Consider the following 213,233-nt stretch of genomic DNA (forward strand, 5'->3'; position numbering starts at 1 on the left):
TCTCATGGCTGGAACGTTTGTTTTACAGCTGGGAGTAGTTTGTGTTTTAAGGGCCTTGTTTGTAATAAATATTGCAGTAGGCCTGAAGATGTGTAAGGCACTACACTCTCTAGGGGCTTCATATATGGTTACACAGCATTAAGTTCTGCCATTCTGTTTTTCATGTGGTTATGCTCTCTAGCTGCTGACTTTGTGTTTACATGACTACCATTATAAAAACAACATTTCTCTCTAGGGGGTGTTCTGAGCATTACAGTCAAGATACTACAATATTCGCTGCACTCGGAAACTCACCCCATAATGCTTTGCGGGGCAGTCCTTTTACAAAACATTTTAACCCATAACTCACTGCACGTTGTGCTCTTCCTGTCTAGCAATACAAAAGGATGATGGACGAAGAGATGAGATTTTTCACTCACCCCCAGTCACAGATCTGGGTTTAATCCATTGTTCTTTTGCCCACAATGCCACCCCAGTTTGGACCCAGACATATGCAAATCAGTCTTGACCCTGTTCCCCATGGGAACAGTCCAGCCTGAACTGCCAGGCCAGGTCCTCCCTTGACTGGTAACAAGCATCCTAGGGACCTGTTTCAGGGTATCACCATTCATCAGCCCGGCTAGCTTAAATCCAGTGGCACAGAGTCCTGTCTAGGTTATCTCTTGGACCCCACTCTAGGTTGGGGTGGACCTCAAAATAATAATATTAAAAAAACATAATAAATAATGGCAATATTTTCATTTTTTGCTGCAGATGGAGGAAGTAGGTACATGGAAGTGATTTAGTTATATGATGGCAGCGAGGACCAAATTATGTGGCAGGGTTGACCAATTATTGTGGCAAGAAAAGTCCAGTTATGCATTTATAATGCCAATAGCTGTAACTCAAGGAAATATGAGACCTATTGTATTGCAAATGCCTATTTGTTTTGTTGTTTATCCCAGCATTTTTGCAAACAGGGTTGCAAGACTATTTTTGATGGGTCCAGAAAGTAAAAGCAACAAATAAAGATGCCTTTAAATGCTGTGTCTATCTTGTCACATTTGCTGATGGTTCAAAGGCAGAGGTCAAATGCCAGGCTAAGTCTTCTGACCAATTGCTGCATATTATTGTAATAGATATATTGGTGTTTAGTTTTCTTTCTCTGACTGCAAAAAGTGAAAGGCATTTTTAAAGAGAATTATGTTACCATCTTGCTGAAATAGAAAAGAAAGGCTGTAGGGATTCGTTTTTTGCAACACACTACAAAATGTTAGTGTCCGTAAATGCACTGTATGCATTCAGGAAATCAAAAATGAGGCACATTTTTGTGTATTTCTGATGTGTGGTGGAAACAGAGATTTTAATAAGATCCAAAGAAATCAAGACTGTTTCCTTGGTGGTGCACAGAAATCTGATTTCCACGCATTATCATTTGTGTTCTATATAGTTTTATTACTGAAACTGCGTCTGTTCAAATTTAGTGGCAATGTCCCATCTGTAAATGACAATGCGGTACCACACGATGTGCTGATTTCCAATGTCTTCTTCCACTGTTGCCCGGCCTCATGTCCATTAAAGGTAGGTAGGTCGCAAATGTTTGTCGTTCTAAAAATTTTCCAGGTTCTAAAAAGTTTGGGAAGCACTGGTTTAGCCCATTAATGTTCCAAGGTAGTACTTTGTTTGTAGAAGACTATGTATGTCGGACCGTAGCATGGTCAGCCGTGTGTTATTGCCACAGACACATAAGAGTAAAACAAATTCTAAATTCAAACAGCCACCTGCCCAGCTCCCCCACTGCGCAACAGTTATGCCCCAGAACTGTCTGTCACCCAAGTTGAGGGCCAATAACAAGAAAGAAAGAACCATGAACCTTTGATTAGTAGTGAGTGTCACTTAAAGTACTAGTTATGGGAAACAGGTCACATTGTCAGTCCCATTCAAGGGAATAGGTTATTGCACTTGTAGCTGGCGTTTCTGCAATGCTGTTATCACCTTTTCATTCTTCATTCGCCTTGGCTACTTTTATGCAAGCTTATGTTCGGTATGATTACTGATCTAGGAGGTGCCGGGTTTCCCCCTTTTGATATGTTTTTTAGGGTACTGAGCAAGAACAGGCCTCAGTTCAGCTGGACTATGTTTGAATTGCAGTATTGGGTCTTATTTCCCTGCTGTGTCGTCTTCCACTGTCAAGGGAAACCCATTGCTGGTGTTTTCTCTTCGGCTATGTCTCTTATTCAACTTCTCATTCCCGACGTCTGAGGGAGTCATCTTTTGAAGTTTGGTTCCATTTGAGCTCTCTTCAACCCAGTCCCCGGCACTTCCTGGGGTGCTGAAGACTATTTCCCACCATGAAACATTTTTAATCAAGCAGAGAAGAATAACCTATAACTTACATTGCTTTCAGTTTTTCCTTCACCTGTATGAAGGATCTGCACTGTCGCTTTTTTGTGTGAGCCTTTAAATAGGATGCCTTCCTCTGTGCTGTTTGTAGGATCACATCGCGGGTCATTTACTTGAAGATATGTATTATGAGGGTCTGGGTAGAGTAGATTCTCCCCCACCCCTTTTACTTTGCCCCGAAGGGTGTGGATCATGTTTATGCCAAGGATATCCTGCCCTCCATCACCAATCTGTGACTCCGGGCAGAGGAGGGATAAGTCCAGACTAACCTCTTAAATGTGTCCCTCTAACGATGAGCGCATGTCTTGTACGGTGTTTCTTGGATGGTTGCTATGGTGAACTCAGGGATTGTGGCTGGAGGGGCAGGACCGAATTCAGCTACCAATGGAGACTTGGTTAAGGGTCCCCTGCCCACTCAGTCTTTGCCCATGCTCAATGTCCCAGGGTGGGAGATTATGTGGGAGGGACTCTACCTCCTCGTCTCCCATCCATAGCCACCTCAGTAGAATCACCATAGATCTGAGAATGCCGTTCAAATTCAAAGACAGATGACAATCGGAGTCAAGATTTAATTTATTTGGATGCCACGCTATGTAATACTTGTGTAGGGCCTGGACTGTTTACATTTGTATAAACCTCTAATACAGTGGCTTCTCTTCCTCTGCAGAGCGGCTCTATTAATGGGTCACAGACAAGGCAAATGGAGGGGCAACAGCCAAAGGTACGGGGGTGTCCCAAACGCCTCCACATATCAAAGTAGATTGTATCTCATCCAGATTCCCTCGGTGGCACAACCCCATAGAAACCAGTTTGCTTGCAGGGATACACTCCTAGATGTCCAGTGTCTTGGTTGCTATCAAGAGGATGGGGGTGAGGGGGCAAGGGGTAGAAAATTCACCACTTGGTGTATTCAGCCACTCCTCAGCATATCGTTCAACAGATGTTTCAGTGGTGAAGGAGTCTTCTGTTGGGCTCAGGGTCAGCTGCAACTCCTTGCTCCGCTTGAGATTGATGCCTTCATTTACCAGCACCTCAAAAGTGCCTTCACCCGTCTAAGCCGGCTACTGTATGGTGGACTAGTCCAACATCAACAAATCACTGTGGCAGAAGATCTTTGCAGGGATTCCAGCTGGGCACTCTGATGCACACCCAGACACTGTAGCCCTGGGAGCGGATAGCTGTCTTCTTGGCAGCCAACATCCTACCAGAGCCCATCCTAGGCTCTCGCACTAGTCAAGAAGAAGGGCATGAGCATCTCCAGCTGTAGTCCCCCTGCTGATTGTCAGATCACTGGAGATGCAGCAGTGGGTCAGTCGGCATTACTGGGGCATGACCATACCTTTTGTTGTGCATTTTGTGTGCACAGATGTTGGCAACTTAGAGACGCCAGCGTAGAGCACAAAAGTAAGCACCAGTCCTGTCCAATGGCTAAGCCACATCCATAAGTCATGATGTCTTGGTTTATAGCTGTCTACAAAGTAATGTTAGCTCAGTTTGGCTTAGCAGCATAAACATGTTCTTTTCCTTGTATAAAGTGTAAGGAGTTTATCAGCAGCACAATCAGAAATGCGCACACCGTGCCCTATCAGAAACATGAAGTCATCCAACATACTGTCAAACACATATTACGGTATACGTAATTGAATATCCTTACAGTTAGCGATACATAATGAGCACCATACCCCTGGTAAAATATTGAATACTAGAACATAACAGAGCAGTCATAACCAAGATTTCACATATCCTGTGTGAAGACAGATTGACAAGAAGTATGACAGCAATGTTGAACAACCTATCTATCTTGGAATGGATACGGTACATGTACAAAGTAGTCTGAGGAGGGAACAGAATGGTAATGCTTCATCAGTTTTTAATCACAATATATAGTATTGTTAGAAACAAAATGGGCATTAGACTTGATTTTGATGAGGAACTTTGTGCATTTAGATGATTGAAGAACTGTGAACTTTTTTGAAGCGCACAGACACATCTCTCTCTAGAACCAACTCAAATGAGTTTAAGTTGCATTTCTTCTTTAGTGTGTTTTTTTATTAGCTGCCTTCATCTCTTTTCCATATGGTGTTGGTTGACTTGCCTACTGTCATTTTAGGGTTTTCGCTTTGCTCCAGTAAGTCCTCCGCTCCCATGATACAGGCAGGTGGTTGAAAGACAGAGTCTGATATTTGTTTGCAAATACGTAACAAGCCAATAGATCTCACCTATGTGATACCTATTGGCTTTAGTCACTGTATTTTTATAGCCATGTTGTCCTCAGCAGGGAGCAGGTCCTTGTGCCAGCTTCCGCTTGCAACAGTTAAGCAGGTCTCCTGAGCTGCCTGTTTAGTTAGCACACACTGCTGTTTCTGGTCAGTCTAGCCTTGTTTTTTCCTGTCTAGTTAGCCCGCATCACTACTGTAGCTGTTACCATCGTTGCCGTTGTTTTGGCTTTGTAGCCACCATCATTACTGTTGTTTTATTTCCTGTTTTCCTTCCCCTGCTTCCCTGCCGTCTCTAACCCCACCACCACTCCCACTCCCTCTAGGACCTACTGAATGGAGGCTGCAGTGCGTGAGTGCCAAAGGGAAGCCAGTCTGCATCCATCCCTGCCTGGACCACACCCAGTTCCAGGAACCCTGGCCCTCCTGCCATCCATCAGTACACCACCAAAGACAAATACATCAGGACCATTCACCTGCAACTCCGGACCTCCTACCCCCACATAAACCTTTGCCACACTCGCCCCACCTTCCAGGGACACAGCAGAACTACATTCTGCTCAACACCCGATCCCTCTGCAAACATGCCACCGAAATCTGAGACACATTCACCACCTTCACCCGATGTGATCTTCATCACCACGACCTGGCTCAACCTCTCCTCCTCCCCTGACATCATCACCCCCAGTGCCCAATGGCTCCAAGATGATTTACCGCGACCACACCAACAAACAAGGGGAGGCATCTCCACCATCCACAAAGGGACACTCCGCTGCACCACCACCGAAGACGACATCACAGCCTTCAACTCCAGCTCCAAACTGACAACAGAATGACCTTCAGAGGCACCCTCGCCAACAGGCCCCCAGGACCACGTCCCAGATTCAGAACACCTCGCAGTCAGGTTTCTACACCAACCACAGCACGGAGACCGCCCTGATTGTCGCCACTGATGGTATTAGAACCCCCGCGACCGGGGTGAGGTACACCAGCACTGATCCCCTTCAAACTCTCTGCGGCGTTCGATGCAGTATCTTACCCCACCCTCATCAAGCAGCTCCACCACATCGGAATCCAGGAATATGCCTTCAAATGACTCACATCCTCCCTCACAGGACACACCCAGAAAATCCAACTACCACCCTTCACCTCGGAGGCTAAGAACATCATCTGCGGCATCCCTCAGCCCAACCCTTTCCAACACCTACATGGCACCCCTGGCCGACATCATGAGAACCCATGGCCTAAACATCATATCCTACACAGAGGACACCTATCTCATCCTCTTGCTGATCGAAGACACCTCCACCACGAGAACCAACTTTCACAATGCCATGAAGAATGTCGCCGACTGGATGAAGACCAACTGCCTGAAACTCAACACAGACAAGAAAAAAGTGCTGATCTTTGGTAACAAAACCTCCCCCTGGGAAGAAACCTGGTGGCCAGCTGAACTCGGACCAACACCCTCCCCAACAGACCACACCAGCAACCTCAGCATCATCCTAGACAGCAAACTCACCATGAAACACCAGATCAATCTGTCTCTTCCGCCTACTTACACACACCCTGCGTGCTTCATAAGATATTCAGATGGATCCCCGTCAGCACCAGAAAAAACGTCACTCAAGTTGTCACCAGCACCCTGGACTATGGAAACACCCTCTATGTTGGAATCACCACCCAACGCCTGAAGAGAACTCAGCGGCCAGACTCATCCTTGACCTCCCAAAGCATACCTACATTACCGACCCTCCATAGGAAGCTCCACTCGCGCCCTGTCCAGAAGAGATGTCCATTTGAGATACTTACACATCTCTACAAATCCCTACATGACCAAGGACCAGCATTCATCAACCACCACCTGAAATTCCACCAACCATCAAGACATACATTCTGCCTCCCTCACCCACACCACCTGTATCTGCAGATGCCACAATGGAGGCCGTTCCTTCTCCCAGCTTGCTGCCAAACATGGAACGACCTTTCCTTCCACCTCCGAAAATCCCCATCTCTCTGAGTTTAGAAAGGTGTTGGGTAACTTCATTCAAATGACTGGATCCCTGTATTATTCAGAAAAAAACATTTAAGAACTCCCTCTGGGTTCATTTAACCACGAGGTTGAGTCCACCCAGGTGACCTGGTAGGTGGCCAAAATATGAAGCATGACACTATTATGTGTGTGTGAGACCACCTATTCCGTAAGGAAGAACCCCTAAGTTAGGTCCTGAATACATGGTTTTCACAACCACATCTGATTAGACTGGTTCACGTCAATAGTGATACCACCAAAAGTTGGTCTGGTCTCAATCCCCCCCGCCCACTCTTTGTGTTCACGGTCTTGATTTTGGGAGGTAATATGGGGGTTATAACCTTCCTTGTCTCTCTTTATGTGTAAAAACAGCATATATGGTATGACCTGTCACTGCGTTGTATGTATGATCTATCAGAGTGTAGTGTAGTATGGCATGGTCTACCATTGTATAGTATGGTATGGTCGGTCATTTTATAGTATGATATGTCATATGGTATAGTATGGTCTGGCCTGCGTTCGGATCGTATAGTATGCTTATAGCCTCTCATTGTATAGTATGCAAGCATGTGAAAGCAAAAGCACATGCCCTCTTAGTCAATGCTGCAATATGTAACTTCCATTAGATTTTAGAAACTGGGTTATTATGCAGTTCTAAAAAGAACATCTGGAGAAAATGAGCAAACAAAAAAGGGAGGGGAGCAGGTGAAAGCATAAGCACATAACAAACCAAAAATAAGAGGTACAAACATACACACTCTTAGTGAATGCTGCAAGTACAAGAAAAGAAAAAAGTAGAACAGGATAAAAAGCGCATACAGTGGAAGAACACTCAGAAACAAAGGAAGAAATACTTGGTCGTGCTTCAGGGGAAGGAGAAGCACATATAGAAAGTAAAGCCAGTGCTCATAGACTAAACAGGGGCCAACAAACAGGAGTGGCAATGAAGCCAACCATTAGTAAACAATGGGTGGGCTCTAAGCTCCCTTCAAGCTAAAATGTCTTGCGAAAGCACATGTGCTGTCTCAGCAAGACCTAAAAACTATAAAGTGAAATATGCAGTAATTACAAGCATACTGAAGCTGTCACTTAATGTAACTATTTACAATACACAATCTGTTGACAAATGTAATGCACATTCACCGAGATGAGACATTTAATTAATGTTAAGGAAAGAAACCTGATTTAAGCAGTACATCCTTGCATTAACATTACAACGTTAATCAGAGATTTTGTACTATTTTAACTTGCCAAATCCAAGCATATATATATATATATATATATATACATACATTTACCAGAGGGACAAATATGGATGATTAACATAGAAGCTCATAATATTGTATACCTTATGTTTAACTGCAAGTAGTATGTCTTTAATAATGTACAGGTAATATAACAATTGCTTTAAGCTAAGATAAAATGTAATGCCTTCCTAAACAACACGATTTGTGAGACATTGTAAGTGCTATGAGCGTTGTCTCCCAATACCAACACGAGAGCCTGAGTGTTTCTTCTGTGTTCATGGTTAACACTTGGAGTCGGTTTCGTATTTTTATCTCACAAACATAGGGACTTACATTGGTCGGGAAAAGGGCCCATTGGGACTTTAATGCATCACCTTATTTGGGGCTGCATTCTGATTGCATGATGGAATAAACATGAATTGGAATGATCAGCTGTTTCCCACATGCTGACTAATTTTAGGTTGCTAACCACAGTTTATGTTGCAAGAAACATTAGTTCGTGGCTATTTATAAAGGTTTTTAAGAACACCACAATTCTTCCACACGATTTAACACTGATCATTGGGGATGCCCCCCTTGCATACATTGTGTACAGGCGTAATGCAGCGCAAGGGTTTACAAAGTGGCGTAATGCATACAAAGTGCCACTTTGTATATGTGGCGCAGCATTTTTGCCACACTATTGCCACATTAACGTAAAAAAAAATTACACCAATGTGGCGTTAGTGATCGCAAGGCCCTTCTTAAATCTAGGCCATCATTTTTACCTGATCTCGTTAGTTACCTGTCCATAAAGTCCTTTCAAGTTATAGCGCTGACTAGGCACTTGGTATTTGTATTATTTATTTACTTTTATGTTAGACACTGACATTCTCTACTTAACTGACCAGTAGAGTAAGCTTACAATGACTACAAATACTTGATATAACTTTGTTATGCAGTAGTACACTATTACAGGTGGCTGCCAATTACCAGTAGTAAATGGCTTTAATCTTCACAGACTCTAATAAACACCTATTATCCCGGTGTTCCAAAATACTGTTTTACACCCAGTCTGTCTGTAACCCCTCCCCTTTTTAGTCCTTACTCACCTCTGTCCCTTTGCAAGCTGTCCAGTGGGGATGGATGTACTGTGCCCTGTGCAGACTTTTTGCCATTAGTGAAAGTCCATATAAATCTCCCAGTTGCTTTTCTTGGATTTTCCATTGACATGCTTGAGGATCCTATGAACAAGCTCACGCTGTTTTCTGTGCTTGTTAAGGTCTGTTTCGACTTCACAACTAAGATTTTGCAGAAGAAATTAAAAACTTGTGAGGGAATTCTATTGCATCTCTAACCAACTAGTTGCTTGTTAACCAATCGGAAATGTTTTTTAGCAACTCCTCCTGATACATCTTTTTAGAAAAAAGGTGGCAAGTGTTGGGTTTAGCATCGTGTAGCTCAGCATTGGTGCGGTCATGTCCAGCCTGCTAAATCAGACACACACCTGTGCCCCCGAGTGACCCAACTGCATGTGATTTCTGGTATTATGACTTTTGCATTTTTAGGGCTCGGCTATCCTTTGACTCTGAGGTCAAGAGCCTGGATCTAACACCTCGAATGGTGCTTCAAGAGTTCTTTCTAGCCCCTTACCTGCGGAGGATTTTCCATTCCCACTGCCAAACCTTTTTTTGAGATCTTTGATAAAAAGCCTTTTTAACTTTCTTTCAACAAAATGTATCCGCTCCAAATCCGCACATACTGTGGATTGTAAGGGTACCCAGAGTTTGTAGATTTCCCCGGAGAGAACTGAGGAAAAAAAAGCATAGATATAGGTACATTTTTGTTGTTTTTTTCCAAAGTACTGTGGAAAAATGTGTATGTTTTCTAAAATGCGATCAATGGAAGGTTTGCAGTGCTACTTTCACTAACATCCCAGCTGTCAGGGACAAGCAGAGTTGTAAACAAGCATTTGCAATGCAACGGGTCTCGCGTTTGCTCGTGTTAGAGCTGATAGCGTTGTAAACTCCTACCCTGACTTTTCACTGGTAATGAAACCTATCGGCAAAATTGCATTTATTTAGTAACCGGAAAAAGTGCAATTAACTGTGAAACAGGGTCGATATTATGTAAAGCGCTCGACTTCTGCCGAGTGAGATCGTGCTGGGAAAAGAGAGAAAAAGTAGTCCACGAGCCGGACAGAAAACAGCGAGCCTCACATGTTTTATGTACTTGGTCGATGCGCTCGAGGAGGGCTATCCACCGGAAAAGGCATGACGTATGCATGCCTTCCACTAATGAAATCAAGCAGATTCTAACAGGCAAGCCCACAAGATAAACACAAACACTGACGTGACGTGGACAGGGCTCAGAGCCCTTTTTAATTACAAAAGCGTCTTGCTTAGCGAAACGCATGCGCAAGCGACGCAGGCTAGACCCTAAACACAAAGGCAGAGTTTTTTTTTACCACAGTTTTCACGTTTCTCTAAATGTTAGCCCATTTTTCTATTTTTTGAGGTTTCAATCCACTTGCAGTTTGTGACAAACGGTGGTCAAGTCAGAAAGGTATATATTTTGAGAACTAGACAAAATTCTAAGTTCAGCAAGGGGTGATTTTTGTATCTAGCTCAGGGTTTCCCTAAGAAAACAAGTTGTTAAAATAAAAAAAAAATGAAAAAATAGAAATAGCTGACATTTCGTCTGTCATTTTCTGCCCTGATGGTTGATTTACAACAGTAATACACAGTTACATTAATCGGGTCCTTTTGGTCGCTGGTATGTATTGTGTTTGTTAGTTGTCCCAAAACATGTGATATACAGAGTCTTTTTAATTATTACGTTTATTAATCAATTAAAATCATAAACCATTATATAGTGTATATAAGTGTTCCACTAATAGAACCTAATTATAAATATACAACCGACAATTTAAAACATAACACTTTGTAAAATTACCTGTGTCTTTGTCCCCAGTCCCTGATACCTCCATTAGAATGAATCTCAAATTTGGGATGGGCGACTGATTGACCAACTGACTTTGACAAATTGTCTCCAGCTTGTAAGTGACACTCCAGCACTTCATGATTATATAGATTTTTTTGAATAGGAGAAGTAGTTTTCTGGGTCCTGACGAAGCATCACAGGATCATTTTTTGACCAAAAAAAGACGCGAAACATGTTGACCATAAATAGACAGGATTAGGCGTACTACCCTTCCTTCTTTATAGAGTACAGCGGGACATTATTCCCGCCGAGACTCTGAATGTTTTTAATCTTGGCCTGAACCTTTCCTCTGATTCATTAAAATTATGTTTTAGGCTCAGAGCCAATTTTATTTTATCCTCACTCTCCTTCACTCACACATTTTTCTCTATCTTTTTAGTCAGTTTTCATTCCAGACCTCCACCTGGCAAATTGCCTTCGGTTGAGTACTATCCCAATCTGTGGGTGGTCCGCCAGACATTGCAGCACTGGTCTGACGAGGAGATAGCCCAATGATGAAACTTGTCACCCCAGTGGGTGCTTGAGGGCTCTCCGGTTACCTTTTGTATCTCTGACTTCACTCGCCCTTGCTTTCCTATACATTAAATAGGTTTATCGTCTTTTGGAACAGTGTACCTTTCTATATATATGGTTACATGACCATGTTTCTTGTGGTGCCCTCTAGGGGCTGTTCTGAGCATTACAGTCTAATGCCAAGTGTATGAAGAAATGCATAAACACAAAGTTTTTCTTAGAATTTTTTTTATTGGGTTTACATAATTATTGTATTTGTTGTATTGAGCTCTCCTTATTGCAGTTATGACCACGATTCATGCTAACATAACACCCTTATTACACCATGACTGTTTGAACACTCCTGATATCTTTGGGTGACCCTTCCAGGGCGTCACCAGTGGTTGCACAATGTCAGCTATGGTATGTTCCATCTGCCAATGTAATGTACTGCTTTGTTAAATACTTATTGTATTTATATAGCGCTTACTACCCCTAATGAGGCGTATAATGTGCCAAACGCAAGACCTATTGGCTATGCCAACGCTTGTGGTAAACTAAACACCCAGAGGAGTCTAGAGTGGTGTGCCTTGCGTTAAACAAAATGTATTTTCCACAATGTCAGAACAACTCAAACTTTGTAAAGTAATCAGACATTTTCTTCACATTTCTATAACAAAATTTCAGGAATCTGCAGGGATCCAAATATTCGTAACACCATCCCCTCCCCCAGCATTTCCACACTTCTCCAGATAAAAAGTGTTTCCCCACTTCTGTGGCCCAGCCTTGGACCCGAAACCAATAAAGGCCCTAAAACGCGACATGGAGACATCAACATTTGCTATTAAAAAATTATCTGTTTTGGCAATGAGAGTAGCTGAGGTATTTGGCCCAGGCTCTGCCACCACCCAGGGAAACCTACTAAATCTAGACATTAAAAAAAAATAAAAAAACAGCAACCAGGGGAGCGAAGGGTAGTGTGCCTTGTGTGGGTGCCACACTGTTTTCTTACCAACAATGCTCTGCAAACCTCGCCTAAAATCACACATTTACCTCACATTTGATGGCAACATCTGGAATTTGTGGGAATCCACAAAATTCCTACCACTCAGCAGTCCCACACTTCTCCAGATAAAAACTGTACTCCACTTGTGCAGCTGGTCTTGGCACCCATAACATAAATGGATAAAGCCTGGGGATGTAAGAAAAGGCTACACATCTTGATGTAAGAGAATTTGGAGTTAAAAAAACATTGGCAATGCCAAATTTAGACTGTGAACTTCACTTCAGGTTAATATAGGATCCATTCTTCAACCATAACCTTGCCTAAAGAGAACATGCAGTAAAGGAAGTATGGATAGACTCATTAGTTACAGAAATCAGGGAAGAGGCTCATCTGCACCCATGGTGAGCCAGCATCTGCTCTTTAATTTATTCTGGTAATTTCTTTGTAGGCTACACCCATAGCACATAACCTTGAGGTGATTAACACACTGTGTGCATGCTATCCCAAGTTGGTGTACTTGTTTTTTTACTAGCATAAAACATTGCAGGACAATATATTTTGTGTACCTGCTATTTGACTGTTTGAATTTGCAGTCCCCATCCCCTTACTCTCTAGGAGCCTCACTACCATCATATTCAAGTGCAAAAAGGCCCGGTTTGTAGAACTGTAGCAGAACGGACCCTAGAAAAACCATACAAACTATTACAATTGTGTCCAGTTAGCCCACTCTTGCCCCGTGGCCCTCTAAACAGTATCTGGCACCCCCAGTCCAACGTTGTGTAGTCAATACAGTCATAACTGAGGTTCAATGGGCCCCAGTGCCACAGCACACACTGCATGTCAGCCTTTCTTTGGTTTGATGTCTTTCACTTTTCCTTGTGCTGTTTAGTTTTCCTCTATGATCTGAATGTTGGCTTGACTTGAGTCCTCTACACTCCCAGGTTCCTTCTGGGTTGCTACCCTGTAGATGTAGTGCTATGCTTTGGTGTTCTTTGCACAGAGAATGTGCCTGGAGTGTCATCCTGCAGTACCTAGGGTGCGTGGCTTCTTGGCATTATTAGCAGGCAATGGTTTTCCATGCAGACCAGTGTTGCTGCTTTGCTCGCTGAACCATGGTTTCTCTTGGTTTTTTTTCATGTTTCAGGTCGCCTCTCACCTCTATGGGACTTGGTTTCCTGCATGCCAAGTGTGTTGTATTCAGACCCTGTGGATCAGTTCACTGAACCTGCAAATATGGCCTCAGGGACTTTTCGATATTTTCTGGTCATGTCCACACATCTGATCACTTGCTGGTGATGGTCTTACTTTGACGCCTCAAAGCACAGGGACAACTAAAAGGAGCCCAGTTCTGAGTTTCTGTCTAGAGCACTTCTGGTTACCAGGCTATTTTTTGGCTTTCTATTGTCTTTAACCAACATCATGGAAGAAACACTCCTCCTCAAGAAGATAATGAGTTAGTTACTCATGCTTCCTGGGGTTTGGGGGAAGGTTCCCTCAGTTCTGCTGCAGTATTGCCTGACTCAACTAGGGCTCTTCCTGCCTAGTGCTGAGATCCCAGGGCACTTCCTTTTGGGGGTCCCCATGTGAACCTTTAGAGGTTGTCCTGTGTTCGCTCCTTGATTCATTTGGCACTAGCCGGTTCGTTCACGTGCTTTTCTGTAGTTTGCGATTTGTTCTTTTCCAGCTATATGATAAACTAATTTGGAACCCATTTCCTCATGGACTTCTCTGGCAGGCAGTAAAACAAATGTCTCGGAGTTCAAGAACGTTTGTAGTTGACAATTGCCCTTGATTTTTCTCTGGATTTGGGCATCCTTGTTCTCCTCTGAATGCAGTGCCCTGCACTGCTCCAGTTGTTTTTTTACTATCCTCTGATGGAAGTCTTTACATCACCAGCTTTGCTTTGAGTCTGTTGCTCAATAATGCTTTTAGGGATGACTGCTTTCGTTGGGTGACTGACAATTTGTTGCCAGGATTTTTGGATGTTATCTCTTACTTACTCACTAACTAACGCCACAGGATGCCTTCACCGAGCCGCTGCCTGCACCATGACCTGGTGACACCGCACGTCACATCGTCCCACTTTGCACCACATCCCCGACACCATCCACGCCAGTGCCCCTGACTTCTTCAGCCCGGAGTTTGATCTGCAACACGTGTGACTTCAAGGGCCTGACGACACCAACACCAGCAATGCCGCTCTCTGGCTCTCATCCCGAGGATCACCACGCCCTGCAATTCCAAAGGTACTGTTTACGGGTCTTCCCGACACCGTAGATGGCCTGCGATGCCACGGCCAGCCTGAACTGTTGGATTTGTTATTCACGACACCGTGATAGCCCCAGATGGAGCTACTGACTTCAAGGAACTGTATTTTTAAGTAATTCTTGCTAAATTCCTATATTTATTTCTGGGTGTTGGATTTCGATCGTATTTGGTCTTGTTTTATATAGCTAAATATTGGCTATTTTTCTAAAACCAGTGTGGTGTCCTTTTGTAGTGTTACACTTATTACTATGTCTTATGTGCAAATGCTTTACACATTGCTTCTGAGATAAGCCTGAATGCTAGTGCCAAGCTATCAAGGGAGAGAGCAGGGGTTATCTGAGCAGGTATCTCCCTTATCCCGACTAGAGTGAGGGTCCCTACTTGGACAGGGTGCAAACCGACTGCCAACTAAAGACCTAATTTCTAACAGTTAAGTTTTTTCAAAAGGAACATAGTGCAGAGAAGGGACAATAATATTGCTCCAACTCGCAGGTTTCGTTTTGCTAATTAACTAAGAAACAAACAAGTAACTTGCCCAACATCATAAAGGGCGAAACATCATCTAAAACCAATGACTTTGGAGACTTTTTCTTTTACCAATGCACTTTATTTAATGTTTGCCTCGAAACAAATCAACGCAATCGTACATTGCAAGATTTAAACAAAAACAAAAATGTTTTAAATGACAGGTATTACAGATATCATCGATACCAACACTCAGTAAACCAATAGATATTTTGTGTATTCTGGAACACTGCAGGATGTTCTAGACAGCAAATGAGAATTTGGTAAATGGATTGGCAAATTTCTCCATCAATGCTCGAATTACAAAATAGATTCTGGTCACATATATTTAATGCAATATCGCAGTGTGAAACCCCAAAAAAGAAATCAAGTTTCTTTGCCGCAGGATCCTCTCAAATGTTCGAATAATTCCTTGTTGTGTATGTGGACCCGGAACACTTTATCATTCATATATTTTACATATGTCCATATATCAGAAGAAAGGGTGAAGAGTCGCACATATACCCATGTTGCGGATTAGCCAAGGTTTTCCAGACTGACAGACATTTTGTTATACCATAAAAAGCCCTCTCTCAAAATTACAGTGCAGCATCTATGATATAAACTGTTGCTGACATGTCTAAGTAAAGACGAAAAGCACAGCCTGAGAGACTTCCATTACAAGACTTAAAAAATAAAATAAAAAAAAAAAGGCCTTGTCTTCCTTTAAGGTACCAGAAACGTCCACTGTCCATGGCGCCTTATATTGGCAAGTGCCTCAGATTTTGCTCCTCTTTTCTGGTTTGTGAGTGTTGGATCCTCGGAAGACCCAAGGTGTTTTCACATCTTCTCAGAAAATGTTCTTTCATAACTAAAGGGGCCAATTTAAAGAGAGTGGCACTGCACCTATTACAGCACCACTTTCATTGCGCCTCTTAGTACCCCCTTACCTGTAAATATGACCACAGCTGAAAAGGCTACTTTAGAGCCGCCTTAGTATCAAAAAAAGTAAGCTATGGTGGAAAGAGGGGTTCTTGAATCTGCCCCTAAGTTATTGTGCTTTCGCCTTACATTTTGTTTCACAACTAGCTAGTGTTAATCCTTTTTTTCTGGCCTGAGGCTCCACGTCTGCTTTGTCCTGCTGTGGAACTCACACTGGAGCTGCACTACATGGCATCTTGGCTCACTGACGTCACAATTCTTTGTTGACTGTTCTCCATGCCATCTGACATGGAGCTTACTAACTGATCAGATGTGACAGAGTTCAGATCTCTAAACTGGGATCTTTTTATGGTTGGTGAAAAAATGTATCCAACAGAACATAGAGAAGGAAGTGTGGAGAGATTCCACTGAAAGGAGGGTCAACTTATTCTTCTGATGGATAAGTCCAACCAGAGACACCCCACCTTGTGTAGAGATACTAAAGCAGTACTTCCTCAAGGGGCAGGTCAGTGGAACGGTTCAAAGTAGAAAATCCTGTTGAGCTGAAAAGGCAAAGTGTCATTTTCACCGGACCTGGCAATCAAAGCAGTAGTCCTTTGTGAATGTATGGAGTGACACCCGTGTGGTGGCTTGGTAGATGGCAGATGTGTGTGCCTGTGCAGGCTTGGCTCTGGTAGAATGAGTATTCAGACCTGCCACGGGCAGATTCTTAGCCAATGCATAGCAGATTATACAGATGACTGTCCTCCTTGATGTGGTCCTTTTCTGCACCGCCTTGCCCTTATTCACCCCCCAGTAAACTCCCCCCTCTCCCCCCCCCCCCGCCCAAAGAGTGGATTGTCCACCCAAAATTCCTTAGTGTGAATGATGTTAAAACACAAAGCTCCTTTTGGGGTCCCAGTGGTGCAGCCTTTCCTCCTCTTTCGAGGGGTGAGGTGGAGCAAAGAATGTGAGAAGGACTGACAGAAATGAAAGGCTGTCACAACTTTAAGCAGAAATTACTCCCTAGTCTGCCACCCCAGTTTGTCAGTGAAAAAAGTGGTACATAATGGATGAACCGTCAGAGCTTGTAGCTCAGTCATGCTGGTATTGCCATAAACAAGTCTGTTTTGAGAGCCAGTAGACACAAAGGAAAGCTGTGCATTGGCTCAAATAGAGTGGACATCAGGAAAGTGAGAACCAAATTAGGTTTCGACTGTGGCATCACAAAAGGTTTGGATGGGAACATTGACCAGACCATAAGGATAGCATATCTCAAGAGGTGGTGTAAATAAGGACATCTGGTTCTGTAAACTCAAAAGGGGTGACCGATAGCCTTTAATGGTGCCCACAGCAATTACTTGCTGGAATAAAGTCAGCACAAAATGGAAATCATCTGCCGTTGCCAATAACAAGCCTGAATGGCAGGAATTACATCAGGCCACTAACATTATTAGAGCATACAGGGTAATGTTTTTGTAGATGGATGCCTGACAGCAAGAATAACATCCACCACTTCAGAAGGGAGATCGAAGACAATTAACAGTTGCCACATAACCTTGACGTGCAGGCTCTGGTGCAGGACTCTGGTCTGCTGCTGAGACAAAAGATCCTCTCAAAAGGACAGCCTGATCAGTGGACAGTTGTTCATGCCCAGAAATTTCAAATACCACACAAACCCTGGCCTACTCAGGGGCCACTACGATGACAAGGGCCATTTTCATGTACTTCCTGAAAATTCAGGAAAGGGTAGAGGTGGTGGGAAGGCATACAAGGGTCTACAGCTCCACTCTAGGAGATATGATTCCCAGAGAATCTTCTTGGGAACTCCAGCATACAAAATTAATGATATTGTGCGTTCTCAGCAGTAGCGAACAGATGGAATAAGGGTTTTGCGCATTGTTGGAAACACTCTGTGCCACCTCAGAGTGTTGCTGCCATTCGCGAGTCACAAGTAAAGAAGTAACAAGGGAAACAGAAAGGATTTTATGTAGTAAAAACACAGCTGTCACCAAGAAGGCAATACATATATTTCAAAAATTGATAATTTAATTACAGCAAAGGTACAATAAAGCAAAACAACTACGCAATGGATGCCTGTGACAGAAGCGCTGGGTGCTCTCTTATAGGCAATATACAATTAGGATAAAAGTGACTGTGTATCACATTAATAAGAACAGCATGGTTTGGCATCATTCCTGGTAGGGACTAAGATAAATCTTAGCCACATGACGCTGGAGAGCTGGAGCAATACTGAAAAAAATCTCTAGCTCCATTCTGGTGCCTGAGAGCATTCAAAGGTGAGGGACTTGTGGTTAGAACTATCCAGCTGAAAAAGAGAGGTTGAAAGTATCACCTACCACAGAACTATCTTTTGAGCACTCACTTTGTGGACCCTCTATGGACATTTCTGCCTCTTAATTTTTGAAGCTCTCCTAGAATAGTGTCAGGTTCAACATAAAGGTCACCTTTGCGTAGACCTCCTCAAGTGCCTCATTCTCCTAAGGAAGACCTGGTTTCCTACAGACTCCTAAGAGGTACAGATCACCGGCAATGCCATCTACTTTCTTCCATTGGTCCTGGGTTTACTAGAGCTGGCAGAGGAGAAATTCTTAACACTGGCACCCATGAAGAAGCTACTAAATGACTACGGCTGCTTACAAAACAAAACAAAAAAATCCCAACAACATCCACACTTCCTCAACTCTGATCCCAAATGAACTTTATTACTGTATCATCTGTTAGGAGTAATGCACCTCCCCTGAAACTTCAGCACCACCGGATAAAGAAAGCAAGCGGATGGGCAAGGAGCCGTGAGGAGGTATGGCAGCTAGGGACCTGGATACTGCCACAGGCTACGGAAGCTGCTATGGCAGAAAGATAAGGGACAGCCTAAAGTCTTACATTGAAGACCTAGCTTGCCAGCAGAGACATGAGTTTGAGTTTTGTGGAAAAAGATCTTTAAGTCCCAGCATAAAGATAGGACTCTACGATACTTGGGAGGATTCAGTTCCCTTGATAATCTAATCAGCAGTCACAGGGTCAAAGCTACCCCTATCACTGGAGGGGATCTAAGAATTAAAAGCCTTCCACACAACAGGTCACCAGCTCTCCAACAACCACCAATGACATTCCAATGCCACCTCCTACCCTTTTTGACACAGTTACTCTTTACATTTCTGTGGATTCTGACAAAGCTGACTTCAAAGTTTCAATAAGTAGCCCTGTAAAAGGATACCTCTATACTACAAAAGAAGCAGTTCCTCACCCTTTTACCCAGAGTAAAGGATCTATTCCTGATATTTTCTGATTCAGAAAGAGGGCACAGAAAGAAATATCAGGCCTTTATTAGATGGACAAAAGAGCACAAGATCTACAGGGAAAAGTTCTGTATGTTGGCCTTCCATCAAATTTTCCCACACTTCAGACAAGCTTTTTGGATGTGCACCATAGATCTGCAAGGTACCTATACAACTTGTACAACAAAAATCATATTATCAGTATGTTGTCCTTTTCTCGGACACTAGCTCCTCAAATGTTTTAAAAATGTAGTAGTGGAAGTTCACCTATGTCGCCAGGGCAGTATTAATTTATCCGTGCCCTGGTGATTGTCTCATAGAAGCAGAGTGCGTAAAAAGTGGAGCATGACTTCAAGATAACACAAGTCTCTATTGCTCTGTCTAGGTCTAAATATGGCTGTTGAAGTTCAGTCCAACCACTGCAATCTGTAGTACCTGGAGTAGATCCTTTTCTCTGGGTAGAAAGGGTGAGGAACTGCTGCTTTTTAATATCGGGGTATCCTTTCTCAGGGTGGCTTATTGAAACTTTGAAGTCTGCTTTGCCAGAATCTGATAAAATGTAAAGAGTTCTATCCAATCTGGGAGCAACACCAGACACAGTACAAGGAAAACTGTTCCCTTGGTGAAGAGTATGTCATCTATTTCAGAGATATGCATCTACTAAAAACTATCAATCTAACAGCGCAAGTCTCCTCCCATCTGGGTTCCACTGCCCCAAATGAAAAGACTGTATATGAGACGTCTCCAGCAGTGTCTAGAAGAACAACTGGGGAGACAAACTGCAAATCTCATTATTAGCAAGACAATCCCTCTTTTTGTGGTGCCAGGGAAAAAAGATGGCTTCAAGGGATCCCTTTAACAATAGGCATCACACAACTCAAACTATTGTGACAGATGCCTCTGTCCGGATGGGCTCCACATTTAGGAACATTAAACGTTCACGGCTGATGATCAGAAAAAAGGCACACCAATTATCTAGAGCCAAGAGATTTCCATCTAGCTCTGTAGGTCTTCCTAACTTCTTTGACAACGAATAGATTTTGTATTCAAACGGACATGCCCAACCTAAATAAACAAGCGAGCACCAGACTGAGACCTCTCTTGGAGTCTCGGAAGATCTGGTTGTTGGCCTTTGCAGGGGATTATTAATAAAAGCAGTAGATTTACTAGGAACCATCAACCGGATTTCTGAAGCAAATTCTGTGGAAAAATGTTTAAAAAGCAAATGGTTTGTGGACAACATTCTTCATCAAATCTTCACTGAAGATAGACTGGGGATATCCAAAGATCTCTCTGAAACACCATAAAACGCCACGATTTTGCGTCAAGAGTACTAGAAACCAGTTCACTGGACATTGCTATTTTAATGCACTGGCCAAAGACATTTCCACCAATTTCGTTGCTACCTGCCATCATTCTGGAGCTCCAAAACAGTCAAGCACCATTGATACTCATTGCTGTGGAGTGGCAAAAAGAGTGGTGTTCTCTAGATCTGTTAAAGATGACGGTCGAAATAAGCAAGAGGTTGCCATATAAACTGAACTGGTTACCTGGGTCTCAGGACCTATTCCATCTGAACACAGCAGCCCTTAGTTTGACAGTGGGCTCATGAAATCGGGCAAAACAGGTACTTGAACCTCTCTCAATCACGCAAGGTAATCATGCTAAAAGAAGCAAAACTTCATAGAACGAGCACATACTACTGCTTCAAATTGAAAAGATTTAACTTGTCAGGCCAGCAAAAAAGGTTATGAAATCCTATCGCCAGCTAGGAGGATGCCATTCTTCAATCTTATTAGATCTAGCAGGGTCAAAAGTGCAATTTTCGCCCATTAAAGTCCATCCGACAGCGACCATAGCTTACAGGTAAGGCCCAGGCCAGACAACCCTTTTCACAACTCCTGCTATTCACATTTTTAAAAGGGCAAAAAAAAAAAAATGATCTCCGCCCGTCAGTACTCCACCTTCTTCTCAGTCCTGCCTACACTAATGACCCCACCATCTGAACAAATTCACAATGCTTCATTTCATTGCAGATTCACTAAAGGAAGACTGCCTTTCTAGTAGCAATCATATCATCCTGTAAAGGTAGCAAGATTCAAACCTTATTGACTGTAGAGAATTATAAAAGGTTTCACTCTAAGCGGATAATGAGAACACACCATTCTTTTCTCCCAAAACTGATATTACAATTTTACATTAATCCTGCCAATACTGCCTCGCCAATCATTCCCCACCAGCAGATTATTCCTTATACTCTGGGTGGGAGGAAAGTCCTATGTTTCTACTAACAAAAAGCTAAGTTTGAATGCTCTTTATTGATTGCTTCCAACAAAGTCTGTCCCAACTCCAAGCAATCCATCTTTCAGTGGATTTTAACTTGCAAATGCCAGAATCATCCACCGGCCAACAAACCTCTTTCAAGGATTCCCAGAGTCCACTCAACTAGAGGGAATACAGCCACCACACCCTGGCTGAGAAATATTCCTCTTTTCGACATTTGTAAGGCAGCTTCTTGGAAGCCAGACCACATATTCATGAGGCACCATAGCCTTGATTTTGATAGGAAAGCTGATTCCAACAAGGCATCATAGGCAGTAGAAGCTGCAATGGTTAAAGGGAGCAGAGGCCTTCTTTTATTTTTTAAAACACAAGTCTTGTATGTGTACCAGGCAGTGCTTTCCCTCATTGCTTAACTGTAGGCAGCACGGTGTGACATAAGCACTACAAAGTAACTTTGAGAACGGATTTTTGTGATTATTAAAAAGCTTGTAATTGAGAAAACTTTGCCTACTATCACCTTTTAGAGGGAATTCTGCTAAATATGAACATGTTGGACTCTTTACCCTTTTCTACTGATATATGTTAGTATATATTTAAGATGGAGTATTTCAGGGTCCCCAGTTGCAGTGGGAAATTATTCTAATGTTTACGACTGCAAAGAAGACTTCAAAAATTAGTCCTATGATGTTTAACCAAGACTAAAATTAAGTAACCATTTCTTGGGAATCGGCAATGGAATCTGAAACGGTGACAAATAATTTACCATATAACATAAACATCGAAAATATAATCCCATATTGCACGTATAATTAAAACGGCCTAATCAATCACTGCAGAAGCAGCCTTTAGTTGGGAAATGTTTCCAGGACATAACACAGCAGGTCACGAATGTTAAGATTTTCAGTCAAATCTTACCAGCTGCACCTTTATACTATGCACAGATCCTGGACGCGCTCAATTCTTCAATTGCAGATGTGCACTACATTTTATTACGTAATATTAAGGAAGATGTATTGCCCTGACAAACACTGCTGAAACCACATACGCTAGTCCGATATTTGCAGGTCCTGTCTATCATTAAAGACAAGAGAGCAATCTGAGTGGTACTAATAATTTGGCACTTACACAGCTTTTGTTACTGCAAATTTAGAATTTCATGGATCTGTTTTTAGCTCAAATTGACCTGTAAACTGCATCTCTGGGACACACACATGCTGTCATACACTAATCTCCCCTGTAGTAGGTCCAATATCATACTAATGTACCACCACCTTTGTAGTACTTAGGGTTCACTTGTGCATAGTAACATACCCATGAAAAAATAATTATCCTTGACCAGTCCTGCTAGTGACGTGTCAATACGAGAGGCGATTGCAGACAAGCTGCCAATTTCTTGTATATCATTGTTTAATTTTCATATGAACCCTCTGGGAGAAGTGGGGCGCAGACTTTTACTATCAACACATCCAAGCCAGAGTTCTTCTAATGTTCTGACTTCACTAGTTAGGTTTTGTGGAGGTTGTTCGCAGTTAAAGGGATTCCTTATTCCACCTATCATTTTCCAAATAACCAACATGGGCAACAATGATCTACAGTTACACACTTCCACTTTCAACTGATGTGTTTTATAAAAACATCGGAAACCCCTGCCTTTGTCAGCACAGATTCCATTTCTTGGTCACTAAGTGGCCCGGCTCGCATCCTGCATCCGCCTAACCAGGTTTAGTCCACCTGAAACCAGGTGCAGATGTGATGGTGCGAAATGGCCACTGCTCTGATCAGGATGATGTCGGTCATCCTTCCCAGGAAACATTTTAAAACTGGAATGCGGACATAATTCTTGGGCTTATTTTGTTCCTCATCTGGCTGTTTTAGGTATGGTGCTTCATGTAATAGATTTTAAAGGTTACAAGAGATGGAAAGCACTCTAGTTTGCTGTATTATTTTTTCCATGAGTACAATTGTTTTGGGAGTGTACAACGCTTAAGTTTATTTTTGTCTCGTTGTTACATTAAACATAAAAACGAAAGACATCGTGTAGTCCCCTAGAACAACTGACATTCACTCCTGATTGGAGGCGGTGGCGGACAGAATAAAAAATTAAACCATAGAACTGATTCTTGAGAAATTCTGATCCCTCTTAAGTGAGTGGACATGGGCTCAGATTACCCCCCACTTGTCCACCATAATGAATTTGAATATAAAGAACATTACACTGAAATGTAATGTTTCAGGGTGTAGAGCGGTCTTCAAACATCCGCTTGAAACTCGTTTGTTAATAATTCGATGTAGTGGCAATGACCTTACACTTGTGTCGGTACGAGATAATGGATGGCAACAAACTGAATCACACAAACAGCACGCTTCCTATCGCCTGGAAATAATGGTCAGTTCTAGGTCCTGTTCAGGGTGCATCTGGGCACACATGCAACTTTAAGGGCAGCAGAAAACAGTACAATAGGAGGAGAAAAAGTACTTCATAATTCACTGACAAGTGATGACAGACACATCCTGCTGCAATATTGGAATTTGACCAATCACTGGGGATGTTTATTTTTTATTTTTTATTTTATTCTTTGCAAGTGCATTTCCACTTCAGAGTAACAAATTGAACTACAAAATAAGGGCAAGAAAGCCTAAAGTACTCAGTTCTTATGAATCCAAGGCATAGTGATTTAAGAATCCAAGACGGACTAAAGTTTCTGGCTTTTCTTGGCAGGTTATCACCAATATCCCATAGTAAGACATTGAAACTTTGCCATTGGGAGTTCCATCATACGGTGCTCCCTAAAGAGGCTGGATTTAAAACAGCCGCTAATAACGTCTACCGACTAACATAGTACATTGTATCAACCCCACTTCTGCTAGAGTACAGGGCAACGGCAAACACAATCTCTGCAAGGACCAGGGAGAGCAGAGCACTCGATGTTCTTCAGGGGGTGTTTTCCCCAAGTCACACTGCGCTGATCCACAGATTTGCCTCCGTTACAACAGATAGTTGGGAGTTCACCACCTGTACGCATGAATGGTGCCTCCTTTACTAGGGGGCATTAAAGCAGTGCTTTTTTCCACTTGATAGTCTATGCATTAATGTTCCTCCTTAGTGCTGCAGTGCCCCCTACAGGTGAATGTGTCATCTTAGTTTTCAGTAATACATACAATCAGAAGCTAATAATCACCAAGCCCCCTCTATCAGAGCAGCGAAGGATCCTCAAAGGACACCAAAGTAGGCGAGAAGCCCCACACCATGAAGCAGGGAACACTAAGGGATGTTCATTGCAGCCACCACTTCAGTCTCAGCTCAAACGTCAAGCTTGGCCCACGCTGACTTGGCCTCCACCGGGGTCGATCGAATAGTACTTGAAGATAACCAGCTTAATTTAAATCCCGGTTGGTCTTTGCCGTCACATACGTGCACTGACAATTTACAGAATAAAGCATTCATTGGCAAAAGCGCATTTGTAGCCATTCCTGCACACATCATATACGACAAAAAAGGCTTAGAGCACGTTTATGGGGAGATGCTAATGAGTTTTTCTGGAAAAGGGTACACAATGGCTATGCAACATCGGCAAACCTCTTGGTCAAACAGGAGCAGTTCTTGAGAAACACAGAAGAATACAGGGCGCATATTAGCAGGAAACATTGTGAGCATTCTGAAATGAAATAACCCCTTTGGCACTGCGGTGTGTCTTTTTAATATTGCTAAAGGAAATTTACAGGCAGACTTAAAAACTAAGAAGTAAGCGCAACGAGTTTTGCAAAGTTCTAGGAGTGATTTGAAAACAACTTGTTAAGCAACTGGTGATGGGAGGCATCGAGGAAGGGCATAAGTGTGTGCTTGTTGCCAGGAAAAAGGGCTGCAGTCAACAACTTGCAAATGAACTCACAAAAACTTTCAAAGAATAGCCATGAACTCCGAAGAGAAGCCAGAAACTGGCAGACCAAGTTAACAACAGTGGTTATTGTCGAACTCCATGGCACACGGTGGTAGGTATAGGCGGAAATGGCACGCAGTGAGAGTGCTCACGTATAGCAGAGATCCTGGGGACAGCTGTTGATGGCCTCAGGGTGATGTTTAAGCCTAGCTATAAGCCAGGGGTGCACAGAGTGGTATGGCACAGATCCAAAAGCAGCACTCTACAGCCACAGCAGAGGGCTGCAGAGGTCCAAGGGGCAGTGCTGGGGAGGGCCTGGTGGACAGCTGTGTATTGCAAAGCTCCAGGGCATGGTACTGTGGAGCACAGAGAAACCGCTCTTTACTGCAAGGGCCTAGGAGGTGCATATGTTGAATGGAGAGAACAAAATCTATGCAAAGCACAGACTCACAAGAGCTTCAGAGGCCAAATAACCACATCTGGGACCGCTGGGATTCAGGGAAGATAGAGAGCGCACACAGCTTGGATACTTTCAGGCCACATGGGAGGAACATCAGTCGCAAGTCTTGCATAAGCCCTGGCGAGCAGCACGAAAAGGTGCCCAATCATACAACCTCTAACATAGAGAAGTCCCCCATGTGTAACAAATGCTAACTCGGTGCAGACCATCACAGTGGCAGCAATGCTTGGAAGAACAAAGGTCGTCACTTGAAAATAGCATTGAAAATACACACAGGGTTTCACTTTGTTGCCTCATTTTGGTAACAATAGCTGTACACACACAAAAAACAAAGACATCAGTACGAATCCATCTCCAAAAAGGGCACGCCCAAAAATACAGGAATATGTTTTACAAATACACATATATATAGATCTGCATATAAAAAGTGTTAATGTCAGACAAATCGGTACAGATAACCAACACGAAACATCACGACTGAGGAAGGTATTATCCAACATCATTACTATCAGGTACGGGTGGACGACAGCAACCCTGTGTCTACTGCAGCGGATTTAGAACCGGTGAGAATCTAAAAACATCCCTCCACCAAAAATAACTGATATTTATTCAGGTAATGCTATAAATACGTAAAAAAGGAATTTCTTCAAAGGCAATCTCGCTCCACAACCAATAACACTATTGATACGCTCTTCAGAACCAGGAAAGACGAAACCGACAAATGAAGTTTAAAAAAGGATAAATTGCTTTAACGATTTAAATTAATTATGCAGTATAAGTTAATAACTTAAATTCTGGTACCAGACCAGACAGTTTTAGGCACGTTTTCATTAAAAAAATAAGTATACTGTTTCTTGTTAAAAATGCCGTTGGATATTTGGGGGTTTTGGAATGGAAGCAGTTATATGTGAGCTAATTAAAAAGGAGAAAAAAACAGCTCAATATTTCATGGACGAACAGTTTTACCCATTCTGAACCTCCTAAAATCGAGGACAGACCACAGCAGCCCGCTGCACCAGCACCCGGGTTTCATTGTGCTTTAATGTCCAAAACCCAACCTGAAAGAACAAAAAAAAAAAAAGAAAAAAAACTTAAAATAAGTTCAACTTTTTGAAAGCCATTAGAGTGTGGCACTCCAAGCCAATATGTCCCACCCATCCCACCATGCCTGCTACAGGCAGAAGGCGTGGGGGGCTTTGAGGCGAGTTAATATGCACGGATTCACCAGCCTGTAGTCAGGGCCCATTAACAGATCTGCCGTGGACCGCACTAGACCATTTTAGGACTGCTGTGTGAGACGCCGGAAGTGAGGTAACACTTGGTTTTCAGGAAGGTAGAGAGCCATCTCCAATCCCACGAGGACGGTGAACTCAAACGCAGTCAGGTCTCGTTTGTTAAATCTGAACCTTTCCTCCAGCTTCTGCAAGACAATAAAAAAAAAAATACCAAGGCATTAATTAGCCAGTGTGGACCGATGCGAGGTCGGTTTAATAGCATATTAAAGAAACACTGTTCCAATTAATGTTGTTCATCCATGTTTGCTATTGAGGTGCAAATTTCAATGAACTTGTTTCTCCGTTTTTCCAACTGATTTTCTCAGCTGTAATGCGTTACTGCCCTCATACTCTATATAATCGTGTTTAACCACTGAAAATTCAACTGAAACATTGCTCTTTGCTTTCCTAAACCACGTTCACTCTACTTCAGCTGGTGGACTGATCCACCAAGTGCTGAATTTGAGCCAGTTTTTTCCAGTGCGCGACACCGGCACTTATTTTTGAGGGCCAGAACTTATTTTTCTGCCTCAGGCATTTACTGCGAGCAAGAGACACATATGGGAAAGATGGCGAAAGAGAAAAATGAAAAAGCGTCACAAAGGGAGAAAGCTGCAAGGGTGAGCTGAAGGGGGAGGGAATGGCTGTAAATGTATAAAAAAAGAGTCTGGAAATGGCTTCAGGATTACGCTACCTCAGAATTCTGTACTCGCACATTTAATTATAGCTGCCGCACCTTTCAGATGAGAGCTTTGGGTACTGGCTTCTTTTTATTACCAAATTAAGCGCTGAATCCACCCCCCTCTGGTGTGTGAAATAACGTGGAAGGTGGAAATACTGTAGTACAAAGCAAGTCCCCAAAAGTTTTCCCACAATGTCTCAATTATTTATGGGTCATTGGGAATAACCCCCAGGTGCCAGGCCTTTTTTTGGCTATTTGGGGCAGTTCGCGCTGAGCCCTCAGAACTTTTTGTGCACATAAGTTAACCACGCCAAATTTGCGTCTTTTTTTCCAACATCCTGGGGATTCTAGAGGTACCCAGAGTTTGTGGGTTCCCCTGGAGGAGACCAAGAAATTAGCCAAATTATAGCAATTAAAAAAAAAAGGGAAAAAAGGGCTGCAGAAGAAGGCTTGTGTTTTTTCCCCCTGAAAATGGCATTAACAAAGGGGTTGAGGTGCTAAAATCACCATCTTCCCAGCTTTCAGGAACTGGCAGACTTGAATCAGAAAACCACATCTTTCCTTTCCTTTGATGCCTCTCCCGCCCCCAGTCTGTGATCGAAAGAGAAATACTTTTGCTGTGGGGGCGGCCTCTGATGAGGTCAGCGTGTCATCAGACGTCACTGGAGGGGTTGTGGGGGGGGAGGGGTTGGAAGGGGGAAGCAATTCCTCTTCCGGCCCTGCCCATGGGTAGGGGGGGAAGGGGGGGAAGGGGTGGGTGGGGGGAATGAGTGCTAGCATTTCCCCTGAGGGCCCATACCAGGACGAGGTGGGTACCTGAGGGGTTAAACACAACATTCCTTCTGGAAACACCAGGTATACAGTAGATCACTCTATCCTCCTCTTCATTCAGGTTTATTTTTCTGTTTTTAGCACTGTTGCCTTCTGATTGCTGTTTACTGTAATTGACTTGGAGCCCACCCGTTGCTTACCATTCGTTTGCTTCGTTGTCACTCTTATTTGCTGCCTCCTAATTGGTCATTGCTCGCCAATATCACTTACGGTTCAGCAGTTCGGAGTAAGGATTGATTTACTTTTATTAGTGTCCATCAGCTGCTCATCCGTTGCTTGCTTTGCTTCAGGTCCTGCCTTATTTTTTCTTGCCCTTTTGTTTCTTTCCCTTTCACCCCCTTGCCCATGTTGCTCCGTCCCTTCCAGCTGCACCCACCTGTTGTCTGTTTGTTCCCGCCCACCTGCCATAACCAAGGAAAAAAAAAATAAATAAATAAAAAAAAAAAAAAGTCTCCTTCTTACACTTATTTCACCCAGTCTCAAATACTGCTCTACTTTACTCATTGCACTTCCTGCCTGCTCAGCTAATTCAGTCCGTGTTCACCTCTGCCAATCTTCAACTTTCCCACCACTGCGTGGCTGTATCTCATTGTAATCCTAATAGCTGGCTCCTTTTTTTTTTTTTTAATTCAATTGATTGTGTATAGTTTTCAAGTACGTCAACGACATATTCCTTCCCTCCCACCCAAACTCTTTCACTCTTTCATGTTTCGGATTAACAAAATTAATTAAATTCTAATTGTAGCACGGTACCCTTACCACCTATGCCCTCAGTTGAAATGCACCAAGTCAGATCCAGCAGGTCATCTGTGGCATTGCCCATGCTGAACGCAGGTGAAGTGCAATTTGAATCAGTGACTCTGGTAACAAGTCGCACGAAAATCATGAAAATGGATTTTCAGACATCCTCTATAGAGAACCCGCTGCTGCTTGCTAATAAACATTGGTGTCTCAGAAAGCTAGTCACTGAAGTTTCTCCCAGTGATAGCCTGCAGACACTAGATACTTACAGAACCATTGTATTTTTTTTTGGCAGTGATAGGGATTAATTCTATATTTGGGAACAGCTCAACTTTTACTGTTTGGTTTCCAACTGAATTCCCCTCGGCCGCCACCAAGCCCCTTAGATGGGTGCCCTGTGCTCAGCGATCTACTGAAAACCCTGAGCAAGGGAGGTGCCAGGCATTGATGTGTTCATCTTTGTGACAAACCAAGTCCTAATTCTGTGGGATATTTGGTTTGGTTCCTTCTGCGCTCTTACCCCACATCTTCCTGGTTATATCTTGATTCTGGGGTGCTGTTCCCATGAATAAGGGAGGCAGAAGGCGATGTGATGTGCAGATAATCGTATATAATGGTTTATTATGTGAGCTACACTGGAAATGCCTTTACTGTTCACTTTCCTTGACTTTGAGATTGTTTGTGACCGTGTTCTTCGAAAGCTCATATTTTTCAAAATACTGCAGTATTTGGTTATACTATAGACACCTACTCTCACAGCCATTTGTTAGGACATGCTTCGCTCCAACCCTAAGGCTTGCTTCCTCCTGTAGACCAACCTTTCACTAGTCATTAAGTTGACAGAGGCATCCAGCAGGCCCATTCCCATCAGTGCCCTGTTATGACCCTGGTTAACAGCTTGAGAAATGAGGATGAAGTAATACAGTCACCACTCACCACTGAATCTGTACTTATGAAAGAGAAAACAGATGTGTCTAGAGTAGGGTGTGGATGCTGTAAAGTCACTGGTATTTTGGCATATCCAATAGTAAGAAGATATTAACCGATATGGTGAGAAATAGTTATTTACTTCAACCTACTCCTTCATATTCTCAACATGCTGGGGACAAATTATATATAGGGCTTCATGTCTTCTGGGATTTATTTTTCTGACATTTCTATCAGTATTTATCCATGTTTCTTATTTTATTTTTTTTGCTTATTTTATTTGTATTTATCTATAGTTATTTTGTGCTTGGTGTAAAAAAAAAAAAGAAAAAAAAAAGCTACCACAGGTATATTTCCACATTCATTTAACCAACAAATGCTTAGTCATGGTTTGAGCGGTCAGTGGGTTTTACCCATTTACATTTCAATACAGAAATATGAAACCATTTGTATAGTAGAACAGCACAAACAGCTGGCACTACTGCAGTTATATAAAAGTTACATTAGGAAATATTCTATCTGTTTAACTCCTCCATCTGTGAATATGCACAGCTATTTGCCTATCAGTCATGACTGAGTAGTAGTAGTAGTGCAAATCGTCTAAAACACCACCTGTGTTCCATATTTATCTATATTTAAAAATAAACACAGACAGGAAAATAGATGGGTTTCGGTCTGTGTTTAGCAGTAAAAACGGAAAACTGGGAGCCTTAATTATAAGGTAGAAATAACTTGGAAGGTGGACATGCTGTAGAACAAAGCAAGGCATTATGTGTCATAAAAAACCAACTGCTCTATGGCTGGCACCACATGGTTTCCACAATGTGTCTTTACTGCTTATGGGTCATTGGGAACAACCAATGACGCGTGAGCCTTGTGCGAACACGTAACATTCCTTCTAAAAAAGCCAGGTATGGCTTCAGAAAGAAATGTGTGATGCAAGAGTCTGCTGTCTGATTGGATAGAACAAATGAAAAGCAATGACTTACTAAAGAGAAAGCATATGTTCTACACCAAGCTCCAAATATACTGTATGGTTACATTTGCATCGTGCTTAAGTCTGGACTGTGGTTTGTCTTTCAGCAGAGGGGAAGCTCAGCTGAGAAACCATTCCCAGGGTTTTGTGGGTCTAAGTGCACGTAGTCGCTCAACAGGCCCCAAAGCTCTCAGAAGCTTTTGGGCCAGTAGCACACTCGCAGATTGTGGTAAGGCAAGCCTGGGAAAGCAGAGGCAGGTGGCAGCCTGTAAAACCCACAGCATAGAGCCGGCGACACATTCGTAACATACGTGCAGTGGAAGACTTACAGCGATGTTCATTCACTCAGTCGATGGTATCCTCTCATAGCGTCGCGTACTTACGTCAAAGAGCTGGCTGACTTCGTGCTTCTTGAGGTCGCTGCTAATCTTGGCTGCAAGCAACACACAAGCTCCTGCGCACAGTTTGCGGTTTTGCTTGTTAAGCTTGCCTTGTAACACCAACTTTTCAAAGTAGACGTAACTCATCGCCACAGTGACTGGTTCCAGCCCACACTCCTCGGCAATATTCTGCATTTCACGCTTCAAGCTGTGGGAAGAAACTGGTTATTATTAAGACGTCATAACAGAACCCTCTTCAATACAAGATTAATGTTGTGATTTTCAAAATAGGGCATTTATCCCCCAAGAAGATACAGCCATTTGCATAATGTGCTTGCTTTATGAAGGAATATAGCAATATCCTAATATCTAGCGATGTTTTCCAATAAAAAAAAAATATATATATATATATATATATATATATATATAATAAAAGTGAATAACTTATTTCTAGGGCGACCAGAATACACACAACATATTTGTGCCAACTGAAGGGAGTTACACGCCCGGCAAAGGTTAGGCAGCATGTCTTGTTAAATCATGATGATTTAAATGTTAACACAGAGGACATGATCACTGAAGGATAGTGGTCCACTATATGTGCGGCTACCCATCCTTGACCCATCTCAAGCAGTTAGCAAACTGCAAACAATCCTTTTCTAGGGGAATCAAAGCACCCATCTCCTAGCCAGACAATTTGCCCTTCTATCTCGTGCTTTCCTGTTTTGGTGGCAAAGCCCAGACGACCCAATGTATTGGGTAAAGCTTCAAAGGCAGCAGACCGGTCCTTCAGTTTGAAGCAGAAGGTTAAACTAGGCACCCACCTAACCTAAAGCCATGTTGCCCAGCTTTACCAGCTGGAACAATGTAATTAATTCCTGCAGCCAACTGGTATTCACCTCCTACCACAGCACATCTACATGTACAGTTCATTCACCTCAGTTACTTAAGGTCCCACATGACTGCTCCTCAGGTGTTTAGTAACCTTTCCCAAACCATTCTGCATTGCAATAATCCAATCTGTTCGCAGCTTAAAATTACAACAAGAATCCATATATCTAAACTAACCTTCCCATTCACCAGGCTCTGCCTGAAATGGCCATGCTTCCAGAGCTCTCTTGCTACAGTCTAGCAACTATCCCTGTTAGAAGTCTTTTTACAGCAAACCTTTACAGTGCCTCTCCTACCATCCCTTGTAACAGAGGTCTATTCCGGCAAACCCTGATGTTACCATTTTATGACCCAATGAATTATTTAATTTCCGCTGCTCATAAATCTAAAGAACCAAAAAAGCTTGAAGCAAGGTCTCTCACCTACAGAACTTGTGAGCCTTGTAAAGAGTCCAACTTGCATCCAATATAAAAGTGCCATATCCAGTTGTATGTGATTTTTTATAGAAACCAATTAAGTGCAATACAATTACTGAGAAACCATTTCACCTAAACAGCTTAAAGGAAATTTGTAAGAAGAACGGCATTTGCCATTTTATAGAAAGCAATTCACAGAATGGCTTGCTTCCAAAATTGACTTTTGTATGCCTACTTTCCAAGGCAAAGGTTTTGATGGAAACATGCTTTTTATTTGAGGTGAATGGATGTGAGAGGGACAACAAAACCCATTATACATTTATATATACGCATAATGGCAGATTGCTGGCATACACCTGAACCTTCTGGGCACCTGGCCAAGTGGAGCACAGCCTGCCTCTTTTTCGTATTTCAGTCCTCTTTCATATCTCTCACCAAAAAGAAGAACGCAAAAGGGGGTATTGTTACTTGCAGTTTATTTAATTACACAGAAGAGGATGACACGTTTTGCTACATACGTGTTATTGAAAGTGACAAGGAACATTGTTATCCTATGAAAGTACCAAGTCACCTTAACTGCCTCATACTAGACAAAATAAATATATAGATTATACCGGAGAATGATGATTTCTTTCTCTACTATTAAAAAGTTAAAGCAATCAGCATAACAGTATGTTTTTCTTAGGTGTAGTAATGCACTTAAATTGACTGGATACTTAAATGGAATTCAAAATGGCATTCGCTGAAGCCTAAACAGATAAGCCCGACTGTGATTACATACGTTAAATGCATTAGCAACCCTTTTGAGTGCCACTGCCTCTTTTGGTGAACTATGAGAGAGAATTAAATTAAATGTATGAGATTGCATATGGGCTACTCTAAAGTTTTCCATTGTTAAAACATACTCCATTTCAGATTTTATGTACTTTTCTAATTTCTAAGTACAATAAAGTAATAATGTTTAGTTACTCCAATATTACAATCAATATTTTTGATTTAACAGTAAATTATTTTTATCTTAAGGTTTCCTTTAATTTTAGATTTTTATTTCCTGAAAACTGTATTTGCTTCTAACTGTTTTTCCATGATTGGTTTCCTCCCAATTTTTTTTTCCAGCGTCTGTTTTTCCATGAATTCACACACATCACTCATATCCTGTTACATTACTGCAGAAGGCAGCTGCAGCACAGGTACAAAAAAAAACTAGACATTCACAAACTTTTTTTAAACCTTAAAGATGAATTCCATCCTGGTAGAAATGACAGATGCTGGGGGTTAATGCAATTACCAGTTGTCCCAGGCAGTCCATCGGTGTCCATGGCAGCCACTATTAATGCAAACCTTTCACTGGACCGATCAGCTGCACTGGGACAGTCGACACCTGCCTCACTCATTAGACTTTCATAATAAACTGGTGCTTTTTTGTGCCTTATCGCTATGTTTGGCTTTCATTTTTTTTTGTTTGTTCTGTTATGGAGCCAGAATATTGTTGAAGTCTAAAGGAGATCAAGAAGTTGGATCACATTGCACCTATTACAGATCATCTGTCTGCAGCATATCTCATTATTTGAAGCTGGATGGAAACAAAGGGGTATATACCAATGGAAGGAGCACAAGAGCCCTCCATTTGGCCTTTGACTCGGGACACTACCAAAAAATAAAAAAATAAAATACATACCAGTAGAATAAATTTGTTTTACATCGACTATCCCTACTCCCAAATCTGGTTGCATTAAATGGCTAGGATTTACTTCTGTCCTCTGCATATGTTCTGTATGATTCCCACCTTCTTTCACAAGTCCCGAGAGTGAACCATCACTGCTGTCACATCATCAGCAAGATCTGACTTCTGAAATAGTTTGCTACCCCTGATACCTGCCTGCAGATTGGCTACTGGTGGGTAGCTAAGTCAGGTTCAAGCATTATGTGGGACTGTAATGGGGACAAGCTTTTCTGAACGAGAACTGCTTCTAATACAGCCCACCTAAAGACACTTGGAACCTCCACAGGGCTGCAGTTCATCATGGAAAGATTCTGACAGTGTCCTTTAAAAAAAAAAAAGTCTAAGCACTCCACTGCCCTAGAATGTTCAGCTGTGCCAGGCAGCTCAATTTGGGAGGGACAATGGTTCAGGCAGGGATCAAATCAAACCAATTTCAAACCGTGCTCCTTGTTTTACAGGAAGGAGAGTGGTAGGAAAGTTCCATCTTTCTAGCATAGTTACCCACCACTGTTTGTCTGATGCCAGTGTATTTAGATTGTAGCTCACTGGAATCCTGCTGACCAGGACCCCTGTGACTGCTCTCTCCTCTAAATTTAGTTGCTCGTAAACGGTTTACACCCACAATTGGCATACTGGTGCACCCACTTAAGCCCCTAGTATATGATGCTCGGGTACCCAGGGCACTGGTATGCCAGGGCCCCTCCTCCCCTCCCCCCCCATGGGCTGCAGCATGTATTGTGCCTGTGTCTGCCATTGCACCCTTTCACCACCTCACCTGGTCACTCACTTAGACACTATAGGTTTTACTCCCTCTTGTAGGTCCTTCAGCCCAAGGGCAGGGTGCATGTCTCTAACTGTGAGAGTATCCCTGCATGAGCCGGGTGCCCCTACAGACCCCAGGCCAATTCCTGGACTCTATAAGTGCAGGGAAGCCATCTTAAGGTATGTATTGGACACTGGTCAACAAGAGTAGTAAAACTATATGATGGCTTCTCCGAACCTAGGCATGTTTGGTATCAAACATGGTGGAATCATGCAACTACACAGATTCCAGTGTGAGTTGCATGATACCGTGTACTCTGGGGGTTCCTTTGAGGATTCCCCCAGTTCTGCCTGTGCGGCCTTAGGGGGTCTAGCTGCCAGCTCATGCTGCTGCTGACAGCAGACATTGTTCTGCCCTCCTGCTGGTGAGCCAGGCTAAGGCCGGAGAGGCAGAACAAAGGATTTCCTGCATGGGAGAGGTGTGACCACCTCCCCCTGTGTATTAGGTCTCTAAGGGTTGGGGTGGCCTCTGAGCACCACCAGACTACTTTGAAGGGCACATTTGGTGTCCTTCTTGCATAATCCGGTTTGCACCAGTTTAGGAACCCACAGATCCCGCTCTGGCACTAAACTACACAAAGGACAGGGGAGTGACCACCCTTTGTTCAGCTCCTCCCCTAGAGAGGCGTATAGAGCTCTGAAAGGTGGCCACCTGATTCTGCCATCTTAGAAATAAGATGTGCAGAGGCCCCTGGCAGCCTTGGACTGGTTAGGCCAGGTAGATGACGTTCCTGACCCCCTCTTACAGGTGGGACACTTTAGAGAGTGACCAACCCCCTTATAGTGTTACTTAAAGGGCTCCCTTGCAGGTGGGTCCTCCGATTCATTGAGAAAGGCTCTCCAAGGAACTCTCTGCAAGACATCTTCCACTCCTGGCCTCTGGAACCACTACTGGTCTGGTTTGGAACCCAAACACGTCTGCTTCTGGTGGGAAGGCTCCCATTGCAACATTGTTTCGCTGAATCCTGTAAGAATTCTGCAACATCCAAGGCTATGCATCCTCCAGGGTCACAAGGACTCTGCTTGCGCCTGGAAGCACGAAAGAATCTCCCTTGGAGTGAAGGAGGCTCTCACCTGCATCCGCAGGTACCTCAAGACAACGTCGTCCAACGGGTCTACAGTCCCACGGACATCTGAAGATCCTGCTTCACAGATAGTGAGAGTCTGTGGCCTCCTCTGGGTCCTGTTTGTCTTCTAACCAACTTGGGAATCTGTGGACCCTGGCTCCTGTCACTGGACTGGAACACCTTTGCACAGCAACTGTTGCACTTGCCAGGGCTTGTTGATTCTTCCTCCAGGAGATCTTAAGGTGCCAAGATGCCCTGGCCTTCAGCACTCTGCATCTCAAAGATCAGCCCCGGTCCTGCAACTCCTGTGACATGGGACTTCTGTTTTGTTGTGCTGGTTAGGCCTCCTTGTGACTCCCTGTGTCCTTCGCATGTGGGTCACTCATGGGGTTTCCATAGACTGCTGCTGGCCTTCCTGCGTGCCGAGGGCCAGCCCGGACTCCCCCTCAAGGGTAGAGTCTCCTGGACCTTGCTGGTCCTCAAAACTTTACAAATCCTTCTTCAGCTCCTGCTTGCATTTGCCAGTGCTTGGCTGGTCACTGACCCTCCTGCAATCCAGGGACTTTCAAGGGACAATTCTTAGGCAACTCCTGGGATTTTCTGAAGCTCCTGGACCCCGCAGCTGGACTTCTTCTTCCACTGACTTGTAGGAACTTCACCTCCCGGAGGGTGGGCATTGCCACCTGCACCACCTGGGCACCTCCAAGGGTACTGGACACTGTCCCCTTCCTTTGCAGGTCCTCCACAACCAGAATCATTCCCTGGGTTTCACCGGCCTGGTCTACGGGTCATGACAGCAGCTGGACAATCCAAGGAATCCACCGACTTCAGAGAGAGTCCCTTCTCCATCTGGGTCCCTTGTGTAGGTACTTTTGTCTTCTGGGTATCATGGGGTGGGGCACTCTCCAATTTTTCTCTTGTCTGCTGGTGTCCTCGGGGTTCAATGGGAAGGGTCCTGAATCCCACAAACTCCAACCACTACTCTATGTGTTAGCCTATGGGAGTATTGAGTGGATAACTACCTTGCACCTAGTTGCTGGGTACACTTACTGTACTTACCTCTTGTGTTTCTATCTACCACAACCCCTAGCCAACAAACACACTTACTTTGGTTTGGTTCACTATTTCACATTCCACTTTTTTAGTATATGGCTTGGCCCTTCCATTGGGCCCTGTTTATTTTTATGCTATGTCTGTTTGTTATTTTGTTTATATATGATGTGTGGATATTATCTCCAAGGGGAGATATACCAATGATAGTCTAGCAGTAGTGCTGTAACAAAGTGTTATTTATTCTTGCACACTTGTGTGGTTCTTTCTTGTGAGGGAATTACTGTCTGACTACTGTGGTAGTGCACTTGCTTTACATTCCTCCTAGATATGCCTCAGCTGCTCACCTCAGCCCCCCCCCCCCTAGAGAGCTTTTGCTATCTAGACACTTATTCACTATCACTAAGTGTTGCCTGGACTCAGTATAGGGAGCCACACCATAGGTGCTCGCCATACACTGAGCCAGCCCCCTGCAACAGTGGATTGTTTAATTATTCAAGGAAGATACTCACCACGTGGCCATGGGCAATCAGGATTCGAATATTATCAAAACAATACAATGGGGCTCATTTAACATTGAGATATGTAGGGGCAACGCTGATAGAGGTGAAACATGGATATTGTGAGGGCAACAAAAGGGTCAGAGTAATGTGAAAGGGTGATAAAAGGTGAGATCTTAAGGACATTTTGTGGGAAAATATAGAGTAATGCTGATGAGCACTTGTACCATGATTCTCACTCTTCTGGCTGATGTAAAAGCCACAAGAAATGCAACTTTACATGATTTATTGTTAGGGTCTGCCTTATGTGTCGTTCATGGGGTGGGGGCATAAGTACGGACACAATATTGAAATATCATGGAGTGGCAGGTTTTTTAACAGAAGAAATAACTTCCTACGTCCCACCAAGAACTACTGAACCACTGGTATGGTGTAAAAGAGATAAGCAACAGCAGGGGCAAATAGAGGACCAGATTTAGCAAAATACAGACGATGAGTGTATATTCATTTTTGGACAGGTCCTGTATGACTCCGCTTTTCTAGACATAAATTAAGTGTCCACAAAGGCAAGGCCTTGTCGTCTGCAAAGCACATGCTATGCTCATGGAACGGTAGGTAGTTTGCTTGCTTTGGAATGTTCATATGCTCAGAGGAAAGATTTAGATGTTTGTATTGGGTTTATTCAGGAAACATACAGCACCCTAATTCCTGCCTCTAGGCCCATTAGAAGGTTGTAGTCACTGGAATAGGCCAGCTGTGAGCATGGTGGATCATCTTTATATTGCACTGGTTAATGTTTTCAGTCACCTCTGGGAGGAGCCTGTATGGTGTGAAAGTGTACCAATATAAGCCAGAACAGTCAATGCTCTGGGCATTCTCCCTGGAATTCGACAATGGAAACCCCATTGGAATATCTAATCATTGTGCATCACTGCAGTGACAAAAATGTCATAGTCCAGTATCCCCCATTCAGAGACGACATGCTAAAGCAATGATGGTCAGCAGCAACTGAGCTGCATTCTTACCTTTTGAAGGCTCAAAAAGGTGAAGTGCTCGTATTTGTCAGTTTTGGAAGTGAAACAAATTTCAAATAGTCAGCACTTCCTTTCGGTGTTTTGGATTTTGCCCCTGTAGGAAGCTGGCTTGGTACCTGCACCTTATACCAGGTCCAGGTGTCCCATCTTAGTGAAGTGTAGGCAGTGTCTAGAAGCCAGGCTCTCTAGAGGTAGCTGTGGATGAGCAGCCAAGGCTTATCTAGGAGACATGCAAAGCTCATGCAATACCACTGTAGTCACACAGCACTTACACACATGAAAGAAAAAACTCCGTTGTACAAAAATAAAAAGGTGCTTTATTTTTGGCACAAGTCACCACAAAATAATAGACATGTGACTCACCCTTAGGAGGTAAGTAATACACTAAATATATACACAAGCAATCAGAAATAGGCATAGAAAAGGTTAGAAAACAGTGCAAATAGTGATAACTAATAGTGACCCTGTGGGGAGCATAAACCATATACTAAGAAAATGGAATGCAAATAAGGTACCCCCACCTAGGTAAGTAAAATGTGTAGAGGGGAGCTAGGAGTACTAGAGAACCACAAAGGTAAGTAACGGTACCCCACCCAGCGACCAGGAATGCAGGAGTAAAACACTGAATTTTCCCCAAACCACCCAAAAGGAGGAAAAGAAGAAAAAGAGGACACCCAGAGAAAACTGCAAGAAAACCAGCAGTGGATTTCTGAAGAAAAAAAGACCCGTGGAGAGAGGGGAACAAGTCCAAGTGTCGCAGTGCAGTCCAGAAGGAGAAGGAGAAGGAGATACTACTCATCCAGCTGTGGCTGCAGGAGTTGTTCGACGGTTCAGAAGAACAGGTCAGCACTGCAGCCCAGGAGCCGGAGAAGAGTTCCAGATGGATGCAGAAGGTGACCCACGCCAGAAGGAAGATTGCAGGCGAGTGTCGGTGCGGGATTTCCACCAACAAGCCTTGGCAAAGGCAAACTCACAGTTAGTAGAAAAGAGGTGCTGCCGGGGACCACCAAGGCCCAGTAGGACTCAACTTAGTAGGGGGAGTCACAGGGGACCATCAGCGTCGCAGAGAGTCCACAGGAGCAGAGGCAGCACCCACAGGAGGCCCACACAGGAGTCAGGAGGACACAGGAGTCATAGAAGGAGCCCACAGGACACAGCAGTTTCAGAAGGAGCCCATGCAGCACTACAGACGTGGATCCCACGCCACAGGACAACCAAGCAGGTGGCTATGCTTTGTAGGATAGAGTGCTGGAGCTACACGTCACCTGAAGATCCCTTGGAGGAGATGCAAACAAGCTTTGGCAGCTGCAAGAGACGCGGTGCACAGGGGTCCCTGTCCTGCGTGGGAAAGCAAAGGCTTACTTCCACCAAAGTTGGACTGCTGGCAGAGAGGACTAAGCCGGACCACCACCCGTGATGCAGGACCCACGCAGTTCTGCAGGAGAGGGGGAATCAATGCAGCTGGTTGTCGCTCATTGTAGGTGCCTGCGATTGCGGGGAAGTGACTCCTTCACTCCAAGGGAGATTCTTTCTTCTACTTGTGCAGGCTGGAGAGCTGCAGTCTTCTGAGGATGCACAGCGAGAAAATTGTTGCAAAATTGACAAGAGCCGTCGAAACAGTGTTGCTGAAGAGTCCTTTCTTCTTGGAAGCAGCTTGTCGGGTCCTGGAAGTTCCAGTTGCAGTTCTGGAGGCCAGAAGTCAAAGTAAGGGTTGAGGAGGGATCCTGCTGGAATCTTGCAAGCTGAATCTCAGGACCAACCCAAGAAAGAGAGAGACCCTAAATAGTGCTGAAAGCGGGATTGGTCACCTAACCCGGTAAGCACCTATCAGGAGGGGGCTCTGATGTCACCTGCCTGGCCTGGCCACTCAGATGGTCCCTGACAACCATAGAATCAAGATGGCAGAACCCAGGGACCCTCTGGAGGAGCTCTGGGCACCACCACTGAGGTGGTGATGGACAGGGGAGTGGCCACTCCCCTTTCCATTGTCCAGTTTTGCACCAGCACAGGGCCTGTGGGTCCCTGAAATGGTGTGTACTGGTTTATGCATGAAGCAAATCAGTGGCTTAGGGAGGCTACCTCTCCCAAGCCAGTCACACCTATTTCCAAAGGGAGAGGGTGTTACCTCACTCTCCCAAAGGAAATCCTTTGTTTTGCCTTCCTGGGCTTGATCAGATCAAGCAGGAGGAGGGCAGAAACCTGTCTGAAGGATGGCAGCAGCTGGGCTTCCCGGAAAACCCTGTATGGTGGTAGCAATGCTGGAAGTCCTCTAAGGAGCCCCCAGAGTGCATGGAATCATACTTCCATACTTGCAACAGAATTGGGGTATGATTTCGACATGTTTGATACCAAACATGCCCAGATTTGGGATTACCACTATGTAGCTGGACATAGGTAGTGACCTTTATCCAGTACACATATAAAATAGCAACCTGCACTCACAAAGTCCAGTAAAATGGGGCTAGAGTTTGTGGGGCACCTCTGCTAGTGCAGGGGTGCCCTTACACACAAGTACCTGCACCCTGCCCGTTGGAAGGGCTACCATAGGGGTGACTTACAATGACCTGTAGGGAAAATGGGTGCATGCACCCGTTTCACACAGGCTGCAATGGCAGGCCTGCAAAACCCTTTACATGGGGCTCCCTATAGGTGGCAGAATAACTGTTGCAGCCCATAGGGATCCCCTGGAACCCCAATGCCCTGGGTACCTAGGTACCTTATAATGTGGAGGAGGGAGAGTTGTTTATGACTTCGGTGAGGATACCTATAATGCAGAACTAGGAATACAAGTAATTAACTTTTCATTCGGCGTTGTAGGATCCTCACTGATAGTCATAAACATTGAATAGAGTAGCACGTATATCCCTAACTCGCAGTTGTCAATACAAAACCACAAATGTTAGACATTTTTTTTTATTAGTGTAGACTAAACGAGCATGAGACAACTAATAGTAACTCTAATTAGATAAGACTCTTTAAAGTTGCTTGGCCAAACAAAGAATCAGCTCTTGAATCTTCATCTAAGCAGTAATGTTTAGTGAAAGTAAGAACAGATTTCCATGTAGTTGCTTTACAAATTTCTGTAATTGGGACATTTTTAATCCAGGTGACAGATGCAGATTTACTATGTGTAGAATGGGCTCTAGGTTACCTTGTAGAGGCTTGTAACCTAACTGGTAGCAAAGGGTAATTAACACAGGAAACTATTCACTTAGCTATAGTTTGTTTAAATAAAGCTGTGCTAGTTCTTAAAGGGCCATAATTTATGAATAACTGGTTTATTTTGCAAACTTCTTTAGTCCTATGTAAACAGAACTTAAGAACTCTTCGAACATCTAAAGAGTGAAGAATTCATTCCGTGGGTGAGAAAGGGTTATTGAAAAATACCAGAAATTACTTTTTTGATTAATGTGAAAATCTGAAACAACCTTAAACAATAAGGAAGGATGTGTTCTTAACACTACTCTATTTCTGTGTAGCTTGCAGCTCGCTAACTCTCCTTGCTGATGTAATACCTACCAGGAAGGCTATTTTCCAAGTGAGGTACTGCATTGAGACTTTCTTTATAAGATAAAACGGAGGTGCCATTCATTTGGTCAAATCCAGAGTCAATTCCCAAGGAGGATCAGGCTGTCTAATAGGAGGCAATGTATTTTTCAATCCTCTAGGAAATCTTTAACTGATATTGTAAAGAAGGATCTTTGATTTGGTCCTTTCCTACATGCAGTGAAGACAGTTAAATGTACCTTTATTGTGCTGAATTGCATTTTAGATCGTGACAAATGAAGTAGATATGCTAAAATGACATCTTCCTGATATTTAATTGGATCATTATTTTGAAGGCACCAGATAAATCTCTTCAACTTGAAAGTGTAAGATGCTCTTGTACTTGGACATTTTGCTTCCCTGAGAATGGACGTACAATCCAGGAGATTTAAGTGTCTGCAATGGAAGATTTCAGAAGCCATGCGCTAAAATTCAAAGAATTGTACGTTGGGGTGAAATGTTTTCCCTAGCATCCTCGGCAGGAGGTTGCGTTTGCATGGCAACGTCTTGTGGAGTTTGATGGAGAGGTGAAGTAGCTGTGGATACCATCACTGGCATTTTGCATTTTCTCTTATGGTGAATAGGTCTAGGCCGTTAAACTCCCAGCCTTGTAAAATACTTAGAGCGATGTTGTCTAATTCCAATTTGTGGTGGTCTATGAAGTATCTGCTTAATAGATCTGACTGACAATTTTGGATGCCTGGTAAATTAATTGATAAGATCGAAAGATTCCTTGTTAGTAACCAATGCCACTTTTTTTAATTTTTTTTTTTTTAGCTTAGATAGAATCCTTGATCTGGTACGCACTTGCTTGTTTAGATAGTGCATCATTATGGTATTTTCTTTTTGAATCTGAATCCTGCTGGTCATTGGAGATGGTGCAAAAGCCTTCAAGGCCAGATGGACTGCCTTCATCTCCAAAACATTTAAGTGGTACAATTGTTCTTTTTGTGACCTTTGACCTTGCACTGTGAGATTTTGTAAATATTCTTCCCATCCTGTCTGAAAATTATCTGTGATATTTGTCAGTTTAGGCAGATCCAGGAAAAAGGGGATTCTCGTGCATCAGCACATCAGAGATTGTTGGACTTGTGTGGTGAGAAAGTTGATCTTCCCAGTTGTTCGAGTCACTGTTGTAAGGGTCTAATTTTGAGACTTGCATTCTGAACTAGATAAATGTTAGAAGCCATGGACCCTTGTAGAGGTGAGATTTGTCGAGCTGTTGGATTCGACATTTAAAGCAGTTGGTGGCATTTATGAAAAATGGCAGAGGCTCTCCTCTGAAGGTTACACTTCCCCTTTTATGGTATCCAGAGTGGATCCTAGGTAATCAAAAAATCGCTGATGTGAAGAGATTGAATTCTCTTGACTGTTATGCAAGCTCAGCTTTGTTAAAAGTTTGGTCATTTTGTTGAAATCCAACTGCACTTGATGATAAGAACGAGCCTTTATCAGCCAATCGTCTACATAAGGGTAAATATAAATGTCCTTTCTGCGGAGGTGAGCTGTAACCACTGCCATACATATAAACAATGTTCAGGGTGCAGACTTTAGACTGAATGGAAGGACTATGTATTGATAATGATCCTTTCTCACAACTAATCTTAAGAATTTTCTGTGTTTTTTCACTATGGGTATGGGAAAACATGCCCTTGAAGCTCTACAGAACACACCCAGTCTCTTTTAATAAATTGTGGATAAATCAGCTGCAGGGCTCGCATTCTGAATTTTTGTTCTTTGTATATTTGCTTGTCGCACAGAGTATAGGCCTGAACTAGGTTTGCTTTTCTTGGGTACCAAAAAATATCTTGAATAGATACCTTTTTCTTTTTTGAGATAAAGGAACTGGTTCTATTGCCTGTTTTTGTAGTTGAGATTGTACCTTCTATTTTAGTTGCTGCAACTGGTGTTTTGGTGCTGACTCTGGAGGTATTGAAGATGGAGGATGTTTGAACTGAATGGTGTAGCTGTTCTAGGTAATCTGATCTGCAAGATCAATTTGTTGGTGGTCATTAATTTACACTCTGTAAAAGTGATGTAAAGCACTCCCCCCCCCACTGGAGCACAACACAGACCAAAGGGAGAGAGATTCTCATTGTTTTGATGTTGTGAGTGATTTTGAAGAGTATTGACGGTGTGTCTACTGTTGTTGCTGCTGGCCTCTTCCTTTATTGTTCCTAGAATAGAATTGTTGTTGTTGCTGTTGATTACTTTGAGACTGAGAACAGAAAGACCATTGAGGGGATAGAACCCCATGTCCGGACTGAAATCTATAATCCCTCCAATGCTATTAGGAACAGTGGAATTGTTTTTCTTTCCTCTAAACCCACTGCTCTGCGGGTTTCTGCTTCTTTTTTAATTACTCCCATCTCTTTGTTCATGTGGGGAACAGACTGGGCCGGTAAAAGGAAGGTTCATAATGTTTAGCTGAGCGTCAGGCTTAGGGAAGTCAGTCTAAGCCAAGACAACCTGCATAGAGATGGGACTTTGCAGGATGGTGTAATTGCCAAACATGCCTCATCTATGGCTGCACTCAGACTGGTTTGAGGTAGTCTGAACTTCTTGCACAATTTCCATAAAATCTTGTCTCCTATCTTTAGGCAAATTGTCTGCAAATGCAGGTAGAGATTCCTGCGATTAATTATATCATGCCATTAGGGCGGATGTAATGGTGGTTTTAAATGTAACAGCTGCAGAGCTGCACATTTTATTTCCTCCTGCATATAGTCTCTTACTCCCTTTTTCGGGAAGGACTGAAGTTTCTGAAGCCAAAGGATGTTTCTTTCTAACTGCAGAAACTATGACTGTCGGGTTTGGAATCTTGTCTTAGGTACACAGGGTCTTGTTCTGAGGCCCTGTATTTATTGTAAAGTTGAGGAGCTGCCACCTTAATAGTGGATGGAGTAAGGCACCTTTCTTCTACAAGCTCTACAAGTCGCAGTAGGAATGGCAAGGTAAGTCATGGTGAAGCTCTTGATTGGAGAGTCTCCATAAACGACAGAAACTGAAGTCTGTGTTGTTTGCAATTGGTTATTTAGTTTAATGGCACCTCTGACTAAGACATCTTGTAAAGTCATAAAGTCGTCTACAAGAGACGACCTAAGAGGTGATGCTTCCGGAGAAGTAGGAGTCAGTAGAATAAGTCCTAGCAGGTGATGGAGACTGAGGAGGTGTTCTTCCTTTCCGTATTCTTGGGGTGGAATGTCTTGTAGAATGTTGCAGAGGACTTTCAGTGTCAGATGTAACTATTGGTACAGGCCTTGACTGATTACAATGGATGTACTATTGGACTTAATAGGCCTTGGAGACAAATTTAGAGGAAGAATGTTTTCTTGAACAGGATCATCCTGTGAAAGTATTAAAAACGATCTAGCCCAACTGTCATCATCTGTTGGTGGGTGTCAGAAACTGAAAAAATAGACCTGACAGTCTCAAGGTCAATCTTCAACAGTTATCTCGACCTCTACATTAAAGAAACCGATCTTCTACGTCAAACAAAAATGCATCAGTGCTGGGTATTCCACGTATGCAGTGTCAGAACGGGAATTGACGCCATAGGTAATCCTAACAATATCTGAGGTGTTGATGTCGGAGGTGCGGTCATACTGTACCTTGAAGACGAGCAAGTCTGTTCTGAGTCCTGCCTTGATGTCGAACTGTGTTCGAGTGCAGAGAGATTGACCAGAATGGTGTTGATGGTGTTTTTAGGTCTTCTCTCTAGAACTTCCTCGATGGGAGTAGTTTGTGTGAGAGGGTCTGGAGTCAGAAAAAGAAGCCCCTTCTCGGTCCTTTTTTCCCTGGTTTTTATTCTGGCAATGGTTTTACAGTTTGCCTTGCAAAAGAATGCCCTCATAGCTTGGATGAAATGGGCCCTCAACCATTCTGGAGGATGCATCTTGGCTATTGTGTAACACATCTTAATGTAGAGGGCTATCCATCTGGACAAAGTATATTTTTACACTGCTTTGCAATTATGTGCCCTGGAGAATCTCACAAGGAGCTTATCGTCCATCTACGGGCTTTGTTGCTATCAATGTAAAAGCTAAGTGCTCTTTAGGGGCCCTTTCGATTAGTAAGGTGGGGCAAAGAACCACTGTAGAATGTTGGACTGTCTGGCATGAAAGGCAGTCACTGTTTTTGGTAGAAAGGCTACTCTAGTTCTCCACACCAGTTTGTCCAGAAAGGTGTTGTGGGAAGGCTAGACAGAAAGTTTTAAGCTCACTCATGTGAGAAGCTGAGGTTTTGATCACAAAGACAACCTTCCTTGCCATATTGCTGTGCAATGGCTCTAAATGGGTGCACATAAGAAAGAACTAACTTAAGGTAGCATCACAAAGGGTTTCGGGCAAAACATATGGACCAAACCTTTTGAGACACGCATCACAGTAAATGATTTAAATACAGACAGTTGATCCAGTAAATTCAAAAATGCCAAAAGGGCCAACATGTAATCTTTAACAGGGCCGACAGCAAGCCCTTACCGGTCAAAAGACAGAAGAAACAGTAACACATTCAGCAGTTTAACTTGCAACGGTCCCTGTTAAGGGAGACACACCAAGCCAAAAACATGTCACAGCTTCCTTCCTAAACAGACTTTGTAGAAGGACGCCTGGCAGCTAGGATGTATCCACTTCTCCGGCAGACAACTGCCGCTCAATCGCCGCGCATAGAGGTATAAACAGTGCAACCCCAGGTGCAAGACCCTGCCAGAAGATGCTCCTCACGCAGTAGCCTGATTGGAGGACAGATGCTCATGCCTAGAAGTTCCAGGTTACCACACTCGCCTAGAACTTCCAATTAAAAGCCACTAGGATGACCTGGCCTTGGTCGTTTCTCATCTTCTTCAGAACTCGTGGCAAGAGATATTAGCAGGAAGGCATTCAGGAGTACCATGCTTTACTCTAGGTGCAATGTCTCCGAGAAAGAATTGTCTTGGGAACTCAAGTGTGCAAACGTTCTGACAGTGCACCTGCTCAGCAGTGGCAAACAGATCGAGCCAGACTTCCCCCCTTGCTGGAAGACACTCTGCACTACCTCCGGATGTTTCTGACTTTAGCAATCTGCCAATCGTCAGCAGCTGAGTTTGCTGTTCTGGTGTTTAAAGATCCTGCCAAGTGTTGCACAAGCAAGGAAATGCCCTGACTATTGAGCCAGGTCCAGAGGCAAAGGGACTCCTGGCATAGAACCCAGGACCCTATAAATCCGTGCTTGTTGCTGTATCACACAGCAGTGGTGTTGTCTGTGAGAACTGGAACAAGCCTCTCCCTGATGGATGACGGGACGGCCTTGGCCACCAAGGCAATGGCCTGCAACTCCACTAGGTTCACATAGAGGTGGCCTCCACTAGAGACCAGAGTCTTTTGATCTCCAGCTCTCCTCTATGACCTAACAAAACCGAGTAGTAATGCATTAAACACCACTGTGTGCTCTGGTAGGGAAGGGAGATGGGTCTGTCCCTGGTTAAATTCTAGTCAAGCAGCCACCACAGAAGAAATTTAGCAGTCTCCTCCTAACCCTGGATATAGTCTGATAGGTTTCCTTGGTGCTGGCCCACTGAGTCTTCAGATCCTACTGCTGAACCCGCATGTGCAACCTGGGATGGTTGACAACTAGGGTGCAGGAGGCCAGTAGGTCAAATAGACTCACTCATCCCCCCCTTAAAGCCAGGCCTGAGGCTGAAACATTGGGATCATAGCCCATATGTCCTAGACTTCTTGTTTCGAAGGGAAGGCCCAAAAGAGCAATGTATCCAGGGTTGTCCAGATGAAAGGGAGACTTCATGAAGGAGTCAGGTGTGACTTCAGGAAGGTGGCAGTGAACCCCAGCAATGTTAGGAAGTTCAGCGTCGCCTGGAGGTGGTCTATGAGTGACTCTGGCAGGCTGCCATTATTAGCTAGTCATAAAAGCAGAAAAAGACTGGTACCCCTGAATGTAGGCTGCAACCACCGCCATCATCTTTGTCAACATAGGAGTGCACTGGTGAGTCCAAAAGGGAGTACATCAACAAGAAAATCCTTGTGGTCCACCTTGCACTGCAGATAGCCCCAGCACAATGGAGATAGGGAAATAGCCATCCTGCAGGTCAGAGTGCAGGCGGGCAGTCACAAAGGTACCGAGCTTGAGCTAGTCTTTGCCACAGGATGAGCTGGAGTCACTTCAGACTCAGATAGAGCTATGAGCCTGACAAATGCTGGTGTCAGCAGTATCAGTGCTTGGGTCAACGCGGCTTGGTCCAGCAGAGATCATGGCATTGGTGGACAAGGCTAAAATCTAAATTGAACCCGAAGAAGGTTAGGAGGGCACACATCGCACTAAAGGCAGACCCGCTGGCTATAACACGACTGGAGGTCTATGGATTTGTGGCGTCCAAAGGGGTGGGGAGACCCAGAGCGAACCAGTAGGGTGCCCACAAATCATGTCTTCAGTTGGGGACCTGGAGCGAGACAGAACATCTTAACATCCTTGCAACTTCTCTGGTGGGTTATGGTGTAGCTGGAACAAGGCCTGCTTGGACGCCTTGTATTTGTCAAAGCTGACTTGTTGCAGGATCGCCCCCAAGAACTAGACCAGCTCGGTTTCCTTTACTTCAAGGGGAACAGCCTTTACGTGACTTTCAATGATGCTTAGCGACTTAGTGCTTGGTTTCGCATTCCCCAATCACCTTTAAGTGCATCAGCGCACACTCAACTCATGCCTTGGAGTCATGGTCTGACCCCAACTACCAGACACACATATCATGGAGATCTGTCAAGGACATTAGTTTGTGACAAAACCTCCCCCGTTTAAATTCTGTAATTTTAGGAAGGCACATGCTCCCTTGCACAATGGAAAGATATGTAAAAAACAGGGTTGGCCAAGGAGAAGAAAAATGTAGGAACTAGGTCCGGATCTGGGTACAAAGTCTCAGAAAGAAAGGAAGGGACAATGGGGTGGCATCTAGATGTGGCTCCAGCTGTCACCTTCAGGTGGAGCGGTAGACACAAAGCCAGACGAAGCCACGTTCTGCCTTGCAGGGGCTGTGTTGAAAATATCCTTAGCGGATTCTAAAGGTGACTAATTTGTGGTTAGAAGAATCCATCAGAAATATTAGACAAATTAAATTAGGATTAATGTTTATTTGTGATTATTTATGTGGAGGCCGATTACTTAGTATTATGCAAGCATCGATAAGCAAGTCATCCAGATATGAACAGACAAAACCACAGACTCAGAAAGGCTGGCATCAAAACCATGCACTAGTGAAGGGCTTGGGGCAAATTAATTTTAAAGACCAAACTTACAACCAGTAGTGCCTATTGATACTAAAGTGAAAAACTGACTTGTGCTTCCAGACAATTGTGAAACAGAGGTAGACATCTTGATATCTGCAACACCAATCAAATTCCTTCCACTATAAATGGTGGACATGCGATGCAGAACCAGCATCTTGCATTGCTCCTATTTTTTTCTACTTGCTTGCAGTCTTTGGGTATAATACGGGCCAAGAGCTCTGCCTTGGACCTTTTCTTTTAACCACAAACAGGACTATACTCCTGTTCTGTAGTTTTAGAAACTTGAATCCACCCTTTATGGTTTTGAAAGATTTAACTTTTGCAACCCTGGGCAGGAAAGGTCCCCTTCACTAGGTCATATTTAGCCAAACAGAACAGTAATCAGCAACCATGTGTCTTTTGTTAACAGTGAATTGCAGGACGGTGGTTAGGATTCTTCTCCATGTGCACCAAATAGTTGAGGCATCATCTGGTGGTTGCTGGGGCCTTTCAATGCCCCAGTCATTTGCACTGCCGCTCAGTGTTTCTACCTTCGTTGGTCGAAGGCTGGCCTCCTGTGTTTGTTGATGATGTTGGCACTGTTGCTAGCAGGGTTTTTAAAACTTCTTGAATAAAAAACATCTCACAGCTTCAATCAAGCCTGTGGGAAATTCTCTTTTCACTTCTTTATTACACTTAATTTTCCTTCCTAGATTTCAGAATCTGCATTAGACATAAAATGCAAGTTTCATGAAAATGAAATATGCTGAATTACGTAACGGGGACACTCCATAAGGTAACAACCCTGTCAAGTCTTTTACAGAGATCATTGCATGACTTGAGGCGACCTTTCATCTGTTATGGATCACTGAAATATCCTCCCTACAATCCCTAGGAAAAATGTCCGTAAAATGGAATGACAGACCTCATAGTTGCTGCAACAAAGCAGGTCTTCAGAATTTGTCGCTTGAAGGGAATATTTGGCAAATAATTTTGCTAGAGAGGCCATCCAACGGCTCTTTCTCAGGATGAGCTGTCAGTTATGAGGAGATTATCTTTTTAAGAATGACTGAAACCAGGCAAGAATCTCACTCAAAAACTATGATCTCAGCTATAAATACGTTTATTTGTTCTGTTTTGGAACATAAAACTTATATACGCATCATTGGCTCTGTCAAAAGGATGCAGGTGCCCCAGAACATACAGAAAACAAGACAAGGTGGGATTGAGTGTGTTGTTCATTTTACTATTAGGTCTTCTTCTGTCCAGTCTTGTGGAGCTGCATAAGTTGAGTTCCTTTGGCCAGGTTGCTCTCCTTATGCTTTCCACAGAGACCAACATTCAGAAACAATGTTCTCCTGCCATTGGCGGAAGACAATTCTAGTTTTGGTGTCCCAAAAGAACGAGTTACTTACCTTCGGTAACGACTTTTCTGGTGGATACATTAGCTACCTGTGGATTCCTCACCTGATGAATACTCCCATGGCGCCAGCATTTGACGGAAATCTTCTTACTAGTCTCTGCACGTCGACGAGGACGTCACTCTAGCCCACGCGACGCCGTCTGACGTCATACAGGCAATAAGAAGTCCTCGCCGACGTGCCGATGACAGTACCAACATTTTTTACGTGCATGAGAATAATAATAATAACCCAATGCAATGAAAGAGCAAAGCAACATCTCTTAATATTGTAAATCACACAACATTGCAATAAAATAGCTGTAGATTTAATATAACCTTTTTTTTTTTTTTTTTAAACAAATAAATATATTTATACATACGAATCATGTATATACCCAATATATATATAGATTTATATATACATATACACATATATACAAATATCATACATGCAAAATGTATTGCAACTTTGAAGACCAAAAGGAGCACACTCAAGGATTGCTTGGAGAGACCAAAAAGGCAACGGGGAGGCGGGTGGGACCGTGAGGAATCCACAGGTAGCTAATGTATCCACCAGAAAAGTCGTTACCGAAGGTAAGTAACTCGTTCTTCTGATGGATACAACTACCTGTGGATTCCTCACCTGATGAATAGAGTCCCAAAGCAGTACCACGCCCGGCGGTGGGTGCCTAAATGGTCAAACCAAGAAATCCTGCAGCACTGACCGTGCAAAATGACCGTCCCTTCTGACCTCAGAGTCCAAACAGTAATGTTTCACAAAAGTGTGAAGGGACGACCAAGTTGCGGCCTTGCAGATGTCAACCACAGGAACACCCCTGGCCAAGGCCGAAGAGGCCGACTTAGCTCTGGTGGAGTGAGCTCTAATGCCCTCAGGCGGATCCTTCTTTGCCAAAGAGTAACAGATTTTAATGCAAAGAACAACCCACCTGGAGAGTGTTCTCTTGTGGACTGCCTTTCCTCTCCTCTTGCCCACGTATCCGACAAACAGCTGATCCTCCAGCCTGATATCCTTCATTCTGTCGATATAGAAGCTCAACGCCCTTTTTGGGTCCAGGCGATGTAGTCTTTCTTCCTCCTTTGAAGGATGAGGCGGAGGATAAAACGTGGACAAAGTGATTGTCTGAGCCAAATGGAAGGGTGAAACAACCTTCGGAAGGAAAGCAGCCTTGGTCCTCAACACCACCTTATCCCCATAAAACGTTATATAAGGGGGTTTAACCGATAAGGCCTGCAACTCACTCACTCTCCTTGCAGATGTTATAGCTACCAGGAATACTGTTTTAATAACCAAATACCTTAAGGGGCAAGAATGCATAGGCTCAAAAGGGGACCCCATAAGGAAAGTCAGGACCAAGGACAAATCCCATTGAGGCATAACGAATGGTTTTGGAGGATATTGATTCAGAAGACCTTTCAAGAATCTGAGAACAATAGGGGATTTAAATAACGATGGTTGGTCTGGAAGACAAATGAAGGCTGACAAGGCCGACAAATAACCCTTAATGGTAGCTACTGCACAACCTTTCTGCGCTAGAGACAGTGCAAAAGACAAAACATGTGACAGATGAGCATGTAAGGGATCAATCTGTCTCTCTCCACACCACATAACAAATTTAGACCACCTATTAGCGTAGATAGATTTAGTGGAGTGTCGCCTGGCCGCTAAGATAACATCCACTACATCAGGCGGGAGAGAGAAGGAACTCAGGTTGCCCCGTTCAATCTCCAAGCATGTAGGTGCAGACTCTGGAGGTTGGGGTGTAAAACCTGCCCCTGCGACTGCGAGAGGAGGTCTGCCCTGAGAGGGAGACGGAGCGGAGGGCACAGTGAGAGTTGGAGAAGGTCGGAGTACCATACCCTCCTTGGCCAATCCGGAGCTATTAAGATGACTTGGGCCCGGTCTTGGCGAATTTTCCTCAACACTCGAGGAATCAAGGGTATGGGGGGAAACGCGTAAAGCAACTGGTCGCACCAGGTTATCTGAAACGCGTCCCCCAACGCTCCCTGCATCGGATACTGGAGGCTGCAGAATAACGGGCAATGCGCGTTCTCCCGAGTGGCAAACAGATCTATCCGAGGAAACCCCCACATCTGGAAGATTAAACAGACTTGATCTGGATGGAGACGCCACTCGTGGTCTGCCGAGAATTGGCGACTGAGACTGTCCGCACGTACATTCAAGACCCCGGCCAGATGATTTGCCACCAAGCAAATCTGATGGTCCTTTGCCCAGGACCATAGCCGAAGAGCTTCTCTGCAGAGAAGGTACGACCCTACTCCTCCCTGTTTGTTTATGTACCACATTGTGGTAGTATTGTCCGTCAGGACCTGTACCGACTGACCACGAAGGGATGGGAGGAAGGCCTTGAGAGCCAAACGTACAGCCCGTAACTCCAACAGATTGATATGAAACACCTGTTCCTCTGGAGACCAAAGCCCTTTGATCTCCAGATCCCCCAGATGAGCTCCCCATCCTAGGGTGGAGGCATCCGTTATTACCGTGGCCACTGGTGGCGACTGCGCGAACGGCTTCCCCTGTGAAAGATTGTTGCCCGCAATCCACCACTTCAATTCCACAGCAGCATCTCTGGAGATCTTGACAGTACCTTCTAAATCTCCCTTGTGTTGAGACCACTGCCTTCGGAGGCACCACTGAAGAGCCCTCATGTGCCAGCGAGCATGCGTGACCAACAGAATGCAGGAGGCGAACAGACCGAGCAGACGAAGGACCTTGAGGACTGGAACTACCGCTCCATTTCGAAACATTGGAACCAATTCCTGAATATCTTGAATCCGCTGAGGCGGAGGAAAGGCTCGACTCAATGTTGTATCCAGTACTGCCCCTATGAACAGGAGGCGCTGAGAGGGCTCCAGGTGAGATTTGGGCACGTTCACCGAAAAGCCCAGGTCGAACAACAACTGGGTTGTTGACTGCAGATGATGCGACACAAGCTCCGGGGACTTGGCTTTGATCAACCAGTCGTCCAAGTAAGGGAATACTGCTATCCCCTTCCTTCTGAGCTCCGCCGCAACCACTGACATCACCTTTGTGAAGACTCGAGGTGCTGAAGTAAGACCAAACGGGAGGACCGCAAACTGATAGTGCTGCGACCCTACCACAAACCGGAGATACTTCCTGTGCGACTTGAGTATCGGGATATGAAAGTAAGCATCCTGCAAGTCGACAGACACCATCCAATCTTCCTTGTTCAACGCCAAAAGCACCTGTGCTAGGGTCAGCATCTTGAACTTTTCCTGTTTGAGGAACCAATTCAAGATCCTCAGATCCAGGATTGGTCTCAACTGACCATCCTTTTTGGGAATCAGGAAGTATCTTGAGTAACAACCTCGACCCTTTTCCTGCTCTGGGACCAACTCTACCGCGCCCTTTGAAAGGAGGACTTGAACCTCCTGTTCTAGCAACAGGAGGTGTTCTTCTGAACAATAAGATGGGTGGGGCGGGATGAGGGGCGGGACTCCCGAAAGGGAAGGGCGTAGCCTTTTCCCACAATGCCGAGAACCCAAGTGTCCGTTGTGATAGACCTCCACTTGTGGAGAAAACGCTGTAATCTTCCCCCTACAGGAGAGGAGTGAGTGGGAAACGGTGGAAGCCTAAGGCTGCTTCCCCTGCTGCACCCCTCCAGAGGACGAGGAAGAGGCAGAGTGCTGTTGAGAGGCTCCTCTGGTACGGACCCCACCCCTCCCCCTCCCTCTAAATGACCTATAGGGGAGGGAAGAGGCGGGTTGCTGGAACCTCCCCCGAAAGGAAGAGGAATAAGAGCCACGCCCAAATCCCCGAAACCTCCTGAAAATTCTAGAAGAGGCAGAGGAAGAAGGAGCTTGCAGTCCTAACGATTTGGCTGTGGCTCTGCTCTCCTTAAATCGTTCCAAGGCCGAATCTGCCTTGGCTCCAAACAGTCTGTCCCCATCAAACGGGAGGTCCAGCAGGGTCGACTGCACATCCGCAGAGAACCCTGAGTTTCGGAGCCAGGCCTGTCTTCTTGCCACCACAGCCGTGCCCATCGCCCTGGCCACCGAGTCGGTCGTGTCCAGCCCAGACTGGATAATCTGGGTCGCGGCAGCCTGGGCGTCCGAGACCACATCCAAAAGACCCTGGGGAAGCTCCGTGAATGAAGACGAAATATCATCCATCAGCGCATGGATGTACCTCCCCAGAATGCACGTGGCGTTGGTGGCCTTCAACGCCAAACTGCATGACGAAAATATTTTCTTGGACTGCGCATCCAGTTTCTTGGAGTCTCTGTCTCCAGGCACCGTCGGGAAGGAACCAGGCGCTGACTTTGAGGAACAGGAGGCTTGCACCACCAAGCTCTCCGGCGTAGGGTGTCTAGAGAGAAAGCCAGGGTCAGATGGTGCAGCTCGATACCTCCTGGCCACAGCCCTATGAACGGCCGAGGAAGACACCGGCTTCTTCCACACCTCCAACACCGGATCCAGCAAAGCCTCATTAAATGGCAAGAGAGGCTCAGCTGCAGCAGAGGCCGGATGCAATACCTCTGTCAGCAAATTCTGCTTTGCCTCTGCCACCGGCAAAGGCAGGTCCAAAAAGCTCGCTGCCTTCCTCACCACAGCATGAAAGGAAGCAGCCTCCTCCGTATATTCCCCTGGAGATGAAAGGTCCCACTCAGGGGAAGTGTCCAGCCCACTGGCTGTATCCAGACCATGCAGTCCGTCTCCAGAGTCCTCAATCTCTCCCTCCTCTAGGACTCGCTGGTACTCTTGCTCTTCTAAAAGACGGAGAGCACGCCTCCTCGAATGAAGTCTCTCCTCGATACGCGGAGTCGACATGGCCTCCGCCGACGTCGAAGAACGGCGCCGATCTCCAGAAGCATCTGACGCCGCGTCCGGCGCCACAGGCAGCTTCGGCGCCGAGGCAGGAGCCGGAGGACGAGGTCTTGGAGCCGATGGACCAACCGGAGTCACAGGGCAAAATCCTGACTTCGACGGAGGGGCAACCTCCGGGGCCGAAACATCCGAAGCCACCGGAGCGGCCACCGGCGCCGAGCCCACATTCCCAAAAGGGAGAAAGGGCATAAAGGGTGCCGGCCGAAGAGGCGCAGGATCACCCAACGAAAAGGCCAAGGGCCCCGAAGGACCAGCCGGAGCAGCTCCTGGAGCCATCTGCTGAAAGATGGTATACATCGCATTAAGAAACGCGGTACTATCGGCTCCAGGAGTGGGAAAAGCCGGATACTGGGGTGCCTGGATCGAAGGCGACCCCGACGCCGGCCTCGACGTCTGCGACGCCGGAGAAAACACAAGAGGCTGCACCACCTCAATCACTGACGCCTGACCAGGTGAAGTCGGTGACGCCGGAGAGGGCAACGGCGTCGATGGATGCGGCGTGACCGTGGGGCTGACCTCCCAAGTCCTCCGACGCCGAGCTGAAGGTGACCTCGAATGAGACTCCTTGCTGGAGTGACGTCGTGAGTCTCTACGGCGCCGGGAGTCTCGATGACGCCGGTGAGACCTTGGCGAAGAAGACTTCTTATGATGTTTCTCCTTCTTCTTTGACTTTGCCATGAATAACTTGGCCTCGCGCTCTTTGAGGGCCTTCGGATTCATGTGTTGACATGAATCGCAAGTCGAGACGTCGTGGTCGGAGCTCAAACACCATAGACAGTCGGAGTGAGGATCTGTAACTGACATCTTGCCCCCACACTCTCGACAGGGCTTGAAACCCGACTTCCTCTGAGACATTGTTACCGCAGAGAAGACTACGCAGCAGACAATACACTGTAACCACGAAGGTAACAGTAACTCCCTCGAAGATAACCGTTTCGAATGCACGGAAAAAAGGGAACTGTCATCGGCACGTCGGCGAGGACTTCTTATTGCCTGTATGACGTCAGACGGCGTCGCGTGGGCTAGAGTGACGTCCTCGTCGACGTGCAGAGACTAGTAAGAAGATTTCCGTCAAATGCTGGCGCCATGGGAGTATTCATCAGGTGAGGAATCCACAGGTAGTTGTATCCATCAGAACGTGGAGTTCTGCACAGGAATTCAACTAAAGGCACTCCCCAGAAAGGACTAAAAACAAATTGGAGTACATAAATCCTTTTGTTCCTCTGACACAAGTTTAGTCTTTAGGGCGTACTACACAAACTACTCAATCAGCACCATATACAGACAGCATGCAAACTGGTTAGACAATCTGCAAATGTTTAAATCGTGTGCAAGGCAAACTCACAGGTGAACAGACAGAATGTGTGTTTGGGTACACTTGGCACATACCTTCTAATTTTGCTGAGGGTCAGCTTAATATGAGGGAACTTCTCCTTGAAGGTCTCATTCATGTTCTTTTTCAGCTCAGACGGCTTCACATATTCTATTATAGTTGTCTAATAGAAAAAAAAACATTTTAATTAACCAAAGGATTACAGACAACACACTTATTTTCGAATCTTTGAATGTGTGATGCCAAGCACATCCTTTTCATGGATATGAAAGTCAACACTGAGTCCCCCAACTGATCATCAATATTTCCACCAATATTTCAAAGTGGTTGCAACAATACTACTTACTTGTAACATTTTTACTAGTGCTCAGTTCACCTCAAGTCCCACCCACCATACTTAGGGATACATTTGAAAGTATGTTTTTACCATGTAAGAAGCAAAGATGAGAACACGTTTATGCTTTCCAAAGGGCCACTGGGGATCGTCCAGGAGGTTGGGATCATATTCAGCCACCTCTCCAGCATCGTTTCCTAGCATGACAAATACAGAAGAGATCACAAAGGAGTAAAGTGAACTTTGACTTACAGCTGTAATAATTTTCAAAATACATGTATAATTAGGTCCCGTTACCTTGAAAATGAAAATGTCACTTACCCAGTGTACATCTGTTCGTGGCATCAGTCGCTGTAGATTCACATGTTTTGCATAGCTCGCCATCTGGTGTTGGGTCGGAGTGTTACAAGTTGTTTTTCTTCGAAGAAGTCTTTCGAGTCACGGGACCGAGTGACTCCTCCTTTTGTCTCCATTGCGCATGGGCGTCGACTCCATCTTCGATTGTTTTCCCCGCAGAGGGTGAGGTAGGAGTTGTAGTAATAGTGCCCATGCAATGGAGTGACTAAGTATGTACCTATTTAAGGTTAAAATAATATATATACAAATAGTTGAAGGTAACTTCCGAACTGCTACAGGCTCCCGGGGAGGCGGGTGGGCACATGTGAATCTACAGCGACTGATGCCACGAACAGATGTACACTGGGTAAGTGACATTTTCAGTTCGATGGCATCTGTCGCTGTAGATACACATGTTTTGCATAGACTAGTAAGCAGTTATCTCCCCAAAAGCGGTGGCTCAGCCTGTAGGAGTGGAAGTAGTCTGAAACAAGGTTCTTAACACGGCTTGACCTACTGTGGCTTGTTGTGCGGATAACACGTCTACACAGTAGTGCTTGGTGAACGTGTGAGGCGTAGACCATGTGGCTGCCTTACATATTTCTTGCATTGGGATGTTTCCTAGAAAGGCCATGGTAGCACCTTTCTTTCTGGTTGAGTGTGCCCTTGGTGTAATGGGCAGCTGTCGTTTAGCTTTAAGGTAGCAGATTTGGATGCATTTAACTATCCATCTTGCTATACCCTGTTTTGATATTGGGTTTCCTGCATGAGGTTTTTGGAATGCAATAAATAGTTGTTTAGTCTTTCTGATGTTTTTTGTTCTGTCAATGTAGTACATTAATGCTCTTTTGACATCTAATGTATGTAGCACCCTCTCAGCTACGGAATCTGGCTGTGGGAAGAACACTGGTAGTTCCACTGTTTGATTTAGGTGGAACGGTGAAATAACCTTTGGTAAAAATTTAGGATTAGTCCTTAGGACGACCTTATTTTTGTGTAGTTGTATAAAAGGTTCTTGTATTGTAAACGCCTGAATTTCGCTTACTCTTCTTAGAGATGTAATGGCGATGAGAAATGCAACCTTCCAGGTTAGGAACTGTATTTCGCAAGAGTGCATGGGTTCAAAAGGTGGACCCATGAGTCTTGTTAAGACAACATTTAGGTTCCATGAAGGAACAGGTGGTGTTCTTGGTGGTATAATTCTTTTAAGGCCTTCCATGAATGCTTTAATGACTGGTATCCTATATAGGGAAGTTGAATAGGTAGTCTGCAGGTATGCGGATATTGCTGCAAGGTGTATTTTAATGGAAGAGAAAGCTAGGTTAGATTTTTGTAAGTGAAGCAAGTAACCCACTACATCCTTTGGAGTTGCGTGTAGTGGTTGGATCTGATTATGATGGCAGTAGCAAACAAACCTCTTCCATTTACTTGCATAGCAGTGCCTAGTGGATGGCCTTCTGGCTTGCTTTATGACTTCCATACATTCTTGGGTAAGTTGTAAGTGTCCGAATTCTAGGATTTCAGGAGCCAGATTGCTAGATTCAGCGATGCTGGATCTGGATGTCTGATCTGTTGGTTGTGTTGTGTTAACAGATCCGGCCTGTTGGGCAATTTGATGTGGGGTACTACTGATAGGTCTAGCAGTGTTGTGTACCAGGGTTGCCTTGCCCAAGTTGGTGCTATTAATATGAGTTTGAGTTTGTTTTGACTCAATTTGTTTACCAGATAAGGAAGGAGAGGGAGAGGAGGAAAAGCGTAAGCAAATATCCCTGACCAGTTCATCCATAGGGCATTGCCTTGGGACTGCCTGTGTGGGTATCTGGATGCAAAGTTTTGGCATTTTGCGTTCTCTTTTGTTGCAAACAAGTCTATTTGAGGTGTTCCCCAGAGTCTGAAGTAAGTGTTCAGAATTTGGGGGTGAATTTCCCATTCGTGGACCTGTTGGTGATCTCGAGAGAGATTGTCTGCAAGTTGATTCTGGATCCCTGGAATAAACTGTGCTATTAGGTGAATTTGGTTGTGAATTGCCCATCGCCATATCTTTTGTGCCAACAGGCTTAACTGCGTTGAGTGTGTCCCCCCTTGTTTGTTTAGATAATACATTGTTGTCATGTTGTCTGTTTTGACAAGAATGTATTTGTGAGTTATAATTGGTTGGAAAGCCTTTAGTGCTTGAAAAACTGCTAGCAGTTCTAGGTGATTTATATGCAGTTTTGTTTGATGTACGTTCCATTGTCCCTGTATGCTGTGTTGTTTGAGGTGTGCTCCCCACCCTGTCATGGAAGCATCTGTTATTACGTATTGTGGCACTGGGTCTTGGAAAGGCCGCCCTTTGTTTAAATTTATATTGTTCCACCATAGAAGCGAGAGGTAAGTTTGGTGGTCCATCAACACCAGATCTAGAAGGTGACCCTGTGCCTGTGACCATTGTGATGCTAGGCACTGTTGTAAGGGCCTCATGTGCAGTCTTGCGTTCGGGACAATGGCTATGCATGAGGACATCATGCCTAGGAGTTGTAATATTATCTTTGCTTGTATTGTTTGTGTTGGATACATGCGTTGTATGATGTTGTTGAAATTTTGAATTCTTTGTGGACTTGGAGTGGCTACTCCCTTTGTTGTGTCTATTATGGCTCCCAGGTATTATTGTACTTTGCACGGCAAAATGTTGGATTTTGCAAAGTTGACGGTGAACCCCAGTTTGTAGAGGGTTTGTATGATTTGATTTGTGTGGTGTGAGCACTTTGTCAGCGAATTGGTTTTGATTAGCCAGTCGTCTAGATACGGGAATACATGTATTTGCTGCCTTCTGATGTGTGCAGCGACTACTGCTAGACATTTTGTTAAGACTCTTGGTGCGGTTGTTAAACCAAAAGGCAATACTTTGAATTGGTAATGTATTCCTTTGAATACAAACCTTAGGTATTTCCTGTGCGATGGATGTATTGGTATATGGAAATACGCGTCTTTGAGGTCTAAGGTTGTCATGTAGTCGTGTAGTTTTAGCAATGGTAACACTTCTTGTAGTGTGACCATGTGAAAGTGGTCTGATTTGATGTATGTGTTTAGTATTCTGAGGTCTAGGATTGGTCTTAGTGTTTTTTGTCCTTTTTTGGTATTAAGAAGTACAGTGAATAAACTCCTGTGTTTATTTGTGTGTTTGGTACTAATTGGATTGCATTCTTTTGCAATAGTGCTTGAACTTCTATCTCCAGAAGCTCGGAATGATGTTTTGATAAATTCTGTGCTTTTGGTGGTATGTTTGGAGGGAATTGTAGAAATTCTATGCAATAACCATGTTGGATAATTGCTAAGACCCAAGTGTCTGTAGTTATTTCCTCCCATGCTTTGTAATAATGACCTATTCTTCCCCCCACTGGTGTTGTGTGGAGGGGGTGAGTGACATGTGAGTCACTGCTTGGTTGTAGGGGTTTTGGGGCTTTGAAATTTTCCTCTATTCATAGGGAATTGCCCTCCTCTGTATTGGCCCCGAAAGCCTCCCCTGTACTGTCCCTGGTAACTGGACGGTGTTGCTTGCGAGGTGCTGGCTTGTGTGGCCTGACCCCGAAACCCCCCTCTAAAGGGTGTCTTGCGGAAGGTGCTGTAAGTTCCTCTGCTCTGCTGGGAGTAGAGTGCGCCCATGGCTTTAGCAGTGTCAGTGTCTTTTTTTTAGTTTCTCAATCGCCGTGTCCACTTCTGGACCGAACAGTTGTTTTTCGTTGAATGGCATATTGAGAACTGCCTGCTGTATCTCTGGCTTAAACCCAGACGTTCGCAGCCAGGCGTGCCTTCTGATGGTCACAGATGTATTGATTGTTCTTGCAGCTGTGTCCGCTGCGTCCATAGAGGAGCGTATCTGGTTATTTGATATGTTCTGCCCTTCCTCCACCACCTGCTTTGCCCTTTTTTGTAGTTCCTTGGGTAGGTGCTCAATGAGGTGTTGCATCTCATCCCAATGGGCTCTGTCATAGCGCGCAAGTAGTGCTTGAGAGTTAGCGATGCGCCACTGGTTTGCAGCTTGTGCTGAGACTCTCTTTCCAGCTGCATCGAACTTGCGGCTTTCTTTATCTGGGGGTGGTGCATCCCCAGATGTGTGGGAGTTGGCTCTTTTCCTAGCTGCTCCTACAACGACGGAATCTGGTGGCAGCTGTGTGGTGATGAAAACAGGGTCTGTAGGAGGTGCCTTATATTTCTTTTCCACCCTTGGTGTTATTGCCCTACTTTTGACGGCTCCTTAAAGATTTCTTTTGCGTGCCGAAGCATATCAGGGAGCATAGGCAGGCTTTGGTAGGAGCTGTGGGTGTTGAATAAAAAGTCATCCTCGACTTGTTCTGAGTGGAGGTTTACGTTGTGGAATTGTGCTGCTCTAGCCACCACCTGAGAATATGCTGTGCTGTCTTCTGGTGGTGATGGCTTTGTAGGATATGCCTCCGGACTGTTATCTGACACCGGGGCGTCATATAAGTCCCAAGCGTCCTGATCCTGGTCTCCTTGGCTCATGGTGGTGTGAGCCGGGGAATGTGATGGGGTTTGTGCTGGTGAGACGTTAATTACAGGTGGAGGAGAGGGTGGCGGAGTCACCTTTTTCACCATTTTTGTTTGTGGTGCTTCGTCTGTTTGAAACTCCAGTCTTCTTTTTCTCCTAATAGGGGGAAGGGTGCTTATTTTTCCGGTCCCTTGCTGTATGAAAATACGTTTCTGCGTATGGTCCACTTCGGTGGATTGCAGCTCTTCCTCAAACCTATGCTTTCGCATCTGAGAGGATAGTGATTGCTCCTCTGTATAGGAGCCTGAAACTGGGTCGGTTGCGGGTTGTTTCGGCACCGAAACCCTGTCTGCATCTCTTTTCGGCTCCGAGGTGACTTTTTTTCTTTTTTGGAGTCGAAACCTCTCGGCGTCGATCTTCGTCGGTGCCGCTGTCTCGGCGTCGAGCCGTGTCTACACCGCTATCTCGGTGTCGATGTTTTTCTCCAGCACTTTCTCGATCCCGAGAAGGCTGCGTGCCGGTGTCTCGACCGGAGTCGGACGGCCTCGGCACTGTTTGGGCCTTTTTCGGTGCCGATGGTCGGTCACCGAATTTATGGGTCGAGCCATGGCCTGGTGGCAGTGGCGTCCCCTGGGCCTCGTCACTTTTCTTATGAGTTGTTTTCGACGTCTTACTCGCAGTTCTTTGATCGTCGAATTCCTCGGAGTCCGATTCGTGGATCGAAAAGGTTTCTTCTTCCTCTTGTTCCTCGAACTCTCGGTGGGCTGTCGGCGTGGACGCCATCTGAAGTCTTCTGGCTCGACGGTCACGGAGTGTCTTTCGGGACCGGAACGCACGACAGGCCTCGCAAGTCTCTTCACTGTGCTCAGGTGACAGGCACAGGTTACAGACCAAATGTTGGTCTGTATAGGGGTATTTGTTGTGGCATTTGGGACAGAAACGGAACGGGGTCCGTTCCATCGGCGTTGTTCTACACGCGGTCGGGCCGACCAGGCCCCGACGGGGGATCGAAAACTACCCCGAAGGGCACCGGAGCGCTTCGATCTTCGATGCGGTGTTGAATCTAACTACGGCGATCCCGAACGCAACAATACCGACGAAAATCTTCCGAAATTTAGCTAACTTTCTGTTCCGAAACTCGGAGCGACAGGAACACGTCCGAACCCGATGGCGGAAAAAAAACAATCGAAGATGGAGTCGACGCCCATGCGCAATGGAGACAAAAGGAGGAGTCACTCGGTCCCGTGACTCGAAAGACTTCTTCGAAGAAAAACTTGTAACACTCCGACCCAACACCAGATGGCGAGCTATGCAAAACATGTGTATTTACAGCGACAGATGCCATCGAACATGTGTTTTCACACAAAGAAATGTTTATTTAAAAACAGCAAGTGAAGAACAAGTTACTTACCTTTGGTAATGCTCTATCCAGTGGATGCTCTAACTGCAAACTCTTCAATTTTACTCCAATGCTCCTGGCTCTCAACAAGTGCTGCTGCGTGCCTCTTTTGTGACTGGCTCGTCCCAAAAGTGATGGAGAGGGGCTGCATATAAGTGCCAAAGCTTTGTGCTGATGTCAGTTTCCTAATCTTTCTCCATATGAGATCTCAGAAGCAGAGCACCTCAAATAAACTGCAGGTCACAGGAGGCCGAAATGTAACTAGAACCATTATTCGCGATCTTCAGGAGTTCACTCCACAGAACGTGGTGGGTGGGGGGCAGGGAGAGATCTGTTGTTAGAGTTTCTGCTTACATTTTGCCCTTCTGACTTCATCATCAACCTTTATATCCGAGTAGAGAGCTGCCAGGGGAAACAGAGGAAAGAGCACTCACCCTAGTAGAACCATGTAATTCGAGTACAGACTTTGGATCTTCTTTCACACTGTGGAGAGAAAATCAGGAAGAGAACCATTATTCAGGAAGGTAAACTGCATCTTAATCTAGTGGCCTGTATTCTTTTCTACTCCTTGCTTACAATGCTTTAAAGAGAGGCAGGAGCCAGAAATGCGTCAGTGAGGGTTCTCGTAGGCAGGATCTAATGAAACATTTAGCCACTGAAGATACTGGCTGTGCAGATTCTCACGGATTACCACTTCCTGTAGTTGAATGCCGGGGTTTGCACCGGCTCAGAGGTCTGGAAAGGAATTAGGGTCATTATTCCAGAAGGTTTTTGAATTAACCTTTATAGGCTTTTGGAGGTTAGGTATCCGAAGCAGGAATTTAGGTTTGCACTCTGGACACTTGGCAGAGAAGGCGTACAACAAGATACTGACATAGGCAACACAATTGTCCTCAATGTGGCTCAAAGGGGACATCTTGCCAGTATCTTAGGCCAGTGGTTCCCAACCTGTGGGCTGGGGACCACTGGGGGTCCGCGAAGCCTCCTCAGGGGGTCCGCGACTGCTTAAAAAATTTATTAATATTAGGTTCCAGCTATCAGCAATGACTCAGTGGGGGTCCCCGTGTTCCAATAATGATTCAGTGGGGGTCCCCGGGCTCTAGTATTGATAAAATGTGGGTCCACAGAAAACAGAAGGTTGGGAACCACTGTCTTAGGCCATAAAATACTTTTTTGCTCGGCTCAAGCATCATGAGGCACAGGTCTAGGGCCAGCTAGGATCTTCAGTATCAGAGTTTGGAAACTCATTCATTACTCAACAGGGAGGGAGGGGGCAACATTTTTATTTGGTTTTCTACAGGGAGAACACGACTCAAGGGGGACAGAAGAAGTTACAAATAAACATATTAGATTAAAATGAATGGAGATTGCTTTTCATAATCACAATCCAGATTTCAGGAGGACAAAAGTAACATAGCGGGAATTGATTGCAAGATTTGGGGAAGATTGGTTATTTGAGTGTGAAGTGGTGTTCAAACATAAGGTCATTTAGTTTGCGGTTAAATAGTTCAAAGGAGGAAGTTGTTTTCATCTTTGGAGGAGGAATGGAGAGCTGCAGCTGAGGGGTTGAGAAGGATTGTATGGACGTTTTATATTTCTTCAACTCTGGCATTTTGAGGAGGGCATTCATGCTCCTCAGTGGTCTTTGTCTGCCTGAGAAGTGTAGTGTCCTAGCCAGATGTGCTGGGCTGTGCTCGATACATCTGTGTGAGTAATGCAGGCTAGCCTGAAACTGGATCGTGCTTTGGTTGGTAGACAGTTCAGCAAGATTTGCATTTGAGTGGGGGTGAGGATGAAGGGGACTATATGAATTCTTCTTCTTGCTCCAGAGACCAGTCTAGCAACAATGAGCAGTGCTACGTTGCTAGGGCCATGTATATTTTAGGAATTACTAATAGGAATAATTCCCGTGGTCCAGACTAGAGAACTATAATGGGTTTCAAGTCTTGGTTTGGAGTTATTTAGTCTTGAGGCATGCCTTGGCACAGAGTTGTTTTGTTAGAGAAACGGTTATACATCTTGATCTGTTGAAATGCATTTTCCAAAAATGAAGTAAACCACTCAAGCTCTACGAGTGAATGCCCATCCTATACCTGGGGACTGTCGCGAGGGAATCAGTTCAATATGTTGTATGATAATCAATCAATCAGGGAATTTGTAAAGCGCACTACTCACCCGTGAGGGTCTCAAGGCGCTGGGGGATGGGCTGCTACTGCTCGAACAGCCAAGTCTTGAGATGTCTCCTGAAGTTAAGGGGGTCCTTGGTCTGACGCAGGTGGGTGGGAAGAGTGTTCCACGTGCGGTCATATGCTGTCAATGCTACTGACATATCTAGGAGGATCAGGAAGCATGATCTTTCACCCTCATCGCCAAAATGTGAACGAGGTCAATGATTAAATTAAGGTCCGCTGTTTTTGTGCTGAACTGGCCTCTGGAGGCCCGGCCCAGAAGGTTGTTTTCCTTTAGGGAGTTCATACGATACCATGATATAGCCTTCTAACAACTTAGCTAGGAAAGGTAGGCTTGTATTGTGCTGAAGTTATTTAGGTTTGAAGTTTCTTTGGCAACAGAACAACTTTTGAATGAATCGGGGACGATTCTTTAGGTTAGCAAAAAGATGATGATATGCCTCCAAATGCAGCTGTGATCCTTTGATTGCATTCAGAATAGAGGAGGAAATTAATTTGTGGATTTTTCACTACGGGACAAACACCAACTAACTCTAGACTTTGGTGTTTGCCCTGCAGTGATTTTTATTTTTGTTAAGTATCCCCACTCCCCATCACACTCTGCCAATAGACATTTTTCCCCCATATCTGTTGGCAAGTTAGATGCCGCACAAAGTCTGCATACCATTTTCAGAAAGTGGTATGATGGCCTGGTTTAGTTGACGATTTTTAACAATTCTATCGCTTGAAAAGAATTCCATACTCGTTCCAACTTCCTGGATACTTTAAAGGGGTTATGAGCATTGGGTGGGTTTTTGATGACATCTTCTGTATTTTTGTCCTTTTTTACCCGGAAATTCTGGCAACATTTTTACATTTTTCTACTGAAGCATTGGCGATTGTCGTCTTTGGCAGCATAAAGGCATTTCTTACTATCTTTTTTACTGGAAGTTTTTTTTTTTTTTTTTAACTGAATTTCTTACTTTCTTGAAGAGGTTTTTGGGTTGGTTCTTTGCTCAGTCAAGGGCTTTTTGATAAATTTGAATTCAGCTGAGAAGAGTTGTTGTTTACACTTTCTTTTCATTATCCTCAACACAGCCAGATTATTGGTTAATGGGTTTTGGCTCTATTATTTTTCAATGTGCCAAAGTGTTCTCCCTTTCTTCATTCAGTTTTGTCGATATTCAAACTGCTGAGGTTTTGGTGTTTTGTCCTCTCAGGATTTTGGGAACTGGTACTGCAGCTACCACTGCAGATGAGTCTGCATATCAACTGGAAAGCTCATTGGTCACAGAAGGTGCGAGGAAGGTTTGAAACTCTTGTTCAGGCTCTGAGGTGAAGAGATGTTTGTCAAGGTTTCGCAAGTCTCTCGCCCAAACATTCGGCCTTGTGGGCATGTCCTTGGTTTCAAAGTTACGGCGTTAGTCGATACTAACCATGCATGATCCCTCAAAATCAAAATTCACTACAGACATCCAAGAAGAATCCCCTGCCGCTTCTAATTCTCTAAAATGGCACCTTCTGACAAACTTAAAAGTCTCCTACAGTTTGACTGTTCAGTAAAGAATGTACATTTAGGCTCTTTTGCAGCGACGACACACAGCTCATTCGCTACCTCACAGACAAGACGCTCAGTACCCGGATCAAGTTCAACGCCGACACGACTGAAATCACCCACTGGAAGAAGACCAATTGCCTAAAGCTGAACACTGAGAAGCAACGGCGGCTGGTGACAATTGAAAGTGGTGCGGCGTAAAAGTTTGGTACACGTGTTACTTCTCAAGGGTGCGAAGTGCACAAACTCTACCAACAGAAAGGGTGTTTGAGAGGTTCTTCTATACAAACAAACATTGGTTGGTCCAACAGAAGTGGCGTGTACACGGGGAGCAGCCTGTGACCAGGATCCACGTTGCAAGCTTTGCCATGTTATCATACCTGAGTGAACAAAACAGTTTCTTGTATGTATACTGTATGCAAACTTGGGGACTTTTCAGAGTGCTAAAGCTCTCTAATTAGACTTAAAAATGTACTTTCTACCTCTCATGAGGACTCTCAGGTATAAACCACCAACTGCTAGCTCATGCTGGTGCCGGGTGGCTGGCTGTTAGAAACTCACTCTTGTATGTCAAAGCTGCATTTAAACTTCCTGCGAAAGCAGGGGCAGCTGCATTCCTCAAGAGAAGTCCCCTCTCACTGCACGTGGCATACTGCTATTTTCGAATCATCTACAGGGAGCGCGAGGGTGTGCGTGGCACCGGCAACAGGGAGCGCGAGGGTGTGCGTGGCACCGGCAACAGGGAGCGCGAGGGTGTGCGTGGCACCGGCAACAGGGAGCGCAAGGGTGTGCGTGGCACCGGCAACAGGGAGCGCAAGGGTGTGCGTGGCACCGGCAACAGGGAGCGCAAGGGTGTGCGTGGCACCGGCAACAGGGAGCGCAAGGGTGTGCGTGGCACCGGCAACAGGGAGCGCAAGGGTGTGCGTGGCACCGGCAACAGGGAGCGCAAGGGTGTGCGTGGCACCGGCAACAGGGAGCGCGTGGGTGTGCGTGGCACCGGCAACAGGGAGCGCGTGGGTGTGCGTGGCACCGGCAACAGGGAGCGCGTGGGTGTGCGTGGCACCGGCAACAGGGAGCGCGTGGGTGTGCGTGGCACCGGCAACAGGGAGCGCGTGGGTGTGCGTGGCACCGGCAACAGGGAGCGCGTGGGTGTGCGTGGCACCGGCAACAGGGAGCGCGTGGGTGTGCGTGGCACCAGCAACAGGGAGCGCGTGGATGTGCGTGGCACCAGCAACAGGGAGCGCGTGGATGTGCGTGGCACCAGCAACAGGGAGCGCGTGGATGTGCGTGGCACCAGCAACAGGGAGCGCGTGGATGTGCGTGGCACCAGCAACAGGGAGCGCGTGGATGTGCGTGGCACCAGCAACAGGGAGCGCGTGGAGCGCATGGATGTGCGTGGCACCAGCAACAGGGAGCGCGTGGAGCGCATGGATGTGCGTGGCACCAGCAACAGGGAGCGCGTGGAGCGCATGGATGTGCGTGGCACCAGCAACAGGGAGCGCGTGGAGCGCATGGATGTGCGTGGCACCAGCAACAGGGAGCGCATGGATGTGCGTGGCACCAGCAACAGGGAGCGCATGGATGTGCGTGGCATCAGCAATTCCGAAGGCCTTAGAAGTTGTACCACAGGTGAGTCTCTGTGTGCCAGCTTTGCTGGTGTCCATCATAAGGCAGAATCTTTGCCCCGTTTCTTCACTGTCGTAGGAGGGGAGAGGCCCGCAGTGGTGCGGGGGAAAGACAGACTTAGGGTCTACTATAGACCACAGAGAACAGCGCGCTGCGCTGCAGCCATGTTTATGCGGGCCCTTTGGGGACTCAGTGGCCTGCAGTAGACAACTGAGGTCAAGTGGCCAAAGTCTTTCTTCCTCAACTGTATAAAGTTTAAAACTTCCCAATATTCAAACACGTCAGAACGCAAGTAAAAACGTTTCTAACACTACTGCTTGCAGAATTAACAGCACACAAATAGGTTGTTGCAGACAGCTTCCAGATAAACATGTTTTTAATATAGAAAACGTCTGAGGCAAGCAAACTGTACAAAGTTACATAAATGTGCCTATTGGTCCTTGCCAACCTCACCCAACTTTCACTGGTTAAGTTTAACACTCTGCCCAAACGCCAAACTATGTAGTGTCTAGGTAAGGGCTGATCTGTAGGAAGCACGTGATGGCTCAGGCCGCAGGAACTCTGCTGATGAGGCTCTGCTGGCAGCGTAGCGCCCAGCAACAGGTCCTGGAAAGGAGGTGCTTTATCTGACCTGGCCAGTCCGAGGCTGTTTGTCCAGAACATGGCAACTCTGAGAAGCCATTCAATAGCTCATCCGTAATATTTGTCATTTAGGGCAAATTGCTAAGCCTCCTCGTGCCCAAAAACATCTGAGCTTGTGCAATGCAGCCAAGGCGTAATGTGCGCCAATGCCTTTGGGTGGAGGTTGCAAACTACTGTGTCTTCAGTGTGAACACCACGAGGCTGCTCAACTGCACAGAAATAATCCACAGAAAGTACAATAATTGCAGCTTGAAGGGAAAATCGGTACCGACCAACCTGTATTCTTTGGGCCTGTGCTGCAACAAACGCGGGCTCAAGCTCGCCTTTAGCTACATAACGCTTTCAAAAGTGAAAGCACACACCACAAGAGGAACAGAATGAAGAGAGCAGACAGCTGCACCCCTCCTGCAGCCCACCCTCTCTTGTGATGACTGATTGTTGCCACCCACTTCCTCACTCTCCCCATCAACCGCCCCCACCCACTGCCAATGATATGAATCGAGTTCTGTGAATTCCTCCCAGGCCATTGTGTAAAGTGCCGGACAAGCAACCTTATCCATGGCACTATAACTTTACAAGACCTCTGCCATGATGTCACTGCTGTAGCTTGTGCCTGCAGGCCGAAGAAGCCCTCGCCCACCTGGTACATGCACAGCAGGACATCATAAGTTTATCAATGCTGCCCCTTTAAAAGTAACAGAGCAGCCAGCAAGTAGAAATTTCTTATCAGCTGCATGGCATTTTTTAATTCACTTCTTGCCTCTCCTCTCAGGCTGGTAGGGCAACACCCCTTTTGCCCATTGATGCCAGCCGCCCCGCCAGACTGATCGGAATCTTCAGGGAGAGCACATCACCGTGGGACTCCACCTGGTGGCCAACTGAGCTAGGAGCTACCCCCAGTCCAAGAACTTGAAGATCATCATCGACTGCAAATTTAACATGATTGCCCAAGTCAATGCTGCCTTTACCTCATGCACCCATACCCTGAAGATGCTGAGGAAGATTGTCAAATGCACCCCCACCCCCATAAGCAACAGTCACACACACAGTGGTCCCAAGCAAGCTGGAATACGGGAACACCCTCTATCACAGGATCAAGCAAACAAAGAAACTCATCAGATTGCTGCAGACCATTCAGAACCTGGAGGCCAGAATCACTCTCAACCCCCCAAGCCGCACTCACATCACACCATTACTGAAGGAGTTCCACTGACTCCCCATTCACAAACTAACACAATTCCAACCCCTCATCCACACTTTCAAAGAGCTAGATAACACTGGCCCTCAACAAACTCATCTGCTTTCACAAACCTTCCAGAAACCTCTGCTTGTCCAGAAAACCTTGTCTGGTAGTCAAGCCTTCTCCTACATTGCTCCTAACATGTGTAATGACCCGCGGCTAAACTTAAGAGCCTCCTCCTCATTTCTTCAATTTCGCAAGAAGCTGAAGACCCGAGGTTTCGAATAGTCCCACTAGACCCGAGGTGTAACTAGACAGACCTGCTCAGGGCCAGGATACCCTCCCGAGAGATGGTGCGATACACAAATCTGTATAACATTACTGCATATCATTTCTGGATCAAGTTTCTAGGGTGTTTTCCACCTATGTAGGAGATTCACTTGTCATGAAACTGATGGCCATCAAAAAGCAAACCAGTGAAAGTGATGAAAGGAAATAAATAGAGGGACTCAATAATAACAGAAGAACAGTAGCACATTGTAGGAAAGTACCCTCTTTCTTGGCATGATTACCCCCGTTTTCTGCCTGTTGTCAGTGTGTTTGACTGTTTTCACGGGGATCCTGCTAACCTGGATCCCAGTGATTATGCGCTCTCCCTTTTAACTTGATAACTTTGTTACTTACACCCCTCACTTGGCATACTGGTGCCCCATCTAAGTCCCTAGTATATGGTACCCAGTGCATTGGGGTACCAGCATTTATTATGCCACCCATGGTTGGCCCATGCAAAGTGTTCTGCAGGCCTGCCATTGCAGCCCGAGTACAAGGGTGCATACAACCTTTTTCACTACAAGTCACCCCTATGGTAGGCCCCCCTACCCCAAAGGGCAGGGTGTGCGTACCTTTGTGTGAGGGGAACCTCTGCACTAGCAGAGGTGCCTCCACAAACTCCAGTTCCATTTATCTGGACTTCATGAGGGCGGAGATGCCATTTTATGCGGGTACTGGACAAAGTTCACTACCTATGTCCAGCAACATAATGGTAACTCCGAACCTAGGCATGTTTGGTATCAAACATGTTGGAAATACTACCCCAATACTGTTACCAGTATTGGAATTATTATTTCATGCACTCTAGGGGCTTCTTAGAGGACCCCCACCATTGCCCCTACCATCCTTCTGGGGTTTTCCAGGCAGCCCAAGCTGCTGCCACCCCTCCTCAGACAGGTTTCTGTCCTCCTGCTGCTTGAACAGCTCAAGCCCAGGAAGGCAGAACAAAAGAGGAGGGGGGGGGGGCAGGGCAGGGTAACACCTTCTCCCTTTGGAAATAGGTGTTACATGGCTTGGGAGGGGTAGCCACTGATATGCTTTGAAGGGCACATTTGGTGCCCTCCAGGCATAAACCAGTCTACCCTTGTTCAGGGACCTCAAGTCCATGCTCTGGTGAGAAACTGGACAGTGGTAAGGGGAGTGACCACTCCCCTGTCCATCACCACCCCAGGGGTGGTGCTTAGAGCTCCTCCAGAGGGTCCCTGGGCTCTGCCATCTTGAATCCAAGGTTGGCAGGGACCTCAGGGAGCATCTGAGTGGCCAGGTCAGTCAGGTGATGTCAAGCCCCCTCCTGATAGGTGGTCACCTGGTAGGTGACCAGTCCCCCATTCAGGGCTATTTATGGTCTCTCTCTTGGGTGGGTCCTTAGATTCGGCTTGCAGGATTCCAGCAGGTCTCCTCAGCAACCTGACTTCGGCTTATATCCACTGGAACCGCGACTGGACCCTCCAGGAACCGACAATCTACATCCATGAGGAAGACTCTGCTTGCAACATTGTTTCCACGGCTCCTTCCAGCTTCTGCAACATTTCCCAGGCTGTGCATCCTCGGAGGGCGGCAAGTCTTCAGTCTGCATCAGAAGGAAGAAGGAATCTCCCTTGGAGTGAGGGAGTCACTCCCCTGCGACCGGCTAGGAGGATCTCCTCATCCTGAGCTGCATGGATCCTTCATCATGGGTTGTACTCCAGAGTAGTCTTCTTAGTTCTCTCTGCCAGCTGCCCAAGTTTGGTTTCCCTTGCCTTCCCATGCAGGACAGTACCACTGTGTCTCTTGCAGCTGCCAAGGCTTGTTTGCATCTTCTCCAAGGGATCTTCAGGCGTTGTGTAGTCCTAGCACTCTTTCCTGCGACGCACCGCCCTGTGTGTGGTTCTCCTGCTGCGTGGGACCCTTCTCCAGTTGTGCTGTCAGCTCTTCTGCGACTCCTGTGTCCCCATCCTATGGGATTCCTGTGGGTGTTGCCTCTGCTCCTGTGGGCTCTCTGTGTCACTGAGGGTCCCCTCTGACTCCCCCTCCTGGGTTGAGTCCTCCGGGGCCTTGCTGGTCCCCGGCAGCTCCACAATTTCTGCCAACCATGACATTTGCCTTTGCCAAGGCTTGTTGGTGGAATCCTTGCACCAGAACCGGACTGCAATTCTTCTTCCAGCAAGGGACCTCATCTGCATCCCTCAGGAACTCTTCACCGACTCCAGGGCTGTAGTGCTGACCTTCTTCACATCACCGACAACCAACTCCTGCAATCCTAGACTGGTGGGTAGGGGCTCCTGCCCCCACTGGACTCTTCTGTGACTTCTGGACTTGGTCCCCTTCTTCCACAGGTCTTCTTCAGGAATCCACAGCTGGTTTCTTGTAGTCATGTCTGGGTGTTGCATATTCTTCTTCTCCTTCCTGTTGGGTGGTTTGGGGGGAAATCCAGTAACTTACTCCTTTCTTCCTTATTGCTAGGGGGCACTGTGGTACTTACCTTTGGGGTTTCCTTGTACCCCCAGCTCCCCTCTACACATTCCACTTACATTCCATTTGTTTTGTATATGGTTTGGGCTCCCTCTAGGGTCACTATTGTCTGATTTCATTTGCACTGTTTCTATTAATTTCTATGCCTATTGCCGATTACCAGCGTATGCATTTAGTGTGTGTTACCTTCTATTAAAGGGTTGCCTCTCTAGTAATTTTTGGTATTGTGTCACTAAAATAAAGTACCTTTATTTTTGTACCACTGAATGTTTTCTTTCATGTGTGTGAGTGCTGTGTGACTACAGTGGTACTGCATGAGCTTTGCATGTCTCCTAGATAAGCCTTGGCTGCTCATCGCCAGCTACCTCTAGAGAGCCTGGCTTCTAGACACTGCCTACACTACACAAATAGGGGAAACCTGGACCTTAGGTACCCACCACACACCAGGCCAGCTTCCTACACACATTTATCTTTTTTAAGAAATATGTTTCTATTTGAACGAAAGGTGAAGTCTTAAGTAATTGCTATTTAAGATTTCTGAAAAAGATTTCCTCTGTTAAGTCTTTATATTGACAAACTACCTCTGTATGTGGGATGTCCGACTATTAATGAGGGTATTATAATGGCAAATTTATAAAGCTACTTAGGGCAGAGGTACAGAGCAATAGCCAAATTATAGAGTTTGTATCCGAAATATCCATGCACACACCATCACTTATGTAGGAGGTGTGCAGCCACTGCAGAGTTGTGAACTTAGTGCCAAATTTGTCCCAGTTCAGTGAAAAAGGTATAAATCTACAGCTTAGTGGTAGAGTCTGTATGCCACATGTTTGTGTAACAAAGTAGGGTTAGAGGAGCGTAGCACACAATGGTTATATGTGTTGCTTGTCATCAGGAGATGTGTATATAATCTGATATATGAATCAAATGATGCAAGCAATGTGTATTATGGTTGAAGAGTCAGTCTTGAGGTCGAGAGGAACTGGGCAGTGTTAGAAATGGGTTCTCTAGTTGGCAGTCAGTTTGCACCCTGTCCAATTAGGGACCCTCCCTCTAGTCAGGATAAGGAAGATACCGAGCTCAGATAACCCCTGATCAACTCCTTGGTCGCTTGGCACTAGCAGTCAGGTTTATCTCGGAAGCAATGTGTAAAGCATTTGCACATAACACACAGTAATACAGTGAAAACACTATAAAAGGGCACCACACAAGTTTTAGAAAAAAAGCCAATATTTATCTGTGTAAAATAAGACCAAAACGAGAAAAATCCAGCATACAGTAATAAAGATATGAATTTTGCAAAAATGTACAAAAAAATACAGTTACTTTAAGTTGATAGCTCCGTCTGGGGCTATCACCGTGTTGTGAACAACAAATCCAACACTTCAGGCCGTTCGTGGCATCACAGGTCAGCTACGGTGTTGGGAAGATCTGCGAACAGTACCTTGGAAATGTACGACATCATGATCCTCGTGGTGAGATCCGGAGTGCAGCATCGCAGGCGTCTGTTCCCGAGGTCGGTGCAAAAGTCGTCAAGCCCTTGAAGTCACATGCATTGCAGATCGAACTCCGGGCTGATGAAGCAGCCAGGAGCTCTGGCATGGATGACGTCTGGGCTACGTTGTGAAACAGGACAATGCGACGTGTGTTGCCCACAGGTCACAATGCAGGCAGTGTCTCGGTGACAGCGTCCTGCAGGGTCAATGAGACCAGGACTGCGATGTGAAGCAGGGAGTTGCAACATATGGTCTCTCCAAGTCACTGTGCAGGCAGCGGCATCGGAGTTGTTAAAGCGCTGTCGTCGGTAGGCCCAGGGCAGAAGCATGGGGCGGGCTCCATACAGTGCCCAAGGGGTGCGGTACAGACAGGGGCGTCTGTTGACACTGGAGTAGGTGGCGCTGCGATGGTGGACCAGGACTGGGGTGCAGGACGGGACGGAGTGCCATGTACCTCATGAGCGGTTTCCTCAGACCACAGTGCAGGCATCGGTGTCAGTGTGGAGCAGTGTTGGCAGGGATTCCCAAGGCCGCGGTGTGAACAAGGCGAAGGCGAGTGCAGGGCCCACGGGTCACGGTGCAAGCAGCAGCTCGGTGACGGCGTCAAATGGTGGCATCGCTGAGACCAGAGTTGCGGGCAACGTGGGGTGCGGCTTTGTGTGGCGTCATCAGGTTACGGTGCAGTCAGCGCCGTCCTTTACGGCGTTGCAGTGGTTTTCCTTCTGTTGCAGCACAAAACACACATTTCCGAGTGCTGTAGGCAGCTGAAGTCTTTGATATCCCTGAGACTTCCAACAGGAGGCAAGCTCTTTTCCAAGCCCTTGGAGAAGCTTCACAAGCAGGATACACAGCAAAGTTCAGTCTTTGCCCTCTCTAAGGCAGAAGCAGCAACTGCAGGCCAACCCAGCAAAGCACACAAAGCAAAGGGGCAGTAACTTCTCCTCCAGCACTCCTCCTTGGCAGTGGTCCCTCTTGATCCAGAAGTGTTCTAACAGTCTGGAATTTGGGTCCCCTACTTATAACAGTCTGGCCTTTGAAATAGGCAAACTTCAAAGGAAAGTCCGAATGAAAACTGAATTTGGCAGTATTTTACGGTCAGGACATGAAAAACCCATCACTACATGTCCTACCTTTAACATACATTGCATCCTGCCCATGGGGCTACCTAGGGACTACCTTAGGGGTGCCTTTACATGTACAAAAAGGAAAGGTTTAGGCCTGGCAAGCTGGTACACTTGCCAGGTCGAATTGGCAGTTTAAAACTGCACAAACAGACATGCAGTGGCAGATCTGAGCCATATTTACAGGGCTACTCTTGTAGGTGGCACAATCAGTGCAGCAGGCCCACTAGTAGCATTTGATTTACAGGCCCTGGGCACACATAGTGAACTTTACTAGGTGCTCTTAAGTAAATGAAATATGCCAATCATGGATAAACCAATCACCAATACAATTTGCATAGGGAGCACTTGCACTTTAGCACTGATCTGCAGTGGTAAAGTGCGCAGAGAAAATAAACCAGCAAAAACAAATCAGAAATATATAAGAGGAAGACGGCAAAACGTTTGGGGATAGCCCTGCAAAAAGAGCCATTTCCAACAGACAGCATGCCAGCTGAGGAGCTTAATCAAAATGAACATCAGGCATGAGGGGCAAGAGTAACACCCACTAAAAGTGAGAGAACTCCCCAACATTAAGGACTGGAAAGTTTGACAGAGGACAAGTCTGGTGGGGCTCAACCAATACACATCAAGCAAGAAGTCTTCAACATCTACCAATATATAAAACAGTCACCTAGTAGCTTTTAAGTTGATCCAAGATACACAGTTGGCTTTCAAGACTGTGGATCAACCTCTCCACTAGAGTGTGTGGCTCTTCAATATTACCCAATATTCGCATGCACTGGAGCGTTTTTTTATTATGTTTATTTTAGGATGCTTTACTGAGAAACACAACTTGAGAGTCAAGGACGCATGAATTTTCCTCAAAATATGATTTGGTTAATCATATTTAATAATGCAATTATTTTACGTTAAGGAAACCGTGAGATGGTGGCATGGTTGTGTGTGACACAGTTAACAAGCGGAGTGGGTTATACATCAGTAAAACACAAGAATAAAAAGCATTAACAGAAAAGCACACAGCGGGCATGTCTGTCCAACACACATCTCTACCTTTCAAAAGCCCCGTTTTTGAGAGTTGTATCTTACCAAGCTCGGCTCCTGGAGAGACGGGATTACATCTCGGAGTGCTAAAGCTGCGTTTTGAAGGCTCCACCGCACTCCCCCGGTTATGGTTCACTGCTGTCGAAGGTTCACTCTTCTGACTGACTAGGGCATTTGTTGGATGCAAGAACCGAGCATAGGAAACCACCTGAGGGAAAAGAGGAAAATAATTCAATATATTGGCTGACATATCATGAATAGAAGGCTTTCCAATTGAACACCAAACATTGAAAGATTTTAAGAAAATGGAGTCCCATTAAAAATTCAGAGTGTGCCAGAAGCGATCACCTCTTGTTGCCATCTCCCAGTCGGACTTTCTTTGTTTCCTTGTGTTTTATGCTTCATCAATCTGGCTGCAGGGAGGGGAGCAAACCAGGAGGCGGTCCCATCCAAAAACCCATCACAGGTAAAGCTCGTTCTCTTCCTCATCCTAACTAGTTCACCATGCACGACACTTTCTTTGGCAGGCTTTACATCCGGGGAGAGGGGAAAGGAAAGTGGCCACCACCACTTTAAGGAAGCCAGCAGCTCCACTTTAAACCCGCTGTGCACATTACAACAGCACTGTGGTTTGTTTCTTATTTTTGTCCAGTACCGTAGTATCCACGGAGGGGTTGGGGAGGAGCCTGCCGGGGGCCATGAACTCAATGAAGACTTCCATGATAGGAAAAGATTACAAGTAAAATTTCCTTTACATGAAAGTAATCGTAACAACAAGCAGAAGTAAGCTTAGTGTGAGGCAAATCTCTATAAACCGAAGAAAGCGTAAGGGGAAATATAACCAAAAAGATGCCAGGATAGTTGGCCCACTTGGGTGCCTTCGAGGAAAAGGCAGAGTTACTCTGATCCACGGGCAATTACCAACTGGATTGCATCCCAATGTAAGCAGCTTGGTCTAGATCTCCTACAGAAAGGACAGTCCAACCACGCCTACAATGCCACATGCAACGTCTGCAATGGGGCAAGGACTGCTTTGCTTCTAAATGTACACAGTGAGCAAACAAATAGACTAGACTGTTGCCCTATGTAATCAACAGCAACAAATTACAGTTCCAATTCCATGCATTGTTTTTGCACGTGTGTGCTAGAAAACAGACAAAGTCTGGCAAGTATAGAATATCCCTTAGTAGGTCAATAATAGCTGCACTTACTACTGTGGAATGGGTATTAGCCCTACCATAAAATCTTTTGATAGCAAATGCTAATACCTAGCCATGGGATACTGTATCCCCATACTGAGCATCATGTCACCAAGGATATCACTGGGAGCACTAAAGACGTTGTAGATGGGCACTATGTCTGATGTGGTGGATTTTGGGGTTTGAGCCTTTGGCTTGAAAAGGGCTGTACTAAAACTTCTTCCTGACTATCCTTGCTTATATCTAGTCAATCACTATGATATTTTCCAAAGGTCCTTGAGGCTTATGAGGCGTACTGAAGCATTTCTCATTGAACAACAAAGGCCATTGTGTTTGTTGCTAAACACAAATCTAGTGCCTACATCGAGGGTGCCCAAGTTGTGCAATGCCTTTCCTGCTCCATGTTGAGGAAGATGGGGATAGTGGTGTTAGGGGCTCTCCCAAACCCATGGGGCTAAAATGTGTTCGAGTGGTTGAGCTACCCAAAACTGAGATGTATGGTCCTATAGAATTCTGTAAGTTAAGCATGAGTCGGACCGGCTCCAGGAAGGCCAGGAAGTGTGGAGCTGACCCTGGTTGGGGCTCCACAAAAGGTGAGAAGCCTGAAGTGTCGATGTTCCCTTGTCTTGTCCAAGGATTCGGACAGACAAAGACCTCTTCGACTGCTTAGATTTCTTCTATTTGTGCGACTTACCCGATGCGGACTTTAGCCGGGACGACGACTGTCTGGTACGGCTGCGCAAGCGGTCCAGAGACCTTCCACCAACCAGGATCTTAATGGTCACTGGGTCATCCGACACCTGGCAGCGAGGAGCTTGAGGGAGCGCTCCCTCATTGCCTTCAGGTGCATAGCAAGGCAATCTTTGCAGGCCTTTGAGTCATGGTCTTTCTCAAGGCACCAAAGACTGGCCACATGTGGGTCCTTCACATACATCTGCCTGTGACAGGCACCACATGGTTTTAAACCAGTTGTTTCTTTGCGGACATCCTGTCACACCAGGAGAAAATAACTTCTCAAAAAAGTGGTCAAATAAGTTGAAAAGCCACTCAAAAAAGTGACTGAGGGGTAGTTCTTCACTGATCTGCACTATCTGGCATGGAAAGGAAAAAACTGACGCTGGTTCAACGAAGTGGCACTTGTATAGGTACTGCATACGTCACTACTGGCCCAGACGATGCCGATGCGGAGCCAAACAAAGCTACCTACCGGCACGCAGTGGTGCTGCTCGAAAGTTTCCAAATCCAGTCTGCTGCCTGGAGATAATTCTATGGTATGCAAATCTGCAGCTAGAAGTCTCTATCAGACAAAGAGGACTGACTGGTTGCTTTTTCCAATAATGTCCTTGAACGCTAAAGGTCTACATAACTCAGAGCTCTCCAGGAAAAGATCTCTGGTTTTCAGAGCCCCAGCTCAAAAGAAAACCTATGCACTACACTTGGGGGGGGGGGGGGGGGGGGGAGGGGGTCACCAAAGACAAGGAGTTGGCAAAAATCAGAGGAAACATCTATGTGCTGTACACTGCTGGAACAGGGCATGGTGAAACATCATACTACACAGACAAAAAAGTCCAGAAAGCATTTAGCAAAGATGTATTGTAAGTGTGCACTGTTATTGCGGGGAGCAATGATGTCCATGGCGTGACTCCGTATTGTAAACCTACCTGCTCTAAGCAGGGAACAAACTGGGATCCGGCCATCTATGTGCACAAACATATACCACTATTCTAGCCCAGTCCCCTCAGAGTTGATATATACTACTTAAGAACATTTTAATCTACACTCAATGCATTTTAGCAGACCAGCTGGCTATTAAGTCGAAGATGTCAAGCAAAGCATATATTGCACAGAAGAACAGGAGGTTATATACCAACTTTCCACTAACTGGAGAAAAAGCACTTTGGATAACTTCAATTGGTCAGATAATTACACAACTACAAGGCAGGGGTATGCGGTTTACTTTCCAGGCAATTACAGATTTCAAAATATGCTTCACTCAGTACCTTTCCATCAGCTCCAAGTTCAACACCTTCCAATCCAAGGACCATGTCTGTACCGCTGGAATTGCCCCCTGAAGAATGACGCTGCTTCTGTCCTTCCGCCTTCGACTCGCTGTGAATATACAAGAGGCAAGTCAGGGATGCCTAATAAGCAGGCCAAAAGTATCTCACGCAGGCTTGATTCCCTGACCAACTATGCAGTAAGGTGCTTTAAGGTGCTCCTATCTAGGTTCAAAACGCTTTCTCCTCAGTATCCTTTACTTTGGGATCCTCCGGGAGTACCTATGCATTCCTGTTACCATTCTGAGTCGCTGCGGGGAACAATATTTATGGATGAAACATAATACTAATGGGGGGTTGTAAATTTTCATCTGTGGAAAGATCAGACAATTTTTTAAATAGTTTTTTTTGGTGGGGGAAAGGGATACTATCCTGGTGATTTGTGTAAAAAAAAAAAAAAAAAAAAAGCTTGGTAACCACCTCCATTTTTGATACTGGGTGGAAAATAAAATGCTCTTCGTCCTACAAGCAAATACAAGTTCAAGAGACGTGTTATGCGAACAAGGGGCTTGATTTTTATATTCAGAGGGTGGAGCTCTGTGGAGACTCACTTTTACCAACTATGGACTTTCTGCATTCAGTTAATTAGTTGTGGGATACCTTGTACACTGACCTTCATGAGTTTCCCTCCCCTCTAGCTTGCAGCACTGAAAGCTGATTGTTCTGAAAAGACACCAGGTGATTAAAAAGAGGAATGCTATCACCCAACACTCCCCGTCGCAGAAGACAACATTAAAGCCCTGTGAAAGCTCATGGGAGGAACCGCCTCAAGGCGCGATAAATGCACGCTGCCAAGGGAATTGCACCGAAAAACAATTTAAAGAGTCTGATCGTGTTACAAGTACTGCTCTGTAAATATGAGATAATGTAAAAAATAAGATGAATGAATAAATGGAACGAGAAGACCCAACACACCTGCTGAAAGAAATGGCCAGATTGTGTTAACATGAGCTGTAGAACAAAAGGCTCCACTTTTATCAAGGAAGGCGCATAAATGTCCTGCGGTCTAACCGATGCACAGCAGAAACACTGCTAAAAATAACTTCACTGCTTAGCCAATTAACGCCGTATAACAAAGAGTACATCAGATGAACCTACAATTCTTACTTCGCCATCCAAGGCCTGAAAGAGCGAACAACAAACACCCGGATGACCAGGGCCGTGGTTTGGCCAGTAAGACTGGGCTAGTGTGAGTGAGCGTCAGATTTTCTAACAATCACTCTGGCATACGGCGTTAAACAGCTTTTACGACAAGCCGGGCGCTAGACATATGCTGGGGCTGGGGGTGGGGGTGTGGGGGGGAGGGGGGGGGGGTAAAGGAGAGGAATGCAGACTGGTAGGGGTTCTGTGCAAAAGAAAAACAATATTTTGTAAAATAACCATCATTTTCGAAGACTTTCATAGCAGAGAGGGAGCGAGTGTGTGTATGCGTTTGTGTGTGCGTATGTAAAAATTCCTGGTGAAATCCGACAGACACCCTACCATATATTATAGTGTGTAACACCCAAATCACCACCCCTGAAGCTATGCCCCAGCCGATAACTATTTCGAGAATAATAATTATATCCTGTGGGACGCTTTGAAAACTAAACACGTGATCTTGCCCACAAGAGAATACACGGAGCTTTATCTTCTAATGTGCACTGCTGTGAGAGCGGAGGGTGTATCATTCCCCTCGCCAGCCCGAAGCACGGCTTGCTTTGAACGCACGCAGGAAAGACCTGTTGTACTTTCCTATCATCATCATCAGGATGGAACGTGACCAACAACAATAAGACCACGAGTTCCCATCGAACAAGCACGTTCAGCTATTTTGGCACATCAGACCTAGGCTGAAACCCCCAAAATAGCACAACCGGTACCGGGAAGAGCAATGAAAATCAAGGTCTACGGGCTGTTTGACCTACAAGTGTCCAACATAAAAAAAAGACGGTCGCGTCAAGGCGCTTTAGAAAGGAAGTATTGGAGAATGGGGATCCCGCCCTCTTCCCGCCATTCATTCCTGCTTAAGTGCGCGCGCACTCAAGACAAGGCTTCCCCAATCACCGACCTCCTTTATACGTGCTGAGCAGGAAGGCACGTCCCTGCGGCCCTGCTTTTGTACCCTGGGCTGCCCTCGTGCCCTTCCTTCCGGAGCGTGAGCAGGACGATCCTCCTCACCTTCCCTGCATCAAGGCTTCCAGAGTGCGCGTGCACGGTGACTCCTTTCTACCTTCTGCCCCCTTCTCCCCAAAAAGGCGTGCAGGAGGGACTGCTTACTTCATAACGTCCATTCTTCCAGGTTGTGTTTCCTTACAACCGCATCACCGTCAACTGGATTGTCTCTTACCACCCTTCCTAAAAACGTGCCTTCAAAATCTCTCTCAAAGAGCAAAAGTATTTCTTCTGAAAACAAGTATGCGCACACATCACAACTTCTACCGCAAAATACCTGTTGCCCCTCTAGCCACCTGAATATTATAGTTAAAGCACAGTGAACAAAAACAGTCATCTACAAAGTGCCAAAAGAATAATGGTAGCTTAGAAAGCCCTAATCATGGAGTTTCATTCACAGCAGTGACACATGGACCAGTGCGCTAAATGCCTTCCAAGAACTGTTAGAGCCATTAGGGGTCAGTGGGCAGCGAATGTGACATTCCAAGCCTTATACCAATGGTGTCCTGGAGCTTAACCTTACAGTTGCGCCCAAATCTAAGCAACAAGTACACGTACTTAGTACCGCCAGGAAGTGAAGTCAAGCAGTCCAAAGCTTACTCAGGGGTCCGGAGGTGAGACACTCACATCTGATAACTAACAAATGATCGTCAAGTGAGTACTATCACAATCTCTATCCATCAGATACTACAGTTAATACATCACGGTATACCCCGTACCTCTTTTTGCCCATCATCAAATGCTGCATTTAGAGCATTAAAGTTAGACCCTCACACTCCCTCAGCTCTGACTGACCCACCCACGTTCAATAAACAGAAAACAAATCCATATTTTACTGCCTGTACAAACTATGCATCACCTTCCCAACACAAGTAGACCAAATTTCAATGGAATACCAAATTATGTCATCAGCCAACTCCTCACACATAGACCCGACCCTCTGAGACCAAGTTTAATGTGGCCGAAGACTTCCACCATCTTGAGAATGCATAAAATGGGTGGGGTTAGCCCAGTGAAATCTTACCCTATTGGTAATGGTACGCTCCGGCCAGGCGTGTGTGTGGAACCTCCATGCATCCACTTCAGGACACTCCTGGAGCGGAGGAAGAACAAATGAGGATTGGACCTGCTGTCTGTGAACCGAGAGGAACCCTGAACAACAGGGCCTGCTCTCTTGTACCCAGGACAAAGAAACAGACTCCATGTGTCATAAGGCTGGCCTCCTATTCAAGCTACAGGGATACAGCAAGCTACAAATAGGCCTTTTCTGCAAACGGTCCGTTGACCGTGGCACCTAGACTGGACCCTGCTGTTGATCTCTGCCTCACTCCCTGCAAGTCTGGACATTATTAAAGCAATTTTCCTTATTCTGTGCAGGATTATAGAACTGTGAAGCACCTGTTGATGCTTATTTGGAGGACATATTTATGAACAGTCTATTGATAAAAAAAAAAAACAATAAAGCTACACAACAACCTAGCTCATGAGACTGCAGATGCTGTTACGGAAATATATTACAGGAAGGACACTCAAGGAAGACTGTTTCCCTTTAGAATTTTATAAAGCAACTAATACACTAATTGGCTCCTTGATAGGAAAGGTATACAGAAAAACAACAAAGGAGAGGAATTAGTGACCGTAAAGTTTACATTTCACCAGTACCCACACCTGACAAAATCGTATGCCAATTATGGGCTCATTTTTCCTTTTCAACTGGGACATGAAGATCTTGACGAAAGTGCTGGCCATGAGGATTGGCAAAGTTTTTTTTTTTTTTTTTGAAAGTAATAAAACACCTCACAAAAACCAGGTGGGATATGTATCCAACCGCACATTGCACGCATTGTGGAACGCCAAGAAATAAACTGAAAATGGACCTCTCCACTGACACTGAGAATGTGGTGACCTAGACTGAGCCTTTTGAACAGTGGCACCAAGCTTCTACCAAACCCTCTCCGCCTGATAAACTGATTTCTCACTAGGGACACTGTAATTGGAACAGGTACCAGTCAACGACATCCCTTTTCACAACTACTTTCCTAATAGCTTTAGAACCGTTAGCAATAGCAACTACAATACCAGATGCAATGCAAGGTCTGAACACCCCAGCAGGAGATCTCAACCTTATGCCATATGCTGTTGATATAATGACGCTACAGAGAAAACAACGATTTTCACTATGATCAATCTAAACTCTGCATTATGTATCTTCCCAGAGTTATAATATTAACTGGGCCAAGAGTAAAGCTATGCCCAAGGTTTCCCAACACATCAGAAACAGCCCTGAAAGACCTACCACTCAAATGGATCCCCCAAAACATGAATTACTTGGTCATCCCAATCAACAGGAATATCCTATCTATGTACTATGATAATATATTGGGCGTGTTTGACCAAATGAGGACCAACTATGTCAAATGGGAAAGGCTCCGGCTCTCCTTGTGGGTTAAAACAATTAAAACTGTGATGGCCCCTAGGTTCAGTAATGTTTCTGCATACTTCCTTCTAGAGTCCCTACTCGAATCTTCACAACAACAGACAGGGAGATAAGGATCCATGTATGGAGCCACATATTACCACACCTTGCAATGTCACAATTATACAGCTCTACGGACACAGGTGGCTACGCTTACCTCATGAAATCCTACTGCAAAGCCCCTCAATTATCAGAGATAGCCGGTCATCTGATCTTGAATCTGGATACATCGGACTGGGTGACACGGGAAACATTTGCAAATAGATATGACTGGACCCAGAGTCCTCCATGAGGGAAGGAAATACACTAGAGACACTAACAATTCGATGACCGAAAAGCTAGCAATCTTTGAAGGACAGAGACTTAAAAAAAGGCAGGTCTCCTTCATCTGACTGCCCTTAAGTGGAGTAATTCGAATTTCTGCATATTAAACAGCCCTTTATCTAGAATGACTGGATTGACCACGTAAACCACTCTAGAGAAAAGTCTCTGAGGGAACAACCTGAAATCCTTCTTAGAAGAGGCTGAAGAATTTATTTGACATAAAAGCCAATTCTAGGTATACCTAGAGCTGAGGCAGTGCAATTATATTAGGAATGACAGGCGTCTCCCTTGCAATATCATCTTGCGAAATGAGGTCATTATAAAAACTAAACTAAAGGACTGCATGAAACATTGATTGAAGTACTATATTCCAAACCAACGAAAGATACCCAGCACGCCAAACGACAAACTAGCTTACAAAAACAACATACTGAGGTGCACTAGTCATAATTATTGTGTACGCATAACAAAAGCTTCAGAGTGGCAAGTTTTAAATTCAGATTCTTTATTATCTTGCACGACTATCACTGAGCAACCCTTACTAACTATACAGAGACCAACTAGAAGTCTCATCATACTGGTGCTGCAAAGATACTGAGAGAGACAACGTCATATCTTATGAACTGCACAATCCTACTGACAGCAGATCAGGCACAAAGAAGCAAACTTTCACCCCCTGCTGAACTGGCAACTATGCATTATGCTCGAGAAGTCACCGGAATTAATCATCACATGAAGCGGTAGACTGATTTGGTGTCAGCTGGGACTATAACATGTACCCTGAGGAAATGGAAAACTATGACAATGCCTATGCATAAAGACTGGCTGGACTCCCTCATGCAAATGGCTGCCCAAGAATGACTGGTATAAACGATTAATGACAAATTACACATATTTAACAATATTCGGGGTCTATCTCTACCCTGATGAATAGAGGGGGATGTAACCAGCATGGCTCACATTCATGTTCCTGACCCTTATAATATCCAGATAGGTTTTATGATTCAGTAAACTGAGATAGCGTCTTAAATCGAGTAAGATTGCTGGATTATATATTAAAGGACTTTATCTTCACATTTTTTATTGTGGTAATAGTTTCATACTGTAGCGGTTTATGGTGTCAATTTAGGAACTAGACTATGCAAAACACAAGGACAGACTTTAATTTTAACATCAGTCGTATAGTATTATTCTAAATCTTCTCGAATTTTTACTTAGTTAGATTATGTATGAAATTGATATATATCTTAAGGAAGGAATGATTACTACAAATTTCCAATAAAAATGTTCAGAGTAGTGCTTGTGCAGCCCCACACACATCTGCTAGGATTCTTAAGTCTCATGTTCACAAAGGCCCACATAAGAGAGCCAGGCATCCGCAGAACAAAGAATCTCTCGAAGCTCTGGAGGAGTGGACTGATGGATTTTCAGGAAAGAGGAAGCTTTCCTGCAAGTCAAGAGCGTAATATCTGGGAAGCAACTGAGGCGCTGTCATTCCTGTCCTTGTATTCGGTCAACACCTCAGGGAAGAGGTAACATGGTCTCAGTCATACATAGATTTTAAATAAGAAACTGCAAGGGATGATTTTGACAGCACAGAAAAACGACTTGCAGGGGAAAGTATAGAACGGGAACAGCACACACCTGCCAAAACATTGGTTTGAAAAAATCACAGGGCGGCAATTTTAAACGCAGCCTCGTCCGACTCTCATTACTTAGGGACAAGGACATTAGATACATCCTCCATCAGCATTCTAACAAAAGGAGCACAGAAAAAAAGGCGTAGTTGGGGAAAACACACACAGTATTGCAAACCGGTCAGAAAATCTAACATATCCTGAGTACATATATTGCTTAACATAGTAGCACACAGAACCCCAGGGCCGGAGCAAGTTCCCAAGAACCATAAACATTAGGCTAAAGGGGCTTTCTTGCAACCAAAGTACTCTTCTCAATCATACAGAGGTGGAGAAGTGTTCAAGAGGCACAGTTTGTGCCATTGCAAGAGTCTTAGTTCTTTAATTATGGGTGGGCTCAAAGAAAGCCCAAAGATAAACATTTAGATTTTCAAATAAAATGGGTAGAGAACATCTTAAAAAAAGAACACATTTAATTGATAGAGAGACAAAGGGCAAGTGAGTGCTAAAGTTATCCCCACAACGATGTGGACAACCACAGTGGCGGACTGGCATGCGTGGCCCAACACTGGCAACCTCAAAGAAAGAGCAGAACGATGCTTGTGCCTGAAACAAAACACAACAGAAGAACTGAAAGTAAGACACTATAGGCGAGTTGGGGTCGTTCCTCTCAGATCAACGGAAAAATAGCAGAGTTGAAAGGAAACAGACAACAGTTACCGAGCCCCTCTTCCAAAATCTCGATTTTTAAGGTACTAAGGGAGGAGACTTCAGTAGAGCAGAGACAGAGAGAGAATATATCTACACTCACAAGTGGAGGAAGTGAAACCTATTATCTCCTGGACTCCTAAGGAGCAGGCACTGGCATATCCCCAGGGTACACATATAGGAATGTTATACTCATTCGTTCAGGGAATCTTCCATGTTTGGGTCAAAAATACTTAATGCTGGGGAATATGTGGACAATGTGACCAAAGGTAGCAAAATGAGGAAATCAACCTCCGAGACACTATGGCTTCTTCAACCATAAGTACCACATCAATCCCCAAGGATCAGCCTAACAGGGTCCACTCATTTGTGGGTTTTGAATCTCTATACCTGTTCTTACAATTATCTAAATAAGACTTAACAGGCGAACCACTATTAGCATTACTTAAGCATAAAGGCTCACCACCAAGAGCAGAAAAGAAAAATTGAGAAGGGATACACCACAGACCTGTCCCCCCCTTATAAGACATTTTTTTCAGCCTACAGCCCTAAGGGCGATCAAAAAGCCAAGAGGAGAGTAGAAAATCTCATTACCATTCTAGTGGCAATGCCTTCGCAAGGTCACTACAAGAACAGGGTACTGGTGGGACCCTCCCAAGTCCAAGCACTTGAAAGTAGGCTCCCGGTACAGCAAAACATATGGCACAAAGTCCTGCACCAGGGCTCGCGTAGCTGCAGAACGTATCTGTCAAACTGAACCCAACCAGCAGCCGCCTGAAAGCAGTCAGCTGCCCGAAGGAAGTTCCAGTGCTTAAGAGACAGCAAGTCAAGGCACCAGGATGAGGAACTCTAAGTGGGAGGATAAAGAAGCGGATGACAGGCATGTGACGAAGAATGTGTGCAGGATGTAAATGTAAAAATGTAAATTAGCACTTGTATAGCGCACTACTCACCCGCTAGGGTCTCGAGGCGCTGTACTCATACCGCTATGGAACCCCTCCTGGCTTTTCCCTGTGAGGTGCCCACTCCTGAGCACCCCCAGGGTGAAGCCAGGCATCCAAGCGCTGTTGGGGCCGTTGTGGAGATTAAGTAAGCTATTGCCCAGAGTTGCAGAGTGGGACCCATGAATTAGATTAGGCACCGAGGCGAGAATGATCTGGTCAAGGGGAATTGAGCCCAAGACCTGCCGAAGCGGGACTTGAAACCTGGTCTTGAGCCAGATCTCTGCTTCAGGGTCTGCCGCTCTAACCATTGAGCCACACTTCTCCACTCATGATGATGCACTTTGCAACCCACCATCAAGGCAGAAAGAAAACAATACGTTGCAGAATAGCCGCAGGCCAGACGAAAAAAACATGAGGCACGGGCTTGCAGGTGGATGAGAACCAAGTGCAATCAGGTGGAACATACTTGGAATCAGACATTGCAAGGTTTTACCTGCTTCACAGAATACTGGAAAAGTTAGAATTTGGAACTAAACGGGGTCAAATGGACGAGTGAGCATCAGTATTCTGGTTGATACACTTAGACCACTAAATGACCAACATTTTAATAACAGCTTGGCTAAGATTAAAGCAAAGAAACACGCGTCGACAGTACTTAAATCTAGAAACAGTTCCCTCTGCCCATTCAATGAGTGTAGCCCGCTCTTCCAGTACACAGTACTTCATAAGCAGGGCTTTAAGTGGGCCGGGTCCTGCTGGTGCTCAGCACCGGCAGTTCTAAAAAAGCAGATGCCGAGACAGATTCCTACCGGGCTCTCCACTTTGGCCCTCACCTTCAGGGTGAAAAAGAAATCCCAATTGTAAAACAGTACCAGCATGCGCTGCCTCTGATGTAACTTCAAAGAGACTTGTTATTGGCTACTTCACAGTCTCATAGTTTTAAAACCGATGCATTTTCAATATTTCATACAACGAAGCCATTGTTGTGGCTTATTTAGTTTATGCAACTAGTGACCACTGACAAAGCCAAAACTCCTGGCTTTGTAGGTGTAATGTTACTTGCTATATTATATATCTGGAAGCAATGACGGAAAGCAGCAGCAAAATACCAGTTGGCAGGTACACTATGCTAAGCACAGATTTGTATTTTATGTGTTTTTATGCCAAGCCCTTAATTACATCGGCCACGCCCCCTTGATAGACCACCCCAGTTTTTTCATCCGAATTAAAGGGCTGTCCATAAGATTCCATGACTCCCTGAATCCACTTTTTTGCTCTAAGTTGTTTACTGCTGCATCAATAGACTGACTGCATTATCCCCTTATGTCCTCCCACTGACAGCTACTTGGCCATTTTGGGTCACCTCTGCCTACGAGTGCTTCCTGCCCTAAGGGAGACCCTGTATCCACATCATGGCTGCCCAGTAGCATTATAACGTTTCACTGGGCTGCAATGAAACAGAGCATTACAATAATGTTAAAAACCACTGTGGCATGGTTTGGTTTACTAAAATAAATAAATAAAAAACAAACAAACATATTACTCACACGATGCGCACAGTTTCCCCATAGGGCAGGATAGAAAACGCTGCACATAACGACCTTTTGGCACAAATAAGAACAATCCTGCAAGACACAATGGGAAAAAGAATCAAAGCAGGCGCATCGAAGGCTAAAGGCATAAAACATGAGTAGCTAGCTTGGCAATATCTATGGGGAGTCCAGGATTCTTCAGACTAAAGTACAAAATCCACATTATATAGAGAATTATTATTAGTTTTAGTCTTCCATTCCTTGATAAGAAGGTAGACACATTTTCAATCCTACACGCAGAGGAGATTTACCTGCAATGCCTGGATGCAGTCTGTGTGATACGGGCTGGTTTGGAATGAGTGCCAATAGGCTACCTCACACTACTCAATGGTAGTCCCACCACCACAGAAGGCTGCAGGCCACTCTACACACAGTGCCTTAGGCCACTCGCCCCAACAACGCATCTGCCCAACTCTGACCAGAGGGCTGCTGGCCCTCCCTGCGCACGGTATTCCAGAATAACTCAGCCAGAGTGGCCTAGGACCACCACCTCACTGTCCCTGGGAATCTCTGAACAACCTTCACATCCCAGACCACCACTCTAGAATTCAGAGGATCAGTAAGCACCCCGCGCCAGTGCTTAAATTGTGGCAGTGGTTGCAGGTGATGGGCTTTGGCACTCATTTCTTCGCACCAGGACGTATTTGTCTTCGGAGTTCGACAGGGAGCAAGTGAAAGAGGAAGAACAAAAGAGGAACATAAATATATAAAACAACGACTGAGAAAGGAGTGATGGCAAAGAACCTGCAAAGGTGAGGGAAACATGAAGTGCAAGGTGGTGGAAGAAAGGCATGAGGTGGAATCAAGACTGGGCATCCTTGGTACTGAGGACACAAGTATTAGGAGAACACAGAAGTCAGCATAGCTGGCAGCGGGTTCATAAGAAAAACTTTGTCCCCAGCACTTACGTTTTCACAGTCTAAGTGCTGCCTGCGCACGCCCACTACTCTATGGTGGCTACAAAACAAGAGTCCTAGACTATCATGCGACCCACAACAATTCCCTGTGGGGAAGGGAGATTGGGGAGTTAGGGGGTTGGAGATGCCAGTTACATATATATATATGCCAGAAGTTATCCATTCTTCAACTCCATCCTTCCTCTGGTCATGCAAGCACTAAATGCAGTACCAATGAATGTCTCCCGCCAACCCCCCCCCCTTGAAAGCAGTGGCTAATTGGCTAGGTAGAGTAATTGTGCACCTTTTTTGTGGTAGTCTATACATGTGGGAGGCATACTGTGGAAGCAACAGTGGGATCTCTCCAAGTGTGAGACACTTTGTTTGCCCAGTCCTATTTTCTGACCCCTAAACCTTTATGGAAATTGTGATATGGGAGACTGCTGAGCTGAGGTCATAGGGCAACAAGCAAGAGGAAGAAGCAGGAATTGCTGACAAGTAGAACAACCTTGCTGGTAACAAGTTCAAAATCATCTCTGTGTAAAGCCAACTCACCCTCATTCTCCTAAAGTTATCACCACAGTTTCCAAACAATTAATGTTTTGCTCTGTCTACCAATCATCTGGAGTCCTATGCGCAAGGCTGTGGGATCATCATGGTTCCCAAACAAATTATATTTTGGTCTACCAATCATCTGAAGTCCTATGCGCAAAGCGGTGGGGACTTTGCAAGGCCAGCTCAAATCCAACCTGTTCATCCATCGACTTGTACTACTGGCAAAACAAATCTTATAGGCAGCAGAAAACATGTTATTACACTGTAACAAATGATGTCCAAATACTGCGGAGTTTGACATGTGACATGTTTTGGGATATAACTCGACCAGTGCTGGGCTCACTCGCCTTGTCTATCCGTGTGAAGGCTTTACAATAATGAACACAGAGCCTGTAGTTATTCCTGGATAAGCTGGATCAGCCAGCGAAACATCTAACTTGATTAGAGAACTGTAGGTCGCTGAGAAGGAGTGCATATTGAACTCCATAAAAACATTAACATCACTCACAATAGGTTGATCAGAATAGTGCATCATGGTTAAAGGGGTAGCAAAGAACTCCTATCAAAAGGTAAAATGTCAAAGGTACATTGTCAGCCAAGTACATGTAGAAAGGAGGTAGAAGGGTCAAGTCCAATGAAGGTATGAGGCTGATGCTTTCCAGAGCCTGCAGTCTACAAAACATTGCGATCCAGGACTGGGTGGATGTGAAGAGGCCCGCATGCACTGAGGAGATACAGGAAGATCAGAGCAAGGAGTGCAGGGGGATGGGGGAGGATGTGCAAGAGTAGCAGGAGATCAGGGACACACAGAGGTTCGGGGAAACTACAGGCTGCAGGAGGGAGGATAAGCGAGGGTGCCACAGGCAGACTGTGTGAACCGTGGAGCAGAGGGGACTGAAGACACAGTATCAGTGGGGAGAAGCCAGGTAGCAACAAAAGCACTAACTGATGAACACCATGAGTGAGAACCAAGGGCTGTGGTAGAAGATCAGAGTGCAGACAAGACGTGTACATTCTTTTCACAAGATATTACCTGCTGCTCCTCGTGTCGTACTGCCTCATGTTCTTGATGAAGTGAACTTTCTTCAAACCTTTGTGTCGCGGTGAACCAGACAAATGCTTCGACCTAAAATGTCAACAAAATTGGTTTTGAGCTTCAGGAATACCACAAAACATATTTAACTTCAACATCACGTTTTGCTAGAAAATGCGGTAACAGTTCAAGGGTGCATGGCCCCCAAATCGAATCTTCTAGTCCAGTGGTTCCCAACCTGTGGTCCGGGGACCCCTGGGGGTCCGCAAAGCCTCTTCAGGGGGTCCGAGACGGCTTAGAAAATTAAATAATATTAGCATATTAGGCCCCCAGCTTTCAGTTATGACTGAGTGGGGGTCCTCGGGTTCCAAAAATGATTCAGTGGGGGTCCCCGAGTTCTAGTTATGCTAAAATGGGGGTCCACAGAAGTGAAAAGGTTGGGAACCACTGTAGTCCACTCTGACAAAAAGGCGCAGTGCAATGAACACCCCTACCCAGCTCACTCAGTACTATTGTTTCTCTTTTCCTTAAATACTTCTAATCATTTACATCTGCTAAAATTCAATAGGTGCAATAAATATCCTTTATTTGAAAATATATTTTTCAATGCTACACCTGAGCCCTACTTTTGTCTTGTGCAATCTCCAGACCTGGGCTATTATCAGTAGAAACAGCAATGTTTGCCACCATTGCAACCTCTCCTTTTGAGGTTTGGGTGTTGCCAGCACAGCTGCTGCGCAGACCTACTGCTAACAATATTCACACAGTGGGCCCCTTTGAACCACCAGCTTGCTCTGACTAGCTTCTTTCAGTCTTTGGCTTGAGACTTCGTCAATCACCCATTGGTTCAGCCCAGCGCAATATTAACCTCTCACCAAACTGTGTGGATGTATTCTTCCACCTCTTGAGTGCCTTCATTGAACTGGATGCGGGACTGCTGAACAGCGGCAGTCGTGCTTCCTTTCCATTATAAACAGATTGCAATGCTCGGCCCGCCTTTAATAGAACCACTGCCATCCCACCTTCAGATTTCAGAAGTTGTGGCTGCCAGAATCAGATACCAGTGATTTTCAAAAACAGAAAACAACTTGCTTTTTCAGCCAGGTTTGCCCTTCACGTGACAGGAATCCTTTGCATAGATGTATGTAGAGGTACTGGTACAGTGCAAACCTATTTCCGAAACAACAAAGTGCTTGAAACACTACCTTGTCCCATAGGTCCTCCTCATTCATTGTATCTGCACCAACAGGGCTCTACTATCAGTTTGTTCAAAGCATCAGAAAAGCAGCTTGATAGTAAGTGCAATCTAGTATCAAGGTTATCAGAAAAACCTTTATATAGGGCTATGGCTAGTATTAATATAATTAATCATTTAAAACGAATGTCATTAAAATTAATTTAATGTTACAATAATGTTATTAGTTTAATATTTCACTTTAAGTCAGTAATATTCAGGGTTAAAGTTAGCACTGGTAATTAAACAAACGGGCTTGATTCAGATAGAAGATACATGTATTAAATAAAATATATGGTTAGTGTTGGCAAAAAGGTAGGGTAAGGTTATCAAATATGTAAATTTAAGTAAATGTATGGCACCGTGAGAATCTATTTTAAGTCAATTTGATATGAATGTATTTAAATTGAGTTGAGCATATTGCAGGAACTGGCCAGGGTCATGCTGATTTTGACCTGTTAGGAACTTTTCTCTCCCCGTGAGACACTGGTTGAAGGGAAGATATTCCTAGTACAGAACCATATATGAGTGTCTGATTTTTTAAAACTCTATGCCCTGGAAGGCTCCACAGGTAATAAGTCAATCAATGTTAAATTACTGCAGTGGGAGTTGGGGATCTCCAACGCAACAGTGCCTCTTAGAAAGTGTCTTGAACAACGTAAGTAAATTATTGGTATTCAGATAAGTCCACCCATGCTTCCCACGTTCATCTGGGATGTTACAGCCGGCATAAAAATCTCCTTCCTCAAACAAAGAGGCTCTTCTGAATGTGCTCAGTGTCTGGACCACATGGTAGAAAGGTGTCAAGCAAAGAGACTTGGGATTTGGCTACTGAAAGACTGACTGATCTACCTCCGGCAAGCGCCTACCTTCCGTAGTGGCGGTAGTTTTCGAATCACTGCATCAAATTTAAGGGACTATGAATGAGAGTTAACTTTAGGATTTCAGTCTGACAAATGCGGTCTTTTGGTGGCAGACTCTGGAATAAGAACTATTTTATCTGCTGAGTGCAGCAGTGCATCATCTTCAGACCTCTGAGCCAAAAGCCATGGACTAATGACAGAAGACTACGGACGGCACAAAATCGACAGGGATTTCTCAGAGGGAAGGTGTAGGAGGCCATTTCATGAGGATATTTCTAGTTTCATATTAACCATGATAAAACAGTGCAGTGATGTTCATTCTCATAATAGGAACATTCCTTAGTTCTCCAAAGTTGATTGTGTCAAAGTCAATATAGATAACCAGGACAAGATTCTAGAAGCAGGAGCAGATCGCCTACAATTTTGAGCACAGAGGTCTTTGAACAACTGAATGCTGAATTTATATCAGTCAATGCCAAGACAGTGGTTAGGAATTCATCTGCATTACTCTTGGGAAGCAGTGTTTTTATTTAGTAGGTTAGTAACGTATTGTTGGTTGGTTGGTACAAGGCCAAAGGTGGCATGCTGCACAGGTAGGTGTCAGAAACGAGTTGGTCATTACAAAAACACCCTGAGGTCGACCAAGAAATGATACGGTGCCTGGATCAGCACACAAGATTACTGACCCTGCGTAGCCAACAGTTTGTGAAATGGTTAACATTGCAAAATGCTTTGAACGATTTTGTCAGATGCTGGGCAGCAATCTGTTGCCAACATTACTCTGGGACATTATTACAAGCAGGTGATGCTTAATGGTGCATAAAAAGGCGAGGGTTGATCCTGGGGCATTAATGGCATTCTTGGGGTGTAATATGGGCTGATTTGCATGTAATGTGGATTTGAAGATGACCTATTACCACCTAAGGGTGCCTACCCTGGCTGATAATCAATATCGCACATGGACCAACCTACAATGCCCAGGTGCTACCCTACAGATATGTAATTTATGACATTCAATGTGTACTGTGGTCACCTAACACATCCTCCTTACTTATTAAATTAGTTTGGCCTTTTGCGTAAGGGGCACCTAGGAAAGAAGGTTAGAGACCTGGGTACGAGTGCAACTTTACTGTGTATACATCACACTGTTGGCAGCAGCCGTACATGAATTTACCAGCTGCACATTAATTCAATGTTGTCAGTTCATGTAGAAATATGTAGAACTATACGACTCCACCTGAAAGTGCTTTTACACTTTTTTGCCATTCACAAAACAGGTGTAATGGAAGTAATGCCAGGCGCAGGTTTCTATTACATCTTTCATGACTTTCCTAAAGCTGCCTAGTCCCCTAGTGCGGAATTGTACATAACGTGGACTATTGTGGCGAAAGCCATTCACTATATTCCCATTAAATATGGGGATAAGCCCTTCTCATCTTGGAACGAGATTTACTCCAGGTCCCACCACAGTAACGATTGACCATTTCCATAGTAACAAAGGGTCAGCTTTCAGTTTGTGAATGTCCACAAATGAGTGCGTTTATGGCCTTTCACTAACTACAAGGTGACACACACCTTGTACGCCCCTTCTAACCCACTCCATGGAGTATACTGTTGCAAACAGGCGGCAGTGAAATCTACAAACAGCAGTAAATCAATTTATATCCGACAGGAATCCTTTTGTGAATTCCTGGCAAGGGTGAGGTGTTTTCAGCAGTACACAAACATTTATAGCTGAAAAAACATTTGCAAATTGTCTCCCATTTGTTTCACCTGCAGGATTTGCCAATATTCCGGTCTGTTCCTTTGCACTCCTGACCGACTCATTCTCTTCGATTTATTCAAATATCCTCCTGTTCCCCCCTTCTGGTGTGATTACTTTCAAGGCCAAACCAACAGGGAGTTTGCTGGGGGTTATGGCACTTTTCTAATCTGTGAGGAAACTTTTTTTGCGGTTCACCTATTTGTATTTTGCTCATAAATATTTTCTTTACCTCCGAAGTAGCTAACTTTCAAATTATCTTGCCCCAATTACATGTGACTCATGATAACTTTAAATATCACAGTGAGCTCAGCTGAAGTGTTTTACAAGAGGCTATTCACGTTTCTGCCTTACCCAATGCCAGAGGAGAAAGATGGGCAGTGGAGAACAACACATTGGCATTTTTTGGGGCCTGTATGAAAGGGATGTGGGTTAGATTCTATCTGAACTCATATCCCTAAAACAGGAACTGAATCACACTGTTGCACAACAGGAAAGTGAAAACAGGGGCATTTTAGACAGACTCACTTGGAGATCGTCACAGATTCATGAGTAGTTTTACCCTTTAGTATGTCCCACTTGTGTCACTGACAAGAGACAGCTGATAAGGACAGAAGAGGAGAATACATCCCTTAATGCAGCACTAAAGGGTTGTTTGCCTGACAGAGAACTGCAGGGTTTTGCCTCCAGCCTTTTCTTGAATATCTGGGTTTAAAGAGCTGCTCCAAGCCTAGTGAGACTTACCTCTTGCTAAAACCCCAAGGATACAGATGTTGATTTCTTGCCAGTAAATCCTACTTGTTAGGCTGTGTGAGACAATACCCAATCATGGCAAAACTGAGGCTCCTGAAACAGACTTCACCTTGGAGAGTGCACTAGGATTACCTTCAGCGATCTCTAGACCTCAAATGCTCACCTGCTTTCTGGAGGTACACTGCTTCTTTGGCGAAAAAGCTGATATAATGTTGAACCCCATATGCATTCACTTCCACCCTTAACCAGAACCCAAATGCACTCACAACGGTCGGTTTTGATGGGAGCTGGATGGGTAACAATGGATAGTGGACACTTTCATTTAAAATGACAGAAAATAGATAAAATAATAAACTTGTCAAACAAGCACACAACTCCAGCAAAGTGGAAAACAGTAAAAACTTTATTATGAAATAGGGAGAAACAAAAGAGAATGTACAGACCAATGACAACTGAAGTCTTGTAAGCAGAGGTTACTCTTAGCTCATAAATGGACGCAGGCCAGAGCCCGCGATGGACATGAACAGTATCAATGACCACACTCGCCACGATCTGCTCAGGAAAGTCGATAAGTAATATAAAGTGACTCGATAATCAGCACCACCCCATGACATGCAGAACCTGGACTGAATCCCAGGGAGAGTGAAGGTGGAAAGAGGACCACAGGTAGAGGACAGCCTGGGGAGAGACTGCAGGCGGAAGGACTCATGCAAGAAGTGGAGAAGAGTGAAGGCGGTGATGTAAAGTACCTCCGGACTCCGGCGCTTTCCACTACGTTGTCTAGAAATTCTAGAGAGCAGCGCTGGGATGCAAGCCGCCTTCTGTAAAAGTGGACAAAAAAGCCTGAGTGCTAGAAACAAGCAACATCCACAAACGAGACTTAACGAGTGGAATTACTGTTTAAAAAGCAGCTGTGCAACCTAAAAAATGTTCTGTTAGGTTAACAGAAGAATACAAACCAAGGAGACTTGTTATCATATTTCTGGAGAATTTTGTGAATTGGATTAAACGTGGGAGATAATGGATTCCACCTTTTCATAAAATCCACCTATCAATACTTAACCTTGCTGATTTAACTGCAGGGTCAGTCAGAAAGATCATAGGAAAACATCTATCAAGAGGAAATAAAAGGTTGGCTCCTCTTATTTCGCAGAATACACACATTTAGTGAAAAATTATATTAAGTGGCAACGATGGAAATGGTGAATCACAACAGAAAAGGGATCACACAAGCAAAATAAATCGGATTTGAACATTTTGGATTAAGCAGCTGATTTTCTGCAACAAAATGAGGTTTTATAAATCAGAAATTAAATCTATTCGATTTTCATTTTGACCAGAACAGAACCCCTGGCTCTATAATCTCCATCCCAATCCAAAATGATCTGTGAAGGAAACCAGAGGAAAGGTTCCCCCCCCCCACCCAAAAAATGTTCCTAGGTCCATGGAAACCAGCTGAAATACACTCCCAGGCTCTGGAGGCATGCGGCAGGAAAAACTGGGCTTCTTTAAAAAAGGATATTCCAGGCCGGGAATTCAAACCAACCAGTTGATAAGAAAGCGCGCAAGTCTCGACATATAACGTTTTTCCACGTCAGTCAATTCTTCTGAACCACAACCAAAGGAAACAGTCACAAAAACACTACAGCAAATCTCTAAAGGCGCACAATTAAGCAATTCCAAATAGCCTCAGAAATCTAAGGACCATCTGAAGACAACGTTTTTCCATCATCCTGGGTATTTAAAGATGTAATGAAGAACTAGTTAGTCTTTCTCGAAAATTATTTTGAGCTCTGCTAAACACCAGCTTAAAATGATGTTAAAGAACTGCAGGTTTAACTAACTCCTTAAGTTACGCGCATTGTACGCCTGTAGTAAAGAAGTCTCCAGGCCATAGCGCCTAAGGACTCCTCTCTACAGTGAAAAAGCACTATGTGCTTACACCCCTCACTAAGAGCGAGTCTATCCCTCTAGATTGTGGAGGAAAAGTACTGTTTGTTGTCTACGTACCACCGACAACTGTTAGTTCACAACTATTGGTACAGCCTCCCTCCGTCAGATTACCTAGTGACCATTCCCTCTTACGTGCCTCTTTTGGGGGACTTATCCCCAAGTTATTCACACTGTTCATGGAGGATTGTTCCTTCATGGAGTCGTTATCTGTGCCTCCTCGAAAGTACAACGCTTTGGAGGATATAGTTTTTCTACATCCTGCTTTGCCCTTATGGCATATTCCCCCTCATACTTTTGTAGCATTACTCCAGCTGGGCTCAATCTACACTGCAATCCCTTCCCTTAAATGACAGCATAAATCCTGTGTCTTGTTAAAAAGATAGAAGCCGGAACACGTGCCAATAGTATTAGACCCTGAGGCACAGTTAACAGCTAAGTGCATCTGCCTTGCACATTTACCTAGGACATAAAAAAAGCACACGGACCAACTTGGGGCAACTTTTAGAAAACTGAAACACAAATGAGGGCCTGCTGTAGCCTTCAGGACAAAGGTATCCACAAACTAACACGTGCTGATCTCAAAGCCTCATTTTTGGACCTTGGTGGACTGCTGTTAAAATGAAGGAAATCTTTGACTTGAATATGTACTTCTGTAAAATCTATATAATAAGAGCACTGAATTTCAATCTATTAAGGTATTGAATAATAGTTTTATGTGCCTTTTATGGTTATGAATTTTCAACGAAATAAAGGATTTCAATTGATTGATTGATTAGTTGACTGACTGTAATAGTGTAAGCCATCCTATGGGAGAGCCAGACTTGCCACAGTAGAAAGCCACTTTGGCGGTTTTCACTGCTAGGACATGTAAAACTTTAAATATACCGCATGAATACCATGCACCCAGCCCTTTGGGCTTTTAAGAGCAACATTATCAGTGACCTATAGCTATTAAAAAGGAAGTTTTAGTTCTGGAAAAAGGAGTTATTTTCAAAAGGTTTAAAGTGCTAATTCAGTGGGTAGCATTCGGTGTGCTGTAGCCCACTAGCAGCATATAATTTATCGGCCGTGGGTACAGGTCGTACCATATTCTAGGGACTTGTGAGCAAACTAAATATGTCACTTAAGTGTACACCAATTATACCATGTTTGAAAGGGAATGTGCACATGTACTTTACCACTGTTAGTAAGTGTAAAGTGCACAGGGACTTCGAGCCACCAAAAGAACAGGCTCAGCAACAGAAGGTAAACAAGCATTGGCAAAGACAATACGTTTAGCAATTGTTTTTTCTTCCCATCTAACTAGATTTTAAAATATTGGAAACATGTTATTATAATGTTTGTTTTAAATTTGATAAACTATTAGCTGTTTATGTTGTGATGTATGTTGATTTAATAAATAAACTAATAATGGTTTATCAAATTTAAAACAAACATTATTGTAACATTTTCTAATATTTGTAATCCAGTTTGATAGAAAGAACAAACAAAGGCAAAACCTACTGGCATGAGGCAAAGAAGAAAAGACGGCAGTGAAGAAAGACGGCATGCAGTGAAGAATAAAGGAGACAGCAGTGAAGAAAGAAGACAGAAGACTACATGCAGTAAAAAAAGACTGCAGTGACGACAGAAGACGGCGTGCAGTAAAGAAGAAAGAAGACGGCAGTGAAGAAAGAAGACCGAAGACTACATGCAGTAAAGAAGACTGCAGTGACGACAGAAGACGGCGTGCAGTAAAGCAGAAAGAAGACGGCAGTGAAGAAAGAAGACCGAAGACTACATGCAGTAAAGAAGACAGCAGTGAAGACAGAAGACGGCATGCAGTAAAGAAGAAAAAAAGACAGCAGTGACGAAAAAACAGAAGACTGCATGTGGTAAAGAAGAAAGAAGACAGCAGTGAAGAAAAACAGAAGACTGCATGCGGTGAAGAAGAAAGATAACAGCAGTGTAGAAAGAATAAGACGGCATGCTATCAATAAGAAAGAAGCCTGCAGTGAAGAAAGACAGCATGCAGTGAAGAAAGACACCATGTAGTGAAGAAAAAAGAAGATGTCAACGAAGAAAGAAGACAGAGAAGACGCAGGAAAGAAAGAAGACAGAGGACGGCAGTAAGGAGAGAAGACAGAGGACGGCAGTGAGGAGAGAAGACAGCAACGAAGAAAGAAGACGGCTTGCAGACAGAAAAAAATAAGTATCTTCAGTGTCGTACCCAGAGGAAGGACTCTGGTCAGTGTCCAATGGCAAGTGACCGGAAGGAGTACTTGGTCCAGATGCAATCCGATGGCATGAACGGCGAAGAAGACAACAGGAAGTGAAGACAACGTGCTGACCAATTAGAAGCACGATAATCAGAGTGATGTGGGACTAAGCCAATGGTAAGTTTAAATAAGTAAGAGGCTGGTTCTAAGCCCCTTATAAGTTTTTTTTTTAATTAACAATAGATTTCGCAAGCAGCGCACAAGCAGATTAAACCTAAAAACTGGGGTTACTGTGCAGAAAGGGAAACTTTCCAATGAGACAAAAATCTGTGCAATGGGTGAGATAAAATGTTGAATGTATGAGTTATTCTCCCAATAAGGCACCGAACAAAGGTGTTGTTAGGGGCGCCATAAACCCCTCCCAAGTCTTGCTCTGCATTGTTTCTTGCCCCTCTAATTTTACTGCCTGCAGCAATATCTGCTGCTTGCACCTGCCCTGCTTGCATTATTGCTTGTCCTGTGCCTCCCATTTTGCTGCTTGTCCCACCCTCCCACGTGTTTGCTTGCCTACGTCGCTAAGCATTATCTTGGATTAGAACCTCTCCATCACCCATCTGGTTTTCATCTCTCAACCACTAGCTTTGCCATTTTTAAAATGCTATGGAAGCCCTTCCAGATCGTCCATTGACTTCCCATCACCATTGGTTTCCCATCAGTATTCACAAAACAGTGATCCAGGCACTTATTACCTTTCGGCATGATTATGGGATCACCCTTTACATAGGTTTTCCATCCCATCGACAGGCTTCAGATTATTCAAAATCTGCTGACTATCCGGTATTTAACTGGTCCCCTCGCTCCCTTTAGCTCTATGCATCTAAGAATCTAACATTCGCTCCCCATGACTGTGAAAGACCTTTTCAAGACATTGTTTTCTCCAGGAGGCACTTCACAACATCGATCCCTTTCATCAAAACCAAAAAAACACTCCTTTTAACATCCTATGCATGCTTTTTATTTAGCCAATCTTAATCTCACTGTCACTCCTCACATCGAAACAGACAGACTTTCATTTTCGTACTTGTTTGCAAAGAATTGGAACACAGCCTCCATCCTTGTGCCACGTTTCTAGCTACCCCCTCTATAAGAAGCAAATCAAAACGTAGCTTTTACCAGTCTAGTCTCTCACCTGATCTGGAAATTCTCTGCTTTTTAGCATTAGGGCATCCCTCGAGAGTAGCTGCTGCGCTTAACAAATCTAAAAAAACACTTGCAGTCTCAAGAGGGAGTGACGTAGACAAGTTTCCTAGAGTAAAACACTCTGACTACACTCTCCCTCTATATATGGTTGAATAAACAAGATCATCTTTTTTAATCTTTATCTAAGTTGTTTCAAAACGTTTAGGGCTAAGGTTTTGCCCGCTTCCCTTAGTAAAGTTTAGAAATAAAATAAGATGTTGACTGTGCTGATACAAAAAAAATATGTTTAAATATATTCTTGGCATGTGCCCATCACAGCTGGAGCATAGAAAGTTGCATTTGCAGCCACTTTTATTTTTAACGCATGGTACAAGACACATAACTGATGCTGTTCACTCTTGAAATATATTTTTTCCAAATGTTTAATGTAAAACTAGTAGAATTTTGTAAGCAGTTAGTAATAAACTAAGTTTTTTGTAATTTTTTACACCAACTAATTAAATGGTTAGATTTATAATCTAATTTTTAGAAACCATATATTGTTGGCTGTAGGCAAGACTGGACTATGATTATTTTAAGTGTTTCAGATTGGTTTTAAGTGATCAATAAATAAATTATCAATACCGGAAAGCACTACAAATAGTTAATTTAAAAAAAATCTATAAATGCAAACAACTTTCCCTTTACATTTCTCTTCCCTATTTTCTTTTAATATCCAAAGAGTCACACTGTAAAACTGCAATCGACATATTTTGCGGTTACAGAAACCACTTTCTTTAGGTTGAGAAATGGTGCCTGTGAGTCGTACTCTGGATAATCCAATTACTCTATTCCTGGTGTCCGTTAATTCCAAAAATAAATTGACTGAAAACGATAAACAGCATAACTTATCCATGACATACTGATCTCTTACTAATTCTGGTTCTAAATATCACTTTTCAATATAATGTTTAAGTTAATACACCCTGGTGTCAGCCGGGTGCCAGTTTAACTGTAATCACCTATTGCACATCCATCAAACTATCATAATCTCTGACAGCGCTAATTATTTGGAAAGCACTTTCGTGCAGTATTATTCTGGTGTCCCCTCCCACGATGATAAAGCATTTTCCCGGCTCACTACCTGTGAATGACTGGGATACTTTGAAGCACACAGCAGTTGTGTTACTGTAAGACCTTATGAATAAAAAATAAAAATAAAAATAAAAATAAAAGATTATGTTACGAGAAAAGTTTATTGTGCAATTATTGATTACATAATTCGCTGTATGTATTGTAATTAAATCACTGAGGCACTCCCTGTTTGCTCTAAGGTGCAGGGACATATTGAGGAGTTTGGGGGGCCCTAGGGCTAAACGTATTTTAAGGGCCCCTGTACAGAGCAGCTTTGAATTTATGATCCAATTTCATATATTTTTTTTTTCATGTCCTCTTTGGCTAGGTCACTGACACTGCACAGGCACACTAGCCGAAATTCTAAATTCTTTCCAACTAAAATTCAGGGATAGTGACGTGCGTTTTCAATAATGTAATAGAACTGCAGCTCACCAATGTTATCGCAAATAGTATCTGTTAACCACTGCCATTTCTCATATGCGAGGTCCTGTTTCGATTTACAAGGATTTTTTTTTTTTTATAGTTGTTGGATGCTGCTGAAAAACATAAATACAACATTTCCCTGCATATGTGTAAAAGACTCCCACAAATCAAAAGAAAGTGGTATTTAAAACAATCTGTATAAAAGTAATTTAGGGTCATCAGACCGACCTGCGTGAATAACAGAGCCGCTCTATCAGGGGGGCCCTAAAAGGCTGGGGCCCTGGGCCAGAGCCTACCTTGCCCACACCTTACAACATCTCTGCTAAGGTTTTGGGAAAGTAGTAGCACTAGTGAGGTAGCTGATGCCATTAAGCGCGCTCCCACTACAGAGCTCTGGACCACTGGTGTCCATGGTAGGGAGACAATATTTTCTGCACCAAAAACCGGGAGGGCCACAGACATAGATGTAGGACTAACTGTTTATATACCCCATGGACAATGAAGGTGCACAGTACAGCACCCACCAACACAGGACTACAAAATCGCACGTGACAACCTATCTGAAAAGACTACACATACCAAAGACCAGCACTTTAGGTGCTGTACACTTTTCTTATAACAGAGGAGAGAGAAGATTTCAAGATGTTTGATGACACATATAAACCACTGCCCACTCTGCTTGGCATTCTGGGACGGGAGGGTCCTGTATTTATAATGGTACCAGGCTACCAGAAGACAAAACATGAAAAGGGGAATGTATAAGCCTTAATGTGTATTTCTACTAAGACTACAAAATAAATACACTCATGGCCCCTTTGTGCCAGCCTCTGAAACGTATATGAAAACAGTCTCTCTCCCAAGCGCTCTGATGAGACTTCGGGCCTCCTGGGCCTTGGCTGATCGGTTCCTGGGGCACTGAATGCCCCCATCCCCTTTAAAACCTGTTGTGCTGCGTCAGCGACGTGAGGCACCACGGCGGGGGGCTATGTAAAGAATTCAGCTTCCAGTTCCTAAGGAGAAGTGGGGTGGTAAAAGTGGGACCATGCACTAAACATATAGTAATGTGCGCTCGCATTCGGGCACTCTATATAATAATAAATAAAATAAAAAATACGGGGACTTGTATTTATTTAATGTAAAAGTACCGGGTCAGACTACTAAAACTCGGGGCTGTCCGGGGAAATCCGGGACGTCTGGTCACACTGATCCATGGTTATCCTCGATCTTTATCGTACGAAAATAAATGTGAAAGAAAGGCGGACCTCGGCATGCAGTGAGATGGCATGTGACCACTCACATGATGTATGTTCGAGGGGGAAAGTCCAGCATTGCTTCACTTTAAGTTAAGGAATGTGAAACATGTTCTGGGATTTTCATGTTGTGCCCTTAAAAGGCACTGCTGCGTTCCGCCTTTAGGGAGCAGATTTTCAGAGGCCCCGCCGACTCCACCCATGTCCGACAGCGCATGCTGGTGTTTCTCCAGAAAAGCCTTTAAAAGGGATATCACCCAGGAGGGCTCCAGAAACCACCCCAAGCACTGCTTAGTTTGTGTCAGTCGCTGCAGGCTGTGACACCGGCATTCTACTTAGGTCGAGCGAATGACGTTTTGTGGGCTTGTCAAGCAGTGGCGTAACGAAACGTGAGCCCTCCCCTCCGCTTGTGGCTCCGTAGACCCTGTCAGGGGCCCTGCCGCCTGTGCAGTGGTCTGTGCTGAGGGGCCCCTTGAAGCTCGGCCAAAAGCACCGCGGGGGGCTTTGGTAGGCCACTGATGTCAAGAACATGGTGGAGGCTGCAGCCCACCCATTGCTTACCGCTGGGTGGCTTTACTGGGACTCGTTTACCTGCTTCCTATTTGTGACGGCTTGCCTTGCCCACTCTGTCTCTTCCTTTCCCCCGGAGCAGATCCTCTTTACTTGGTGTCGTTCCACTGCTCACCTTTAGCGAACTACTTTTTTTGTTCTTTTTAGTTAAGCAATTACTGTTAGTGCCTGTTTTCCAACTCTTCGTCAACTGTGCTGCTTTCCCGAGCAAATATCCACCCCTGTGTAAATAGCCCTCACAACCCCCCTCCCAGGTCCTGGATTTCCCCACTTTGTTCGGTGTAGTGCAGTGTCAGGAGCCCACTTCACCAAAACAAAAACAAAAATTAACAAACAAAACTTCTTATAATGCCTTACTGACACCGTACTGGACGGGGCGAGACGCGTAGGGGATTTTGCACCAACGGGTGCTTTTGGCTTTCGTCATCGTGTAGCTCTCCGTTTCTTTATGGATGCCAAAATGCAAATCTTTTGGCTTCTGCTTGGACTGCTATTTCACGTGGCCTGCACTGCTCGCATGCCTGCTTCATAAGCAGTGCAACTCCCCCCAATCACCCCTACAAGATCTCCTCCTGCAGTCCTTTTCATGGCTCCATGTTACGAGGTGTTCGGCTGGAAAACGAGCATCTTATAGTCCAGAAACGTAAATTTGCTGCCCCCTTCGAGGGAATTGTATTTGTATTTAACTGTAAAATAATGTCCTTGCCCTAAGCCTTTCTTACATTCACAGTTTTCAATATCTTAATTTTATGACAAGACCGGAGGCTCTATTATGCGTTCTTTTCTTACTTTAATTTAAACAGCAGCAGTCAAGAAACTACAACTCCCAAGAGGGTTAGAAGAAAACTAACCAATGGGAGCAAAACAAGACCAAAATTGGACCAATAACAACGAGCCACCAACCATAGAGTGTACCCTTGACTGCAAGCAGCCCTCTTTTCTTGCTGCTCGCAGTCAAGATAAGTACACTTTTTTCGTCTTCTATGTTCTAATTGTTTTCAGAGTATATCTTTGGGTTTTGTTTACTTTCAGATTCCAGTTCGGGGAATACCCTAGTGTTTCTATTCCTTTGCCGCGCCGCGGCGGTCTTATATAAGCTCTGTTTGTCTAATTTTATTTCTTTTTTCCGTTCCTCTTCGACGGCCTCGCCCGTTACAGCCGCGCGCTCCCCCGAACGTTCTAAGCCGAACTCAAGTCTACGAACCCGTCAGCGCGCGTCTCAGTCGACGCGCTTCTGACAGGGGAAATCCATTCCGGCTCAGCTGTTCGCCGCGCTTCTTGTAGAGCGCTTCTACGCGTCTCCCTCTCACGACGCTGTTCTTTCAGGAAAGCGCTAACATTACAGCGTGTTTTTCTCTTACCGCTGTCTCCAGCACCGCCTTGCTCCTCGTCTGGCTGTCTTACCGAATCCCCGCCCCAGGGAGGAGCATAGCTTCTTCACACGGAGCGTCCTGCTCCTGTTAACCCTTTGCTGCCTCTTCACTGTGAGTTTCTGGACTTCGTTTTCTCTGGGTTTTTTCTGCCCTATCTGCTTCTGCAGCTATGGAATCAGGGAGTTCTCCCTCAAGGTCTGCCTCTGAGGAGGAAGAAGAATCCTTTCAACAGGATTTGAATAAATTAATCCAGTCCTCTGTTAAACATGCCATGAAAGCATCCATGGAAAAAATGTCTAAAAATATCGAAAATTCTGTCATGTCCATGGTGTCCAAAACTATGGCCCATTCTGCGGGGGAAAGCAGAAAACGGAAATTATCTGTTAAATCACGTAAAGGCGCTCAAACAGAGAGTGAGCTTGCTTCACACAAGGATGAGGACTTGATTCCTCCCAGGCCTCCTTCTAAGGAGGGGATTTCCATCAAAAACACGATCACTCAATCAAAATGTAAATCAAAATTAAAACACGTCTCTGCGCCTAAAAAGATCGTGATTTCAAAAATTTTGGACACGGACGATGAGGACATGGATGATCTATCTCAGTCTGACAACCCGGATGATACGTTTTCCTCTCCCAAACGTATTAAACTTACAACAGATGGTCCCTCTACCAGCGTGGTTGACGCAGAGGGCGTCCCTATGTTTGACCCGTCACTCATTCACCACCCCAATTCTACTGAATGGCTCCCGCTAGACCATGTTGGTGATTATATCACTTCCCGCTTACGCCTCCCCTTAGATAAGCAAACCAGATCCAAGTTAAAATCAGAATGTCCCAGACCTTCGTTGGATTCCAATATTACGGCAACCCCAATTATTGATGACTCACTTATCACCTTTTTCACCAAATTCGGCAAGGATCCCAGAAAGGGAGTCGACAAGGCTTGGACCACTTGCCAGGACAAACTCCTGGATGTGGTAGGCCCACTGGCAAGGATCTTTGACATAGCGGAATCTGCTAGGTTGGAGGAATCGCCTATTGATCCTTTAGATCTTTCTCTCTGGACCCAGAGAGCTTTTTGTCTTTTGGGTAACGCCAACTCTGCTATCATACATGAAAGGCGTAAGGGCCTTCTCCTCAAAATGGACCCCAAGCTAGCGAACCTAGCTACTCGAGACCCCGGGATCCAGGCCAACGGAAAACTCTTTGGGGATAACTTTATAAAAGATGTAAGCCGTTTTGTCTCAACGTTCTCATCCTTGGACAAAGCACAACAAAATCTCAAGAAGGTTTTCAACCAACGTGTTTTTTCCCGGGCCGGTAGAGGTAGGAGCCGCTTTACCGGCCGCACATACAGAAACCAAGGCTCAAGAGGATATTCCAACCCCTCCTCCTCCTATCCCCAAGAGTTCAAACCCCACTTTTACCCACAAAGAAATAGAGGTTTCCGCAGCCGTGGCCAGCGTTTCTCCAGACCGCCCTCTAATCAAGGTAAGCCAACTTTCTGGCCCTCCTGTAGGAGGTCGCCTTCGCTTCTTCCTCCAGAAGTGGAAGTCAATCTCTGCAGATCCGTGGGTCCTCTCCACGGTTCAGGGATACCAGATCGAATTTCTTTCTTCCCCCTTCCAGCTATGTCTTCCTCCTCCCCCAAAGTTTTCTCTAGAAATGTCTTCTTTAATCTCTTCAGAGATTCAATCTCTCTTAAGAAAGGAGGCCATTCAACTTTGCACTCCAGACCCTTCCGGGTTCATCAGCTCTATATTCCTCGTTCACAAAAAGAACAAAAAGCTCAGACCGGTAATCAATCTCAAATCTTTCAACCAGTTCGTCATCTATCGACACTTCAAGATGGAAACTATTATCCATCTCAGGGACATTTTACTCCAGTCCGATTGGCTAGTCAGACTAGATTTACAGGATGCATACTTGACCATCCCTATTCACCATTCTCACAGAAAGTTTTTGCAATTTCATTGGAATTCAAAAACTTATCATTTTTCCTCTCTTCCTTTCGGCCTCTCCTCCGCCCCTTGGTGCTTCACAAAACTGTTGAAGCCGGTCATAACCTTCCTACGCTCCTTGGGTATCAGACTGATTATTTATCTCGACGATATTTTGATCATGCACCAAAACAAAGCCTCGTTACTCTCTCACCTCCAGCTAACCTCCTCTCTCCTCTCGGACCTCGGTTTCTTGATAAACCTCGAAAAGTCAGTTCTGTTACCTTGCCAACAAATAGAGTTTCTAGGCTTCCAAATAGATTCCGTTTCGGCCGCTCTGTCACTTCCCCATTCCAAAGTGTCCGCAATAAAAAAAGAACTAATCTTAACCCTTCAAAAAGAGTCTATCTCCCTCAGATCCCTCGCAAGGATTGTCGGTCTTCTCTCATCCTCTATTCAGGCCATCTTTCCAGGTCCCCTTCACTACCGCGCCCTCCAGCGCCTCAAAATCCTCCATCTTCGTCGAGGACTGGCCTATTCCGACCTTGTCTCTTTGGACCCAGAATCCCAGATGGAAATCCAATGGTGGATATCCCATTTAGAGGCTTGGAACGGCAGGTCCATCTTCCCCTCTGTGCCCGATCTTGTGTTAGAATCAGATGCAAGTCTCACGGGTTGGGGCGCCCGCTGTGGTTCGATATCGACTGGCGGTATATGGTCCGCAGGGGAGTCCAGATTGCACATAAACTGTTTAGAGCTTCTTGCAGGCTCCTTTGCGATCAAGAGCTTCACAAAAAACAGAGCACGATGCTCCATTCTACTCCGGATGGACAATATTTCAGCGGTACGCTACATCAACCGCTTAGGGGGCACCAGGTCCAGACCACTAGCCCTATTAGCCAAAAGCCTCTGGGACTTTTGCCTGTCACACAAAATTTCCCTCTTGGCGGAGTATCTACCAGGTTCATTGAATTCAAATGCGGACTGGCATTCCCGCCACCTCACCGACTCCAGCGACTGGAAACTTCACCAGTCAGTCTTTCATCAGATAGAAAGGAAATGGGGTCCTTTCCAAATAGATCTCTTTGCGTCCAGACTCAACTCCCAACTTCCCCATTTTTTCAGCTGGCGCCCGGATCCTCTTGCTTTGGCCACAGACGCTTTCTTACAAGATTGGTCCGGTTCCCTCAACTATGCCTTTCCTCCTTTCATCTTGATCAACAGAGTGCTGAATCAGGTCAGACGTCAGCAGGCATCCCTCGTTCTGCTAACTCCCTTTTGGCAGTCTCAGGTTTGGTTCCCTCCCCTTCTCGAGTTGGCTGTGGATTTTCCTATTCTTCTCCCAACATTTCCATCTCTCATTCTAGATCCTTTCGATCGTCCTCACGATCTAATATTAGACCAATCTCTGACTCTCTCAGCCTGGTTCATTTCCGGTCTACCCAACAGACCCATACTATTTCGGCAGAAGCTTCAGAGTTCATCAATAACGCATGGGCACCCGGCACGAGACGAGCCTATAAGTCAGCTTGGGCTCTTTGGTCAAGCTGGTGTATGGGAAAGTGTGCCAATCCCTTTTCAACGGATCTAAATCTTATTATTAATTTTCTAGCTGCCCAGGCGGGCTCGGGCAAGGCGTACCGCACAATAAACCTTTACAGATCAGCTATTTCTATGAACCATTCAAATATTGACGGAAACCCTGTTGGGTCTCATCCTTTAATTTGTCGTCTCCTAAAAGGGGTCAAACTCTCTAAACCTCCTTCTGCCAGGTACTCTCATATCTGGGACGTCTCTCTAGTTTTGAACCTCTTTCTCTCTTGGCCAGATAACCCTTGTCTTTCGCTTAAAATGCTTTCTGCTAAACTTACCATGTTACTATGTCTAATTTCTATTAAAAGGACTTCGGACATTAAGTCCCTAGACGTCTCGGCCCGTCAATTCTTACCCTCAGGGGTCCTATTTCACATTTCTAAACGTACCAAAACTAACTTACATTCTGTTTTCTACCCTTTCTTCCCGAATAAACCTAAGCTATGTGTGGGTCTTTGTCTAAAAGAATATGAAAAAAGGACCGTTAACCTGAGAACGTCCTCTTCCAATCAATTGTTAATTTCTTTTCGAAAACCCCACAATCCAGTGACTTCGGCAACTTTAGCCCGCTGGATTAAGTTGATTATGTCCCTAGCGGGAATAGATATCTCCGTTTTCGGAGCACACTCCTCCAGGGGGGCTATGGCCTCAAAAGCTTTCGCTATTGGGTCCAGTTTAGAGGACATTCTCAGGTCGGCAGACTGGTCAAACGATAATGTTTTTAAAACTTTTTACTGTAAACCTGTTAGGACTGCTTCGTCCTTAGTTGTTGACCAGCTTTAAACGCGCATAATAGAGCCTCCGGTCTTGTCATAAAATGTAGATTTTCCTAGTAATTTATGACGGAAAGTCTTAATTTTATTAAAGACACGGAGGCGAATATTATCCCACCTCAGTACGATTATTAATATGTACTTTTTCTTTCCCTCCCAGCGATTCCGGCACTGCCTCCAGCTTCCGGGTAACGCCGCTAGTTCCATCACGTCTTTCTTCATGAACAGAACTCTGGAGTTGCCAGCACTTACCATGCAGGACCAGCTTCCTCATCCATCGCCCTCTCGGCTCATCGCGGTGCTTCAGGACTTGTGTTCCGTTTCCTTATCCTTGGCAATTGTTGGACTTATTTTTCCTTTGTTCCATGACCCTATTTGACTGGCTCGTTCAAGAAAAGAGGGCTGCTTGCAGTCAAGGGTACACTCTATGGTTGGTGGCTCGTTGTTATTGGTCCAATTTTGGTCTTGTTTTGCTCCCATTGGTTAGTTTTCTTCTAACCCTCTTGGGAGTTGTAGTTTCTTGACTGCTGCTGTTTAAATTAAAGTAAGAAAAGAACGCATAATATTCGCCTCCGTGTCTTTAATAAAATTAAGACTTTCCGTCATAAATTACTAGGAAAATCTACATTTTAAATAGAGATGGGTAAAGAAGGTTAGACTTGCTATGCCTTTTTACTTACGTTGTTTTTCTCCAGAGGAAATTTTCATGCTCACTGTTGGAAATGGCCCTTTTTGCAAGGTTTTCCCCAAACTTTTCACCTTCTTCCTCCTATTTTTTCAGGTCTGTTTTTGCCGGTTTATTGTCTCTGCGCACTTTACCACAGCTAATAAGTGCTAAAGTGCAAGTGCTCCCCACATAAATTGTACTGTGGATTGGTTTATCCAGGATTACTTGCTTTACTAATAAGTCCCTAGTAAAGTGCACTGGAGGTGACCAGGGCCTGTAAATCAAATGCTACCGGTGGGCCTGCAGCACTGGTTGTGCCACCCAAGTAATAGCAGCCCTGTAAACATGGCTCAGAACTGCCACTGCAGTGTCTGTGGGTGCAGTTTTAAACTGCCAATTCGACTTGGAAAGTGTACCCACTTGCCAGGCCTAAACCTTCTCTTTTACTACATATAAAGGCACCACTGAGGTAGGCCGTGGGTAGCCCCATGGGCAGGGTGCAGTGTATGTTTAACGTAGGACATATGTGTTTTTATATTCTAACAGGGACGTACTGCCAAATTCGGTTTTCACTCTGCAAGGCCTATCCCTCTTACAGGTTAACATGGGGGCTGCCTTTTAATATCCTGAAGCGCAAACCCCCCTTGAGAGCAGATAAAAATGTGGAGTTTAGGGGCCTCTGTACTCACAATTTAAAAATACATCTTTTAGTGAAGTTGTTTTTTCAATTGTCAAAAAATGCCACTTTTATAAAGTAGACATTTTCTTGCTTAAACCAGCCCTCATACAATGCAGTCTCCGATCCCCTGGTGTGCGTCTGGGGCCTGGCTTGGACAAGGAAGGATCTTGCAAACACTTGAGGCTTTGCTTTGAAGTTGTCCAACTTCAAAGGCAGAACAGGTTATAAGAAGAAGACCCAAAACCTCAGACTTTTAGAATCTTTCTGGAATCAAGAGGAACCTCTGCCCAGGAGAAGTGCTGAAGAGTTGGGGGAGAAGTACTGCCCCTTTTCTGGACTGGCCTGCAGTTGCCGCTTCTGCCTGAAAAGATTGCAAAGGGTGAACTTTGCTGTGTGTCCTGCTTGAGAAAGTTCTGCAAGGGCTTGGAGTCGAGCTTCCCTTCTGTTGGAAGTCTCAGGGATATCAAAGTCTTCAGTTTCCTCTTCCTACAGCACTGGGAACTGTGTGTTTTGTGCTTTTCAAGGAGAAAAACCACTGAGACACTGTCAACAACGCCGCTGGCCTGCACCTGTGACCTGCTGACACCGCACAGAGCCGCACTGCCCTGCTTTGCACTGCGACATGGTCTCACCAACGTACTCATCAGATGACTTCACTGAGCTGCTGCTCGCACCACGACCAGTGGGCCCCGCACTCCGGCATTGCCCGCTCACACAGCAGCCTGCGCATCCCAGATGACGACGCTCCTGCGGACACCGGCACCGCTGCCTGCACCGTGGCCTGTGGACAGCCCTCATGAGGAACACAAAGCACCGTCCCGCACCGCAGCCCTGGTCCACTGACGCAAGCACCATCAACTCCAGTGTTGTCACCAGGCATCCCTGCCTGCACCAGGGCCTGTGGACACCGCTTGTAAGGGTCACGAAGCAACGTCCCGCCCGCAACACTGGCTTGTGCCTACCGACGACCGTGCTTCCGCAGCGACACTGCCGCTGCCTGCCCTGTGACCAGTGGACACCGCACGTTGCACCGCCCGCTGCACTTTGCAGGCCTGGTCTCATAGATGCCGCTGGACGCCGTCACTGAGACCTGTGGGCATTGCACGTTGCATCGTCCCACTTCGCACCGCAGCCCTGATGCCATCAACTCCGGCGCATCTGACTTCATCAACCCAGAGTTCGATCTGCAAGGCGTGCGACTTCCAGGGCCAGGCGACTCCTGCACGACTCTGGAACTGACAATGCGACGTCAGTGACGCTGCCCTCCATAGCTCACCACGAGGATCACGACACCATACAAATCCAAGGTAATGTTTGCGGGTCTTCTAGACACTGTAGCTGGCCTGAACTGTTAGTTTGGTTGCTCACGACGCCGTGATAGCCCCAGGTGGAGCTTTTGACCTCAAGGAACTGTATTTTGGAGTAAATCTTGCAGAATTCATATTTTTATGATTGCATGTTTGATTTTTATTGTATTTGGTCTTGGTTTAAATAGATAAATATTGGTTATTTTTCTAAAACTGGTTTGGTGTCCTTTTGTAGTGTTTTCACTGTGTTACTGTGTGTTATCTGCAAATGCTTTACACATTGCTTCTGAGATAACCTTGACTGCTCGTGCCAAGCTACCAAGGGAATAAGCAGGGGTGGGCATCTCCCTTATCCTGACCAGAGTGAGGGTCCCTACTTGGACAGGGTTCAAACCGACTGCCAACTAGAGAGCCCATTTCTAACACCCACAAATATTCAACAGTAGGAAGAGAAAAACAAGCATTGGTAAATAGGTTTTGCCCATATAAGAGCTATCAGCTTTGGCAATGTGTTTTGCCATGTTGTACACCAGAGTGGCTGCTGTTCAGCATGGCCAAAAGTTAACGGCGTGTCTTGTCAGAGTGAAGTGAGGAAATAGAGTGTTGTAGAATGGATTTGATGGAATGTCTAGTGGAGCAGAAGGAGCAGAGTGTTGTGGAGTTCAGTGGTTCCATGGCAGAGTGTCAGAGTACAGTGGGGTGGAGTTCATTGGAGTGGATTGAGGTAGTGGGGTGGATTGGGGTAGAACGGGGTGGATTGAAATGGGGTGAGGTGGATGGGAATGGAGTGGGTGGTTTGGACAGGAGTGATAGGAAAGGGGTGGATTGGACTGAGGTAGATTAGATGGGACTGGAATGGATTAGGGTAGGGTGGGTTAGACTGGATGCGAATAGGGTGGGTGGACTGGATGGATTGGAGTGAGGTGGATTGGACTGAGAGTGGGTGGATTGGACTGAAATAGAGTGGGTGGATTGGAATAGTGTGTGGTGCATTGGAGTGAATGGGGTGGATTGGTGTAGGGTGGGATGGATTGAAATGTGGTGGATTGGAAAGTGGTGTGGTGCACTGCAGTAGGAGGGATTGGAGTGGGGTAAGGTGGATTGGATAGGAGTAAACTGGATTTGGGTGGACTGAATTGAGGTTTGGTGGACTGGAGTGCTGCTGGGTGGGTGGATTGGATTGCAGTGAGGTGGGCTGATCTGGGATCAGGTGGATTGTAGTGAGGTGGAGTGGACTGAGTGGGGTGGATTGGAGTGGTGTGGAAGAAACAGATGTGTTTGGGGTAGGGTGGATTAAACTGAGGTGTGGTGAACTGGATTGCTGTGGGGTGAATTTGACTGGAGTGGGTTGGACTGGGGTGGGGTGGACTGGAGTGGGGTGGAGAGGATCGATTGTGCTGGATTGGGGTGGACTGGATTGAGTCTGGTGGATTGGATTGTGGTACATTGGATAGGAGTGGATTGGGTGTACTGGATTGGAATGGGGTGGAGTGGACTGATTGGAGGGGTGGACCGGATTGAAGTGGGTAGATTAAGGGGGTTTGGAGTGGGGTGGATTCGACTGGAGTAGCGTGGATTAATGTGGACTGGAGTGGATTAAAGTTGATTGTATTGGAGTGGGGTGGACTGGACTGGACTTGACTTGACTGGGGTGGGCTGAACTGAGTGGGGTGGGTTTGATTGGAGTGGGGTGGTGTAGATCGGACTGAGTGTGGTGGATTTAAATGGGGTGCGATGGATGGGAATAGGTGGATTAGATTGGACTGGGTGGGTGGTTTGAATTGGAGTGATAAGGCTAGTGTAGGGTTGACAGGCGTGGATTGGAGCTGGTTGGACTGGAAGGATTTGGATGGGGTGGGCTGGATGGACTGGAGGGTGGATTGGGATGGGATAGAGTGGGTGGATTGGGATAGAGTGGGTGGATTTAAATACAGTGTGGTGAGTTGGAGTGAGTGGGGTGGATTGGACTGGGGTGTGGTGGGGTGCACTGAAGTTGGATGCACTGGAGTGGGGTGAGGTGAATTGGATTGGAGGGGATTGGAGTGGGGTAGACTGAATTGAGGTGGGGTGGATTGGAGTGCTGCGGGTGGATGGTGTGGAGTGGGGTAGACTGAAGTGGGGTGTAGTGTAGTGAGGTGGATTTGACTCAGTGGGTGGTTTGGAGGGCACTGTACTGAACTGGGATGGGGTGGATTGGAGTGGGTAGATTGGACTGGGAGGAGGTGAACTGGATTGCCGTGGAGTGAACTGGACTGGAGTGTATCAGATTGGGGTGTTTCAAATTGGAGTGGGGTGGAGAGGATTGAGTGGCGAGGAGAGGATTTAGTGCGGTGGATCAAGGTTGACTGGGGAGGAGAGGATTGAGTGGGGTGGATTAAGGTTGAGTGTGGTGAATTATCTTGGGGTGGATTGGATTATGGTGAGTTAGATTGGATTGAGTGTGGAGGATTTATTGTAGAGGAGTGGAGAGGATAGGGCAGATTGGAATGGGGTGGAGTGGAGTGGATTGATTGGAGAGGGGTGTACTGGATTGAAGTGGGTAGATTAAGGTGGTTTGGAGTGGGGTGGATTGGGTAGGGTAGATTAATGTGGACTGGACTGAATTAAAGTGGATTGTATTGGAGTGGGTGGGTTGGAGTGAGGTGGATTGTGTAGCAATGGACTTGACTGGAATTAACTTGATTGAAGTGGGTTGGGTTGAACTGGAGTAGGGTAGGATGGATTGGATTGAGTAGGGTGGGTTGGAGTGGGGTGAGGTGGATTGGATTGGGGCAGACTGTTTTGGATCAGAGTGTGTTGTTTGGGATTGGACTGGGGCAGGTTTTTTCAGAATAAAGTAGGGCAGATTGGAGTGGGCCAGACTGAAATGGATTGGAGTGTGGCAGGTTGTTTTGGATTGGAGTGGGGAAGATTATTTTGGACTCGAGTGGGGAGACTCGAATGAGGCGGCCTAAGTAGGGCAGATCGTTTGGGTCTTGAGTGGTGCAGATTGTTTTAGATTGCAGTGTGGCAGACAGGAGTGGGGCAGATTGTTTTGAATTGAGTGCAGCAGATTGCAGTGGGTCAGACTGTTTTGGATTGGGGCAGATTGTACTGCAAAATGGGCACATAGGAGTGCAGCAGATTGTTTTAGATTGGAGTGGGACACATTGGAGTGGGGCATATTGTTTTGGATTGGAGTGAGGCAGACTGGAGCGAGGTGGATTAGAGTCGGACAGTTTGTTTTGGATTGAAGATGGATAGGTGGGAGTGGGGTTGACTGGAGTGGGGAAGATTGTTTTGGATTGCAGTAAGGCAGCTTGGAGTGGGGTAGATTGTTCTGGATTGGAGTGTAGCAGATTGCAATGGGTTGGGGTAGATTGGAGTGGAATACATTGTATTGGAGTGGAGCAGATGGGAGTGGGGCATATTGTTTTGGATTGGAGTGTAGCAGGTTGAAGTGGGGTAGATGTGAGTGGGGCAGATTATTTTGGTTTAGAGTCGGGCAGAGTGTTTTGGATTAGAGTTGGAAAGATTGTTTTAGATTAGAGTTGGGCAGATAAGATTGGGTGGGTTGGGAGGATTGGATTGGGGTGAGTAGTTTGGATTGGAGTGGGGTGGATTAGTGTGAGTTAAACTGGGGTGGATTGTAGTGGGGCAGAGCAGGATAGGGTGGATTGGGGAGTAATCCACGATTATGTGTTAAAGCAACATTTCAGAAATTACACATAGTAAAGAAACAATGTTCCTTTGCAATATTTCAAACAAGTTAATAGTCATCTTTTGAGAAGAGCACCCTCAAGCAAAAACAAAAGAAAATAAACGTGTGAAAAGTGAGAAAACACGACTTGGCAAAACAAAAGAAAATTAGCTTAAAATTTTTTTTTTGCAATTTTGTTTGTCCAGCTGGGGACATTTTCGCCAGTCAGAAACCTTCTGTTTGCTGGGCACTAGAAGTTAAAAAGAACAAACTAATACCTTGATCACGTCAGGAGCTGCGGATGGGCCCTGATTAAATTGAATCAATCAGTGCTTGGTCCCTGCTCCACACAGAAGAACAGAAATGATGCCAGGCCTGCCTTGATGAATTAAGAGGTGTAAAGAAAAGTGTATTTCAAACCAACAAATGGTGAGCGACGGGCGAACTTTAAGCACTTTACTGTACACAGAGTCTCACAAGCGAGACGCTTGCGGCAGCCCATGCACTCGCAGGCTCAATCCTAAAAAGTGGCTGCTCACATTAACATGAAATACGGTGCCAAGAGCGTTGTGTTTTCCAGGCAGTTGAATTCCTAGAGTTGCTGCTCCTGTTTTGGTCTGCTGTCACTGCTATTTCGTGTTTGCTGGTTACTGGTATCCCAGTTTCTTTTTTTACCCTTTTATTTTGTAGTTACTTTCCTCGCTCTTCTCAATGGGCTGCACATTGACGGAGAGAAGTGATCATGACATTGTGCTTGAAAAACAGCATTCACTGTAGTGTAACTGGGACCTGAGTAGCTACTTGGGGTATCTGCCCAATGCATCAGACTGAAAAAAATATCATGTCTATTTTTCTTGATTCTTTGTTATTGTGAGCCAGTTATGCCCATTTAATCGGCGTCGAGGAGGAAGGCTGCTGCGTGGTATTTGTTAGGTTAACTTCTTTTCTTTCACAATCTTTTCAATTTTCTACCATTATATCTGACTGAACTTCATTAATTTTCCTTAGTGATGCTATTTGGTGCTGGTTTGTTGTAGGCCATAAAAGCTCATTAAAGGGGTTACAATTGAGGCAATGCAAATACCCAGATGTCATTTGTGTCACTTTTAACTGCTCAGGTACACAGATGCCAGGTCAACTCTAGATATATCTGGTCCTGCAGGGTGCCTGCAGTTTCCTGTTTTACTACCCTCCGTCAGCATTAACCCTGCACCACCCACACGTGAAGGTGAATAGCCACAAATTGTGGGTTTTTTTAGGTCTCCCCTACTAGACAGCACAAATCGTATGGTTGCGAAACACCTATTGTGGGCTTACCATGAACTTGGTGGGCTTAAAGCCCACCCATTACTTACTAAATAAAGGTTGGCTTTATTGTGACTCATTGTCTTGCTACTTACTCAATAGCTTTCCTTTCCCATCTTCCCATCCCACATTTACTGCAGCTTAATACATTCACCATCTTGAAAATGTCCAAAGAGGGTAGGGTTAGCCCCAAGAATATTTATACCATTAAGTATGGCATAACCAGGTGTCATGCCCACCCACTAGCTAGTGGCAGGCATAAATGGGAGAATAAATGGGGGAAGCATCAGATGCCCAATTCAGAACACTTCCTGGCCCAGCTGTGTGTTACCTGAGAGAAGCCCTGAAGGACAGGACTTGCTCCCTCTTGTACCCAGGATAAAAAAAAGTGGACCCCAATAGTCAAAATGCGGACCTCCTGTTCAAGTGACAGGGATACAACAGGATACAAGGGCCCTTTTCCAGAAAGTACACAGCTGACCAAAGGCAACTGGACCAGGACTGGACCCTGCTGTTGAACTTTTCCTGACACACTGTGAGCCTAAAAAAAGCCTCAGGTTCTATGTGGCTTGCGAAGTGTACTCCTGGGGTGGATTGGGACTTAAAGGACTAAGTCAGAAGGTAAAATCTTTGAGCTGGGTGAACTTGGTTGGGGTATCCGACCAGCGGTCAGCCTCAAATTGCATCTAGGCCCTGGTCTAACGCAACCAGTGACCACCACTGGCATTGTGTGCTATTTCTACTTACAACTTTAAAAAGAATCTCTCTGGTTTCACTTCTATAATTTTGGTGTAATTTTGTTTACGGTTTATTCTGTTATTCAAATTTGGTTTGGGATTTTTATTGTTTAACATTTTGACTTTATTACTGATTTTAGGGTTGAGCGCAAAGCGCTCTGTCCCTGGTGTAGTCTCTCAGTGGGCTTTTAATCACACCCATCAGTTTGGCTGGTTCATAGGCTTAACTTCTAAAATTCGCTTGACTAAATTAGTGAAAGGCATGCATACGTCATGTTTTTTTTTTCTGTGTTTAGCCCGCCTCGAGTGCACCGGCCAACTACTGAAAAAATACGAGGCTCCATGTTTCCAGTATGGTTTCTGGACTACTTTTTCGCTTTATTTCATAGGCAGTGCAATCTCGCTGGGCAGTAGTTGAGCGCCTTGCATGACATCAACCCTGTTATATGGATATTTGCACTTTTGCTGCTTACATGGATAATTCCACTTTTGCCGGTTACATGGATAATTGCACTTTTGCCCATGCGTTTCACTGCAAGAGAACTTCTGTTTCCTTTTGTGTGTCTGCTTTGCGCTCACAGCAGCCGTCAGATCGCTTATGTGAAACTGTTTTACTTTTTATTTTCGATATATGTGGCAAGAAAAGTCCGGTTAGGAGTTTACAATGCTAATAGCTATAACTGTAGCAAATGCAAGAACCATTGCATTGCAAATGCTTGTTGTACTGTGCGATCACTTTACACAATGCCCTAAGTCAGCAAGACTCAAACTATGACCCGGGGGGGACTTGCAGCCCATCTGACCTTTACATGCGACTGGACCCCTGATCAACAGCAGCACTTGGCTGCTATTTTCTCAACTGCGCATCAACAGTGCAAAAGATGTTAAGGAAACGGGCAAGCGTTTATTTACAGGTTAACGGAAATTAAAGAAAGGAAGTAACTATGGTGTCGTGCACACCTTCATTTTTAAAGGCATCATGCAACAAACATGGTAAACATGATAGATTCTTCAAGATTCAAAAAGTGTGTTTAACATCCAGAAGCTTTTCACCTTAGTATGTCAGATTAGATCAGTGCACTGAGAAGTATTTTGTTCAAGTGAAACAAACACGCTTCCCTCAACCCTCGCAACAATCCAAACGGTGAATTAGGAGGCAAGTCAGTTGTCCTCTGACTGGGGCCTGTTGCGATCATAGATGGACAACATTGTAGTTTGTTAAATAAAACACAAGAAAAGGTTTCATACAGTCCACATCCTACAGTCATGTATTTCAAGGTCTTCTTGCATGTGAGACTGAAGAAAAAGAAGGGAAAGTGAAATAAAACAATTGCCTATGATCATGGGATTTGGTCAAGTGAAAAAGGCGGGATAGATCCCAGGGGTTCTGGTTTCACAATGTGCAATTCAGCCTTAAGATGTACATGCTTCCCTTCCTCCACGCCCACCTTACACCCCCTCGCCTCCTCTGACTGCCACCCTGCTGGCATCAACGATGCCCTTGGTCACACAACAGACAAAACTTTTTGGCTCCCTGGAAAATGCTTGTGTGTACCCATGCCCTAAATCAAGTCTGTCTGCTCTGTGCCGTTGATAGCAGAGAGATGAGGGTAATTTAGTGAGTTTGAGGTTTCACCCTGACAAAGGTTGCGACTGCTCCTTGAGGTGGTTAGTCAACCTCACCAAATATTAATCCAATTTCTTACACACTGCAGGAGTGTGAATGTGTTTTCCGACTCTTCTCTCCCTCATCTTCTTCGCTAAAATGCCCACCCCACTGCACTCCATGATTCTCTTGCGTGTTTTTATCACTGCTGCGCTCTTTATCATTCTCTCCCTAATGTGCTTCGCTCTACACTATGAGCGCCTGTCGCCCTTCCTTGCTGTTTCCACATGCGCTTTTCCTTCTGTCCTCATGTATAATGTTCTTCACTTCATGTGTTTCTTTTCCGCCGTCTGTACTTTCTCCATTGTGTGCTGCTTTTCACTTTCTCACCTACTAGCTCCTCAAACCTGCTCTCCTTTGCCTCCAATCCATGAGTTTTTTTTTTTTTTTTTTTAAAATTCTGCCACTTTCGCACTAAAAATCCTTACTTTTTAAAAATGTATTTATTTGGATCCAAGTGGCATCCACTATATGGGACCAGCAAGTAAACACCAGTTCAACTGGTGCTGCGTCATTCCAGCAGCTGTGCCGCCACTGCTCTTTCTTCCTGACACAGTACAGCATTGTGTAAGTGTTAGAAATGGGGTTTCTGGTTGGCTAGGGTATGCACCTCAGCCAGGCAGAACTTACCCACTTTAGTCAGGGAAAGGGAGTTACACATCCAAGATAACCCCTGCTCGCCCCCTTGGTAGCTTGGCATGAGCAGTCAGGCTTAACCCAGAGGCAATGTGTAAAGCGTTTGCACAACACACGTGACACAATATCCCCACCACACAGGAAACACAACACCAGATTATATGAAAATATACTGTATTGTACACAAGGCAATTATCAGACTAAACATCACATATCAGTACAATCCTGCAACCTTAGCAGTTGTCAGAACGTTACACATTAGTTACTCTGCAACCTAGCAGTAGTCACACATAACACACAGGTTACTCAGTATTCTGCAACATAAGCAGTAGTCAGGAAAACACGTTATTGCATCACAGCACTTGTCATAAGAATATCATAAAATGCCCATAATAGGAACATTAGAAAACATATGGCAAGTTAGAAAAACATATTAGCAAGCATGTCCATAAAAGGAACATTTGCATACACATATGTAAAAACATCAAACGCAGGTAGGTAATATGTGAATCAAACAAAAGTCTGTAGAAAGAACTTTGGATTGCAACTATATTGGTCCTTTAAACAGTACCTGGTTGGATGAAGGCACCTCCAGTGCCTAGAAGGCGAACAATGGGGCCCCTGGGGCTCCTATGCGCAAAACGGGGGCCTCCCTTATACTCTTGGGTCAGAGGAGGGCGACATGCACCTCCTCTCTCTTATAGGCAGGCCCCTCCGGGGACCGTGATAACTGGGGGGCCCCCCAGGGCCTCAACCGGCCCTCACGAGGGGGGCCAAAGCCAGCAAAAACAGCTTAGGGCAGGAGGGGGGCACCACGCACCCCCTCTGGTTTACTGACAGGCCCCTCCCGGGACCCACGATCTCTGGGGCCCCCCGGGCCTCCACTGGCCCTTCCACCAAGGTGGGGGGGGCCCCACAATAATGCCCGTTTTACCTAACAGCAGAAAAGGAGCATCCTGCTCCTAACGCAGAGGCCAGGGGGAAGGGGGCACTCCCCGCGCCTTCCCCTGGTCCTGCCGTGAAGCCACAAGAAGATCGGACCCCTCCTGGGGCCCGAGCAGACACTCGCCTGCACCCGATGCGGTGCAAGAGTGTTCTTCCAGCTTCCCGGGCCGCTGCGGTGATCTTATTTAAAGGGGCACCATGCAGCAAGGAGCCTACGAGCTCCCAAGGCTCCATAAGCGCGCTGCAATCAGCGCTATGGCATCCGCAACCACGGAGAAGCACCCCTCGTGAAGAAATGGATGCAGGGGTCAGGGGCCACAGCACCCTGCCCCTGGGGAGCAGAATCTTAAGACTAGGTCCTCAGGTGGAGGGCCCAGCTACAGGCCAGCACAAGGGAAAGGCAGCAAGTGGCAAGTCCTTCACAGTGACCAGGCAGGTCACAGGTCAGCACAGCTGCAGCAGTCCATGGCGGTTCCTAGTGAGTCCTGTGGTGTCCAGTTCCAAGATGATTCCAAGAGTCTCCAAATTGTGGGGAAAATTCCCCTGTACTTATAGTCAGTTCTTACAGTGTTTTACAATTGTAGGGAGAGGAGGTTCCAGCCAGTTACAACTGGTTCTGGGAGTGACCCCCCTCTCTTTTTTCAGCACAGGCTCCAAACATCAGTGGGGGGTTAACGACCCTATTGTGTGAGGCCAGGGCACAGTCTTTACAAATGCAGGTGTGCCCCGCCTCTCCCTTCTCTCAGCCCAGGAAGACTATTCAGTATGTAGATGCACCTCAGTGACACCTCCACCCTCCCTGTGTACAGGCTGTCTGAAAAGTATGCACAAAGCCCCAACTGTCAGTCTGCCCAGACGTGGAATGGAGTCAAGCTGCAAAACACCAGAGTCATAAGCACAGATAAATGCGCACTTTCTAGAAGTGGCATTTCTGTGATAGTAATAAAAAATACACCCACACCAGTAAGCAGCATTTATTATCACCATCACAACCATACCAAACATGCCTACGCTACCCCTCATAAATCAGACAATACCCCTTACACATAAGGCAGGGCATTTCTAATGCAATCCTATGAGAAGGCAGCACTCACAGCAGTGAGACACCAAGTTAGGCTGTTTGTCACTACTAGGACAGGAAATGCAATATGGCACATGTCCTGCCTTTCTACATACATGGCACCCTGCCCATAGGGCTAGCTAGGGCGTACCTTAGGGGTGACTTACATGTAGTAAAAGGGGAGTTATGGGCCTGGCAAGTAAGTTTAGATGCCAGGTACATGTGGCAGAAAACTGCACACACAGGCCCTGCGCTAGCAGGCCTGAGACAGGTTTTGAAAGTCTACTTCAGTGGGTGGCGCAGCAGCGCTGCAGGCCCACTAGTATTATTTAATTTACAGGCCCTGGGTATAGAGATACCACTGTACAAGAGACTTATAGGTAAATTAAATATGCCAATTAGGTATAGCCAATCATACCAACTTTAGATGGGAGAGCACCTGCACTTTAGCACTGGTCAGCAGTGATAAAGTGCTCAGAGTTCTAGAGCCAACAGCGAGAGGTCAGAAAAACCAGGAGGAAGGAGGCAAAAAGACTGGGAATGACCCTGCGTAAGGCAAAAAGTCCAACAGTAAGCAATAGCAAGACTCAATAGTTTTTTTTAAGACTGCCACTTACTTTTTAATGTGATGGCGGGAGATAGAAATGGAGAACATGCATTAAAAAGAGAATAGATCAGGGTGTAATGTGCCAGTGCACGTGGACACAGGAAAGCGCTTATTCACTTAGGATGTGTTACTTATAACATTGAAACCCACCACAGTGGCTCCACCAATGCTGGGGAAAAGGTAGGATATGAATATAGCAGAAAAACAACTGAATGCAACCAACAGCTTGATGATTTAGCATCATTTTCAGTTGCAAATTAGTCACTTGATGGTTCTAACAGAAACCTGGAAGATGGAATGATACAACAAACAGCCAATACCAGGAGGCGATAGAATATTATACTGCTCAAGGTAGTGCACAATATGTACATTTTCACCAATTGGTAGTAATAGTTTAATCCAACCATGTTGCCCAAAAGCTGCACTACATGGCTAAAAATACATTTGACAAAGCCAATAGTTCTTGCATAGGTGATACCTGTTGGGTTTGTCAATCCTTGTTCTAAGACAAAGAGGTAGTCTTGTTGCAAGGTGGGCAAGCTGACGTTATGCAGCCCAGTTTCAGCACTTCAGATAACGACGACACGAGAGAAGAATAAATTAGATAACAAGGTCCAACCACAATGTTGTGAAGAGTTGTGAGCAGAAAAGCCTCTTGGGTCTCCCCATTCCTGGAAGAGGTAGGGATATCCAAAGGAAGTAGTTTTTCAAGACAATTAAAAGCCCACAAGGGATAAAGGAAAGCTCCTTAGTCCAGCTGTTGGCCAGAGGCTCTTCTGGAAAATAGTGGATGACCCAGACGTCACAATGAACAAACATTTTAAATAAGTCACTTATGGAAAGCTTAAGTATAAGCAGATGACTGCCCTCCTCCCATCTGTGCTGTTGCCAGAGAAGCAACATGAATTACCTAGTTATCCAAGACACTAGTAGCTTTCCATTGTCAACCGTGTGCCACCAAAAGTTCAAAATTAGGAAGATGAATACAATACAAAATGAGCATCTTTGTGAACAGCAAGCACTTTTTTTGGAAGCGCACATTTTTCCCCAATTAAAACATGCACTGCTGGCTCCCAAAACGTGGGTGGAGGCGAAACCCCTCTCTAGTGTTGCTCACTTTGTCTGGTGACAGATGCGCTGTCAAGCCAGACCATAAAAAAACGAATAGGTTACATAGTCAGGCAACTTTTCTGGTAATCTTAGCACTGTTCTGCTTCCGCTGGAAGCAAAATGATCTTCACTACATGATGTGCTCAGTCAGTCGCTCAATGACAATTGTGTTTCTTGGACAAATCAGTTAATCTCGCTGTGACCAAAAAAAATAATGATTATGATCTTGTATAATGTAATGGTGCTCTTGTGAAGCGCTCCAATATCTTCACGTTGGGTTCAGTTTGCTTTAAAAATAAAATGCCCAAAAAGGAAGAAATAATACCTCAATCACAGCACGAAGAGCAGATGCACGCTAATTAAGATAAATCAATCTGTACTTTGTCCATGCACCACAGGCAGAAAAGGAAGTGACGCAGGAAGTGATTCCTCATGCGCTGCCGAGTTGGAGGGCCACAAAGAAGAATGATAATGATGCTAACAAAGAGTAAATAATGAGCGGCTAAAAGCCCCTTTTAGAGGGTTGTTTTTTTTTTGCAGAGAGACAGGTTTCCAAGGGACAGTGCGTGGCTTGCTGCCTGCAGGGTCGACCTACTACTGTAAAGCTGTTTACGTATGTGGCATGAACAAATACAGTTTTTCACATCTGGCCTACTGGCTTTGCCAATGCTTGTGGGGGAAAAAAAAAAGTAGCAAGCAAGGATTGCTTTCTGTTTAGCATGCATTCCGGAAACAAATAATTGACAGAGTATACAGTCACTCCTGCATTCCAAATGGAAGCCCGAGGAAGGCGAAATGATAAGCCAAACAGCTTGAAGTGAGAAGGAAATAACTCCCAGGCTAGTAGGTTAATCAGGCAATACCCGGATGGGTGATCGGTGTGTGGGCCAGTTTATTTTGGGCTGTTTGTGGGCCTGTTGTATGCCCTCAGGAAGTGCTTATTTTGAGTACAGGGTTTACGGCGCAGGGTACCAGTACTTATTTTTTAGGGCTGGCACTATTTTTCTGCCTCAACCATTTACTGAGAGCAAAAGACATATAGGGGAAAGGAGGAGGAAAATAAAAATGAAAAAAGTGTCACAAAAGGAGAAATCTGCAAGAGTGAGCTGAAGGGGCAGGGAGTGGCTGTAAATGGATTGACTTCAGGATTACACTGCCTCAGTATTCGTGCTCTCACATTTAATTCCAGTAGCCACTGGTTCAGATGAAAGCTTTGGACACCGGCACGTTTTTATTTACAAATTAAGCACTGCCCTCGGGCGGTTTTTACTGTTTATTTTTTCAATTTACCGCAAACATTACCTCCAGCAAGCTCAAATGCATTCACTGTCCGATACCTAGCAAACCACTTACTCGGCGTGTCCTTACAAGTTCAGAATTGCTCTGGTTTGCAAACGTTGGCCCACTTTTTGTAGCTATTCGATTCATTAACTTCTGTTTTGGTGCCTGGGCCTATTTTCTGTTAGAGTCCGACCCCGAATACTCCTCTAGGTGGTGCTAAATGCCATTCTTAATATTTGGTAACAATGCGTGAAGTTAAACCTAAAAACAAAGGTATGAAGGCAGGGGCGTGGCCGCACCAGACAAGTAGGACGTGGCGGGGAGAGACAGTGTGTGGGCGGCCTCAAGGAAAAGCTAAACGAGGACAGGGTTATTTTCTGCAGTTTGTCAGCAGCAACCCTGGTCCTCTGAACAGAGCTATTTATTGGGCAACAAGCAGCGCCACAGTAAACAGCAGGAGAGCGCGTGGCCAGCATCCTTCCCACTGATGACGCTTTTGCATGTAATACTGTGACATTATATAATACCTACATTCCTGGACAACGGCTAGGATATTCGTTTCGTGCGAGCAGTAACAAAATGATACACCGGTGCTGCTAGGGTATCAGTGAAGGTTAATAGCCGCCGCCAGGAAGACAGCCTTTTGTTTCTTCATTTTACTTAGTGCTTTGAAACACCAGAACTGGTAGAATGCTTCCGACTTCAGGGTTTGTTTTTAACTTCTCTGGCGAATGCCTTTGAAAGGACATGTATACACTTGGTTGACGCCAAGGGCTGCAGATCAACAAGACGTTTAGCTCAAGACCTGACCAGGCTTGTCAGAAAGGTTAATCAGAAACTGGTCCTTTAGAATAGATGACAGCCAACTTCAAACTCGACCTAGTTGCGAAAGCAGACATTCGTCAAAACTCTAAATCGGGCCGGGTTACGGCATGACAAAGAGTCAATTCAAGTTGCATGGAAATCTATCAAAATTACCGAAGGGTCATTCTCTCACAACACTTGACTCTTTCTGTAGAAAAATATTCTGACGTATTCTTGGACTGTCACATGGAAGACAACACGCTTTAATGGTACAAAAGAACAAACGCTCTGTAAGCACAAGAAAGCCTAAACTAACACAAGGATCTTTTAATAGGACAAAGTAGGGCTGTATGGCGGATCATTGCCACAGAAATTAAATCTCCTGCAGAATGAAACCAATCTACCATTTTCCCAGATTTCGCCATGAACTGAAAACACTAACCCCTCGACATCTGCCATGACCTGCAGCTCGTAAGCACAAATCCCAACAAGGTCCTCTCAGTCTCATTTTTCCAAGGTTTGTAAACTTACGATCCAATAATTGCCTACGGAGATCATAATATGGCAGACAGGATATCTGTCACGATTCTGATGGAGTAACCCATCTGGCAAACTGTAAATCAGCCATAAATTTTATGCATGACTCTTTCCAAGACTGTGGTCTGTCCAATAATTACTGCTTTAAGTCCCAAATTCAAGATTGAGTTTTCCTGTGATTACAGCTACTGTTTTAAGGCAATCAATAGTGACAGGTAAATAACAGCACATTTAACAGGACATCTGTCATTATGTTTCACACTCACTTCCTGCTGTTTCTGCCAACTTGGATTTCTTCTGGAAGATCTTGCACTGCACTCTATTCCTACATCAGAAAGAGTTAGGTTCTTTGCTTATCTACTTTGCACAAGTAATTTTCTTCAAAGACTACAAGAGTACGACAGGTTATTTATTTCAGCCACAGGCTTCCTATGTAGGAGGCTCTTAAGGAGGCACTTGACACCGGTCACGTGCAGTATAAAGTGCCGGGTGGCACTGTGGTTACTGGGACGAGTCGCCCTTTCATCAGACAATCAATAAGCATACTTGACAAACCCCATAGCTTTCAGTCCTTCACAATCTGTCCTTCAAAGCAGCATATTAAGAAAACTATGCATGCAATGCAGAAGACGCCATTCACAAATGTGCATGTGGGCTTGTCAAATGCAGATGAGGGGAGTACATCAAACGCAATGAATACAGATCCAGCAATGGTTCCGCAAGATGAGGGACACCCTACAAACTGGAAACACCTGGAACAACGACTCCGAAACCACTAAGTCGTGAAAAACGAAAGTGAAACAACGGTTTCGTTTTCCACGAGATCCTGGTTTTGGTACTTTAACCACGCATGTCTGAACCACGTACATGCGTGGTTAAAGTTCAGAAGAAGGGAGTTGGAGTTGACGCAGTGAAGGAGGAGGTAAGTTGAGCTGGGACTGGGGCTGTTTTTTTGGAGGGGGTGGGGGGCTCGGGTGATTAGGGTTTGGGGGGATCAGGGTTTAGGTTTAAGGGGTGGGGACTCTGGGTATTTTTAGTTTGTGGGGTGGGTCGATTAGGGTTTAGGGGGGGGATCAGGGTTTAGGTTTTAGTGGAGGGGGTTGGGGTAGTTGTGGGGATGGGGGGGGGGTGTCACGGTAATTTTTGGGGGTTGGGGGGCAGGGGAGGGGAAGCATGCTGGAGCCGTGCATGCTGATCACTAATGCCTTTACCAGGAATGCGCTTACAACGGAAAATCGTTGTAAACACATTCATGGTAAAGGCATTAGTGATAAGAACAAGGTTGTTGTTCGAACCTCATTGTTGAGCCGTGGCTGCTTTAAGCACTCGTGGTTCTGACATATAATCCCCACAAACAACTGGAGCAGCCACCTGACTATTTTCCTCATGCACAATAAACATCCAGACATGAATTATGACATGCAACGGTTTCTCCAGGTTTGCCAAACCTAATCCTGCCCAAGATCGATATGAAACCTGCAGAGTGCCAGATTTCAGACCATCAACACTTAAAGCTTTTAACAGCCCGAAGTACAAATAACACCACTTACTCTGCATTTCCAGAGTAATTTACCCTTGAATAGAAAGTAATTGCAAATTGAATACAATCTTAATAGTGTCTGGCGCGTTGACTGGTCAGAATACATAAAGAAAAAACATTGCTGAAGTAAGGCGGCACACTGGCCAATTAACTAAAAATCTCCGCCATGGTAATGGCTTATTCAATAATCATCAGGTGACCTGGACTTGTAAATCATCGAACAGGGTGAGTATTTAATCTCTCCAACACTCTACTAACATGCCTGTGACAAACAGTTCAATGTCATTGTAGAGAATTGTAGACTGCTCACGTTTAAGGTACAAGTGAGGTTTGTGTTTTCAACCTCAAATTAAGCCAGAGGTTGAGCAATGTTTATTAGGAAAACCTTTCTTCCAACAAAAAGCTTGCCCAGGAGGTTACTCTCACAACAGTGATGCAATTTACCTGGTTACACCCATTTTACAATAAAAGAAAACCTCAGAAGCTCAAGATAAATTATGAAAAATCATCAGGCAAGGTATGGTATGGGCTAGGATGCAAATGTGCCAGGTGGCCAATGGTTCAACAGCTCGGGAAGAACTAATTGGTTTAGAACAATAACCAAATAAAGCAGAGTCTTCTATGTCTGATACACATGGCTGTCAGTAGCACTGGTCCCAGTTGCATAACTCAACCTACCGTGGGTTTCAACATTTAACAATCTAATTTGCCTGGGCCATCTAACATATCTCACTGAGATATGATGGAAAACGATAACCTGTCATGTGGTTCTACAACCTGCAATTCTCTTCCTAGGGACCTTGAAAGCATTATTTGGCAGAAGATTCACTCAACCTGCCTGGCGATGAATCATGCGTTTTAGACATGTGCCACTTATATTGTCCATTTACTGCGAGTTTTATTGTGTCAAAGGTTTTCTTTTATTTTCTGGTTCCTATGACTGACATGCACTCTGGTTTAATAGTTCAACAAAAAAAAAAAGTTTCACAACTTCTGTCCTCTTGCTAATAATTGACAGTTAAGGATGTCTTGAACCTAATCAGAGCTTGATGAAATGGACGATTAGCATCAATTTATTTCATACAAATGCTTAGAAACAAATCAATTGTTAAAACGAAAATCATTTAACTGGTTCTAACATTAGCCACAAAAACAGTTCTTTGTAAAATAAAATAAGCCTGTCAGTAGGTAGACATTTACATGTGGAGGTCTCCCCTGTAAAACACGATTACTTTCGAGAGGGGGACATAAAAGATAATATTTCAAAACTTAAGAGCTATTTTATACTACTTCAAAAATTTTGCTATACAAAAAAAAAAAAACAAAAAAAACAAACACAATCAAGCATGCTAGTAAGTGGAAAACAACACATGGTAGTGGAATACATGGTCTACCCACACAAGGTGGATACGTTTATAAGTACGATGGTTTTAAGGTTTTTTTGAACTACTTGCATTAATAAAGTGGGCCCAAATGTTAAGCGTGTCTACTTTTAGTTCTAGTATTAAAAATTGAGACCAACATTTTCCCCCAAAAGCTTGATTAGTGAAATTGAAAACGAATACGGGTTGAAATATAACTGCAATCTTAAACGGTTTCACCCTTTCCTAAACCATGTGCCATTCCACTAGATTTTTTTGGGAATTCAACTTACTTTTCCATTATAAACAAGATTCCAATTCTACAAAAGATCCAGAATCTAACAAGGAGACCACGTTGTATTCTTCATAAAATGGATAGTGCTTCCTCCTTTCTCAGCCACCTCCACTGGCTACTGATCGACAACATATTGAATTTAACATAAGTGCATTGAAGTTTTAAGTCTTTTACTGCACCTATTCTCTTAGCTGGAGGATACCAAAACGTGCCACACTGAGCTCTTCGGTCACATTCCCATGGTTTGCTCTACGCTTCAAATAGAAGTTAGGAGGAAAATCCTAGAGGCATTGTGGCCCAACTCCCAATCTCACCCCAGACTGAGTACTCTTTAAGGAATTTCTTTAAAAAGCTAAAAACGTGCCTTTTTTTCCAGTAATTCTCTGTCTACTACTGAATTATGCTAATTTATCCCATGCTAGTTTTCGTTTGAATGTTCGAAAGCGCCAAGAGACCCTCAAGGTGTACGCTGCACTTTATGTCTGAATAATAATTCAATATTTTAGATGAAGCTTTCCCTTAAAAACTTACCAGACAAAGTTTAGTGCTCGTTTTGATGAATTAGCATAGAATAACTAATTCACAAATAGAAAGTGAGGTAGATGAAATGTATGCAGTGAAATCAAACACTGCCTATTCAATACGCAAAAACTGACGGTAACTCCGGCCCAAGCGACCTGAAAAGCCTAGCCTGCTACATGTGCCCTCCAGGCTGGGGGTACATTTCTCTGGGATCCAGTCAACACTAGCTCATGACAACTGATTTCGAAGTCTAGTGAGAACCTTCTCTTATCATGGACTCTCTCCTCCAAGACCCTGCAACCGCGAGAAACATGAGGTACAAACAAACAACTTTTCATGCTGTTTGCCACATTACAAACTCTAACTACATGGTGAAAAAAGAAAAGCTCTAGATAGCTTTAAAATTGAATTCTGATGGTGTTAAAGTGTTTTGGTCTTCCAAAACAATCAGATACCCACTGGATGTTTACTGCAAAATGGATGTTTACTGCAAAAATAAATAAAGAAACACACACACACACACACACACACACACACACACACACACACACACACACACACACACACACACACTCCAGGTACCTGATGCTAATCCAAGTGTTACCAGGTACAAAACACTATGCAAATGTTGCAGTGGAATACAATACTGATTTGTCTAGTTTCTGTTGCATAGCAATACACCTTTCCTGGGTTTCTAATGTATCCAATGGTGGTGCACAATGCACTCTCGGGGGATCAATAGTGTTTACTGCAGCTAAGTACATTGGGCCATTGGTCCAAAGACCGTGTTAGGGACATACTAAAGACCTTAAAGGCTGATCATGAAAGCCTTATCTCATGCGTTGCAAAGCGGGGCAGATTGCATTTCACAAGTAGAGCACAAGACACCACATAATAAACACACACCAGGAGGAGTACAAGGTAAATGAATAACCCTTCTGGTCCAAACGAGAGATACGCGGAGACCGTGCGAGATCTGCTTCCTTCATACAAAGGTTGCTCTACAGCCCTAATTGTATAAGGGATAAAGTTCCCCTTGCTGTACATTTTAAGGATATTGCACATCACCGAGGAGTTCCATAACCATATAGATGAACAAGGCTGAAGGCTGACTTCCTTTAAAAGGTTATGGAACTCCGTGGTGACTTGCAATAGCCTTATCAAGCAGACCACGGAGTACATTACTTGAGAATACATGGTCATCATTTCCCACAAACCACTTAAAACCTTTCTGCGTAGCTCTTTCATATGAAAGAGTGAGCACGTCTGCAAACATGAAGAATAAAAATAAAACATCTAGTGCAAAATTAAACTCATTAAAAACATGTTAAATATTTTTTTCAAACAGATTTAAGAAGCAGTTCAATACAACTCATTTTTTGAAAAAAAAAGAAAAACTACAGTAGCTGAAAATGTAGAAACATGCAGAAAGATTCTACCTTATCTCTAAGGAGAGCAAAAAACGAATAAACATTCTATCTGCTTGTCATTGAAAGCGATTAAAGTAGAGCAGAAGAAAGAAAAGCAACATTCTGACATCAGAACTAGACTGTAATAGCTTATAGTAGTCGATTACTGGTGTCTTTTCTTTATATTCGGCGACTGGGTACGTCACAAGTCGCCGATTATAAATAAATTAGTGACTGCTGTATATAAAGGGATTACAGAGTCTTAAGCATTATAAGATGTTAACGTGCACTTCAATAATCCAGTGATCACGTTCAGAACACTAGGTTGAGAGCTATCTGCGCTCAAGCTACAGTGTCCTTGCAATCACCTGTTCGGAGTAACTTTAAAAAAGCAGTTTATTCAGTACACCCACTGTCCTATTCAGGTCATTAGCTATCGCAGGCATACAGAGCGTTCATGAAAATCTATACACCATAACTGACCATTAGCAAAAGACTTCGTCCCAGGAGTAATGCTGGAGCAGAAGTTTGTACCTTCAGTCTAGGTTTACAGGCCACTGAGAACGTTTCCATTTAAATGAACTTCACAGTAGACATGTTTTATCTGTTTTTAGGGTCGAGCCTGCAAATGCATGCGAGACACTGTTGTGTTCAGTAAAGGGCTTGGAGCCTGCCTGTCGCTCACCGTTAGTTGGTTTGTGTGGCACTCTTCTTTACAGCCTCGTAATTTGACCAGACACGTCTGGCATCATTTCCGTTCCTCTGTGTGGAGCAGGGACCAAGCACAAATCGATTTCAGCTTGATTAGTGCCAGTCTGCTGCTCCTGACCTGATCGAGGTGCTATTTTGTTCTACGTTCCAGTTCCCCGCAAACAGAAGTTTTGTGACTGACAAAAACGTGCCCAGCAGGACAAACAAATTGCAAAGTTTTATTTTTTAAAGCTAACTTTTTTTTTTTGTTGTTAAGTCGTCTTTTCTCAGTTTCCACTCATGTTTTTTTTTTGTTTTTGCTTGTGGGCGCTGTTGACAAAAGATGACAATTAACTTGTTTGAAATATGCAAGACCTGTTGCATTGCAAATGCGTGTTATGTCTTGGTGTAGTGGTGGAAAGTAGCGAGGCTCCTCTTTCTTTAAATGGGCTGCTCTGCAGGAAGTAGCTGATGGATTAATGACAAATACTTTACACTCCATCCTGTATTCTCGTATGGTCAATGATGTACTTTCAATACAATGTACTGACAATGAATCAGCAATTGGTTTAATTGAGAGCTCTCTGAACCATTTTATGAAAATCGCTTTTACCATCATGCACGGCTCGCTGGACCACAGCCCATCAATGAAATGTGGGACTTGCTCTGGCATCAAATAGACATTGTGCATAGTGTACATATGGCTGGAGCTTCCTGATGCCTAGTCTTCCTCCTTGCTGTCATGCGACGTGTTCAATACCCCAACTGCTCAGTGCCTGCCCTGTATTCACTTGCAGACCATGCTGGCCCCTAAGTTTATATCCAGCACCTTGGTGATCACTTTTCATGTTAACCCCACACCGATCGTCATATGGTACCCCTGGGGTGCTGCATGTATCCCGACAATGGCAGCTGACCGCCTGTCTCCGTTCTCTCTCGCTGACTTCTTTGAACAATCTCAACACCCATCAATTCTGATGGCAAGAAAGAGACTGGGACAGTTTGATCAGCAGTCCTTTGGCCAGCTCCGCACACTGTTCAAACGACCTGGCCAAAAGTGTCAGCGAGGAACTATTATTTGTTTGAAGGTTATTGTGACAGAGGAGCTACCGTACACAATGTGTAATGTGCAACACAGTTTCAGAAAGAAGTTTACCTTTACTGGCACGAATTCAGAAAGGGACTGGCACCGATGCCTTTAAAGCAGCAGACCAATCTAGCTTTAGTTCTGTCTGATTCCTCTTACCTCAAAGGTAAGTCCTTACGCTTAACAAAGTTACTGTAGTGCAAAGCCAGCGCACTGAATTATGCGCTGTGTATACCAAAGGCTGGCTGATGTGTATGTCCAAAGGCATAGCTCAATTTTCAACAACTTTGAATGCTCATGAATCGTTTGGTCTTAATACACGAGTACCTGCACAACACTGCACAATGTGCTTCCATGATCACATAAAAGTCAAGGTAGGGAGATGGTGGTTCAAGCTGGTTAGTGCCGAGTATTTCAACTACAGAAGCACAGAAGAAGCCAAGATGAAGCCCTATGTAGTAAAAGCTGAGGAAGAACAGTTAATTATCAACAGTGATCTGATAAGATAATGCAGAGATAAAAACTCAAATAGCCAACAAGCAAACCTATGCTTTGAATTCCCACTGGAAGGTCTGAGGAAGAAAATGAGATAAAAACCTACCCAAAATCCCATTGTAGGGTTATCAAGAAGAAGGCCAAAGACCAAATGAGTGAAAAAGAAATATCCTGAACAAGCAATATCATGGATATAATACCAAAGAGAGGTATCATTTTTGACTGTCGCAATGGTAGTAGTTTTTATGACCCCCACCCCACCAAAAAGTGGTGACTTCATGATGAAGACAAAGGTAAAAGGCGCATGCCTACTTTCATTCCTATGAGAGAAGCTAGATAGACCAAGGACCATGGGAGCCGAGACATTCCAATTCTAAGAAATTAGAATTAGTAAGCAGCTGGGAGAAAGACAGATTTGAATCAACAGACCATGATCTCAACCAACAGGACTTCGAGAATCCAGGGAGATGAATAAATCACAAATATGCAGCCTTCCAAGCAAAGGGTTCAATACTCCGGGCAGTAGATCCCACCCTCCAGACAGACATCTATTATCTAAGAAGAAATGGCTAGGAGCTATGGGTCATTACCTAGCCAAAAGTTGGTGTCGGCAAGATCTACGCCAACATCTCTAACAATATACTTAATGCAAATTCTTACTGTCAGCCTCTAAACTAAGCAACCATATCACACAGAGCAGATTAATAAGTGTTAAAACATTAGGCTAACTTCAAAAGCATGACATTGAGAATACCATCCGCAAGTACAATTCCAGAAATGTAGGAAGCAGTAAGGAACGAGAAACAGCAAGAAAAGAAGCCCTTATGGCATCATCTAGCTAGCATCAGAGTGTGTGTAATACATGAAGCAGCCACACATACAGAGAACAAAAAGGCATGTCACAAGCCTCACAATCTTTTCTCCGAATCAACAAAAAAATAAAGACACAAGAGCAGCCTTTACTCATCCTCATTATTTAAAAAGGAAGAAACTTCCTGGTTTATCACAGAGCCGCAAAGATTAAAATGTTTCTGGCAGACACTGATCAAGCTCTCAGTTTATTTACTTGGTAGTCATTTTCAGGGGAAAACAGGACTTGTTAACATACGTTCAAGGCAGGTGTTTTAAGAAGAAATTAGAGAGCGAGTGAAAACCGACACCACACCTTACATTGGAAAGCTTGGTGCAGAGATTCCAGGAAGCTGACTACTAGACGCTGGTTGTCTTGATGTGGAGTGGGCAGCAATAAGTCCATCCCTATCTGGCGTGAACTGCCTCTGCTCTGGCAACCGCTGGTGCAGACCCAGCTCTGTAAGGAAGTAGGGCTGAAGTGGGTAGAGCTGGGAAAGAAGGGGGTGGGGGGTGGGGGGGGGGGGGGGGGGGGGAAACTGGCCATATTCCAGATCCACCAGCTATTCAAGAGTGAAAACCAGGGTCCACATTAACCAATGTGAATTGTCGTGATAGCGTCATTTTTGGTGTGTCTGCTCCAGGACATATACACTAGCACACACATACCTTCTGGCTATGCATCTTAGAAGTGTGCAGAGACCAGGGCACAGAAAACTTTACTTTACAGCTTGCAGATTTCAATTCCCAGGCAGGCAGAAATGATTTATGTAATGTTATCAGAAGATATGAGGCCAGGTTAACCAAGGGGAGAGAAAAACTTCATTTAGATTATAGCAGATGACCATTGTGAACGTTTAGCTCACTAAGCCATCTTTCCTACTCAATCAGTTAACCTGACATTTGGGAAGTGCTTTATGCCACTGTAAGGTTTCCTTAAATCCCTGGAGCAGCACAAGAGATATGAAAAGGAGGAACCAGGAGACAGCAGGAGATGTGGGACAATATAGGAAGAATGAGGCTGGAGATTTGCCATAGTACATTAATATCTCAATGGCGGGGGTTTTGGGGTGAAACATTGCATTAGCACTTAGAGGCAAGGTAGGGAGGAATGAAGCAGCAGAAGAGATGATGGGATACAATGAGGGAAGATACTCCAGGCTCTGATGGAAGCTGAAATCCTGGAATAGAGAGAGGCACTGGATCAAGCCAGAGAGTGCTCTTAAGAGGCGGGGGAATGTTTACTAGCTCCAAACTGCCACCTCCCTTCCTAAAATCTATTGTCAGTTCTCTCATGCAGCCTCACCTTCAGCCTGCAGCTATTGCACAGTGCAACTAATTTCCCTATGAGCTCAGATTTCAGGGAGGGAAGAGCAGTCAGGTAAGTAAAGGAATTCTCCACAGGGTGCAAAAGGCTTAGCCCTAGCAAGTGTCTAATTGGAAGTGGTCTAAACTATGTGTTACACATATTCACTGTAGGCGATCTGACTAGTTGCTCTGATGGGGTCACTGTGCTCTTAGGTTAGCAGAGAACAGAGGTCACATTTACGCGTATTAGCATGCATGTAGGATTTGGGTGCATTAGTGGACCTGCTCCACTCTGAGTTCTTGGGGGTTAAAGCCAATAGGCAAGTTCTAATTGATAGATTCTTAACAGAGGCTGGTCTTGGGTCAAATGTATCTTGCACGTGAAGCATTTTTTTCGAAAGAATATGGCGACACCCAGGGACTCCCAGCATCACAAACCCACTATCTATCCTCTCCATTATCCAACTACTAACCCTCTCACTACACTCACTCCGTCCATATAACTACACTGTATTCTAACCAACAAATTGTAAACCTGGGCATAAACTGACCTACGCACTCATCAACCTGTGCACACCTTTGGCATGTGCAGCGGAAGGAAGGGCAAGAGAGTCTTTCATGCACCTACAATGCATTACAGGAGATAGCACTGCAGCTTTCCATTCTATACCTGTGCTATTTGTGTTCATGTAGACTGTTAAAACCCAAGGCAAACCTACTGGATTAGCAAAGTTGGTTTTGGTGGCTGCAGACATCCTTTCTACTGTGACATCTCAAGGAATAATAAGATGGGGAAAGGGTGAACATGCTGGAGAACTATACATCTTTCTCTAAGCTGCCATGCTGCAACACCACTGATCTCCAGGTTAGAAGAGGCAAGACATCAAGGTAGGACATAACAGTACAGGGCTACACACAACGCCTCCTCCAGTATCATCACATTGGTGTCTCTATCCCAAACATTCACCCCCAAGGGCACTATGTCAGGCTGTGCAGCTTAACTCTAGCTGAGTGGCCTCATATCACTATCCACTGTGAAGAGGCCGTGACCTGCTCCCAGCATCGCCCCGTATATCACAACTCATCGGGTCCAAGTACTCCACTTATGTACCCCAATACTTTACCCTTAATAATGATTCACATGAACACATGGCTGGATGCAATGTTCTGCTCTATATTAACAAGATTAACAAGCATTTGTAATGCAACGGGTCTCGCGTTTGCTCATGTTAGAGCTGATAGCGTTGTAAACTCCTAACCCGACTTTTCACCTATCGACAAAAGTGCATTTATGTCTGTAACCCGAAAAAGTGCAATTAACTGTGTAAAGCGCTTGACTGCTGCCAAGCGAAATCACGCTAGTAAAATAGAGAAAAAGTAGTCCACGAGCCGGACAGAAAAACAGCGAGCCTCGCATGTTTTCTGTACTTGGCTGATGCGCTCGAGGAGGGCTAGCTAACTGAAAAGGCATGACGTATTCATGCCTTCGACTAATGAAAGCAAGCAGATTTCAATAGGCAAGCCCACGAACCAATGAAACACACTGACGTGACATCGACAGGGCTCCGAGCCCTTTTCTAATACCTAAAGCGTCTCGCTGAGATACGCATGCGTGAGTGCATGCAACGCAGGCTCGACCCTAAAAATTGAGCTTGTGCCCCTGTGAGGCTCTAGAGGCCCATAACCAAGCAGGAAGTTCAACTGCAGGTATTTTTGACTCTGGATACTGAGGACTAGCTTGAAACTACACAGTCTCACCTCACTCATGGTCCCAACAAAAGGGCTTCGGCAGGCGCCATCATTCATCCTGACTCTGCTCAAGCATCACCAGTGACACCACCTTTGCTCAAGCATCACCAGTGACACCACCTTTAATTCCTGGAAAACATGACACTATGTATCTCCCAGTTTCCTAGGTACACTGGCTTTGGCAGTGCTGGTCGACACCCGCGGGCCCTCTGCTTTCTAAGCACGAGACTCCTTCGCGTGTTTGCTTCCGCTCTACTGAGTACACCCATGAAGCCACCATAAGATGGTACCAAAAGAAGCACAGCCCCTCTGACGGAAGGCGGGCGCTGTAGCATCTCAATGCTCGCTGAACATCCCTCCACCGTCCCTGCAGGCTCTGAAAAAAGTTCACAAACCATCACATGCAAGGCTGATCTGTTGAATCGCCACGGAAATTTACATTGATAAGATCAAATGCCTGCATTTCATCACACAGAAATGCAAATGCTTGCCTTCCGGAAGGTTTCAGTGCTCCAGCTAAGCCAGGGCAGCAGACGTGCACTTGGGAAAAAGACCTGCCGGGAGTTAAAATGCACCACGTTCACCAAGGGGGGCGAAGCGGTGCAACTAGTGGAGTAACGGACTATGGAAAGTGTGTTCTGCTGCTGACAGATCTGCACCCGTTGCGGCACTACACTGTCACGTTACCGAGGCCATACGTACAGTTAAAGGCGCAGATTAAGCACCCGTGAAATTACACGGCCATGTCCTGATCACGCGAGTGATCGCAACGCACGCCTCACGGGGCCTATAGCCGGATGATGAAGAGGCGGGATCCTGGTTAACAATTAACTTGTCTTTGTTGTTTGTAAATCACGAAGTGTTAATTAACTTAGCGTTTTCTCGATTTTTAAAAATCACTTGCTGTACGATACTCTAATTAACAAAGAGAGAAATGCAGAATATATAACCAGTCACCTACTCGGAATTTTATGAGGGTGAGTCTCTTCCAGTTAATAAGGACTCCATTACACATAATGAATACCTCAGGGGCACGTGACCACTGGTGTCGTTTATAGCACGCTTCGGAATATTCGGCAGCCGCAGAGAGCGCATGAGATGCTACTGGGGTCACATGCCAATGATGCCATGAAAAAAGATGCTATTAACACTCAGAATTAGGCAGAGGTAATGAATTAATGCATTTCTGCGGAAAGACATTATCACTGGAAACTAAGCAGCTCTTCCAGTGTACCACGCGCCTTTTCTGTCTCAGTTTTTTATTATCAGACAGACTCATGGCAAGGTCTGCCGAGGGAGAAGATGGATCCGTGTTAAGTAACACCAGGACTTTAACTGGTAAAATAAATAGTAATGCGAATAAACTAGGTTTTGTGAACAAACAAAAAAGTCATAAGTGTAACACGTGGAATAAAAAAATAAGTCTGAAGAATGAGCATGTTTTATATTTAAAAAAAAACTAAAAAAAAAAAAAAAAACTAACAAAAAAAAAAAAAAAAAAAAAAAATTCTACAAGGTTCCACGCAAGATTACACGTGTAGCCATGGCTGGAAATTCTGAGAAACTTGAAGAAATCTCCCCATGACAAAATAAACGTTTCCTTTGCCTGAGGGACTGTACCCGAGGGCTCAGACAGCATCCAGATTCACCCCGCAGCAGGGGTTGCACATATGCACTTTCATGCTGCGAAGTCGGTCCATTATTTTATTTTTTTGATCATGTGAAAACAGTGATTAATTTGGTTTCCAATGTAGATGGCACAGGCTGGATCATCAATATAAGGTACAGGTAATATTTCTTTTCATGTTCATGCTTTCTGACTTGAATCAGAATAATTTATTTTACATGTATGTAATTCGTTAAAATCAGGACACAGTTCTATTAAAAAGTATACTGAATTGTATATAAAAAAAAAAAAAAAAAAGTTGGTGTCCATGGCTCATATCGTGTCTTTCTTTCCGTATACAACTTCATAGTATGCAAGAACAATGATCGCAGCAAGTGTGATATAGAAACCTAGTGACATCGATCAATGAAGGCCTGGGTTAGTCCTTAAAAACATTTGGATCAACCAAAACTCATGATCGTCAGAGTTGCATGAATACTGATTGTTTGGGCCCCTGCTGGCATTGTGGCTACGACTATCCCTTCCTCCTCTCCAAGGAGAACTGCAGACTTTAAAACCAGCTTCTGTCAACGTCAGGAATTCCACAAAGCGACAGATTAGTCTTTTGTCATTAGAATTGAAGCAGGCTACTAATGCTGCCCTACTGATCTGAGCGACTCATACAGTGGGATGCTGGTCTAGTAAACTGCAAACCCGAGCATAATGTGTTCCCACCACCATGTATTCCCTTAAAGAGGTATGAGGTCTTCCCTATAGCTTGAGATAATTAAGGCTGGGCTGATATTTTCACCAGCAGGTACCCATGGATACTACACAAAAGTGCTTATTGATAGATGGAATGGAGGGTACTACAGACACTGTGAGATAGTTAGATGTGCAACTCTTCCTCTTTTTTCTTGAGAGCACCAGGCCTCAATAGAAGGGACTGCTTTCATGATTACATAAAACAACAGTAGTAAGGCAGTTGTACAGGAGGCACAAAAGGATTACTGCTGCAGAGAAGCAATAGTTACTCTGATAGTCCACATATCTGTTTGAGCAATGACACTCCAATCACAGAAAGAGGGCAGTGTCAACAGTGGCAAACTGAGCCTCTACTAGGTGTGCAGAATTGACATTTCTACCCCTGGGTGAGCCAAACCATTGCTGTACATCTAGTGCAACAACAGCTGAACTTTTCAGTAATGTGGGGCCCGCTGCATGATCTGGAACAGGAGTGGCCTGATTTAGAACAGGAGGCAAAATAAATAGGAACCATCGACTTGACCAATGGAAGACAGTATATGTGCTGGGCTGTAAATAGCACATGCCAGGGAGCGGCAGTAGTGGTATGACAGACTGCTCACACAAGATATGGAATAACTCAGGATCAATTCCATTCTGCTTAAATATGGAACACTGTCTATATGAAACAAATGGTGAGCTGTTTATATTTATATAGTGCTATGCAAATCTAGGTTGATGGAGCAAAGTGCAAAGCAAGTGTTATGAGCTTGCAAGACCCAGGGCCTGTTAGGTTTCCTTTGATAGGTAAGGGGGATGCCCAAGGAGGCTCGTTGTTCCTAATGAGTGAAAATCAAGTGCGCTGGTATGTCAGTTTTTAGTATCTTTGGAGTACCCAGACATTTCCGATTCCTAAGTGCAATTTTCAGGTTTCTTGAAATCGTATTTATTTGAGCCCCTGGACAATACGGTGTACGCTCACCAGGACAATTCACATCAATAAGCAGAAAGCATAGAGCAGTTTCAAATATCCTAGTAATTGGCACTCTTCTACACATCGGCAGTGATTAGTTAGATGCAAATTCAAGTTCAGGAATCAATTCAAGGCAAAGGCATGACCCCTGGGCATCTCCACCAACGTGAAGAAATGGTGAGCGTAACTCCCGAAACTTTGTTTATAGTCTTGAGCAGGAGACAGTGGAAACACTGCTGATAGATATAGTCTAACCTAATGTACCTATTAATAAATGATGTGCTTAACAAACCTAATCTCCCTGTTTATTTGAACCATGGGCGGGGTAGGACTGAGGGTGGAGGAACTAAGGGGGCTGGGCATGACAATAATGGGACGAGGGAAATCTTCTGCTCTCTGGTGCGGATGGGGTGAGAAGACGGTCGTCTGGCTTTGCCAGAGTCATCTTTGGTCTGACTAGGTTAGGATAATCACCTAGTAAAACCAGATCGTCTATTTGCAGACCGGTAACCCCAGGTCTGGAATCACTTGCAAATTTTAACTGCCCAAAGCAGTATCTCATCACTTATTGTTCAAGATTTTCGAGATTTAAATGAGGCCCAATGTTTCTCTGCAATATGCTGCACAAGGTTTGCATATAAATGTTACCATAAATGTTTAAGGTAAAACAAGGGACGTGCTAACATCTTGAAGGGGAAACAATTGAAGTTAGAAAGATGAATGGTGTATTTGCTTACTTTAAGCCATATGAGTAGAAGCCAACAAACTGGGCTGTCATATAAATGAAACAAAGTGAAAGCGCTGAAGACATCTCCTTAAAGATCACTACTTTGCAACACAGTAAACTGCCCTCCTCTACTCCAGGCACATCGCCCAGAGACACTATCAGGCCCTCATTAAGAGTCTGCGGTCGGGCCGCTGCGGTCATGGCAGTCTGACCGCCGACACCTCCAGGTTGCTGTCAGTCGACAGTCTAGCGCTCTCGCTGGTTGTAATCTGCCAGGGTGGCGCTGCATGCAGCGCCTCTCTGGGGTTTACGGCTCCCCAATCCGCCAGCCTTTTCATTACGTTTGGACCGCCATGGAAAGGCTGGAGGAATGGGGTGTCGGGGGGGGGCCCCCTGGGGGCTCCAGCACTGCCCATGCACTCAGCATAAGGAGTGCCTGTGCCCCCTGGACAGCCCCGTTGTGATTTCCACTGTGGAAAGCGCGGCGGGTGCTGCTGCACCACCACATTGCTCCCAGCTCGATTACTAGCCAGCGTCAATGTTAAGGCCCTGTTTCCCACTGGGCTGGTGGGCAGAAACGCTGTGTTCTGGCCGCACTGGCAGTCAGATGGCGGTAAGAGTTTGGTGGGCGGTTTGGGTCTTTGCCTTCGACACTGTACAGTTCTCTGCAACCTTAAAAAAATACGATATACATATAAGTGAACAAAAAGAGTGGTGTGAAAAGCAAGGTATAAAGGTAATCCAAGGTAAAATGAAAATGACTGGATGCTGCAGTCAAACTATTAATTAGAGACACACTAATAAAGAGCTGAGCTATGCAATTTGATATGAAGGCATTCGACAGGACGCAATGCATTTAACAACATGCTTTCTTTCAGTCAGTTGCTTGTGCGAAGCCATGTAAGTGTGTTTTTTTAATAACACGTAAACCAGAAGATTACATATTCAAAGCACATTCCAACATATTCGCAATATTGAAGAACAAAGACTGGCTTCACCAGCCCGGCAGAAGCCAGCAAGTATGCATCTCCAAGCGCAGGGACACAGAGGAAGAAAAACATTTACAAAATGGAAAAACGGGCATCTCTCCTAATGGACTATGCAGATACATGGAGGCATTCAAGACATGTGGTGATTATAATTTTGGTGACAAGAAGGAATACTCGTTCTGGTCCTTTGTCTGAAAATAAAGCTACTTTGACCTGCTTCACATTTATTTCAGTATGTTTAAAGACATCAGATGTGCTCACCAAAATGGCATCAACTCCCCCTTGCAGGAACCCCCCGATTACATCTGCCGAACAGTTCAAGGTTCTGCATGCTCCAGACATGATCTTACATTCACAACGTCTACACGTATTCTACGCTAGGACCTCTATGGTGCAGGGTGCTTGCATGGTTACCCAGCGTCCAAAATGCACATTGTCAATTAGCAGTTCAGATCAATATATACTGATAACAATTGCAATTCTCATATATACAATGTTGCCCAATAGTAGCTAGAAATAAAATCGATAAAATGGTAAGGATGCATATGTGTAAAAGCCAACTCATCGTGACCCAAAATACAGATATAAACATTCACACAAAGACAACACTTCTAACTACTAATTCCCCCCATGCACTGAGAACCCTACCAACCCTTCCCACCACAGAAAACTTGCAATAACTCTGCCTCTCCCCCACCACAAAAAAAAAAACTCTCCCAATTTTCCTGACACTTCTCGTGGTCTTTCTCTCATCCATGCAATCCTTGATGATAACGTACACCTCAACCCAGGGCTTATATTATTTCCAAATATTCAGGAAACTGTTTTCTACGACACCACTGATGCTAAAAGCCTTTGATTGGTCGTGGAAATCCACTGGACTACAAACCTTCTGTTGTCACATGGGACACACCACCAGAGCCTTAACTAGCCAGGGTAGCTGAGGAATGCACGCATCATTAACCTTAATGAAACCTCTGACTTCTAAGCTTTGGTATGTTTTAATTGCTCCAAGTGTTTCTCTTTTTTTACCAGCGCTTCAAGAACCAGACGCACTGAACACATTTGATCACATCAAAAGAACTAAAGAAACATTCCCAGTCACCCAAAGGATATTCACCTAGAGGAACCTGCTCACCACATCCAAGGAACTCTCTCCATCCTGCTTGGACAGCAACATGTCTGTCCAGCACTCACAATGCATTCCATTACAATAAGTTATGTAGCGAGCTGTCTCATAGTGCATCATACACTTCTGCATCACCTTCCATCACCACACAGCATGCAGACCACTGTCCACAAACCCCAAAGACTTTTCGCACCACACCTTAAACTCAAAGGGTGATCGGCCATCCAAAGTACCTAATGCCTCCCAGTATCACACAGGAGGCCAAAGGCCAGTTGCCAATGCTCAAAAAACCCCAGCAACACACTCAAGGGTATCTTTGTTACTCCTACAGGACAATCGAAAACCCCCAAAGCATTGTCCTCCAGACACAAGGATTCCTCCATCACCTTGTGACTCCCCCCCAACCACCACTATTTTTTTTTTTTTTTTTAGATTTTAATCATTTGATATGTTGCAGCTCTATCGCCTTTTTTTTTGCAGCGGGGGCACCTCAAAACGCCTAGCATATGCTAGTGCTGCATGTGAAGCGCTGTAAAGACTAACAGAAGGCTGTCGCTGGTGTAGTCCGAATCTGAATTAAGACACTATTACACATTCGAGAGTAATCTCCCCACCAACCAAAAACACAAAATCACCCCTGAAAGATTTTTTCGGTCTTGAGCCACCTTGACATTTGCCACCGAGTGAGAGACGCGATAAAAAAAGGAGTGTCATCATCCTTTTGTTAATTAAGGAAAGGGGAACTTACTGTCTCAAACTTTGATCTAAAACAAATACAAGCACCGTTTTCTCAAAATATGTTACAACACAATATGAGAAACATACTTCTCACCTGTTTGAAAAGCTACAAAAAGAGAAACAAAAAATAAAGCGGTGAAGATATTAAAATCACGGGCAGTGTGGTAGGGTGAGTGAGAATGAGGAAATGTTTGGACGCCGAAGCCATGACACTGAATCCACAACCTGCAGGTGCGGGCTCAGCTGACGTAAAATTGACCTCTGTCACAACAAATCTAAGTCCCGCCCCTTAACCTTTGACACCGCTGACCTCTCACCTCTGTCTCTGAAGGTCCAAGTTCAGCCCCCCGGGGTGTAGGAGCCCCGCAGTCTGCGGTGTCCCGGACTTGCAGGCTGAGAAGGGGGGTGTAGGGCAGGGTCCCTCCGGGAAGCCATTGAACCCCCACTGCGGGGCCTCGGTCGGGCTGTGGAACACTTCATGATCCTGGGAGGAAAGGAGGAGCGCCGGTGGTCCTCGGGGTGGGCTGGGCGGAGGTGGAGCGCAAGGAGGTCCCTGGGGGCGCCCGTCCAGGGAGATGTTGGTGAGGAAGAAGAGAGCAGCCTGGCGCCGACGGCTGTCCCCCCGCCTCCGGGAGCGAGCCTGTTGAGGCGGTGGAGGTTCCGCAGTTCGGTGGCACTGCGCCCCGCAGGCAGCGGCGGCCATTCTCCGACTGAGCCGGCTGCCGCCGAGGGGCGGGCACAAAGGGCCGGCCAATACGCAGGCCCCGCCTTTGAAACCAGCCTACTGGTTCCGCCTAGCTAAACTGTCAACATCTAATTATCCATTGGCTCAGATACCTGTCGTTTTCTTCTTCTAAACGGCCAATCACATTACTTCTCAAGCGGCGGCCATTGCAAATACCGTCTGACAAATTGTTCGAATGTTTGTCTGCCTGCTCTGTCTGGGGCGGATGCAACAGTAATCACGCGCTCTTTGATTGGCTGCTACACCTGTCAATTCCTGGAGGAAGTAAGGCGAACAGGTTAGAGCGCAAATAAACCCTTTTGTGGCGGCAGGCGGCCATTTTTTTGCTTGTTGGCTTATTGGCTGCCCTGAAAACAGCTGTTGCAGAGGAATAATCTGGTTGGTTCGAGAGGAGAGCTGACTGGGATTTCGATTTCTGTCGTATTTCGTGTCTGTGACTGTTGCCCTCATGTGTCTTTTCGATGTCTCGACATCTGCTTTGCATGCGTTCTTCCCCCCCGTTTAATTATTTTCCGTGGCATTAAACGTCGTGGCGACTTTATACTTTTTATTTTAGTTATTTATATATTTTTTTGCAGACGGCTTTCAAATTGTAATTCTGTTTTTCCTATATTAAGACTTTTTGTGGTTAGCCTAAATCATATTTTTTATTTAACTGCTAAAACCTAAGTAGGACATTAAATCATTAATGCTGATTTTTCACAGTTTTAATGGCAAGAAAATAACGGCTTTATGAAAGGCACAGAGGCTAGTATATGCATAGTTCCTTTATTGCCATTGTATACAGTAGCAACAAATGAAACTCGCAACATTTAACATTGTGGAACTTCTTAGAACATGCATATAAGCCTAGAACCCGCAGCCATCTTTTCCTTTTGGTTGCAAAATAACACAAAGTCCAAGCCAAACTGGAAAAAAATAACTGCACTTTTGTTATTTGACCATATTCTTCCATAGCACCAACAATTCCTCTCTCCTTAGATGTCTTCTTAACTTTGTCCTGGTAAACAACAAAATCTAAACACATCAATTGGGTTGGGTAGACCAAGGGAGGGATAAAATAAGCCACAGTATCTTTAATAAAATCTTGATTTTCTACCCATTAAAACTGGAAAATCTGTGTTGTATGGCAAGGCACAGAGGCCAATGCTATGCATGTTCAAAGCCCATCCATAATATTCTCCACAGCATTCACAACAGGTTTGAATTAACATTTCTAAAACGTTGAATCATTTGACCAATCTGTTGCCTTCATAATACCGCTAGAGCTACTGCTCACTGGCAGTCATTGCCCCTCTAGCAAACTGACTTACATTAATCCCTGCCTTTTCCATTATTTTCTTAACTAATCTAGCAGTGTTAACATTGACACTGCACGGATGTGCTACAGAAATTAATAATTGAGTACTTCCATTAACCCTAAAGTTCTTTTCTCATATTCCTTCAAGCATCTCACCACACACAAATTATCATGACCATCCGTCCTAGGCAGGCCTTTAAATGGAAAAATAGAAGTGCAGGTACTCTGTACCAGAGTACCTGCTTGTTTCTGAGAAGTGCCGGTACTCTCCAATTGAAAGTGTTAAGTTTTTCTAGCGATGTGCCGGTACTCTCCCTCTCAAAATAAAAAAGTGCTGGTACTCAGTACCGGAGAGTACCGGCCCATTTAAAGCACTGGTCCTAGGATAAACATTTGTCCTTGACATCATCTTTGTACGTCTTCTTACATTAAAACATACACCCTCTGGCTGAAAACGTCTTGAAGACTCTTCCAAATCCATTATGTCTGACACCCTCCAACAAGAAACTAAACAAAGCAGAACAGCCATCTTCCAAGATAACTTCACTGGAAGGAGTTCATTACTCCCCCCCCTTTCAACCTCCTTTAATACCAGTGTCACATCCCATAACAAAGAATACTTTGCTTTAGGTGGTTCCTCCAAACGAACACTCTTAATTATCCTTCTCACCAACACATGTTTTCTTACTGGTACACCCATCTACCAAAATATGACCTGCTGAAATTGCCGACCTACTTAAGTTAACCGAGCTGAAGGAACAACCTTCCCAAAAAACCTCTGTCAAATAGTTTGCCTTATCCACTACAGATGCTGATACAGAATCCAAACAACTTGCAGAACACCAACAGCTCCATCTTCTCCATGCTGTCCTGTATGCCTTCGTTGTACCTCGTGCCCAGGACTACCTGATAAGCTATGAAGCCTCATCTGATTACCCAGACACCTGCCAAACTCTCTTTAAATCATCCATCCCATCAGCATTAACTATCCTGTCCCTACCAACTCGTGGTATCCTCCCTAAACATCCACCAGCAAATGCGGAATACAAGATAACACTGGATAGTCTATCAACAGACTCATCACATCTTGAAACCACTCCTGGAGTTATCAACAAAATCTCGGCTCTTTCTTTCCTGATCTTCATCCGCACCCTCTGAATCATTTCAAAAGGAGGAAATGCATAAAGCCTTCCCGCATCCCACTTCTGTAGAACTTCCTCCACCGCTCTTGCCTCTGGATCTGGTCTCCAACCGTAAAAACATGGAAGTTGCGCATTCAACCTGTTCGAAAACAGATCCACCTCCATTGGACCCCATCTCCTGTTCAATTTCAAGAATACTTCCTTGACACCCTCCAGTCGCTCGAATCACTCAAATTCCTTGAGTTCCAATCTGCTTCCACATTGCTTTTGCCGGAATATGTTGTGCCTGAACCATGATATTCTTGTCTAAACAAATAACTCAAAAAATGCTTTGCGTTTTCTGCCAGCACTTTCGATCTTGGTCCCCCCAACTTGTTGACACACCTAACTGCTGAAACATTGCCCATTTTCAACAATACTCAACACTTCAACTGATCGCTCACAAAACTCCTCACTGCGTATCATCCTGCCAACAACTGTAGGCAATTGATATGCATTCACTCTTGTTTATTGACCAACATCCCTCTGTCATCACTGAACCACACTTCGCTCTGCATCCTTGTAAATCTGCATCTGATTCGATCAGCACTTACAAAAATTGCCCTGCTTTTCCATGCATCCATTCATCAACCACCTTTCCACCTCCTGCACTGCTTTCTGACTCAGCTTCACATTTTGTGAGTATTTAGCCTCTATACGCAATTGATAACCCTTCAAACACTGAAGCATTCTGTAATGCAAAGGTGCTGGGAAAATTGCTTGAATCGATGCCAACAGCAAACCCAGCAACCTTGCAATCTGGTGCAAAAAAATCGATTCCGCTTGCTCTACTCTTCAAATCCTTGCAAACCTTCCTTACTTTCACTATAGGCAATCTCAACACACCCTCCAAGGTCCATATCACAAAGCCTAAAACATTAATCTCCTGTCTGGGAGTTAAACACAGCGTCTCCCTGTTTACCACAAATCCTAAATTCTCCAGAATGAGCATCGCCCAACTATGCTGCTCCAATGCGAACTCCCTTGTCTCTGCAATAATTAAAACATCGTCCATATAAACTACCAGATGTACACCTCTTGACCTCAACCAAGCCATTACTGGCCTCATGACCTTCACAAAACACCATGGAGCCGAGGTCAGTCCGAACAGAAGGCTTTTTTTCCACTAAAAAGAGGTTGCTTACAAAACAACTTTGAAAGGCTTTTGCTTTCTCTATTGCTCCTTATATGCCTCCATTTCCTGAGTTACCAACTTTTCCTGATCTTTTGACAGTCTTAACACCCACGGACATCTGTCCTGCACTGGCTGTGTGACAATACCCCAACAATTGATGGTTTTGTACAGTTGAGCAGGCCTGCAAAAGAAGAGTCAGCAGGGGTGAGCATCTGGGGGTCTAATGACGCTGGTCTCCACAAGAATAGCAAAAAAAGGTGACACCTGTGACAGTTAAATGTAACCAGTATTTCCATCCTAGTTATGAATGTCTAGTGATAGTGAATGTGCATATGTAGGGTAGTAGGGAGGAGTATAGAACTGAAATGAGAAGATTTACCGAAGATATACATTTTATAAGTGAAAAGTTTCACAAAGCTCTCCTGATTTGATCCCCTGTGGCCCCCTGCACTTGTTCTCCGCCAGCCTTTTCATGGTGGTGGCACTGCCATGAAACGGCTGGCGGAGAACAAGGTTGTAATCAGCAGGGAAACACTAAGTTCAGCGTTGCTTGGCTGATTACAACAAGGACAGCAGTCAGTCCTACGGGATCACTGATCCTGGTGGGGACGGCGGTAGGTTGGCGGGTCTGCCTGCCAACCTCGTAATAGGGCGGTTGGACTGCCACAGCCATGGCGGTCTGACCGCGAGGCTGGTGGTCGTAGGACCGCCAGCCTCGTAATAAGGCCCTATGTCTTTAAACATGCATGAAACTATAATAAAGTGGATGGGTTCCAGGTGGGACAAACTTTCCCTTGAAATTCAGTTTAGAAGGAGGGAGAAAAACGCAGCAGGATACAATGATCCAGGTACAAATGGATTATCCTAGGGGACTTACTACCAGAATGAATGAAGAGATACAGTGATCCCGGTACAAATGGATTACCCTAGGTGATTTACTACCAGAATGAATGAAGAGAGTTTGGAAAAACTGGCCAACTTTCAGCCGAATCAAGCGCTGAGTAGTCCCCTAATAGATAAGGTAGAATCAGCCAGGTATTTGATTGATTGAGGATCGAACTTAAAAGAAAGGTAGTGGGTGAAAATAGGGACCAGAGAAAATTAATCAAAGGGCAGGCATGTTTTAGTGATGAATGCTGGAAATTAAAGGCGCATATAAGAAAAGGGGAACAAAAACATAGGAAAAAGTAATATATTGAGTGTTACTATGATCTGCAGAAGGAAAAGAAAATGTAAAAAGTGCTTATCAGGAACCAGAATAGAGTTTATAAAAAGAAATGTTGGGGTGATCTGCTGGGTGCAATAGATAAAAGAATCATGAAGACATTTTGGAAGATAATACAGGAAGGATCTGGAATGGGTCAGGTGACTATGAATTGTGTGGTGGAAGAAGATGCCTGGGAGAAACATTTGGAAGAAATATATGGTAAACGGGTACAATTGGTTAGGGAGAGAACATTACCCTGGCCTGGCACAGAAGAGCAACTTCGGTCCCACTTCTCGGTAAGTAACATCAGACACATTATAGCAAGCTTAACATTGACTAGGGCAGCTGGCCCTGATATTCTCCCCGTCATGATAAAAAAGTCCTGGCCAAACTGGTGGGCCGAATTCTTTGCTCGTATGTTTGATGGTATTTTAGATACAGGTGAGATCCCCGAAATTGGAGAGGAGCTGTTATTAGGCCCATTCACAAATGGGCGGGGGTGGGGGGGTGCACAATCCCATAAGAATTAAGGATGATAAACCTTTTGGACGTAGGAGAAAAGTTATTTGCAAAAATTGTCTTGGAAAGGCTAAAAGAATGGGCTACAGAATACCACATTGTGCCTCCAGAACAGGGTGGTTTTAAGGCAGGTCACTCTACTATTGACCACTGTTTCTCCCTCTAGGCCATTGCATGTAAGTCAGTAGAGAAGTAGGGTAGCTTGTATTGCTGTTTTGTCGACTTTCGGTCGACGTTTGACTTAGTAGACCAGAATTGCTCATGGGAAACTTTGATTAAATACGGCATACCCAAAGATCTTTTAGCTATGATACAGGAAGTTCATAGCCATTATTGGTTTCAGGTTATCATAGATAGGGGGGCCTAACAAAGAAAATAAATATTAAAAAAGGATTAAGACAGGGGTGTGTGTTGGCACCTCAATTGTTTTCCTTATACATAGTAGATCTACCATCAGTTTTGGTGGTGGCTCACGGTGCCAGCCCTAAAATGGATAGAAAGCAGGTTGCGTGTCTTCTGTATGCAGATGATTTAGTAATATTAGACCAAACAGCGATAGGCTTGAAAAGGAAATTGAACTCATTTAGGGAGTATTGTGGCCACAAAAAGTTGGTGGTAAATATGGAAAAACTGAAGTGTTGTGTTTTGGGAAAAAAACTGTGAATTTCAACTGGATTTTAGAGACCTCGAAGCTGGAAGTTGTGAAAAAGTACAAATATTTAGGAATCTGGGTTGAGTCGTCCCTGAAATGGAATACCCACCTAGAAGCATTCAGGGTAAGGGCCCTCACATCAGTTTCTGGCTTGAAAAGATTTAACAAGGATTATGGTGAGCTGTCACATAGGCCTGTCCCGAAAGCTTTTGTGTCTACAGTACCACCTCAATTCCAGTATGGAGTGGAATTGTTATATATAAGTGGAAGAAAGGTATGGAATGTGGAGGAGAGAAAATGTTTAAAATGTTCCCTACCTAGGTCTTCCATGGACCACGCCATAAGAATGGAGATTAGCTTGGTGTCATGGAATGGATTGGCCAAAATTGCGGCAATTCGATTTTGGCAATGGATTACCAATGGGGAGGAGAATAAGGTGTCTGAACGGTGCAAGAATGAAATTGAGAAAAGTGACCTGAAAAAGGTCAATGGAGTTAGGAACAGTTTAGAGGAAGTTAGTCGGGATATGGGAGCCAAGTGGCATTTGCAAAAATAACATTTAGAGGTTGCTAAAAGTGAGCTCATGAAAACAAGCAAGGACTTGTCTCGAAGGTGCAACCTACAACATCTTGAGGGGAACAATCTGTCCATTTTATGTGTACCTCATGGCAGAATGAAGCATGGTTGTCATATATAGATATATTGCCAAACATTAGATGCAGAAATGAACTGTTACGGTTGAGGATTGGAATTAACCCCTGTTATACAAATGAGAAAATGCAAATGATGATGATAGGGCCAGGGGGAATTGTATATGTGGTTTAAAAATGAAATGTGGCGTCTTGCACAATTTATTGGATTGCTTAAAGTTTTTATCATTACGCAAAATGATTTTAAGTCCAATTTTTTTACAGTATGATATTAAACACCATGTGCAAGCTGTTAAATTATTAACAGAAATGTGCTCCTTGGATATTGCTTATGCTATTGGAAGGTTTATGATTGCAGTAAAAAATGTTTTTACGCGTATGTATGATAATAGGTTTTATGAAATATGCATTTATTAAACCTAATCTTAGTGTTGTATTTTATATGAATTTATGTAATTGGTTTAATGGACATAAGTCTAAATATACATCTCTTTGACTAACTGACTGACTGACATATCCCTGTACCGTCCTCAACACCCACGGATTCTTTGTAATTTCTTTCCACGTTACACAAACTGAGCTAGTCTGTTGCCCACGTTTACATGAATACATACAGGGTATTGCTTTATACGTACCTGCTACACTCCGGTGGTCATTACGAGTCTGGCAGTCACTTGACCGCCAGACTGGTGGTGGCGGTCGGACCGCTGCCAATGCGGCAGTCCGAGTGCCACAATGTTCAGATAGTGAACACTGCGAGGGTGCACCCTGCATCGTACAGCATCGATTACGAGCCGGAGACATTGCTGTAGGGTGTTTTCTGCTAGGCCAGTGGGCGGAAACTTAGGTTTTTGCCCACCAACCTAGCGGGAAACTCTCAATGAGCCTGGCGGGGAGGTAGACACTATGGTTGCAACCTCTCCTTCGGAAGTTCGTCGGATGGCCTAAACCATCCTTCATATTCGTAATAAGGCCCTTCATGTTCACCTCTCACTCCGGCTTCTGCATGCCCTTGTCCTCTGCCTTTATGGATAAAAAACACTTTTCTCTGACTTGTACCCGTAACCATAGGATCTAAATCCTCGTATGAATGACCCACAGGTCATACCTTGACCATGGCTGAGGAATCAACCTCCCATTCTCCCGGTCCCTCCAAAAACCTTTCTGATGTGTTTCTGTACCTTTGGTAAAGAATAAAATGTGCACACATACCTGGACACATCTCTTAAAAGCTCCTTCCTAAAAAGCGTACCATTACTTTCCACTCCAAATTCTTTGTTGACCAACTCTGCCAGTTTTTGGTCAACTTTCATTAGTATGCTCTTTCGCTGCTCCATACAACAGAGCAACATTGTATTTCGCAACATGCATGAAGCCCTCTGGATCAACTGGCTCATTTCTACCACATCTACACCTGTATTATTAATCTGAGCCTCCTTACACAAGTCAACACCTTAGTCAGCGGGCCTAATATGTCCAAAAGCCTATCTTAGCAACCCTTAAGACCATTATCCAACCCTTCCCTTTATTAAAAAACTCAACATCTTGGGGTTCAGTTCTGGTGTGTATGCCATCTTAGCCTTTAACATATACCTTGGACACTCAGACCTCAGTTGTGTCCGTACCTCCTTATACATTTCCCGCCGTATCCAGTATGATATGTACCAAGCTACGTTCTTAGCCGGTGTCCACTGTAGTGACAGAGGGTACTGAATTAAAAGGGGTCAAACATCTCCTCCCCTAGTGGAACCACAAAATCATTATCCTCAAATTTAATCTTCCATTCCATATTACCTTTTTTTGGCTTGTCACACTCTTCCTCTGTTTCATCCGAATCTGATGGACAGCTCAACTCCATATCACCACTACTTGATGTCCTGTCACATGCCACTGCATTGTGACCATTCTCTTTTGCCTTTATAGCATTTCCCTACTCTGGAGCCTTATGCCCAGATCCTTTTGCATTGTTATAGCCATGCAGCTGAATGTGCTTCCTCTTTTGTGTTCTCTTCTGACCAACAACACCTGAGCCATCTGCTATAGGTTCAAATTCCTCCACTGACCAATACCTCTCATCCTCTACCACATTCCTAGATTCTTTCCGTTTAGTTTTGTGCCTTTCCACACAATCATCTATTCTTCTAATCAACCTTTCTGCCAAATCACCCAAAATCTTATGAACATAACCCATAACGTTAATATCTAATGAGTGATCCTTCACTGGCTCAATTTTATTATTTTCTCCTTTCAGAGCAGCTTTTTACTGTTGTCCGGCAACCGTCATCTGACTCATGTGATTTGTTCAACATATGTAGACTCCGTTTTCCCGAAGTATTATGAGCACTCTCCCAGCTACTGAAAATGGCTGCCACACACACACAAGCATATGGCCGCCTTCAATGCTCAAAACAGCTTTACACACAATGCCTTTCCCAAGCCGCGCACACCATGCAATGACTCGCTCTCCCAACCTGCTCAGTGCACGTCCGCGCTCTGCCGCGCATCAAAATACTGTTTTATGCACAAATGGAAAATCCTCTCAAAAAGGCAAACCTCTTAAAAACATGTTGCGATTAGCCTCCGCCACAAAAGCCCTGCCCTGAGCCTATAACCTACCATCGAACGCGATCCGGCCTGAGGCTGCGCTCATTACAGAGCCGGCCCCTGCACTGATAACCAGCGCGTCCCCATCAGCAAAACAAATACTAAACCTCAACAAGGTAAAAAATATATGCTTTCCTCCAAAATCAAGCGTGCTCAACCCCAAACTACAAAACAGTCTCCTACTCACACCAATAACCAGAATACATCCTGCTGATTATTCATAATCTTACTGGCTGTCGCAATATTCTTTTAAAGATATTGGTTAAGGATCTTGCACATTTGATATCCTCTTTACATTCAATCATCCAACTCTAAAGTAGCTAAATAGGAACCACTCGCATAAACACTTAGGATTGTATTTATCTGTGTATGAGAAAGAAGGGAGATGGTTGTGGGTTCTAGGCTTTTATGCATGTTATAAGAAGTTCCAGAATATTAAATGTTCTAATTCTAATTCTGAGTTTCATTTGCTGCTCCTGTGTATGAAGGAAATAAAGGAGCTATGTATAATATTGGCCTCTGTACCTTGCCATAAAATTCAAAAATATTCACAAATGTTTACTGTGCAACGTTTCTTAATGTTTTTAAGTTCTCTCAGTGATTTAATAGAATTACAAAAATGGAGGGATTTGTAAAGAACAGTAACAATGTATCCTATCTAAAAGTTGTGCCTGTGTGATTAATGACATGCTTTAAACATGCGAAGAAGATCCTTAAACAGTGTGGCCTCTGGCCAGTACTTTGATGTCTCTTTGTGATTTTGTGGCCTTTGCATCCAGCAGATCACACAATGAAAGTATGCCTAAAACAAGTCAGACCTATTGGCTTTGCCAGTCCTTGATAGCAGCATCAGATATATGAGTAACAACAATACTAACGTTGTGAATGTTTTGAATTGAAAATGTTTAAATTCTGAAAACATTCAACACATTTAAATATTACTAAGTTCTGTGGAGTGGGTGGTGGTCTTTAGAATGGCTAAGTCACATCTGTTTTTTGGGTTCATATTACATTTCTGTGCAGTATCTCTGTCAGACACTTAGCACCTTTTTTCTCCACTCACACGTCCTTCCAAAATCCTTGATCCGAATGCCTCATACTACCATCTCCTTCCTCTTCCCCAGTGCATTTGCACCCTGTCCTTCTGCTTTATATATTGTCTGAAAATGAAAATAAGGAAATAGAATATCTGTAAAAAAACCATCTGCTCCTAGGGAACGGCAGATACAGTAAACATATGAAATGTAATAACTAGGGAACCTGCATCACATACATTGTCAAGGGTTTTTACAGTTGTTGCCAAGTTAAAAAGGGCTGCATCACTGGCGTATTACCTCAAGAGTGTTTATAGTAGTTGGGAAATCGATATGTGTTTTTGCATGTAAAATTAAAGACATGAATATGGCACCTACGAGGCACCTGTTTGAAAGTGAGTTTTTAATTTCAAGCTGGTTCTGAGCATTGCCAGGATCCATCACAATTAAAGCTCTGAGTTTTCTTCTGGTCAGAGTTGTGGCAACTATCAAAACCAACATTTGAGAAAAGTAAAGCTGCTCATCCATTATTTGCATCGAGGATACCAATTTGATTTACATTCCAATTACTCTAATATTTCATATGCACATTTACAATATAGATATATATTTTTACCGGGATAGCTTGTGAATAGTGTAAAGAAATGGCTCCCTGTTGCAGTTACCCCCCACTTTTTGCCTGATACTGATGCTGACTTGACTGAGAAGTGTGCTGGGACCCTGCTAACCAGGCCCCAGCACCAGTGTTCTTTCACCTAAAATGTACCATTGTCTCCACAATTGGCACAACCCTGGCACCCAGGTAAGTCCCTTGTAACTGGTACCCCTGGTACCAAGGGCCCTGATGCCAGGGAAGGTCTCTAAGGGCTGCAGCATGTCTTATGCCACCCTAGGGACCCCTCACTCAGCACAGACACACTGTTTGCCAGCTTGTGTGTGCTGGTGGGGAGAAAATGACTAAGTCGACATGGCACTCCCCTCAGGGTGCCATGCCAACCTCACACTGCCTGTGGCATAGGTAAGTCACCCCTCTAGCAGGCCTTACAGCCCTAAGGCAGGGTGCACTATACAACAGGTGAGGGCATATGTGCATGAGCACTATGCCCCTACAGTGTCTAAGCAAAACCTTAGACATTGTAAGTGCAGGGTAGCCATAAGAGTATATGGGCTGGGAGTCTGTCAAAAACGAACTCCACAGCTCCATAATGGCTACACTGAATACTGGGAAGTTTGGTACCAAACTTCTCAGAATAATAAACCCACACTGATGCCAGTGTTGGATTTATTAAAAAATGCACACAGAGGGCATCTTAGAGATACCCCCTGTATTTTACCCAATTTTTCAGTGCAGGACTGACTGGTCTGTGCCAGCCTGCTGCTGAGAGACGAGTTTCTGACCTCATGCGGTGAGAGCCTTTGTGCTCTCTGAGGACAGAAACAAAGCCTGCTCTGGGTGGAGGTGCTTCACACCTCCCCCCTGCAGGAACTGTAACACCTAGCAGTGAGCTTCAAAGGCTCAAGCTTCGTGTTACAATGCCCCAGGGCACTCCAGCTAGTGGAGATGCCCGCCCCCTGGACCCAACCCCCACTTTTGGCGGCAAGTCCAGGAGAGATAATGAGAAAAACAAGGAGGAGTCACTGGCCAGTCAGGACAGCCCCTAAGGTGTTCTGAGCTGAGGTGACTCTGACTTTTAGAAATCCTCCATCTTGTAGAAGGAGGATTCCCCCAATAGGAATAGGGATGTGCCCCCCTCCCCTCAGGGAGGAGGCACAAAGAGGGTGTACCCACCCTCAGGGCTAGTAGCCATTGGCTACTAACCCCCCAGACCTAAACACGCCCTTAAATTTAGTATTTAAGGGCTTCCCTGAACCTAAAACTTTAGATTCCTGCAACTACAAGAAGAAGGACTGCTAAGCTGAAAAACCCCTGCAGAGGAAGAACAGAAGACACCAACTGCCTTGGCCCCAGACTTACCGGCCTGTCTCCTGCCTTCCAAAGAAACCTGCTCCAGCGACGCTTTCCAAGGGACCAGCGACCTCTGAATCCTCTGAGGACTGCCCTGCTTCGAAAAAGACAAGAAACTCCCGAGGACAGCGGCACTGCTCCAAAAGAACTGCAACTTTGTTACAAGGAGCAGATTTAAAGACCCCTGCAACTCCCAGCAAGAAGCGTGAGACTTGCAACACTGCACCCGGCGACCCCGACTCGACTGGTGGAGAACCAACAACTCAGGGAGGACCCTCCGGCGACTCTACGACTGTGAGTAACCAAAGTTGTCCCCCCTGGGGCCCCACAGCGACGCCTGCAGAGGGAATCCCCAGGCTCCCCCTGACCGCGACTGTCTGAACTCCAATTCCCGACGGCTGGAAAAGACCCTGCACCCGCAGCCCCCAGCACCTGAAGGATCGGAACTTCTGTGCAGGAGTGACCCCCAGGAGGCCCTCTCCCTTGCCCAGGTGGTGGCTACCCCGAGGAGCCCCCCCCTTGCCTGCCTGCATCGCTGAAGAGACCTCTTGGTCTCCCATTGAAAACTAAAGGAAACCCGACGCTTGTTTGCACACTGCACCCGGCCGCCCCCGCGCTGCTGAGGGTGTACTTTTTGTGTGGACTTGTGTCCCCCACGGTGCCCTACAAAACCCCCCTGGTCTGCCCTCCGAAGACGCAGGTACTTACCTGCTGGCAGACTGGAACCGGGGCACCTCCTTACCTCCATGGAAGCCTATGTGTTTTGGGCACCTCTTTGACCTTTGCACCTGACCGGCCCTGAGCTGCTGGTGTGATAACTTTGGGGTTGCTCTAAACCCCCAACGGTGGGCTACCTTGGACCAAAAACTGAAACCTGTAAGTGACTTACTTACCTGTGAAACCTAACAAAACTTTACCTCCCCCAGGAACTGTGAAAATTGCACTGTCCACTTTTAAAACAGCTTATTGTGTTTTATGTAAAAAGTATACATGCTAAAGTAATGATTCAAAGTTCCTAGAGTACTTACCTGCAATACCTTTCAAATGAGATATTACATGTAAAATTTGAACCTGTTGTTCTTAAAATAAACTAAGAAAATATATTTTTCTATAACAAAACCTATTGGCTGGATTTGTCTCTGAGTGTGTGTTCCTCATTTATTGCCTGTGTGTATGTACAACAAATGCTTAACACTACTCCTTGGATAAGCCTACTGCTCGACCACACTACCACAAAATAGAGCATTAGTATTATCTCTTTTGCCACTATCTTACCTCTAAGGGGAACCCTTGGACTCTGTGCATGCTATTCCTTACTTTGAAATAGCACATACAGAGCCAACTTCCTACAAATAGTAGAAGATGTCTAATTTGCATAGACATCTGCAGCCCAAATTCATGGTTTTGCATAGTGTGTTTGTGATGTTATCCTCGTCCTGTTACCTTGTCATGTTGTTGAAATGTTTTGTGGGAAGTTCAACAACCACGCAACTTCTGAGATAAAAGAGAGTCTGGTACATAGAATTGCTTACTTCCCCCTTCCTGCACATCATGTGCTGCTTTGGAGATGGTATCAGGATTAAGCATAGGCAGCTGATAGACACTGAAATCAAGATACTCCACCCAAATAAAGTGCTGTCTGGGAAGAAAGCCACTGGGTTGTATATAATGGATCCTTTCCAGTCACATTTCTTGCAAGAAGCAAAACACACAATTAGTATCATACTCTAAAATCACAGAACTTAACACAACATAAACCACATTGGCCCTCATTATGACTTCGGTGGTCTTTTCCTAAGACCAACAGACCCACGGGCACCAGAAGACCAACAGTACTGGAGGATTTCCGCCACAATTTGGGCGGAAATCCTCCAGTAGTCGTGCTGGCGGTCCGAGGCGCAGAGGCGGTTCCACCTCCGGCCCTGCCCCGCCAAAAGGACTCCGCTTGCCATATTCTGACCTGTAATATGGCCTGGCAGGGTCCTGATGGCGGGGTGCTGAGGCCCCGTCCCCTCAGGGAGGAGCACCTCGTCGGACGAGGCAAGTGTCCTCTGTAAGGGAAGGGGTGTGTGAATGGATGTGTGTGTGTATGCGTGTCATGAATGGGTGAAGGGCGAGTGTTTGTGCATGTGTCTGTGTGTAAATGTGGTGATGGCGATGCATGTGGGGGGAATGTGAATGCTAGGTCGGAGTGTGTGCATGCAAGTAGACAGGGTGGGGGTTGTGTGTGTATGTATGTTGAGGAAAGGAGAGGGTGGGGGATGGAGTGTGTATGAGTGGGGGTGTTGTGCGTGTATGCGTGTATGGATTTAAGGGGGGTGTTGCATGTGTGTGCGTGCATGTGAGTGTACGGGTTTTGGTGCATGCGTGTATGGGGCTTGGGGGTAAGTACGGGGATCGGGGATGTGGGGAGTGAGTACGTGTATGCGGGGGAGGTTGGGGTGTCCCTACTGGGAGACTGCGTTATTTGGGGCACGGGGAGCTGGGAATGTTGTAAGGGAAATTGAGTGGGGGCTCTTGGGTAGATAGGGGGGTGGGGGAGTCATCTACTGGTCATCTACTGGTGACAGGAATACAAATTCCTGTCGTCGGTACCCTTTCTGCCAGGGATTTCCCTGGCGGAAATGGGACTTGTGATACTGCCGGCGGTATTGGATGGACCGCCGGGTCGTAGATGCTGATCTCTGGCCTGGCTGTCCAACCGCCCTGGTGGTACTGGCGGGGTGGGGCGGTTTGGCACAGGCCAAACCGCCACACTCTTAATGTGGCAGTCTTCACCGCCAGGCTGTTGGCGGTGAGGCCGCCACCGCAGTCCTGGCGGTCTTCGGACTGCCAGGTCGTAATGAGGGCCATAGTCTGAGTAAAAATTGAAACACACCTAACATATCTCAAAAGTTGCTTGTAATGTACACTTCCTGGGGGAAAGTATCTTCTTGACTGTCAACCTCTAACGGGTCTTCAATTAGAAAAGGTTCCTTTTAGCAACTAAAATTCTGTCCTCCTGGAGCTATTTTATTAACTTTACACTTGGTGCAGTACTGGGATGTTAAGTTTTAATTATCGCTGGTTAGCAAGTCTTCCAGAATACTAACTACAACAATTTTATACAAAATAAATTCGCTTATGTGTTATTTTCTTCTCCTTACACTTGTCTCCTTTTGGCATCTAGATACCAATTTTCTCAAACACAATTAGGTTTAAGCTGAATCAAGGGTATATGAAGCGGTGCACTCATGACAAACAGCGCAGCTAGGCAAATAACTCTGGCCTCTGAAATGTCTCAGTTTTACCTCCCAGAAGAATATTGCAGCTCTAGTGTTGAAATGTAGAGTGTCTGTGGAGACGTTCTCATAACAAGCTGCACATTTTAAAATAGAATCCTACTTTAATTTGTACCCGGTGTGGCTAAACACCATTTAAAATCCATATTCTGTTATAAAGTCTATGCAGCCTACAGCTGAACCTAATATTGTAAAAGGGTTGGGCTTTCCCTAGATTTAAAAGCTTATTGTAATTTATTCATTCTGCGTCAGCATATATTTTTATTGATTTCACTGTGCAGGAACTAAATGAAACACTGCTCATTCTATAGTTCATCTCCCACTACACACACTACTGCAAGGCATTAGTCTTGCATCCAAGCAATTCTTTCTACATTTATGCAGTACATATCACTTCAGGAGTTGTCACTGTTTTTGTAATAATTGTAATAATTGTGGAAAGTAATGTCTTTCAAACTGCTAGCATGAGTAATGGCATCTTTGAACAGCTATGGGCCATTCTATTTTGCCCCTTCACAGATTAGTAATGTGTATGTTAATTCTGCTCAAGATGGCAATATTGCTGAACATGTTCTACAAGCATAGACTTTATGTTCTACAAACATACACCTGAAATAGCACACACTCTTAGTGTTAAAACCATGTTTCAAATAAATGATAAGTATACCATGTTTCAAATCATAGATAAGTATAACATGCATACAAACTTATTCTCCACTGTTTATAGACAACAATAAATGCTTAAGAATCGTCTATGTGGCCTTAACCTACTCCCATTCTTTCTTGCCAATTGCTATGCTGGCCCCATAGTCTGTTGGCTAAGGACATCCACTAGAAATTCATTGTGAAAATATTGGCTGATAAAAGTCTTTGACATCGTTTGTTGCAGAGTAGTCACATAGGTGACCCGCATACCTCTAATGATGCAATGTTTTTAAATACCTTTTTGTTTGTGCTAACAATTCCAAACTCATTTTATCCCTGCCTAACACACACTGAAGCCTTAGTATTATTGCACGTTTAGACATATTTTAAATGCACTGCATTTTGTTTGTCTGTGTTGTACAAGGATTTGGCCTAACTTTTCTGTTAGGCGTAGCTTTGTTCTGAAGTTGGTACAATGACATGAGAACTGCAGATTTTGTGAAGTCAAACTTTACTTTACTGTAGCTTCGTCACTGTCTCTCTCATTCTTCATATGAGATGAGTCCTGCACCTGCTCAATAATGTCTATCTGTAGTTTCAGTTGTACCGCATGGTCTTTCTTGCATTCAGTTGCATTGAGAAAGTCTATAAATGTAGCACTGATATGTATGGAAGTTAGCATTACATGCTCCAACTGATCAAGGGGAGAATCTTTGGTCCTTTGAAATGGCATTCTGCACTTAGTATATTTTTGATGCCTGCTGGTGATTTTTGTATTAAACGTGGGTTAGACTATAATAAGCCTTCCTGTGTCTCTGTTTTAATGTATACCTCTTACACGTTGGTTGAATGGCCTGGCAGAGTGATTGTGCCAAACAGGAGAACCCCGTAGCTCTTTATCATGTTCCTATCCTTCTGCCACCTAGCTGCTACATGCAAAGTGGATGAAAACAACGCCTTCCTTCTAGCCATCCTCTGCTGCCTATTGGGCTGCAAGAGCTGCCTTTAGAAATGTATCAAAAGGATATTCAATATGCTGTCTTTAACACAAACTCAATCTAATAATAGGAACCCAAAATCAGAGGGTGCGTAATTACAGACAAAATTACTTCAAACTATTAGAAACATGAATAATCTGAGTTTAATCCAGAATGTGTATTCATATCCGATATGTATGCCCAGTCACACATTCAATCTTACTTTCCACTATGGTGTCAAGTTTAACCACAAGAAGATTATACCACTTTTTTAACCAATTCCGTGATTGCCTGGTTACAGCATTTCCTCAGTCACAAACCCACCATTAAAGCAGTGGTATACAATCTTAACAAACGTGTCCACGTAAAAATATCTTGATTTCTTCAAGTTGATCTCAAACAAGTCAATACTACAATTCAACGACCTCCTAAATGTTTAGATTATGGTTCTTGGGTAAACCTTAGATCAGTGGTTCCCAAGCTTTTGATTTCTGCGGACCCCCACTTTAACATTAATGGAACCCAGGGACCCCCACTGAATCATCATTGGAATCTGGGGACCCCCGCCTGAGTCATTACTGGAAGCTGGGGACCTAATTTGTCAATATGTGTTAATATTTTTTAATTTTCTAGGCTCTCGTGGACCCCCTGAGAAGGCTTCGCGGATCCCTAGGGGTCCCGGACCACAGGTTGAGAACCACTGCCTTAGATATCTTAGCACCTCTCAAATAGAGAAGTGAGGTAGAACATAAAGCTACAAATTAAAGGTTAAACAAAGATATAGCCATCATAAAAATGCAATGCAGAGCCTTCACAAGCTTGTGGAGAGAATCTGTGTTGGATAAAAACAAAAATCCACATTTTAACTAATATATTACAAGAGCTGATGCTCAGGATCAGGTTGTGTTGGTCCCACGGGATGGCGACCCTTTGCTATTAAAGAAAACTTTCACAGGACACCATTCAAAGTCTAAACCATAAATGTTTATTCAAAATGAAGAATCATTACTGAAGGCAAAAATAGTTTGTTTCAAATCAGCATCAATAACGTATGCAAATAAACCCTATTTTGAGAGATCATAACAAAAGGCCTCCTGCAAAGCAAGCAAATAACCAGAACCAAACCAAAATGTAGCACAGCAAATGGCTAGCCTAAATTGGCCCAATCCAGGAAGCAACCAGAGCCTAAGTATAAATCGGCAAGGTGATCAATATGAAGTATGCCCAGAAAAAAAGAGCCACTGGTCTAAGTATAAATCAAAATGGACTAGTGCAGAGTCTGACCAGTTTGAAAAGCAAGAAAAGTCTCTAAGTATAAATTAGCTGGTAGACCGATGTGTTGTCTGCCCCTAGGAAGTTATCAAAAAAAGTCTACATGTAGAGTCAGATAACAGTCTGACGTAGATAATGCAGAAGAAAAAGCTGTCACCCATCCCAGAAAGGGCACATTTTATAGGTTTCAGGCAGTGAAAAACTACACACTTGACATGGTATCAAGTGAGGATACATACCATGAACCAATCAACATTAGAGGCATTGTATTACATGAAATAAGAGCCTTTCAAAAACATGTAAATTATTATACATAATAATTGAGCAACCATTAGTCTACAAACAAGGGTAATGTTATTACATCATTGAAACAAACAAAATGAACTAGACTGTTTAAGAAATGCACAAAGGCTGTTGTGGTGTGGGTAGCAGATTTTGTAACTTGCACTTCATACAGCAACATGGAAAATAACATGTTTTGCATATTATCTGAAAAGGAGAAACACCAACTAAAGATGTGAACGTGAAAGCTCAATAATGGAAAATAAAAGCAACACTTTTTGTTCAGCAGCTTTAAAATTGATGTTAGCGCAAGCAGGCTTTGGTCTAGTAGTGGTAATTACGGTGTAGTTATACTAATGTAATTACACATTATTTTCTAATTATTAAAGATATTCCTACAACTTCCCCCGATGATTTTGAAATTATCACTAAACTATCCTATATCACAAGACACTACCAATCATTCTAGGCTTATTCAGCTTTGTTTTATTCAATGCTTTCAGCAAATGTCTTTGCTTTAAGTTTGTTCATTTCAAACTCTTTACTTTTCTTTTTGCTTTTTCTGTTTTTCTTTCCACAATCACATTTCAAACTTTCCTTAAACCGATTAATTCTAAAAACATTTGATATTAGAATTAAACCTATTAGACTTAGACTGGGTATTATCATGGATGTTACTATCTTCTTTAGTATGCCACTACCTACCTCATGAAACAATTCACCAATCTTTACAATTTCCCTTCAAATCTTAATAAGATACAAACTGACTGTTTCCCCATATACCAGTATCTCTGAACATTTTAGCTTCCTGTGCATATTTATTGAGTGCACTGCTATCTCAACATGGGTTTTCTTGGTGCTAAGGCTACATCTTGGAAAGCGCATCACAACTATTGCAATAACCAAGTTTTGAGGGACTTTCCAAAAGTCGAAAAGTCAGAATTTAGTCTTAAATTCTGGGGCAAGGAGATCCATAACTTGACAGTGTGAAAGATAAAAGAACATCCTGTCTTGTGGCTGTATCTGTATTTAGTAACATGCACAAGTCTGGCCCCAGCAGAGCAGAGGTTGTGTACCGGGAAGTATGCACAGATCTTCCCTGACATGTATACAGGACCAGCGTCCACTATGTTATGTTGATTTGTATACTAATAACCCAAAAGGGTGTACAGACACTTGGGCAGGTGTGTAGGCATGTGGTCAACAAAGAGCCATGTCTTCAGCTTCGAGGTAGCCTGATCATGTGTTGTGCGGGGCTTACATGTGTGCAAGGGAAGTTTGAATTGACTGCACTTCCTGAGTTATGTTATGTTGTGATGTGGGTGTGGCGTGGGAGGTCGAGTATGAGTCTTGTAGTGGTGTTCTGGATGGTCTGGAGTCTATGTAGAAATTGTTTGGAGATTCCAGCGTAAAGAGTGTTGCTGTAGTTCAGACTGCTAGTGTTGAGCGCATGTGTGACGATCAGTCTGGTGTCCTAAGGCAACCATTTGAATATCATTTGCAACATGCACAGGATGTGGAAGAAGGAGGTGCACACTGCATTGACTTGAGCTGTCATGTTGAGCTTGCCGTCTAGGATGACCCCTAGATTTTTTGTATGGTCTGAGAGTGTGGGTTTTGATCCTAGCTTTGACAACCACCAGGTGCTGTATTACAGAAAGTGCCCTGGGGTGCAATGGGCCTGTGCGTCTTCTGTGTGCATCCCCGGGCACTTTGGTATTACAGAAGGAGGCGTAGATACTTGTGCGGACCCTTCTGTAATTCAAATATAGCTGCGGCACATGTATCTCAAGATGTCATTCGCTCATTTGCATGGAAGCGTGTTTCCCTGTAGAGGCGGGTTGCCCCTTGCACACTGAAACACAGAGTGGCTTTAAAGCAACTGCTCTGTATTTCATTTGAATGCGCTGCACCCAGGGGAGCATGAGTTTGATCTTGCCTTTGGGGCAGCGTATTCTCTGTAATAGGGCACACTTTTCCTCTATGCGCACGGAGCTCCTATTTAAAGGTGCACCATGGCACAAACAGGAAAATTGCTCCCTATGTGTAGTAGGGTCCCAAGTAGAGTCCCATAAGGAGGCCTTTTGCCAAAACCCACTACTTCTGTCTTGTCAGAAATGAGCTTCACTCAACAGGTTCACATCCAGTCTACTTTCATGATCATGTATTTGGTGAAGTTGGTTCAGTTGTGGTTGTCTTGCCCATCACGGAGAGGATGAGTTGGGTGCCATCATTGTAGGAGATGATGGTGATGTCTTGTAATCGGATGATGTCGACGAGCGGTGTGATAAATATGTTGCAAAGGGTGGGGCTGAGTGATGATCGCTGTAGGGCCCCACCTATCAGTTATTTGCTCTCTGATATGAAGGTTGGCAGCTTGACCTTTGGGTTCTTCCTGTGAGGAAGGAACAGATCCATGTGAGAGCAGGTCCTTGTATGCCAAAGTAATGGAGTCTTCTCATAAGGGTGTTGTGGGAGATAGTGTTAAAGGCTCCCGAGAGGTGAAGTAGGATGAGGGCCGCTGTGTCTCTTCAGTCCGAGATGTTTCTAATGTTGGTGGTGGCAATGAGTGCTGTTTTGGTTCTGTGGTACTTTCTGAATCCTGATTGAGCGTTGTCTATGAGATAGTGAAGTTCGAAGTGGGTTGTGAGTTGCTTATTGATTGCCTTCTCAATCAATTTGGATGGATAGGGAGCAGGGAGTTGGGCTGGAAGTTACTCAGTTGATTCGGGTCTGCAGTGGCCTTCTCGAGGAAGGTGTTGATTTATGCAAGTTTCCATTCTACCGGGAAAGCGGCAGACGTGATGAAGGTGCTGATGATGTGAGTCAGGATGGCGGTGACTAGTGATGTTCCCAGGTTGTAGTTGTGCTGGGGACATGGGGTCCATCGCGCCTCTGAGTGGATGGTCTGCATGATTGCTGCTGTGACGTTTCTGGTGAGGGTTGTCCATTCAGTCTGGTGGCCATCTTGGTTGGTGGTGAATAGGTTAGCAATGAGTTCTTTGGGATTGGGTTGATGTGCAAAGTTGCTGTAGATGTTTGAGATTTTGCTGTGGAAGAAGTTGGATAGGTTATTGCAGAGTTGTTGGAAGATTTCAATGTTTTTGACAATAGCCAAGTGCAAGGTGAAATCCTTGACGATCGAGGAGATCTCCTTGCAGCTGTTGGAGCTTCCTTCTGTGCAGTCCACTAGTGCTTTTTCTTGATGTATCTTATTTACTGGTGATAGCGGTTGCAGCTTTGTAGGTAGTTCTGTCAGTGGAGTTGTGGCTGGCTCTCCATTTTCTTTCTAGCTGTTTACAGTGTTCTTTGGTGTCTTGCAGGTCTCCAGTCTACCAGCTGGCTTGCTTGTTTAATGTACTATGCTTGTTGGGTTTGATGGATGCTAGGGAGTCTGCACAGTTCTTGATCCAGTTTTTGAAGTTGTTGACATCCTTGCTGAGGTTGTCTGTGGGACTATGTTGCTGAGAAAATCTGCTCTGTGATTTTGTCCGTGCTACGGCTGGGAATGCTGAACCTGGTATGGGTGTTGACTTGATTTGGAAGTGGACGATGAAGTGGTCGGTTCATGTGAGCGGTGTGATGGAGTTGTATTTGATGCTGTCATTTTGATGAAGATGCAGTCCAGTATGTGTTCTGAGGCGTGTGTTGGTTCTGAGATGAGCTGAGTTAGTCTGATGTTGCTCAAGCTCTTGAGGAGTGCTGTAGAGCAGGTGTGTTTTTGAACTTCCAGGTGAAAGTTGAGGTCTCCCAGGAGAATGTAGGCTCTGGAGTCAAAGGTGAGCAGAGCGACAAAGTGTGTGATGAGGTTGGTAAAGGTGGCTCGGAGTCCGAGTGGTCGGTAGTCGAGGGTTCCGTTCAGAGTGAAGTTTTAGGAGGTTTTCAGCTTGAAATGCAGTTGTTTCATGAATAGGGTGGTGTCTACCTCCTGGCTTCTGAAAGCGGTTCTGTTGAGTGATCTTGCAGCCTGCTGGGATTGCTATGGCGATATCAGTTGCTGATGAAAGGTTGTTATGTAGTGGATGTCGAGTGTGTCACTGCTGAGAAGATCCATATTTCAGTTGTGTATTTGCTGAGTGATCGTGTATTGAGAAGCATGCATGTGAGTGGATGTTGATGTGCACATTTGTTGTGATGGGTGGTGTAGGGTAGGGCTGTAGGCGTTGTTGGTGCTTTTGTGGTATGTATGTTGGGAGGAGGTGTTGAGGACATTGTTATTATTTGCGGCGGGTGTGTGGTTGAGTGGCTGTAGGAGAACTGGAAGTGGGAGAAGTTAAAAGCTCTTACAGTGATGTGAGGGATGGCAGCAGTTGCAGGAGCTGCATCCAAGGTCTAGCAACCTAAAGAGAGCTGCAGAGTGTCATTGGGCAATGAACGGACCACCCTTCCTATCACGAACTGCACACAGCTCCTCACCTCTGGATGCAGGATTTGAAAAGACACCCGGTCTTCTGGTGGTTCTGGATAATCCCAGATAGGGGCGACCCCCTTCTAGTAGCCACGGTGCCGCTTGACAGAAAACGCCTAAGCAAACCGTACCCTCCAGAAGGAGTCCCAGAGGAAAAAATCCCAAGAAATGGGGAAAAAAACTCAAAACAGGAACTCCTGAAAAGGAAGAAAAAACAGAACTTGAAAACAGGACAAAAGGCAAAAATCACCAACAGCGAAACAGGAACGACGAACAGGAGCGAAGAGCACCACCAAAGGTAAGTGTTTGCAACGCAAGGCAGAGCAAGACTGAGTGACTTATATACTGTACTGGCAAACAGGAAATTACCTCACAGGAAAATGAAACGACACCATCTTAAATTGGGAAAAGCCCATAGAAAAAAATAGGAAAAAAGGATGTAGTATAAAAGAAAAGTGCATGCTGGGAAATAGAAACAGGAAGAAGACAACATGGAGACCAGCAGGAATACAGAGAAAATGAAGTGCACAGAAACCAAGAAGAAAAGAAAAAAAAAGGACAAGAAAGAGACCACCACCGACGGCAAAAAAGAAAATCCCCTAAAATAGGTAAGGGCGACGCGACCGGAAGCACAAAAAATGCTTCCTGGATCGCGTTGCCAAAATGGGGAAAAAACATCGGAGGACGGCACTCCGAAAATCGGAGGCGCGATCCGACGGCGGTCGGAGAAAGGGATGCCGTGGTGAGGCTCGGCATCACAGTTCCTGGTGCTGAGTGCAGTCCAGGTGCAGACGAGCTTGCCTTTGGCTTGCTAGTGGCGCACATACAGCGCACATCCACTGCATGTCCGTGTTACATCTGACACTAAGTAGGACCTCGGAAGGGGAGGATTGCAGGGTGCTGTGATGTCATTTCCTGTGCTGATGGGTGATGGAAAATTAAGTCCTCTTTCTTGGCCTCTTCTTTTGAAGACAATGTTCGCAGAAAAAACAGTAATGTCGCTTCCTTTCCATGTGGATGCTGAGAAATTCAGAGGTGTCACTTCCTGTCTTGGTGGATGATGGAAGATCCAATGATGGTACGTTCTGTGATGATGAATGGCAGGAAATGAAGTCCTGTAGCTTGACTTCTTCTTTTAAAGATGTTTTTTGCAGAAAACACAGTAAGGTCACTTCCTGTCTAGATGGGTGATTTGAAATTCATTTATTTTACTTCCTGTGCAGGTGGATGATGGGAGATCCAATGATGTCAATTCTTGTGCAGGTGGCTGAAGGCAGATTCAGTGATATCACGTCCTGTGCTAATGGGTGATGTGAAATTCAGTCCTCTTGCTTCACTTCCTCTTTTAAAGACTGTTTTGGCAGGAAACCCAGTAATGTCACTTCCTGTGAAGGTGGATAATGGGAGATCCAGTGGTATCACTTCCTGTCCTCATGGGTGACAGGTAATGAAGTCCTCTTGCTTGACTCCTTCTTTTAAGGACAGTTTTGGTAGGAAAACCAGTAATGTCACTTCCTGCTCATATGGATGAGTGGAAATTCAGTGAAGCCACTTTCTGTGCAGGTGGATGATGAGAGATTCAGTGCTGTCACTTCCTGTGCTCATAGGCGGGGGGAAAGAATGCCTCTTGCTTGCCTTCTTCATCTAAAGATGGTTTTGGCTGGAAAATCAATAAAATAATTTCCTGTCCAGATGGATAATGGGAAATTCAATTATTTCACCCCCTGTCCAGGTGAATGATGGATGACACAGTGATGTCACTTTCTGTGCTTTATGAAATCAAGTCCTCTTGCTAGGTTTGTTCATCCAAGGACAGGTCTGGTGGGAAAACAAGTAATGCTATTTCCTGACCAGATGGATGATGGGAAATTTAGTGATGACACTTCCTGTGCATGTGGATGATGGGAGATCTTGTGATCACACTTCCTGCACTAATGGATGATGGGAAATACAATCATTTTGCTTGGCTTCTTCATTTAAATATGGCTCTGACAGGCAAACCAGTAATGCCACTTCCTGTCCAGATCGATGATGGGACATTTACTGGTGTCACTTTCTGTGCAGGTAGAATTAGGGAGATCTAGTGATGTTACTTCCTGTGCTGATGAATAATGAGAAATGAAGTCCTATTGCTTGGCTTTTTCTTTTAAAGACAGTTTTGGCAGGAATACTAGCTAGAAATTCAGCGATGTCACTTCCTGTGCAGGTGGATTACCTTCCTATACAAGTGGATGATGGGAGATCCAGTTATGTCAGTTCCTGTGCTGATGTGTGATGGGAAATTAAGTCCCCTTGTCTGCTTCTTCATTTAAGCATGATTGTGGTGGGAAAACCGGTAATGTCACTTCCTGTCCAGATGGATGATGGGACATTCAGTGATGTTACTTCCTGTGCAGGTGGATGATGGGAGATTCAGTGATGTCCCTTCCTGTGATGATGGGTGATGGGAAATCAAATCCTCTTTCTTGGTTTCCTTATTTAAAGGCAGTTTTGGCATGGGAAACCAGGAATGTCACTTGGTATCAAGATGGATGATGGAAAAGTCAGTGATGTCGCTCCCTGTGCAGTTAGATAATGGGAGATCCAGTGATGTCACATCCTGCACTGACGAGTGATGGGAAATGTCCTCTAGCTTGGCTTTTTTTTTTTAAAGAGTTTAGGTGAAAATACCAGGAACGTCACAACTTGGCCAGATGGATGATGGGGAATTCAGTGATGTCACTTCCTGTGTAGGTGGATGATGGGAGCGTCTGTGATGTCACTTCCTTTGCTCATGGGTGGTGGGAAAAATGCCATTGCCTTAAAGGCCAGACAAAGAGCCTTGAAAGTATATCTCTGAATAATCAGTTACAGTAAGCGAGTAGTGATTTAAGTGATTTAAGAGAAGTCCTGCAGGAAAGATTCAAGATGACAAGAGCAGCTACATTGTGAACAATCCAAAGTCTATCCAGGGGAGACAAAGTCAGTCCCAAATACAAGGCTTTGGCCTAATCAAGTAGTCTGTAGATAGGTGCAAGTGGTTTTTCTTGCTGAGATAGGCAAAGAAGGAAGGATTTTTCAAATGGTGTGCAATATCATGAAACCTTTTAAGGCTATTGTGGTGATGTGGGTATAAAAATACAGGCCGGCATCAAGGAGCACTTCCGAGTTTCTTTGCACAGATGGTTGGGGAAGGTATTACCCCAAGAACTTTCAGCCACCATCGAGTTTCAGGAAACTAGAATTCAACCATTCCAAGACTTCCAGCATGCGGGAGAAAAATAATTGTGTGTTTCCTTCAGGTTCTCTGGCATGGATACTGTTGTTTTAATATCGTCTGCAGTCATCATGCAAGAGAAGCCAAGGGGGCCATATCTATATTCAGCAATGTAGGGCTTAACAAAGATACCTGGGGAACCCCACAAGGAAAATATAAATTATTTGAGACTTAAAGTGGAAGACTGACACATTTTGTTCTATCAGTAAAGAAGAATTTAATCCAGTCCATTGCTTTGCCCGATACTCCAATGTTTACAGCCCTTGAAGAAGTCCGAGGTGAGCTACTGTATCAAAGGCTGCTGAAAAGTCCAGTAGATGCATGGGGTCAGCGACTGTACCAAAGGCTGCTGATAAGTTCAATAAGCTCAAATTGGTAGGTCCTTCCTGGTCCTGAATGCCTTCTAGGTCCTTCTTAACTGCCAGAAGGGCCTTTGCTGTGCTGTGGAATGGTTGAAAAACAGACTGAGTCTCGCCTACAAACTAGTTCAGCTTTAAATTCAAGGTCAGTTGACGGCTTTCCAAGATCTTAGAGCTGTAAGGAAGCAGAGAGATTAACCTATATTTAATTAAGATAGCTGTATCTAAAGGTGGACTTTAAGACAAAGGTGTTATAAATTCATGTTTTAAATCGGAAGAGAGACAATTGATATGTTGCAAAGATACACTATCTGAAGTACCACTCGCTCCTTGGCCATGAGCAGGATCCATGGAAATTAAGAATTGGCCAGGGAGCCTGATTAATAAATGTCATCAGAAATGTAAGTCTATTTGACTCTAAAGAAAGAAATTCTGTCAAGCATGCCCTAACATTATCAGTATCCTCTGGAACATCTATGTGAGATTTGTAAGGGGTGCAGTATGTGTCAAAAGAGGATCATATTTTCAAAACGTTATCTCTGAGTAAAGTAGGTAGATTGTAACATTATTCCTGATTATAATTAATTGTATTAGAGAGAGCCATGAGAGAGAGGAAGCTCTTTAGGTGGGTTCCTATTTTTTCAATCTAAATAGTAAAGAACTCAGAGTGGGCTGAAAGAATGTAGTAGTTGTATTTCTTGATAGCTGTTCAATATACCACCTTTGCTTCTGCATTACACTCCTTTCTCTATTGGCATTCAAAAAAGTTTGGAAGCTCTAAGCTCCTCAGTGTACCGTGGTGCAGATGGTTTAGCACTATTGGATTTTACAGTCTGAAAAAGAATGAGTTTTGTCCAGATAGCCGGTTAGCTAATTATTTAACTCTTGAACTTCTTCAGACAATGACGTTGAGGAATGCAGTATGGTGTAAAGTAGGGCTGAGGTGAGATTTTCCTAATAAAGCTTGCACCAAGGTATAGAAATACTTTTGGGCTCTTACAGAATGACTATTCAAGCACCGGGAACAATTATACTGAATGGAAGCATAAAGTGATAACTGTGTTAGCGGTAGAGGAGGACAATGTGCGAAAGCAATGGGTGGAACAAATACAGTCAAGGGTATGACCTGCCTTATAAGTGGGTAAAGTATCCACCTGCTTTAAGCGTAATACTTCTAGCACCTTGGAAAGTGCTAGGGTGTCTTTGTCAATTTTGTTATCTGTATGAAAATGTAGATCTCCATGCAGAGTGAAATTAGAGGATTTTAGATTTAAAGGAGACAGATAATCATCAGATTAGCCACAAAGTTAGTTTTAAATTTAGGTGGTCTACAAAGCAAGGGGCTCGTAAATGTAAACGTATCAAGAGAAAGCAAGGCAGTTGCGGTTGATACAGGGAGAATGGCTGATATGGTAAATGGCAGTGAGTTTCTATAAATGAGAGCTACCCCTTGCAAAGCATTTAATCAAGTGTCTGACAAAAACAAAATGTAGGGTTTATGCTCAGTTAATATATCCTAGAATTCAGTGTGATGCTTTACAGTGGATCTAGCTTTCAGTATGTAGCAGTGTAGATTTTTTGTCTAATTAAAATTGTTATTCCTTCCCAATAGAGTAATGTGCCCCTTGTAGTTGCTGATTCAGTATCTACTAACAATGTGCAATTATGGGAGCTAGAGCTGACATTTTCTTTTTAACTGTTGAGTGGTAGCACTAAATTTCCATGCAATCAGGCAAAAACGTAAAACCGAGCTGGAAAATCATTGCTTGACACACACACAACATCCCTTCCCTAGAAAATTATCTACACACAGCCAGTTCTGAACAACCATTGCATAAATGTCTAGCATCTCCACAATTAATTTTAGTTAATGCATCTGCAGTATTAGTAGCAAAATGATCCATTAAAGTAGACAACTTTCTAATTTTCACATTATTCAAAGACACACTGATAGGGGCATCAACTCACCAAATATATACATAGTCACTTGATCAAACCCACATCTCACTCTCTTAAGACTCACTCATTCATTTCACTCAGATCATTAGTATGGTATGTCTGAGGACAAACTAATACTGAGTAGCATTAGCCTAACTACTTACTTGGAATGTTAAAATAGGTAGTTTACCAAAGATGTGATAAATACCTCTAAAATTATGATTGTTACCCAATATAAAACATCTATCAACTATATAAATATAACTACACCCACTCATTCCAACCATAACTGAAACATCCCCCTCATTACGTTTCTCTTGCATCATACGTATATTGACCTTCTTTTCTTAAACAACCCTAAATCAAGGATCAATCTGTGAACATCTAGATCTAATGTCAGCCTTCTTCTTGTAATTGAATCTCAGTTATTTCAGCAGCATTCTTACTAACTCTCACTCAGTTCTCATTAAATTCTCGAATAAAGTTATGTTTTCAAAACCTATTTTACACACTCTCCTTTCATTAGTACTATTAGTATATAGGATATGGGGCATAATAAGTTTATTATGTGTATTAGCAAACAATTATTTTTCAGTTTCATGCAGCTTATCTAAAAGAAGTTTATAATCTACTTTGAATTCTTCATGTAAATCCTGTCCCAACAGAATAGACATGTACAAGGTAACTGTCAAAACATAAGAAAGAGACAGTAGCAACTAAGTAGTAGCTTCCGAAAAGGAAAAGGGTTACTATGTGCACATGTAACACTTAGAAATATTCATAATTGACCCACACTTCCTTAGTAAACTAGCAGAAGTCGTTTCTACAAAATGTTTACAAGACCTTTTTCTATGATCTAACCTCCTATCTCTTGTAACATTATTTTGTTGTGATACGTTTTTGTTATCTGAAGCATGCCCAATTGGATGCTACAGGGTGACTAATTTACCAATTACAGCTAGTAAGAAGAAAATCATAAAGAATGTATTTAGGGTCAAGTAAAATATTTATTTACTTATACTCATCTTGTTTCTGTTAAATTTCTTTTAAACAATATATAGGAAAAATATAAATCCCTAAACAAGGTGCAAAATTAAAAGACGATCTTCCAAAAAGTTAGCAATGTGATGTAAGTAATTATGGTTTGCAGAAATAAGTTGTTGTAAGCAGATGCAGGCATATAATTCAGGTGTTCAGTTCATAAAGTTCAATGCAGGCAGAAAAGTAATTTTAGATGGATACCCAAGGAACACAATTAATCCTCTTCATATATGGGCATTACTATTCAAAATACTGACATAAACAAAAACCCCTAAGAATCTAAGTATGTTATGCAAGATGTTTCTTCTCAAAGTTTATTCAAGCATTAATTTTGCTTACTCCGTTGGGAAATCATTCACTATTGATCACCTTCATTCTCAGTTCATTTCTTTTCATGGAAATTCCTTAAACAAAAACACTACTGTCTCAGATCAGTGTCCCATTCCTCTGGTTTAATCTTCGCCAGATATGCCCACCATGAGCTGCATACTTGTTGATTGGAACTTCTGCTCTTTCTGATCTTCTGACTTCAGTTTTTTCAGAATCTCTGTCCTGCAGCTCTGTCACCGTTTCAGCTGATTTGTCTCCATTTGTATTTAGACTGTCAACCCTTAGCAATGCTCTTTTTTGACATCTTCGAACTAATCAGCATGTATCAAGCTTCTATCTCAGTCACATTTACTCCACTTACATTGTTTTTGTTTTTTCAAACACCTTGAGTTGTGCATTTTCAACGTTTATTTTCTTGTTCACAATTTTGTTTTTGGTCTTGTTTTTCTTGTTCTTCTAGAAATCTTTTTTCCCCCTGGCTCTGGATGCCCGTAGCAAACAATTCACAGCAGTGCTCATCGTCAGATCACCTGATAAGGGCCTTTCCATCGAGGTTTCAGACAATTTTTACAAACATGTTTGTTCACTATGACCTAAAGGCAAATTCACCTTGTGAGAGATAGAGTGTTCCAAATCAGCCAGACATTTGTAGTACTCCAGAGCCATACCATCGGTAATATTCATTAGTGTAGCTGAAGAAATCCTCAAACTGGCACCACCAAGTTCTTTGTGGAAACAGGCCTGTAAACTTGATGGATGTGATTTTCATACTTAGCAGTACTAAAGGATGAACATCCGGCCATTTCAATTCTGTCAACTCACATATCTTGACCCACTTTGCCCTTAGGGTACTGTTGGCACCTTCTACATTTCCTAATGCTTGTAGATGATATCCACAATAGAATTTCTGGTTAATGTTCAGTCCCATGCATAGGATTCTCATGACCTCATTTTTAAAATGAGTTCCACTATCAGACTTTAAATTAACTAGCAAATCAAATTTAAGGATCAAGTCTCTTAATAAAAGCTTGGCTACAGTGAGTGTGTCACATCTTCTGGTGGGGTGCACTTAGCATCTTGAAAATAGTAGCTTAACTAAGTAGGAACAAATAATGTTTGTAGCGTAGAATATTTCCATTAAACTTTGCTCTGAATGTTGCAACCCTTCTAACTTTGCCAAAGAAGGAACTTGATGATGAAATAGATTAAAGTGCCCATGATTGTCTTTATATGACAGAGTGCACCAAACTAAGACCAGACATGCAAGATATACCGCACAATTTGGCTGCTATGATTGATTGTATTTGTTGATTGTTATTGCCTGAGAGCATCATGAAACTCTTTCAGCAGCATAGCAGTTTGCACAATAACATATTGGATGCGTTATAACTGTGTAAGGTAACATCAGCACAAGAAGCAGAGTTGATTGCACTTATAAAAGCATGTTACATAGCCACTGGATTGAGTGTTGCAATCTATACAGATAACCAATAAATTTTTGGAGTAGTCCATGATTTTAGCCAGTTGTGTTCACAAAGATGTTTCTTGACATCCACTGGCACACAATGGACCATGAATTCTAGATTTATTGAAGGTCATACAATTTGAACACTGATACTGCGAGAAAGGCAGGAGTGTGGAAGACAAAACATCACTCAAGGCCCTATTAATATTCCTGTAATTTAACACCCAGCACCACATGAATCAAATTCCAACAACCTATTGGTGTTGTCAGCATTAATCCACGTGATTCCTTGATTCCCTAATGGCTGACAATTTTTGGGTCATAATTTTCACTAATGTTTTTAATATAATAATTATGCAAATGTATGTTAATTAATTTGCAAAATGTCAATCGCTGTAAGGATCTTGACACAAGTAATATTTAACAAAGGACAAGGTACAACATAAAAAGGAGCTATCCATTTACCATCAAGAAATAAAAAAAGTGGTGTTTTATTGGATGCGTGGCAGTAATCTCAGGGTAACACAAGTGAGACAGAGTGTTTTGTCTTCAGGTCCCCGCGTCCTTCGTAGGCGGTGAGGTCTGGCCTAGTTTTGCCCCTTCTCCGCCATCCCCATCCACAGTTGTTAGAAGTCTTGGAGTAAAATTCGACAACAATCTGTCTTTCAAGCCACAAGTGGAGAGTGTAGTTAGGACCTGTTTTGGCCTGCTTTGCCTGCTGAGGATGTTTCTGTTTTTGCTTGCTTCTCTTGCTAGAAGGCGATAGTCCATGCCTTTAAAATGTCCCAGCTGGATTATGCTAATGCACTATACTTGGGCCTCCTGGGGTTCCTACTAAAGAGACTCCAGTTGGTGCAGAGTACGGCAGCCCCGCTTTTGGTTAATATTCAGAGGAACATTTCTATTCAGTTTCATCTTAAGGAATTGCATTGTCTGCCCATTTGGGCGAGAGTGAAGTTCAAGGGATTGGTACTAGCCTATGGAACTTTCTGTGGATTTGGCCCCAGTTGTTTAAGTTAGAGATTTCTGCACTACTGTCCCACTCGAACTTTACACACTGAGAATGCATAGTTGGCATTGGTGCCTAAGACAAAGAGTATGGGATGGGGATATAACTCTTTTTCTGTGCTTGCGGCTCTGGGTTGGAATTTTCTCCTCCTGCATCTTTGTGTATCTTTGTGCTATAAAGTAAGCTAAATCCTTACGAAGTCTGAAGACGTGGCTCTTTAATAAAGCTTTTAGTTCTATTTTACCTCCGAGATCAGAGGGCAATGTTCCATTAGCACTGGGACACTCTGTAGAGTAGCTGTGTGCTTTATAAGCTCCTCTATTATTATTAATATTATTAATCAAAATTCTACGCCAATTCTTTTTTATTTACACTCACATTCTCCACCAAAATTCTTTCAATGCTTTGACTAATAAATTAAAAGGGTTGATGCACAGGATCATGGCCAGGAGAGTCCTGCACAGTGGCCATTTGCCATTAAAGAAAACCTGCTTAGGACAAATTTCAAAGTAAAAAGCCATAAAGGTTTATTAAAAATTAGGAAACATTATAGAAGGCAAAAATAGTCAATCAAATTCAAATCAGCATCAGTTATGCATGCAAATAAAGCTAATTGCGTGAGATCATTGCCTAAGATCACCCCCGATGCAAGGAGATTGCCATAACTAAAATATGGTTGAACAAAAGGCTAGCATAAACCTGCTCAATTCAAGAGTAAAGGAGAGTCTAAGTTTTAATAAGCAAGACCATTGACATGAAGTCTGCCTCCTCTCTTCCCATAACAGGCTTTCCTGCTCCTATCTCTTCAAGACAAAAAGTTGTAGGAGGGGATGCGAAGAGCTTGCATCATGTTTTATTCTCACACACAATGGCAGATTACCATTCCAAACATTGCAATACTGGCAGTCGCTGCTCGCGGGAGGGAAAGGGGCGGGGCAGCTGCGCTGATCTGCTACGCTCTGGTCTTGCATTGCAGGCACAGACTCCCACCCTGCCCTGTGTCCATTTGTAACTCTGCTTTCATGCTGTCGGCAGCATGAAAGCAGCATTAGGATTGGATGGGCACCCAGCCAGGGCACTCCGAGGCAGAGTGGAAGCCTCTGCCTGCTCTCTCCAACCCAGCACTGCGTTGCCAGGTTGGACAGAGCCTAGGGCGCATGTGTGTTTGCCCTGCCCGAGACTGCCTCCCAAACATACATGTGCACTCCCCCGCTGTCCCTGTCACAATTGTGGTCCTGCCCCTTTTACAGTAAAAACATAATAAATATAGTTTATTATGTGTTTACTGTAAAGGTTTTGCAGTTGCTGCTGCTGGCAGGGGGCGACGCTCCTCCGCCCTAGCGGAGGAGCTGCCCCTGAATATTGGCTAATTTCTCCTAACTGTACCCAGCTCACCTAATATTCGTTGAAGAATGACATAATAAAGCCAGCAAAAGGCAGTATGCAATTTAACGTCATCTAATGTAATCATCACAGATTTTGTAACTTCAGTGCTTGCAGGCTTGATTCCTTTTGCTCTTTATAGCACTTCCAGGGTATGTAGCCAGCACTGGGTTTAGACACACATGTATTAATTATCAAAAAGCAGAATGCAGTGATTCAGATGACGATACGGTAACTTCCAGACTGCATAACCTCATTCCTTTCTGGGTTGAAGAGCACTCTTCACTATGGTCCTTTGAATCATCTTCGCATTCACTAGTCAAATACTGTTCCATATTTTGCAGCCACGTTCTTTTTGTTTCATCAAGTTTTTTTCTGACATCAGTCGTTTGTTTGGTTTTAAACTCATCAGAGAAGAAAGCTCTGACTTGGTTTTAATCGTTCTACTCACAATGAAATTATCTAGAAGCCTCTACTCCCAGGAAACCAAAAGATGTGTGTGTATGTCTGTTCCACTACTTGTGTAGCTTCGACCTAGCTGGGAAATGATGGAGCACTGAACAACTGGCAAGCTCAGGTCAATTTCCATGGTGCAGACCAGTGCTTTTTGTTTCCGGTGCAGGGCACCAGCACTTATTTTTGAGGGCCTGCACTTATTTTTCTGCCTCAAGCATTTACTGTGAGCAAAAGACACATATGGGAAAGACGGAGGAAGAGAAAAACGAAAAAGGGTCACAAAGGGAAAAAGTAGAAAGCTGCAAGAGTGAGCTGGAGGGGCAATGAGTGGCTTTAAATGGATTGAAGAAGCCTGGGATGGCTTCAGGATTACGCTGCCTCAGTATTCCGTGTTCGCACATTTAATTGCAGCAGCCGTGTGTTTAAGAGGAGGGCTTTGGGCACCAGCACCAACAGCACTATCTCCACATGGGCACAGCTCACCACTCAATCCACCTCAGCCATCTTGTCATCCATTCACTCCGGGGCACCCACCACTCATCCCCCCACCACCTGTTCAACCTCATCAGCATCCTTAACACCTCCATCATTTCAGAGGCTTTTCTGGGCAAATGGAAACATGTGGAAATCAAAACCCCTCGCTGAACCCAAACCACCTCAAGCATTACCGACCCTTCGCTCTACTCTCCTACCCAGCCAAAGTACTCGAGGGCCATCAATCAGCAGCTTACTAGCTATCTGGAAGAAAACACCTTTCTGGACACCTCCCAATCTGGTATTCATTCCAACCACACACACAGAGACCTCACTCCTCTCCGCACTGATGACTTTAGAGCACTCCTCAACTGTGGGAAAACTGCCGCCCTGTTCCTCCTCGACCTATCAGCCACCTTGACACAGTCTCCCACCACACCCTCATCAACAGACTCCAAAGCATGGGAAGACAAAATGATATGGATCGCCTTCATCCTAACAGGATGCACTCAGAGTGTCTGACTACCCCCTTTCACCTCTGCACCCAAGAGCATCATTTGCGGTGTACCCCAAGGTCCATCCCTCAGCCCACTTTGTTCAATACCTACATGACCCCCCTGGCTCACATCGTTATATCCAACGGGCTCAACATCATCTCCTACGCAGACAATACTCAACTGATCCTCGTGTTTACTGAAGACCCCTCCACCACCAGAACCAACTTCCGCAACACCATGATTACTGTAGCAGACTGGATGAAAACTAACTGCCTGAACTTCAATTCCAACAAGACAAAAACCTCCATATAAGACCATAACTATTGAACAACCAAACTTGGACCCACTCCCATGCCTACAGACCACACTGTCAACCTTGGCATCATTCTCAACAGTGAGCTGACCATGAAGTGGCAGATCAACGCAGTCAACTCCTCCTGCTTCCACACCCTCATTATGCGCTGCAGAATCTTCAGATGAATCCCAGCCACCACCAGGAAAACCATCACCCAGGCCTTTGTCACTAGCAGCCCTGACTACGGTAACTCCCTTTAAACCGACATGTCCTCCCAGCTCCTAAAGAGACTCCAGACAAAACAGAACACTGCCATAAGACTCATCCTAGACCTTCCCAGGCGCACCACGTCACCCACCACCTCAGAAACCTCTGCTGGCTCCCAGTGCAGATAAGATGTCATTTCAAGCACTTCCCACATGCCTGCAAAGCCCTACACGATCAAGGACCAGACCACATCAACCACCATCTAAACTTCCACGAAACCTGCACGCTTACACTCTGGACCTTGTACACACACCCAGATTCTGGGGCAGTGGAAACTACTCTTTTTCCTACATCACCGTAAAGGCCTGGAATGACTCACCCCTCCCTCTCTGAACTGCACTCTCACTGGTTGACTTCAGGAAGATACTCAAGACTTGGCTCTTCGACAGAAACATTGCAATCCAGCACCCAGATACCCCCAGGAGGGACCGAGATGCACTCTACAAATGACTGATTGATTGATGCAATACCAGGATGCCAAACATGTCTCCATCCTTATCGCCTGTACTATGGATGACTGGGGAATATTCAATACATTTTTCAAACATTGTTGTACTATACCTTCCCAGTTCTGCATCACACTCATTAATACATTTCTGTCCCATATAACAATTTTGTTTTCACCATAGCTTTAACTGTACTTAATCCTGGCACTAAGCCTAGACCCCCGATATCCTTACTAAATTATTGCAGTTCTGTTATTGTTGGTAATGCACTGGATGTTACCTCTGGAAGACAGGTTTTCCAGCTTAAAGTTACTGACAACTGCATACCTAAATATCAGTAGTTTGGTACCTCCTCCACTTTGTACTTACCAAGGACCTCTTTAAACACTTTCTTCCTGTGTCCAAAGACCATTATTTTTGTATTTTAGTATTGACTATGGAAAACATCAGTTTGTTTTCTGCATGCTTATTTGCATCTTATCCATTATCACCAATCCAGCAGCAATCCATTATAAAGAGATGTGTGTAGACAGGTCTTTGCGGAATGAAAAAAGTGGGGGCTCTCTAAAAGGTAACATATAAAAATAATTTCTATGATTCCAATAGTGTGCCACTCAACCAGGATGTGGGTTTGTCTCTGAGATGTTATTGCATCCAGATATATAATACAACTGACATACACCTAAAACCTGCCAGCACTATTGGCTTCGTTTATAATTGTTAGCTGTTTAACCCCTTCGCTGCCAGGCCTTTTCCCCCTCCTGTGCCAGGCCTTTTTTGCCTATTTGGAATAGTTTTCGCTTAGGCCCTCATAACTTTTTGTCCACATAAGCTACCCACGCCAAATTTGCGTCCTTTTTTCCAACATCCTAAGGATTCTACAGGTACCCAGACTTTGTGGGTTCCCCTGAAGGAGGCCAAGAAATTAGCCAAAATACAGTGAAAATTTCGTTTTTTTCAAAAAAATTGGAAAAAGGGGCTGCAGAAGAAGGCTTGTGTTTTTTTCCCTGAAAATGGCATGGACAAAGGGTTTGCAGTGCTAAAATCACCAGCTTCCCAGCTTTCAGGAACAGGTAGACTTGAATCAGAAAACCCATTTTTGCAACACAATTTTGGCATTTTACTGGGACATACCCCATTTTTACGATTTGTTTGTGCTTTCAGCCTCCTTCCAGTCAGTGACAGAAATGGGCATGAAACCAATGCTGGACCCCAGACACCTAAACATTTCTGAAAAGAAGACAACATTCTGAATTCAGAAAGGGGTGATTTGTGTAGATCCTACAAGGGTTTCCTACAGAAAATAACAACTGGAAAAAAACTAATATTGAAATTGAGGTGAAAAAAACAGCAATTTTATCTACGTTTTACTCTGTAACTTTTTTCCTGCAATGTCAGATTTTTTAAAGCAATATACTGTTACGTCTGCTGGACTCTTCTGGTTGCGGGGATATATAGGGCTTGTAGGTTCATCAAGAACCCTAGGTACTCAGAGCCAATAAATGAGCTGCACCCTGCAGTGGGTTTTCATTCTATACCGGGTATACAGCAATTCATTTGCTAAAATATAAAGAGTGAAAAACAGCTATCAAGAAAACCTTTGTATTTCCAAAATGGGCACAAGATAAGGTGTTGAGGAGCAGTGGTTATTTGCACATCTCTGAATTCCGGGGTGCCCATACTAGCATGTGAATTACAGGGCATTTCTCAAATAGACGTCTTTTTTACACACTCTCTTATATTTGGAAGGAAAAAATGTAGAGAAAGACAAGGGGCAATAACACTTGTTCTGCTATTCTATGTTCCCCCAAGTCTCCCGATAAAAATGATACCTCACTTGTGTGGGTAGGCCTAGCGCCTGCGACAGGAAATGCCCCAAAACACAACGTGGACACATCCCATTTTTTGACAGAAAACAGAGGTGTTTTTTGCAAAGTGCCTACCTGTAGATTTTGGCCTCTAGCTCAGCCGGCACCTAGGGAAACCTACCAAACCTGTGCATTTTTGAAAACTAGAGACCTAGGGGAATCCAAGATGGGGTGACTTGTGGGGCTCTGACCAGGTTCTGTTACCCAGAATCCTTTGCAAACCTCAAAATTTGGCCAAAAAAAAACACATTTTCCTCACATTTCGGTGACAAAAAGTTCTGGAATCAGAGAGGAGCCACAAATTTCCTTCCACCCAGCGTTCCCCCAAGTCTCCCGATACAAATGATACCTCACTTGTGTGGGTAGGCCTTGCACCCGCGACAGGAAATGCCCCAAAACACAACGTGGACACATCACATTTTTTTATAGAAAACAGAGGTGTTTTTTGCAAAGTGCCTACCTGTAGATTTTGGCCTCTAGCTCAGCCGGCACATTGGGAAACCTACCAAACCTGTGCATTTTTTAAAAATAGAGACCTAGGGGAATCCAAGATGGGGTGACTTGTGGGGCTCTCACCAGGTTCTGTTACCCAGAATCCTTTGCAAACCTCAAAATTGGCAAAAAAAAACACATTTTCCTCACATTTCGGTGACAGAACGTTCTGGAATCTGAGAGGAGCCACAAATTACCTTCCACCCAGCGTGTCCCCAAGTCTCCCGATAAAAATGATACCTAACTTGTGTGGGTAGGCCTACCGCCCGCGACAGGAAATGCCCCAAAACACAACCTGGACACATCCCATTTTCTGACAGAAAACAGAGGTGTTTTTTGCAAAGTGCCTACCTGTAGATTTTGGCCTCTAGCTCAGCTGGCACCTAGGGAAACCTACCAAACCTGTGCATTTTTGAAAACTAGAGACCTATGGGAATCCAAGATGGGGTGACTTGTGGTGCTCTGGTCAGGTTCTGTTACCCAGAATCCTTTGCAAACCTAAACATTTGGCTAAAAAAACACGTTTTTCACACATTTCGGTGACAGAAAGTTCTGGAATCTGAGAGGAGCCACAAATTTCCTTCCACCCAGCGTTCCCCCAAGTCTCCTGATAAAAATGATACCTCACTTGTGTGGGTAGGCCTAGCGCCCGCAACAGGAAATGCCCCAAAACACAACGTGGACACATCCCATTTTTTGACAGAAAACAGAGGTGTTTTTTGCAAAGTGCCTACCTGTAGATTTTGGCCTCTAGCTCAGCCGGCACCTAGGGAAACGTACCAAACCTGTGCATTTTTTAAAACTAGACACCTAGGGGAATCCAAGATTGGGTGACTTGTGGGGCTCTGACCAGGTTCTGTTACCCAGAATCCTTTGAAAACCTCAAAATTTGGCAAAATTCTTTTTTTTTTCCTAAAAATGGTACCTCACTTGTGTGGGTAGGCCTAGCGCACACAAAAGGAAATGGCTCAAAACACAACGTGGACACATCAAAATGATCAAATACAAAACTACCTGTTTTTGCAGGGGCGCCTGCGTTTTTGGTCCTGGAATGAGCAGCCTTCTAGGGAAACCTACCAAACCGAGACATTTCTGAAAACTAGACACCCGAGGGAGTCCAGTGAGGTGTGACTTGCGTGGATCCCCCAATGTTTTCTTACCCAGAATCCGCAGCAAACCTCAAATTTAGCAAAATAAAATCACATTTGTCCCACATTTCTGTGTGGGATCACCGCACTGGGACACATTTCATACCACCCAATGTTCCCCTCAGTCTCCCTGTAAAAATGATACCTCATTTGTGTAGGTGGGCCAAGTGCTTGTGAAAGGAAAGAGCCAAAAACATGTCAATATTGAAGGGGAACAAAGGGGGTCCAGAAGGGCAGTTTGCAAAAAAACATTTTTAGGCTGACAAGTGCAGCTACATTTTTATCGGTACAGATGAGACAATGCTGGGTGGTAGGAATTTTGTGGATTTCTGCAGATTCCGGAAGGTTCCATCACAAAAAACGTGGGAAAAATGTGTGATTTCAAGCAAAGTGTGAGGTTTGCAGGGGATTTTGGGTACAAAAATGGTGCGTGGTAAATGTGAAACAAACCAGTCTGGAATCACCCAGATGTTTAGTTTTCAGATGTGTCTAGGTCTTGTGGATTTTTCTACATGGCAACGTCCCAAAGTCCATAAAGTGCAGCCCTCACCATTCCAAGTCGGACGATTTTGAGAGTAAGCCAAGTTCTCATGGCCCAAATGTAAAACTTAAACCCAAAATAATCAAATGCCTTCTTGCTTGGTGTGGGATAAGATGTTTTAGAGTGCGGGGGAGAGATGAAAGACTGTTACCCCCTTGAGTTGAGGTGGGGGCTTAACCAGGCCCATACTGGTTGGTAGCCTCCACCCCAATATTATATATTTTTTTTAATTCCTTGGGATCTAGTAGACTTCCTGCCCCCAGGGTGTGGATCAGGGGTAATTGCCCCATCTGCCCACTAGTGGGCAGAAAAACTTTAGCCCCATTTATTTGGGGTGGGGGTATGGCCATACCCCCACCCTCTTATTTTTGGAAAAAAAACTTCCCTGGCCTCTGGTGGGCTTTCTGCCCCCACCTTGGGGCAGATGGGCCTTCCAAAAATAGGCCCATCTGCCCCAAATGGGGGGCAAATATGGCCAACAGTTATGTGCTCCCATGGGGAGCGACCCTTACCCAACGGGCTGCCTCCCTAAAGAAAACACACTCATACACACACACCAATCCCTGGTGCCTAAGCGTTTTCTGCCCCCATGGGGGCAGATTGGCCTACCAAAAATTGGCCGATCTGCCCCCAAGGGGGGCGGAAATGGTCTAAATACAATTTGCCCCCCAGGGGAGCGACCCTTGCCTAATGGGTCGCTCCCCATCTCTAAAAAAACAAACAAAAAAAAAACACAAAAAAAATTTGCCCTGGCGCCTAGAGGTTTCTTCCCCCCCTGGGGGCAGTTGGTCCTAATAACAATAGGCCGATCTGCCCCGGGGGGCAGAAATGGCCTGAAATAAATTTGCACCCCCACCCCCCAAACCCACCCAGGATTGACCCTTGCCTACGGGGTGGCTCCCCTTGCGTGACATTGGCGCAAAAAAAAATCCCAGGTGCCTAGTTGTGGACCTAAAATCGGCCGATCTGCCCCCAAAGGCGGCAGAAATGGCCTAAATACAATTTGCCCCTCCAGTGGACCGACCCTTGCCTAAGGGGTCGCTCACCATCTGTAAAACAACAACAAAAAATCCCCGGTGCCTAGTGGTTTCTGCCCCCCTTGGGGTCAGATCGGCCTAATTAAAATAGGCTGATCTGCCCCCCAGGGGGGCAGAAATGGCCTAAAATAAATTTGCCCCCCAGGGGAATGACCCTTGCCTAAGGAGTCGCTCCCCTTGCGTGAAATTCACGAAGAAAAAAAAAACTCCCTGGTGTCTAGTGGTTTCTGTCCCCTTTGGGGGCAGATTGGCCTCATAAAAATAGACCAATCTGCCCCCAAGGGGGGCAGAAATGGCCTAAATGTAATTTGCCCCCCTAGGGGAGCGACCCTTGCCTAAGGGGTCGCTCCCCACCTCTAAAAACCTCTTGTGTCTAGTGGGCGTTTCAAAAGCAGGATTGCTTTACAATCCGGCTTTTGAAACGCTGAGAGAGACTTCAAAGGGAAGGAAGTTCATTTCCTTCCCTTTGAAGCCTCTCCGGCCTCCTCCACGTGATTGGAAGAGAAATGCTTTGCATTTCTCAACCGATCGCATGGAGGAGGCCTATGTGATTGTCAGCAAGTGATGCGTGCGGACGTCACGGGGTGGGGGGTTCAGGGGTGGAAGGAGAAGGGATTCCCCTTCCATCCACGACCGGGGTGTGTGGGGGGGGCCATGGGGGTAGCGCTAGCGCTCCGACCAGTTCCCGGGTGCAGGACGAGGTGATCTCGTCCAAGGCACCCGGGAACCGGTGCCTTGGACGAGATCACCTCGTCCAAGGCACCGTAGCGGTTAAGATGAATGGATAACAACAATGATTTGCTATAAATAATAAACATTGGAAATATTTCAGTTCTAAAATTGTGAGACTGTGAAATAAATGTTATTGAGGCCTATGGAAGGAGTAATGGCCTTCAGTTATGTGTGCTTTATGTTAGGTATGTGTGCCCTTTTTCTCTGCACAACTCATCCATCTGCACATTTTCAACCTCCTCTCTCTCCTCTTCAGCACCCTCTTTTCACTGTTCCCCAAATGCACTTCCTCGCATCTCCCTCACTTCACAACCACCAAACATACACAGCACACACATTTAAGCACTTTATGTTTCTTTTACTTTTGCCTTGTAAATATTTTGACATGTGTATGCCCTCGTCATAGACATTTACACAGAATTTCAATGGCAACTGGAATGCATGACCATATTCCTTTGCGTTCAGCCTCAGTGCCAGAGCTCTTAATCAAAGCCCCTGGCATGACTCAAAGTATACACAATACAAAACTAATAAGATGCACAAAACAAATACAGAAACACATTATGAAAAAGCAAACACTCTTGTGGAATGCAAGATTAAATAAAATGTGAAATAAAAGAGGAACAACATTGCGACATCAACATGCATTATCTTACTGATTTTACATTCATTAGTTGTAAATAAATACATGTTTTTGGCATCAGCGTTAAGGTCATGGAGGACAGGGACAGTTTTAATGCCATACAGCATGTGACTGTCCTTACTATAAGCACATATTTCTCCCTTTATATTTGGATCAACTTTCCAAGGGAACACAAACCGTGTTCTCCTTTTGGATCAATTTTGTGAGGGAACAAAAACAGCAGCTCCACTTCTTAAGGGACCAGTGACCTGCCGCCAGGGCCTGGGGCGTCAGAGTGAGGGAGGATAGCATGACCAGGAGTCTCACCACATTATGCATAACACAAGATTAGCATTATAACACTTACCATTACCAAGGACAAGGCTTCAAACCATGTGCTTCCATCGAGTCCTATTGTGTAATGAATGGGAAAGGGTGGGAGCTATGCCTGTGGATGACGGATGAATGGCCTCATGCAGGGATGCAGACTCTGACACCTGGAGCCATGACGCTCACAGCGTCACTGTCCTACAGTAGATACCACTATAGGCTACAATGAAGGGCTTTAGAACAGTAAGCCCTAAGTCGTATACCACATTGCAGAAAGTTGATTTACTGCCTGGTTTCTGTCCCCTGCTTCAGAGCAGGTGGGGCAGGCAGCCTGGTTCAGACAGCCCAGATTTAAATACATTGATTTGTTTAGAGATATGATTGTATCGCTAAATAAATTGACTTATTTACATTTTTTTTTAGGTAAAGGTTTAGGAATTTCAGAGGGATGCAGCCTCAGAGTCCAAATAGAGAAACTGCCCCTGCAATTTTCTCTGTTCGGGTGCCTTTGTGGTCCAGTCTTGCCCAGTTTCCCTAAAGTAATTATTTCACTCTGCTTAATCGACCACTTGGAATTCAAATTTATATAAACTATCCCTATATTTCCCTTTGTTTACTGAGACAAAAGCTGTTCGTAAATGGACACAGGCACACTGTTGCCTTCCTGTCTAGTGACATAGGATGTATCAGTAGTCAATTGTAGAATGGCCTTCCTTAAAGCCATTTTGTTCAATAGAAATGAATTCTTTTTTTGAAGGACCATTTCTTCAGTCTCTGAAGTATAACATATAAGAATATATTAATATTAATACTTCCCCTACTCATAGGGCCTTTGGTGAAATGGTCCCCATAATGCACTAAATACTATCACATTAAATGATATAAAAAAGAATATTTATCTCTTGTAAAGTTACATTTATCCAGGGACATATTAAGGTGCAGTTCTGCTTTGAAGTTATGTGATTTTAAAATAGTGTTTAAAAAAGGACTGATGATTAAAGAAAATATTTTGAGCATATTTGTTTAAAGTGTTAAAGCTAACACTCTAAGGCCCTTAATATGAGTAGCCTGGAATAATACCCACTATTTCCATCGATCCTTGGAATTGTCATTATCGTGGGTCCCGCTTATTCGGGGGGGTGGAGGAAGATGAATAGTAGGCATTATGAGATTTTGAGTAATAGGATGCAGGAGGTTTGCCTACCATGCTGATTCACCTGTGCTCTTCCCCAATACTTGGCTTGGAGACTTTGGGGGTTATTCTAACTTTGGAGGAGGTGTTAATCCGTCCCAAAAGTGACGGAAAAGTGACGGATTTACCACCAGCCGTATTACGAGTCCATTATATCCTATGGAACTCGTAATACGGCTGGTGGTATATCCGTCACTTTACCGTCACTTTTGGGACGGATTAACACTCCTCCAAAGTTAGAATAACCCCCTTTATCTGCTTACAGCTGCTGGAGACCGTGCGAAATAGCTCGGACGTGCAACGTCCCTGTACAACTTACAAACAGGTGTGTGCGTACCTTGCATAATTGTGTCTAGAGTAATCATACGTAATCAGTGGAAAATGAAGAGTAATTACTTTTAATCATGCAACAAATGTCATCCAGCATTTAGCGTTATTTATTAGCACAAAATGCATCCTTGTGTCCAAAATAGACAAGAGGATGCATTGAGCTCTAAGAATATAGCATTATATGCAACAGGAATTACCCAGCAGCAGCCCCTGATGCTCTCTAAATGTGTTGCGCCTCTCCACCGGTGGTAGGATTTGTGTCCCCGAATTACTTTTCATTACTCGAGCAGGCATAATAGCACAATGTGAGTGTAATGACAAATTACTGATATTACTATGATTACTCTGGCATAATTAAAATTTCTCCCAGGCTTACCTACAATTCTAATGGGGCCAGTAAGTCTGTTACCGTCCGCTTTGGACTTAACGGAACACTTGTATTATGAGTCGAAGGGCCAAAATCATGGCTTTCACCTCAAGCTACATGGCCATATCCTCCTTCAGATACCAGGTGGCACCTGGTACTAGTAAGCATAGCCTAAAAGTGAAGGGTGTTATTTCTTTTTATCATTCTTAGCTGTCCTGACCCGCTGGTTGCCTCTGAATTAGCAGTAGCACACATTACAGAAGGACATCATCGCCTTGGCCTCTGGCAGGTCGTCCACATTTAACAAGCCCCATTCATGAATTATTGGTGCTGTCCAGGCTCAGCCCAGCCACCCCTACCCTAGCATCTGTGCCTTCTGCTTTAGTTTTTTGAGGACAGAAGCTGCCTCAGGGAGGAATCCATAATCTCTTTAGCACAGGCCTGAAGCAGCTGGTGCCACTGTGAGTTGTTGTGATGACGGGGGAGGCAAGCTCGTGCTTCTATCTTCATTTCAAAGTGACCTCTGGAGCAGATGTTTTAAAAAACCAAGGTCAATACTAGAGAGTGGCGCGAAGGCACGCTGCTGAAAAGGCGTGTGCGTGACGTCTGAGCGTCTCATTTGCATACATGCCTGTAAATAATAGCTCCAAACTTACCTACCTTATTAAGAGCAATTTAATGTTTCCCTGATGGGATGTAAGTCTATAGAATGACTGATAATATCCCTACGTGTGTCATTCGACTTATTTTCATTACAAATAATTTACATAAACAATCGAAGTGATTTTTGCAGCTTAGTCCTTGCATGTGTTTTTTCAGGAGAGAAAATCACGTACAGTATTGTTTTTTAACTCGGCATTGGGAAACTTTAAATATCAAAGTCGTTTTTAGGTTCAGCCCAACAGACAGCGCAGTGTGTTTTGTTGGAAAATACATTTTGTGGGTTTATTAAGAACAAACAGGGGCTTGCAGCCCGCCCATTGCTTTTCTGTGGCTGGCTTTACTATCATTTTTATTCACTTGCTTTCTATTTGAGGGCTTTGCTTGTTTTAGCCTGTCCATCTTGTGTTCGTCCCTCTCCTGCAATATAGGCTCTTTACCAGCTTACTGGATGGCTTGCTTCCATGTGTCCTCTGCCTGCGTATAGGGAACTACTTTTTTCATTGTATTTTAGCACTACATGGAAGTGTATGTGTTTTCCAGCTGTCTCTCTCCTGTGTTTTTCTTTGCCCAAGTTGCTCTGACTCTCTCTCAGCCACATGCATCTATGTCCCTATGCTCCGTGTTGTGATCTGCCATCCATATGATTCCTTGCTCCCCTCACAAACCGTATTGTCGTCTCTCTTGTCTTTGTACTTCTCTGCTCTCCCCACCTAACATGTTGTGATCTCCGATCTGTGTGCTTGTCTGCCCCCATGATCCATGGTATGATCTCTCCCCTGTATGTTTCACTGCTCAGCCCCCCCTCCCATGTGTGATCTCTAGTCCATGTGCATGTTTTCCCCAGGTGATCCTTGTTGTGATCTCTTGTCTATGTGTGTCCCCATTTGCCACCATCTTCTCTCCCTCAAATGTATCTGCCACTGCCCTGGGCTGGAGGGTGAGGGAGTTTATAAAAGATTTTGTGTGATTAAACTAAATGTAAATTAATAATAGTCACTCTTCTCTGTGATTACACATGTTTATTGACATGGGCATAATGCAATTGAATCGAAATAATTACGATATTTTAAATTGTGTATTTCTGGTTTAGGCCACGTAGACCTCAGTTAGACCTATACGTCAACTTGTTCAAACTGGAAGCCATATCATGATGTTCATTCTCTGACTATATTTCCTCTGATACTACATGCAGCACGACATAATTTGTTTATTTATGAATTACACTGTTCTCCAAGAGCCTACTAGAGGAAATTATTTAGCAACAGAATTCAGTCTTTCTGCTCGCACATTGTACTTTATTCATTCCCAGTGGTTGTCTGTTGTTTATGTAACTAGTTTGTTCTAACACCTCCTGACGACATTAGGTCAGAAGGAGCGAATTATAGTCACGTATTGTGTTAGTGCTAAAGCGATAGGGTTATGTGACTTTTTACAATGTGAAAATGTGATTTGTTGGAAAAAGAATCATACCATATTGACTTTGCATTTTGTGAAATTTGTATGCAATAAATCTGTATACAAAGCCTTGAATATGAAGGTGCGCAACAATTCTTTTGAGCCCTTTCCTGTACCTCTAAGGATGCTGTCCAATTTCTTAATGATTTTCTTGATTCTGTCATTCACTGCCGCACCTGTTTTCTATTATTTCTGCAATGTAAATTTAAAATTTGTAGCAAACCTTTATAGTTTTTCTAAATTCTAATCTTAACCTCCCTTTTTGAGACAATTCTTTTTTAATGACTATTTTTGAAATGCTGTTTTGAAACTTATTTCTAGGGACAGATTGCCTCATAGACTTTTAGGTTGACACCATGCCTGATTCACCCAAAGTCTGGGCAAACATTTGTATTGAAAATTTCCTAGACCCCTGCGAGGTCTCGGAGTCCCACTTAGGGCCCTTATCCCATCTTCAGGCAGGTAGCTGTGGGCTACACACGCTGCAGGAAGAGAGGGCAGAAAAAGCCCACTAACAGCGGTACCTCACTGGTCAGCAGCCCCAGTTGCCTGGACACCCCCCCACACCCAACTTCATTACAGCCTCTGATACCTCCCACAGCACTGTGTTGTTCGGCTCCCTCCATATGCAAAACACTTTTAGACTGTCCTTGTCACTCAGTGATTAAACCTGCATTAAGTGTAAGAGCAAATCTCAGTCGATCAAAAACACAAAAGTTATTTTAAAAAAATGCACCGTAACACTTCTGTTTCAGATGTGCTGGAAATATTTTCAGAGGGGAGAACTAAAGTCCTGCTTGCATTGTAGTACCATGAACGTCAACCTTTTAAACATTAAATCATGGTGTAACGATTTTGTATTTCTGTGAAAGCATACACATTTGTTGTGACACTAATTTTGTCCCTTTCACACCATTGAGAAAAACAGTTAACAATTGTACTGGCTTGTGAACCCAGCTAATATGGTCAGCTGTAATATACCGACACAAGTTTTTCCAAACCCTGCCATAGAAAATAAACATTTTATTATCCTGTTATGGGTGAAACAATTAGAGTATTCAATTTTAATAGGTTAAATGATTTTTAAGTAAAAACAAGTTTTCCAAATCATTACCCTTAAAAAATGCCCCTACTTCTTAAAGCTATTAGAAAAAGATATTAAAGGGAAAAAAGCGATCAGATTTGTTAACACCATCCACAAGTGACAAGGAATGGCTTGAATGCAATTTTTAGGTCTAGCTTACATTGAGCTTCAGCTGCATACTATTGTTGTCAAATGACATGTTGTGTACAATATAATGCATAGAATAAGCCCACTGCTGATGATTAGTTGGCTTTTTAGGTCGAGCATAGCCTCGCGCAAGCTCTGCTTTTTGACACGTTGTAATCTATTCTGTGGGCCTTAGCCACACCCATCTCACGTCCATCAGTTTCATTTGTTCCTGGGCCTGCCTTTCAAAAAAGCCTTGATGATGCTGGTAAATGCATTACGTTTTTCCCGCCTTAAGGCTGCTTTACCGCCTCGCAGACTGATCCTCTTACATGGATTATTGCACTATCGCCCATAAACTTTAGTGCATGCGCACTCCTTTTTAGGTCGAGCGGGCAAGCGCTGTGACGTGTTGTAATGTATTTGTGGGCTTTTAACCACGCCCACTGTACACCCATCACTAACACCTGTTCATGGGCTTGCCTTTCAAAAACCCTTTGTTCTCTGTTAGCATTGGTAAATGCTTTACGTTTCTCCCTCCTTTGGGCAGTTTTGTTACTGCCTGGGCCATAGACCCTGTTAAACATGGATAATTGTACATTTGCCGATACGTTTGACTGCGAGCAATTTCTTTTTTTTTTTTTGTCTCTCCTTCATGCTCATTGCGGCCGTGGCCTTATGCTTTTCATTTTCAAGTTATGTGGCAAGAAAAGTCCAGTTAAGAATTTACAAGCGTTAACTCAAACAAACGTGAGACCCATTGCATTGCAAATGCTTGTTTCTTTTGTCTCTCCCATTCGCGCTCCATGGCAGCCCTGGCAGTCTGAAGCGTGAACTTGATTGGAGGTATTGGGCCGCCTTGCATAAGCACCAGTTATCTCACATTGTTACAGAATCAAAGTAAGGTTTCAGTAAATAACTCCGTATTGGTTCTTATTTTGGTTTAAATGAGCCATTACTATTATTTTTTGCGATTTTTGTTGACACGAGGAGATAAAGTGACTTGCCCAGATTTGCAGGATGTTGAGCCAACGCCAAGACTCAAACCTGGATCCTCAGTTCTAAAGTTGGCAGCTCTGTCTACTATGCTCTGTTTGGATTGCACATCGCCCTGTATAGCTTTAGCAGATTTCGTGTTTTGACTGTTTTTACTTATTTGTTATACAGTTCCTCCTGGTCGGCCATCCCAATGCATGGTTACCAGATGGCTCCACAGCTTCTCAGGTCAGTTACTCTCCCTGTACCGTCCCCCTCATCCCTCCCACAACACTGCTTGGTTCCTCAGTATTCGTGTTGACAATATTTAGAGCTGTTCACGTCAGGTTCATGTTAATGGGTGTTGATTGGTAGCTGTGCCAGTAAGCTGCCAGGAGCCGAGTCGCATCACACGCTTTGTGTACTGCCAATCTGTGCTTGGAAGCAGTTTGATATTTGCTATGTTGTTCAAATTTTTTAAAAGATATAATAAATAACTTCGCACGGTGGCGACTTAAATATCACAATATTTCTTCATGAGAAAATATGGAAACCATGAGGAGAAGGCTTGGCGTGGTGTTATTTATGTGGACACACTTAACTGCCTTAAACAACATGTTATCACAAACTGTTTTATTGAATTTTTATGCCTTGTGATGGGGTCTTGTACCCACGGAATCAAATCTAGTAGTGTTTTCAAAAACATTAACAAACATGCAAATAATCTCCATTGAAATTAATTATGCATCAGTTCATCTCATGCATATTTATAGTATTGTTCCGAAAGCTGGATTGAAGTTTAATATTTGGTGGATTAGCAAATCCATTCCTTCTTTTTTAGTCCATCCATGTGTGCTGTAATTTTAGGAATTGTGTTAGCCCGCCAGCAACTTTGATGGTGGGGTGGTGAAAGTGGTATTCTATTGTAATTAGCATGACAGATTTAAATTAGGATGCTAAATGGCAACATTTTAATTTTTTGCTGCAGATAGAGGAAGAAGGTACATGGAAATGTTTTAGTTACTTGCAGGGCCACTGGAATTATGTGGCAGGAAAGGACAACATTATGAGGCGGGGTTGACCTACTTATGTGGCAATAAAGTCCAATTATGCATTTACAATGCCAATAGCTCTCACTCTTGTAAATGCAAGACTTATTGTATTGCAAATCCTTATTTGCCTCTGTAATTTGCTTGGCACTTATTCAATGGCTTTCCTTCCTCACCTTGTGATTGTCCCTACCTTGGAGTAGAGATGCTTTACCATGTTTCTCACCGCATGAGCTGAATACTTCCAATTCTTACATTTAGGGACTACTTTTTTCTTTTTCTTTCATCACTCATTGAAGTTGTATTTGTCTTCTTGTTCCTTCTGTCCCATGTGATGCTTCATTGTACATCCTACACTCCATGTAGTAGTGTAGGGTGTACTCTTTTGTTCTACTCAACTCTTTTGTTCTTCCCCCACCCCTCCCAAGCCTGTTCAACTTTTTTTTTCTGCCCTGGTCATCCCTTGGTCTCCCACCTCTCTGTTTGGCTTTGCTCATCACTGTTTTTTTCCTTTTTTTAAGGGCCTGGAAGCTCCAATTTACTACTGTGCTGATCTATTCCTTTACAACGATGCTTTTATGTGCTTTTTTTTTTTCTTTTCCATTTGCAGCATAAGATGGGCGTCTACCATCTAGGGATGGTAAATTAAAATGTTAACGAAAAAAAGCCACCACAGCAGCATGATGCATGTGTACCTTTGTGTGGTGATGCAGGCACATGCATCCATCACCACTCCAGGGTAGCCATGTTATTTTTTTATTTTATTTTTTTCATTAGAATTTGCAGTAAGAACAAACACAATAACATTCATGGTCATGGTCAAAGAGTCATCTACCTCTGACGCAGCATAAAGATGTCTAAACATGGAGCTCAGAAGTAGCTGGAAGGTGCACATCATAAGTGTCCACTGGATGAATCCTCAATACATTGTTAAGAGAAAAGACCGTGAGAATAATAAGTCCATGGGGCAGTCCTGTATGAAATGGGCTGGTGGGGCAGCTGAGTCAATTAGATCTTCCGTCAGTGGTACCCATGTAAAGGAAATGCCTCAATCGGACTCCTTTTGTGCATGATTTAGTGTGTCACCAGGCGTGTTGTGAAGGAGATAGGCCCTGTATGGCCCCATATATCTTGGGGTCTGAATGTGGGTGGTTGAAGGAAAGTGTGGGTTTTGACCCAGCAATTGCAGAACACCTGATGGCATAGCCAGTGAGTCACCATAGGAATTCTTACCCTCCCCAAGCCATCACCACCTGTCGTTTGACTAATAATAAAGCGAAAGCATTAATGTGCCGAACCCTGGGTAGGACCCTCTGGACGTAACTGAGTAGCGCTATCAATGGGTTTGTTTGCACGGTATGTTGTGAGATGTCTGCTAGTATCCCAAGGATCTCATGACAGTAATAAACGATGGACAGGCATCCCCAGGCCCGGTGGAGGAACCCAGTGACATCTTGTCTACACGGACGGCAGCTGTGAGGCAGGGAGGGATTGATCACATGTTGCTTTTTTGTGGTGATATATGACTGGTGCAATAATTTATAGTGTAGCAGCTTATGCAGCGGCGGCCACCGCAAATCTTAATAGGAAGGGCGGGGGAAATAAAAAAAAAATAGTAAATAAAAAAAACCCTTACCTTTCCGCCACTGCCTGCTGCGTTGCTCCCCCACTCTCCTGGTGTCCCAGCAGTTCCCTGGGACACCAGCACAGGCTCCCCATGCAATCCTGGAGCTGCTATGACTAGCATGGGAGCAGGGCCAGGATTGGTATGAGCGGCTTGTTCTGCCACTCAGACACTGCGTGGGAGTCTGTGCAGTTTCTCCAACCCAGCGGGTTTGGAGAAACCTAAGTGCGCATGTCAGTTTGGCCGACCTGAGACGGGCGGTCAAACTGGCATGCACACTTAGTGCACTGACTCCACTCCCCTCCTCCCCCCTCACATGGCTCAGCCCCGCCTCTCCCTGCACCTGCTAGCTGAGCCAGCAGCTGAAAAGTAAAACAATAGTGTGATATCATTCTATTTTTCAGCTGCTGGCTCAGCCAGTGTGGCGATGCTCTGTCGCCATTGCAAAGGAGCTGCCCCTGAGCTTATGTCTGTAGTTCATAGATAGGGTGTCTGTTTGGGCACAGCAGTATTTGCAGTGAACTGCAGGGATACATGTCCCCATTTCCCATTGCCAGGCATCTCTAGCCTGGTCAGCTCTGGCCATCTTCAACTGTATTGTTGATTTATATAATTTAGAGACCAATTTAGTAGTGTTGGGGGATGCAATAAATAATTTTGGGTGAGGGGGAATTCAACAGGTTATTGCAGGATGTTTGGCCAGGTCTTTCTCACCATCTCAAACAGCCGGGCATATATGAAGATGTCTAAGGCATGAGCAATACCACACAGGTGGAATTTATCCAGGGGCAGAAAGGTACCTTTAGTGTAGAGGTGCCTCATATATGTCACAGCCATTTTTTACAGTATTCTGTACGCTCAAGTGTAGTTGAAGAATAGGGTAGGGGTGCAATGGTATGGCCAGGGAGTATAGACAAGACACACCGAATTTACAACATGGAGATTTAAAGGTCCAGCTGGTGGTGGCGACTGTGTAGATTCTCTCTGTGGTCTGGGCTGCCCCATAGGTAATGTTGAGGACAGCGGAACTCCGTCAGTCTGAGACCGCTCCAGGTTCAAGTAAAGAATTAGCACGTTTGGATAGTCCCAAGTCTTGACCACATGACATTGTGTCAACTAAGTAGTGAAGTTCGAGGTCAGGGATCTCAAACCCTGCAAGATCATAGGGCAACACCAGCAGGTCCCAGGCAATCCTCGCACGTTTATTTGCCCATAGTAACCCAATCAATTGAGTGCATAGTGAAATAAAGAATTGTTAATTGGGGCCAAACATATATATATTTTTCTTTTTGCCAATACTGTTTAGGTTTGGCAACAAGTATTGATAATAAGCCTTGGCAAAGTCAAAATTATAGGCTGGTGCCTTTCGATGGTGAAGCCTATTGGCTTTGCCAATGCTTGTTTAAAAAAAAAAAAATCACAAAGGGAATCTCTGTACCACCTTCCTTTAGCCTCACCATCACCCTTATGTTTTTGCCTTGAATCTTTTGCTACTCTTATCACAGAATGAAAACTTCTAAACATAGGAGGAAAGGAAGAGGCGAGTATATGTGCTGAGCACTGCTTATAATGCTCTTCTACCCCCCCACCCTAAAAAAAAAAGAAAACACCTGCTTCTCAGTTTGCCACCAATGTCCTGTGGTGTTTTCACACGCCTACAATGGGCATCAGCTGTGCAGAGGGTCCAACCATGAGCTGGAAACCCACTCTGTGCAGGGGTTAGCAGCCCACCTATAACTTCCCCACTGGGTGACCATGTGAAGAGAGCTGGAATGGTGTGGCACATGATGGCGCCATGCTTGCTGGCTGGTCTGCTGTCTATGTATCAGCAGCACCACTGGAATTGTGGGATTCTGGTTCTGCTGCATTTTCCACATAAATATTGATTTAATACACTTGACTCATGTTGCACTATTTTCAATATAACTGTCTGATTTTGACAAAAATATTTCGTTTCTAGCTCAAAGGATCAAATGTTACAGAAAAGTTCTTGGCATGTAGTATAAGGAAGTGGCGATTTGCGAGAGTTTACTGCGTGTATTTACCTATTAAACAGACACTTTTGGAAGACATGTTGTGAACAGCATTAATGTTCCCTTATAAGGAACTGGGAAAGGACTTTTGTATGTGGCATGAGAATTATCCTGGCATATTTAATAACTGTAAGGTAAACAAGGGGGAAATAATGGTTTACTTCTCCTGAAGATGTTTTGTTCATTGTTTATGCAAATTCGTGTACACCACAGAAACTGTTCTCAAAGAAGCAATTATTTAAGGGGGATGCAGCAAGCACAGAAACATTCCTGCCATATTCATTCTTTTCTAAGGTATAATGTCTTGAAATTTACTGTGTCGAGTGACCAGACCTACTTGCGAGACTCGTATTATGTTTATATACTGTACAATGCTGGTCTAAAAGACTATTTCCTGATGAAAATAGATGCTTCTGGATGCTAAAAGTGTGAATAATAAATAAACTAAAATCTATTGTTGAGTTATAAAATGTAACTGGGACATACAGAATAAAAGAGGCACACCATTTATTGTAAAATTGTGCATATAAAAGGTTTGTTTTCTGCTGAATTCAACAATTTATGCTTTACCAAAACTATCTGAATATGGAGAGCAGAAGTGAACGTGTTAATAACATGGTGTGCCTGTGCCTCCTTACAGCCCAGAATTATTTTTTGTTGGCGAATAATAAGAACGTTGTTTTTGTTATCTATTTCACATAAATGTGTGTCAAAGGACACCATAGTGAGATGTTACTGCCACAAAATGCATTCTACATTTTACCACATAATTTGCCTTTGCTAGCCCCATAATTCGACCAGTCCTGCCACATAGTTTTGTTCTAGTGGCTTTGTTTATAACCTTTTCCTTCAACCTATCTTTCACACTTTCTTTAAAAGTATTCTTAGTTCCCACTGGTACCTTTATTAAAATCCTAATCCTAAATCTTAACCTAAATGCTGACATAAATTGGACAGAACAAAACTTTGAAATAGAACTTGGAATGGATACTGTTTTTAAATGGGACAGGGAAGAGCACAAGGACTACAGAGACATGTATGAGGGGATAGCACATGTTTCCAAATTATAATTAGATTGACTGAAGATCTTCTCTGCGAGAAGGATGCCATACAAAAACAAGCATTTGCAATGTAATAGGTCTCGCATTTTCTTGAGTAAGAGCTATTGGCATTGTCAATTCAGAACTGGACTCTTCTTGCCACATAAATTGGTAAATCCTGTCTCATAATTTCATCTTTTCATGCCATGTTTTGGTGGTCACCGGTGGCTACTGAAATCATAAGCCCTTGAGGAGAGATGAGAAGATGGCTGCACTAACCTGCATTGAGTAAACGTTCTTTTTTTTTTACAGAATAAAAAGTCTTGCAAGCGTTCTTGCCTCACATTTCAACGAGCAGAGCAGCCTGAGAAGATTTATGGCCCAAATAAAGGATATAAGCAATGCCCTGTGTGCAATGTCGTGAGTGCTGGCAGGGAGGGGCCCTGGAAAGAGAGAGACACGAGATGCTATGCGAGGCTAAGCATGTTTCACCTCATCGCTTCTAGGTTTAGCTACATTGTACCAGAAAGGGCATATTGTGGCTTTTGTGAGCAGTGAGCTTACCAACCAGGTGTTTATTTTATAAAATAAGCTTATTTTAGGAGCTAGAGGTAACGAGGACAGCACTGGAATAAAGCCAAAACAAATGTCAACGAAATTGGAGGAACGGAATGCTTTAATAAAACCCAGGCAGCTACCAGCCTAAAACACCCACAGTGAAAGAGGAGCACCAAAGAAATAACAAAAAAAGGTAATACAGTAGTTGGTCAATGCTCTGAAACAGAAAAAGGAGGGAGAAAAAGGCAGAACTGACCACTAGCGAGCAAGACTTTTTAAAGGACACTGCAACCAACAAATGAAGTCGCTTTAAGCCTTAAGAAGTATACTAAAAGTATAAACAAGGTTGAATGCTTACGCTTGACATAACCAGAGTACATCAGTAGCTAGGAAGTAAATGATGGACTGTACACAGGACTGGATCCGGTTTCAAAGCAGATTAGGAACGTTTGTGATTGAACATCAGCATAGGGCACACATTCCTAAAGGGAGGCAATGTCACAGCAGACTTTCAGACAGCACCATTCAATAGCAGGGTAAAGGATCCTGACAACATGTGACCAGGACCATGCAATGTGCATGCCTCAGCTGGCTCAGACTTTCCAATTCTGTGTTCCAACACCTGAAACATAATGAAGAGCCTCTCCCACACTCTCCTCTTTCCTGACTGTGATAGCATCTGTTGACTGACACATGCCTTGTCGCACATATTGGTCTCAAGCAGTATTGAGGTATCATAACACATCTCTTGCAGCTGTGAAAAAGAACCAGTTTGGGGGAAAAATAAGAGTTCTAAGTGATTATATTAGTCCACACAATAGGAAGAGAGTCTATACTTTATTATACTGTGTAGCAAGCCCAGTAATACCATGTTATTAAGTACAAACCCTTTTCCCAAACCAGAGAAATCTACCTAATTAATGTGTTTTAACTGCAGAGTGAAAGTACCATTAGCACCAGAAATGACATAGTGCTTTCCAGAAAAATAAATTCTAAAGCACTGAAACTAACTGAGTGCTGGGAAGCTGAATAACAAGTGGACTTTTCTAAATAAATAAATAAATACAACTTTGAGTCATTTTTTAAAAACTTTCCCTATATTTTACCAAATGGAGACTCCGCAGACAGAGTGGCCATCTCTGCATGGTAACGTATAGGGAAAAATAAAACAGTTTATTTAACTCCAAAATTAATATTAAAAAAATATAGGTTAAAAATATATTGAAATTATCTTTATATATTTATTTTAAGCAAAGAACAAAATAAAAATATTACAGCACTATTAACTTGATTTTGAAATAAATCTCTAATTAATGGAAATATATTAAATTAAAATTATTTTATTGAAGGTCAAATTAAAAAAAAAACTCCCACCTAATAAGTGTTACTGTCCATTATTATTTATTGAAATTGATGTAGAAAAATAATGAAGTTATATTTTAATAAAAAATATTGGTACATTCATTTTTAAATTCAAAATATATGATTAAATATATTATATTTAAATAATAAATATGCACTGCTTGTATGCATTGTTTAAACATTAAATTAGATTCATTTATACGTTTAACTCCTTTAAATAATGTAATTTAATTTAACATTATTTCTTCCATGGTTTTATTTTAATTCCCTACCTCTATTATTTTCTATGGGAATGTGTTGCATTACAGTACTAATAGTTGGCCTTATGTGGTACTGGCATACTACTGTCTTTTTGAGTAGTAACCTACACTCAGATTTTGTGATTAAGCAAAAAGTAGTAAACTTACTCAATGGATTTCTGAAACGTGTAAATTACCTTTGTGAAACAGGCCTCTAGTCACTCTTTTGCCCTTGTGCTTGGCCTTTAACAGGATGGATAATGCTGAGGGGATTATGAAGATATCCAATCAATTTCACCTAGAGATAAAGTTTTTGTTTTCAGAAAACGAATTAATGGCTGGATGATTTTAACTGAGGATAAGCTATTGTGTATGCTCAACACAATAATGAGGGCAGTTGTCAACTTGGCATTTCTGAGTAGTATACATACTTTAGTGACCTTACATCCTGAGTCTTACTAAAAGGCTTACAGAGATGGCAGTTTTTCTATATCAAGTGTATCCCTCTTAATTCAGCACTATAGCTCTACCTGTTGTTGAGCAGACCTACGGAGAGTGTAAGCCTCTAATGTAGATGGAGGGCTTCTCCAAAGAGAGAATCACAATGTCCCATATCAAGCACATCACCTTAATTTTCTTTGTATTGTGGTCCTTGCATTTTTGTGATTCCATTCATGACTGCATAAGTACCAGAATAATAATGAGAAAAGAGTTCAACTTGAATCTCTGACCTAATTACTCTGCCAAACAGACTTTTTTCATGCAAGCATTCAACTAAGTTTAAACCTCTTTCTGAAATCACCCAGAATGAGACTAGAGCCACAGTTAAAAATTGAAAGGATGACAATCATAATAAGACAAACAGGAAAACAGCAGCAAAGACAGGACAACTGTACACTCCCTTCACTTTATTTATGAGAAATAACTTTTTGATGTTCTGTTTTTTTCATATCCATGTAATATAAAATCAGCAAAACGAGCACCGTGGAAAGATTGCGATCTACATTTTAAAGCAGATGCTTAGTTATGGTGGTTTGAATGTGCATTATTCCAGCTATTTTTTTAATCAGTAACAAATGCAAATCTTTCCCCGTGCTGTAGATTTTAATCACCACTTTTGTTGTGAAAAAGCAAAAATAACTTTCTATTCTCCAAATGCAAGAGAACATTTTGTAACATCATGTTTCTCTGTATGCAGAACCTTCCAATTAAATTACTGCCTCTGTATTTAAAGAAATGGAGATGACGTTAGATCGTGGACTGTTTACTATATGACGCCTGGTTATTCACTGGAATCCCTGCTCAAAGGTGGATTGTTCCCTCAAGAACGTATTAGGGTTGGGTCTAATATTGGGATATGCTGAAGCTAACATTAATAATGGAACTGGTATGGAAGGAGGTATGACATAGACCTCTGCCTAGCTAAGCTCTGCCTTTGCCTTAACTTCACTAGTTCATTAATTTATGAATGGAGGAGCTAAAAGAGAGCCAATAGGTCATCCTGCCCAACCCTCAGCTGAGACTGTGTTCACTAGGAACATTGTATGCAACCTTTTGTCATAGAACCAATGAAATAAAAGTGTTGTTGTCATATTTAACCTAAAATTCTTGTGCTGGGTATCTCTAGGGTTAAAGTTTGTTGAATAAAGTAGGATATCTAATTTTCTGCTTTGCTGCTTCTGGAATGTGTATGTGCTAAAGATGGGTATGTCTTTTTCAATAGGTTAAACCTTCTAGCCCTCTAGATTTGTCATATGTGTATTTTTTCATCTTCGGCTGACAAAACTGAAAATGGGATTTAAAAGTGGGGTATGATCATTGCACTATAAATTGCTACTATTGCCTTCTTTCTCTTTTCAAAGTTGCCTTTTTTAAACCCAAAATTGTTTTGTTACTAATGAAAATGTCACTTACCCAGTGTACATCTGTTCGTGGCATCAGTCGCAGTAGATTCGCATGTTCTGCAATAGCTCGCCATCTGGTGTTGGGCCGGAGTGTTACAAGTTGTTTTTCTTCGAAGAAGTCTTTCGAGTCACGGGACCGAGTGACTCCTCCTTTTGTCTCCATTGCGCATGGGCGTCGACTCCATCTTCGATTGTTTTTCCCCGCAGAGGGTGAGGTAGGAGTTGAATTGTAGTAATAGTGCCCATGCAATGGAGTGACTAAGTATGCACCTATTTAAGGTTGAGATGATACATATATAAATAATTGAAGGTAACTTCCAAACTGCTACAGGCTCCCGGGGAGGCGGGTGGGCACATGCGAATCTACTGCGACTGATGCCACGAACAGATGTACACTGGGTAAGTGACATTTTCAGTTCGATGGCATCTGTCGCTGTAGATACGCATGTTCTGCATAGACTAGTAAGCAGTTATTTCCCCAAAAGCGGTGGATTAGCCTGTAGGAGTGGAAGTAGTTTGAAATAATGTCCTTAATACGGCTTGACCTACTGTGGCTTGTTGTGCGGATAACACGTCTACACAGTAGTGCTTGGTGAATGTGTGAGGCGTAGACCATGTGGCTGCCTTACATATTTCTTGCATTGGGATGTTTCCTAGAAAGGCCATGGTAGCACCTTTCTTTCTGGTTGAGTGTGCCCTTGGTGTAATGGGCAGCTGTCGTTTAGCTTTAAGGTAGCAGATTTGGATGCATTTAACTATCCATCTGGCTATACCTTGTTTTGAAATTGGGTTTCCTGCATGAGGTTTTTGAAATGCAATAAAGAGTTGTTTAGTCTTTCTGATGTTCTTTGTTCTGTCAATGTAATACATCAATGCTCTTTTGACATCTAATGTATGTAGTGCCCTTTCAGCTACGGTATCTGGCTGTGGAAAGAACACTGGAAGTTCCACTGTTTGATTTAGATGGAACGGTGAAATAACCTTTGGCAAAAATTTAGGATTGGTCCTTAGGACGACTTTATTTTTGTGTAGTTGTATAAAAGGTTCCTGTATAGTGAACGCCTGAATCTCGCTTACTCTTCTCAGGGAAGTAATGGCGATGAGAAATGCCACCTTCCAGGTTAGGAACTGTATGTCGCAGGAGTGCATGGGTTCAAAAGGTGGACCCATAAGTCTAGTTAGGACAACATTTAGGTTCCATGAAGGAACAGGTAGTGTTCTTGGTGGTATAATTCTCCTAAGGCCCTCCATGAATGCTTTAATGACTGGTATTCTATATAGGGAAGTTGAATAGGTAGTCTGCAGGTATGCAGATATTGCTGCAAGGTGAATCTTAATGGAAGAGAAAGCTAGGTTAGATTTTTGTAAGTGAAGCAAGTAACCCACTACATGTTCTGGAGTTGTGTGTAATGGTTGTATTTGATTAATATGGCAGTAGCAAACAAACCTCTTCCATTTACTTGCATAGCAGTGCCTGGTGGATGGCCTTCTTGCTTGTTTTATGACTTCCATACATTCTTGGGTAAGTTGTAAGTGCCCGAATTCTAGGATTTCAGGAGCCAGATTGCTAGATTCAGCGATGCTGGATCTGGGTGTCTGATCTTTTGGTTGTGCTGTGTCAACAGATCTGGCCTGTTGGGCAATTTGATGCAGGGTACCACTGATAGGTCTAGCAGCGTTGTGTACCAGGGTTGCCTTGCCCAAGTTGGTGCTATCAATATGAGTTTGAGTTTGCTTTGACTGAGTTTGTTTACCAGGTAAGGAAGGAGAGGGAGAGGAGGAAAAGCGTAAGCAAATATCCCTGACCAGTTCATCCATAGGGCATTGCCTTGGGATTGTTTGTGTGGGTACCTGGATGCGAAGTTTTGGCATTTTGCGTTCTCCCTTGTCGCAAACAAGTCTATCTGAGGTGTTCCCCAGAGTTTGAAATAAGTGTTCAGAATTTGGGGGTGAATTTCCCATTCGTGGACTTGTTGGTGATCTCGAGAGAGATTGTCTGCGAGTTGATTTTGTATCCCTGGTATAAACTGTGCAATTAGGCGAATTTGGTTGTGAATTGCCCAATGCCAAATTTTTTGTGCTAGCAGGCTTAACTGCGTGGAGTGCGTCCCTCCCTGCTTGTTTAGATAATACATTGTTGTCATGTTGTCTGTTTTGACGAGAATGTATTTGTGAACTATTATTGGTTGGAAAGCTTTTAGTGCTTGAAAAACTGCTAGAAGTTCTAGGTGATTGATATGCAGTTTTGTTTGATGTACGTTCCATTGTCCTTGTATGCTGTGTTGATCGAGGTGTGCTCCCCACCCTGTCATGGAAGCATCTGTTGTTATTACGTATTGTGGCACTGGGTCTTGGAAAGGCCGCCCCTTGTTTAAATTTATGTTGTTCCACCACAGAAGCGAGAGGTAAGTTTGGCGGTCTATTAACACCAGATTTAGAAGGTGACCCTGTGCTTGAGACCACTGTGATGCTAGGCATTGTTGTAATGGCCTCATGTGCAGTCTTGCGTTTGGGACAATGGCTATGCATGATGACATCATGCCTAGGAGTTGTAATACCATCTTTGCCTGTATCTTTTGTGTTGGATACATGCGTTGTATGATGGTGTTGAAATTTTGAATTCTTTGTGGACTTGGAGTGGCTACTCCCTTTGATGTGTCTATTATGGCTCCCAGGTATTGTTGTACCTTGCGTGGCAGAATTTTGGATTTTGTGAAATTGACGGTGAACCCGAGTTTGAAGAGGGTTTGTATGATCTGATTTGTGTGATTTGAGCACTGTATGAACGAATGGGCCTTGATTAGCCAGTCGTCTAGATATGGGAACACATGTATTTGCTGCCTTCTTATGTGTGCTGCGACTACTGCTAGACATTTGGTAAAGACTCTTGGTGCGGTTGTTAATCCGAAAGGCAGTACCTTGAATTGGTAATGTATTCCTTTGAATACAAACCTTAGGTATTTCCTGTGCGATGGGTGTATTGGTATATGGAAATAAGCATCCTTGAGGTCTAAAGTTGCCATGTAGTCGTGCAGTTTTAGCAATGGCAATACTTCTTGTAGTGTGACCATGTGGAAGTGGTCTGATTTGATGAAAGTGTTCACTACTCTGAGGTCTAGGATTGGTCTCAGCGTTTTGTCCTTCTTTGGTATCAGAAAGTACAGTGAGTAAACTCCTGTGTTTATTTGTGTGTTTGGCACTATTTCGATTGCATTCTTTTGCAATAGTGCCTGCACTTCTATCTCCAGGAGATTGGAATGGTGTGTTGTTAAATTTTGTGCTTTTGGTGGTATGTTTGGAGGGAATTGTAGAAATTCTATGCAATAACCATGTTGGATAATTGCTAGAACCCAAGTGTCTGTAGTGATTTCCTCCCATGCTTTGTAATAATGACCTATTCTTCCCCCCACTGGTGTTGTGTGGAGGGGGTGAGTGACATGTGAGTCATTGTTTAGTAGTAGGGGTTTTGGGGCTTTGAAATCTCCCTCTATTTCTAGGGAATTGCCCTCCTCTATATTGTCCCCGAAAACCTCCTCTATACTGTCCCTGGTAAGTGGACGGTGTCGCTTGTGAGGTGCTGGCTTGTGTGCTTTGACCCCGAAACCCCCCTCGAAAGGGCGTTTTACGGAATGTGCTGTAATTCCCTCTGCTCTGCGGGGAGTAGAGTGCGCCCATGGCTTTGGCAGTGTCCGTATCTTTTTTGAGTTTCTCAATCGCTGTGTCCACTTCTGGACCGAACAGTTCTTTTTGATTAAAAGGCATATTGAGAACTGCTTGTTGAATCTCTGGTTTAAATCCAGACGTTCGGAGCCATGCATGCCTTCTGATAGTTACAGATGTATTAATTGTCCGTGCAGCTGTATCTGCAGCGTCCATGGAGGAACGTATCTGGTTGTTGGAGATGGCCTGTCCCTCCTCAACCACTTGTTTTGCCCTATTTTGGAAGTCTTTGGGCAGATGTTCGATGAGATGTTGCATCTCGTCCCAGTGGGCTCTGTCATAGCGCGCAAGTAGTGCCTGGGAGTTCGCGATGCGCCACTGGTTTGCAGCTTGTGCTGCGACTCTCTTACCAGCTGCATCGAACTTGCGGCTTTCTTTATCTGGGGGTGGTGCATCTCCAGATGTGTGAGATTTGGCCCTTTTCCTAGCTGCTCCTACAACAACAGAGTCTGGTGGCAGCTGTGTTGTGATGAAAACCGGGTCCGTAGGAGGCGGCTTATACTTTTTTTCCACCCTTGGTGTGATTGCCCTACTTTTGACTGGGTCCTTAAATATGTCTTTTGCGTGCCGGAGCATACCAGGGAGCATAGGCAGGCTTTGGTATGAGCTGTGGGTGGAGGAGAGTGTGTTGAACAAGAAATCATCCTCGACCTGTTCTGAGTGGAGGCTTACGTTGTGAAATTGTGCTGCTCTAGCCACCACCTGAGAGTACGCGGTGCTGTCTTCTGGTGGAGATGGTTTTGTAGGGTATGCCTCCGGGCTGTTATCTGACACTGGGGCGTCGTATAGGTCCCATGCGTCCTGATCTTGGTCACCCTGGCTCATGGTGGTGTGAGCTGGGGAGTGTGATGGCGTTTGTGCTGGTGAAACGTTAATTACGGGCGGAGGAGAGGGTGGTGGTGTAACTCTTTTCACCACTTTTGGTTGTGGTGCTTGTTCCGTCTGGAACTCCAACCTTCTCTTTCTCCTAATGGGGGGAAGGGTGCTTATTTTTCCTGTCCCCTGCTGAATGAAGATACGCTTTTGCGTATGGTCCACATCAGTTGCTTGTAGCTCTTCCTCAAACCTATGCTTTTGCATTTGGGAGGTTAGCGAGTGCTCTTCTGTATAAGAGCCTGAAGCTGGGTCGCTTGCAGAGTGTTTCGGCATCGAAACTTTGTCTGCGTGTTTTTTCGGCTCCGAGGTGACTTTTTTCCTTTTCGGGGCCGAAACCTCTCGGCGTCGATCTGTTTCGGTGCCGCTGTCTCGGCGTCGAGCCGTGTCGACACCGGCATCTCGGTGTCGAGGCTTGTCTCCAGCACTTTCTCGGTCCCGAGAAGGCTGCGTGCCTGTGTCTCGACCGGAGTCGGACGATCTCGGCACTGTTTGGGCCTTTTTCGGTGCCGAAGGTCGGTCACCGAATTTATGGGTCGAGCCATGGCCTGGTGGCAGTGGCGTCCCCTGGGCCTTGTAAATGTTTCTTTGTGTGGTTTTCGACGTCTTACTCACGGTTTGTGTATCGTCGAATCCTTCGGAGTCTGAGTCTTGGATCGAGAAGGAACCTTCCTCTTCTTGTTCCTCGAACTCCCGTTGGGCTGTCGGTGCGGACGCCATTTGAAGTCTTCTGGCTCGACGGTCTCGGAGTGTTTTTCGGGACCGGAACGCACGACAGGCCTCGCAGGTGTCTTCGCTGTGCTCAGGTGACAGGCACAGGTTGCAGACCAAGTGTTGGTCTGTGTAGGGGTATTTATTGTGGCATTTGGGGCAGAAACGGAACGGGGTCCGTTCCATCGGCGTTCTTCAGCACGCGGTCGGGCCGACCAGGCCCCGACGGAGGATCGAAAAACTACCCCGAAGGGCACCGGAGCTCTTCGATCTTCGATGCGGTGTGGAATCTAAGTACGCCGATCCCGAACGCAACAATACCGACGAAAATCTTCCGAAATTAACTAATTTTTTCCGTTCCGAAACTCGGAGCGACAGGAACACGTCCGAACCCGATGGCGGAAA

At 44.2% G+C, this 213,233-nt stretch overlaps 1 protein-coding gene across 2 annotated transcripts; it reads right to left on the bottom strand.

The window, feature by feature from the left end:
• Positions 1-24,181: 24,181 nt before the first annotated feature.
• CABLES2 (Cdk5 and Abl enzyme substrate 2) lies at positions 24,182-148,429 on the bottom strand. 2 transcript variants are annotated; one of them, XM_069243155.1, is made up of 10 exons: positions 147,997-148,429; positions 98,807-98,878; positions 93,446-93,538; positions 90,917-90,994; positions 81,070-81,178; positions 77,916-78,078; positions 58,130-58,233; positions 57,759-57,865; positions 31,785-31,989; positions 24,182-27,390 (listed from the first exon to the last, which is right to left on the bottom strand). In XM_069243155.1, the coding sequence occupies exons 1-10, from the start codon at positions 148,380-148,382 to the stop codon at positions 27,250-27,252; spliced, it is 1,458 nt and encodes a 485-aa protein (XP_069099256.1). In that variant the 5' UTR covers positions 148,383-148,429; the 3' UTR covers positions 24,182-27,249. The 2 variants fall into 2 exon arrangements, with proteins under 2 accessions (XP_069099256.1, XP_069099257.1); XM_069243156.1 differs by lacking the exon at positions 98,807-98,878 and having other exon boundaries at positions 147,997-148,428.
• Positions 148,430-213,233: the final 64,804 nt, after the last annotated feature.

The sequence above is a fragment of the Pleurodeles waltl genome, chromosome 7 (assembly GCF_031143425.1).
Source record: "Pleurodeles waltl isolate 20211129_DDA chromosome 7, aPleWal1.hap1.20221129, whole genome shotgun sequence".
Lineage (NCBI taxonomy): Eukaryota > Metazoa > Chordata > Amphibia > Caudata > Salamandridae > Pleurodeles > Pleurodeles waltl.

What these genes read in the sequence shown, in the direction of transcription:
- CABLES2 (XM_069243155.1), bottom strand. Translation starts at nt 148,382, where the DNA reads ATGGCCGCCGCTGCCTGCGGGGCGCAGTGCCACCGAACTGCGGAACCT. An exon ending in TACGACACGAGGAGCAGCAG is followed by an intron (nt 90,995 to 93,445) that starts GTAATATCTTGT and finishes TGTGTCTTGCAG; the next exon opens with GATTGTTCTTATTTGTGCCA. An exon ending in AACTTGGAGCTGATGGAAAG is followed by an intron (nt 78,079 to 81,069) that starts GTACTGAGTGAA and finishes CTTTTCCCTCAG; the next exon opens with GTGGTTTCCTATGCTCGGTT.